Source organism: Rhipicephalus microplus, chromosome X (genome assembly GCF_043290135.1).
Source record: "Rhipicephalus microplus isolate Deutch F79 chromosome X, USDA_Rmic, whole genome shotgun sequence".
Lineage (NCBI taxonomy): Eukaryota > Metazoa > Arthropoda > Arachnida > Ixodida > Ixodidae > Rhipicephalus > Rhipicephalus microplus.
In genome coordinates this window covers 380,668,624-380,927,444 of record NC_134710.1, presented here as the reverse complement: position 1 = coordinate 380,927,444, position 258,821 = coordinate 380,668,624, and the positions used below count along the sequence as shown (strand labels likewise).

General features: G+C 44.6%; 1 protein-coding gene and 1 long non-coding RNA gene across 2 annotated transcripts; one reads left to right on the top strand and one right to left on the bottom strand.

The window, feature by feature from the left end:
* Positions 1–20,525: 20,525 nt before the first annotated feature.
* On the bottom strand, positions 20,526–137,408 carry LOC119161933 (uncharacterized). The gene is made up of 15 exons (XM_075876755.1): positions 137,283–137,408; positions 131,565–131,714; positions 127,904–128,176; positions 106,111–106,387; positions 100,560–100,864; positions 83,796–83,898; positions 80,291–80,345; positions 77,766–77,885; positions 74,121–74,237; positions 73,012–73,092; positions 71,280–71,378; positions 64,081–64,240; positions 30,667–30,825; positions 24,150–24,287; positions 20,526–21,862 (listed from the first exon to the last, which is right to left on the bottom strand). Exons 1-15 carry the CDS (start codon positions 137,406–137,408, stop codon positions 21,725–21,727), a joined length of 2,301 nt encoding a protein of 766 aa, XP_075732870.1. The 3' UTR covers positions 20,526–21,724.
* A 41,697-nt stretch (positions 137,409–179,105) lies between these two features.
* LOC142776422 (uncharacterized) lies at positions 179,106–180,903 on the top strand. Its single transcript, XR_012887524.1, has 2 exons — positions 179,106–180,182; positions 180,748–180,903. It is a non-coding gene; the product is annotated as an uncharacterized LOC142776422 (long non-coding RNA).
* The last annotated feature ends 77,918 nt before the right edge of the window (positions 180,904–258,821 follow it).

The window sequence follows — 258,821 nt, the reverse complement described above, 5'->3', positions numbered from 1 at the left end:
GCTTCATCATCGCTTTTAGGAATGGTTGCCTCCGCGACTAAGGCTTCTCCAGCCTGTTCTCGCACAAGTCGATTTGTTACCCTGGTGTCCAACTCGCAACCAGGCCCTTTGTCGATTTGAGGCTTGTTTGCCTCAGTGAATGTTGCTCTCGCAGCCAGCGCACGTGCCTTCGATCTAGTCAGTGCCTGCACTATGCTTTCTCCCAATGTTAGACCTTTCTCCTTCAGCATTTGATCTGACTTATTTGAAAATAATTAAGGATACTGAGGGGGTAGATATGTCGATACCGCGGCTTCCGTTTCCAACGTACCAAATGCGCCTTTAAGGAAAATTTTAGCTACGGGAAGGCACTGACTGTTCGCTTCTACGGCTTGTCTAATCCAGGCACAGTCTCCTGAATACTGTCCGGACTGAACAAAGGACGGATGAACTACGTCCATAGTGGCTGCGGAGTCTCTAAGAACCCGAAACTGCTTGCCGTTCACGGTAAGGTCGTACATATAGGGCTCTAACAACTTCATGTTCTCGTCGGCTTCATTTATAGATAAAAAGGCCATCTTTTCTTTTGGGCAATGTTTCGCGAAGTGCCCTGTTTCGTAGCAATTGAAACAAGCCGCCGGTTTTTTCGCCTCAAATTTCCTTTTGCTTGCCTCTGCCGACGCCTCATGGTTAGATGCCTTGTTTTCCTCACCCTTTTGTGCGAGACTTGTCAGTTGTTTTCAAAACGACGCCTTATTCGGTAGTAGGAATTTTTCCCTTTTTGGCTCGCTGCTTGCCCCGAGGGCGCGGCGCGTAACGAATTCTTCAGCGAGCTCTGCGGCTTTCGTTACGGTGTTCACGTCTGGTCTATCCTGCACCCAGAACCTCACCTTTTCTGGTAACCTTTGATAGAATTGTTCCAGACCGATACACTCGAGCACCTTGTCATGATTCCCATACGCCTTTGCCTCTTTGAGCCACTCCCCCATGTTGGCCATTAACTTGTAAGCAAACTCCGGGTATGAATCATTGTTCTCTTTTACAGCGTTGCGAAATTTTTGTCTGAAACCTTCCGCTGACAACCTCTATTTCTTGAGAAGGCTTGACTTTAACTCACTGTACTCGACAGCCTCCTCTTTCGTGAGGCGCGCGATTACTTCTGAGGCCTCCCCCGGAAGTAGGGACAACAAGCGTTGAAGCCATGTATCCTGGCTGAAACCTTGCCTTTCACAAGTTCTCTTAAAGTTGACGAGGAACAGCCCATTGTCCTCCCCTAGCTTGTACGATTTCATTAGGTCCGTCATTTTGAACCTGACCCGCTCTGCGGTACCGGATGCCTCGCTGCCTCCTGCTCTACTATTATGGCTAATCTCTAGCTCTAGGCGCTTCATTTTAAGCTCGTGCTTTCGTATCTTATTTGCCTCGGCTTCGGCCGCTTTACTTTCGGCCTCCGCCGCCTTCCTTTCGGCCTCTGCCGCTTGCCTTTCCTGAATCTCCTCGACACATTCTGACAGCTTGTCATCTTCCGCCCCCAATGTGAGAATCGCCTCTATCAGCTCTGGCTTTCTTTGAGAGTCCGACACCTCCAGATTCAACTCCCTTGCAAGTAGCAACAACATCGACTTCCGCAGGGATTTCAGATTCATGGCTGCCTCCAGTACCGCTGTCTCTGTTCCACAAAGACTCCTGTCCTGCAACTAATTAACCTTGACGGCAACGACAGCTCTAGATTCCTGCCTTGCCTCAAGTTTTCCGTTAACTTAGTCTACAATTAAAGCTTCAAAAAGCTCTTACACGGAATCCTGCCCTGTCACTGTTAAGCTTGACGCCACTGACAGAAAGAGCTTAACCAAGCTATCACACAATTTCTGCCTGACGCAGTTACCTATTAACCCAATGACCAAGACAGCCCCTCTCTACCAGCTTTTACTTAACACATAGAGTAAATGCCTGGTAAAATTTAACAGAGAAAGCCGGCACTCACCCAGTTCGCAGTCATGTCTCCGGCGTCGTGCATCTCAGAAGTGCTGTTCGATTCCCTCTGGAAGTCGATGAGCTCGTGTCATCCTTCTCCTGGCGTACCGTTGTTGGACTTCGGGTTAACTCCGTCCAGTGGTCGCTTTCGGGGTTATTGGCATCCCGCCGCTGCCATCCAGTTGTTGGGACTCCGGGTCCTGCCGGTCTCGTTTTCGGTAGCTGGTCCCGTAGCAGGATCCATCGTCCGACAATTCAGTGAGAAGAAGCGCCCGAACGATCGACAGAGATTTATTTACATGTGGAGAAGAGATCGACTGATCCAAAGAGAGAAGAGAGAGGAGAGAGATACAAAACGTCTTCGGCATTTTATAGCGCCGCGTTGCCAACACTAGGCACATTGTCCGCATCGTCAGCCAATACGGTGGCCCCGGCACCTCGGCCACGAGGGAGGGGAAATACACCTCACAACACATGGAGGGGCACCACCTAACACGATGCCCAAATATGGTCACGACGCCCTAAAAAAATGCCCAAACATGGTCATGAACGCACAGCAGATTCCGGAGTTCTCCCGGTGAGAGGGAGGAGCCTGAACGGGGAGGTGGGGGTCGACGACACAGTCGGTCAAGAACCGGTTCTCCCCGCAACTCCTCTTGCTTGGTTCCCTAGCGCAAAACCAGTGCGTTGACCTTTGTTTTCGCTTGGCTGCAAGGCCGTCTCAGGTGCAGGCTATCCCGGGAATGCGTCGACGATCTCCCAGAGGGGTTCGCAAACCTTCGGAGAATCGCAACGCTGGGGCCGGTCGTAACACCGCACAGAATAAAGAATGCCGCATCTAAGTTTAGTATAAACGTCGGGTTTTCGAGTGAACCCAAGCTAAAGGAATTAGGTATGGCAATAAATAGGTGCATAGACGCGGATAAGAATACAACCTATTATCAATGTAGTATAAAACGTGTTCTCAAATTTCTCTCTTGCATCTATAATGTTGTGTATTCTATTCCATTTTCATGCACTCGTCAGTACATAGGTCAAACCAAGAAATCTGCGAATATGCATTCAAGAGAACAGCATACAATTCATTAAAAGGCTTTGCGTATTCACGTTGGTTTATGCATTATCACGATTGTGAGTGACACCAACTTTTTGATAAACCAAACGTGCTCTTGAGATATCCAGACAAGCTCTCATGAGAGTTTGTGAAGGCGTCTTTTATAGTTAAGAAGGGTCGTGATATGTGAGCCAGCTATATCGATAACAAATTTTCTATATTAGATGTTGGATGAGGATCTTCTATGATACAGTGTCTGGCACTTTGATAACGTTTGAAGTGGTATTTCTTTATATTATTTTTGTATTATTCTTACTTTCGCAATGTTTTGTCTACTTGTGAATGCTTTGTTGCGCAGGGTATAATTTTTGGTCGAAGGAAAAAGGCCGGCTTTGTCACGAGGTGTTGTGTTCATGTGTTCCTGCTTTTCAATAAAAAATTAGTTGAAAGCCATCGTTGTGCCGCGTCCACTTCCACTCTATGTAGGGGTCTTCGCACCCTTAGCCACAATGACAAAACTGAGAATTTATACTTGATGTTTGGGGCTCCATCTCTTGTAGCGTACCGCAGCAGACTAACACAGAAATAATAAAAGTAATAAGAAGTTTTAGAATAGCGTATTGCAAACCTTGTGGGCTCAAAATGTGTAGACGATACACTAAAACTTTTGAATATCAACATTTTGCATGCCCCTCACGTGGTGGCGTCTGTCATTCAGTACTAGAACACTCGCCAGCTACGCGGGTGGTCCGAGTTCGATTCCCAGCCAACGCATACATTTTTCTTGCTTTTCTTCTAGAGGAAGTTGTAGGAAATACTGCATGAATAATAAAGTGCGCAAACACTTGTCATCACCCTCCTTCGTTGTTTTGTACATTGCGTCAAGATATATTGTGTTGTTGTGAAAAGCCCCGGCTACGATAATGTCACGTTTGGCCACTTGGAAATAGGTGCGAATATAATTTGTGCCTGGACGCAATGAAAAGCAAACTAATGAGGATAATGTAAGAACGGTTAAGGATTGCGTGTTACTTGCAGTGAATAAGGAGAACAAATGTACAAAAAAGAAATGAAGCAATGATACGTGGAGGGTGCGAGTTCTTGGCTTAAATTTATTGAAAGGCTCGGTATGTTGCCCTACGTCTGAAAGCGTTGCAGAACAGTGGAGAACGCAACCAGTCTTTGTTGTAGTCACATCCACAGAACACGGTCTCGTGATATTCAATGCGAGCCTGTTACGCGCTGACTCTGGTCGTGCCTGCGCATGACATATCCGAACCGACGCTTAGAAGCCTCGAAGAAGGTGAATAACATAGTGCCCCATGCCTGTTATTTTCCTATCGTCATGTTTTGAGTAAAAATAGGCCCCAGTTTCAAAGCAAGAGTGAAGCAATGAATCCGATAGCAAAACGAATTCTAATGTTGAACGAAGTGAGGCTGGCAGCTAACTTTATTAGATAGGGTCCCGCGCATCACTATAAAACTTTATAGTCGGGTACAACTTTAGAAGACAGGGGAGGCCCCGCCTAGATGACCGAATCGCAGCAGCCAATTTGCTCCACGACTAAATAATCCCGCTTAAGAAAAAACGCACATATTAGATTGCACATGCACATGCGAGATCGCACATGCCGATAAGCAACGATCCTCACACATCCTGCTCGATTTGAGAAGTGGCATATACACATTTCATTGCGGGCATATCTGAAATGAAACACGATTGTTCCCTGATTATTGTTGGTGAGCTCAAAATTCTTTTTGGGCAGCTAGACGTCCAGGTATCTTATCACAGTGCTGCCTACGATCGGTCGTTTGCGCGCTCTGCTGGAAACAACGAAGGCAGCATGCTCTGCGTCGACAGGGTCACTAGCCGTCCTGCTCATGGAGTCGCCTGAAGTGCGTGCCTATCGGTGGAGGCTCGTGTGCAGCCGCCATTGAAGGGGAATCGCCGCTGCCTTCTAAAGTTGTACCCGACTTTAGTTTAAGTAAATAAGACTGCTCCAGTGACACTGATCGCACATTCTCTTTGCGTTGAGAGGCGCTCACCGACGGCTGCTGATATAGAGAGATAGCGTGCGCTCCACGACGAACCCGCTTGTAAGCACAGTCAAATGCCAGGGTTGCCTCTCAAGACCCCCCCCCCCCCCCCCCGCCGCCACCTCACGTTTCTTACCGCTCTTTAAAGACAGGCGGGCCGTTTCCTTTGTGTTTGAGCATTCTACGGCTGGTTCAATAGGCAGGGTAATATTATCGCATGCACGTTAAAGTGATGGAGATGGGCCGGTTTATTTCCCGCTCGCGCGATTATTACCTTCGGATAGAACGTATGATGCACTGGGGGGGGGGGGGGGGGATCTTATTTAGACTTTTGACGCCAATCGTGACGGCCGAGGCAGTGGCGGCAGCTTGACATATTGCTATCGCAATAATTGTGATTCGCGGGAAGTAGAAAAAATGCCCAACCTCCTATCCCCAGTCGACACTTTCTGAAAGGAGCGGTTGTGCTCCGACAAGAAATTTAAGGGTTAATGTAGAAAGATGTGTTTCGCAGTCTCTCTTTATAATAAAAAATTTTGGGACTGTCAGCGCAAAAAGAAATTAGCCTTGCTGCAGTTCAGTCAGCAGTTTTAAAATAGCGCACGCAAATATAGCGGTTGTAGCGGTCGCCCGCTACTTTTTCGTAACTTAAAGGGACACTAAAGGCAAATAATTTACGTCACAGAGAAAGCTCCATACCTCAGGATGTCTAAAACGCCACTAGTACCATCAGCAGTGCCGCACTAATAAATAAAAGGTGCATGTACGACACCAAGTGTACCACGAGTGGAATATTCTTGTAATTATAACGCTGACGTCAAAAGTCCGCAGTACGTTTATTCAGTGCAGTAATCCAACTAGCTGCAATAGAAAAACCCTTCTGTTTAATAGAACCAGTAATAAAATGCAACTTTTTTTGTTTCTGTTGGATTCATGAAAGAAAGAACCACATGGCGTTTACCATCGGTAACGGTGCAAGTGGTTCAGAAGTTCCGTTTTTGCCTAATTGCGCTTCACTCACGCTCCCCGCCGCGGTGGTCTAGTGGCTAAGGTACTCGGCTGCTGACCCGCAGGGCGCGGGTTCGAATCCCGGCTGCGGCGGCTGCATTTCCGATGGAGGCGGAAATGTTGTAGGCCCGTGTACTCAGATTTGGGTGCACGTTAAAGAACCCCAGGTGGTCTAAATTTCCGGAGCCCTCCACTACGGCGTCTCTCATAATCATATAGTGGTTTTGGGACGTTAAACCCCACATATCAATCAATCAATCAATCACTCACGCGTAACTTAGAAGTGTGGCAGCTTGGGCTAGTTGGTATGGCATGACGATAGTTATGGCGCGAGAACAAAACGACGACACAGAGACAGGAAGGTCTTTCGTGTCCTTCTTGTCTCTGTGTCGTCGTTTTGTTCTCGCGCTATAACTATCGTCACTCACGCGGTCGCGTCTCAGGGGTAGTTTTGGTATCGCCTACTGATGCGTGTGCCTTGACACGCTCACGACAGTCTCTGTGACGCGAAGATCTACAAAATGTGGCATGCAAGTGATGCTGCCGGATTCATGAATGGTGTATATAAAACCCTTTCCCCCGTTGCGTTTGGCGGGCGACCCTTTTTCCGTGGCCGACAGAACGGAAGAAAGGCGGCCGCCTCATTTTGTGGAGATAAGGAGCTGTGTCAAGACGCCCTGCTGTTCCCATGTGCTGGGCGCTGCGTGGCCGAAATTACTCTACGGAGCACCCGCTGTCCTTTCGGTCCGCGCACAGATGCGACACGTGGCGTCTTCGTGCCCCGGTAAAAGCCACAAAGTCTAGCTTCCGCCGATTACGGACGTCGGACAATCACGCTGTGCTTCTCTGACCGATGGGCCGCCGACGTTCAAATCAGCACCAGGGCCCGGATTCACAAAACTCACTTACGAAAACATTTTTGCGCAAGAGAAATTTTGTTGCGTAAGTCGATTCACGAAACGAAAAAACGTCGTAAGAGGCCATAGTTGTCACATCGGCCCGGGCGCGCTGTGACTGCCCGGGCACATGTCAGCGATGGTGATGCAGTTGCTATATTTGCTTACGTCACCGAAAAGTGCTCGTAAGTGGATTCACGAAGCGAAATTGTGCGTAAAAAGAGCATGGCTGAGAGAAAATCCCAAGAGTGGTCCGGACCACTCTTAGGAACAATGTGGCTACTTAGAACCTGCTGCCGCAGCGGTATACTTTGGTGCCCTGGCTGGTTTTGAGTTAATTCACGCCCATTAAGGGCTGCCTGATGACTGCTGGTGCGTTTTTGTTTCTTTCGGCGCTTTGAGCTTCGCCTGTTGTTTCCTTTGTACGCAGTGGATGGTGTTGACAACCACCACCGTCCAATAAGTTCGCAGTCGCAGTAATTGAAGAATTCTATTGGGCGTCAATGGCATAAAACTACGCATGTAAAGATTTGTGGTTGGATGAAAACCAATGTAATACGTGAATGGTCGGTGCATTCGAACGCGACATGACATAGGATCAACCTTATTTGTTATGTTGTTGTGTTGCGCCCCATCTCATCCAATTAAAAGTGCGACTCGAGATCCTTGCCTCATTGGTGGAAATCACCACCAAAGAGGTTAATGGGAGCACATTCTTTGCACGCTATTGGAAATAAAAATTAGAGGGAGTTTTCAGTGAGTGGTTCCTAAAGTTTGTGCTCTAGTGTACTTTCATTGGCTCTAACTGTCCAATGGTTGCGATCTCTGAAATACAGCTGTCGATACACTTTGTGACGATCTGGAACAAAGCGTACTTTGTAAACCAAAGCGTATTAGGGGTGCGCGTGATTACGCATGGAACTACAAACAAATCATGCATCTTCACCTTCACTGTTCAGACATCGATATGGACCGTGATATTATGGCAAGCAATCGGAATGAAATGACCCTAGTAACTTTATATGACACCGAAAATATGCAAACCCTCACGATTCTGGAGCAAACCTTGGCTGAATTCATTCCTGCGTCAATTACCAGCCATTTAACTTGGCGCACGAACATCATTCAAAGGTAGAGCGAGCCACTGACATGTATTTTGTGCGACGTAGCGACCACTTGACCCGAGAATAATAGCGTTGCGAAGGCGAATCCACTGTCGCATGCTCTGATCGAAGCAGACGACAAACGCGAGCAGACGACGGCTTGGCCGACCGGCACAGCTTGTGATTGGTTGTGAAGCAATACCCTCTACATCAGCTCACTCCGTGACGTTGCCAAAACACTTCTTTCATCTGGCACGCCTGTCCGCTTCGTCATATCACCCCCCTCGCACATAAGAGAAAATTTTGTCACGCCGTGAAAATAGTGCAAGTACTTTCTAAGAGCTCTCTTATCGTCTTATGTGCTGCGCAGTTGTCGAAAACAACATGGCGTCGTAAACAGCATATCGGTCGGTGCGACTTTCAGCAAACGCTTCTCGCACGAGCTACTTCAGCGTTTGACCGGATGTGTTGTGATTACAGCAGCTCTTTCGGTGCGTGTAAGCAGTGCGGAAATCTGTGGCAGTGGAATGGTGTACGGTGAAGCGCAGCGAAGCCTGTGCGTTGGTGTGGTTATCAAGCGGGGATCGACGGCAACTAGCACTCGAGAAGCCTGCAATGTGTGTTTGTGTGCCGGTAACAGTTCGTTCGCTTGACTTTCCAGTCTCTCAGTTTGGTGCTGTGCGACATTTCGGATTGACAGCGTTTTGACACGTTACTTGAGTGACCCCAAGTACGTATGTACGTTCGGGAGTGAAACGATGTTCGTTGTGAACAGTGGTGCTGTGTTGACGTTCCAAGACTTGTGAACAAGCTGTGCTCGTGTGACCGAAAATTGAAAGACAGCGTTGATAACTGTTTTGCCCTGCGAAGTCGTGGTGGGGCGGCTTGGCGCTTTTGTTTGTTAAGTCGCCACTTCTCCTTTTTGTGATAACCATAGTCCTAGCGCTGCGATGTGATCAACCAAAACTGCGAAATGCTACATTCTGTTGTGGATCGTGTTACTTTGGAAGCGCGCCAAGACTGTTCATCAGTAACAAATTGAGAGTTCTATGTGGCAGCGAGAGCCCGTGAACGTCAAGCTTCCCTCCAGCCCCCCCAAAAAAGCAAAGATTTCACCGGTGCCTTGCTTTGGATGAAGTTGTAGGCCAATATCGCCTAACTACAGGTTTCCGAGTTAGTCTGGCCATCGTTTTGCACGGCACTAGAGCCTTGACAACAGCCGGTCATGGCCAGTTCTTACACTTTATCAATGGACGTGCACGCTTGGCCAGCCCTTCATTGCTGTCATTGGCAGCTTCCAGTCTGCAGATGCCCTTTGCCTGTTGGCCGTACTTGGTTCCTTATGACACCGACGGCTACTAAATGCTGCCATCAGTGAGTTCACCTTGCAGAACTAAATTTCACCGGTACTATAATTCACGCAGTTCTATAAAGTGTGCAAGTTTTTAAGCGCATCAGATGTAATGTTTCTCTATGGTAAGTTGAAGCATGAAAAATTTACTACTACTGTTATATACATACATATATTATGGAGCAAATACATAAAAAGTTTTTTGTGATTTGATACAAGTGAGCTCTTGTTTGATTATGAGGTTGGGCCTGTCGATTGACCACGTTTGATAGTTGAAAAGTTAATGTGAATTTATTTTTCAGGAGCCAGGTTGCACTTAAATTTATGTTATTTTGGAAAATTAGTTCTATAGACGATTACCACTGTGGTAGTACTATACTTCAGTAGGACATATATATTGCGGTACGTAAATTTTACATGAGGCTCAGTTTATTTCAAAGTGAATATAGTAGATTTTGGTCACTTTAACGAAGTGATAGCTTCCTCAAATAAGTATTAGAAGTGAGTGCTTTTAATGATTGTTTTTAATTAAATATCTCGTTTTTGGCTCTTCACAGATCGCAGAGATTGGTTTGTTAAGGTCCTGTGATGCATCGGTTGCACATTCTGGCACATCAATCCTCATCATTACTTGGAGCACCTGTACAAAAATAGGAAGGACACGTTCTTCCTAACTGTGCAAGCCTATGTCACTGCTGGGACTGTTATCATTCAGCGGATGTGGCGTGGAAGCATGCATGGCAGCCTCATCTGGAAGGACTGCAATCTGCTTGGGAGCTTCGAGGGCATAAAACTGCCTAACGGCTGGCTGCAAGGTTAGTTTTTCTTTAATACATACGATTACGTGAACACCACTTACTGTGCACAAATTGAAAATCCAAGCATGGTTGCTTTCAGTGGATACCTGTAATATTCTTACACATAATTCTTATTCAACATTTATAGAACTAAATTGCAAGATAATTGAGAATGTTGAAAGCTGAAAGCCTGCAGCTTATGAATGAAACTCCAATAATCTGAGACTCAAAAGCTTGTGCTTTGAAACGAGCACAAATACTTTGATTCCTTATTGAGCTCTCGAGCTTGTGACTCCCTCTATGGATCAAGTGCTCTGGAAGGAAATAGCAAGTGGGTGAAAATTGCCTGGCTGTTCACAACTTGCAAGGAGAAAGACCTATTGAAGAAGCCTCAGATGACATAGGGCCAGTAATTGCATCTTTTACCTAATGTAGCTTTTTCTCTCTCAGTGCTGTTGCTTGTGTTTCAGCCGAACATGTTCACCACGATTGCATAGTGATATATATTTTTCTACAAATTGTACCTGACCTAAGTATGCATTGTTGATCTCTAAAGGTGACGTTCAGTGTGTTTCAAAGCCATGGCTTCTCATTTCTTTGTCTGTGGCTAGCCTATTTCAGCAGCGGAGCGATGCAGCTAGCACACACGCAATCCAAGTCATGGAGCGCTCATTTGGTGTTCTGTGCAGGACGCAGCATATCCATCCGGCAAGACACTGGTATGACAATAATGGTGAGTGTTGGTGGCACCTGTAGGAGCCCGTTGTGTTTTTTGCGTATGATTATTTCCCCTGATGAAGTAAAATTTTGAAAGGTTTTCTTCATTTAGAATAATCGATGTCAGCAACAAGCACACTCATAATCCACAAGTTCTTTTTGTCTTCTAGACTGCCCATTGCTCCTATATGCGGTATGGTGAGCTGCAGTTATGTTAGACAGCCTTCAAATTATGAACATTGGCTGTTGTGTTGTAATGCAGTCTAACTTGTGTTTCTTCGTGAACTTATTTGTGGTCTACTTCTCGCACCTAGTGTAAAGTCGAAATAGAAGAAACTCTATTGGCTTTTTATGCCTGTCCGAAGTTTCATGTCTTCATCTATAACATTGTAGTTTTGCTCTTGTATCATATTAAATATATTTTCAGTCTTCACTGTTTGTGTGTGTGTGTTGAGGCTTGTCATTGGCTTCTGAAAATACAATATCTGTAAATCATCATCATCATCATCATCATCATCAGCCTGACTACGTCCACTGCAGGACAAAGGCCTCTCCCATGTTCCGCCAGTTAACCCGGTCATGTGCTTGCTGCTGCCAATTTATACCCGCAAACTTCTTAATCTCATCTGCCCACCTAACCTTCTGTCTCCCCCCAACCCGCTTCCCTTCTCTGGGAATTCAGTTAGTTACCCTTAATGACCAGCGGTTATCCTGTCTACGCGCTACATGCCTGGCCCATGTCCATTCCTTCTTCTTTATTTCAACTATGATATCCTTAACCCCCGTTTGTCCCCTAATCCACTCTGCTCTCTTCTTGTCTCTTAAGGTTACACCTACCATTTTTCTTTCCATTGCTCGCTGCGTCGCCCTCAATTTAAGCTGAACCCTCTTTGTAAGTCTCCAGGTTTCTGCTCCGTAGCTAAGTACCAGCAAGATACAGCTGTTATATACCTTCCTTTTGAGGGATAGTGGCAATCTACCTGTCATAATTTGAGAGTGCTTGCCGAATGTGCTCCACCCCATTCTTATTCTTCTAGTTACTTCAATCTCGTGGTTAGGCTCTGCGGTTATTACCTGCCCTAAGTAGACGTAGTCTTTTACAACTTCAAGTGCACTATTACCTATCTCGAAGCGCTGCTCCTTTCCGAGGTTGTTGTACATTACTTTCGTTTTCTGCAGATTAATTTTAAGACCCACCTTTCGGCTCTCCTTGTCTAACTCCGTAATCATGAGTTGCAATTCGTCCCCTGAGTTACTCAGCAATGCAATGTCATCGGCGAAGCGCAAGTTACTAAGGTATTCTCCATTAACTCTTATTCCTAACTGTTCCCATTTAAGGCTTCTGAAAACCTCCTGTAAGCACGCGGTAAATAGCATTGGGGAGATTGTGTCCCCCTGCCTTACACCCTTCTTGATTGGTATTCTGTTGCTTTCTTTATGAAGCACTATGGCAACAGTTGATCCCCTGTAGATTTCTTCCAGAATGTTTATATATACTTCATCTACGCCCTGATTCCGCAGTGTCTGCATGACGGCTGATATTTCTACTGAATCAAACGCCTTCTCGTAATCTATGAAGGCTATGTATAGTGGTTGGTTATACTCTGAGCATTTCTCTATTGCCTGATTGATAGTATGGATGTGGTCAATTGTTGAGTAGCCTGTTCGAAATCCTGCTTGTTCCTTTGGTTGAATAAATTGTAATGTTTTCTTCACTCTGTTAGCAATTACATTTGTAAATAGCTTGTATACTACAGAGAGCAAGCTGATCGGCCTGTAATTCTTCAAGTCCTTGTCATCTCCTTTCTTATGTATTAAGATGATGTTAGCGTTCTTCCAAGACTCTGGTACCCTTCCCGTCAGGAGACACCTCGTGATTAGGGTGGCTAGTTTTTCTAACACAATCTGTCCTCCATCTTTCAGCAGGTCTGATGTTACCTGATCCTCACCAGCAGCTTTGCCTCTTTGCATGCTCTCCAAAGCTTTTCTGATTTCTTCTATCATTACTGGTGGGGTGTCATCTGGGTTACTGCTAGTTCTTATAATATTAAGAGGTCCGTTATAGCCAAGAGGTCCGTGGTTCAAATCCCGGTGCCACGCAGTTCCCAACCAGATTTAAAAAAAATCCGCGTGTGTATGGAACTGCATTAAGAGGCCTGGGGTGCGGCCTCACCGGTAACCACCGCCGAGAACGCACTCCCTCACCAGAGAAGGATTGGCCACCCTGGTGCAGTATCCGGCCACTACCTCCCACATGCATACGTCAAATATCTGTAAATATGAGCACATAATTGACAACTATACACTCTTGCATGTAGCATGGTTGTAACAATGATCTGTATTTTTCTAAGTTCCAGCAGTAACAAGGGGTTCGGTGCTCCATGGTCATGAACAGTGTATCAAGAACACAGCACAGAAGACCAACAAGTATAAAGGGACTGCCAGTGACTGTTCTCCTGCTCAAAGTTTACAACAGCAGAAAGAGCACATTGTGATGTCAGGAGCATCTGCTGCTTAACTTCTTAGCAGTGCATTATTCAGCAGTTTATTTGCTTGCATTCGAAATTATTTAAATTTTGCTTGGAAGATACCAAACTATGACACTAAAGGCTGCTGTAGTGTTAGTGGGCAAATATTTTTGAGCTGAAGTTTTTAACATGTGTGTTAAGTGCCTGCGTGCCTCTACGTTTACATGCCAGAAATCACAGCATCTATGGTCGCCAATAGTAACTGTGTTTGCATTCTTTGTAGTACAAGAAGTAAAGCCATGAATGCAGTAATCATGTACTTAGTCGATGTAATCCTTCAGTGTACACTCATTTGTATAGCACCATTGATGCCATGAGTGTATAAGCTCTAAGAAGTGAATCTATGTGAAATATTTTATTTGGAAGGAAGAGGATCATCACTACTCCTAGTATATCTTAACAGTAGATTTTAGTGCTTGGGTATTATCCCACTGCCTATCCGTCCTTCAACAGTCTACTTATCTACTGTGTAAGTGTAACATTTTAAATGTATACTTTGCTCGGATAGGTTTGTTCATAATGTAATGCAAGTGACTTATCATCTATGCAGCTCTTCTCAGACTAGAAATAAAAATATTTATTTTTATATGTAGCTATAGCATGCATTCACTTGTGTTTTTCTAGGTGCCTGTACAATTGTTTAGCCCTAAAAAAGTGCTGGTATACTCTAATATTGAATCTGGCATCTTAAAATGGTTTGTTAGTGGAAGTAAGAATGTGTTTACAACCAATATTACTATCCACAGATGAACTGTGAAAACTCTGTGGAAATTTATTTACATTTATTGAACTTTGTGAAGGTAAATGTTGTTATGTTCTTTTATTGTGGTCCCTGTTTCATGCAAATGACACATAATTACTTTGCAGTGGCATAGTATTAGTTGCTATTTTACACATATGTGCTGAGCAACATCGCAGTTGAGGCCAGCAGCAAGACATACATGCAGTGCACTGGAGCATCACCTCACATAGTGTACAGTCTTTGCCCACCAGTAAACTCAATATTTTTCAAGCAGACTAATAGACAGCTGTATGGGAACTGTGTTGATGCCCAAACTTTGAAGTCTTCTTGAGGAGTGTTTTTCATCATTTTTGTCCAAGTGAAGTAGCTACCCAAGGCCACAACTGGTGGGAATGTGGTGGTTTCCTCTCTCCAAAAGCACTCCTACCAGCTGCCTCAATGTTATTATGGGGTGAATTCACAAACTGAAAAAATAATTGGTCTTTGTTTTCTTGGCCGAAAGAGTCACTTCCACCGTTGAGCCACCACGACGCACCAGAATAGAAACTTTTAGCTAAATAAAGTTGATTCTACTTTTGAGAAGTGTTTTGGGGAAACGAAATGGCACTTATAGCTGTCAATATAAACACTGTTTGCACCAAGGAGCTTAGTAGCTTATAATTGTATTATTCATGTATTGTCTAGAATTTACTCGCTCTGGGCCAACTTTCAGCCCAAGTGTCCTAACATGCTTTGTTAGTGGGTTGTGAATGAGCCAAGCTATGTAAATAAACAGAGTGATATTGCAGACATGTACAAAATATTGATGCACAGCCCTTTTATTTAGCAAGATATTGTCAAGGGCTTTATTCTTGTGTTTTTTTAAAAAAACTGCTTGTCACTGGGCAGCAGCGGAAAACTATGCATCAAGCTTTTGCGAGATGGTTCAAGAAACACCGTGTTCAGACATAACAGTGCCGGTGGATTTCTCTCGTAAGTTACTTTCTGTAGTATATTCAAACTGAGTGTATTAGAATTGTTGTTTTATAGCCATTCATTTTAATATTTACACCTGAGTGTGTGTATGTATGTATGTATGGGTGTACATATGTATATGTGTGTGTGCGTATATGTATGTATGTATGTATGTATGTATGTATGTATGTATGTATGTATGTATGTATGTATGTATCTTTCAAATGAGAATCCGTTTATCATTGGTGAGTAAGTTTGGTAATGATTTGGCTGAATTTGTTACTAGTTATTTCTCTTTTGAGCCATTATACATTTCAATTTGTTTTGTACTGCATAAAAATAAATGTAACCTTACACAGAATATGTGTGTTCGAAGAAGTTTCATTTACCAACCTACAGCGTGGGCAAGAAATTGGGTAAAATGGAACGAACCTGCGAAGATTAGTTTCGAGCATAGCTACTCTACATGGCATATCTCGCACACATTGCGTTGGTTGAATATGTAGATTTCAACCTTTCAATTTTAATCAGAATAAGCAAGCTATCACCCGTGGTTGTATATGTGTGTGATATTTATGCATACTGTGATACCGGTTTGCAATTACAATTAAGGTCACAAACCTAGTCAAGCTGAATACACGATTTTCGTCCATGCACCTTTCATCTGCACTGGAACTGTTGTTAATAAAAAATAAACTACAGTTTAGAAATTTATTCTAGTAACCAAAAGCAGGGTATCTCTTTATCACACAAATCAAATTGCCATTGTTCTGTTCCATTCTGGACAATAGGGGACCCTCTCAACAGAACACGATTAACTGCTATAGTTCATTTTACCCATTGACAGCGACATTACACTGAAGCGTGCAGCATGACAAATAGCGGGAGAGAAGACACAAACTAATCACTCTGTTTGCGTCAGCTCTAACTGTCCGTGCTCTTTGGTCTTGCTGCATGTGATGATGCCCACCAAATTAGCACGAAAGCGTGTCCCTACAAAGGCCGTCAACTTGGCTTCAAGCAGTTAGCTCACTGCATGTGTAGATTTTCTTCAAAACGCCGTGAAGACTGATTGCTGGTCGAATATCCAAACACGTGAAAAGTAATATACCAGGTATGATATTGGTATTTCAGCACTGGACACTTTTGCGATAAGAGAGGATGGAGGAGAAAATTGTGAACCCTGAATTGTTTAATTTTTGAAGGAGCGCAGTACAGCGCTTTTGGGTCAAAAGGGGAGTGAAAGAAGCAAGTGCGAAAGCCTACTTCTCAAAAAACTAGTACCCGCCACCACGCATAATGTCAGGCCGGGCAACCTCAAAAAAAAAAGTGCTCAGTGATTCTGCGAATCGAACCAAGTCCCTCCTAGATTGTAGTTGAGCGCTGTAACCGCTCGTCCACTGCAGCAGTGCTTGTGTTCGCCCTATTGCTGATATATGGTCATTCCTTCGAATGAAGCCAAATGCAAAAACGTCCCGTGAAACTTTGTCAAAAATAGAAAAAATAGGTAGAATGCGTTTTCCCAAGGTAACTAGAAAATATAAACTGCCACGTGTGATTGTATAACCGTGCGCTATTTATTCTTGTACATTACTGTCATGACGTTGGGATAGCCGGCTCTAACGTACGCTACCTTCTCATAGTTTGCCAAATATAGATAAGAAAATAAAAATATATATCGGCCTGTGACAACGCTAATCAACTATTATGAGTTCACTGTCACTAGTGTCACTTTCACTAGATGAACGCTCAGTTTGCTTCCATTATCGTTATTTAGGAAAGTTTTGGCTCATTAACTCAACTCTCTTAATTAGCATTGATTCTCACACCTAAGGACAGTCACACTTCATCTCGCTTTCTGAGTGGCTGTCACTCCCATATAACGCGTACTCCACTTTTTTATGCTCTCCGAGCATCTGACCCTGCTTTGCGGAGACTTTCCCTGACGTCTGCTGGGCCAGAAAATGGTCTTTATTAACTATCAATTTCAAGCTTTCGCGAAGGCGAAACGAGAGTCTCTCTCTCTCTCTTTTCATCTTTTTCGCACGTGTGATAACGTCTCTCGACCTCAAGACTCGTATACACGTCCCTTGCTTCGTTTGCGCACTCAAACAACGCTGGGCGAAATATTTGCACCGTGTTTTGTGAAAAGCATTAGCACTGACACACCTCCCGACGAGTCTCCCTCATTTTACGTAGACATATACCTAAGCGTAAGCGTATGCACGTTCTCGTATTCCGGCTTTATAAAAATGCTGCGAAATTGCGCTCACAATTTCATTTAATTACTGCTGTTATCTATTTCCGCACAATTCGTCTGCAGGCACCAAAGTCGCTCATGTGTCTTGTAATAAGAATATTGTAACAAAGGCTACCTTTGACTATAGGTACAAAACACCCTTACGTTCACCACTATACCGTGCTAGATTGCGCCGAATTAGTTAAGTAGCAGCGCAGCTTCAATGAAATGTAAGGTAACTGGTCGCGTTAAATAGGGGAAGACATTCGAGGCACATTTTCAAACATTGCATGTATCGATTTATGTGTGGTTTCATTTATGTGGTACACCTGGAGTGTTGTTTACTTGTACTTGGCGAGAAAGTGCATGGATTGCTCGATGACTTAAGGCCATCGAGCAATTTCGTTTTTAGCTACAGTCGTTGATGAAAGGCGAGTGTTTGGCTTTTCACAGCCCCCCAAAACGCCTATTACAACGTACGCGGCATCCCGTAAGTGCTGTAGCAGACGCTCGCGGAACTGAAAGTTAGATGCAGCAAATCATTGGCTATCATCGTATACTCTCGATGCTAGATGCTTTGCGTGCTACCTTGATATTATCGGCACACACTTCTTTCTTTCCTTGTCGTTTCATCGGCTATCGTTTGTCCTCCTTGCCCTCTTAAGTGCCGAATAAGTTAAATTCATACCCGCGCTATAGTAATCCCTCCAGATAAGAGAACTTTTGGCTAAGAAAATGCGTATCCAAAGAGAAAGCTTTGTGAATTCGGCCCCAGATGTCCAGGCATGGCCCCTCGGAGGCGCCTAGACCGCCTACACGTTAAACCCCAGGTATTATTATTATTATTATTATTATTATTATTATTATTATTATTATTATTATTATTATTATTATTATATTTTGCACACAACTAGTTTCAAGCTGAGCCCCTCCGCTCGAAGCGGCTGAGTAACGTGGTAACGTGCCTCTGCGGCAGCGTCGCCAGCCCGTTTCCTCGTGTCAGGATAATCGACGACATTCATTGCTGCAAGCTGTGATGGCCGCTGCTACTGTTGTGGCTCCGGCTACCTTCACTTTGCTGCATCTAGGGTCGGCAGCCACGTAGTAAAGGCGGAAAATGTTCACGCAACTGCTAAGTCCGAACGTCGGTTCGGGCGGGTGATCTGAAGGGCGTTAATGTCATTCGAACCATTCAAACGAGATTTCATTTCAAAAGAAGAATTTCCTTAGCACGAAAGGAGCACTACAAGATATCTGGAGCGTTTTTACAGCGAAAACTGTTATGAGATCTTAACTAGGGTCTCTCGCAGCGCCGTAGTTGTTCGCCACCTCCGGCTCCGCCGGTATCCGTAACCACATCGCGCGAAATCAGAAAAAAAAGAAAGCCGTAGCACTAATGACACAGCGAGGCTCGCACCCCGGTCCTCATGGTGCAAGCCCAGTACTCTACCACTGAGCCATGTCAGTGCTTGGGACTTGTTGGCAAACTTGCCTTAGGCAGGCTTGATGTCGGGAAAGCAATCACCTTAATACAACTTGAAAAGCGTTTTAAAGCTGCGAAAAAAAAAACAAGCAGTCGTCGTACAATGCGATTAGCGTAACGAGTTAGTCGTCCAATGCTCGAAACCACTACATAAGCTTGTTTTTGTTCAGCTATCAACTGTGCCACATATCCACTTCAGACAATTTCTCATCGTCGTCAGTCACTGCATGAACGATTGGCGCTGAATTCCTCGCAATAATTTAGCGGATACCACGCTTATCAGAAGAATGACGAAAAATAGTATAGTAAATGCAGACCCAATGCCCAAAATTTTTAATATAAGTGCCATAGTGGGCATCAAGCAAGTGCTTGAAGCAGTTACCTAATAAGTGTCTAGAAAAGGCTCTTAAAGGCCGCTCTTCCGGCTTTCGCAGTGACTTTGCTGCGCCTAAAACTAGCGGATGCAGAACTGTTCAGACGTAAAGGTTCAGCTTATCAATGGACCTGACAAGTCCTCTTCTTGGGGGTATATGTTCAAAAATCAAGAAAGAGAAATTAGAGGGTGGTCAGAAATTCTTGGAACACTGCTCTGAATCTGCAAGTTGGCCAACCTCATTTTGTCATCCACGTGCAAATTTTTAAAAAATTAGAGCACCAGCCTGTTGCGTGCCAGTTAAGAAAAAAATAGAATAAAATATTTATGAGTTCAACCAAATGAGTGCATAACGGGTGTCCGAAACCACACCTTCAGTGTCATAACTAACGCTGATAGTTGTTAGTCTTTTCGGCTCTATGTGTATAATTTTTCTTCGTTGTAACGGTCTTATAGCATATTTTTAAGTTTTTTAGATAGAATTCTTTATTCGCATCTATTTATTAACGTATTACAGATACTGCGGTGTGTAGCAATGCATAGTATGAACAAATGCGTAAGCTACAAAATGAAAGAAAATATTTCGAACTAAGGTGCAAGAGCCAACGTGATCGATTAACATAACTTGAGTGCGTGCGGTCAATATTTCACCTTCTTAATGAAGTATCAAAGACGAAGTGATTGAACGTGGCGATGTGAGAATATTTAACAAATGGAATTTACGGCCACAAAAATATTGGTTTACGCTTCTCAGCATGTCATTTGCCGAATGCTGTTACAATCTCCGCAATCAAGCGAAACGGCGCCTATGCATGTGATTTTGTTAATGTGCCCACAAGAAAACCAACGTGCTCAATGACCCACATGAATCCACAAATCCACATGAATCGATTATTGTTTTTTTGTAATGTCTATTGAGATTATGCTGTAGAATCCTTTAGAATCCAAGTATCTCACAATCAAGATGACGTGCCATAGTCTATAGTATGATGAGGCTCCATGCAGCCTCACATTTATTGTGCGGGTTGCTAACTAAAGCTGCCCACTTTGAACTGTAAACTTCTTTATGTAGAATAAAGTAAATATAACGTCAATAAGTAATTTTTATACTTAAAAATTATGTATGTAAAAAGTTTTTTGCAAATAATTCCTGTCGCACAAATTATTCGACGACTAGTGTGCTATCTTTCTCACTTGAGAGTGACACTAACTCCGGCGGGTAATAAAACTGAATCGAGAAACACAGATATGCGGGCGTCATAGCTACGAATTTCGAGCCGACACCCTCCGAAAAATTCAACTTTTTTTATTGCGATAGCAATTATATATATATGTAGACCATGTCGGCTGCTTTTTGCCGTTGCCGCCACCACAGTCATTCACGTATATATAAATACGTGAATGAAGGATACTCTTTCTGCCTTTCTGCGGAGCGAACATCACAGTGGGTAGGAGCTTCTACGGGGTGTGCTCTCAAGACGAAAAATGGTGCCAAAGGTATACCTAGAGCGGCCGTGTTTTCTTACACCAGCGTTTTGTAGAGTTACGTAAGATCGGACCTAAATGAGTTGACTGCCAGCCTCACTTCGTATAACATTGCAATTTGTCGCTATCACATTCATTGTTTCACCTTTTCGATGAAACTGATTTTGGGCAATCCTTGCTACAGTCGCAAACTGAACATGACAACATTCGCACGAGTATACATAGCCACCGTGAAAGCTTCTTCAGGCACAGCTTGGTATCCAAGAACTATGCGCGTTTTGCAGGTTCTGTACCGTTTGCCATAAATCATTCGCGTTCATCTCTATATGTGGCTGCATTTTGTGCGTGATTAGTGCACGAGAAACGCGGGGCACATTTAAATCTGGTGGCCATTCTTTGCGTGACTTTTATTTTGTTTCTATCGCGTTCATTGCTTTGCTTTTGCGGGTAAGCTGCGACTTGAGATTGGGTCTAAATGAGCTGATTGCCAACCTCACTTCGCTTATCAATGCCGTCACTACGCACGAGCCGTGTTGTGGTCTTCTACTGGGGCCACGCTGCAAGAAACTCGGCTACTCTTTTACTGCAAATAATATTGCTCCCAATAATTCTGGCCTTGCTTCGTAAAACACTCGAATATGTTGCTATCACATTCATTGCTTCGCCCTTTTTGCGAAACTGTTCTTTTTTCATGTAGCTCCTAACTGCCGCTAATAGACGCCTTGGAAACTACACTGAGAGCTTCCTCATTGTTCGTTTATACATTTCTCAGCGCCCTCTGAGGCGTCTATTTCTATCCACATTTCTTGATGCACAGGCCATGCGTATATGCATATTTGCGCGTGGCTTCATATTAAGGAACAGGAAAATCACAGACACAACGCTAATGGAACCACGTCTACTTGTGCTCTGGTTTAACCCACATATGTCTTTGGACGACGTCAATACACTAACAAACAGATGAGCAGCAGTGAAGTCGACAAAAACATTTCTTGGGTTGACTTCTAAAATAGAGTGGTGGCCGTTTGGTTCCGGCGCTCAATGAACATCCATTCAGGCAGCTGATGAAACTCTGAGTTGAAGTTCACCGTGAGCAGGATCATGGTGAGAGCGATGAACTTTAGCGACGAACCCAAGAACAGCTGCGAGAAGGACAGTGCGCAAACATAATCCGTATACAGTCAAATAAATCCGAGCATGCAAAGTGCAAGCGAGTCGTATAATGCTGAATATGGAGTATTATATTGGCTATACGTGGTCTGCCTAGATGCATAGTGAAACTGAAAGTTTTGTAACAAAACTTAGACACCAATACCCTTCCAGTTTTACTGAACAACTTTAGCACGTCTGATAATCTGGTACCCCTAAGGAAGTTTCTGTGTAGCTGGCATCGAGGAGAAAAAAAAAATTGACTAGAGGGTATTATTATGTTATTCCACTAGCCTCGGCAAGCCAACCTTCTCTGACACCGCGCCTCGCTACCAGTGCGCAGTTCGTCCTGGGCGGCGCGAAGCCCACACATAACCTGGGACATAAACCTCAATGGCGGTAACACGTTACAAAATTGACGTTAATAAACATGCAACTTTCTTTTTGTTAATTTAGTGAAAATACGTACTTGCACTAACATTTTTGTGCTACGTGAGTTGTCAGTATACTAGTTATTGTTTAATCCAGTTATGCCGAGTTTTACACACAACTTGTTCGTCTCGTAGGCGCTGTCAAAATACCACAGATAGACTTCAGTCGCAGTGGCGAAGTGTTATCACCCTGTCAGGCACTAACAGTAGCAGCATCGTCTAATACGTTTCTAGAACACCCATTCACTTTAAGTGCGGATGAATTCGCTATGAAGAGAAGCAAGCTGTCCGACGACAGCTTTGTAGAGCTGCTGCTAAAAGTATATATGTTGCAATTGTCAGCAAGTGGCCCCTGTACAGCTACAGCACTGTAAGGAAGTTTGGTTTTGCATCTGCAACTGGAGCCATACGCTCTTGGTTGTTAAATCCTTGAGCGAGTGAGCCTGATCATGAGTGCCTTCTCTGAAACACTTGCAAAGATCCCTGTATATTATTACGTCAAAGAGAAAAATATTCTGTCGCGAACATTTTCCCCGTAACTACGCAATTTAGGCGTTTCTTAAGTTGGTACAAAATCTGCGAGCGTAGTTTTTGCGCTAGTAGAAGCACACCGTCAGAATTACAGAAAATGTATTGAGAGCTCAGTGATGTTCCGTTTCCGGAGAGCTTGATGATGGAATATTTTGTTTTATGTCACTTTGTGGAAAGACATTAGCATATGATATAACGTAATATGCCATCATATGGAACTCTCTTGTCACTGACGTCTCGCACACGAAAGAGTGCCACATTTCAGCAATGTTATGATGGGGCTAAGCGTATTCTCGTTATATCGGTATTAAAGCTAAACGTCTTGTTTCTGCTGAAGGCTTTAAGTGAAATACTAATTTCAACTCTATTGAACAGTTATTCACGTTTCTTTCAGTAGTTCCAGGGTTTTTGCAACGATCAATATTTTTGACGACGCAGTAATGACCTAAATAAGCTGCATTGCTTTTTTGAGGTGGCGGTAGCTTTAGCAAGTTACTCTTCTTCGTGGATAACGTAGAGCGGTAACGCAGTTCCTTTACGTTTGCGGCCAAACTTCTGCAAATTTATGGCTATTCACCAGGCAAAAGAAACAGAGCCCGCTAGACAAGTGCTCCCACAGAATTCTTCGCGTAGTCTCTTTGCCTGTTGACACATTCGTTTCTTTTCATGATGCCAGCTGCGTGGGGTCTTGAAAAAGTTCTCAATAAAGATAATACTTCAAGCGAGCCTCGACTCGTTTCATTGGGGTTCATGTTCAACGCAAGCTAGCAAGCTAGCAAGCTATACGATATCAAAAGTGCTATCACGGTGAAAACTTCAATTAAGACATTTATCTCTCAGTTGACTACAAAAGAGGCTCCTCTAGTTTGGGAAACCTTTTGATAACGTGAAATTCCCGTACTTTACATGAAGATGTGTATGCAAGTGGAAGTCTCGGCGCTGACTGACTATGTAATGACCATTTTACCGAATCAAAAGAAGCTATTTCTTCTTTTCACTCTATACCTTTGTGATTATACATGTTTATTATATTACGTGTTTTATTCTACGTGCTGCTTCTTTTGTATGCTGAAATCTTTGCCGATCGATGCACACAAACTGTACAGTCACAGAACTGCTCATAATTATACCGAGCTGATCAGGGCAACATAACCTTTCATTTCGCCTTCCTTGACGTCATTGCTTATTAAGGAGCAGACTATCTTGACCTACTTTTTTTCTTCCCACCAGGAATAGAGAATGTAAGAACAACGTGGCGGGGGTCAGTGAGGATCGGGATGGTTGATCGGAGGCATCGTCATACATAAACAAGTCCTACCAGCTGCACAGGTCCGATGTCGACGACGTTTGTCAGCACGGCAAGGCCCATGCTTGAAGTAGGCAGCACGAGGGACGTGGAGGCGGCGACCGTCACCGGTACAGCCAAGTAAAATGGATTGCACGGGGTGCTCACTGCCTGCATTTCATTGAGGCAAGGTTATGCTAGTATAGTACTTGTACCACGTACTGTCATATACAAAACAGCGCCACGTAAATTGAATTTTTTTTCGTAGTTCAGTATTGTTATCAGTTCCTCGTGCAAATCACAGAATACTTGTTACATGTAGCAAACGTATACCTTCACAATCACAAGGTAAGAGTGCATTTGGGTGATTCCACGAGAGATTGACGCGGGTCCAAAAGTGTATATTTTTGATTTCATTGGGTATATTATATTTCATGCACCTCTCACCAGGTAGCCCGAAAGTCAACTTCGTTTTATGATTAACTGCATAACTTACGAGAAAAAAAATATCAAACTTCACCAACACCGAGGCACCAATTTCGTCACCTGTCATTTTTGAAAATTGCAGATGCTATAAAAAGACAAATATTTTTGTTTCAAAGATATTTTTACCTGAAATGCATGCCTAATGAAGAATGAATTCATTCAGTTTCAAGTTTGTAGACCTTAAGAAAATAGCTTTTAAAAATGTCTAATTTTGCGACAGTTTAAAATGAGTTACGTATTCCCTTTTTTTTTTTCTCCGAAAGTAATGCAAGCAGCGTTTTCAAACTTGACCCGTTTTAAGGATATAGTGTTTTCATTAAGTACATAAATTATTTCTGGCGTAGGGCAAATGTAAATTTTTATATATTGCCTCAAAGTTCTCATATTGGCCAAAATGTACTCCACTGAAATTTGAATAATAAAAAAACCATCTTCGATTTTTCTTAAAATCTCGTAAATAGACAACCGAAGGCCATCATACAGTAATATAGAAAAACATGTCGCATTATTTTGTTTTTAGCGAAAATATTCGTGGTACAAATCAGAGCTTTTCGAGAATGCGCTGATAAGTTGAGAAATCTAGAAATCGGAACGGAAAAGCGGCAATAAGCTTCAAACGCAAGTAAACGTGACCGCATTTGGTGAAGAAAGGCTGTTTTAGCATATAGGAATAACTATTTTGAACACAATATTCTACAGTATCTGAATTCACTCTTATACGTAGAGCACTGAGACTTCTAATATGTGGTGCCTCTTCATTACTGACACACAGATGGAGCTGCTGTGACGGCCATGTGTTTGCAACACGTTGGGTAAAAGAATTGAATGTTGAATGAGTTCATAAACGATTCATAACAATTTTTTATCATTTGGGACACGAAGACTGCCGCATTAGACTGAAGAACACGCTTTAGGGCAAGTTGTCATCCGTTGTCTGCTCTACAGATGAATTGCTGTGCGCCCCATCTCGGAGACAATGCTTTAGATCATATGGTTCTAAGTAGGGACAAAGATTACGCCTCCCGTAATTTCATCGACAAAAACATTGTGAAATTCATTTGAACATACTATACTTCAGTTTTGCATTCGCACTGTGGATACTTGTGCGCAACTATCCACGGTTTTTGACTATACGCAGGAACGGGGAGAGCAGACATTCGTCTTTTGAATGCCAAAGCGTTAATAAAGACTGGCATTGACAACGTTCATTAGATAGATGCAAAGTATAAATATCAGGTCCCCAGCAGGAAGTGAACCGCAACATTCGGTGCGACAATCGATTGTTTTACCACAAAGCCACTTACGGTCTTGAAAAACCCTATAGGCGAAAGACCCTTTGGGGGTGTATTCTTCGTGAAACCTCAATTGTGGTTCCGGTGCGGCCTACCTTGTTTTATAAACATTACCCATGTACTCTTTTCATTACAGGCGTCACGCCAGGTTAACGTCTATTTTAAAGTTGAGCTCCATCCACTGAAGTTGGTTTACGTAGCAATAACAACGGCTATATACCATTCGCGCAAGCACAAAGCGACATATAACTGCTTACCGTCATCGGTTTGGTAATACCCCTCTTGTGGTTTGTAACATTACGCAACTGTGAAAACCGGATATATAAAACATATGTGGTTCAACCCCGCCACGGTGGTTTAGTGGCTAGGGTACTCAGCTGCTTATCCGCAATTCGCGGGATTGAATCCCGGCTGCGGCTGCTGCATTTACGATGGATGCAAAAAATACTGTAGACCCGTGTGCGTGGTCAGATTTGGCTGCACAGTAAAGAACTCCAGGTGGTCGAAATATCCTGAACCCTCCACTACGGCGTCTCTCATAATCATATGGTGGTTTGGAGATGTTAAACACCACTTATAAATCAGTTCATGTTCAATATACGTCTATGCATACAACAGTGGACATATGTTTAGCGGAACTTCACAATGTTCTACTCAATAAAAAAGTCACCGTTTTTCCCCAAATGCAAAGCAAAATATTGGATGTCATGTGAACAACGGCAAGTACATCAAAACTCTGAGCACACTGTACAAACACAAAGGACGAAGTGATGACACAAAAGACAAACGCGTTCTAACCACGCAAGCTCACAGTTTCAGCCTGTTACATTTCAACCGTATTGAGGTAATGTAGCTTGAAATTAGTATTAACAGTCCTGTAACATCTATAGAAGGGTTCATTTGGATTACCTTTTTGTTAATACTTTAATAAGCAAAATATCAGTAAAAATTGAAACAAAAATTGACAGCTACTCTGAGCGGGCAGACGATGATTTCACAACATGCCTCCGCTGCTGGCCAGGGTGTAAACAAAGCACACGCTCTTCTTGTATATGGCGAAAAGCAAGCTGGCTATGTCATCCTAAAGTGGTAGCTTTGGCGTGTTGGTACCACAAAGTGTAAAGAAAGAGCGCGAAAAACGAGAAAACATGCAACGCTCATGTTTCTTTGTCTGGTTCCTCGTTTTTCGCGTTCTTCCACTATGTCGTCCTACGCGGAATTAAGAGGCGCCAGCTCGTCTGAACTCTCCAGTGACGAATTCGGCGATCATTGAAGCTATACTGTGTGAGCTCCGAAGCGTCGCCTTTTGATTTCGACCCGCAGACACGTCAAGCATCTGGCGTGCTCCGATTCGGTTTTCTTGTTGCTCAATATTGTGCATGATTAGTGTAATACACGATGTTATTACCGACTATAACATGAAATTCAGCTGACAAAGCCGAACTGTGCTCGCGTCGTCGTCGCCTAGAAGGCGTGCGCCTCATCCATCTGCTGGAAGAGGCGTGATTTTATAAAAAAAAGTTGGTCCCCAGGTCACATACACAGGGTGGCCCATGTTTCCAAGTGTGATTCCGAAATGGGCAACCAATTTCAAAGCTTTTTTTTTTTCTTTTGCAAGAAGCTACATGACGTACCCTTGTATAGTTTGACACATATTGCCACAGTACCGACGAGAACCAACGCCCAAAATTTTATTGATATTGCTTAATATCAGGAAATTGCCCAAGATCCCCCTTCTTGCACGCCTCAAACATAATGGACGCACGCAACAAACGCACAGGTGTACAAAAGACGAGTGCGAACTAACGAGTGTCCACTCGTTACTTAACTGTGTTTGAAAAGCACGTTTTTTTTTGTTTTTTTTTTTTTCAAAAGGGGGCTTCTGTAACGAGCGAAGTGGCATTTGTGCACTCTGCAGCCTATACGCAATCTTTCCAACGAAAGCACACGACCTACAAACTACTCCCATCAGAAGAAAAACCTGCGTCGGTGCACGTATTCTGGAAGCAGTGTCTGGCAGCGTTTTACCTCACATCAGTACTTGTCGATAGTTATAGTGCTAGAACAAAACGATGACACAGAGAGACAAGAAGGACACGAAGGACACGAGCGCTCGTGTCCTTCTTGCGCTCGTGTCCTTCGTGTCCTTCTTGTCTCTGTGTCAACGTTTTTTTTCTCGCGCTTTAACTATCATCATGCCATACCAACTAGCCCAAGCTGCTACACATCAGTACTTGTCTTTGGGGAGACGGGAAGATTCATCGGCTGTGTAAATGTGAGCGAGTGCTGCCCTCCGTGATGGTTTTCTGAAGCTGCCGTTGTGTATTACTGCAATAGGTGGCGCCAGCTTTCTTAGTTCATTGATAGCCCATGACGGAAACTATCAATAAAAACAAGGCTGGGCAGAGATACTCGGAAAACAATTCCTGAAAGCAGATATGTGCCGGAAGCCTAAATACAGATACTAAAATACATTTGCCTCATCAAAATAGAATATTGCGGAGATATCGCTGCAATAAACAGAAAAAAGTATTCCTGAATACCGATACAGCCATACAGTTACTGAAATACCTTTTTTTCTGTATATTGCTGATGCGTACTTAGCAAACGCAATGGAGAAGTGCAGCTTGATGTAAATTAAGTTACAGTTTATTGATATTTATCGCAATACCCTCAGCACCATTATCAAATTACAGAGTGGTAATTGCAAAGTACATAATTGGTACTCATGACATATTCACGGGTATCAATTACAATAAAAATACACAGCGTAACAGCAGTTTTACCAATTTAGACACCGGAAATAGACGTCTTTTGTCACAACAAAACTAGCTAGGCGAGTAAATAGCATATTTTAAGCAAATAAATAGAGGCACAATCCACAGCAGTTAATAGAAAATTCTGTACCATTACTTGCTACATAGGATTTCTTTTGCCCAGAGAGTTCCTGTCTGTTAATTGTACCTAAACAATAAGACCTTCTCAAATGGGCGATCTTCTGTATAGCTTCAGTCCAGCCTCAACCCAACACTCGCAAAAACGACACAGTGTATCGACAGCTGCAGACGACCACATATTTACCTTATATGGAACAAATAGTGCTTTCATAGCCGGAAGGGTCTGCGCCATAAAGATACCTTTTCTCGTGTCACCTACGTACCGAGACACAACTCTCACTTGGGTCTGCCTTGGCTGTTCAGAAACTAAAGTCTGTACCCATCTGCAGGATTGACCGCGTCAATGCTTCCGTCAGCGGCACCGCTCAGTCTGCCACAAGGCGATTCCGTGCTTAACTATCGCCTCATTTTCCATGTCGCTTTTGCTATATATCTATATTTCACCACCAGCCCCTTGCAAACCCGCTTCTACTCATCACCGACGAAACAAAAGTTACGAGATACCCAGGGCTTGCATGCTTTAATGCGATATATTGTAAAAGTACATTTTAACTAGTAAAAAATAAATACATTTTTCTAATGTGTCTTGAAACAGCAATACATATGCTCAGAAATATTTCAGAAGTACTATTGTGATACTCTCCCACCTCGTGATATTACTTAGCTCTCACTGAAAATAATGCTTCTGGCCAACATTGGGAGATTAACTGGTGATTAGCAAGTTCTGCGTCGTTTCTTCATGATGATCAGTCATTCGCTTCCTAGAGCTGATAAATCCCCAATACTCATCCCCGCGTGTTCAACGCACCTAAGTAGATGTGCTGCATATTCTAATCACGGCATTTCAATGGGACTTCAAAGCCGCGACATTATATTATTATATACTACTTTTCGTATATTTGCACTCGTGCAATATCACTTGATGCGATGGGTAGCAGTGAAAGATCAACCCCGGAAACATATTTACATTAGTCGATAATGCAAACTAGGGTGTTAAGAAAAGCATAAAATATAAGTAGTGCGAAAACTAGAAACTCAGCTAATAGGAGGTAATGAACTGATATTTCAACCAACACATAGTCAACATCATTTTTCTACTATCCAATGAAGATTAAAATGCAGTTGCATTGCTTAAACGAATCATGGCCGGCTGAATGACCAAAAAAGTCATTTTTTTCGCATTCTTACAGGAGGCGCTGAAGTCAAGAAAATGCTAGGACAGGTTCAGTTAATTTTGTACAGCACTACAAAAAGAAAGAATAAAAGATAGAATGTCAGTTTTGCTAATTTTCAGGTGCATTGTGTAAATTTCATGAGCATTAACGCACCCTATTAATAAAGTAAAAATTGAAGAACGAATGCAAGAATATTGTCATCAGTGTATTGTTCACCAGTGATCCGGACGTTATCCGCACATCAGTTTTTCATACGCATAGCGAATTCATTGATTATAGACATCTTTCAAGCAGTTATGATGGAGTGCTCTGGGACGTAATGCGCTGGCATGGCATCAATGGTAACGTCGAATAAAGAGTAACCCCACAGTCACCCGTCAATTCTAAGATACGCATGATAGGATTACCAATGTTTTTTTTTATTTGTGTCTGCCTGTGTATTACCAAATGTAATTGAATCACAATAAAATACTTGTATTAGTTGAAGTTGGACTGCTACAGCACTTTAGGAACAAAGACGCTGGAACAAAGTGCTGCATATGCCTTCATTGTTTGTTGTATACGTTGACGCGTCCAGCAAAGGTCACTATGTCTAAGGCATAAGTCCTAGTTCTGTTATATCAAGGCAGTTTCTCTTTAGAAGAACGAATTAGTTCTACGAGCTCAAGATAATTCTTGAAGCAACCACAAGTGTACTCACAATGTCGACAGCCACCGGTAGAAGAACAGAGACAGCTGACGTGTTGCTGACCAACTCGGTGAGCAGAGAGGAGCAGAGGGCCAGGACGCACTGCATCAACAGCGGACTCCACGCGTGCCGTTGGAGTTGCGTCGACAGCCACTGGGCGAAGCCACTCACCTGGCGCACAACGTGCAACGTCAGTTAACCCAGCTGGACACATACGGGAATTGGTCTCTTACTAAGAAAAACTTCGGCGTAATGCTCTAGCATACTTTAAGCTCAAATCTTATAAACTTCTAGACGACAAAGTGAGCCATAAATGAATGGATGATAGTTGTAACTGTTGGGCTTTTATGTCCCAAAATAACGACATGGTTATGAGGGACACCGTAATGAAGGAATACAGAAATTCGAACCATCTCTTCCCAAGAAACACGAAACGTCATACAAACTTCTCGAAACGCCTAGAAAGGTATACATCTAGGTATAATATTTGACGTTGAATAAACGTTTTTCAAAAGAAGTTTTTTAGAAGACGTTGACAAAACGTTCTTTACAAGAAGTCTTTTTCAAAACGTTCACTAAAAGTTATTTTAAAGAACTTTGGTAGAATTCGCGGATGAGGTCTCAGGGCTGTTTTCTACGTTCCTTCCTTTTTTTTTAAACCCGTGACAATATTATTCGCTTTAAATGTTTATGTAGTATACATTTTTCATAACTTTACATGTTTAAATGTAATAATTGAAGTCTCTAGTCAACATTAGGAATTAAGATGTGCAAATGCGGTGTGCGCCTGCGCGGCTAGAACTATTTTACTTGTCTGGACGTGTTTACCGGCCCCTCAGTCCCCTCTCGAAGAAGCGGGTTTGAGTCGATTTCCCTCGCGTTTTAAAAGTGTTCTTGTGCTTTGTGTTCGTGTTTTTTCTGCCAGTGCTGATTACGCAGATGCGCTATACTCAAGCGAAGACGTGTGGGTTCGTATCGTGGAGCACTTGCCAGGTATGTACCAGGCTGCTGCTGTCGGTGCTTTGTTATCACTCACCATGTTTTTCCTACCATGTGCACGATAAGTGAGCTTTTGTTTACATAGGGACTCTGCTTTTCTTAGTACTTGTGTAAAGGCAAAGTTTTGCGAAGTTAAGCGCGGACAAGTTTTTTTTTTCTTTTGTGTGGAGTGTGAAGCAGGCACGCGTAGCGGGATTTCGGCGGCAGATTCGAGCAGAGTTGTGGCGGCTGTCCGCCTCTGTTGGCAAAGATGTTGGAGAGGGACCCTGCTCGCGAGTGATCACTATATTTGTTTACTAATTCTGGGGCGTTTGTTAGCTGTATGCGTTGATGCCTGTTAACATTGTGCGCTATTGAAGTGACCGTGTCTAAGGCAGTTTCATCTGCTGTACGTTCCACTCTAAACAGCTACAATATTTATACGTTATGATTACTATCAAAGATGTTTTGGCAAGGTTCTGTTTGGCGTCTCTCAATTTTTTCCTTGAGAGTGGCCGAATGTATGCCGGTGTGTGCATCCGCGCCGGCACGCGTCTTTATAAACTACCGTGATACTCAAGTTGATGCGTGTTCGTGTTCAGCGTGTTGCATCGTCTTAGGTAGGGCTCGTAAAGGTTGCACCTACACTTAAATTTTCATGCAGCTCGCTTACTAAAATTATAACTTTCGGTATACACCAGCAACATAGGTTGCCTCATGCGGCCTTAATTTATGCATTTTAAGTCATTCGTTTATCCTAAACTGTATTTTAGAATAAATATTTCATGGCTAAATGTGGCCAAATTGCTTTACCTTACTGTGCGAGCACTAATTCAGCCATAAGTCCACGTGTTCGATCACCATCGATTTTACTTTCCATGTATTTTGATTTGGTTTAATAAATATTTTATGCCTATCACCTAACCTTGGTGTTGAAACTTTGCATAACACTTTTACGTGTATGAACATTAAGAATAGTTTATAGCACCACTTACAATGATTTTTTTATTAATGGCAAGCTTAACAGTATATTGTATAAAGTAAACTTTCTAGGCATGCGGTACAGATGTTGACGAAATCTGTGTTATGTGCAGAATCACTATTTTATTTATCACTCAAAGCTCGCGATAATGTTAGCTAGTATGAGGCACAAATTACCGGCGTGTTGCGTGTAGCACAAATAATGCGGCTGATGCAGAGCGCGTAGCCAGCTCCCGTCCCGTCAACTAATGAAGCTGATCGGTTCTGCGAAGGCGAAAGCGGAAGATCCGAGCACGGGAAAGAAAGGAGACTTCTTCGTTCGCACGGTTCACGAGTGGAGCCGTCAAGGTCGCCCCCGTTCGGAATTGGAAGGAGAAGAAAAGCGTCTGGCAAGAGGCAAGTCAGGCGCCACCGTCTTAGTTTAAGCCATTGTTGGCATGCACGCGTGCCATTGAGAATGATGCGGGGACGCGACCACTTGGCTGACCGAGCAGCAGAGAGACGAGCGTAACCTCCCCCGCTGTACGTCATTATCGAGTGCTGTTAGGATGTCGGGGTGCCTCGCTGTCGCATGCGCACCTGGTAAGCGCACGGAGCCCAACGGTGTACTCACCGCTCTTAAGGCGGCTTCTACAAAGCAACATTTAATAAGAGAGCTGACGGAGCTCGAGCGAGGGAACGGCTGTTGTTGTTGATATTGGTTCGTGAGGAAAAGGAAGAAGGCACCTAATTTCTGTCTGCCTACAGGCGACACGGCGCAGTGCCTTGGGGGTGAGGGGAGGGGGATGAAAGAGGGTAGAAGAAATAGTGTGTGATGTGTAGGGAGGGATGTCCGGTCCGCTTCAGCGCGAGCAGCAGGCCGTCGGCAAGGGCAGGGGCAGCATGGCTCCTGGGATCAGCGCTAGGCAGCAATTCCTGACTCCTCCACTAATTCCACCAGGCTCCGGAGTGCTGTTGGATGTGGACGAGACGGGAACAGCAGGTGTTCCAGGGTGGAGACGGGCAGGCCCTGTCTCTTGTAGGCCGCGTGGGCCCTCAAGCGTTCCTGTGCTAAGCCAGGGCAGGCACAGAGGAGGTGCTCGAGGGTCTCTGGGTCTCCGCAATGGCTGCAGGCCGGGAAGACACAGCGGCCCTTGGTGTGGCGGCGGGCCGCTGTCCACACGCAGCCGGCCCGCAGTCGTAACAGGGAGGCCCGTTCTCTTCTGGTAAGGCCCGTCTCTGGGAGATGCTTTGGTCCTCACCCGCTGCCCACCCTCGGGTCTGGGTGGACTGTGACGAGGAGCTTCTTGAGACGGGCCTGCGAATAGTCCCTGGCCGCCACGGCACAAGAGTAAGGGGTGCCAGGCTGGTGGGCAGCCTTGGTGAGTGTGTCCGCCTCCTCGCTTCCAGCGATGCCCACGTGGGAGGGTAGCCAGTGGAAGGAGATGGACACCCCGGCGTCCATGAGAGTCCGAACCTTGGCTGTCAGGAGGCAGGCCGTCAGTTCAGCGCGGCGGGAGTTGGCTAGGGTCTGCAGGGCCGCCTTGCTGTCGCAAAGGACCGCGACCGGCTCAGCGGGGATGTCCTCGGTCAACAGGTCTACCGCGAGATGGAGTCCAGCCAGTTACGCAGCCGTGGAGCTCGCCGGGAAGGGTAGCCTGCACTGCCTGCTGTTGGCCCTGGACGGGATTACGCATGCGGCCGCTGCGGTCCCGTCCGGCATCACAGATCCGTCCGTGAACACCTGCAGCCGTCCCTCCAGTTGTTCCTGGAGCTTGCAGGAGGCCGCCTGTTGCAGTGCGGCCGCAGGTGTCCGTCCCTTGGTTGCCCCTTCCAAGGAGAGGTGGACCTCTGGTGGCCGGTGGTGAGGTGGTGGAGAGGTAACCGGGACTGGCGGATTCGGGACCATCTGGTGGTCCCGGATCCCGTCCCGGAACGGCTACCGATGGAAGTGGTCCGACGGAGGCAGCATGGCCTGGCATAAGAGAGAGTGGCACACGCGGAGAACCTATCGCTTTGCGTGTATTATTTGGTAACGTAGTTTTTACCAATGTAGTGCCTGTTATGAAAGTGTTTCTGCGATTGGTTGTGATGATGCAAGTCCCAACATATAATTGGTTTGTGTGAATGCTCTTTGTTCAACCGAGGGTTGAAAAGAGGATGTTTGGATCTGAAATGAGGGTGGAGGTTCGGGCTTGGACTCGGGCAGTAGCTTGAGGCTGCAATAAAGCGTCTCTTCACCGGACTACGGCTCTTCCTTCGCGCTGCCACCGTGCACTCGAGTCATCGACGGGACCCATTCCGAACCTCAAACATCTTCCCTCCTTAGCTAGTGTTGAAGCTAGTCGAGGAGGAGGAAATTAACTGTTATTAATCATGGTAAGCAGGCATTTTTCATGCATGCATTGCTGGTAAAATGTAAAATTGGACACCGTATTTATTTGAGAATAATAAATATAGACTGCAAGTTTTCAAGCTATTGACACTGAAGGAATCATACAAATTCGGAAATCAGTTTCATCAGATCTTATTGCTAAATCGCGGTCAAGAGCTTCCAAGATTCTGGTTCCCGGAGATTGTTGCAGAAGCTTGCATGCTTTATTGGGATGGTGTGTGGTTCAACATTGGGTGCCTCATAAGTGTTTTGTTTTTTTGCATTGACAGCCTGTGGTGCTTGAGTGAGAGGTACTGCCATTTTAGCCAACCAGAATCATTGAAACTGATGACCATAATTTGGCAGCACACAATAGTAATTTATTGACACCAATTTATGACAGTATAGGTATAATTGCACCAGCTCGAGCACCCTGAAAAAAGCTACATTAGCTGTGTTTGAAAACAAATTCATGTTCAACAATATAAGTTACCTGCAATGGATACTTGATGAAAGTGCATACCATCATGTATGTGTTGAGGTATCATTGAATTTGCTTTCAACGCAATAAGCACGAGCGCAATTCAAGCATGGTTTTGACACATCTGCAATGTGTAAATTGCATTTTCTTTCATAAGGTTGCAACGGTGTTTGCCAAAAACACAAAGAAAGTTTTGCTTGTAACATCTCTATTTTATGTACATCCTGCTTGTTTTAAGACACATCGTTCCAAATTATTTTAAATATACTGACAAATTCAGTTTTTCTAAGAGACACATGTCACTATACTGTTTTTTGGTGTTTCCATCGCAGCCTATGCATGCACCTCGTACGAATTGATTGTGAAAAAATTCCGGACAAGCCTGTCATCAATGGTGGCTCGTGGAAAAGTTGACTACTGAATATACAACAGCTTCGCATGGCTTCTGTTTCCTATGGAAAGGGAACTTCCATGAGCCACCTGGTTACTGTATTCAAGTATCTCGCATGTTCAGGATGTTCGATATTAAGCCGTTTGTTTTTCTTTAAAAAAGTCAGTGCTGTAAGTTGTGTTTGTAAAAACCACCTTTGCAGATAGCTAAGTGTTCAGGCAACACAATGTGCAACAATATTTATCACTGTCAGCCGTGCTCTTGAATAAGATTTAATAATGAACTTACTAGTGACTGCAGCAGGTTGCCATGCACGTAATAAAAATTGGAGCCAGTCACATTTCTACATAGGTCCAAAGAATTCTGGCATGCCTGTGCTCAGATATCTCGCTGGAAAGTAAAGTTGTGGCTTGTATCATTATGCATGCAGGACAGTGAGCACTCGCACACAGCTACTACTCCCTGAGGTGCCGCATGTAATCTGATCATGTATCTAAGCCATAAGCAAGCATTATAATGGTTACCTTTTTACTACAGGCTAGAATAGCAAGCACTGACTGCTTGGTTCACCAGGGAGTAACGTTTCTGTGATAGCTGCCTTGCATACGTAATCATGAAAAGCAGAATAAACTTCTGAGTGGGATATCTCGAGCATGGACATGCTCGAAGAATTTTTCCAAGTGGGAGTGCGTAGAAACACGACTGCCACAAACTGTTCTATGCAAACATACCTACTTATTGTAGGCGCCAAAACTTCAGTATTCTTAGTTGATTTGGCAGCTGAAAGCATTATTGTCTTACTTTGTGTTCCCATGGACACATAACTTATCTGCTAAGGCAGTTTTCTGTTCTTAGGGCTGAGTTTTATCACAAGCACAAAGCACGTTTCTGAATGTGTCAGTACTGCTTTCTAAAGTTTTATGTCATGTTTAATTTATAAGTAATCTGCAGTTAGTCACTTAATATTGACCTTTTTGCATTGCAATAAGGCTGTAGCAGATCAATGATTTTATTTTCACTGTAATATTGACCAAATATTTTGTTTTATTATTCTTGTAAACTTATGTCATTGTTTTGTCAAATTTAATGCCGTAGGTGCAATCAAGTGATTATCTATTGTCGTGCTTATTCATACCTAACTTTGCCAATACCTAACCATTTGTGATATATTAGTGATAACTAACCATGTTTAACATTGTTATTGATGACTGACAAAAGGCATACTAGTATACTGTAGCATTTTTATCTTCACTGTGTCTTTTGTGTGAGTGTTTTTGGATCAAATTAGAAATTAGGTTGTTGCTAAAATCACAAATTCATTTTTACACACAGATTTATGATGAAACCCATTAATTTCATTTACTCATAATTAGAACATACCTAAATTTAGGCTCACTGGGTGAGAAAAAAAAATCAATAGTTCAACTGCTGCTTTTTGGCTGTAACAAATTTTCTACGTTTATATATTCGCTACTGGGCCAATGTGTTTGCTAAGCTAGCCTTCTAAAATTTTGTTGCACTGATAGATGTCCGCTCAAAGAGAACAGTTTGTGCCTATTGTATAGGTTCCTGGACCAAGCATCGGGCCAGCCCCTCAATCGCTTTGTATAATTATAGTTACTATAAAGCATGCAAGTTTTGGGACAAAGTTTTCAGTCATTGTTATGTTTAATAGAGGTTACAAGTATGCAACAAGATTTGTTGAAATTTTGCATTTAGTTTTGGATGTGCAGTATAATGCATTCCAGGCAACACCAGAAACAACAATGAGTTGACGTTTAAAAGCCCGTCTTGTCTCCAAGCAAAACAGATTATTGTAATGATAGATGGCAGTCACTAATTAATTCTTTCAACAATTATGGCACCAATTTTGCTGATTAGAATGGTGCCAGAAATAATTTGATGCCAAATTATGTTGCTCTTCCTACTTGTCTCTCTTGACAGTGAACAGCTAAATGCACCGATTGTAAAACGCTGACATGGTGCAGCAAATTAACCACGGGAAACGTTCAACAAGCAGGTTTGCATTAATTATTGATGTCTAGAAAAGGTGTTAAAATATCTAGCAAAAGTCTTTTTAGAATGATGGCAAGAAGTCTACTAGGCTTCTGATAATATATAGGTATAGTAAACGTTTACAAATGTTCTTTGAAAAATCTAGAAAGACGTTTTTTAGCATTCTTGCTAGCAGTTTTCTAGCCGTATAATAACGTGGTGTTAGCACAGCTACAGGAGGTATTCGAGCTGCTTAGGTTTAAATAACATCTCAACAAGACTTATTATATACATTTGGACTATCCTTTTTGGACATTTACTAGAATGTTTTTAGCTCTTCTTGTGTTTCATGGGTTGTTCCTTGACGTGGGCCTTTATCTAAATACATGGGACTCAAGCATGTCGCTTGCATTGAAAAGCGGCAGAGTGGATCACAGAAGAAACGGGTTTCAAAGACACCTCAGTCAAAATCAATAAGACAAACAACGGTAGCGCGTGCAGCAGAAGCGCTAGATAACTGCTGGTCAATACCACTTACAGGATGAGTACCAATAAAGTGCATGCGTACGATAAAGAGAAAGAATGATAGAGGATAGCAGTTGGGATTAACGGTTAGGTTGAGACTAACAGTAAACTGAATTGAATTGAAGTTTGCTGGAATAACGCAACTGCTGCAAGCACATGCAGAACCCGGTTATTAGGCGAGAGACTGGAGCGACGTTTGCCCTGCAGCGGGCGTATAGGCACGTGGATTATTATTGGTAATAGAAAATACTGCAGCACTCAAAAAAGCACGCAAGCTGAAATCACGCCTTTTTACGCCTACTCGCGGGGATAAGAAGGATGCGCAAAGAAAAAACTTGCAGATCCAACGTACAGTGAAAATCGATGATATGCAAAGCGTGAATGAAGAAGCTTGATGTGTCACTTTAAAATCAGCACAACGTTACAAGGCCGACGGACGTAGTACAAACTAAACAAAAGTAGAAACGTCATGCCCACTCACGTATCTAGATAAGATGCTAGTATGTTGCTTACAGTCCAGTAACGACGGCCCCATTAACGTTTGTAATACCCGCACCAGCAACAGCAGGCATGTAAATTATGCCGTACATGACTTACATGTAATGATTTTCAAGCTTGCGCCAGGCATTTGTGTTAGTCGTTGGTTCAAGTCACGTATTACCAAAATTGGTATACTTGAAGCTAGCGAAATAGCCGTGAGCACGTTATGAGCGTAGGCGGTAGCCGTAATTTAAATGCCAAGCATTTCATAATTATCATGTTTGGACGTGTCATTTACCATTGTCCATTCGCGTCACGTAGTACCAAATTTGGTATATGTGGAGCTAGCGAAGCGGCTGCCAGTGCATCATGAGTGTGGCATGTAGTTATGTTCTTACATGACACGTACGTCATTATTTTCATGTTTGCACCAGCCATACCTTCGTCATCCATACCAACTTGGGTATATGCACTGTAAACACGAATAAGCCCATAAGGTCGTTTTAAGCAGGTTGTGTGCGCTTTTTCCACCAAGCCCAAAACACGAACTCCGTTGAAATGGGGCGAAGTGGGCTGAAACCGCTGTTGTTCCATGATCATCAAAAAAAAAAAATCAGAAACTATGGGAGTTTCAAATGGGAGTGACTGGAAAAAAATTGGCGTGGGTCAAAAGATTGTATCGAAATACGCCAAAGTGAACAAGAAGAAACAAGCGAGAAGAATCGTTCTAAGCCTCAGCGTCAACGTCGCAAAAGGTATTTCAGTAGGCAAGTTTGAAATAGCCCGCTCGCGCCAACGCTCTTCGAAGAGTTCGTAAACCGCGCCTCACAATCTGGCGTATAAAGAACGACACGCACGCACAGCGGAGAAAGCGGTCCCGACTATGCTATCGTTTGAACTTCCGAGACGTGCCAAGGTCGTGCTTCGGAGCGCGAAAAAGTGCGTCGCTTCTGTTCGTAGAGGCAGCCAGTGGCGGCCGGGATGAAGTCGTCGGTATTATCCAATTTTCAAGCGGAGGACGCATAGTAAGTAAATCCTAATGAACTTTCTGCGTTATTTATTCGTGTGTGTGAGCGCTACGGCACCCCAATCAGTTTTTAGAAGGCTCGCGCTGGGTTCAAATTCGACATTTGTTCTCTCTGGAGCGAGAGCGGCAAAACTCGCCGGAAATCCTCTCGCTTCGCCACCTAAGCCGCCTAAAAGCCACACCGCGATGCCGGAATGAAGAAATCGGTCCGATTTTCCCGTAACGCGAAAGCGGATTCTCTTTCGGATTCCCGGCTGACTAGCTCAAAACCACGCAATCTGAATAGCCGGCCACAGATCTAACATCGCGGCGAAAGCGTCGGCGGTGGCTCGCATCGGCTCGTGCAGCTCAACGAAGCTTGACGACCTCAACAAGGACGCGTTCATAGAGAGCCTGGTTTGGGCTACGATCGCCGAGAACACTGGAAGTAGATGGTGCAGCAGCAGCGCGTTGGCATGCCCCAACGTGTCTTGTTTTTGTGGACAGCCGGCTGAATCCGGCGGCGCCGCTGCCGGTGCGTTCGCTCGTGCCGTTTATGCTGGCGTACCTCCACAAACAAAGTTTCAAAAAGTGCGATATGCGTCTTTACAGTACATTGTGTGAAAACTGGAATTCGGTATGAAACTCGCTTCTCAACAGGGGCGTAGCTAGGGGGTGGCACACCAGGCCCGTGCCGCCCCCCCCCCCAAAAAATTTTCGATCATCATGTCGTAGAGAGCAGAAAATGGCTGTATTAGGGGGGTGCCCTTCCCCAAATCAAGGAGGTGCCCCCCCCCCCCCGAAACAAAGTTCTGTCCAGGCACTTGCTTCTCAAGTGTGAATGCGACATGTGTGTTGCAAGCGTGTACTCTTAATAACTGCGTTCAAGGGGGGGGGGGGGGAATTAGGAGTGACCGTACATGCAAGGAGAGTGGTGTGTCACCGTGTGTGTGACGCAAATGTGCAGTTCTGTTGCCAAGGCCACCGTGTGGTAGTCGTAACGCCACTTGAGATCATCCAAAACGTCGCATTGCTTTGGTGTGCTTTTATTTGATGCTGTTAATGCTTTGTGTTTCAAGCGACGGCGTGTAGCATTCGGCCTGGAAATTCTTCTTAGCAGAGCGAACTTACTTTAGTTGCTGCAGCGTTTGATGACTCAGAATGCGTGCATTTAATATTATTCATCTGATTGAAATGAACCAGCAACAATATTTTTTTTCGCAAGTTCAAGCTTAGTTTTTTTTTTTTTTCTAAAAGTGATGTTGTAAGAGCGGCTTATTCTTAGCTACGATTTGAAACAATTTGTTGTAAGAAGAAAGCCCGAAAGGTTGAGACGTCGCTTCATCTGTTTTTCCTTTACATGCGCGCACGTGGATGTAAAACAATAAAGTGAGGAATAATAAGGAAATATTGGTTCAATGCGATGGCTGCATGGTGCATGTTGCGTACTATAAGTTGCTTGTAATTCAAGTTGGCTGTAAGCCATATACTGTGCCAACAATATTTATTTGAAAAAGAAGAGCCATGAAAAATCCAATCAAAGCCCTCACAATGTTCACTGCGTAGCTGATTGCCTTTTAATCACGCAATACCATCTTGACCCTAGCGCACATTCACAATAATATAGTGACTTAAGAACCATCGTGGACTATAACTTGGCAAGATTTTCTCCGAGTATTTTTTGAATGTTAGTGCACGCCCCTACATGCATGAGCTGTGCTCGAAATTTTTTTTGCATGACTAAAAGGCATTCAGCTGCAAAGTGAACAATTCGACGGCTTTGATTCGCTCCCTCATGGCTCTACTTTTTCAAATAAATATTGTTGCAACACTATATAGCTTACTGGCAACTTGAATTCACTGTACCAAATGGGGAAGTAGCAGGAGAGTCGGTAAATTATTCTTTGCAGTAGTGCCTGCTGTGCTGCTACATCTGGCTTGATGTTCTCAGCTTTGTTGCACTTCGATTATCAATCAATCAATCAATCAATCCATCAATCAATAATTTTATTTCCTTTAGATGAGAAAATAAAATGTTATGATTATGATTAACTCACTACATATCTTTTCTGTGTTGTTTCAACAGCTGTGAACCTTCATGGGGTTCAATTTATTGCCTCAACCACTATTCGACATACTTTTTTCAAGTACTTCGGCACTTAGCAACAAGTGTTGAGCTCAGAGTTGAATAAGGCTCAATGGCAATAAGACGTAAAAAAATTAAATGCAAAATCATTAGTTTACTAAAAGTCTTTTGCACCTAATTTGTGTATCAAGTGTAGGTCTTTGCCTCTATGTAATTATGTACCCAAACTATTTGATATTTTCAGAAAATTGAGTTCTCACATTTTTATCAATGGCATTTCAAAATTGTCTGTTGGACAATACAGGGCCTGCTGGACAATACCCACAAATATGTGGTGGCTTCATACGGACACCACATTTGCCAAAACCAAAAAGCCAACTAGGAATCCAATACTTCGGCACAAAGCGTTTTTTGTTTTGTTTTCCAGCCAAGTCATGCTCCTGTCTGCAGATCATACGAATTGAACTCTGAAATTGAGAGCTTCCAATCCTATCTTGACCGTTTAGAAATTCAGGGCAGATGGCAAAACTCAATAAAAGAAATGGCGCCTGTTTTTTTCCAATTATTGGCACTGAAGCATACGAAATTCCCGAGAATTTGGTTTTGTCATTGCCATGAAAAGCTCTTCGTCAAAGTAAGAGAACTAATACAAACTCACTGAGGTAAGAAGATGTCTGTAATTGTGGAAAGGTGTAAGTTCAGTCATAAACAACAGCTTCACAACGCAAGTGACGAAGACTTCGTTGTAGATTTGAATCACCTAACCCGGAAATACATTACAAACGGCTAAAACAAAAGTGGGAAACCCGTAAAAGTGCTTATATGCAGTGAATATGAAAATAAGCATGGCCGAAAGTGCTGTACCCCCCCCCCCCCCCCCAAAGGCACTGAAGCAAGTAGTTCAAAGTGAATAAGGCCAAGAAATGGAACTGCTATAGCTGTCGCAACGCCCAAGTGCGAGAAAATTGCTTTGACAAAAGGTAATCATGCTACCTATGCTGATTAACAAAACATGTGCCAAACAGGAATAAATGAAGGCTAAATGCATACAGTTATTTTAGTCAAACCACCAGAGCAACATTAATACACCCCAAACAACTGTGCAGTCGCATCAGCAAAAAAAAAAATGATTCTAGGGCGACTCTTACTGGAAAGTGCTGCGATTATCAAATTCACGTGCACACGTGGCCACAGCAGCCATTATATGTGGAAGTATGCTTCAATGTAATGAATTGTTGGGCTAGTTCGTTACATTTGGCCTGGAAAAGCGAAGGCTTGGATTCAAAAGAATACTACTTAAAAGACGTTCATCTTGCAGCTGAGTATATTTTGCTAAGTGTCTCAATGTGAAAACAAATGCGCAGGCACAGTGACACTTGATCTTCACTGAACGAACAAAAATATCTGGGTAACAATTTGTTAACAATGTACGATACCAGAACGGGGCATGCTTAATCAGTTTTTAGACTAAACTGCATCGAAGAAAATTTATTTATTCCATTGTCAGATGCACCGAAGGTGCACTGACACATGCATCTTCGGCAATTTTAATATTTCCCGCCTGTAATATTTTGTGCTCACACCTGCCCTTTTCCCTGCCCTTGACATTCGCCTTCTCGAAAAGTGCATTGCAGCCACATGTACTGCAATACGCAGAAAGCTGCGCCTCATTGTTCCGAGCATTTACCGTAGTTGCGTGCTCTACGAGTCTATTGTTAGGGCATCGGCCTGTTTGGGTGGTGTAAGCTTTACCAAAACTGAATGGCATCTTATATCTATAGCACAGCGGACAAATTGCTTCTTGGGCTTTTTTCGACACACTTCTTTCTTTGTTCTTTTACCTGCAAGAAGTGCACAAACAGAAAAGCTTTAAGAGTGCTGGGAAGATGAAGTCTATGCCTTGCTTTGAAGCTATCCTCTTAAGGAGGTCCGTTAGGTGGCGTCCGGGAGTGCAGACGTGGCCGCGTCTGCTCCCGCTTCTTTAAATGTTTTCGGACATCTTTCTTGTGTTCTCCACCGATCCATTGGACTTTCCTAAACCAGTTTTGTGCAAGCTATCTCACGACATCGTTCTCGTTGGGGTGAGTGAACTTTTCGGCGAGTTTTTGAACTTCAAGTGTGCGAAGCGAGGGACGCGTCTCTAGGACTAACCACTCGGCTACGAGCACGGAGCTAGGGTTCACTTCGAGGCAGCGCCGGGCCTCGTCAGGCCCCTGCCGCACCTGACTAGGCAGCGAGGATGCCCGAGATGGTGACAGTTGAAGGCATGGATATCACTCCGGAAGATTTCGACGGAGCGGGGTGGACCACCGCCCTTGGCGCCCGGCGGAAACGAGATCCGGCAAGGAACGCAGCGTCTGCTACCGCTGCAAAGTCTACGGCAAACACAGCAAAGAAGCATGGTTTCAACGCTCGCTCCCTCTCAACAGTGCAGAAGGTTGTAGCCGCTTCGCGACTCCCTCGGCTGCCGAGAGACCAGATAAAGGTCATTGTACGGCCCCGCGGAGGGCTTGACGTTTCGAAGACGGACATGGTACTGCTGTCGAGAGCTCTGACTATGGCAGCTGGGCTCACTGACCAAGAAGCATCGGAAGATACAGTCTGCCCCAACAAGGTACAGAATATTCTTGTTATTTCGACTCCGGTCAGATCCAACGCAGTCGCATACGCTGGAATTCAGAAACTTCACACGAAAGTCGGCGCATTTGATGTTTCTGCCTACTTAGCCGCCCCGGAAAACACTTGTAAAGGCGTCATCAGGAATGTTGACCCCTCGATAGAAGAGCACACCCTCAGAGGCATGATTGTCAACCAACGAAACCCGACCGCCATTGAAGTCAAGAGAATCAAAAACACGCACGTTGTTGTGATACTCTTTGATGGGCTTCGAGTTCCCAAAAACGTCATGTGCGGAACGGCCTTAGTGCCGTGTTCCCTTTACAAACGCCAAGTCGATGTTTGTCACGCCTGCGGCCGAGTCGGGCACCGGGCCGACGTATGCCACCAGAGCAAGGCAGAGAAAAGTAAATGCCACAACTGCGGAGACGCACTCTCAAACGATGCTGCAGAAGCCCACCGTTGCACTCCGAAATGCAAACTCTGTGAAGGTGATCACCCAACAGGTGACCGTTGCTGCAGCAAAAGATACCACATCCCATATGTCGTGCGACGACGCCGAAGACAAAGACGCCACCGCTCCGAGAAAGAAGCCAACGCTGACGAGGTTAACGACCTCGCGGACATGCAACCGGAGATGGCAGATGGTTCCACTCCCAAGCGGCGCTCCAGCTCCAGAGGGCGTTCCCGTTCCAGAGGACGCTCCCGTTCCAGAGGACGCTCCCGTTCCAGACGGCGCACCCGTTCCAGACGGCGCTCCCGTTCCACAGCGCACTCTCAATCCAGCGGGCGCTCTTGCTCCAGGGGCCGATCCTGGTCGAGATGTCCTGGCAAGAAAATGACCTGGGCCGACATGGTTCGCGACAGCGGCTCTGCACCGACAACACCGACAACTTCAAAGCAAGGTAAGGTACAGCCAGAGCATGTGGCAGATCCACGAATACACACATTAGAACGGGAAAACAAAGCACTCAAACAGGAACTAGCTGAACTGAAGGCAACTCTCGCCAGGCTAGAAGGACGTATCCTAAAAGACACACCGCCACCCATCCCTCAATCATCAGGATCTGTGGTCGCATCATGTAGCCCAAATAAACGCAGAGCCGTAAACACCGAGACAGATGACGACACATCAGACGTAGACGGCTTTATGTCCGACGTCAGCGAAGCTCCTTCTAACGCCTTAGCTAGTGACAACAAAGCCAAAAAGCACCGCAAGACGAAGAGTAAGTTCAGTAAATTCCAATCAGCAATTGCCGACATTAAAGAGGCACTCATACAAATTTGCGGTAGACTCGATCGTCTGGAAAGACCAATTGCTCAACCCAGAGCCACGAGAAGAATTCCCACGCCGGACCCGGGGTCCATGTCTTCCCAGGGACCCCAACCTGCGCTGCCGACATCCCCTCAGCCACCAGGTCCAATAGGTGAAGCGAACACACAGGGGGTCATGCCAAGTCAGCACCATGGATAGCACACCACAATTTTTCAAGATCTGGCAATGGAACTGTAATTCATTCAACAAAAAGAAAGCTAACCTAACGCAATTAGTACGATCATGTAAAGAAAAACCACATGTCATCATTTTACAGGAATGCGGGGCGGGAAAGTACATTCAAAACATGTCCTTTTCGGGGTACAGGGTTTCCAGGCCAACCCTGGACCCCGACTTCAAACAAGCCAGGGGCATTGCCACCCTCATCCGTAAGGACATCAGCTTTATGGAAAGGGACACCCCGACATACAAGAAAGGCCTGGAATCCATGATAACAGAAATCATTCCGAGTCGAACTCTTAAAGCTCACCTTTACATACTGAACGTATACAGTTCTCCGACCGACCGACTCAGGAACTTTACCAAACTCCTGTCATCGGCGGTGTCGCAAGCCAAGGACCGGCCGTTGATCGTTGCCGGCGACTTCAATGCGCACAACAACGTTTGGGGCTACAGTACCAATGACAGGAAAGGTCTTAACCTTGCGGAGTGTGCAAACAACCTCAACTTGAAGTTAATCACGGACTCAAGGTTTCCGACACGCAGAGGCAATTCTGTTCAGCGAGACACCACCCCCGACCTGACGTTCCTCGGAAACGCGGAAGGGTCATGGGACAATCTGCAAGAGGACCTTGGCAGCGACCATTTCATCTTAGAAATCAACGTCCGTATCACACCCGCTCCACCTAAGACGTACAGATACGTCGACTGGGACCTTTTCCGAAGAATAAGGGGTAGCGAGGACAGCCAAGGGGAAACCTTTGAAGAGCTTCTGGAAAATCTGAAAAGTACGGTGGCAAAAGCCACTAAAGAAATAACCTTGGACCTGGAGGTTCCAGTCATGGACTCCAGACTCGCACACCTCCTGGAGGCGAAGAATGCGCTAAGACGACGATGGGAAAAGCAGAAGCTAAACAGGAGGCTGCGATCTAAACTAAGGGAAATAAACAAAAAAATCGAAGAACATTCCAGAGAGCTGAGTGCGCAACAATGGGATGAGGTTTGTAATGAGGCGGATGGTAAAATGAGACGGGGAAGCAAGTGGAGCCTCCTCAAAAACCTATTCGCCGACAGCAACAAACCGACCAAGAGCAATGCTCGAATAATGCTCGACAGACTCGTCCACCTGCACACGATTGAAGGCACTAGTCCTCAGGACTTTGCTAACACCCTGGCAGACATATACCTGCCGACAGAAAGCAAATCAGTCCCCTGGGACGACCCGGCATGCGAGTACAAGGGGACACCTCAACGCTCACTGGATCGTCCATTCGAGGTCTCAGAGATTGTGCACGCCCTTCATGGCCTTAACGGCCGCTCGGCCCCTGGTCCAGACGGATTAACTAACAAACTTCTCAGAAACTTAGATAACCAAGCCATACAAATCATTACAAAGAAAATAAACGAGGTATGGACGGCGGGCCGCGTACCGGATGAATGGCGAACTGCCAATATAATTCTCATCCCCAAACCCGGAAAACCGCTCCATGCCGAGAACTTGAGACCAATATCCCTTACTTCGTGCCTCGGAAAGGTCGCCGAACATGTCATTCACAATAGAATTGCAGAGCACATCGAAGCAAACAGCCTTTTTCGCCACAATCTCATAGGATTCCGAAAATCACTATCAACACAAGATGCCATGCTCCTTATCAGGAGTGCTGTGATAGACAATAAATCAGGGGACGTAAAGGGCATCCTGGCGCTCGACATAACGAAGGCCTTCGATACGGTCAGGCACGAACATATCCTCAACGAAATCTCCAGTTTACATCTCGGAGAAAAATTTCACAACTATGTCAGATCGTTTTTGGCGGACCGTACGGCTACCATAAACATCGGACAAATCAGAAGCCGTAAGCACAAGCTGGGAAACGTCGGCACCCCCCAAGGGTCAGTGCTTTCGCCACTTCTTTTCAACATCGCAATGCACGATCTGGCGAACCGACTCTCGAAAGTTCATGGGGTAGGACACGTGATTTACGCAGATGACATTACCATCTGGTCCACAAGTGGCCCACTAGGCTCCCTGGAGCAGAACCTACAACATGCCCTAGACACCACACAAGCTTTCCTACAAAATACGGGGCTGAAGCTATCTACGAGCAAATCAGAGCTCCTTCTGTGCAAACACGGCCCCAGAAAGGGACAGCTCCTTAGCTCCCTCCCCGTTCACCTACACACCAAGGACGGAGGTAGTATCCCAATATGTAACACAATCAAGGTCCTGGGCATGGTAGTTGGTGCTTACAGCGGTGACAACGCGGAGGCCCTCAAACGTATAGAGAAAAGTGTCTTCAACTTCACCAGGGTATTATCAAGGGTCAACAGTAGAAGGGCTGGTCTGAAAGAGGACAACCTCATGAAAGCATTTCACGCCTTTCTCATCAGCCACGTGACTTACGCCGCCCCCTTCCTCAACTGGAAGAAGACAGAGCTCAACAAAATTGATACATTAATTCGAACAGGATTGAAAAGGGTCCTGAGCCTCCCTCGCAACACTAGTACGGAACGACTCTTACAATTGGGCCTGCATAATACAGCTACCGAACTCTTTGAGGCACAGCGGCATGCACAGATTAGTCGGCTCTCACTCTCAAAGGCGGGCAACGAGATATTGTTTGAAGCCGGTCTTCAGCCTTTCTTCATGCCGCCAGAAAAGTCCCAACTTTGCACACAAGCCATGAAAGCGATAACAGTTGACCCGATTCCCAGAAACATACACCCAACCCACAATGAAGGACGAAGAAAAGCGAGAGCCAAGGCAATACTCGCCAAGATCATGTGCAACGATACGCAGGTCCTCTTCGTTGATGCCGCAAAATATTGGAATCGAGGTGCCTATGCAGTCTCTGTGGTGGACGCCCACGGCTCGCTCGTCAACGCAGCCACGGTAGTTACCAACTTCACCCACGAAGCAGAGGAAATGGCCATTGCGCTAGCCCTTCGAAGCTGCACTGAAGCCTCTGTCATTTACTCGGACTCTAGAACAGCTATAAGAACTTTTTCGGCGGCCCTAGTCTCTTCGAAGGCAGCTGCGGTCGTTAACAGGCTTTTCAACCACGAGACGAAGGAGGAAAACTTTCGGTCTACACACATCGCATGGTTCCCAGCCCACATGGGAAACATTTCCGGCTTTGCTGGCAACCCAAACGAGCGGGCACACACACTGGCGCGAGAGCTCACTTTCCGCGTCAGTGGTTCGCCCCCTCGCTTAAATGCAGCCTGCAGGAACCTCGATTACAAAGACCCACTTGTATCATATCACGAACTCACCTCACATCATAGATTAGAACGTCGAACTTTTCCTCCTCCTCACAGAGATCTGAACAGAGCACAAGCAATCACTTACAGACAATTGCAGACACGTACATACATCACACCAACGACACTAAGCAGGATTAATCCGGACTTTTCCACTGCATGTCCACACTGTGGAAACGAGTATAACAATTTCGACCACATGCTCTGGTTGTGCCCTGCCAACGTGGGTACAGAATTTTCTGACCAGTCCTCCTGGGACTCCGCCCTTCGAAGCACAGAGCTCATCGCCCAGCTCAAGGCTGTCCAGAGGGCCCGGGCCGTCGCCGAGAGACTCTGTCTACCGGTCCCGACCTGGGTGGAGCCGCCGGATTGATGGCGGGGCTTTCGGCACCGCTTTCTTTCCTCTCAGGACCTTAATAAAGTTCATACTCACTCACTATCCTCTTAAGGTTGCGTTAAATCATGTGATTGTAGGGAATGCGGTAAACAGAGTGTATGTCTTAGAGCAATGCAGTGTAAATGAGGCTTACATTGGGCAGCCTGCTGTTTTGTAAAATGCTGTCAAAGAAAGTGAATAGGAGTTAACTTTGCTGCTGTAAAATTGCTGCGTGAGAATTTTCGTTGAAGTGAAGAGTTTCTTGGCAGTGCATCAAGAACAGAGTATAGTCAATTTGCAGGTGGAGCTTTTGCACGCCTATTTTTTAATTGTTGTGTGCTGTCAAAAACTTCAAAACACATATGCTTGTGCAACGACCGCATTGTGATCGGTGTAGTTCATATGGATCTATAGTGTCAAATAGCCCAGCAAAGACTCTAGGTGAATGGCTACACATGAGTTCGTGTTTACGTTTTCATCTTCCGTACTGCTGTACTACCAAACTGAATTTATTTTAACTGCAAAAATGTCCTGCTCTTCAAGTGCTGAGCTGCATCTTTTTGCAGCAGGAATGATGTGTCGCGTCCACGTCTCAAAAAACTGCAGTTCACAGCTGCAGCAGTTAGTAGGATGAGCAAAAAAGTGTCCGTTTTTGTGAATAGCATTTTTTTTAAATTCTGTGCATTGTTTCCTACTTCTTTTATTGATGCTGTGCCCACTTTATGTCTTGCCACAGGACAGCAGTATCATCACTGTGTGGCATTCACTACACAATTGCTGCGTGGAACATACGAGACACCTTGCGTGATTTGCCATCCATGCCTGTTACCACAACTTGTGTGAAATCACAGCTGAGCAAGCCTGCTCATTGTAAAAAAAAGCGTCAAGGGGGGTATCGTACCTTCTAGCAACTTTCCAGATATAGTGTGCCACCTGACAAAGTCGAGGTTCGCATGTCGCCCTCTTACTGGATTTTCCTTTTTGAATCAAGGCTTCAAGAATAGCTGAATGTAGCGTCGTATTGTTGCCTGCAGCCAAAATGTGCCTCTTATGCAGCCAAATTCTGCCTGTTATGCTCACATGAACTTTGAAAGCAGATTTCATACATGACACTATTCCTCTTTTCACAAATTTCCAATGGGCTGACTTAAAATGCACAGGCATAGAGTTTCAGTGTTGTTGCTGGTGTTTAGTGCGGACTTATCACTACAGGGACACACACAGGCACTTGTGTGTGGGCCAAGTTCAAGGTGTCCTCCTTCCTCTTGTTCCATTTTATTTCATTAGGTCTGCACTGAACATCAACAAGACCAGAAGTCAGCCTATGCCAACAGCTTGTGTTATTTAAGCCACGCCATTGAAAAGTTATCACAAGAGAAATTGTGTCGTCATGTATGAAATCTGCTTTCAAAAGCTTGTGTGAGTGTAAAATGCAGTAGAGCTGCTTTAACGGGCAGGTTATTCATCATGTTCTGGCTGCAAGCTACCCTACGCTTCTCCGAACGACCATTACCCAAGCCGTGATATGAAAAAAAAAATCTCAGCATATCCACGGAGTGAATGATCTTGAGTGGGGCGAAGTGTCCATCAGCCCGTCCGTGCTTCCGTCCGTCCGTTCGTTCTTGCTTCCGTCCGTCCGTGTAACCACCCGTGCGTCCATCCATGCGTCCGTCCGTCTGCCCGTGCATCCATCCGTGAGCCTGTCCATCCGTCCATGCGTCTGATAGTCTGGTTGTCCGCCCGTCCATGCGTCCGTCCGTCCGTGTGTCCATCTAGTGAACACTCCAAGTACCGCCATCTCCCATCTCTCATACCCTTTGGCACATACCAGCTCTATAGCAGGTTTGTGCCACAAGTGGCTACCTACCATTACTACTACATACATCGTAGGATGTACAGACCCACGCCTCAAGGAGCTTCGCCCCTAAAAACTTAAGACGGTGGTGTGTGAATGTGAAATGTCAGGCCAGTTGGGGCGCCTTACTTCCGTGCTAGCACACGTCAACCCAAGAGAGCTGTAAGCACCCATGATATCTCTATAGCTTTTTATGTTTGAAGCAAGCTTGCTAAGCAGTGCTGCTGTATATGAAGGAGGGGGGGGGGGGCGTAGCAGACACTAGGGAAGCATGGAGTTTGCTATATCCCGCGCAGCACTTTCGATACACACCATATCTCCTTCTAGTGGCAATATCTGAATCGGGCAAACTGGGCGTTGAATAATTGAGCAACGTAAGGTATATGCACGATGCCTAAATCATATTAGAAAAGGATGACATCTTGTTGCTCATCTAAACTATACTGCTGCAGCTATGCCTCATGACTTTTTGACACACTGATTTTTGGCAGAAGCAAAAATAATTATGTTTCTTGAAATTAAGCTCACCACATCAAGAAAATGTGAATGCTTGGTATCATTATTACCTGTATATGTTTTTTGTAAACCTGTGAATTTTCAATTCTTGCATTCTTTTCAATATTACCTATCTGTGTGTTGGTATGCAGTATGTTTTGCTGCTTATGCAATCTTTTGTAGCTATGTCATTTATAAATCGCGGACTGTTTATTCACACTAAGCAAGAACTGTTGAACATTTTGAATAATCGAGAGCCTGAAAAAAAGGACTCACCAGAAAAAAAAGCACGTTCATTGGCCCAGTGGCCGGAAAAAATAGTGCACGTCTGCACACGAGCACAATTACAAGCGGCTAAGTCTACCTGTATTTTAGCTAGTGTTTTGGCATAAATGCAAGTCGTAATACTGTTAAGGCATACGCTAAATCTGTATAGCATTGCTGTGAGTGGCGCTTCAGTGGAGTCATTATAAGCCACTCTTTACCAATTGTTGCCTGACTTAATATCGTAAGCAGCATCAGATTGAAGTCTCTCTACTTTGGTCGTGCAAAGTAATACAGCTTCTTTCGCCGCCATCTGTGTCTTGTAATTGCTTAATCCTCTTAGTAGTGCCAACGACACAAATGGATGGAACTTGTAGCGTCAAAGCCATTTTATCAGGCCTTTGAACAAACAAGAGGGCAAGGCGCAAAACACACTTGGCCACTGAAATAATCGACAAGCAAACTCTCAAATGCCGAAAGGGAACTAAGTCGCGTCAAGCTAGTTTGTGCTGCAGCACTCGTGTTTCCTCGTTCACTGCGCACGTGTGGCCATTTCGAGCAATCACGAAGCCGATTCTGAGTATGGTTTGGCTTGGCTTGCGGTTTGATTGTGGTAGTAATTCAATGAGTGCTCGGCAAAAAATCGCCATCACGTGCAGCGCAAAGACGCGTGGCCTTCGAAATCGACAACTGTAATTTCTGCATTGACTTTTACCCTGAAACCATCTCCAACCATAGCCACTGCAACCTTTTAGTGCTGGCAACTTAGTGAAAATATTGCAAAAACAATGCAGACAGCTGGTCATGGCATTCGATGCCGCACTTGATCAGCCAACTGGGGTGCGGAAAATCTGATTGGTGCACCGTGAGGCGTGCAAATTTTCGGTCCCGAGTTTACACTGTTTAAATGAGATGAGTGGTCGTGCCGCGGAGATGTACGAATGAACGGGCAAGTTTGAACTTTTAGCGTCGGAAAAAACTGTGGGCGACTGTACATGTTGCAAAAAGAACAAAGTTGTTAGAGCCAGTGCTGGTTTCCTTTATTTTTGGGGGGTCTGCCTGGCTTGCACTCAAGGCTTCTCTATGAAATGTAGGTGTTTTGTGACATACAATTATAAATATGTATAGACAGGGTGTGTATAAAAGTATAAGAATGAATTTTTTAGCGCATGATTACATCGTACGCCCACTTGCAAGGCGCACGCACTGTGGTGGAAGTTGTAACCTCCCTGACCCACCAAATGCCAGTCTTATGAGTGTTTTGTCAGGGTAGATCAAGATTTAGTATACTCGTATTGAAGTACTGTGCTGGTGCGTAATGCAGTAACGGATTGAACAGCAACATGACTGAATATCAACATTTCAGTTCACCTCACAATACATGACCACATGACCTAAATCAAGTCTCAACGATTCCATGATACCCTTACTGCACTTAATTACCACCAGCAGACTCTTTCCTGTTCCCCAAAGTGAAATCTACCTGCAATGCACGCCACCATGTTCCTTGAGAGAAACTTGTGCGCGTGCCCTTTAGGACTCCTGAAGGTAAAAGATTTGTTTGCAACTTTTTTACAAGAATTTGTAGCTTTGCTTATGGTAATACCGACATTGAAGCATAACTGCTCTAGCGCATTGTATAGTCAATACCATTGCTATAATTACGATTATGTATCGATTGAAAATGCCCACCTAGGTATCCTATCATACAAGCACCACACAGCGGGAAAGTGTCCGAGTCAGCATGCGCTGAAGCATCAGTCGCACTAAACGTGCTGTTTTTAAATCGGGTGACCTGATAGCGGTAAAGAATGAAGCGATTTGAGACCTTTGATCATGTCCCCCTAAGATAGAAAGAGGACCACTACTACGGTAAGCAGCCAAAAGCACTGTGAAAGTAGCCCGGCAACAGAGAGAGAAGAGAAATGGCTCAGGTGGCAGTCCTCACAGGGTGCCAGTTGGTGTATTGTGCGCGCCCCACAAATGTTCTCTGATGTCGACAGTACTTCCCTTACTCAAAGAACGTCAAGGGCGACCTCTGTTTGCATCAACCCAGAGATGTTGATTGGCGCCAATAATTCATATGAGCACTGACCCTTACTTTAAAACCAATTTTAAAAAAATATAGGCAATTCTTTTCAATAATAAGTGGTCATAATGCCTCCGCTTGCTGGACTGTCAAACAACACAAGCATCTCAAGTTTCCAAATTTGGCGTCAAGGGTCCTTTAAAAAACTTCTGGAATTCACCAACAAGGACACATTTTAGTTGTGGAAAAGCCATTGCCAAACCTGTATCCATGCTCAATACTTCGAAGACTTTAGAATGACTATAGCAGTATATTTGAATAAACCTGTTTTTCCAAAACATTTTCATATACAAAAGGCGTATGAAGGTAAGCTCAAATTTTGAGGGAAAGAATACACGCACACACAGAAGTACAGGTTGTGAGAAATATATTGCTGCATGACCCATGTATGTGCTGGGAGTGTTAACGCTGCTAGTAGCCATAACAGCAAGTAGGGAACACTATTCCTGCTTGCTGGAATGGTAAAGCACGTAATCTTTTAAGAGTTGTAAGCTGACTAATAATCTTTGCATACCACATGAGGGCATCCAGTCTGACAGAACAAGACCCTTACTATGAATGAACAGAATAAGGGCAACTTTAAGGGTTTGTACACCTGCGTTAGGTACATTGTTTAGAACTAATGAACAAGTTTGTGGAGCATCGGACGAATTGCAAGTTGGCAGGTTTGGTCTCTACCATAGGAAAACTATCTTTTCGTCCACCTTTCTCACATTACACCATAATTACTTAAAATAACATTCCCTATATTTTGATTGGTTTACTTGTTATTATTAACATTTTGTTAAGTTTGGAAAACAAGCCGTTAACATTTCCCGTTTTTTTCATTCAGTCCACATAATGAAGAGCTTTAATGATGATGTTTACTTTGCACAAAAAAGGTCTAGCATGCATCTTCTCACAGGCACTCATGTTTCACCTCCCGCATTAAGGCATAAATAGTAGGAGCGGTTGAGGAAACATTGAGCCAGCCCATTGACCTCTGTCTAATTTTTCGAGGTTATGGTAAGGCAATACTTCAGAATTTCCTGTTGGGCGCTTTGGCAACAAGCTTTGATTTTTTGAGAAATTTGTTTTCATTTTTGAAACTAGCCTTTTTTCTTAACTTACATCACCATAGTTGGAGTTCGATTTAATTAGCTCCCATATTCAGTAATGAACCAATTGAAAACTTCTTTTCGTACTATCCCCCTTTCGAATGCTGGTTCTTTTAAAACTCTGCTGTGTCCCATTTTATGCAATTTTGGCTCCGCAAGAACTTGACATGTTCTTCATGCAAAACAGATATAATTGTCTGTGACACCCCCGAAATAAGACATGGCTGTGAGACATGCATTGTCAACTTTATTTGGACAGACCATGCGTGGTTAACGAATATTTTTTATTGATTCAACCGCATCGACACTGAATGTTACAATTTGCACAGTTTTGTTTAGTGTTGCAATAGTGTTGTGCCTTTGCTAGTCCGTTTCTACCTGATGTCCCGTCTAGTTGTGCTACTCGCAAAGGTTTTTTGTCCAAGCATGAACTAGCTCAATCATCATCTCTTTTAAAGTGCTGCTTTCTTTCTTTCCTCGCCGAAACGAGCACCCTTTCTCTCTTATTTGGTGCAGAAGGACATATTGCTCTGCGCTTCACTATGGCAGACACCTTGTTTTTCAAGTGTTCTCACCATTTTACTGAACAGCCTAAATTCTTGCGCCTCATGTGGAATACACATAAAAAGCACACAGATAATTGTTTACAGATAATGTATCAGCTTCATTTCGATGCTCTTGACGTGAATTTAAATAAATTGATAGGTGATTATTTTGCCCTGCTGCTCTTTTTTTCCACAAAAGTGCTTTTCTCTTAGTATTATGTTCATAATTTTGAGACATTACTTTGACTTAAGAGTGGTGGCAGGGTATTTAAAGCACCACATATGTGTTGTATAAATGCTGACTTAATATAATTTTTTATGGTGTCATGGTTCCTGGACACTCTACTGATTTTGTGACTGGGCACAGGTAGGTCATTGGCCCGTGCATACATGCTTAGTGTATTTATTGCCCCTTGCAAACCAGTGCAAGGAAGCTCAATGCGAAATTTTGGTAAATATAAAAAGTAGGTTGTTGTTACATTCAGTGCAGCAGTGATTTTTCACCTGCCATAACCTCTTTATTTGAAACCATAATTAATACACTACAGTTGATACAGGTAATGTTCAGAATGTTTTTCCTCGCCTAATTGTCAGTTAACTTACTGTTGTGCCTAACAAACGAATAAGCCCCTCGAAAACGCTCTCCTTTTTTTGTTAATTTGCATTTAGTTAGCGCTTTATAACTGGTTGATTACATGCCAAGCCAGCCAGCGTTTTTCAGACTATCACAAATATGGCGCGAAAAAACTTCACGTTTCTCAGAGAACTCGCCACGGTTTTTATTCTGGTTGCCATAAGTTTTCGTGCCTATTGTAAGGCTGTAGTTTGGTTCCGACTAAGCTAGAGGGCGTCAAAACCTAATTTTTTGATAAAATGTTTTGTGACTCACTCGATAGATTGGTCTATGCTGCAAGGTATTAAAGCCATGTAACTGTAAAAAAATGGCTGATTTATGTATATCGATTCTCCGAGGCCTTCTCACACGAGCAAAACTGAATAGTTGCCAAATTTGTTTGTAAGAAAACATGGCAAGCTCAAAGACCACAACCAGATGATATGCAGCTGGCCTATATACCATGCTAAAAATTTAAAATAATTTAGGCGCTAAAAACAGCTGATTATCAGAAAAAAAGAAATTGCGTATTTTCCTTTTTTTGGAAAAGCTCTGTATTCAGCGTCAAAAAGTCACCTTGGTGCTTGGACAAAAAATATGCATAATATGTCACTTGAAAGAGTTATGTATTAGCTGAACATAGGGACAGTTACTAGAGAGTATTTTTTAAGCTAAAAAGTGTATATTTTTAAAATTTTGTTTTTCACAGCTTTTTACCTACGTAACTCTGCAGCATGATGCACTTTCAAAGGCAATCTTCAGCCCAAGCCCACTGATAGAAATGTAGATGGCAATCTTAGTGCCATCTATAAACCAACCGTAAAGGAAATGGATTCATCATTGTGTTCTACTGCCAACACTGGTGCACTTGGACAAATGTGGCTATAGTGTGGTGACGAGTAGCATAGCAGAAAAAATATTCTTTGGATGGGGTTGCGTAAAGAAAAAAGATGATTTAGGCCACAGTTTATGTAAATTTGTTTGTGCATATGTATGTGTGCATGAGTGTATGCATATGAACAACTGAAAAACACTTGGACATCAGGGGGGAGGGGGTTAATCGATCAGCTCTCTCCCCTTTCCTTGTGATGACTTCGAGATTAGCTATCAAGCCGTTAAAAAGTACACAATACAACACTACAATAATCACAACATAAGCGACAGAAGACAGTACGCTAGCCCACCAGTTCCTATTATAAAGCTCTTCATTTGGCTGTAGCATTATGACAGGATTTAGGTCTAGAGAAGCAAGGTAGTCTGCTGAAAGCCGGAAAAAATTGAAGCATTTGTATTAGGACTTCATTCATCAGTGTATTGCGGGAATGGTACTTACATTCTGTTAGACAAAGGTACTGAATATGAATAAACTTTTTATTAGGTGTGTAAAACACATACTCTGCACTTGCAGAAGTTTATAAGAAAGTAGCATTTGTGACTGTAAATCTCTAAAGCTGACTGACCACATTCATTGTTAGGCATTTATGTTAGCAATAGAATGCAGATGATAAATCCACTTCCTTGTAGATAACAAGATGTTTGCCATCTGCATCCTAGGCCAGCCGGCTTGAGTTGAGGATATCCTTTGCGAATACATCATACTGCTTGAGTTGTATAGGTAAAAATCTATAGGGAATACTTAGTTTCAATACAATATTTCTGAATTTAAAAAAGAACTGGCTTCTAACTTCACTTATGTTTGTATTATACATACAGCATTCAAATGAGCTATCATGCATATAAGTAGTTCGGCACCAAGCTCAGTTTTTTTATGCTGAATACACAATTTTTCAAAAAAGTGAAATTCTCATTTTCTCATATTATCTGCTACGCCTTAAGCACATATATACTTTTAATTTGCAGCATTTCAAACAGGCTGATAGCACATATTTGATTTCTGCTCTTTGAGCTAGCCAAGATCCTGGAAAAAATATGCTTTTACAAATTCATGCGTTTTGCTCGTGCGAAAAGCCATCAAAGAATTGATATACAGAAATAAGTCATTATTTTTGCAGTTGCATCATTTCATTATTTTGGCATAAATACCATTTCATTAAGGGCATTTTAAAATTATCTTTTTAAAACAAAATGTTTCTTGCGCTGTCTGGCTCAGTCGGTGAAAAACTACAGACACTTGTAAATATGCAGGAAAGTTTTCGGCAACAAAAATAAACGAACAGGACAACTTTCGAACTTCAATAAACACGAGGAAATTATTTCAGCTATATTCGTCGTGGTCGGAAAGACGCTGGATGCCTTGAAATGTCATGACCCAACTGCGCGCAAGTATGACAGCTGACCTCAGTGACGATTCATTACTGTGTAGTGGAAGTTCTGATGTTGCAATGCTGCATTTCTTTTTTAATTTGTTGTATATGTGCGCTAATTAGCCCCATTGTCATTTTAAATGCAATATGTTAGAAAAGTTCAAGCTTAGACAATTTTGAATGTATTCATTAGAAAGCATTAGCGGAACATACATCAGCAAATGAGATGGCAAAAGCCGTGTGCTTTGCGTCTGCTTGTTCTGTCCAGTTTTTAATGTATGTTCTTTTAGTGCTTTTGATGCATTACATATTTCTCTATGATGTGCGTTTCTTCATATGTTTATGGATGCCTTATTTGAGCTTGATTGATATGGTCGCCAATAGTACTGAAGCAAGAACTTTATTACTCTTCAACTTCTGTGGTACTGTTGTGATTGGAAGCCTATTTAGGATAGTCTGGTTAAAATGGCTTTGCTGTAACTTGAAAGCTGGTACAATAGTGTCTACAGGTTTTTTTTCGTAGAGAACAATATAGGTGCATCCACTTAGTGCATTTGAGGATTGTCCGTTTATTCTAAATGTTAGATATGTGCTACGGGAAAATGCCCAGAAATCTCTAAGGGAACTTCAGTCACTGGTATTGCACCTATTCAAATAAGTGTCGTAAGTTCATTTCTTGACACAATATAAGTGTGTTCTACATATATGATATTTGGCGTAGTCATCTACAGCACCAGAGATGCATACATGCACTTTTTACTATATTAGGTGGTCTTCCCATGGAAGTTTTGCCCATTTTTAGTCCTATATTATAGTGTAACTGGCAAAGTGTTTTGAATGTCTGTATTTCATTTGATTTTACCTTTTGAACTGTACAGTTCAAATATGTGAGAAATTTGCGTTATTTGTGTTTGTACTTTAGGTGCTTTATGTGATGATAACTATTGTGCTCAAGCTGTACAAATCCTGTTTTCAATAATTATGGTGACTGCTGGAAAATGAACACAAGAGTTGTACTTTATGCGTAATTTAGCCTCCATAATAAACATTCTGTAAGTACTCAGTCTGTGTGCTCTCGTAGTACATCAACAGAAACTCTGAAACTTTCGTATTATGTTTTGGTGTTTGGGCTGTACATAAGCTTTTGTTCGTGTCAAAGTTTTTTTTTAGAATTCAGCCTGTAGCCTTGCAAGAATTCTTGCTTAGAGGGAGTTATTCCGGCTGCAGTGGTTGCTCCCATTCAATACCAAAATACTTCCAAGAAAAGCGACCTGAAATCCCCTAGATTCTACCAATTTACTCCAAAATAGAATTTTAAAAATACAAAAACAGCTTGGTCACGTGACTAAAATACTACGGATGATACGTATGTCATAATTATCATGTTTGCACCAGCCACATACCGTCGTCTTCCGTTCACGTCACACAACAAATTTGCTGATGATACGTGGGGTTTAACGTCCCAAAACCACCATATGATTATGAGAGACGCCGTAGCGGAGGGCTCCGGAAATTTCGACCACCTGGGGTTCTTTAACGTGCACCCAAATCTGAGCACACGGGCCTACAACATTTCCGCCTCCATCGGAAATGCAGCCGCCACAGCCGGGATTTGAACCCGCAACCTGCGGGTCAGCAGCCGAGTGCCTTAGCCACTAGACCACCGCGGCGGGGCAAACAACAAAAAATTTGCTATATGGGAAGGTAGTATAATGGCCACTTGCGCATAATGAGACATGCTTATATGGCATGCATGTCATGATTGTCATGTTTCAATGTTGCATTTACCTTCGTCGTCCGTTGGCGTCACGTAATACCAAATTGAGGATGCGGCGATGGCGTAGTGGTTAGAGCATCCGCCTCGCATGCAAGAGGTCCGTGGTTCAAATCCCGGTGCCACGCAGTTCCCAACCGGATTTAAAAAAATCCGCGTGTTGATGGAACTGCATTAAGAGGCCTGAGGTGCGGCCTCACCGGTAACCACCGCCGGGAACGCACTCCCTCGCCAGAGAAGGATTGGCCACCCTGGTGCAGAATCTGGCCACTACCTCCCACATGCATACGTCAAATAACTCACGGCCCTCAGTCCCCAGCCGCTGCGAAGCAACTGACCACGGCGGCGGTCAGAACTGCAACGCAGCAGAAGGTGCTAAGAATCTCTGGATCCGGACAGGCCGCCATTGGAACCTGAACTTGGCAACGTTTAACGCTAGAACCTTATCTAGTGAGGTAAGTCTAGCTGTACTATTCGAGGAGCTACAAGGTGTTAAATGGGATATAATAGGGCTCAGTGAGGCTAGGAGGACAGATGAGGCATATACTGTGCTACAGAATGGGCACGTTCTTTGCTATCGGGGCTTGGCAGACAGAAGAGAACTGGGAGTGGGTTCCTAATTCACAGAAACATTGCTGGCAACATAAAGAAATACTATAGCATTAATAAAAGGGTGGTAGGTATCGTAATTAAACTGAATAAAAGATACAAGATGAAGGTAGTACAGGCTTACGTGCCTACATCCTGCCATGATGACGCTTCAGTTGAAAGCTTTTATGAAGACGTGGAATCGGGAATGAGTAAGGTAAAAACACAGTATACCATAGTGACGGGCGACTTTAATGCAAAGGTAGGCAAGAAGCAGGCTGGAGACCAGGCAGTAGGAGATAATGGCATAGGTACTAGAAACGCCAGAAGAGACCTACTAGTAGAATTCGCTGAACGCAATAATTTACGGATTTTGAATACCTTCTACCGAAAACGACAAAACCGCAAGTGGACATGGAGGAGCCCTAATGGCGAAAATAAGAACGAAATACACTTTATAATGAGTGCACACCCTGGAATCGTGCAGGATGTGGAAGTGGTTGGCAAGGTACGATGCAGTGACCATAGAATGGTACGGTCTCGAATTCGCCTAGACTTGAAGAAGGAACGACAGAAATTGATACGCAAGAAGCCAATCAATGAGCTAGCACTGAGAGGGAAAGTACAGGAATTCAGAGTGTCGCTGCAGAACAGGTACTCGACTCTTAGTGAGGAAACCAACCTTAGCGTAGATACAATGAATGATAATCGGACGAGTATCATTACGAAGTGTGCAGTGGAAGTTGGAGGCAGGGTAGTTAGACAGGACACTGGCAAGCTTTCCCAGGAAACGAAGAACCTAATTAAGAAGCGTCAAATCATGAAAGTGTCAACTGCAACAGACAAAATAGAACTGGCAGAGCTTTCGAAGTTGATTATTAGACGTAAGGTATGCGATGTAAGAAGGTATAACATGTAGATAATTGAACACGCTCTGAAAAACGGAGGAAGCGTCAAAGCAGTGAAGAGAAAACTTGGGATAGGCAAAAGTCGGATGTATGCACTAAGGGACAAAGAAGGCAAAATAACTACCAATATGGATAGGATAGTTAAAAAAGCAGAGGAGTTTTACAGAGATCTGTACAGTAGCCGAGACAACCACGACCTTCATACTATAACTAGAAGTAACCCAGATGACATCCCATCAGTAATAATAGAAGAAGTCAGAAAAGCTTTGGAGAGCATGCAAAGAGGCAAAGCTGCTGGTGAGGATCAGGTAACATCAGATCTGCTGAAAGATGGAGTACAGATTGTGTTAGAAAAACTAGCTACCCTGTTTACGAGGTGTCTCCTGACGGGAAGAGTACCAGAGTCTTGGAAGAACGCTAACATCATCTTAATACATAAGAAAGGAGATGACAAGGACTTGAAGAATTACAGGCCGATCAGCTTGCTCTCTGTAGTATACAAGCTATTTACAAAGGTAATTGCTAACAGAGTAAAGAAAACATTAGAATTCAATCAACCAAAGGAACAAGCAGGATTTCGAACAGGCTACTCAACAATTGACCACATTCATACTATCAATCAGGTAATAGAGAAATGCTCAGAGTATACCCAACCACTATACATAGCCTTCATAGATTACGAGAAGGCGTTTGATTCAGTAGAAATATCAGCTGTCATGCAGACACTGCGGAATCAGGGCGTAGATAAAGTATATATAAACATTCTGGAAGAAATCTACAGGGGATCAACTGCTACCATAGTGCTCCATAAAGAAAGCAACAGAATACCAATCAAAAAGGGTGTAAGGCAGGGGGACACAATCTCCCCAATGCTATTTACCGCGTGCTTACAGGAGGTTTTCAGAAGCCTAGAATGGGAACAGTTAGGGATAAGAGTTAATGGAGAATACCTTAGTAACCTGCGCTTCGCCGATGACATTGCATTGCTGAGTAACTCAGGGGACAAATTGCAACTCATGATTACGGAGTTAGACAAGGAGAGCAGAAAGTTGGGTCTTAAAATTAATCTGCAGAAAACGAAAGTAATGTACAACAACCTCGGAAAGGAGCAGCGCTTCGAGATAGGTAATAGTGCACTTGAAGTTGTAAAAGACTATGTCTACTTAGGGCAGGTAATAACCGCAGAGCCGAACCACGAGATTGAAGTAACTAGAAGAATAAGAATGGGGTGGAGCACATTCGGCAAGCACTCTCAAATTATGACAGGTAGATTGCCACTATCCCTCAAGAGGAAGGTATATAACAGCTGTATCTTGCCGGTACTTAGCTACGGAGCAGAAACCTGGAGACTTACAAAGAGGGTTCAGCTTAAATTGAGGACGACGCTCAAAACGTCCCAAAACCACCATACGATTATGAGAGACGCCGTAGTGGAGGGCTCCGGAACTTACGACTATCCGGGGTCCTTTAACGTGCACCCAAATCTGAGTAACGGGCCTACAACATTTCCGCCTTCATCGGAAATGGAAGAATATATCTGGCATTCAGGTTTGCTACTTGCATCGGTAATATGCTTGTTTGGTTCTAAATAACTTGTGATCACTGAAGCTGTCCTAGAGATTGAGGGACGGATGGTTTTATTCTCAAAATTGTACGCGTAGTTGTAAAAAAAAAGGTTTATGAAAATAGGGAATAGTTGTGCACGCGATATTTACACGTTCCGTTTCTTATGTGCATTATTGTCTGATGTTTGAACATTGCAACTGGAAAAAAGCTCTTTTGGTTTACGAAAATAAGTTAGATTAATTTGACTGTTCCGACGTTGTGCTCCGAATGTGCGTTACTGAATGAATCACGAATGAATTGTATGCTCACTACCGTCAAAAGCAAGCCTCATGCACTCGCACCTTGATGATGAGCATAATGGTGTCGCTTCCGGCGATGGTGATGATCGCACCCCAAGGCAGCCTTCGCACGATGCCGTCAAAATCTACAGAGACTCCGTGAACCCACTTGGCCAATGGTATGGCGTACGCAATCACCATGCACAGCACGCTGATTGGGTTCCTGTCACGATGACCGAGTCAAGTTTTAGGGATTCGAAACTTCAAGCGAGATGCCCCCCCCCCCCCCCGCTGAAAGCGCAGCCTTACACCCAACAATGTCCATGCGCGCAAATGCCATATAAACAACCAGCAATGGGTGATTCGTAGTTATGAGAGGACATTGATATTTTCATTGGCTGAATGTTGGTGAAACGATGGATTCATGAGAAGACCAGTCCTTATTTATGTGGGTGTATACAGTACAGAAAGCTTTATAGTAAAAATGTTAAAAAAACTGTTCGCTTATATCAAATAGTGCGCCTTCAAGTCTAGTTTGTGCGCCGTAAAAATACAGTGCCTTTAAACTGATAAAAAAAGGGGGGGGGCAGGGCGGTGGGTGTGGTACTACATATTTGCATTTGCGATGCTTATTATGATACGCTTTGTATTGTATGACCAGTATGAACACAGCAGATTTCAGCAGATTCGCTGAAACTTTTCCATATTAACATAATGGTTATTACACGAGACATCATAAAAGCCAGTAGTATGTGGTGATCTTTAATCCAGGAAAGGACTCTTGTTTTGACTCCTTTCTTGATTTCGTGAACAACCTTACCGCAGAAGTAAAAAAACACAAGAAAAAATATCACAGCATATCCACGGAATGAATGATGATGAGTGGGGCGAAGCTTCCATCCGTCCGTCCATTCACCCGTCTGTTTGTTCGTCCGTCCGTTTGTCTGTCTGTCTGTCTGTCTGTCTGTCTGTCTGTCTGTCTGTCTGTCTGTCTGTCTGTCTGTCTGTCTGTCTGTCTGTCTGTCTGTCTGTCTGTCTGTCTGTCCGTCTAGTGAACACTCCAAGTGCCGCCATCTCGTATCTTTTCGATGGATGGATGGATTGATATGGCTGTACCCTTTAGATCGGCCAGTGGCTAACGCCACCAAGCCGTAATACTTAGCGAACCAAAAAAAAAAACATTTTTTTGCTCTTTAAATAGTGAGGTTGAGGACTCGTACTTTGCAGTGAAGGGTTTAATTTTCTCTTGTGTCTTGACTTTAGCCACCAATCAGATAACCTCCTTCTAGTTAATTCTACCCGCTTGAAGTCTATTTTGCCCTCCCTGTCCCTAAACCCCAGTGCTTTGAAATCATATAGAAATACCGCCATCCAGTGGACCTTCTAAGGACTGAACAAGAGGTGGCTACGAGGACGACAAGGAACATACGGCCCACGGCGTAAGCAGCTTCGTGCCTAAAAAAGCGTTCCATTGTAAAACTGCGCCGAATGTTTAAGGACTATGCGACACTATTATTATTGCGTCATCGGTAGCCGAAGCGCGGTCAGGTTAGGTTCTAAGTAAGTGACAGCGGCTGGTAGCTATCTCACCGTGATTATCATGGTTATGAGATTAACTAAGCAAACCACGCATCTGCCTTCACAACTACGTTATACGAATGCGGGAACCCTAAAAGGGACCTCAAAAACACACGCGTCTATGCAAGAAAATTTTGGCCAAATGCAAGCTGGTTACTCTTTCGCGCCAAAGGACACTTAATCATCAGCTGGAAACTAGCTATGTGAGCTTCGCGATAAATGGCGTATATAAGGCATACTGCAACGCCAGTAGAAGCGAAAGCGAAAATATAGTCAAGCTGCGGAGGGGTTTTTAAATAAGAACATAAAATGTTTGTAGTGACCACTGCAGTAAAAGTAGCGAACAGTGTCCCATATTTAGAGAAAAACAATTTACAAGTTGATATTCCTGATGCTGGACATGCTATTCACTCCAAAAACTGCCGACGGTTGTAGGAGTAAAAAGACTGAGTTACTCTTAAGAGCATTCTTCTACTTTCGTAATTCATCAAACAGAAAAATTGCATTTTCACTCTGTATATGAATTAAGAAAGTGACACTGATTCATACTCTACTTCTTTCTGGGAGAGTGAAACATCTATATATTTTTCAAGAATGCCTGAGTAAAACGCGGTAATACTCCTGCTCCTGATCTACACAGGGTGTTTCAAGAAATGTGTTCAATGTTCTTTAAAAATCACGGAAAGGAGGTACGTGCGTGCTACTTGCGGCATTGCCTTTCCTGTGGCAGAAGACAAGTTCAGATGGTACAAACAATAATTACCACAATTATAGAAATTAACACAATTAACTTTTTACTCCACGGTGATTACCAATGGCCACTTATCCGAAATTTTGAAGTGGGTAGAGACTATTCGCAGGAGGGGCATTAACTCGTTCATTTGACTCGAGTGGCTATTACCACTGGTTAAAAAGGTAATTGTGGTAATTTCTTTAATAACTGCTGTAATTGATGTGTGTACACATCTGAATTACTGCGACAGGAAACGCAAACACGAAAGTAGCACGCGGATACCTCCTTTTCGGGATTAAAAAAAAATATTGGACACATTTCTTGTCCCTGCACATTTCCCTACACATTTCTTGTCCCTGGACACGTGTCAAAGTCCCTGCACAAGTTTGTGTGATATGCATTTTCGCTGTAGGACAAAATTATGCAATAATGAAGAAAGACCCCGCACACCGCGAGTTATGAGGATTACATAATAACCCCACATATATGCACGACAGAATACTGCGTTTGTTTGAGTCGGCATTAGAGACGACTAATAAAAAAAATTTGCTCGCAGTGCCCCCTAGTGGATCAACTATAGCGCGCTAAAAGCCACTTGTAACTGTAATACCTATGCTTTCATCTTCGTATTTGTGTAGAAAAATAAGCTAATACAACTTAATTGAATGGGTCACAATCTGAGCCCAATTTAAACAATGACTGTGTTCTTATATGATTATTCAGTTTCTCCCTACGAACGTCTTGCGCGGAGAAACTTCTCGTAAGTCTAATATAGGGTACGGATACACTGAACTATTATGGCTGTACTCACAGTACGAGAACAAGACATACCGAAAATATGTCCAAAGGTGACGAAAACCGAATTCTTCAGTGCGTGGTTCAGAAGTGCGATGTCTCCTACTCAGAAATGACTAACCACTTATACCTGGCGACAACTTTCTGTGGCAGCACGGCCAAGGCTACGTGGGCGGAGCCTATGCACATGTGCTACTGCGCCAAGTAGTCAGACCGCTTCGACGGGTGTTTCGGTTTCGATTTCACCAGCGCAGTCCACGTCAGCGCATTCCCACAACGGTGCCATGTGAAAATGCGGTGAATTACGATCTGCGCGCAAGCACCATCGAGCTTAATCACGCGTGAATGGCGTTCATCGAAGGCATATACACATGTATATCTATCTAATTTGGAAGAGTGATATAACTGTTCATAAAATTTATTTTATTTGAAGCAGTATTTGAAAAAAAATTTATGGATTCGGCAATAAGTACTCAATTTGATGTTCATCGCGTCCGCAAAAGACACAGGCTGTGTCCAAACGCAGCGCGACGACTTGTAATGCGATCTTTTACTGCGAAAGAATATCTTTTAAAGCGTAAAGCCATCTACGAGAACAGACTCTATTTGTAACGAATGTCGGCGCACTTTTATTGTGGGAAAAACATTAAAGGGACCGATAAGCCCAGGATAGGGTGGATTGCAAATCGTTGGGAGAGGCCTTCGTCCTGCAGTGGACTTAAACAGGCTGATGATGATGATGAAGCAATTTTTAAGGTGCCCGTTTTCTTTGTTTCAACGGAAATATCTGTGACAGTGCCCAATCATGCAATGGAAACGGGGAAAACGCCGTGGAACATTTTTTATGAGAATTTTTTATGAGGTTAAAAGCAGGTATTCGGTTGGTATTCGGTATATTATGGCCAGTTGTCGGTCCCTTTAAAACGACATGTGCACAGGTACAGAACACAATATTATGGTTTACATTCACTGTGTTTACATTCACGACTGTGGTTGCATTCATGTGAGGTATTCCAGTTCGCTCATATTACTGCCACTACCGTCACTCTCGGTGCTGGACTCTGACCCGAGTGGAATTATAAGCTGGTCGAGCTTTGAGTCGATGAGGCCGTCACGTTGCCACAAGTCCTCTTCGATTTTTTTCACATGAGCATATGCCTGGAGCCAGTTGTCTGGCGTTACGCGATCGATGCTTTCACGCACCAGTTTTTCAACGCCGGCAAGGGTGAATGTTGTGTTGTTAGCAGCGACGTAACCTTTCACCTGGCTCCGTATCAGTTCGATCGAGTTAAATTTGCAATGATACGGAGGAAGCCTCACGACGTCGTGACCGGCAGCCTTCGCCAAAACATCCACGCGATAGGCGGAAAACATCTTCTTGTTGTCGTTCACCAAATCCAACAGCTCAGCTTTCAATTGGTCTTGTGAAAACGCGATGTTTTTTTCTGTCAGCCACGACTGAATGTCAGCCTTTCGAGATGACGATGTTGGAACTCTCTCGAGGCGGACGCTGTGGTACGGTGCGTTGTCCATTACAATGACACTGCACGGCTTGATATTGGGCAAAAGTTGTTCACCGAACCACTTCTCAAAGCGCGGCCCGTCCATTTCGGTGTGGTAGTCCCCAGATCGTTTTGCAGCTCGGAAGAGAAGGCATGCAGAATTCAGAAACCCGTCCTCACTGCCGGCGTGCAAAAGGATGAGCCTGCCACCTTTGCCGCTTGGTGCGCGAAGCCCTGTGGTCAGGCCTTGCCGAAAGGCCTCCTCCCGTGTCGTGATGTTCGCGTCTTCCCATACTTTATCCTTTGTGTGTCCGGCGTTGACCCAGGTTTCGTCAAGGTAGTATATGGGTATGGAAGAATAAACAACAAAAATGAAGCATGTCATCTGCAGCGAAGCGCGGCGCATGCAGCGAAACTCGGCTCGTGTCAGAATTATTAAAAATTGCTCGCGTTTCGGCTCGCGTTTGCTCGCGTTTCGCTGCAGGAAACGCGAGTGGCATCTTTGGGAACTCGAGAGCAATTTTTAATATTATTGTGACGTGATTTACTGACGCGTGGACCCAGGTTGCTGGGTGAATGATACATTCAATTATTCATGTAATGGTTACACAACTCATCATGCACGTACCGTTTTTGAGCGTGAAGTTGTCGGATGGTACGCAGGTACCGCCGTCGCCACGTGATGATGTCGTCTCTTTCCAAAAGCTCACAGTTTCTCTTCCGTTTGCGAAAGGAAAAGCCGATATCGTTAAGCAGCCTTTGCATCGTTCGCACGCTCATTTTAGGCATGTTCATGTCACTGTCACTGGTTACATCTTGTGCCAGTTTTGCAGCTGTTGGGAGTTCATTCCTCAGAAAGTATTGATGCACTTTTCTTCGTAGAGCTGCGAGGGAGAAGCTGTTGTGAAGCTCCAGTCTTGTCTTTCCGGTTTTCGCACGGTCATCCATGGCGGGGAGGCGCAGGCGCTTGCGCTTCGGTGACTTCAGGGTTCCACTGTTAACGTCGAGCTTAATCCGGAAGACACTGCGCTCGCTAACACCTGCAGTGAGCTCGCTGACTTTCCGACATGCGGCTCTCACAGACAGCTGCGGGTCGTTTTTCCTTACTTGCGCGTAAACGTTGTACGCCACCTTCTTGGCCTGTACGGACAGCTTTTGATTTGACAACGCCTGGTACGGCTGCGCAGCTGGTGGACTCGCGGCATGCGGCGGTGTTTCCTCCGTAAGCGACGTTGACGAGCTGTAACCGGCGGACGCCATCTTTGACAGTGAGGAATGCGGTGAGGTAAAAAGGCAACGGAAGCCGAAAAACCCCCAAAAAATTTGAGAGAGCGTGAAACGAAATTTTTTCTACTGCGCAACGTTTTTATTCACAAATTAAAAAATAAATCCGCGAAAAATGTAAGTGACGAATGGTAAAATCTTAGTTACCCAGAACAGTATACAAACGTTTTCGTTGAGGGACTTAATGCTGTGGCGCAGTAAGACAAGCATGCTTCGGCTCCGTAGCCTTGGCTGTGCTGCCACAGAAAGTTGTCGCTCGCGGGGTATAGCGAGTCAGTGTAACTGCCTTGATATATATATATATATATATATATATATATATATATATATATATATATATATATATATATATATATAGATATATATATATATATATATATATATATATATATATATATATATATATATATATATATATATATATATATATATATATATATATTTTACCTTAGGATATTTTTTTTACTGCAAAACGTCTCGAACTGACATTCCGATATCGCGAGGCACACAACGTAATACCTACAGTCAGCTTGGTCATCGTTGGCGCGGAGACACTCAAATCCACGTGTCTAAACAAGAAAATGAAAAACCTGATTGCCTACATTATACTTATGACGCGATGAAATTAACGATCTTGCTCCCATCTCCCAGCGTGGTCTAGCGGTCGCGTGTCGTGTTCGTATTCTACGTGAGTGTAACAGTCCTGAGATTGAGCCTCACTCGGCCACCTGTTGATTTCGCCTGAGTTCTGTTTTTTTTTTTCATTAAGTGTACTACTACTTTCTTCGGTGGTGTCATGCTACTCTGTTTCGGCCAGAGTTATGTAACTCTGTGAAGGTGGGGTATTTGATTCTTTCTGAAGGGCATTACTATATATACTCTGCCTCAAAAAGAGGTGAGTTAATCTGTAAAAAGGAGTTAACAAATGGGAGAAGCAAATGCTATTCGAAAAAGAGTGCCCAGCACTCTTAGTTTTTAGCGTTGTGGAAGGTGGCCGCTGAATTGCGCCAAAAAATATTTATGAATTCTGAGGCATGCCTCTTTGCTTGTCCTCGTCCTAGTTCGCACTTGAGTTTCCAATGATGCATATGAATTCTACTGCCGGCTCCGAACTTACCACTTACACTTCATATCAGACTTAATAGCAGACACAAAGAAGTAATTAGTTAAAATTGACCATTTAGTTGGTTGTAATAACTTGCCATATGCACCTAGGCAGCCGTAAGTGAACAAGAGTACACACAAAATAAAAAAATAGTCCATATTTTAAAGTTTCTAATCAAACCTATTTGTTTTTATACAAAAAATAAAGCTTGGCTGATGCCCCTGTTTACCAGTATATGGTAAGTACATCCAATAAGACTACTTACGTATTATCGGCGCTTGTGCTGAATCCAATATTTTTATCGGTTATTCTGTGCATCATGACCCACGCGCCGAAGAGTAGCACTGGTAGGCATTCGGCACACCTGAAATAAGATTTGTTGGGTGATGTTCATGAGAATAAATAAGGTAACATGTGGCAAAAAAAAAGCTACAATACGCATAAAATACGCATAATGTGCACAACATATATTCAGCAAAAGTATGCAATCTCTTTTTCTGCTATCCTGAGTCAAGAGCGAAAGCCTTGCACAAAAATCGAAGCTGTCGGCTACCGTAAAATCAAATCCCCATATATGTCTGATTAGCTTGTTCCTTCAAACTAATGGCACCGTATAATATGGGTAGTGTTGTTGCTTTGGTTCTATATGTACCTCATCATGCTCTTGTATATCTAAAATCTGATGGGCTCATCTCAATCTCCATGTGAAAACAATTCCCAGGACTGTTTTCGTACTTCGCGAGCACAACTGTAATAGCACGTTGCATGGCCTACAAAGGCAGTGGAGGAATCTTCAAAACTTAAGATGGCCTAAAAATGAGCGGGAACTTCATATATGATGACGTAGCCGCGCCATAATTTAAATAGAACGGAAATCTTCTGCCTGCAGTTCCTTAGGCTGCGATTTCACCAGTGTCAGCGGTTAATCCGCAATGCTTAGGGCGCAATGAATCATAACAGTATACACTACAGGCAAATCTGTCGCTAGCGTCTAGATCTTCAACTAATGATGCTTCAACCAGCATGGGAACCAAGGGTACCAACCCAATGTGCCTAAACTTCATTCTGTGAACTCTGCGCAACCTGCCGTCGCTTTTTTGCAAGATGGTGTTCAGCAAAAGTTTAGCAGTCGCACTTTAGCTGCTCCACCCCTTTAGGACGGCCACTCAAAATGAGGTGAAAAAAATCACAACGAACCAGTTTTCTTTCTCCAAAACAAACTCGAGAACACAACAATAAACAAGGCAGCAAGGCGCACATGCGAAATGTAGGCGAGTTCATGTACTACCTATCATTCCTACGGTGGCTGAACTATCGGTGTGCCTCGATTCCTTCAAGTAAATTTTGTGGGAAACAATGACTGTGGGACCAGTAACCTACGCCCTGCCGCTTCGTAGTTCTCCCTATTTCAGCAGCATCACAACAGCTAGAACCAGGGTCAACAGCAAAGTGTATCTATGCAAATGCCGTAATTCGCATTTTAGCTCAGACCATCTGATTATCCCGCATCTGGCGGTGACGAGACGTTCAGTGCGCCTTTTCAACAATGAAAATGCACTGCGTCTCATGAGAGCAGCTTAAGTCGATAACGGTGACACGCCGTCAAATAGATGACACAGGGAGAGCAAAACAAATGATCTGTGAAGACATTAGATGGCACACAGTGCAGCTGCGTTAAGTCTACCCTTGACGACGGTTGCAAAATCTACAAAAAAACCTTTGAATCTCATTACTTAAATGGCGCATTTTGCTGTGTGCGCCAGCCTCCATCGGAATGATGAAGGCTGGTCCTGTGGCCGAAACAAGTACTATCGCGTTATTTTATTCTGAGTTCTATCTTTTTGAACCATTTTGCCGCATATAATTCATTGCCAGATCCATTCTCTGCACATGTTTCGCTGCACATAAATAAAATTGGATTTGAAAACAGTTCGACTGCAGTCCCATTTATGTGCCCAGGGATACAATGCGACGGGGAACGTTTCGCGCATACGCACCCGATTCTTCCCATTCCGTGTCGCTTCTTCTGCAGGTAGAGTCGGATGTTACACTGGGTGCTCTTCTTCAACTCTTGGTCACTGCACGGAAGATACAACACGGGAAACGAATGCCGTGAAATATCACGTGCACAGCTCGATCAATGTCGTCATCTTTACAGTATGTAAAACAATTTGATAGATAGATAGATAGATAGATAGATAGATAGATAGATAGATAGATAGATAGATAGATAGATAGATAGATAGATAGATAGATAGATAGATAGATAGATAGATAGATAGACAGATAGATAGACAGACAGACAGACAGACAGACAGACAGACAGACAGACAGACAGACAGACAGACAGACAGACAGACAGACAGACAGGCAGACAGACAGACAGACAGACAGACAGACAGACAGACAGACAGACAGATAGATAGATAGATAGATAGATAGATAGATAGATAGATAGATAGATAGATAGATAGATAGATAGATAGATAGATAGATAGATAGATAGATAGATAGATAGATAGATAGATAGATAGATAGATAGATAGATAGATAGATATTCGCAGAGCTATTCTATTGGAGATTACAGCAGTCGTATCAACGAAGGAGCAGGTCAAGGTATAACTTTAACACTTTTGTTGTTCAGCTTTAACTTTGGCCAAACAATCAGCGTTGTCATTCACATAGATTTATCTCGTTATTCTGCGTGCTTGAAAGAAACAACAGCGGAAGTGCCCGCCTGAAAGGAAAAGGGAGAGGAGAAAAGGCAAAGCGATGTGGAGTAATTAAGTGAAGGAAGATGCAAAGCAAGATGGCAAAGGGAGAGAAGGAAAAAAAAGATGGCGATGGATAGAAAAGGGGGTAAAATTATATTAATCACGAGAATATTAATCTGTGTGAAGTTGAAAATTTTGTTCTTTTGAAACGTCAAGCTTAATCTGCAGGAAAGAAATGAAAGGATCATCGCGGCATTCCTTCTCATCATCATACCAAATAATCGCAAGCACTGCTTTAAGCAAGAAGTCTTGTCAACGGGAAGATCGCATGAGGGCATAAAATAACACTGTACAGCACAACACTGAAAATGTGGCAACATCATTTCGCTCACAAGTACTGCAGAACGAAGACTCGAACGTGTATCCAAGCCACCACCAATGTGACGCATTCCATCGGCAAAACCAGGGTCATCCAGGCGACTTGACTTGTGGCCTCCCTGCTGAACCGGCTACGAGGGCACGAACGAATGCATGAAAAGCTCTTTCGATTGAGCAGTTACGTACTAAAAGAAAATTAACGAAAAGGGGAAATTACAAGCACACGAAGGGCATGTTAGGAACAATGCAAAGCGAAGCTTCACTGAAGTGAAAAATGTCAAATAGAACACGTGCTGAACCGTAGTGTTCATGTGAAACTGTGGAACTTAAACAATGCGAGGGGGAAAAAAGGCCCCGCCACTTCTACATCACCATATTTGTGTGATCACCAGGCTTTTAACTAGAGTGCAGTTATAGGGATCGACACATCTTACACAGCAAAATATCGCGTGAGTATAGGCGTGGAACTCCGCGAGAACTGGAACAGAATGTTTGGCCCTAACTAAGAATTAGTCCTCTTCAAGTCTAACATTGCTTTTTACGTAGAATAAAAACAAACGGTTGATTGATTGGATTGATTATTTGATCGATTGATCGATTGATTGATTATTTGATTGATTAATTGATTGTTTATTTAATTAATTAATTAATTATTTAATTAATTAATTAATTTCTTGATTGAGCCTAACGTTCAAGAACGACCATATGATTGTGCGAGAGGCCGTAGTGAAGAGCACTATGAGTTACGACGACTACGGGTTCTTTAACGTGCTCCTGAATCTATCTATACGGGCCCCAAGCATTTCTGCCTTCATCGAAAATGTGGCCGCCGAGACAGGGATTCAATCCCGTGACCAGCGGGTCACAAGATTGAATCCCCGCCACTGTCGCCTAGTGGCTGAGGCACTGTCGCCCAGTGCCTCAGCCACTAGGCGACAGTGGCGGGTGAAGACATCACAAATTTCTAGTTATTTCACTTCGATAGGTGTACAAATAGTGTCTACATTGCGCAATGTTTAGGCCAATTTATTGTATTAGCGCTGCGTGGTATGAGAGGTATTCCACGAGATATTACCAGCGACCAATGCCAGCGAATTTTCATAAAGTTTGTCAAAGAGAGCTTCGGTTCAGAAAGCGAACTCAGGGTTTCTAGCTCCTACCATAAATGTCCACTCAACCACAAGGCGCCGGTTAACTGGCCTATGCATCGTGAGTGGCATGAAAAGAAACATCAATAGGTGCTGGATGCATTATGCGGCGTATACAACGCGTGTACGGAGCATTTACTGTGATTCGAGCACGGGGACGCTCACTCGCTGGATTCCGTGTCGAGCGGTTGTGCCCTCGCGATCTCCGACGTCAGCGTAGCTCTGGCCGACTGGGCTCGCCCTACGTAATCTCCTGACGCCGACCTCCGACGACAGTGTAGCTATGACCGACGGGACTTGCTCTACGCCACCTCCTGACGCCGACAAGAGCTCTCGCAAGTGCTGCCCCGTCCTCGGACTCCTGTGACCGTGTTTTCATCTTTCCTATCTCTCCTATCCCCTCGATATGTCGTCGCTCTCACGCTTTCACGCTTACCTCATCTCTCTTTCTCTCTCTCTACACCTTTATTCATATCCTTTTAATCCCTCCTCAGCCCCATTCCTTGTGAGCTACTGTTGAAGTGTCGCTCCCTGAAGCAGACAGTTACGGGGCTGACTTTTCTTTTCTTTTTCTTCTTACAACATAACCACTCCCCCCCCCCCCCCTGCCCCATTCACTGTTATGGAAACAATCTCACTAGTATTTGGCACCCTCCACAGAATAAGATTCGCATTACATACTGCAGCTGAGCTACATCGTCTATTCCGAGGTGTATTATCATTCACCCCTTCATGTTGTTCTGCACTGCAGATAGATGGGGCTGTACACACCAACGTAACGCGCTTGTTTCACCTCGAAGAACGCGGCCATATAAAATCGCGATAAATATTGGATGAAAACACGAATTCACCTCTAAGAAACGATTATAATAAGCATTTAATATGAGCTACACTTTACTCGTTGAACAGAGACTCTGGTTAAACACCGCATCAAATATATATTTTTCGTTCAGTGAAGATCGGTATGCGTGCTTGACCGCTGCAGCCCTATGTAGAACTGCGCATTTTTTTTTTTGCACTCTTATTCCACAATGCACGTAGAATAAGTGCACATTATCAGCTAAGAAAGGTAAAAGTGGCTTCAGTAGCAGTTTGAAAATTTTGGCGCGAACATGCTTAGACACAGATGGGGGGGGGGGGGGGGGGGGGTGGAGTTCGAAGTTTATTGCAATCAGCGGCACTTAACAAGCAATCTTAACAATAAAAGAAATCTATATCTTCAATACTGTGTCAGCCGTTGAACAGCGAATTTGTCACCCCTTCGATTACTGTCCCTTCAGGTCTCTTGTTTTGCCCAGTCATTTCTTAGTCATTTTTTGTTGTTTTATTTATTCAAGTCAGATATTTAGTTCCAGTTGACGACTCTGGTCTGCATGAGTTGCCCTACACTTTTTTCTTTTAATTTTCTCTCACCTCCAGCCTAAATGCTGCAAATTCAGAGGCTCCTCTTTCAATCCACTGTTTGAGTTACCCAATTCCCGAATACTTTTTACGGCACCCTTTCCCTCTCGTTCTATTTTTAGAGCTGTAAGGTCTGGCATCGCAGGCAAGGGGGGTGAGTTTTCTTTGTCACAAAAGGGTGTGCTTTCCAAGAAGCCGGTTCTCGTGAAATGATAATCCCGGCATAAGGACGCCCGTTCCAGTAAAAGACCGTGGTCGGTCGCCACTTTTAGCAACCAGCAAGGTGGTCAGCGGCCAGTTGAGTGCCGGCGGGCGACGTGAAGACATCTGGTGTATCGACACCCATTCATCTTGATTTGATTCCGCGAGACGGCTGTCATGCTGGACAGCGTAGTCATCTCGCAGTAATGGCATGGGCCCGCAGCCAAACGGTGCCACCATCGTGTGCGTTCGCACAGTTTGCGCAACGTCGTGTGGCCAGCCCTTTCGTCTCTCTCGCTCAGACCGAGAGGTCGAGTGCTTGAATAGGAGAGCGTGAGGGGAGGATTGCAACAAGTGTGTTTAGTCTGTCCAATAAATGTACTGAATTGTTTTGGTTGGCCGTGAGGAGAATTGGGAGGGGCAACCAAGGGGTTAAAACCTGGCTCCCGTTTCCCCATGGTTGTTCCGGTCGCAGGAAGCAGTGCTCTGCACTATCGGCGCTCCCGAGGCAACATGCGACGGTTCCAACGATGAAGTGTCTTGTAAATTTGTTCATAAAGTTCCTATACATAAAGTCGAGTTGTTTCAACCTTCCAAAGTCGCTGGTCTTAATCCAAAACATGTAGCAGCAGCCACGACAAGACAAGACGGACACAATGCAACCAACCAACCTGCCGCTCCCTTCTATAGCAACAGCGGCTACGCAGCTGAGAGAGCTCTGCTCTAGAGAACAGAGGGAGTGGGTAGCAGGTTGAGTTTTACTAGAACCCTCCTCTCCTCCTGGTTATGTGACCATCACTTGCGCGACCATGCCAAAAATGCTGATGGCACAGGGTCCGCAGAGTCACCTTCACTAAAAAAATCAATAAAACTAGTTGCCATGTGTTGCAAAGCTCATATCAGTCTTACTCGCGGAAGTAGTCGAGGAAGTACGCGTTGGCACGGTTTCGGCGGAGGCTCATAGCTGAGCTGAGCGTGCAGGCGATCACTGTTGTCACGGCGAGTTGTTGGTGAATCGTTTGTTGCCTCCTGTGAATGAAAGCAAAGCACACGCGTTGAATTTGCATGCCACTCTGATAAATTCTGCACGCTAAAGCAGCACAATATTGTGTAGTAAATAACGTGCAAATGCATGTAACTACTGAAACGAACCTGCCACATTTAGCCCAGCTGCGCGACAACACAAATAATCTCTGCTTAAAAAGTTTCCTTCAGCACTATGGAGGCTACAAGGCTCCTTAGCCAATTGGAAGGACGATTAGCCTCCAACATGTATCGGCGCTGTGCCATCTGCTCACCGTCTTCACAATCTCTGCTCACCGACTCATCTATACACGTTTATTTCAGTTAACATGACTGGTTCAATAACTTTCACAGTTTTACTGTTTCACAGTAAAACTGTAAAACAATTCAACTTCACCGAACTACCGACTTCGTCTGTTTCGAAAAATTGATAACTTGGAGATGTAACGTCGCGGAAACTTACTCGAAGCCATTTGTGTAGTGTACACACGTGTGAGATCGGTGATATGGGTGGTAAATAAGAAAAACACATACAATTGTTTATATTTAGAAAAAACTAAACCTTAATCGAAACGCTTAACCTATTACATGGCGAACACGGATGATCACTGTTTCTCTCTGACGGTATTCATGGCCCTCGTGTATGAATGCTTCTTCGATGACGTGTTTATAGATGTCTCCCATTGCAAAGCCCCGTTTCTCCCCCACCCCCCTTTTTTTTCCACTGAAGGAGGATTCAACCCACGCGGAACGCTGTGCGAGGTTGCATGTCTTACATTTGGAGATACAATGTTCTTGGTCTGGCTATGCAGCCCGAGCAATGCTTCGACACTTTAGGCTTATCGTTTTCCGCTAAGCAAGCAGTCCATCTTGCCAATAACGACAAAACTTGCCTGATGAAACAGAGAGTAAGATGAAAGAAATCTTTGGCCGATTTCACTATTTTTGTATTGCTCTCGGCCCAGTAGATGAGTAACAAGATCAAGTTTAGATCGAAGCAGGCGGTCACTTCTGTATGGGGCTGACATGTTATTTATTTGTAAGCACAGTTACTGGCGGTATAATTAAATGAGTACAAAATAAATGCGGTGAAGAATAAGCATATCACGTATCTATGTGGCGTAGTACACACCAAACAAACGGAAATTTTGGCCAGCCCTGTCAACTTTAAAGCACCTTTGCCTAGGACTATGTTTTGCGGCGCAAGCGTGTGGCTTTCTTACACCCCGTAGCTTTGTTAGTGCTGAACCACAGTCGTGAAACAGAGTATAGTAGGCTATGGAGGTGGGTAATTGTTCGAAATGATACGTTTCTTAATGAAGGGAGTGATTGCCGTTCTTGCATGTTTCACTTTAATTTGCGGTAATATTCACCGGAGTGTTAGTTGTTTATTGAGCCTTTCTGGTCAGGTCGCCTAAGCGTCATATATCCTCATAAGCTTTGGCACCCAAGTTAAGAAAAAGACTCATGGACAATTCAGATGTGTCCATGGACTTGAATAATCTCAACACTCTATAGCAACAGATGCACCCACCGTGACTGTCAAAAACAATACGGACCTCTCTTGCACACCTACAGTAGAGTACACTAATGTTCGGTATTAGGCCTCTATAGGAATGATTTCACTGCACTCGGGACTGAAAAACAGTCAGGTACATCAGCACTACACCAGAGTTGAAGCAAGTCTGCCTGAAGTTTCTTCTTCTTCTTCATTACGAGCGCACAGTTGCGACGATCAATCGACCGATGCCTATAATCCTCGCAAATTCATATCGTGCATTGCTCAGGAGTGGAGATATAGCCACTAATTAAATTTAGCGACGATATCAGAAGTGATCGGCGGACGTTTGCCATGCAACGTCACACAAAGATTCTGCGCGACATCACAATCGCCGCAGCTGAGTGACACCCATTAAATTCTCATATACTTGGCAGCATCCCACTGTCTGGGATTGTGATGTACGTCACTTCCGATGACCTTCTACGCATTAAAACGGCCGCTTAAAGGTCACTACAAGTCACTGTGTCATTGTGCACGTATATACTCCATCACTGTCTGTGATCGCAATGTACGTCACTTCCGGCAGAATTCTACGCATTAAAGCGCCTGCTAAAAGGTCACTAGAAGTCACTCTGTCATTGTGCACACTTCTATAGATAGTAGTTCCTTGATTTTTGCGCGAACAAAAGCTTTTCTACAAGTATATTACGCTTTCTCGTTGGCCTGGCGAGCGTCATCGCAGTGTGCATAACTCTTTATTGTACTGTCTGCTGCAAAAAGAGTGAAGAATATCCGCAACACTATCTAATAAAGTAAATGTAAGCACTTATACAGTTGGGATCTTGAATTCCACGAGCCACCCCACTGTAGGACGTGTTCCTCAGATCCGTATAAAATTCGATTTACTTACTGATACTTAATACTGAGGTATTCTCGCAAAGAACGTCTTGTTCCACTTTGAAAACCTGCAATGATGAAGTAAAATAGCCCGTCGCTCAATAAGAGAGAGTGAAAATTCACTCGCACTGTTCCAAGAAAACAAACAAAAACAGCCTTCTCCTCCATATACCGTAACTTGTTCATATAGTGATGATAACGACTGACGTTTTTCCTCCTATTTCTAAAGCAATACGTGCTGACTAGCGTTGATTCTTGGTGAACTTGAAAACAAATACATTTAAATACATCGTTTTGGGACGTCAAACCCCGCATATCAATCAATTTCAATACATCACTCGCTGAGTATATGAAGTTTCGAAATACGTTTTGACGTCTAATGTTATACTTTGAGCACCACTACCATTTAGTTATGCATACCGATTCATTAACATATTATTTCAAATTGGGGCGCATTATCGCAATGCTGGATTACTTAGACCCGTGAAATAAATTATTTTCTATATATCCCATTCATTTACACTAACAACGGGCCTTCAGTAACTCATGTTATTCATCAAAGCTCGAAAATGCTAAACAAGCATGTCCTACTTCGATTTCTTGCACCAAATATAGTCCTACCCGGCTGGCTAGAATGGCAGTTACTACCTTTTATCAAGCCTCCACATGCGCCTTAGCATGCGTGGCTACTCTTTCAGTTGAGGAGAAGCCAAGCATGTGTAGCTTTTGAGCGCTAGGTGCGACACTGAAGCGATACGCGCGGGAAGCACGAAAGGTAGAATAATAAATAGTACTAAATATACGCATCTAACTGAAATACTAACGGGAAGACAAAGTCATAAAAGTAAAATACAACAAAAAATAAGGATGGTTTGAATTGCACGCAGCAGAACAGCAATTTACTGCTGTCCCTTGAAATAAACGAGTGCGATTGTTTCTATGTACCGCCAGTAAAGACATACAGGCGGGAAACTTGACGAACGATACAGAAACTCGAGAAATTAAGGACTATGCAGCGTGGGTTTAAAGGAAAATAATATGCGTAAAAGTAAAAGATGGGCAGGGAGCGCAGTGTATCAGAGGGCAAGCACTGGTAACCGATGGTGGAGTGGACAGTGAGGGAAGAATCTGGGCAGGGGGCGTGAGTTCACTCTAAAGAAACATAGAGTAAAAAGGGTGTCTTTTTGTCCCACAACAATAATTATAATCAGGCTTGCGTGCGCTTCCTTTCTTGAAAACTCCTGCGGCGGATGCATTTCCGATGGAGGCGGAAATGTCGTAGGCCCATATGCTCAGATTTGGGTGCACGTTAAAGAACCCCAGGTGGTCAAAATTTCCGGAGCCCTCCACTACGGCGTCTCTCATAATCAGATATTGGTTTTGGGACGTTAAACCCTACAAATCAATCAATTTCCTGAAAACTCGGCGCTGGCCTTTTTCCTATCGAGAATGCAATGTACCACTGATCATGGGCATGTCGATCGTGACCGGAATGTACCGGGTGCGAGGCGATAGCGCAAGGTCGGAACGCAATATAGATGACGATTATTGTTGTGGGACAAAAAGACACCCTTTTTACTCGCTTTTTTAGAGTGTTCATATATCATGGCCAGTGGGGCTGCGCATTGAATGCTAAGGGCTGGAAGACGTAGCAGATAATCGTAGATGTTTGAATAGAGTGACTAAATGTCAACATTTGTTAGTATAAAATTGTACCAGCTCCCACAGAATGGCGCAAATGAGAGATCACTCGGAGGGGCCATCGTCCTGCAGGAGACATCAGTATATGGTCTAGTGGCTGCTTGTACTTCCATTAAACAGCACTTGGTGGCCAGCTTTCTTGCTCGAACACACCAGCGTGCGTTGCAGAGTGGCAGAAGACACTGGGGGATTATTCGACGTGTCCGCGCTACAAGCGTATAGAAGATCGTGGCTGTTCTGTAGGTTTCGAAGGCCAAGTCACACGTGAGAAATGCTCATTGCTCAGCCCGCATATTCCACTACATTTTTTACTAAATGTTAACGTGCCCATATTGAAGGCCTTGCCTTGTTGTGTGTCCGCTGCGGGACAGCACCGCCAGAGGTACTTGGCCTCCGCGCTAAGTTGAGAACGGAAATGGGTCCTTTATTTTCTTTACTGGGAGTTCCACAAGAAATTCGACAATTGCTGGTAGTTTGGAGAGGTGCGGTATACATTTCTGCTGCGGCCGTGAAACTGCGCGTTCCGGGACCAGTAGAACTCCCTAGAGACGCTTGGGGTAAAGCGAAAAAGGGTGCATAACCAAACACGGAGATGAACCTATGGTTACCAAATCCCACATTCTGGCCCTATACATGAAACTCTATTACTCGCGTTGCAAAATTCGGTGTCGCTCCGGTGTAACTCGGGACAAACTTTGTTATTAGCCCTACTTATGCATTGGACTCGCTTGAAATATTTCTTAGGTGCCATCGCGCTGGGAATATACCGTATTGATCCCCCAGAATTTATGCACCCTCAGAAGCCAGTTATCTAGATAACCTACAGGTATCCCTCGAACATTCGTCAAGGAAGTAGGCAGTTGCTCTGCTCGGAACCACCACTGGCACGGATAGATAGCATCACGACATATAATAATAATAGCAATTGCTAGTGCTTTACATTAAAAAGTTACTGCATGACAAGGAGGGACACCCTATGTAGGGCAGGGCTCACAAAATTTCGACCACTTGGGATTATTGACCGTGCACTTATATCTATGTGGACCTGCCTGTATCATTTCGCCACTTTCGAAATGCGTCCGCCACGTCTGGGATTCGCTTGACCAACGTTAGGGTCAACCGTCGAAAGACCCCCACATATAAGGCAGAAACTACCGGAGTGATAGTGTGGCGTCTCTACAACTAGACTTCTCCAGTCGTGAAACACCAGGGAGAGAGACGGCACCGGTGATTGAAACTGAACAAATTTATTTATAAACACAAAAAATGGTAACCATCCACGCAGCTCAAGTGTTCGCCGGCGACTAACCCTTTCGCCGTCCACAGGACATTCCTCCTTGCACCGAAAAAAAATGCACAAGTGCACACACACAAAGGAACCACTCACACCGGTGCACGTGTCCCTTCCTCGGAGAGTAGAACCACACATGTTTTTGGTTACGCGCCTTTCACGGTATAAGTGCAGCGGGCACGGGGAGTGCACAACAGACGTGCGGCTCTTCCATTCACTTGAAGCGCAGAGCAAAAAAGGGCTCTCCATGACAGGTAGATTAAAAAACATAAGGTAATTACGAGTGAACTGCACAAGGTACAGGTGACCTTTTGTCCTTACGCAAACGAGATACCACAAAACAAAACTGTTATAACCATCACTGTATACTTATTACCAGTCAATCCTCCAATCGCCATTTTGGCTGCTCAGCGGGCGACTGAAACAGCTCACGCAAGTCGCAACTTTAGGACGGCTGGGGAATATAGCGAGTCGTATATATGTTAGGCCCAAAAAGGTCCTTAGCGTCATGGGGTGCTGCACTTACTGCTCGAGTCTTCCGAGTTACTCGTGGTTGACTTGCGCGGTGGAGATGATGCTCCGGGAATCACGATCTTGCCGCCTTCCATAATGGACGTCCGCTTCCTAGTCTGCAAAAGACACAACCAAAAGGCCGATGCCTGCGACAAGCACGTTAAGACTTCGGGGTGCTTGAGCACTCGAATGACAAAAGGTTAATAATGACTGGTAAAAGATTTAAACTATTCGTACAACAAAGTATAGTAACTTTTTAAGAACGGGTGTGTGTCTCGGTAGAGAATACAATGTACACAATATTAGGTCAATAGATTTCTTACTCATATGTGCTACAGCATCAATACTAGGATGTCGGCGCTTCGATTTTGGTTAGGCATTTTGCAACTTAACGTGCATTAATTTATGGTTTGAAGATTTTCGCAAGTCTTAACCACCGGTTTGGCTCCAATGTGAATTTCACTCAGAATACAGCGCGTAAGTGGTTATACGAGTTACCACACTACAGGCAGATCCGTTTTCAGAAAAGTTACAGATTTTTATAAACATTGTGAGACGTTCAGGCCCCTCTTCTTTTAGTACATGAATTCTACGTGGAAGCGAAAAATACTTTCCACAGACCAATGGGTGAAAATAACTGTTTATTTTGCCCCACCACGGTGGTCTAGTGGCTAAGGTACTCGGCTGCTGACCCGCAAGTCGCGGGATCAAATCCCGGCTGTGGCGGCTGCATTTCCGATGGAGGCGGAAATGTTGTAGGCCGGTGTACTCAGATTTGGGGGCACGTTAAAGAACCCCAGGTGGTCAAAATTTTGGAGCCCTCCACTACGGCGTCTTTCATAATCATATGGTGGTTTTGGGACATTAAACCCCACAAATCAATCAATAACTGTTTATTTAGAGACATGAAGGCAGTTCTTCAAACGGGAATGATTCACGATTATAATCTTTAATCAAGAACGTTGTACAAACTTTCAGATGGTATTCAACTAGATAGCGAAACTGTTCGCGCCAGGCGCACGTGAAACGCGCTCGCTGAATTACGTCGAACTGCAACTACTCATGGCGCGGAATTTCTGAAGTTTGAATCAAGACGTGCCGAAGCGCAATCTGGCCAGGAAGAACGGGAGTCACTTTGGACCAACCCATTGCCTGTCTTTGCGTGTAATCGGTGGTGCTTATCTGTGTCTTTCAACCTGTGTGCACTCAAAAAAAAAAAGCCAGAACAACATCCACCTATTTTTACTTTGGACAGCATAAACCTCTGTGTAGCTACTGCCGCTCTTCTCTTTCCAGACAGAACAAATTGTGTTGCGCCTATTAAAAAAACTCACAAGCCGCACATCTCTAATGCAAAACAATAAGAGGTCTACTAGAGCTTTTAGAACGTTTTGCCGTTTCTGCTGACCTACGATTTGCGTTATGCGCCACCTTTTGTGTGGAACTCCTTGGTCAGATTGTGAAGAGCACTATAACTAGGAAGCAGAGAGGAATAGTGCGATTGCGATAGAACATTTTGTACAGAGAGCAAACAGTTTCTCGAGCATACCTTCCGCCAACACGCTTCTGCGTCTAAACTAATTTTCAGTACTCGTGTTCCTTTATGTAGGATTCCGACATCTTCACCGAAAATTGCGTCAATCAGAGCTGCAACTGCCAGAAGACACTCATCAGTAATAGCGGTGCTGGCTTTTAGTTCTCGGAGTAAATTCTTTTCAGCTTGACCTTCCTACAAGTTCACACAAAAGTCCTTCCTTCGTAATAGCCTACGCACGATAAAAATTCCGTGATTAAATAAAAAAGCGGGTAATTTGCAACCATTAAAATTAGCCACACTTATTAGGAATGATTGTGAGCGTCCTGAACCGGTTATTCCAAATGTTTTGTGTGCATCTACAAATCACCTTTTGTGCGTTACACTACATTAATGAGCTACATAGCGTCGCCTGATTGTCCCAGTGAAAATACTAAAGAAGGTGACCCATGCTAAAAAATACCTTGTAGACAATAAATGTTTCTAACACAAATATGAGCAAAAGTTTAGAATTTGCGATCACTTGTTCTTTGTACTAAACGCCGAAATTATGGTGCTACGGAAAGCTGCGCCAAGACTTCATTGTCTGATTCTACATACTGATAAATGATTGATATGTGGGACTCAACGCCTTAAAATCATCAAATGAATATGAGAGACGCTGCAGTGGAGGGCTCCGGAAATTTCGACAACCTGGGGTTTCTTAACATGCACCCTAACTCTACACACTAGAAGTTTGTAAGAGAAGACACCCGAACAGTGGTTATACAGTGGCAATATTAACGAAGGTGGTGCATCAGTGGCGAACAGTAGGCGTTATTTAATCGCAAACTCAAGGACTTCTCCGCATTATAGATGAAGTTGGACCTATACGCAAGCTACTTCCTGTAATCAAGAGCGCTAGTGCTGAGCGCCACTTCTCAAGATGACGTCATCGAAGAGAAAGTGTGTGGCGTCTGCGTCTTGACTGCCGGAAGCCTGACGTGGACCGTATCGTATTGCGTATTGTATGTACTCTCAGCTCCCGTAATTTTATTCCATCGGCTCGCATTGGCAAAGGAAGTCGAGCTCATCACGGTGTTATGACGAGACGTGGACAAAAGAAGACAAAAGGCAAGCATAAGGTGAGTCAAGTTTCATTTGGCGCTGTTGGCAGATTTGGTTCAATGACGTACTGATGCAGAGAACGATTGGTCAATGAAGAGAAAAGATAAGCGCATAAGAACGGTGACTGAGCGTGAGTTCACCAGCAATGAGGACTGTTGTAACGTCGTTAGATGGAATTTCACCTGCTATGAGATGGCTAAAAAACAATAAAACGATTGGTGCAACAGGATAGAGATTCTTTCGTGCAGAAAAAAACACATAAATAAAATGCAAGGTCAGTGAGAGAGAGATAGAGGGAGTAAAAGACCACGTAGTTAAATGTATATTTACTGACAGCCTCAGGATTCAATATGCAAGCCCAAGATACTGGTGAAAGAAAGAAAAATAAAAGAAAGAAGGAAATAAGGAAAGGCTTGGTGGCTGTATATTCAGCTCCGTTAACTTAGCGACCGCAGAAAGTCGAGAAGGAGCGAATGACAAAAAACGTCAAAATTTCATTCGGTATTGTACTCTTTCCTTCAAATTGGAGTACACATCACATGCGTGAAAATTTATTGTATAGTATCTCAATTCAGCTGTAAAGCTTTTATTTTCAACACGAAAGTGTTTTATGGCAAGTTCGAACGTTCATTGCCGTCCCGCAAAATAATATGGAAAGGGTGCCCAAATAAGACACAATAAAAATTAGCCAAATAAAGCGATTCACAAGCCATTCTTCTATCGGAGAAACGGGTGCGAGCAATGTTTAGATTGGCTGTGCATGAGCAACTGCTTTTCTTTCTCATCGTGGTACACCGCGTCCTATTGTAAGTGTTTGTGGCAAGGCGCCTTGCCTACTATAACACGAACGCGTAACGTAGTATAAGCGATTCACAGCCCCGCGTGCTCTCCCTGTGCGTGGATCGGATTACACTCCACGTACCTGTTAAATAAACGCTTTTTGTTACCGGCAAGCAGTGTGGAGATCTAGTCGCAGTTTTTTCACATACTTCGAGCTCACGACATGGTGTCAGAAGTGTAATACTTCTGCCATTTCTTCTAGCCTCTGCTATCCTCATCTTCAACGGTCTCCAACAAGCAAAACGACGGAATCAGGTACGGTACTTACGAGCACGGTGAATTCCCTCTATATCAGCAACAGTAATTCACGTTTGATCGAGTATTTGAGTGGCCTTGATTGATATGTGAGTTTAACATCCCAAAACCATCATATGATTTTGAGAGACGCTGTAGTGGAGAGCTCCGGAAATTTAGACCACCTGGGGTTCTTTAACGTGCAACCAAATCTGAGCACACGGGCCTCTTTGAGTGACTTGCATGGATTCTCAAGTTCCATGACTATATACCGCTATGCAGCGAACTCAACGCGTTCTCACTCTCCGTGGAAGATGCGACAAACTTCGGCCTAGTCAAGGCGTAGTTTGCTGTACTTCCTCTAAGTGAGAGTGTTGTCTTCGAGTGGACGTGCTCGAATCGTCGCGAACAAGAAGCCTCCGAGACCACCGATCAGTATTTTATCAACGTGTATAGGGCAGACAGGTGCGTCTATGTTGACTTGCGGCATCACCTCATCCCTGATCGTTTTTTGCTAGGACTTCAGAACAAGAAGGTCTTTGAAGATCTACAGTTAGACGCTAATCTCACACTCGCACTGTGCTCGCTAAGACGCGACACAAGAGTCTATACACAAGGAGCAGCCGCTCTTTCAAGCCTCCAAGGCACCGTCCACTTTGAATTTGGAGTACACCGCTCTCGACGCCATCTCCCACAATCATCCCTGCAAAGGGAAGAACATCTCGCTACTGAATATCAACGCTACGAAATGAAATGATGTATCATGCGTCTAATGTGGTAGATCACCTGATTATCGTTCTCTGTGACCACTCTTAATACGCTTACACATATGTTCCAGATAAAGCTAAGGTGCCACGTATTATTACAGAAACAAACGTAATTTTTATGTGGATCCGGCTTAATCCCAAATAATATGGGTTACGAAAATTGCAGTCTCTTCACTGTTTTCTTAACTTTTTCTTCATTTGAGTGTAACATAGCAACGTGATGTGGATCAGCGACTTCTTGCACTTATTCTGTTACCTTTACTTTTTTCTCGTTTTACTTAAGCCTTGTGGGCGAGGTGATTTTCTCTTCTTCTGTTCCACTTGAAAACATCCAATGCAGTCAAGCTTTTGGCGAAGAAGTTAAATGAAGAGATATGTTCGCCTCGCACTCCGGTAATAGCAATGGGCAGTCAAAATGAATAAAAAAGAAGCTTTCAAGCATTTCGTACTTGACTAGAATATAGTAACTTTTTTTCGCTGCATTGAAACGCCTACGTAGGGTTTCGCTGGGGCGCAGAGCTCCCGGAAGGTAATTTTGCTTAGTGGGACAATTAGGTTCGTTCGCAACGAGAGAAAAAGTATTAGGCTCATATTTTCTTTTGGAGACATGAAAGCTGAAGTTGACTCCCGCAAAGTATAAATATGAGAGAAAATAGAAATACATGAGGAAGATAGTGGAGAGAAACAAAGTCTACTGAATTCAAATATCGTCTAGAAAAGAAACTAACAATCTGACATATAAATGGTGAACTCCGCGCCTATATTTTTACTTCTATGTAATGATGACGATACGCAACCGAAACCCACTGAAATTCAGCAGTGCAGCCACATTTTGCAGAATGAGCAGACATTAAACTCCAGAGCAGACTTCTGTGCATTGTATACCTTCTTGCAGGCCAAAGGCAGCCAGCAGGCAACATTACGTCAAAAATGCGTGTAGTGATAGGTATGATTTGCACAACAAATTTATTCTCAAAGCACCAGCCTTCGTAGCTATAAGCATCATTCGCTCCACAACTCTATTTCAAACCACCAGCCTTTGATTTCGTTTGTAAATTTTTGCGTTATATTGGTCACCATGCTTTCAGACGAAGCAGAAAAAGTAACTGCCAATCACGCCAAAGTTAGTACAGCAGATAACAATATCTTGTTTCAAAATTCTAATTACTTCCTAGTTCCTGCACTTATAATGTTAGTGGCATGATAATAATCGTGATATGCGAGGACAATGAAATTGGTATAGACCCTTTCACTGTTTACAAACACAGGCCCTTGACGACATCCAGTTTCCTCCACTGATGTGCCCTAATAGCATCGATGAGCAAGAAGAGCTTTAAAAAGAAGCCGCAAACTTTCTAAACTTCCCTTCCCTTATTTGATAAAATATAATCAAATAATTGTTATTTTGTGCTACAACAAAACTATACAAAATTGCCTCGTAGTTACGCACTTTCGTTTATCTCAATGGCTAAGGAGACGCTTTCCTCACTCTAGAGAAAAACTTCAAAACGTGCTTCTAGTTTTGACGTTAGTAGTTATTAAATGAGGTGACCGGAAGTTTTTTTTTTAGGTACAATGCTTGCAATATTGAAACCATTTGTAACTTCCAATCAGAGTAGTGACAAATTTATTCCACAAACACGAGGCAATGGCGATTTTTATGTTGCTATATTGAAGCATGATAAGTTCTTATACGGTACATAGAGACGAAGTTCGACAGCTTTTTTCAGCAGTAGGAGACACTCTACTTTTACGTCGTATGCCACGAAGCATGGCTGAAAATAAACGCACTTGAATGGTCTTCCGCCTGGTCACTGTTTACTGAACAAAAACTTTAGAGCGTAAGCGAACTGTGGGATATCAGCCCGCGAGAGGAAACTGGGTTTACGTTCGTGATAAGTCGCACGAATGAGAGATTTGCAACAATCTTTTATTCGGTCACCAGCGCGGGGTAGTGGGCATTCATGGTTCTCGATAACGGAAACGACTACCTGACGGCATTATTTGTTTATACACGCATATTATTCTTATCTCATTTCGTGCATTTTTATCACCTAAAATTCCTTAAATAACACTTTAAATATTTAACTACGTTTTTCATCCGATCCTCCAGAGTGGGTACTTGCTATAGGTTGAACAGACGAACAAATAAAAATTCCCCTAATAAGGAATGATGTAAGCACATGCCGGTGAGGTATAAATGGCGTAGTATTTTAGCATTTAGAGTCAAAGTATTCACAGATTACCAAAGCAGAAACGGCATTTCCACTAGGGCATTCAGTCCAATGTTTGTTTTCTGCAGTGTATAGTACGCGATAAAAAACATTCACACACCGCCTTCACGAAGCCAATATGACCAAGACGTATACTTTAATAAAATAGACAACGTCGCATAGTTTAGGATAAGTATAAGATATCCGAAGTATGGCACAAACATTGGTAGAAATTGGCGACCTGTTTCATCGGCTGAAATGGGAAACATCGCTTAAACTATTGCTATCAAACGTAGCGCCACAACTCTGGGAGCGACGAAATGAGGCGTCAACTCGCCAACCCACCACGATTTGCGAAGCCTTGGCTACGGCTGCATGCAGAAACGGAACTTGGCCTCTAAGTTTGTGAAAATCTGACTTTTTTTTACAGCTCGTGATAATTCCTTTGCATTGGGTACCTGCCTTTAGGATCATCAAGGAAGTTAAGGAGAGGTAAGTGCTTTAACCCGTTACTATCGTAGTATATGCCAGTTTTGATGCAGACAAACGGCGCTCACGTTTTCGCATCATTGTCACACATGCAAAATCTGCTCATTGTATTGCTGTCTGTTTGCGTAGCAATTGAACTTGCTATGAACGCTTGTCGTACCGACGCAGCTTCTGCAGCTGTGACCCGGAAAGACCGCAGTCTGCGCACTTGCGTTGCGTTTGCTCGCTCAAGCCTTGTACTGTAGGGCTGAGTTGGCATCTTCTAAGGCGATATGTCAGGAACAAACCTAATTTTAATGTGGATCTGACTTTTTCAGATTAACATGGATGTCAGTCATTACAGCCTGTTCATTTTTTCTTCATATAAATGGAACATGGCGGCTAGCTGAGAACAAGAGTGCTTTGGTTACGTTCAGCATGGTGTAGGAACCAAAATCGGAAGTCGTGGATGAAATTCGGACTGCGCACCACGGCGGTATTTTGGGGGGAACAGTCCACTCTGCCGTATACATTTGCGGTGCAAAGCATTGAAAAAAGCATGGGCGCACACCGGAGGCCAAAATTCATTTCCTATAAGTAGGTGATTCAAGGCTTCGTTTCAAGGCAGAAGTATTGTATCATTGCAGTTTATTGTGTTTTGGAAACCGAATCCTGCTTTAAATGAAAACATTGCTAGCTTTTTTATGACACCATTTTTTTAATATACGGCATAACACAACTTATGTTTGCTTATTTCCAAAGATTGAGCCTTGTCACCGTGTCTATAGTCTGCTAGGTACACTGAGCGCTAAGTGTAATTTTTCGCAGTTTTCACTTGAGGCTCAAGTCAGGCTTGAAAATACTTCTGGAGACATGAAATCTAAGATTCAAAATGTTTGAAGGACCCTCGGGCGAACAAGCATCATGGAGATTGACGAGTGCCTTCAGCAAAAAAAAAACTGAATTTTCCTGTTCTCAGTGGTAAGTGTTCTTCATGCCCAACAAGCAAGCACGCCCTATTATTGTGCTAGACTACTGATCTATGTCACAATTATAGTTCCGGGAAAATAAGTTATTTTTAAATGTAATTCTATTAGGTTATAATAATTCAAGATATAATTATCTGCTTATAAAAATTTATTGGCTACAATTTCTGACAAATGCCAGATGATATTTTTTCGCATGGTAGTACGCTAAAGCTTCTTTTTAAGGAGACACATGAACGAGAGGAGCCTCACTCAGGCCATTGTATCATCAAGCAAGATGAAGAAAACAAGGTCATCAAAAGCGACACCATTGATTTGACAGCGGGATCATCGCTGGAACATATTCTAATCATTTTTTTAACACCTTACTTTGTCTTTCTTGCCTTGTATGTCACGTACACACGTGCATTTGGTCAAACCATGGGTTTTATTCAGATGGCATTAGTGTACAGAGCCATTTGCAAGCTGCTTTATGTCACGACTTAAGCGACACATTCAATGTTGAATGAGTTGCAACATTTTCTTGCAAGAGCTACTTTGCTGCCTAGATGCTACATGTAGCATGTTTGTTGTTCTTGATGTTGTCATTGTCGTCGTCGTCTCAGCACAAAAAATACAAAAGCAAGCAGCTCTCCCTTCTGAACATATAGGGGAAAAAACGTTTTATAGCTTATACACTGCGTTCCTCTCCGTCATACTTTAGTAGCGACACATCTCGCCACAACGTAGCCTTCTGAAGTATTTCTCGTTTAATGTTTCTGTTTGATGCAGTAGAGTAGCTGATTAGTGCTTCTGCTTGCTTTCTTTTGGTGCGCGGTGCTACAGCAATGTAGCAGAGGTGTGCTGTAAAATGCATTCTTTTTTGCTTTAGTAATTTTGGTAAGCAAGTTTATAATATAGCAGCAAACGCTCAATAATTGGGAACTGCAATCTGTGATAATAGTTATTTTGGAAGGTTTATGCTTGGTAGCAGGTTTAGTTTAAGCAAAGACTGTGTCTTTCATAGAGTTTAGAAGCTGTCTTATAATTGTGTATTTTGTAGTGGGAAAGAGAAGTCCCATTTGGAGGAAATTGTGTCGTTATATATGTGTTATGACTTGTTGGTGGTACAGTAAGTAATCGCGAATTTTCAAGTAGTACCTTGTATACTAGGCATTGGTGCTTAGACATCTCAATATGAGAGAATGTTATAAGAATGTTGCTTCTTCTTGGGCTTGCTATTGTTCTTGTTATTATGACGTTTCTGCCTTGAATGCTCTCGGATAAATATTTATTAAAGATATAACAATTTAAGAAAGTAATATTTTGTAAAACGGCATAATTTAGCAATATTTTCATTTATTACACATTGTTGAAGGTGGCCTTCGGTGTTACTCCGAAGTCGTTTTTTTGTTATGAAGTATATGTCTGTTCTCTGTTTATTAATAATTAATACGCTTTGACGCTCTTGTTCTTTGCACAGCTCCGGTTCTAATGAAATTGCGTAAAATGATTTCTTTATATTAAAACACTAAATACAGCATCAGTGTAATTTTTACGGTGATTTTCTACTACTAAATGAGCAGATTTTCATTTTTAAATAGCATGACATTGCTTTAGCAACATTTCCTAGCAAAACATCTGGCAGAGTTTTTCAATCGTTTATTCCACCGTCGGCGGCCTGGCTATATGGAACAGTGTTCCAGGTATTATCTAGAATATTGTTACTGGTAACTAGTCATGTTATGCAAAAGAGTGTTCTATAAATATATATTTAGAGAGAACATGGTTTAAATTATATAATTCTGCACGGAAGAGCAACGTTGTTCCAGATATAATGTGGGGAACATGGTTCTTCTTACATCATTCTAAACGTGAAAACAACAATGTTGCACATAAATAAAATTTTATCCAATTCACGTGTTCCTCCTATATAAGGCGTACTTACTTGCTAAAAAGTTGCCCTTACTTAGTGTAACCTATGTGTAACGAGATTAAGAGTGGCAACAAAAACTGCTACGAGAATTGCCCAAAGTGCAACACTGGGGGACATTTCACTCATGTTCGTAGAAAGGTTCAATCAAGGCACGTTTAAACGCTCAAGCAAGGAAGCTCAGCAAAGTAACTTGGGGTCGTAAACCAACCAACTGATGTAGTATGATGCCAGGAAAAAGCACTGCCACTGTGCTGACACTCTCTCGAAGCACCAACAGCAAGAATTTCGGCAGCAGGATGATAAAGTGGACGCCTACGTACACGGTGCACTTATGGGCCGTCAAACTACCGCCTTCGCTCCAGTGAAGAAATCTGGAAGAGAAGACGAGCTCTGGCAGCGTATTTTTTGCTTTTACCTCAACGGACGTTTGAAAAAACGCAGCGTCCCACCCCCCATCTCTCCATATTATCAGTACCGAATCATCATAAATCTGACTATACCCACTGAAGGGCAAACGCCTTTCTCATTATCCGCCAACCAACCAGGTCTTGTGGTTTCTTCTGCCATGTTATACTTGCGAACGTTTTCACCTCACCAGTCTATCTAACTTTCTGTCTCCCTTTTGTGCGCTTGCCTTCTTTTGAAAATCCTGTCAGTTACCCTTGATGACCAGCGGTTATCCTGTTTAGGTACTACGTTCCCGGCCCATGTCCATTTCTTCTTCTTGATTTCAAGTACGTTATTCTTAACCCCGGTTTTTTCCCTGCCCCACTCTGCCCTTTGCTTGTCTTTTAGGGTGACACCTATCATTTTCCTTTTCATAGCACGCTGCGCCATCGTTGATTTGAGCGGAACCCTGCCGCTCAACCTGCCGAATGTAATACACCGCAATATATTTCCCGTAGTACTTTCACTGCCATGCTTCCGGGCAGTGGTTACTGCTTGTATTAAGTAGACATATTTCTTTACAACTTCCAGCGTATCTCTGCCTATTGCGAAGTGCTGTTTTATACCGAGACGTTTCCACATTACTTTAGTTTTGTGCATAATAATTTTCATCCGCACTTTTCTCCTTTACGTGTCAGTTCAGTAATCATGAGCTGTAATTGGTCTCCTGAGTTACTCATCAAGGCTATGTCATCACCGAATCGCAGGTTACTAAGATATCTTCATTAACTATTATCCATAACTCTTCCAAATCTAGTACCCTGAAAGCCTCCTGTAAACACGCAGTGAATAGCATTGGAGGGATTTTGTCTCCCTGCCTTACATCCTCTTTATAACCATTCTGTCGCTTACCTCAGGAATAACAAAGGTGGCTGTGGGTCCCCTTTAGATTTCTTTCAGTATGTATATGATGGTTCGTCGATTCCCTGATGTTGTTGTGCCTGCATGACTGGTCATGTCTCGACTGAGTGAAATGCCTCCTTGTAATTTATTGAATTTCTATATAGGGATTCGGTTGTATTTTACGCATTTCTTTTATACCTGATTGATAGCATGAGTATGGTCTATTTGGTCTAATGTTAAGTAGGCTGTACGAAATCCTGCTTGGTTCTTTGATTGATCGAATTATAATGTCGCCGTAATTTATCAGCTATAATTTTTGTAAATTTTTTGTAGAGATTGGACAGTAAGCTGATCGACCTGTAATTTTTCAAGTCCTTGACGTCTCGTTTATTACGAATTAATTAGTTGTTGGCGTTATCCTTAATTCTTGTACCCTTCTGGTACCCCGAAATTCTGGTTTCCTGGCATGCACAAAATAAACCTGTCCAAATAAGCCTGTATATAATGTATCTGCTGTACGAAGCGCGCCTGGTGATTTCTCAATCTTTAAGAAGGAAAAATCTCATCCACCTACATGAGGGTCAACGAGACATCGAAAGCCTTAGAGCAAGGGCAAAGCAGTCTGTGTGATGACCTGTAATTATATCGGATAGGCAGTGAATGGTTTTCAACTGTAATAATTGTGCTACGGACCTACTGCGAACAGTCGAACCGCTTCTGGTGACCCCTACAGCAGAGCTCCCATGGAAATTGTTAGGGATCGATTTATTCTAGCGGCGAGGTTTCTGTGGACTATCTGATTTCTGTGGACTATCGCTAACAGTACCCCGAGGTTGCACTACTGGCTTCCACCTCAACAGAAGCCGTCTTTAGCCACCACAAAAGCACTTTATCTCATGATGCAAAAGCATTTTCAATCGACAATAATATTAGAAAACGGCCCGCAGTTCTCAAGCTCGGCATTCGCCAATTTCGCAAAATGATTGATATGTGGGGTTTAACGTCCCAAAACCACCACATGATTATGAGAGACGCCGTAGTGGAGGGCTCCGGAAATTTCGAACACCTGGGGTTCTTTAACGTGCACCCAAATCTGAGCACACGGGCCTACAACATTTCCGCCGCCATCGGAAATGCAGCCGCCGCAGCCGGGATAATTTCCCATAAGCTATGGCTTCAAACACACTACGAGCAGCCCTATTCATCCATAGGTCAGCGGCAATATGACACGCGCCCTTCAAACAATTAAACACGTGCTCACGAAATCAGAAGGTCCGTATCCCGCTCAACTGGCTTACAGTAACACCCCGAGGCTGACAGGCTCCAGTGAGGATCAATTGCTCATGGGACGCCCGCTACATTCTCGAGTTCCTGCATTGCCCACCCTATTGGTTTCCGGAAATATTGATAACAAGCAAGGATAAGAGACCTCGAAGCAAAACAATGACTGAGGCAAAATTTCAGCCATCGTGCTGAAGCGAAAGAGCTACCAGCTCTCTCTACACACAACCGCACCTGGGTCTGCGACCTCAACTGCGAGGTGGAGTTAACTCAACAAGCAGACACTCCCCGCTTCTACTTGGTTCAAACATAGCGTGGAAACCTGCCTCGCAACAGGAAGATTCTCACCCAATTGCCGAAATCACAGAAGAAAGCGCGACATCTTCCCTTGACGTCACTCTTCGACTCAGACGATGAAGGTTTCGAGCCGTCACCAGCCGCGGGACCGCAAGCTGTCCACTATTTCACAGCTCCATTTCAACGACTTGACTCACTGTGAACGACAACAATAATACAATGCCCAAAGTGAACTATGATCAAGCAGAGACATTGAGAGTTCCAGCAACCATCATCCGATCCGGCCACAGTGTCTTTGTGCCTTTGTGCCAGTGTCTTTTCGCCAACTGTAACACCCGTGCGCCGCGTAGTGTAAACGACGGAGAGCCAAGCGCGCCCGCCCTCCTGGCGCGCGGATCGGATTGCACTACGAGGGGTGGCGCGTCCAGGTGACTGTTAAGCGCTTTTTGTTATCAGCAAGTCACGTGCAAATTCATTTTTCTTTAGCGCTCATCGAGCTCATGACAGTGTTCACTTTGAATATAGGTAGCGTCTGCCCCCGGAGCACTATTTTCGGGCTGAATCGGCAGGGCGTCTTTAATGTCCAGCAATGGCCACCACCTAGAGCAGCCCAACGTAAGGACGATCACATATACATTAAAACGCGACTCTAATATCGATCTTACGCGCTTTCCAGCATATTTATTTTTGTCGACAACAGAAAAATTATCAAGGACATGGAACAGTTCAATAGAAGAAATGTTATAGCACAACATGGAGGATCCTTTTTCTTATTGGGAAAACGCACATGCGAAGCTTGCAGTGGTCGTGTCTGTCTTTCTTTGTTTCTTTTTTTAGATGCGAAGCAGCTCTTTGACTAGCCTATGTAACGCTGTCCGTTTATGTCTCCGAGGCAACGCGCCGCACCGCGTTCCCCGCGTCGCTGTTGGAAGAATGCCAAGTACGTCAAGTTGTAGCTGCGCGTTGACGTCACTCTCTCTCACCCACAGCAGCTGCCGGCTCTTCCTAACACACCTAGGTGGTGTTGCTCCTCCGCCCGCTCACAACTTATGTTTTTCCTCGCTTTACCCTCTGCACCACCCGCAACGTTTGATCACACGTCGAGTGAAAACACTAGAGAGTTTTACTCTCCAACCGCGCCTCCCCGGGGATGCGTTCTAGCGGTGAAGGGGATAACCGGGAAATTCTTACAACATATAACGAGCTCACTAAACATTTCTACCTGTCTAAAAGGATTTTTCCTCCACCTCACAAAAATCTAACCCGGCCCCAAGCACTTACATTAAGGCTTTTGCAAACGCGGATGTACCCTACTTTGAAAATGTTACACATCATGTACCCTGACCTATATCCAAGTAATCTTTGTCCACATTGTGGGGAAATAGCTTCATTAGAACACATGGTCTGGCAGTGCACCAAATTCGCTCATTTATCGCACATCACCTCTGCCAGATGGGAGGCGGCAATCCGCAGCTCATCCTTGGCAGATCAGCTCAGGGCTGTCCACCAAGCCCACGAGGCGGCTGAGGAGCTTGGCATCTCAGTCCCCACGTGGGAGCTGCCCGCAACACAGTGATCTGTGTTTTGGAGGACCAAATAAAAGTTTATCCAATCCAATTTTACTGCTGGGGGCGTAAGCTCTTGGGGCGCCACGGGCTTGGGGGCGCGCGGCGTTGCGTACCGAACCCCCACCCACCGAGAATGCCTTTTAGCGGGGCACATGCAAACGTGAGCCGCACGAAAGACACAAGCGCTCGCAGCGCCATAGCGTCTTGTCACGTAAGCATTTTCTAATTATTTTACAATATAAAACGTTGAATTAAACGTACATGATGATATGAAGTGAATTACTAACAATAAATAATTTTTAAATAATCTTACTGTTATCAACCCGAAACAATTTTTGCATGTGCCGCAGTTGCGACTGAATCCGGTACTGCCGATGCCAAGCTATCCAGACGGCCTGTCGTAGTCCGACAAGCGCGACAAAAGAACTATGGCGTAACGTGTAATTCTGATGATTGATATGTGGGGTTTAACGTCCCAAAACCACTATATGATTATAAGAGACGCCGTAGTGGAGGGCTCCGGAAATTTAGACCACCTGGGGTTCTTTAACGTGCACCCAAATCTGAGTACACGGGCCTACAACATTTCCGCCTCCATCGGAAATGCAGCCGCCGCAGCCGGGATTCGAACCCGCGCCCTGCGGGTCAGCAGCCGAGTACCTTAGCCACTAGACAACGTGTAATTCTGTGTAAACGACTTACACAAATAAGACATTTAGTTATCAGTGTTGTCTGTTCCCGCGAGAGTTCGTGCGACCGTTGCGTTGTCGGCGCTGCAGCGGCGAACTGCGCGAGCAACAAATCGAGGTGGTCCCGAAGGCTCTGGGCAACCACGTTTCTCAGCAACACCGCCGATAAGTTGCGAGCGATGGCGGCCCCTCTGAAGCCATCTCCAAAAGGATCCACGGCCAGCACCTCACGTAACAGAAAAATGTCAACCTCGTGCGTGAAGTAAAACCTTGCGCTGCACTGCTTCGCTGGAGGCGGCATCTTGGAAGGCGGCCAATTTATGCTGTCTGAGATTTGGCGCCTTTGTGCTACAGTGTTCTAAAAGTACGGGTTAGAACCCCAGCATCGAAAGAAAATAGTTTGTTATTATATTCATGCTGAAGATATTATCGGGTCTGGCCAGTCACTCGTGGCGCTGAAAGCAGCGCAGTAGCTGGGCCGCAGGGCCCTACGGGAGTGTAAGCTCTTTATGTAAGTATGGTGATTTATGGTGAAGGTGAGTGACATCACGGGTAACATGAGCGGCAGCATGTGTGCCAGGGCAGCTTATCTCCGCTAGGAGGCCAGTGGTGGCAGCGTTGTTTATGGCCGCGTGAACGCACGGCCCCAGCGATCTAGCGACGCATGTGCTTGAGGTATCGCGCATGCGCAATAGCGCCGCCCCAAAGTCATGGGTACGCAAGTCGCTTGGGTAGACAGCACTAAAACTCTCAACCCTTTCGACTAATTTTTCTGCGACGAATTTTACACGAAACCCAACCCACCTCGTGTGTCTTTGCGTTTCACTTGAAACAGTTCTTTCAGCACCCGCGTCGACGCCCGTTCCAGCCGGGTCAATAGCGCACACACCGCTGTTGCTTCGCTTATCATTATGGTTCCCTTCGGGGAGATGATTCATGATGTTTTCTTTGTTTCATCCTGCTTTATTCCCTTGTTTCCCTCTTTCAATCTGTTTTGTGTTCATTGTTTTTTTTGTTTTTGTCTTTCTATACCCGGTCGAAGAGAAATGCATATGATTGGTTGTCGATGTTGTGTGAATGCGTGCCTACGGCATCGAGCCTATTGAGGCGCTGGTGCGCGAACGTTAGGTCGTGTGCTTATATCCATGCAAGACAAAGTTGGCGGTACATGACCTCTATAAAATAGCACATGACCTCTATAAAAGATCAGATTACCACATCACCTACGGCTAATTTCTGAAGATGCCTCCATCGAGACAGAATCAAATAATTTGCTGAAAAACGGTGCTTGTAGATGCGCATGACGCATGTGGCCTATGCACCTTCGAGTGCGGCGTTTCTGTTTCCGGAAATTGCTGTTTTTGTTTATTGTGTTTTTTGCGCGCATGAGGACACTACCACATATACCTGTAACTCATAGGAACCTTCGCTTAAAAAGCTTGCTCGCATGAGCAACTAGTCCCGTTTCAAGGCAGCATATTGGGCCTCAATGATCGACTGCCACAATCATGTAGGAAATAGGCCATGTACGATGGTTGCGCCAATGGCAGTAAGCATAAAGTCATTGCTACTACAAGCGTGCACCCACCTTCTTTGCAGGGCCTTTCTGGCCAGCGGTGACTAACGACGGCCTGTGCGGTAGCAGCCAGCTGCGCAGGGCACCCTGTTCATCGGAGAGCGGCTCGGACCTTAACGACGACTTGCAGCTCGGGGAGCTCGGCGGCTGCCCGGAGTTTGTGTTGCCACTTCGTGATGCCCTCTCCGAGGAAGTCGGAGTGCTGCTTGTCGTGGGATAGGCGGAGAACGATGCCGGCAACGGGCGATGCGCTGAGAGCAGAGACAGCGTCGACTGCGGCGCATTGTCGACAGGAGCCAAAGACTGCCTAGAGTCATCTGGAAGGTTGACAAGGGCAAAGTTTCGGGTCTAAAACAGTAATTGTGCAGAGCACCTCAAAATGTGCCACCGTGTTCCATGACACTCCCAGCAATCTAGATGCATGTGCACTCCCACAAACTCTCTCTCTCTCTCTCTCTCTCTCTCTCTCTCTCTCACACACACACACACACACACACGTACACACACACACACGCAAGCGCACCTGAACATACACACACACGTCAGACGTACGCACACACATGCGTGCGCACGCACGCAATGATACCTTCTTTTTCTCTTCTCTGTTCGTCATCCCTCTAAAAAAAAAAGGAAATTCGGACTGTAAGATGACCGCCTTTACCACTCGTGGGAGCGCCAAAACGTGTTTATATGATACTACAACCTGGCACACTAAGAGCAGAAGGTGCAAGTCTGTCTTGCACTTCCAGCCAGTTAACTATTCGAGCTTAGATTTCAATCTAATACCACACTTTAGGGACGTACAATCCATAAAAGTAATATTAGTATACATTATATTTTCTAATTTTCCGCTGTTGCTCTATCTATCTATCTATCTATCTATCTATCTATCTATCTATCTATCTATCTATCAAGCCGATCCGACTTTTGATTTGATTGATATGTGGGGTTTAACGTCCCAAAACCACCATGTGATTATGAGAGACGCCGAGTGGAGGGCTCCGGAAATTTCGACCACCTGGGGTTCTTTAACGTGCACCCAAATCTGAGCACACGGGCCTACACCATTTCCGCCTCCATCGGAAATGCAGCCGCCGCAGCCGGGATTCGAGCCCGCGACCTGCGGGTCAGCAGCCGAGTACCTTAGCCACTAGACCACCGCGGCGGGGCATCCGACTTTTAGCTCTCCTGGCCGTTTGAATTACGGGATCTATATCAAAATTGGCGTGGCATAACGTGAATATATGGCGAGCATAAGTGACTAGTCATAATATGAACATCATGACATGTATGTCATGAATGTCTTGATTTACATGTCATGGGCTTTCTTCTTCTGTGGTGGTTCCGTTCACATTACATATTGCAAAACTTGTATGGTATGACAAGAGTATACATGACGAACATAAGTTACCGGCCCTCACGTGCAAATCAAGACATCTGTGTTATGTGAGAACATGACTACATGCCACGCTCATGATGCGCTCGTGGTCGTTTCGTCGTTTCTCTTGCTTCACTTACACCAATGTTGGCATTACGTGATGTGAATGGATGATGAAGGTATATTACTCGTGCAAACATGATAATCATGACATGCGTTCCATGTAAAACATGACTACATGCCATGCTCATGATGCACTCGTGGTCATTTTGCTGGCTTCACGTACGCCTAATGTGGTAATAATACAGGACTTGCGTGGGTGACGAAGGTAGGTGATTGGTACAAACATGATAATCATTACAAGCGTCATATGTAAGAACATGACTACATGCAATGCTCATGATGCGCTCGTGGCCGTTTCCCTAGCTTCACATATACCATATTTCGTATTACGGGACGCGAACGGATTACGAAAGTACACAACACGTCCGAACATAATAATCATGACATTCGTGTCACGTAAACCATGACTAAATGGTACGCTCCTAGAGCACTCGCAGCAATTCCGCTAGCTTCACGTATATCAAATTTGGCGTTACGGGAAGTGACTGGATGGCGAAGGTATATGACTGGTGCAAATATGATAACCATGATATGCGTGTCATGTAAGAACATGACTACATACCGCGCTCATAGCGCGCTCGCAGCTGTTCCGCTGGCTTCGGGTATATTGAATTGGGTATCACGGGACCTGTATAGACGACAAAGATAAATGAAACGTCCAAACATGATAATCATGGCTTCCGTGTCGCGTAAAACATGACTAAATGCTACGCTCATAGCGCGCAAGCGGCCATTTCGCTAGCATCACATATACTAAATTTGGTATTACGTCACGTGAATGGACAACTGAGCTCATATGCCAGGCGCAAACATGATAATCATGATATGGAAATAATGTACGGCATCATTTACATCCGCCTCAAAATCTTGTGCTTATTTTAATGTGACAATTCAACCTTTTTTATTCGTGCTTCGCATATAGTTTTTTTCCACTGTACGTGGGATCTACCAATTTTTATCTATCTATCTATCTATCTATCTATCTATCTATCTATCTATCTATCTATCTATCTATCTATCTATCTGTCTGTCTATTTATCTATCGATCTATCTAGCCGCTTTCGTCTGTGTGCTCTCGTAATCACCCCCTTAACAAGATGAAAACTAAAATTAGTATGGGATGCAAAGATGCTTTGGTGAATATGAGTCACTGCTCATGAGATCAATAACGTTAATATCACGTCGCGTGCATCATTAAACCCTTTCTGCCAGACGCCATATACGGCACATACTCGCAGGTGGGTATGTGCCAAGTTGACTGACAGTTTATATCTATCCAAGAACGGCGAGAACAAGCATGAGCAATTTTAACGCGTTAGCAGTAGAAAAACGCTGACTTTGGCAGCCTTTAGCCAGCGAATGCAAATTATAAATTTCAGGGTAAAAGCAGTAATCAAATCTCAGTATTCTTTCTGGAAATTAAGTATTCTGCCATAGAGCCATGAAAGGTCTCGGATCTATTTTTCAAATAAACCGCAATGTTCGTGAAACGCCAATCTGCCTATCCATTTTTAAGAACATCATGTATATACTCCTGTGATACAGCTGTCACGTCTGGCTCACGCCAGTTGTAGTTAGGCGTCATGCGCTGGAGTTAGTTTATGTAGCAGCGTATAGGGCTACCATCCTCGTGAGCACCAGAGCTTCATACCAGCTAATCGCTTCTGGTGTTGATATTATTCATGTTGCTGTTGGCAACGTTATGCAACTGTATACAACTGCTTATATATAACATATGCGGTTGTTTAACTTATGTCTGTGGGTGCATTTGTACATAACTTTAATGCCGGTTCGCACGGTTTCGCTGAATAAAAATTACAACACTGCCAACTTCTATCCGTGTGCTTCACATAACCTCGATTCCCATGGAGAGTGGAATCTGCCGACTTATTTATTTTCTTTTTTTACACTCAATGTGCTCCACGAGCAACCCTGCATCTATGTCTTATGCTCTGCGTCTGATAACGTTCCCAGAGGCGTGGCAATTTTCGTGGAATCTTCTCAAAATGCGCTTCCAGCAGACGAACTGTCCAGTGTTAGGTAGCTTATCTGAAAATATTTTAACCCCACCGTGATGGTCTAGTGGCTAAGGTACTCGGCTGCTGACCCGCAGGTCACGGTATCGAATCCCGGCTGCGGCGGCTGAATTTTCGATGGAGGCGAAAAGGCTGTATGCCGACGCGCTCAGATTTAGGTGCACGTTAAAAAGCCTCATGTAGTCGAAATTTCCGGAGCCCTCCACTATGGCGTCTCTCATAATCCTATGGTGGTTTCGGGACGTTAAACCCCACATATCAGTCAATCTGAAAATCAAATACATGTTTAATAAGCGTAACAAGTGACGCTGCCCATCCCATCCAGGAGATTTCACAAGAAAGTTTTTTCTCCTGTGCTTTCGTTGCCTATCAAAATAATTCTTATGAGACGGTCCCAATAACCCCGTCTGGTCATGCGAGAAGATATATGGGTCATGTGTATTCATACTTGATAAGTGGATACGTGGCATAGGTGTCATATGAGAATTTCCGCTATGGTTGGCTTCACTGTCATGTTTTGTGAGCATGGGACAGTAGGGAGTAGTGACTGTCATGCGTTATCAGTGGATGAATGCTGTCACATTTCAACTGCTCTGCCATTTGGGAGTAGTCATGACTACTTCCCGCCGCGTTGGTGAGGCGGTTACAGTGCTCGGCTGCTGACCTAAAGGTGACGAGTTCGATTGCGGTCCCGTCAGTCGTAACATGGTTGAGGCGAAATGCTACAAGTCCGAGTAATGTATGATGTCAGTGCACGTTAAATACCAGCAGATAGTTGAAATTTTCGAAGCACCTCACGTCCCTCGCAACTGTATCGTACTTTTAGGACGTAAAACCACAACTATTAAAAATAGTTATTGAAATGTGCGCAGAGCTACAAAAGTACGCCATCCGAGTTTTTTTGTTGTTGTTTTATTTATGGCACGCTAACAAGTCTCCACTGTAATTGACACGTACAGACAACTTTTCGTCCGATCAATTCCATGTGATCTTATAATCTCTCAAGAAAGTGGTAAGCTCTAGGTTGTCTCACACCGGTTGCCACAGGGCAACAAGGTTGTTCTGTCGTCTCCTGCACTCATAGGTTGGTGAAATCACTAATGAGTCGATTCACTCGGATTCACTCAAACTCGGGTCGAGCCGTGAGTCTGAGTCTGAGTTTCGGGTGAGTAATATTTTCGTGAAAGTGAGACCGAGCGAGTCTGGGTGAAGAAAATTCTCGTGAGTGTGAGTCTGAGTGAGTTTGGCTGAGAAACATTTTGGGGAGTGTGAGTTCGAGTCAGTCGAAAGCGCAAATTATATTTCTGCGGTGAGGCTAAGTGTGTTCCACTTTCTTTTGCCGACATAAGGTCTTATCTAGTCATCTTCAGCGTTATTATCATCCTTACCTGGATTCACGTCTATATTCACGTCTACTCACAGGTTTTCAGAGCAGTGTGGTTCGCACACCAATTCAATAATTATTAGTAGGGGACGTGAATTATGTAGGGGAGTGTCTTGGTTTTTTCTCACGAACTCTTCCAGGTGAATTTCCGATTATTATTTTATGCTATCATCTCTTCCAAGAAAAACGAGTTCACTGGTTTGGAAGCTCTCAAAACTCGTTTTGGAAAATACTATTACAAATTGCACTAAGAAAGCACCAATTACGTGAAATATATGTGTTAAAAAGCATTTACACCATGGTAGAAGCTATTTCTAGGCAGACGAACTCAAGAGGTGACTCTCTCGCACTCACTCAGACTCGGATCAAGCCGTGAGTCTGAGTCTGAGTGAGTCCAGGTAAGTAAGGTTTTGGTGAGTTTAAGTCCCAGTGAGTTCGGCTGAAGAAAATTTTTGGGAATGTGAGGCCGAGTGAGTGCGACTCCGGAAAATGTTTGTGAGTCTGAGTCCGAGTGAGTTCAAAGCTCAAAATATATTACATGAGTGAGTTTCAGTCAGCTCCACAAGTTTTGCCGACCTATGCCTGCACTACTTCCTGGTCATATACAGCTCTAAACTGTGCCACAAGTCTGTTAACACATACCGTGGGTGTCTTGAGGACGAAGCGAATGTTCCACGACGCTTTGTTGAGGAGCCGCGATTCCGGTTTCTTTACCAACCGTCTCCAGCCGGCGATGTGACGTCGATGGACGTGCTTCAGCCTGAGGTTCCACTGCAGCGTCTAGAAGAGTCGGAGTAACTGTGCTTTCGATGTCGCTAACTGTGAGAGTACCGGAAGTGCCTGGGAGCCCACTTCTGCCTGGATTTGATTGTACAAGTTGTCTGCGCTGGGCCTCACGCTCCTGCTGCGCTATGCAGGACTGCGAACAAATCGACAGGTCACATTATAGCGGCGCAATAGATGGAGAAAGAAGCTTGCATAACGCAGGTTCCTCGGAAACATTTACCTTTATAGTTGTGGGAATACAGTGGTCTCCCGCATAAACACACCATGACCATAAGCGTGTTCAACTCTTCTTAAAAAATACGCCATCTGTGAATAATAAGGGGCTTCAGATTTTGCCCACCTACCTCCCAGCGCTACGAGGAAGCCAATGAGAGCAGCGAGGAATAGCTTGCAGAGATGTTCCCCATAAGGTACATAGCCGAGCAAGTAGTTGTTAAAGCTAAAACCCTAGAGCAATCATCGCATTCGAGAAGAAACCATCAGCGTCAACACGAGTGATGTAAATAAGTCAACTTGATCACAAACAGCGTCTGTAGCGACAAACCAGCACCATAGTTTTTTTTTAATATACGGAGGGGGAGTCAGAGCAGAACGCAAGGTCAGCGCATACATTGACCTAATATGGAGGGGGCAACACGACGAACATTTGACTCCATAAAAGGCAACCTTGCGCAGGCCTATAGGAATCACTGTCTGCGTCACGAAGTGCGCAAGAAAGACGAGAAACGCAAAGAAAAAATTTACACTCGTTTTTTTGTATTTTAAGATGCTGCTCAGGGGAAGTGCAGAAGACTGAGGCGCAAAAACATAACATGAAGCAGGAAGAGCAGGAGAGAAGACAGAACAGCGCCCACTACCAACTGTTTAATGACCGTCTAGGAAACGCACTAGTGCAGGGCGTTTCCTAGACAGTCATTAAACAGTTGGTAGTTGGCGCTGTTCTGTCTTCTCTCCTGCTCTTCCTGCTTCACGTTATGTTTTTTGCGCCTCAGTCTTCTGCACCAAGTATGCACCGATTAGCCCAAAAACAAGTCCTTTTGGAATTGCTGAGGGTAACTTGAGCAACTGCACTTGCAGCACGAATTTGAGGATAGCTTGAGAATTTCAAAATTACGTGAACAGTCATTCGTTTTCTTATGGCACGCTGATGAATGCACCGAAAGCCGAAGCCAAGCTAGCAATGGGAAGGTGATGCGCAGAACGCCGATATCGCTATCCCGTCCGACCCGCGATCACAAAGCTCTTGCGTCCTCCAAGTTACCGATACGAAACCCAAAATGGCAAATCTCATTGACAGCACCCACCAATATTGCTCCAGCTTCAGCATTCGTACTTGTGTGATTGTCAATTAAAAAGCAAATATTGCACATGACTGAGGCACCACAACAACATGCCATTATTCTGTATGTGTGGCTTTATGCTAGAGAAAGCATACATAAGTAATTCTAAGGACCATATCGTTTACCACGCTGTGCTCACAATGCAATGTTATGAAGAAAAGTGCAAATGATTCCAAGGCTTTAGTAATACGACGCGGTAGTGGCACCTGCCCGTCGCTTTGCGCTCTACACTTTATCGCCACTAAGACATGCACGCACGCCATCCTTAGTTTTCCAAGATAACTGCCAGATAGCGCTGGTGTCTAACGTGCCTCGATGCACTCGTTTGCCTTCGCTGTACGGATCGAGACACTCTAACGCAGCGCCTACAATTTCTTGCGCAGAATATCAAATAAACGTTTTGTTCAGTATCTCCAGACGCGATATTTTCGACGACATTTGCAGTGAAACATGCAGATACAGGGCCAATTTTTGCTTTGAGTAACTAAGTTTTGCCTTGCCCATAACTTGGTAATAGAGTAACTAAGTTTTGCCTTGCCCATAACTTGGTAATATAAAAAGAATGTGCATATATAACATACACCACATAGAAACCGATAGGATGTACAGCAAAGTAGCAACAATCCAAAGAAAATAGGTCATGATCTTACCAAAGTTGCAAATTGTTAACTACTTGAGTCACAGAATGAGCAGGGTTACAACCCGTAATGAATTTCGCATCTAAACTATCAATTTTTTGATTTACCATTCAACGCCAAACCATAATGAGCGCTTCCCTAAAGCTGTATCACGTAAGGCTGGTGCTGTGTAAGGCTCGCGTCTTATCAGCAAAGAAAAAAAAACTTCGCATGTATTAACATTACAGTGAAAATTATCTTTATGACGTGTGCTTGTATAACCCCGTAGGAGTGGGCATTCACTGTTCAGCAGTGCTCACATAGTTTGCTATCTTTAAAGATGATAGTCTTTCTTGGGATACTTGAACGCAGACATTTCGGTCTGTCTGTCTGTCACACGAATTAGCCACCAGGCTTGTCAGCACTTTGCGAACGCCGAGCCATCTTGAACTGGTGACTGCGTTTATACTTCTGAACATTATTGATGAAAAAGAAAACAATACACTTATCTGAGGCACTACATGAATACGTAAGTATTAGGTAGTGTGTTCTTTTACTATAATATACATAGATACGTAATTCGAAAGACCCATGTGTTTATTGAGCTGCGCTAAAAATGCGATGCGAATGTTACATAAGGGAGAACATGGTCCCAATTTCTATGATCCGATGCCACACTCTTAAAAATGAATGTCGGCATATTCACTTACTAAATACTAGCCATTCACTTGTCACATAAAGCACTAGCCTCTTAGTACGGGAAAGTAGTGAAATGCAGGTTAGTGAAAATTACTACCTAGTTAGTAAGCGAATAGAGCTGACTCGAGTGGTTAGTCGATTACCAAATTGTTAGTAACCCTTGCAAATAAAAATTAACGTCTATTTTGTGAAATGTTCATGCGCGTCGCTATATCGAAATCATTCTACTACAAAATTATAGGATAAAGAGCTAATTGACACGGCCCTCGTGAATACATAAAGGCTTCTAACTAGGTCATGGAACTATACTGTGGTAAATGCGCATCACAGCAATATGCTTATAAAGTATTGACTAGAAGATCATATGAGCAAATCAGATTCACGTATGATCATGCATACGTGAATCTCTTATGCAATGCTCGTATGGACTCATGTGAGCATATGATACGCTCGCATGAGTTATTATACTCAGATGATTATATGCTCATATGTGTATGAGAACTCATATGAACGGATCATGAGAACACGCATGCAAACGCATGCACAAGTTAATCTTCAAGACTTGGACATAACACATTTATACTGTACCAACAACTTGAAGGCTATATATACCCCTGCTTCAGGATCGCACACAACGTAAGGGTTAGCAGTCCCAGAATTTATAAGGTATTTGTTGTTTTCTACGCATCATGAAAGAGGTGACATCCCGAGTGATAGCGCTCGGCGAAACAGCGGTTTGACGTAGCGTGTCAGGTAGTCGACAGCAACTGTAATCCACAAACTGCCATATGGGGTCAATGGAAGAGGGCCGCATAAAGCTCAACGCCCATGCGTTCAAATGGCTTGGCAGTGCATGGAAGCGGCTAAAATGCGCCCGTTGCAGGTTAAGGTGTTCATTTGCGTCACTGGCAGTCAGTACTGCATTGCTCGAATTAGCGTGCCGAATTGTACATGCCGCGCCAATAATATCGATGGCCAAGGCGTTCACATGTTTTGAAGACCCCGGCGTAGCCACATTGTAGATCGTCGTGAACATACGTAGAATGGCCAGCAGCCAACGGCGGCCATCGGCAGCGTAGATGCGGCGATGAAGTAATTGATCGAGGATGGCAGAAGGGAAAGCTTGACGTCGGAGGACTTAATATACCAGAAGGTTGAATGTGCCGGATAGATATCGAAGAAGAGATGCGATCCACGGGTCACGACGTTCTTCGGTGGCAATGGAGTCGAGATCGAGAGATGACAAAGGCTGGACGTAAGTGTTTCCGCACACCGGATCTTGTGGTAAATGTGAGCGGGAGAGGGCGTCAGCGTCAGAGTGATTGCGTTCACAGCGGTATACGACGCGAATGTCGTACTCGTGGATGCGGAGTGTCCATCGCGCAAGGTGTCCAGAAGGGTCTTTGAACGTGTGATGATCGGTTACTTGATTGAACGGGTGAGCGTGTGAATACAGCCGGAACTTTCCAAGCGTCCACACCAGAGCCAGACACTCTTTTTTTGTGACGCTGTAATTAGCGACGGCTTTCGTCACAGTGCAGCTAGTGTAGGCTACGACGTATTCTGAATAGTCGGGCTTTCGTCGAGAGAGGACAGCACCTAGCCCGTGGGTCTTCACTTTGGTAGGGACCGTCGGGTTGAAGTGGCGAAGAATTCGCTACTTTCCGCAACGGTGGCGCCACCATGCTGCAACCGGCGAATGCCGTGATGCGGTGATAGTACAAAAACTTGCCTGCCGACAATGTGCCAGGCGTTGTTCGTCGTCATTCTGTCGCACAACTTCTTGCGCGTGCGAGAACTGAAGTATGATAGATTTTGTTTATGTAAGGTTGTGAAACCTTTCAGTTTCAATAATAGGCAAATAATACATTCTTTATTGTGAGGTGAGAAAAACGAATCCTCGGCCCACATCATAAACCTATAGCAGGCATTGCCACTTAGAAAAAAATGAACAGGGCAGAGCCAAGTGAAATTTTGAGGAGGAAGGATGTGTAGGAGAAGCGGACTCTGCCTCCAGTCGAACCGGAGAAAAAAAAACTCTTTGTTTGGTGTACAATGTTGATCTTGCTGCTAATATATTTGACCAAGTTATTCTTCAGGGACGAATCTTGCGATGCGCAGCTTAATGGGACTGTCTTAGAGATCTTGCTTTCCTGTCTATTCATAAAGTAGGAGTTTTAAACTTTTCTTCCTAAATGAATGCTGAGTAAAACTAAAGGCTTTTGAGTACTTCCCCCCTCCCTCGTCCTGTTAGTGTCAAGTTGGTTAACATATTGGTTTTATTATATTTATTCTAGTAGCAGATGCGGAGTAGGTACGAAGAGTTGCAGTCATTTTTTATTTTGTTTCATTTTTTCATGTATACCGATAGTTAAATAATTTTCAATGCCACAGAATGTGAGTTGCTTACGATATTAGTGATTCATAAACTTCTTAAACATCAGAGCTATAGTTGCATTTTGCTAATTCTGAGGAAGAAAATTTTGAATTGTGACAGACGTTCCTCGATGGCTAGAGTTTTATCTTTTCTAAGTGCAATGTTTACAATGTTTTACAATTTTCGCTAGATTTTTCTTGTTAGCCGCCGTTTTAGCTCAATGGTAGAGCATAGAACTTTCTTGTTCTCTGTTTTTTTTCTCGATTTTTGTTTTTTTTTCCTTTCTTTTCTTTCTCCGTACTCACTCTGTTGTCTTTTTTTTTCTTTCGTAAAGTGAAATTTTCGGGCATTTCAAGTTCTCTGTAGCTTCTCTTTTTACTTTTCTTTCTACTTTTTTTCTTTTTCTTTCTTCTTTTCTTTCTGCTTCTAAAATTCTTAGAAACAGGTTATCAGATTTCTTAGTGCATAAACAGGCACGTAAAATAATCGCTACAGATGCTTCCATCAATGAAGAGAGGGCAGGCGTAGGAATAGTCTCTAAATCACTCGGCTCGTTAATTGCCGTGAGGCTATCAGATTACACTCCAGGTTTTGAAGCGGAGCTCATGGTAGTCATTATGGCACTGCAAAAACTTCCGGTAGATGAGAACAGGGCAGTAAAATTTACTGATTCGCTCTCAGTATACACAGCTCTTACAGCTTCTCATACCTCTCGTGCCATCATGACATTACGATCATTAGTTGCGCCTCAGATGAAGTACCTGAAATAAGTATGGGTCTCACGTCACTGTGGGTTAACCTTGAAGGAAATGGCAGACGCTTTAGCCCACTAATCACTTGATCTCCCAATAGTTCAGGTTCTCCAGGTGGCAGAATAATGCACCGCAATCAGGTATAGAAGATCAGTTATTCACGCATATAGGATGGAAGCAATAACCACGTGGACGGAATGTATTCACCTAAAATATCCATGGAAATCACAGTGAAGCCAATCTCGGCAATCAGAAGTGACGATCACCAGATTTTGGTGTGATGTCTCCGCAATAAATTTTACTTGTACAGGGATGGTCTGCCAATATCACCCCTCTGCCAATTCTGCAGAAAACTGGAAGATATCGCACATTACTTTTTGTCATGTTCAAAATATTCTGGTATTAGAATTCGAATTCTAAGTACTCCTTTCGCAAAAATAGGTTTGACCTTGTCGGAGGAAAACGTTTTTTAGCTTCGGTGCCTCAGGATACTGCCACAGGAATGCCTTTTATGCCGTGTTTAGTTTCATTATAACTACTAAACGAGCACCATTTTATTCTGGTATTTAAGATTAATCATTTAGATAAGTTAAAAGGTGACTAAGCTTTCTAAATTGTTCCCATCATGTTACTACGACAGTCTGAAATACAAGCTCAAAAACATAATACAAGTAGTTGTAAAGTGTAACAATTTACAAATTGTTACAATTTATTTATTATTTTTGCTTTTTAATCACATACCTTACCTAAAGTAGCATTTACCAGCCTTAAAGTCGCATTCTTGGCCAATCCCCCAAAGTGGGTACGTGCCATTTATCAAAGAAAACAAACAAACAAACAAAACTTCTCCCCCCTCCCTTTTTTTCGTTCTTTTTTCTTCCATGAATTGTTTTTTTACATATGTTTTTCTTTTACATTCATTTTATCCGTTTCAGTTTGACAGTACCTGAGCATTGACAATCATTTCATATTATTATTGATTTATTTTGTTTTTGTGGAATGTGTTAGGAGGCAGAAGGAACATTTGCTTTTCGTCTTTAATTATTGATAAATCCAGAATAATTCTAATACGTCCTCTCATTGTTTTATTTTTTTATTGCTGTCATCACGAGAAGAGTCCACGTTTGCAATATCCCACTTGGAGTTTGTCCTGAATACCTTACTGTCCTGTAATCATTTTTGCCATCACATCTCCACTTTGACCGGGCAAATTATACAAAAACAATCACATGTGCTGCGGGCTGCAATGCTCTAACTGCACCGTGAAAGGCGTCGTGAGCTAGTTTTTTTTTTTTCTGCTGGCGACAGAGAAAGTCATGGGCTATCAAACTGAGCATATTTAAACTTGTCAAAATAACAATGTGGTTCCCGGCGTGCACTTGACGTCGGCTCACTTCTGGGACGCAAAAGTATTGCTTAACTTCTATTTACAAAAACCATGACATGATGAGTGATGAGACGTTGTAGTAAGAAATTCGGGATGAATTTCGACCACGTGGGGTCTTTAAAGTCCTCGTGAATCTTAAAACGTGGTTACTCTTTCGAGCTTGTGTCATCGAGCCCGTGCCACCAAACTTAGCAGCACTGAACTTAGCGTGTTGTGCTACCTTGGTAGGTAATCCTAAAACACAACTGGCAAGTGCCTTATTTTATTTCTTTTTGGTGGCTGGGAGAGTTTACAATAATATCCTAAATACAACTATGCTTTCGCAAGTAAAAACACGTAACAGCTCGTTGCAACTGGCACATGCGAGCTGCATGTGTAAGTTGCACAGCATGTTGGGCAGACGCCGCCGCCATCCGCGATTGAGCGAGAGCCTGTCTAGGGCGCACTGTTTCAGCAAAGTGATTGACATTTTCGAACTTATGCGCGCGTCGAGATACGCAAGCACTTTTCTCCACAACATCAATATGAAGATCGAAGCAAAGGAAGCCGGCTGGGCGAGATGGCCTGCGGTGCCACATGTTTATCTGAGAAATGCTCAAGCATTGTGGTTCCCGATCTCACTCGTATAGCTTGTTAGCCGGTGCTGTTTTGAATAAGTGTCACACTGGAACAGCAGTTTATTGCATTAAGCTGTTTGCGTAATAAACCAATTGTAAGTGATCTTCGCTGGCATAAAGCTGGTAAATTAAGCTGGCATCTTCCGTCAAAATGATCGAAGTGCTAAAGAAACAACCAGTAGCACAAGCGGCTCTACGTCACCTGTCTCCCTTGCTGTTTGCTGTTGTTGATATACGGCCCCAGATCGCCAGATCAAGCGGATGACAAAAATGTGCCGATTTTGACGCACACTAAATGGGCCATCTGGCAATGCATTGCGATGGAATGACACCGAACGCGCCGCTACACGTGCGCGTCGGACGTCAAATCCAGTGAAATATCACACCACATGCTGCCACTTTAAGCAATACAGCATGAGCCGCTTCTTTCATAAGAATTTATAGCCATGGAACGTTAATCTAGCCGAAAGCAGCGGCATCCACGCTGTGACAACATCTGTGACGAAGGCTCCGCGCATCAATGGGTACACCGCATCAACAGTCATTTTGGTATTCTTGTGGCGCCCCCTGAAGTCATTGAAAGTTGCAAATAAGTAAGGAGGTGAGCAGACAGCACAGAGTAGTGAAGGCAGCGTCACATGCAGGGGACCAGGAGGAGATATTCAGGTCTCCGCGAAGCAGCTTGATTGGCGCTGATATAATAGATGTAAACTTGCGAACAAAGCGCCGAAAATAGGAGCACAGTCCTAGGAAACTGCGAGGTTTCTTCATAGTCGTCCGCTTGGGAAATTCTGCGACTGCACGAAGTTTTGCAGGATTAGGTAATACGCCATGCTTGGACACTATGTGGCCTAGGTTGAAAATATCCCGTGCAGCAAAGCCGCATTTTTTAGGTTAAGCTGTATGCCAGCGTTGGCCAGACAAGTCAAAACGTGCCCGAGTCAGGGGATGTACGTTAGAAAATCTTGCGAGAAGATCACGGCATTGTCCAGGTAAACAAGCCACATAGTACACTTAATGCCACGTAGCGTACTATCCATAAGTAATTCAAAAGCAATGATTGATTGATTTGTGAGGTTTAACGTCACAAAACCACCATATGATTATGAGAGATACCGTAGTGGAGGACTACGGAAATTTCTACCACCTGGTTTTCTTTAACTTGCACCCAAATTTAAGCACACGGGCCTACAGCACTTTCGCCTCAAACGAAAATGCAGCCGCCGCAGCCGGGATATGATCCTGTGACGTGTGGGTCAACAGCCGAGTACCTTAACCACTAGACCACCGCGGCGGGGTGATTTAAACGTGGCAGACGCGTAACAATGCCTAAAGAGCATGACGTTATAGTCGTATAGCCCGTCAGGTACAATAAATGCAGTTTTTTTGGCGATCGGCCTAAGCCATTAGGACTTGCAAGTAGCCTGACCACAAATCTAGCGACGAGAAAAATTCCGCTCCGTAAAGGGTGTAAATGGCGTCCTCAATGCGCGGCAAAGTATAAACATTCTTGCGGGTTAACCTATTCAAATGATGGTAGTCCACGCAAAAGCGGATTTGTCCTTCTTTCTTAATCACCAGGACGACAGTAGCCACCCAGCGACTGTGAGATGGATGGATGGATAAACTTTATTTGGTCCTTCGGAAAACGCTTTAGCACGTTGCGGGCCGTTCCCACCTCGGTACAGAAAGACCAAGTCTCTGGACTTGAAAGGCTGTCTCTGCGCCCGCTGGACTGTCCATAACTCTTGGCGAGTACGGAGCTCGTAATAGCACCCTCTCATTTGGACGGCGTGATGACTTCCTTACAGCGTAACGCGGGGCACCGCCAGAGCTTATATTCCAAGTTAGCTATATCACCGCAAAAGGAGCATGTATTAGTTGGTTGTATTTCGGGATAAAACTTCTCAAAGAGCGTGGGGTTAGGGTACGCCCTGACCTGAATAAGCCTGATAGTCAGAGCCTCAGGTCTGTGAGGTTTATGTGTGGTGGAGGGTATTATCTGTCAAATAACATCTCTACGAAGCATATCCTTGACTAGGTCAATAATGACGCGGCGCTCTTCAACGGAGACGCGGTATGATACTTGACGCACTGTCTAGCGTATACCGGTGTCAACGTGACGTTTGACTCACGACGTGCGGCCCAGTTGATGTTACGACTCGTTGACAGAATTCTGGAACTCGTGCAGAAGATCAAATAGGTCGGCATGTTCGGTGGGAGTGAGGGTATCGGCAATGTTGCCGGGAAACGTATTCCTGGACGACTCGCGGAGTGCCAGCAGGGCCTTTGCTTTTCGCAGTAGTCATCCGGTACATCAAAAAAAGACGAAGACGCGAGGTCTTCCAAGCAGCCGAGACAATCTCCAGCCAGCAAAGCGACCAGTGCGGAAAGGCGATCGAAAACGAATATATTGCTTCTTTCGATGGTGATATCAATCACTGCGAAAGTTGCGGCACAGCTCGACGTCTCGTGAAGACATCGCAAGGCATGAAAAGGAGATAAGCTTCAGTGTAGGCGTTGTATGAAACGAGAACAAGTGCGAAAGTTCCAGGCGGATTGTTGGTATCTTCAGAAACGAGAAACTTAGGCCGCTGATGAAGAGTGTCGAATAATGGGGCGTCACACAAAGGTGAAAACTCCACTGAAGCATGTGCACAGTCAATCATGGCAATATATTAATTTCCAACCGAGGATAACGTCAGACAGAAAAGACAATCAACTCCATGATGTAAACATTGCCTTCGAAAAACGCTCTTAGTGTGCAGGCTGCGAGAGGCACCACTTGCGGTGCGTTCGCGGTGTGGCGTGAGAGTCGTGACAGTGGCGTAATTAGCTTACGTAATAAAATGCAGAGTTTAGCGGCTATGACAGAAACAGTGGCGCCAGCATCCAAAAGTGCAAAAGTACTATAGTCTTCAATAGTTCCGTGACCACGTTAGCAGGGGAAGAGTGAGGGCTTGGAAAGTTCAAAAATGGTACAGTTCTTGCCTCTTGAACTGCGGTGGTTAATTTTACTATTCGGAGGGTCTGAGCCGATGACGCATGGGTAAGGGTAATTGCCGACGGGGAGATGGTACGCATTGTGACTGGAAGTTAGGGAGGTGAATAGGAGCAAAGCGTGGTGACAGGACAGGCCCGTATTGAGTGAAGGGTAGGCTGCCGGGTCGCGATGACCGGACATAGTCGCCGAACGTTTGAATTCGGTGGCGGCAGTAGCGGGCGACATGTGCACGAATGAAGCAACTGTAGCAAATCGGTCAGTTATCAGGCGTCCTCCAAGGACTGGCGATTGTTGGTGCTGCCCAAGGTGCAGTATAAGCAGATGTTTGCGCGAGCTATGAGCGCGTGGTGTAAGGTGGTTGCGGAAGCCTACGCACAGCGTCCGCATTTGTGAGGAGTGCCGCCACAGGCTGCATGGCATGCAGATAGGCGGCAGGAATGGCCACAGGCTGGTCCGCAGCCACAGGCTGCACGGCTGGTGGGTAAATGACAGGAGCACCTACTGGCGGTGTGGCACACGGATATAGTGAACAGGGCGGGATGGAGGCGGCTACTGTTGCACAAAGAACAATGAGCTTGGGCAACCTTTCCCGAGATAGGAGTGTGGAGCGGGCAAGTACAAGCGTGGCGGACTCGTGAGAAGTGAAATTAGGGAAAGTTGGGGGATGACGTCCTCACGGATGAAGTTTCGTACTTGCTGAAGCAATGTTTATGGTCAGGCATGCTGTCGAGACTACATAGTGACTCGCCACCCGGCGGAGGTTGCCGAGTCAAGGTGCGTTGGTTTTCAGCTTGTCGTAGCTTTGACACAAGCTGACGACTTTTAAAACTGGGCTCGGATTTTTAGCCAAGAACATTTGGAATGCGCCATCGTCCATGGCCTTCAGCATGTGTTTGATCTTGTCAGCGTCGGCCATGGTGTCCTTGGAACGTTGACGAATTTCGACGACGTCCTCAATATAGCTGGCGAAGCTTTCGTCAGTCTGCTAAAAGCGGACGCGCAAGTGCTGTTCTGCGTGCTGCTTATGGACATCCGGGCGACCAAATGCTTCAGAACAGGACGTCTTCAAAACACTCCATGTGGGGATATTCTGTTTGTGGTTGTTGCACCAGAATTCAACCATGCCAGTGAGATAGAAGATGACGTGGCCCATCTTGTCAGGTTTATCCCACTTATTATCAGTGCTCACATGTTCATAGTATTCAAGCCAGTCTTCCACGTCAGTCCCACCTGCACCTTTGGGTCCCGTAGAGGATGCCCAGGGAAGCTGACAAAGTGGAGTGCAGGCCCCGATGGATTGCACTCCACTTTGTCAGCTTCGGCGCCTGCACTCCACATCGGCGCCTGCACTCCGCGATAGAGTGCAGGCGCTGATGACGCACAGAAGCGTCCGGCGTCGCAGCTCCAAAGTGTAGCAACGTGGATGAAAAGCGCCCTCCTCCAAGTGTGAAGAGGTTTATTAGTTTTTATGGACGTTATCGTTGGTAGCATTGAGGTAGCGTGAAGAACCATCCAGAGGCCGAGGCCGGCACCGCAGCGAACCGAATCATGAAGCCGAACGAGTGGGGCCTTGGCAATGCTGCACGATGGAGGCGCATGTACTTCTTTAGGACAGATATATATATATATATATATATATATATATATATATATATATATATATATATATATATAATTTATGTGTGTGTCTTGCCGCCATGATAGCTCAGTGGTAGAGCATCGAACGCGTTATTCGGAGGTCATAGGTTCGATTCCTGCTCATGGCCGGCAAGTTATTTTTCACCCACTTTTCTTCTTATTTACTTGACATTGGTTCTAATAACTTCCCCTATACATTCCATTGCATTATTGTCTGTTAGATCTCATTAATATTGTGTCAAAACACAAAAAACAACCCCTTATTTCCCTTTTATACATATATATATATAAATATATATATATTATAAAGGAGATTTATTAAGCAGAAAGGTTGACGCTTGGAAGGCTTGGAAGGCGATGCACCAGCCGCAATTTCCGAGCTCGAGCCGCTGCTGCACACTCGATGCTGCTGCCTCTGCGCCGGAGTACTTCCTCTTCTTTACAATGGCCCCACGGAGAAAAAAGGAGCCATCCTGGCGACTTAGTCCCGGGCAGGCGGCGTTGAACCGTGGTATTGCTTGAGCCTCTGGACGTGTACAACCTCGCGGTTGCGACGTCGCAAGTCTGATGGTGGCGTAAGAGGCTCAATGAGGTAGTTTACTGGCGAAGTTTGTTCGACAATACGATATGGCCCATCGTACTTTGGCAGAAGTTTGGAAGAGAGCCCAGGTGTGCGATGCGGCACTGACAGCCATACAAGAGAACCCGGAAGAAAAACGGGAGTTGAGGTCTGGGCATCATGAATTGCTTTTTGCCTGTTTTGGTCATCGCAGGTAAAGCGACGAGCTAACTGGCGGCATTCTTCTGCGTGTCTGGCGGCGTCCAAGATCGGTAGGCAATCGGACGCGTCTGGTAGATAGGGCAAAATGGTGTCAATGGTGTGGGAGGGGTGACGGCCGTAGAGGAGGTAAAAAGGGGAGAAGCCTGTTGTCGCTTGCGTTGCCATATTATAGGCGTATGTAATGAATGGGAGAACTAAGTCCCAGTTAGAGTGGTCAGGCGTCACATACATAGATAGCATGTCACCGAGAGTACGATTAAAGCGCTCGGTAGCCCCATTGGTTTGTGGGTGGTAAGCGGTACATGTGCGATGTACAATAGCACACTCAGCGAGCAATTTTTCAATGACCTCGGACAAGAAGGCGCGGCCGCGGTCACTGAGGAGTTCTTGAGGGCCTCCATGACGCAACACAAAATGACGCAGTAGGAAAGTGGCAACCTCCTGTGCTGTAGCCGTTTTAAGAGCAGCGGTCTCAGCATAGCGCGTTAGGTGGTCGATAGCAACTATTATCCACCTGTTGCCAGTCGGAGTCAATGGAAGTGGTCCATAAATATCTATTCCAACCCGTTCGAAGGGTCGGGAAGGGCATGGTAAAGGCTGCAGTTCACCGGCGGAGGCGTGTGGTGGAGATTTTCGGCGCTGACATTCGGCACAAGAGCGGACGAAGTTGCGGACGAAGGTATACATGCCACGCCAGTAGTAGCGATGTCGAAGCCTTTCGTAGGTCTTGAAGACTCCTGCGTGGCCACATTGTGGGTCAGCGTGAAAACAGGAACAAATCTGCGACCTCAGGGTTCGTGGAACGACGAGCAGCCACTTGCGTCCCTTTGGTGCGTAGTTACGTCGATAGAGAAGCGTGTCGCGTATCGAGAAGTGTGGAACTTGGCGCCGAAGCGTTCGCGTCTTTGGGAGTTCAGAAGTGTCGGAGAGATGATTGAGGAGAGACGCAGTCCACGGGTCATTGCGTTGTTCGATAGCAATGGTGTCAAAGTCAAGCGATGACAATGTAGAATCGCAAGCTGAGTCAGCTGTGGCATTCTGGGACAGGGGGGAACGGGAAAGGGCGTCGGCGTCAGCATGCTTCCGTCCTGAGCGATAAACCACGCGTATGTCGTAATCTTGAATTTTCAACGCCCAGCGAGCGAGGCGGCCAGATGGGTCTTTTAACGTCGAAAGCCAGCACAGCGCGTGGTGGTCGGTCACGACGTCAAAAGAACGACCATATAGATATGGGCGAAACTTTCCAAGGGCCCACACAATGGCCAAGCACTCCTTCTCTGTGACGCTGTAGTTGCTCTCAGCCTTGGTAAGTGTGCGACTAGCGTATGCCACGACGTATTCCTGATGTTCCGGTTTACGCTGTGCGAGCACAGCACCCAGGCCTACACCACTGGCGTCGGTGTGGATTTCAGTTGGAGCTTCAGGATCGAAATGACGTAGAATGGGTGGCGTCGTGAGAAGCCGTCGCAAGGTGCTGAAAGCCTCGTCGCAGGCAGGGGACCACGATAAGAGGTCTTTACAGCTGCTGAGAAGTTGCGTGAGAGGTGATATAATAGACGCGAAGTTTCGGACGAATCGCCGGAAATACGAACACAAGCCGATGAAACTTCGAAGTTCTTTGATGGTGGCAGGTTTAGGAAACGCCGTAACAGCTCGCAATTTCTCAGGATCCGGGAGGATGCCTTCCTTGGAAACAACGTGGCCCAAAATGTTCAGTTGACGCATGGCAAATCGACATTTTTTGAGGTTTAATTGCAAACCGGCGTTAGTTAAGCAAGTAAGGACGTGCTGAAGCCGACGTAAGTGTGTGTCAAAGTTAGGGGCGAAGACCACGATATCATCGAGGTAACACAAGCATATCTTCCATTTTAGTCCACGCAGGATGTTGTCCATCATTCGTTCGAACGTTGCAGGTGCATTGCAAAGTCCGAAGGGCATGACGGTGAATTCATATAAGCCGTCTGGCGTGACAAAAGCGGTTTTGGGGCGATCGGCCTCCGCCATAGGCACCTGCCAGTAGCCTGACCGCAAGTCTAACGAGGAAAAGAACTCGGCACCCTGCAAACTGTCCAAAGCATCGTCAATGCGCGGTAGTGGATAGACATCCTTCAGCGTGATCTTGTTCAATCGCCGGAAATCGACACAGAAACGAATAGAACCGTCTTTCTTTTTGACGAGAACCACCGGAGACGCCCATGGGCTCTGTGAAGGTCGAATGACGCCTCTGCGAAGCATGTCATCTACTTGGTCAGCAATGACGCGGCGTTCTGTAGCGGACACGCGATATGGTCGTTGTCGCAGCGGTGAGTGGGACCCAGTGTCGATGTGGTGTTCTACTGCTAAGGCACGGCCGAGAGATGTTTGTTCGACGTCGAAAGAGTGGCGGTAGCTCTCAAGAATGGTGAGGAGTTGTGAACGCTGCGAAGATGTCAAATCTGCAGCGATGAATGGTTGAAATATGTTTGCCGACGTTGAGTCAGGCGCTGAGACGACAGCCAGTTCACAGACGGAGGTAGAAGGCACCTCATCGGGGACGGATATAATTCTGGAAGAACTGATTGTCTCGACGTGGCCAAGGCACTCGTGACAAAGTAGGGATAAAGACGACGACTCATGATTATAAATTGGCATTGTGGTTGACCCTTCTACAAGATCGAGAGCAGCAAAAGGCAGGGGGAGGGCTCTTCGGGCGACGAATATTGGAGATGGTGTGAAGAACACCGTGCCGTCGGATATGGCGCTGCATGAAACTGGCACGAACGCAAAAGAGCATGGAGGGATGTAGGTGTCATTGCTAACGACAAGTTTAGCGGCAAACTGGGTGTCGACGGACGCTTGGTCATCCAGTGAGCAAAATTCGACCTCAGCCCTAGCACAGTCGATTACAGCATTATGACGCGACAAAAAGTCCCATCCCAAAATAATATTATGGGAGCATGATGAAAGAACCACGAACTCTATCGTATACAGAACGTCCTGAATTGTCACGCGGGCTGTACATACTGCGGTTGGTTGAACAGGTTGAGCACTGGCTGTTCGAAGCGATAATCCGGAGAAAGGCGTCGTAACCTTACGAATTGAGCGACAAAATCCCGCATCTATAACCGAAACAGCTGCACCGGTATCTACAAGAGCGACAGTAGGGATATTTTCGACGAACACATCAATAACATTGGTAGGTGACAAATGAGGACTTGGGCAAACCGAAACTTGCGCAGTTCTTGCCTCAGGAACTGCGTCGTCTAGTTTTCCTCCTCGTTAGGTGCGGGCCGTCGACGCATAGGAGAAGGCGAGCGGCGGCGTGGAGAGGGCGAGCGAAGACGTCCCGGCCGAGGGCGGTGGTCGTCCTGGTAGCGGGCTGGCATTGGAGTGGAGGGACCGTATCGCGCGTTGGAGTCAAGCGGGAAGAAAAGCTCACGGCGGTTTTCATTGGTAATATGCGTCCGGCGGCGGCAATACCTTGCGACGTGTCCGGGGTATCGACAAGCGTAACATATCGGGCGATTATCGAGGGTGCGCCACGGGTTGGCGGTGTTAGTGCTGGTCCAGTGAACTGGAGCTGGGGGATAGCTCGCGCGAGGCTGTAACGGAGGCGCAGGCGCCTTGCGAGTTGGCATGGCTGCAGCCGCGGCGTAGGTGAGAGGAGCAGCCACAAGATTAGGCTCGCGAGCAGCTGGTAAGGCCTCGGCGACCTCTCCTTGAATGACGTCACGTAGAGACGATGGTAACGTTGTGGTAGCTTCTGGTGTGAAAGGCACCAAGGAAAGCTGTCGTGCAACTTCTTCGCGGACAAATGCTTTTATTTCGGCTATTAGTGACGCGTGGTCATGACCACTGATCACACTAGACAGCGATGCCAAATCGTGCGCTGGAGGACGTCTTGTCAGAGCTCGCTGCTTCCGCAATTCATCGTAGCTTTGGCAGAGGCTAATTACGTCGTTAACAGTGGTCGGGCTTTTTGCCAAGAGCATTTGAAAAGCGTCGTCGTCAATTCCTTTGAGGATGTGCTTACATTTTTCAGCTTCCGTCATTTCTGCGTTCACGCGTCTGCACAAATCGACGACGTCCTCAATGTAACTTGTGAAGGTTTCACCCGTTTCTTGTGCGCATGTGCGTAAACGCTGCTCGGCACGAAGTTTTCGGACGGCAGGTCGATCGAAGACTGCTACAATCGACGTTTTAAATTGCGGCCACGTTCGGACGTCTGCCTGGTGGTTTCTAAGCCAAAGGCTGGCTACACCCGCGAGATAGAACGAAACGCGTGTCAACTTGTCCGCGTCCGTCCATCTGTTTAAAGCGCTCACCCGTTCGAAAGTCGAGAGCCACTCTTCAACGTCGTTGTCATCTGTTCCACTGAAGATTGGAGGCTCCCGCTGAGGAACACTGCCTGGACAGGTGGCCGGAAGAGATGGAAGCGTCTGCTGATCGGCGTCCGGCATAGCAGAAGGTAGCCGTCGAGAACGGAGTTCCAGGATGGTAGCGGGAAGGTGTAAGGGACGGTACCCGGCACGGCTCCACCAATTATAAAGGAGATTTATTAAGCAGAAAGGTTGACGCTTGGAAGGCTTGGAAGGCGATGCACCAGCCGCAATTTCCGAGCTCGAGCCGCTGCTGCACACTCGATGCTGCTGCCTCTGCGCCGGAGTACTTCCTCTTCTTTACAATATATATATATATATATATATATATATATATATATATATATATATATATATATATATATATATATATATATATATATATATATATATATATATATTGTTAAAAAGTATCTTAGGCACTTGTCTTCAAAGCCTAACTCGAGGCCGGTGAAAAGATTTTGCAACTAACTACATCATTAGGAATTGAATAGTTACAAAACTATTTCAATTGAATATTTTATCATCCATTTGAAGCTGGTTGTACATAGGGCGAATTCGTTCTACGTCAACAAATATGGCCAGCCAAGCTTTCAAGAATCTACAATATCGCTCATCGCTCGTAGTTTCAGAGATCAAGCGTTGCATTTCCAGACCGCGATGCCGCATAAAACGAAACTGAGCACGCCGGGTGCACCGAAAGAGGGGCCACTGTGCCGCATCTCACGCCAACTTCTCTTTACAATCTAGGAAAAAAAATTAGGTATTCGGGGAGTAGCTCTGCTAAACAATAATCATGGTTATTTGACTTGCTCGCATTTTCTTATTTGAACACCCGGCACCGGCCACTTTCCTGTGGGAATGCTATGTCACACTTATAACGCACGCGCCATCCGCGACCGCGAACTACCAGAACCGTGTTGATAGCACTTGGAAAGTACTGGAAGTAGATGATTATTGTTGTGTAGCATAAACACTCCCCAAATACTCGACTTTTCGACGCGAGATACGTGACTAATCTGCCTTCGTTTCGCATGCGTATTCTCGCACATTGCTCATCGTGGAGACGACATGCGTGTTCCAGCAGCCATAAAGCTCATTTATCTTGCTGCCAGAGGGAAAGACGCCGATGCTGGCCCCGTGCCAAGGGACCGAGCACCGGCCATCACGACTACGAGACATTAAAGGCTTGTGCCCAAATATTAAAGCGTGACACCTTCCACGAGGTAAAATACAAATACTCAGTAAAAAACGCTCATTACATGAAAAAAACCAATGGTCGACACGCTCTGCAAGGATGACAAGTTCCTCGAGCGGTGAGGTTTATGCTCGACACGCCAGCATTCGAATTACGTAATGTGAGGTTTGCGCGTGATGCAGCACAGGGACTGCCGTTTCGGCACACCTGGTGCGTCCAGTTTTGGTTTCTGCGGCATCGCGGTTGAGAAATGGGACTGGATTTCTGAAGCTGCGTGCAACGCCTTCGATTTTCAACAGCTGGGTTGGTTATATTTTTGATGTAGAACAACTTAGCCATAGTATTACGAGGAATTGTTAACGAACAGTATAATGCAGATGTCGTTAACAGAGAGGAACAGTGACGGCACCGCTGTGACAGATGAAGCCAGCCAGAATGTACGAGCCGGCCCAGCATGTGAATGAGCTTCTACGGAGCGACCATCGTGCGTGAAGAAGAATCGACAGTGCTCTAGGCAGAGGCAAACGAGGACTACGGACATTTGGTTCTTTTTTCCTAACTATTGTGTTATTCCTTTGACCTTGGGCACAAGTTCGCCCTCATTAAATCATGTAAACAGAACATCCTTGTCGTGAGGTTGTTAAACTTGTTACAGTATGAACTTCATGATAATCATTCTTATCATCATCTGCCTGACTACGCCATCTGCCTGACTACGCCTGATGGTTAAAAGCTTCCTTTGCAGGGCAAAGGAGGCCTTTAACCATCATCCGCCAATCAATCATGTCCCCCGCTTTCCTCTGCCACGTTTTACCTGAAATATTTTTAATCTAACTGACCCACCTCACTTTCTGTCGGCCCTTCGTACATTTGCCTCTGGAAATCCAGTCAGTTACGCTTAATTAGCAGTGTTTGTCCTCCTTACGTGCTACGCGTCCGGCCCATGTTCATTTCTTTTTCCCGATTTCAACTATGATATCATTTACCCGGTTTGTTCCTTGACCCACTTTGCTCTCTTCTTGTGTCCTAAAGTTACACCTATCATTTTTCGTTCCATCCTTCGCTGCGATCCTCAATCTAAGCTGAACCCTCTTTGTAAGCCTTCATGTGAACCCCAGTAAGCTCCAGGTAAGCTCCAAGTAAGTTTCATTGGTAAGCACCGGCAAGGTGCAGCTGTTATAGACTTTTCTCGTGAGGGTTAGTGGTTGGTTACCATTCATGATTTGAGAATGCTTGCCGAATGGAATCCACCCCATCCCTATTCTTCTAGTTATTTAGCTCTCATGGTTTGGCTCCGCGGTTACTACCTGTCCTAAGTAGACATATTCCTTCACAACTTCCAGCGTCTCTCCACCCAATGCAAAGTGCCGTTTTCTGCCGAGACTCTTGCACAATACTTTAGTTTCGTGCAGATGAAGTTTTAGACCAACTCTTCCACTTTCTGTGTCCAGTTCAGTAATCATGAGCTTTAATACGCACCCTGATTTATTCATCAAGAAAGTGTCATCAGCGAACTGAAAGTTACTAAGATAGTCTCCGTTAACTCTTCTCCCTAACTCTTGTCAATGTAGAGCCCTGTAAACCTTTGTAAATACGCGGTGAATAGCATTGAAGAGATAGTGTTTACCTGCCTTACACCATTCTTTATTGGGAATATGTCGCTTTCTTTATGCAAAACTATGGTGGCACTGGATTCGCTGTAGATTTTCTTTCAGTATTCCTATACAGGGTTAGTCTATGCCTCGATTTCGTAGTGCCTGCATAACTGCTGATGTCTCGACTAAGTTAAACGCCTTCTGGTAATCTATAGAGGCTATATACATGGTTTGGTTGTATTCCGCACATTTCTTGATTAGCTGATTAATAGTATGAAGATGGTCGATTGTGAAGTAGCCTTCACGTAATTCTCCTTGGTACCTTTATTGGTGAACTCTAATATTGCATTATTTCGATTAGCTATTACTTTTAAATAGTTTGTAGACAACGAACAATAAGCTGATCGGCCTGTAAGTTTTCGTTTCTTGACTTCTGTTTTCTTATTAATTATGGCGGTTTTGGCATTCTCCCAAGATTCTGGTACCATTCCCGTCAAGAGACACTTCGTATACAAGGTGACCAGTTTTGTAACAAAATTTATCCGCAATCTTTTAATAGGTCCGTTGTTACCTTATTCGCACCAGCGATTTTGCCTCTTTGCATTCCTTCTAGAGTTTCCTTACTTCCCCTGTCATTAATGTTAGGATGTTAGACTTCTCTGGGCTACCATTGCTTTTTACGATATCATCCAGGTTGTTTGGGTTTTCATCCAGCTCTCTGTAGAACTCCTCCGTCACCTCAGTTATCCTCACTATATTGATTATGACATTACCTTTTTATTTTTTAACCACCCTAAAAACCACCCTAAAATATAATTTAACGTTATTCAAGATATTTTTGATAATTATTCCTTTCGAGTGATCTAATTGATGGTTAGATCTTTCCGCCTCAGCCTAAACATTCTCTGTGAAGACGGCAAGTGGCTAACTAGTATAGTTTTCTGAGAAAACATTTGCTTAAAAACACCTTGTATATAAAGCATGATTGATATGCTACTTGCTGACAAAGTCTAAAGTTCATGCAATGAACGCCAAACAAATCTGTCTGAGGCTTTGTCTGGACTCGCAATCAGTGTGTCTCATATAAGTTACTGCTATGGTGCGTGTGCGGGTGAAGAGGGGGTGAGTGAGTGAGTTAGTGTGTGTGTGAGATAAGGAGAGTGAGTGAGCGAGTGATTGATTGAGTTAGTCAATGACTGGGTGAAATAGGGAGTGTCAGTTGATGAGTGAGTGAGTGAGTGAGTGAGTGAGTGAGTGAATGAATGAGTAAATCCACATGGACTCACCTGGACGCCTTCACTCATGTAGTCGGCGACGAGCCTCCTGACGAGCGAGAGTACGAGCAGGGCGGCGAGTGTGTCGTGGACAATGAACGGTGTCAGCAGTGCGGCGGTCATACAGATCAGCGCCACCACATGCAGTCGAGCACCGAATGCCTCCAGGAGCAGCAGTGAAACGCGCTGGTACACGCTCGTCAAGCACAAGAGGAACACCATCATCACTTCTCCTAATACCATCAGAAGGGTTTTCTGCGCAAGGAAGGCAAGCTGAGTGGTGACCTTCAATTTTAAAATGCACAGATTTAACTTACGGGACGTTGTGAGGGGAGAGAGAATTCACTGACTTCTCTATTTCGCAATATATTTGAAGCTTCCAACAACGGTAACTGCTGCGCTCAGTGACGCTACAGACAACCTAGCTTTCTGAGAAGCAAGCAAACATTCATTGGCTCCCCTATATTTAGTGCGTTCGTAACACACTAGTCTCCCTCACTTTTCTTCATTGAATTTGTTAGTACGAAATATACGCCATGTTACATGTAAACTGGTAACCACAGAATAATTAGGGCTTGCGCGTATGAATGAACAATTACCATAGGCCGGTCGCATAGTGCATATATAGTGGGTGTAATTGTTCGTAACTCCAGTCATCGACACATGTCATATTATTACCTGCGGCGCGAAAATAAAAAAACGAACGCCAGAGTTACATCTCAAAGGCGGAGCGATGAATTCGGCAGCGAGAAACTGGAATGTTTGACGAACTAAGGCTCACAGCCAAGTCATTTAGGATCCAATCCTGCAAGAAGGTGATTGGTGAACAAGCAACAGCTCTTTGCGAAAAGAAGCACGCACGCGCAATGATATGTTTGATGCCGAGGGAACACTGTTTATAAGGTTACACTATCTTGCGAATGGTGCTTCATCAGCCAAACCGGCCGATGTGTCAATGAGAGGTTACGAGAACATGCATGCATGGTCGCAAAAAGGGTCTGCGAGCGATCACATTGTAGGTCACAAGACGAACTTTGATTTCGAGCCAGCTTTTAAACATTGTTAAATACTACGGACTTATATAGAGCAACGCAAACATAAACTCTTTGAGGCTTCATGCATCCAGAAAAGGAGAAATTGCTGTGTCAGCGTAGCTCAGCTAAGGCATCGCAGAAATAAATTTATGTATCTTTCAAAACGTGATTTTGCATTGTTTCAGCGATATCTTCTTCCCCAATATGTATTCTGGCGATAGCAATCATACGGACACTCTCGGCTGGATTTTGCTGTCGGCGTCGACGTCATGCACCGTATATGTATGAAAACGCAAAGTATGAAAATAATCCAGAAAAAAAGTCCTCCGGCGCGTAGAATCAAACGAGGGACCTCCGAGTCGTGAAAGCGAGGCGTTAACCATTGAGCCACCCCGGAAAACGTTGCTCACCGTTCGAACGGCAAGCTATTTACATCTACCACTTACCGATGCTTTGTTTTCGGCAATACCAGAAAGATTGCGGAATGATCGCAAGACGCCACATCGCGCAGCGGCGCCCACTCTAATCTCCTACGCATACTTTGTCCAGCTTAGAGAAGGCAAGCGACGCTCCCTTGCGCGCCCTTATCTCGCGGTGGCGAGGAAGGGAAGATCGTACGCCTTGGCTGGCCTCGGGCTAGGCGTGGAACGATTCTGCTGTAGTTATCGGGCGCACAAATGTCACTGCAATCGTTGCAGTCTCCATTGGCGTAAAGCATGTGCTTTTAGACTCAGCGAAGTAACGAATGAGACGCTTATTCGTGTGCATCCGTACCTGTGAGTACGTTTCGTGCGTAACTTGTGCGCGAGAAACGCGGGGCACGTTTTGATCTGCTTTCCATTCGGCGCGTGACCTTTCAAATTGTTGTTCTTTGCTTCGCCTTTGCGGCAAAGTTGTGACTTTTTGATTGTGTTTTTTCCTATATATATATATATATATATATATATATATATATATATATATATATATATATATATATATATATATATATATATATATATATATATATATATATATTGATGTGCAAATGCAATAAAATATGCTTGTTAGTAAGCGTTATGTTTGTGTCCTCTTGTCGTGATTCATTTATATAACTCTGTTTCTATAACACTGAGTGCTTTGCGTACCACTGAAGGAAAAGGGTGTAGATAAATAATAAGCTTTTACGATGCTGGAGAACATATGCTGCCTAGATGATTTGACTAACGCGTTCCGCTGCGATATAAGGCTCGCAGTTTAGAATCCCTGGTGTTGAGTTCGAGGAAAAGTTTCTTCTGACCTGCTTTCTTTTCTTTTTTTCTCTTATATGTACATACATATTTGCATATTCACAGAATGGCGTAGCCACGCTCCCTCTGGGGAAAATGATGGGATCGCTATAGAACGTGATGCCCACGTCTCTCTTGCATAAAAGGGCACGCTTGGTAAGGGACGCTACACTAGCAAAATGCAAGCACCGACGCGAGACGCAACCGACGCGAGCGGCGTTCATTGGCGCGCCCATAGTTGGCACCGTTCCAAGGCACGAGGCGCTTGAGAATTCTGGTTAAATTCACGGATTTTCGTGGAGTAGGGGGGGGGTAGGCACAGCAACTAATCATCTTTATAATATTAGTATCATTAATAATATTAATATTATTATTAATAGTAATTATTATTATTATTATTATTGTTATTATTATTATTATTATTATTATTATTATTATTATTATTATTATTATTATTATTATTATTATTATTATTATTATTATTATTATTATTATTATTATTATTATTATTATTATTATTATTATTATTATTATTATTATTATTATTATTTGTAGGTGTTTAACATTTTAATACCTTAGCTGTGCCTTATAGGGCATGTCTATGAATGGTGGTTGAGTGGATGTACGGAGGATTCACAGTTTACCAGATTTAGTCTCCGCAGCAAGTTCCTTCTTCATTATTCACTTGGTGAATAAGGCGTCATTTTTTTTTTGTGAAAACTGTTTCGCGCACCCTGTGTGTGTTTCTTTAGAATGATTGTTTCACATTAGCTTTGAGTGCACGCCAGAGTTTCGTTTGTTTGTTTTCGTGGCCTTACGAATTGCACTATCACTAGTCATGAGTCCACTTTGACACAGGGGATGCATGTATGTAGGCCAGATAGTAGGGCGTGAAAGTGACCGTCTTCGTGAGTGCAATAATATGCGCAATGGTAAAGGTTCTTTAGCTGTTCATTGGCGTTGCTGCGGATGCACCCACCTGTTTGAATAAACCACAATAAACGGAACAAATCAGAACCAGCGTGCTCGAGGCATCATAGAAGCCGCCCATATTGCGCAAGAAAGTTCATTATGCATTTGTACGTCACCTGTCTATTTGTCGACGAAAGAATTTTTTTCGCAAGGTAACGTGTGATCATATCCCATTATATGTAGTCAAGCTTTATCGTTTTAACCTTTTTTACATAAATATTTTCCTTTCGTGTACGTGTCTGTCGTGCTTCTCTTCTGTGTCCCCGTGTAGTATACCACGTGGCCCCTAGTTCATACTTCCATCAGCTGTTACGTTACATACAGGAAAGCACACACGATTTTTCACGGAAAGCGATTCGGTATGCTTACCTAGTAAAAGCATACTTGCGCAAGACGTACCGAAAACGCGGACATATGCAGGCATGCATCGTCGGCGAGACCCAGATCGGTGAATAGAAGGAGCGGTAGCAATGCAGTAATGGGCGCCGGGAGGGTTTCGGCGAGCAGCAGGATAGACACCGTTGATATGCAGAATCCACAGCGCGACTCCTGCACAAGAAGCGAGTGTTTTAATGACTGCAATTGAGTTGGACATTTAGCGGGCCTGCTTCACTACCTTGATCTGGTAATGGGGTTGGCCGTAGTGAAAGACCCCATGAGTTTATTGACAACTGCAGGAACCTTCATCGGCATGATTTGCCAGCAGCTGGAATCGAATGCGCTCATCACCACAACGTCATGTTCACTGAGTTTTTGAGCGTAGTAAACAACAATGATTCATTTATTCATCTACTATAAATTAAATAACTGCTTCATTTTGAAATCAATGGACCAAAAGAGGGAGTGGTGGGGTTGTGAAAAGTAGAGATAAGAAATACAGGTTGCGAATGCTCCATCGAGTTGAAATGCCCGATGTGCGCTTATGCACTAGCACAACAATACGAATTGCTCATGGTAATCTCCCAGTAGAGAGTAACATGAACTATGTCGTATCTATGCGCTCCGTTACTCAAATTGACGCCATTGAAATGCACTGGAGTTCTCCATGCAAACAAGTGCGAACAGCAGTACTTCGTGCTGCTCACGCGTTTCAGTCGCCTCTGTATAAATGTTGTAGACATATTAGAGCCTTCACTAGTTTAACAATTTTGGCATAAAGCATGCCCTCTCAAAATTACCACTTGTCATGGCCATTAGTTCATTTGGTGGTATGGTTGAGCATGCTTTCACACTGTATGCCTATACTGATTGACGGACATAACTTCAACGTGCTTCAAAATACTGCCAACCAGCAATCATATGACGAAGCGATGAACCGAATATTTAATCAGAAGTTCCTCATAACTGTACGAAACGTAGGGAAAATGAACTTGCTCAAAATGTTATGACCGAAGCCCCCAAGTTCTCGCATCGAGTCTCTATTTCATATCAAATATATTAAGTAAATCTGCTCGACTCAATAGTCCGAAAAATTCGACTAATAAAAAGATGTAGCTTTGTTTTCAGAAACATTGCAGTTCGTTTTTTGTTCGAAATATTGCGCGCAAAACGCCAGGCCTGCGCAGAACTCACAGCTTCCGAAGCGGCCTTCATAGAGCCCATTGTAGCTACGGCATGTGAAAATGCGACATACCCACTACCCAGCAAATCAATCCTTTCTACGAAGAAGCGAGCCTACCCCTAAGCTTTCCTAAGGTAATATCCGCACATGCATAGCTGACACGCCTTATAGACAAATTCCACCGGACTTACGTCACGAAAATGCGGTGGCGCTGTCTTGGTAGGCAAAAGACGCTCTGTCTAACGCAGTTTCTGCTGAGTTTTCAATTTTTCATTTGGTGTCCTCAGTGAAGCAACGAGAAAAAAAAACGGTATGCCGACGAGCTGCGTCGCGGTTGGATGTGAGTCGCGTCTCACAAATTAGGTTTGTTTGCTGGCGCACATCGCAGCCCTCAGCGCTTATGGCGTCTCACAACGCTTATGGCGTCTCACAACGCTAATGGCGCTCGTGTCCTTCGTGTCCTTCTTGTCCCTGTGTCGTCGTTCTGTTCTCGCTCTATAACTATCGCTTATGGCGTCTCACAACACCGTTTTGTTGGCGCACATCGCAGCCCTCAGCGCTTATGGCGGAAGTTACGTGCGGACGTCGCTATAATTTTAACCATAATGAGGACGTAGGCCTACCTGTGTTCAAAAACATAAAACTGTTCTACATGTGTACGCTTGAAGTCATGGGCACTGCATTTCAAAAAGAAATTTAAAACTGGAAACGTCTTTTCCTTCTTTTTTCTCTAACAGGCAATGCTTTTGTATTACAGCAAATCAGTTTAGTGTAAACGAAATGAAGTGCTACACAAATTATTACTGTCAGTTTATACAAGGTTGCATGTATAAAAGCGCTGCAACATGGTGGATATATTGACTTTCGTACAGGTGTTTGTTTCTGCCACCAGGGTCTAAAATCTTTCTTTCGATGTCTATGTTTTTCTCGCTAGAACATCGCAACGGCTTCAAAACAGAGACTCAAGGTCGTCTGACAAGCAGCAATGACACTTCCGTTTAAGTTCTTTTTCTGGATTACGGCCGCCACGTTGGATCAAGAACTATGGTTCTCGGCTGCTGACACGGAAGTGAGGGTTTTGATCCCTGTTGCGGTGGTCGCATTACGATGGAGGCGAGATCGTAGAGGCTCTTGTACTGTGCGGTTTCGATGCACGTAAAAGAACACCAGATGATCAAAATTGACGGAGCCCTACGCTACGACGTCCCTTCCCTCATAATTATACCGTAGTTCTGGGACGTAGAACTCCACGTATCTATATTTCCGGAATCCAGAAACGACTATCCTTGCTTCGTATTCAGTCGTGCCTCCCGGATAATATATTCAAGGCACTGAGCAGACAGCAAGAACACCAAAGCCTGGACTGATGGGCTAGCTTGGTAGTGCACTTGCCAGGCAGTGCCGAGAAGATTGTCATGAATGGTGTGGGAACAAACGAGACAAAGCGTTGACTAACATCTGTTTCACGTGATCACGTGTATATACAAAACCATGTAATGTAATGCATTTTCATTTATAATTTGTTTGTTTGTTTATTTATTTAATACGTACTGCAGACAAGAAGTTCATGCACGTCTGGCAGAACATAAAAAAAGTCAATCAATCTTGTTAGTTAAATATACAGCCCTTAGCATAAATACCTGAAATAAAAAACATTTTTAATTAACCCACCCTACACAATACGACTGTGCAAAATAAAGGATAGTATTTACATTGGTTGCTTGTTCCAATCATTAATAGTGCGCGGAACAAAATGACTTGGTGAGTTCCCAAAAAATAGGGGTTAAAGCATTCGGGTGATGTTGGCGAGTAGGCCTCCTGAATAGTGGACATAAATATGCTGCCGGATTGAGTTCGAGTTCGTTAGCAAGTAACAGTGAAAAACAGTCAAGTCACAGTTTCTTTCCGACGTGATTCAAGAGTGCAAATATCATTCCACCTCATCAGTTCAGTCGTTGATCCGAAAGTAGAAAACCTATTTTAAACAAATTGGATAGCTTGTCATTGGGTTCGCTCAAGACTTTTTATGTTATATTTTGTGTATGGTTCCCATACAATGAAAGCGTACTCGAGCTTCGGCCTAATTAAAGAATAATACGCGAGAACTTTAACAGAGGCCTCAGCATGTTTAAGTTTGTATTTAGGAAAGCACAGTTTTCGGAAGGGAGAGGAACATATGACTTGCACATTGATGTTTAGGAGAGGTTGTTGCAAATTGTGACACCTAAATATTTATAGTTAGACGCTTCTTTAGGTAGAGAGGAGCCCAATCAATAATTATATATATGGATGTTGAGAGGCTCACTGTTTTTCAGGAAATTGGTAAAAAAACACTTCTTTCTACATTGAAACTCATCTCTCAATGGTAGAACCATTGCAAACTTCAACTGAGGGTTTCATTCAAGTCATTTTGTTCACTAACGCAGGTGACTTCTTTTAAGGAGCACTGACATCAAATTTGATCATGTCAAGATTGTTGCGTCAGCGAGTAGCTATCGGCCTCCTGGTAGTGATTCGTGACCTAAAGTGCATCTGAGGTTCGAATGCGTATCTGTAATATTGATTTATATATCCGCTATCGAACAGGGTTCACAATTCGTCGAAAGCCCGCCATATTGGAGTGCTGTCAGCGCTACCTCACAGCCACGCTGAGGCCACTGCACAGCTGCTACTGCTTTCACAAAAAACCGTGACGTCACGCACACTGGCATTTCGTCTGCTAGGAGCACACGGGCAGTCATTCTAGCTGTGTCTCTGATAATGAAGACTAAAGCCCCTCCATGCGTTTTCCGCTGGCTAGGTTAGGTAGCGAAACTCGCGCTTCCCCTCTCCCTTTAGCCCCGGCTTCGAGAAGGGGCCTCGTTGTGGCAGTGAAACCCATCTCGTTCGCCAACACAGGATTTAACCTGGAGCAGCTCGGCGTGAAGTGAAGCGAGCAAATGCGGCTATTACTCTTAGGCGTCCAGTCCGTCTGTCCATCGGCGCGTACGAAGTCGACCCACCGGCTGCGTCGAGGTTTGTGGCTTGAAAAGGCATGAAACGCCACGCAATTTCCGCTTTTTCCGCGCCTCGACTTGCATATTCTCACTGCGCAGCGGTTCCCCGACACTCTGGCACGTATTGTCACTCTGAATGATCGTACTCACGCTGTGGAGCACATATCAAATAAGTCAATGCGAGACGATGAATCGCACGCACGCTTCAACACAGCAAGGAGAGCCATTAGTGAGAGCACGGCCGGGAGTCGACTCCAAACACACTGAGATCGTCGACGTCATTGACAATAGCGTATCGTCATTCATGATGGTATTTGTGGAATGTATCACATTGAACACGTAGCACTAGTGTCGTTGTCACAGGGCAGTCTATTTTCCGTTTTTTTTCCTCCTTGGCTTTTCTACGTTGTTTGAAATCGAATTAAAATAACTTCCACGCGACGGATACAATTCAAAATTGGCCAAGACATATGCATACCAAGCGATCGAATGATAAGCACATCTTGATCTTGAAATTTGATGTCAGTTCTCCTTTAAACATCACACAGTTGTCTGAGAATAGCCTCATTTGGACAGTCAGTTTAGCAACATCAACAATGTCATTGACGTACTGGAGGAAGAACCAAGGTTTCGATACACTTCCCTGCGGTACCCCAGAAGAGACTGGCAGACAGGCCGAGCGGTGTCCACCTATATCCACGAATGGTTCGCGATTTCTGAAGTATTCAGCTATCGCAGAAACATGCAATTCAGAAATATTATATTGTTTTAGCTTAACTATTAGTTTGGCATAAGGTATACCTTCTCGAAATTCTCGCTAAAGTCCAGAGAAGTTAAATTAATTTGATCAATGTGGACATTAGCACAAGCAAAAGTGTGAATGACAGTAATTATACCTGACTGACTGTAAAATATCTTTTTTTCGCGACCGTGTTGAGAGCTGGTGAAAACTTTGTCGTCAGAAAACACATTCAGGTATTTTTGCAATAACATGTTCAATTATTTACGTCAAGAATACGTTAGTGAAATAGACCGATAGTTATCTAAACGGAGACGATCACCTTCTGTCTTTCAGTATTTCAGCAAATAAGGGAAAGAGGAGCAGACAATCCAATCCACCAGCAAATCATACTCGCGGTTACGTGATTAATATAGGATTTTCTCATCTGACAAAAAGGTTGATGGGCAACTAAGAGACTCTCCACTTCTTAGCACCCCCACTTCAATGATTTCTTTCGTGAGCTGGTCAGATTTTCAAACCAGCGGATACACCCGTTTGAACAAACTTGCAACCGCAGGGAGCAAAATGCATAGTGACGTTATTTGACGAAGTAAGTTTTTTCATCTTAAAGTTGCGTTCTCGAAAGCGATAATCCATGAATCTGCCTGTTTGGCATGCATACTTTTTACCACATATGACCGGAAAGGAATTGACGACTACTAAGTGTCATGTCCCATGTTGTTCTTTCGCCGATCATGTTACTTTCATTCTACTTGAATGGCGTGAAAGGACGGCGTATTGTCTGCTATTTCTCCTTGTGAAAGTGTCGCTTCGCGCACCTTGCTGCCTTCGAAGAGAAGGGGACACAGCAGGATCGGAGAGGTGGCACCCAGGCACGTCAGAAACTTGTTGTAAAATGAAGACAGGGCTTGCTGTTTCTGGCTAGAACGGTCGGGTGATGCCATGTTTCTGCGGTCAAGTTATTCGTAGTAAGTTGGTATAAATGCGTAATTTTAGGAACGACACACGACACACATCAGATCAAGCGCAGACGAACAAGTTGTTTAATGTAGCCTCTTGCTTCAGATGTTACTGCGTACAAAACAGCCGTAATTCGCAGCTGTTAAGGAATGTAAGATACATTCGCACAGACTATTCTACTCATTCGGAAAAAAAAGATATTCCGCATTAAACTCACACGCACACAAGTAACGAATTTGAGCGCTACCCCATTTTTTAAAACAAAAAACAATTTTACAATAGTAATATAAAGCTTCTCAATCCTTTTCTGCCTTTCTTATACATAGTAATATAAAGCTTCTCTTCAGGTTTTCTGCCTTCCTTAACGACCAGAATTGCAGCCTACCGTTTCGACTTCTGAACCGCAGGTCGTGCGATCAAATCCCGGCCATGACCCGCATTTGTTATAGAGGTAAAAATAGTTTAAGCCCGTATGCTTAGGTTTGAGTGCAAGGTAAAAAACCCGGGTAGTCTCATCAAAATTTTCGGTGCTCTCCACTAGGGAGTTTCGCATAACCATATTCTGGTTTTGCAACGTTATACCCTAAAGTTATAATTTTATTATCTTGTTGCAGTTTTTCGTCTATCAATAGCACTAAATTTTTCTCAAGTGACATATTCAAGGAACCGAATGCCCTGTTCGGCAAGTGTGTGTCCCATAGTTCAATGCTGCGGACATCAGGTTTTCTGCCTTCTCAAAGCACATGCGCTATAACGAGGATTTTCTTGAAGAGGTGCCTCCGTTCATAAAGCTAAAAACGTAGAAGCTAGATAGCAGCAAGCTGTGCACATAAGTCTTGCATATACTTTAACGCTAGGGTATTGAGAGCTGTAGACATAGTTGCACTTTACGCAGGGACTTTTGAATGGCATACTTTTCCCATAACAGAAAACTAAAGATGCTGTAGGATTTAGTGCTAAATGAAGCATGTTCCAACACATATTCGCCTACATCTGCGTCTAACGCCAGGTCGGCAAAAAATGTGGTGGTCGCTAAGACTCTTTCATACAGTGTATCTTGAGAGGCTCACTGAGCCTCGGACTCACCAACATTTTCCTGAGCCAGACTCACTGGCACTAGCACTCACGAAAATTAACTTTGACCAGACTCACTTGAACTAATACTTACCAAAATATTACTCATCCGGGCTCTCTCAGACTCACACCCATGAATCGATCTGAGTCTGAGTGAGTCCGAGTAAGTTGTACTCATGAGTTCATTTGTCGAAATTAGCTTTTTTGATAATGATGTAAGTGCTCACTAATACCAATATATCACGTAATCGGTGCACGTTTCGGTGCCTTTTACTATAGTACCTTCTAATACGACGTATGTGTGATTGCAAACCATGAAAGTCATTTTTCCTAAAACGAATGAAAACAAAGGAGAGATTTATTAAGAACTTCCCTAGAAGTTATAGTGGTGATGGGGGTATAAAAAGTACCCTCTTACGCAATTCAGGATTCGTATCAATAAATATACGAATGGTGTTTAAACGATACTGCTTCGAAATACGTGTCAGCAGTGATGGGTAAAAACGTGAATGCTTGTAGAGCTCATAGTAGTGCTAAAGACGAATAAATAGAAACTTAGGTCGGCAAACAATAGCTGACTTTGTCAGATTCACTCAAGAAATATATTTTGCACTTTGAACTTACTCGGACTGAGACTCACGAAGCTTTCCTGAGCCGGACTCACTCAGACTCGCACCTACAAAACTTTTTTTCAAGCGGACTCAACCGCACTAGAGCTCACCAGAATATTACTCACGTGAACTCACTCAGACTGAGTGATCTGAATTCATCTGAGTCTGAGTAAGTTCGAGTGAGTTGACTCATAAGCAAGCTCGCTCACCTTTGCGTGACGTGCGAAACAGTCATGCGTTTGGAACCCAGCACATATACGACATAAAGACACAGCGTTGAAGAATTCTGGAAATTAACGCGTACGTGCTATGAATAGCTTCACTTTTATACGACTAATCATGAACGTTGGTTTCACTGCGTGTCAATTCTGATCTGCGATATTGGGATTCCCTTTTGAAACTAGGATCTTGGCATCCTCCAAGGAATAAATGCACGCTTTCTTGAACATTACTACACCATCGCGCGTACCTCAAGTCGTCAGCGGGATCAAGTGGACTCTCTTAAAGGAATATGCTCTTACGGGCGTCTGACGACCGATGAAGGCACGCTGTCGCTTGTTCTTGTTGCCCTTCACTTGTGGCTCATACCCACTGTGGGGGATCGGCCAATAATATATGAGATGATTTTCCTCTTCTTCATCGCTTTGTTTGATGACTCATACCCAATGTAGGGAATTGGCCGAGTAGAAGGTGAACTTTTTCAGTATATTCTTTAGTATACTACCAATATAAGCTACAACTAACTAATATAGCAAATTTCAGTACGAATTATTAGTGCTGTGATATTATAAAGATGAAAAATTTACCTAGATATTCTTTTACAGTGTATGATAATACCTCGATTGCGAAGATATGATCCCTGTGATTGTATCTCAGAGTACGGGCGCCGAAAAAAAAGAGCACCTCATTCTGATATTTCTAGACCCAGATTTCGAAGAGGTGAACTATGAATATCTTCCTCGATCACCTGAACTGGCGACAAGATAGAAAGTAATGACAAATGGTTTCCTCATCATCATATTAGACACAGAGGAAAAGTAGCTGTACCTGCTCTATGCAAGTAAACATTGAGAGATGAAACGCGGTAGCGATATTCAATTATAGCCACTTCCATTTTTCTCGACCTTAATAGATCACTGTGCCAGATAAATATTATATGCCTGTATTTTCAACGAACTTTCAAGACATAGTCTAATAAGCTTTTTTTATTGTTAATGTGCAAAACCTGGCGATTGTGATGTATGTTGTTATCAGGAAAGCATGAAATATCGGTGCCGAAAGTGCCGCCTTTGCTAAACTTTTATTCAGCGCTTTCTTTTAAATAAAAACAAGCGTTTGTAGCATGGTACTCTGAATAAATAAATACATTGACGTTGAGTAAGAACTCAGTAATGTACAACAACCTCAGAAGAGGGCAGCGCTTCGAGATAGGTGAGTTGTACGTGTGCGGACTGGCACGGTGGATGGACGTGTTTTTGATCGCTCCCAATCGACTGGCCCCGCCGCGGTGGTCTAGTGGCTAAGGTACTCGGCTGCTGACCCGCAGGGCACGGGTTCGAATCCCGGCTGCGGCGGCTGCATTTCCGATGGAGGCGGAAATGTTGTAGGCCCGTGTGCTCAGATTTGGGTGCACGTTAAAGAACCCCAGGTGGTCTAAATATCCGGAGCCCTCCACTACGGCGTCTCTCATAATCATATAGTGGTTTTGGGACGTTAAACCCCACATATCAATCAATCAAATCCCCATCGACTGAGCAGATAAATGGTTTTGCATGTTTTGAGCTTGCCTTTATAGTTAATAAGGCAGCAGTTAATATCTTTGTAGCGCTTATTACATTGTACGGCTTTTCTGTGGGTCAGTCACCAGGTATTTACTAGATTGTGCATAGGTGTTTGTTTCTTTGTGTTTTTTTCTTGCCACCCTGTGGGGGAGCAGCATGTACATTGAACACGCAAATTTTTGTAGTGCAAAATAACAAAAACAAAAATGCTGACCAAGGTCAAATACACAAAACTTAAAAAGACGTTTCGGCTCCACACACGGGAGCCTTGTTCACAAAGACTTTTCGGCTCCCTTGTGCGGAGCCGAAACGTCTTTTTAAGTTTTGTGTATTTCACCTTGGTCGGCGTTTTTGTTTTTGCTATTTTGCACTATGTCCCCGACCAGACGGGATTCCATCGGACTCTTGACTATATAAATTTTTGTAGTAGAACTTGGACTTTCTCTTTCCCATAGGACAGGGATTGTGTTTTGTAATTATCGAGTGAGACAAGTCATAAGGAAAATTGGTGTCATAAAGACATGGTTAAAAAGGCTGTAAAGTGTTCAGGATCCAGGGTGAGTTTGAAAATGGACCCAAGTGCAGAAGCAAATGGAGAGGAGGCTGACGTGAAGTATAGGCATTGTGACGTAGAGGAAAAAATGGAGAAAACGATGGTTGCCCAGAGTGAACTGCTATTGAGAATCACCAAGCTGGAGACTGCGTTGGCGACGGCAATGGGAGAAAGGCTGAAGTCCGGCGAGAAAGCACTAGCCAAGGTGAACAAACGAGTGGCCGACGGAAAGAACAGTAGGGCACCGGCAACCAAAACAGCGGAGAAGAAAGAGCAAGCAAGTTTGGAAAAAATCAGGTTCAGCTGGTTCACTTGTCGCAAGGCCCAGCTTCAGCGAAGTAGTGGTGGGACTGGGAGGGGATAAAGCAGCCGGCGTCACAAGTTCAACTAACCCCCAGGTGCAGGACACTCCAGCTGAAAAGTCACAGCATGTGATAATCACCGGGGACACGAATTTAAATTGATGTGCCGAAGTAATCAACGAGAGGGTAAGAGGTGACAAGAGGGTTGCAGTAGGGATGTTCCCAGGCACAAGCTGGAAGCAGTAATGAGGCAAGCGAGCACGAAACTCAAAACTACAGCTGATAGATGAAAGCTCTTGGTAATTTCAGGCGGTTTAAACGATGACTTGAGTGAAGATACGGCAGGACTATCGACCACACTGGTGAAAGGGGTCGATTACATGCGCGCCACTTCTCCTCAGGTACAGAGCATGGTGGCATCGCAGAAGCCATGTCACCTGTAACTCGTCTTCTGTTCCTTGAACAGGTGCTGTTGATCTGCGCATCCCGCCATAATGTATCAACACGTGTATCGCCGGACCGGATCCTGATAGGACCATCCTCGACTGGGAAGTGTCTGTCAACGACGGCATCACTGCCAGATACTACGGAAGGACGACGGGAACGTCGTGCAGTCCTATAAAGGCAGCGGACTCACCAGCCTGCATCAGTGGGCATGGTGGAACCGCAGAAGCCATATCACCTGTAACTCGTCTTCTGTTCCTTGTACAGGTGCTGTTGATCTGCGAATCCCGCCATAACGTATCCAACACGTGTATCGCCGGACCGGATCCTGATAGGACCATCCTCGACTGGGAAGTGCCTGTCAGCGACGGCATCGCCACCATATACTACGGAAGCATGACGGGAACGTCGTCCACTCCTATAAAGGCAGCGGACTCACCAGCCTGCATCAGTGGGCAAGGTGGCACCACAGAAGCCATGTCACCTGTAACTCGTCTTCTGTTCCTTGAACAGGTTGGTTTCTATTCGCACTATGGTTATAAGAACGATAATCGCTTCATTGTAGTGCTGCCGTGCCTGAAAGTGCTTTATTTGTCATTCCTTCTTTGTGCATGTTGCTATCTGGTGACATCGAAACGAATCCAGGTCCTAACACAACAGCGCTCTTGAAAGAACTGCTTGAAGGGCAACAGGCCATCAAAACTGATTTAGCCGCGTTAGGAGAAAGAATAAAACAAGTTGAGAAAGTGGTACAAGTTGTCAAGGACCAAGGCAAATTGATAGCCGAGTTGAATAACACAAACAAAACCCTGAACGGGACTGTAAAAACGCTGCACAATAGGCTTGTTTCACTTGAAGACAGCAGCCGACGAAATAACCTTATGGTTTTTGGAATTCCGGAGGGCGAAAAAGAAACAACGGAGGAACTAACTACAAAGGTGCTTAGCGATTTATTTGATAAACAGCTGAACGTAACCCTGCACACAGTTGAATGAATACACAGGATCGGGAGGTGGCAGACCAACCCACGTCCTGTTATTCTGAAGCTTTACGATTCCAGTGAAAAATCAAAAGTATATAAAAAACTGTAAGAAACTGAAGGGAACTGGTATATCTATTGCTGATGACTACAGCAGGGAAACAGTTGCCAAACGTAAGCTTCTCTGGAATTCTGCGCAGGATGAACGAAAATGAGGACAGCGTGTACGTCTTGATTATGATAAACTGTTCATTGATTCTGATATGTTCACTTGGGACGACGAAAAGAATCGTCGAGTCAAAATCAGGCGTAATAACAACGCGCTGTCAGCGGCAAGCCAGGATTGAACGAAATGGAGAGAGCAACAGAAATTCCAGATAGTCAACTTTAATGCTAGAATTATTGTCAAGAAGACGGCAGACTTAGCATACATTTCAGTATTATGACCCTCATGTAGTTACAATCACGGAGACGTGGTTACATTCAGAGATTCAAGATAATGAGATCATACCTCCCGGATACAGGATAGCGCATCGGGATCGACAGTCTCGAGGAGGCGGCGTTTTAATGATAATGAAGGAAGATATTGAATTCAAAAAACTAGGCGGTATTGCAGGGCACGAAAGTGTTTTGTGTGAAATGCATATTGGAACGTCACTAGTCCTTCTCGGTACCGTTTACCGACCGCCAAACTCACCACTCTCATTCTTAGAGTCGATACAGAGTTACATAGAATCAAACAAAAAACGCAACTGCCGGCTGCTTCTAACAGGTGACTTCAATTTACCTGCAATTGACTGGGACACGTTCACAACAGAGTGTCGTTAACAAGCACACTACGATTTGCTCCTAGACATTGCATTCACCTATGACCTTTCAAAAGTTGTTCGCCAAAGTACGCGGATATTGGGGGAAAGTCCGTCTATTTTGGATCTGGTATTCCTTGACGGGTGCTTCGAGCAGTTCAAAGTGTCAGTTCATAAGGGTATCTCAGTCCATGAAGCTGTCTTTGTCGAAATAACACATAATGAAAGAATGTCAAAACATTAAGAAGCGATTACGAATGTTCCCAACTTTTTTGAGGCTGATGACACAAGTATCATTGACTACTTGTCATTTGCACTGGACAGTTTTGATTCTCAAGGTGACGTCAATGCCATGTGGGAATCTTTCGAAGATATTATCTTCCATTGTATCAAAAATTTTGTACCGTTTCAGAAAAGAAGAAAAGCTAAGCGGAACCCTTGTATAAGCAGAGAAATAATCCAACTGAAGCATAGAATAAGCCGCCAGAGACGCAAAGTAACAAAAGACCGCGCAAAAATAACTGAATTGTCTGCACAACTGCGTTCCATGATTACAGAAGCCAAAAATAGATATTACAAAGAAACACTGACAGAGTTCATGACAAAGTCTCCTGATAAATTTTGGCGTCACATGTCGAAAAAAGATAACGAGTCACTTAGCATTGTAGTTGATAACACAGTGGTTACTGATCCTGCAGTAATCGCTTCTTCTTACAACGTATTCTTTCAGTCGGTGTTTTCTACTCCGTCACAATCCGGTGCCGAATCCGCTCCCTCTCCATTGCTTCGCTCGGAAAAAATGCCAGATGTTGAAGTCTCTTATGAGGGAATCGTGGTACAACTACTGAATATTGACGTAAAAAAGTCAGTAGGCCCTGATGAAATACCGAATGCGTTTCTGCACAGGTATGCGGAATGGATTGCTCATTACTTAAATATTATATTTGACACATCACTCGCATATTGCCGAATCCCTGATGATTGGCTTACGGCAAAGGTTATACCTGCGCACAAATCTGGTGATAAGCAATTCATTGAAAACTATCGTCCAATATCGCTGACTTGCGTTTGCTGCAAGCTCCTAGAACACATTGCAGCCAAGTCAATTTACGCGTATATTGAAAATGACAACAAATTTTTTCCCAACCAACATGGATTCCGACAGCACCTTTCCACAGCAACACAGCTTCTTGAAACAATTAATGACTTTGCCATGACGTTAAACAAAAAGAAACAGATAGATGCCATCTGTCTTGATCTGTTGAAAGCATTCGACAGAGTGCTACATGCAGAACTGCTTCTGAAACTGGCAGTTATGGGAATAAACGGACAAATAGTAAAATGGATAACCGCGTACCTTCGGGGCAGAACGCAGTACGTAGAACACATTAAATCAAAACCGTTGAACGTGAAGTCAGGTGTTCCCGAAGGGTCTGTGTTAGGCCCAGTACTATTACTAGTCTATATAATGATATTGCCTCTGAAATTGACGAAAAGATCACTGTCCGACTTTTCGCTGATGATTGTCTATTGTACAAAGAAATTGATAGCCCGGTTGATCAGGAGTTACTCAGTGACGCCCTTAGGACAGTAGAAGAATGGTGCGACAAATGGAAAATGAAAATAAATGAGAATAAAACTGTTTTATTGCGCGTAACAAATAAAGTAAATAACATCTTCTACTTTAATTACACAGTGAATGCCTTGGTGCTTTCTACGGTTGACGTGCTGAAATAATTACGCGTAAATATATCCACGAATTTAAGCTGGTCTTACTATATTGGCAAAATATGCGAAACTGCGGAAAAGAAGCTCTGGTTCTTGCGACAGAAACTGCAATTAGCCTCACAGTCAGTAAAACTAACAGCTTATTTGACCTACGTTCGGCCCACGCTAGAGTATGCCAGTATAATCTGGGACCCTCATCAGTCAGGGTTAATTCAGAGACTGGAAAGAGTTCGACGACGAGCAGCAAGGTTTATTCTAGCGCGATACTCTCGTACAGATTCCGTCACCGAAATGCTCGGTTTGCTAAACTTGCCCACGCTTGCTGAACGCAGGCGCATTGCAAGACTACAGTTTTTTTTTACCTTCTCTCTAAAAACAAATTCAACATCAATAGCAGTCAGTACTTGATAGCACGACAAGGTAGAGCATTGCGAAGAATCAAAGATGGTACTTTCGAAATACCTCAGATGCACATTAACAGTTACGCGTTTTCTTTCTTCCCAAGAACTATTAAAGAATCGAATCAATTGCCACTACAAACGCGAGAAAGTAATAGTGTAGAACAGTTTGAGAATAACCTAGTAGGTCATTAAAGACGCACGCCTTTACGCATGCTGTCTATTTAGTGGCTGTCCGACTTCAGTTGTTGCATTGTGTTGTTAGCTTTGTATTGTTTGATCGGTGTATGTATACAGATTATTTCGCATGTACTGCAGTGTGTTTTTGTACGGTAATGGTCGGTTATATTTTTTAACATCGCTTGTTAACTGTGCATTTATGATGTCGTATAATTTGATTATGTATACAGGAACTATTTCACTTATGTACGCTTATGTTTTCTTGTGTGTGGTATCTTACGTACGGTTTCTTATCTAGTATGGTTTCTTTCTTTTTTATGTACGCTTGTTTTTTTTTCTCTTATGTAATATGGATTCTTATTTTTTCTCTTCTCAAGTCACACAATGTTGACCATGCAAATGTCCCGCTTTGACCCACCCTGTAATGGCCGACAGGCCAACAGTATGAGTAACTAAATAATACTGGAGGTACCGGTGCATGACAGCAACTTGCAAAGAGTGGTTGTCAACACAAGCCAAGAGATAAGGTGGATGAGTCGAGAGAAAGGCTTTGAGTTGGTGAAAATAAACAGAGAGATGCATAGGTGGGGTGGTTTTCAACGAGACAGAATTCACTTCGATGGACGGCTAGATCTTGAGGTAGGTTGGTGACTTGCAGGACGCGCAGTAGCTTTTTGAGGGGCACGCGGGCCCTTCGGGGTTTAGCATAGCTAATAACGAGGAAAACAACCAGAGAGACTCTTTGACAGGTGGTATGGACAGATACGATTCAAAGTGGCGCCAGTATCTAAGATAGGTAGAGTCCGGGGCATAAATAGACGTAGCCACGAGCGCCGAGCCAATTCAGACATAGGGTATATTAACATGCAGGGTGGTAGGAACAGGCTGAAGTGGGAAGAGATAGAAGAACAGCTAAGGGAGGAGAGGCCGATGGTATACGGTTTTGTAGAAACACATCTCAGGGACATGGAACAACCTCCGAACAATCCGGGCTATGCGTGGGAATATTGTAATAGAACAGGAGGCAGCAGAAAGGATGGTGGTATTGGGGCATTCATTCATAAAAGTACAGACTGGCAAAGGGTCAAGCAGGAGTACAAGGAACATTTATGGCTAAAAGGGAAAGTGGCAGGGCAAATGCCACTCCTTGGTTTGGTGTACTTGTGGATGGGAGCAAAGGCCAGAGAGGAAAACCAGGCAATGGGAAAGTGTATATCAAAGGACATTGAGGAGTTAGGAGGAGAGTGCGAGATAATTATACTAGGAGATATGAATGCACACATCGAATATATAGATGGATATACCAACGCAACAGGCAAAATGATCATGGATATGTGTGAAAGGCATGATTTGATCATTTGCAAACGTACCGAGAAGTGTGAAGGGCGAATAACATGGGAGGTAGGAAAGCTGCAGTTGACAATAGATTACGCACTGATGTCACATAGGATGTATGATAAGGTCAGGGGAATACTCATAGATGAAGGTGGCTCTAGAAGTCTGGGTAGTGATCACAGGTATCCAAGCCTGCAAAGGTAAAACGAGGGCTTATGCAGAGGTGTCCTCTGGCACCCTTGTTATTCATGATGTACCTATGAGAATTAGAGGCCAAATTAAAGGGAAGTGGACTGGGCTTCAACCTCTTTTTCTTCAAACAAGGAAAACACATTGAACAGGCACTACCAGCATTGATGTACGCAGACGATATAGTGCTAATGGCCGACAACAAGGAAAATTTGCAGAGATTGATGGACATCTGCGGCAATGAGGGAGATAGGTTAGATTTCTGATTCAGTAGAAAAAATCATCAGTCATGATCTTTAGTTATAATGAAGGTAGTGAGCTTAGAATACAGGAGGTCACGCTAGAGATAACAGATAAATAGAAATATCTGGGCGTATGGATAAGCAATGGGGCCGAGTACCTAAAGGAACACGAAATATACGTGACGACTAAAGGTAAGAGGAATGCAGCGGTGATGAAAAACAGGGCACTGTGGAATTACAATAGGTATGATGTTGTGAGAGGAATATGGAAAGGGGTCATGGTTTCTGGTTTGACGTTCGGCAATGCAGTCTTGTGCATGAGATCAGAAGTTCAAGCTAGAAGGAGGAGGAGGAATGAAAGAGCAAGGACAGGGAGGTTAGCCAGTTCTCAGACCGGCTGACTACCCTGTACTGCGGAAGGGGGTGAGGGGGTTAAAAGATGAGAGAAAAGAGACGTTGAGCAAGATTAGAAATTAAGCAACATGGAATAGGTAGGCTTGCCTTAGGAGCTCACGGGAATACACCAAATCAGGGAGTACAAGGTGATATGGGATGGACATCATTTGAGGGCAGGGAAGCTAGCAGCAAGATAAAATTTGACAAGCGATTGAGAGAAATGGAGGAGGAGCGTTGGGCTAGGAAGGTATTCAGCTACTTGTACATGAAGAATGTCGATACAAAATATAGGAAGCGAACCAAAAAATTGACTGGTAAATACTTAGAAAACGGCAGGGGGCCAAACCAAAAAGAATTATCGGTTAATGAAAAGGTGAAGGAAGCTGAGACTAATATGTGGAGAATCGGCATGATTAAAAGGCCCGCACTAGAGATCTTTCGAACTTTTAAGCAGTATATTGCCAAGGAAAGGATCTATGATAATACTCGGGGTAACTTTCTACTGTTTGAGGCCAGGACGGGAGTATTGCGAATCAAGACATATAGGGCCGAATTCGAAGAGGTATACACGGTATGCAGTGCGTTTGGAGAGGAAGAGGAAACTGCCGAACACTTGATAACGTTCTGTAAAGGGCTTCTAAAGTTCAGGATGATGGCACAGAGTTTTTCAAAGCACTGTGGTTTGGGGACAGGTAGGGCAAATTAGACTTTAAGCGGGTAGAATTAACTAGAAGGAGGTTATCTGATTGGTGGCTAAAGGCAAGGCACGAGTGAAAATTAAACCATTCACGTCAAAGCACGAGTCCTCAACATCACTATTTAAAGAAAAAAATAAATCTAGTTTGTGGTTCACTAAGTGTTACGGCTTCGTGGCGTTAGCCACCGCCTGATCTAAAGGGTACAGCCATATCAATCTATCCATTCATCCATGATAGTGCACTTGAAGTTGTAAAAGACTACGTCTACTTAGGACAGGTAATAACCGCGGAGCCCAACCACGAGATTGAAGTAACTAGAAGAATAATAATGGGGTGGAGCACTTTTGTCAAGCACTCTCAAATCAAGACAAGTAGATTGCCACTATCCCTCGGGAGGAAGGTATATAATAGCAGCATCTTGCTGGTACTTAGCTACGGAGTACAGACCTGTAGACTTATAAAAAGGGTTCAGCTTAAATTGAGAACGACGCAGTGAGCAATGTAAAGGAAAATGGTAGGTGTAACTTTAAGAGACAAGAGAGCAGAGTTGATCAGGGAACAAACCGGGCTTAAGGATATCATAGTTGAAATCAAGAAGAGGAAATGGAAATGGGCTGGGCATGTAGCGCGTAGACAGGAAAACCACTCGTCATTAAATGTAACTAACTGGATTCTCAGAAAAGGCAAACGGGTTAGGGGGAGACAGAGGGTTAAGTGTGCAGAGCAGATTAAGAAGTTTGCGGGTGTAGAATGGCAGTAGCAAGCACAGGATCGAGCTGACTGGTGGAACATGGGAGAGGCCTTTGTCCTGCAGTGGACGTATTCAGGCTGATGATTATGATGATGATGATGATAATAATAGTGATGCAATATAGAATAGTTTTCACCCCTTCGGACTCCTTCATATATAGCTAAATTTAAGGACACGGATTTTCCTACATTTCACTTCCACAGAAACTGTCACCACGGCTGGGAATTGAAGACACACACTCGAGCTTAGCAGTGCCACAATTTACCTACCCCATTACTGTGGCAGCTGTAAAGCGAAATGCTAGGAAATTGATATCGTTATAGTTCCTGACTGTACTTACTAAATTTACACTGTATACGCACTATATGCTACAAGTACCATAAGCTACCTTGCAACTCTGACATAGCAAGCAGTGTTGGCAGCATTCAATTCATCACGTCAGTCTGCCTACAACAGCCAGTTTCTGTTAAAAAAACACCTTGGATACTTTTTGTTCCAAGATTTCAACCAAGTTATCAACATCTTTTCAGGTAGTAGCCACTGGCGGTCGAGTATGTGGTGTCAAAACGTGGCAGTAGAGGTTATTTGCAGAGCCCAGAACTGACACACGCTCGTATTACACGAAATAGAACATTTATGTATAGGTGACTTGTACCCGGGGAAAGGGGAAGGGCGGCTGTTGCCAGGGTTTCATTTTGAAGACCACGTATTGCTCAACGTTGCTTTAAAGTGCGAGTTGAAGGGAACACTACAGTGAAATTTGCTCCAACCGCAGGATGCTTTGCCTCTATCTACACTAGAAATCATCCCAGAAATCAAAGAACTGTTTGTGTTATTTATTAGACATAGCTACGCATAACTACTCGCAAATATCAACTCCTTGAATTTCCTCATGTCACGAGAAGCCATTGCGAAAGTGAATACGACTTGAGCTTCAATCGCAGCAACTGTGATGCTAGGCGCAATCATACTGGTAGAATGTTGTTAACGGGGTTAATACATTCTTCTTAAACATAAGCTCCTCACAAGTAGACAGCTTTTTGTAATTAACCCCTTAGAAACACGTGCCTATATTTTCAGGAAGTTAATTTAGGTAGCACATAAAATACCCACCACAAGAAGGTAGAAACACAAACACAGTGTGTGCTTGTTTGATTAAGTGGTTTTGATTAAGTTAGCGAAAGCACCACAAAATCCTGCACGTGAATAAATGTGTTTTTTGCATCCGGAAAAAAAAGCGAGCATTGGTATAGGGATGTCAGGTGCAAAAGCACTCGCTTCTGAATCAATGGGCTTGAACGTGCTTGCATGCATCGTCAACAGCTTTATGCAAGGCTAATGTGTGTCCTTTTCTTCACCTTCCACAGGCATCACTGTGACTCTTGTACTAAGACATTCGCAGTGAGGCTGCTCACGACTTGCGGTGCTCACCACATGAAACAACCGCGGCGAAAGGCTCCCACCAGCGCACTATCTTTCTCGCATAAGCCCGCATAAACCGGAGCTTTGCCGAGATGCAGCTGAACCGCACATGAAGCCACAGCCACTGCATCTTCCCCAATAAATGTTTTATATTGTTACGTGTAAAATAACAGTAGTCAGTGAACAGCCTAAAAGCAGCTCACCGACAACGTCCACTTCTTCACTCTCTGTGTGAGGCACCTTGCTTGGGTATGTCCCACTATGCCCTGTTTCAGTCAGCCGAAATCACGTAACACGACCCCCGGCGAGTTAACGGGGCCGCAGCAGGAGCAGTGTGGTAACGCTTGAACCTTGATACGTGGACGATGTCCCTTGACAGCAGAGCGGAAGAGGTTGATGGATTATCAGGGACAATTTAATATGTAGTGTCGGTCACTCGGCTAAGCACGCGATATGGGCCCGCGAAACGAGAGAGAAGTTTTTCTGAAAGGCCTGCATATCGCGTAGGGAACTGTGCAAACATTTTTAAAACATTACGATGCGCCCCTCTTCTGTTCACAGACAGTTTTCATCAAACAACCAGTTTCTTTCTTTCAGCACCCGTGGTTTCGTTATCGAAAACCCCAAGTCATTTTCGTCGAGTCTCTGTTATCAAATCTTCACGTTTCCCTCCAGCATTTAACTCCCCGAACCCAATTCTCGGTGCCAGTTGACTTAATTTTCGATGATATTTTTCCGAAAAATGCCAAGTTACTTCCAAAGCATGTTCTGGAGGGCCTCCTTCGAGACCATCTCAGTCATTTTCCTAAATACGTAGTAATTTCGACGGATGCAACGCAAAATATTCAGATTGCTGGAGTAGGTATTTTTTCTCATCAGCTTAATTGGTCTTTTGCGCTCCGATTGCCTGACTTCACACCAATTTATCTCGCAGAATTCCTGGCTATTACATTGGCTCTTCGAAAACTAAATTATCAGCAATCAAAAGCTATTATTATTTCGGATGCTTTGTCCGTATGTACACATCTAACGTCCTCAAAGCAGTCTGCTCTTCTCAGGATATTTTGGTCTCTCGTACCGCATAGCCTATCAGAAGTTTGGTCTATTTGGGTCTCCGGGCATGCTGGAATTGAACTGAATGAAATTGCTGATTCGCTCGCTCCGGCATCTTTAAATTTTCCGGTGGTGCTAGTAGCTCCACAGTTTCCTTTTATTACTGCCGAACGATTCAAACGCCTGTTAATCTTAAAAATCAACGAAACGTCGCTTCTACAATCTGAAGAATTTCGGCACTTGCAATTCACATGGAACACGGCAAAATGCCTTTCCAATTAATGTGAGGTGATCCTCACAAGCTCTCACTGTAGAGTTGAGTTCCTCGGTTAAATTTTTATCTCAACAAATCAGGATTTTCCTTAACTAACCTATGTGCAGTTTGCAATGAACCGGAAACAATAGATCACTTTCTTCTAACATGCCGCCACTTCGCCTCACTGCGCCGAATAATTCTTGAAATACCGATTGGTATGCTCGGATTGCCAGTCAATACATCCACCCTATTATCGTTTGGAGCCAGTCAGTTGGGTGTGGGCCACAGTGCTATTTCATCAGCGCTACATAAATTCATTCAGGCAACCGGAAGGATACGCTGCTAGTGGTACTGCCAGATATATCATACTCTTTCTGCCCCTTCTTCATTCTTGTTAACTTGTTTTATATATTCTGGTTTATCGCATTCTTCTGCACTTTTTCACGTTTTTTCAAAGGAACATTATTATTGTTCCTATCTAATCTCTCTTTCTTTTTTTAGCAGCCGTTGTAAAAAATGATCTGTTATGAGGTACAGTGTGGCCAATTTCTCATGTGGGTATGAGCCAAGATCTCCTAGGCGACAAGACAAGACAAGACCAAAGAAGAACGAGGGAACTTGTTGGAAAGTGTTCGTCGCGATGCCGCTCGTCGTAACGATGCTTCTGCGAGTCTTGGGACGCCATTAATCTGCTGCGGGCAAGCTGACGAGCATGGTCGGCTCGGGTAATAGCGTCACGGGCATATTCAGAAGTAGACTGCGCAGCGGCTGGCAGGAAGGTATCTAACGGCAATGTTGGTTGGCGTCCAAACAGAAGGTAAAATGGCGAGTACCGAGTGGTGTCATGCCGGGAGGAATTGTATGCGAACGTCACGTAGGGTAGTGCAAGGTCCCAATCACGATGGTCGGCCGAGACGTATTTCAATAGCATGTCTGTCAGGGTGCGGTTTAACGTTCTGTAAGCCCGTTTGTCTGGGGGTGGTACGATGTCGTGAGCTTACGTTGGGTAGAGCAGGAACGCAGGATATCGCCAACCACTTTCGAAAGGAACGTACGGCCTCGGTCTGTCAGCAGTTGACGAGGGGCTCCATGCACTTAAATGAGATCGCGTAGTAGAAAATCAGCGACGTCTGTAGCACAGCTTGTTGGCATGGCTCGCGTAACTGCGTAACGGGTCGCGTAATCCGTGGCCACCGCGACCCACTTGTTTCCGGAGGCGGACGTTGGGAAGGGACCGAGAAGGTCCAAACCAACACGGAAGAATGGCTCAGATGGGATGTCGATGGGCTGAAGATATCCGGAACGGAGTCCCGACGACTTTTTGCGACGCTGGAAAATTTCGCAAGCGTTGACATAACGACGTACAGAGCGTGAAAGGCCAGGCCAGTAGAAGCGGCGGCGCACACGGTCATATGTGCGAGAGACACCAAGGTGACCGGTGGTTGGCGCATCATGGAGCTCGCGTAGGACTGTGGAGCGCAGGTGCTTTGGTATGACCAGAAGCAGGTCGTGACCATTGGGCGATAAATTACGCCGATATAAGGTGTGGTCCTTTCAGGTAAACATGCGAACAGAAGCATCTTGCGGTGAAGATTCGAGCTGTTGTATTAGGCGGCTGATATCCGGATCGTGACGCTGCTCGTCCACGAGATGAAGCAGCTGGGAGATGGAAAGAACGCAACCCACATAATCAGTGCTCGTAGGATCGCAGTCGGCCACAGGTTAGCGTGACATACAATCCACATCTTTGTGCAGTTTTCCTGATTTATACACTACGGTGTAAGAATACTCCTGGAGGCGGAGTGCTCAGCGGGCGAGACGACCTGTGGGATCTTTGAGGGAGGCAAGCCAGCAAAGAGCGTGGTGGTCGGTGAGAACTATAAAAGGTCGGCCGTATAAGTAAGGGTGAAATTTCGCGACTGCCCGCACCAGCGCTAGGCATTCACGCTCTGTGATGAAATAATTACGCTCCGAGGCGGACAGCAGCCTGCTGGCATAAGCTATCACCCGATGCTGCCCACGTTGTCGCTGAGCCAACACAGCGCCTTTTCCGTAACCGCTGGCATCGGTGCGGACTTCGGTTAGTGCCGTAGGGTCGAAGTGAGCCAGCACAGGAGAAGTGAGCAAATTGGTCAGGTCGGAGAATGCTGCTGCTTGCGAGGGACCCCAGGTAAACGTCTCATCTGGTTTGAGTAAATCTGTTAGAGGCCGAGCGATTTCCGCGAAGTTCTTGATGAACCGCCAAAAATAGGAGCAGAGCTCCACAAAGCTGCGGACATCTTTGGCAGTTTTTGGCACAGGAAAGTCCTTCACAGTCCGAATTTTTTCTGGGTCAGGCTGTACGCCGTAAGCGTCAACGATATGTCAAAGTATTGTAATGCGATGGCGACAAAACCAGCACTTGGATAAATTCAGCTGAAGGCCGGCGAGACGGAATACATCAAGAATTTTCGACAGTTTCTCAAGGTGCGCTTCAAAACAGGGAGCAAACACGATCACGTCACCCAGATAACAAAGACACGTAGACCACTTGAATCCATGAAGCAGGGAGTCCATCATTCGTTCAAAGGTGGCGGAAGCATTACATAGGCCGAAAGGCATGACTTTGAATTGGTAGAGGCCATCGGGTGTTACAAAAGCCGTCTTCTCTCGGTCCATGGGGTCCACGGCAATCTGCCAATAACCAGAACGAAGATCGATGGAACAAAAGTAGGCGGCACCATGGAGGCAATCAAGGGCGTCGTCAATGCGGGGCAGAGGGTATGCGTCTTTCTTGGTGATGTTGTTAGGGTGGCGATAGTCTACACAAAATTGCCACGATCTGTCCTTCTTTTTAACTAATATCACCGGGGATGCCCAGGGACTGGAGGATGGTTCAATAATGTCCTTCGCTAGCATCTTGTTCACCTCCTTCTGAATTATGCTCCGCTCCAAAGCAGACACTCTGTAGGGACGGCGGTGAACAGGGTTGGCATCACCTGTGTGTATGCGATGCTGGACAAAGGATGTCTGCCCTAGAGGTCGGTCGCCAAAATCGAAAATATCCTGGTAGGCCTCGAGAAGATGTTGTAGGGTTTCAACGTGAGGAGGCGGAAGATCAGTGGCAATCATGTCTACAATTTGACGGCTGCCCAAATGTGTTGCGAGTGATGTGCGCTGCGGTGAAACAAGGGTGTCTAAGGCAAGCACTTCAATTTGTGATTCGAGCAACGGACACAGGTGGGCCACGAAAATGCCTTGTGGAAGCACATGATTCATGTAGCCGAAATTTACAAGTGGTAGACAAGTTTTGTTATCTGTGATGCTGAGCACTGTATAGGGCACTGCAACATTGTGCGCAAGGAGTACGTCGGTGAGAGGCGTAGCGTAATAGTCACCGTCGGGCACAGCTGGTGAGCACAGAAAATCGACGTACGTCACAGTTTTGGAGGGCAGGTGAACAAAATCGCTGCATTGTAATCGGCATGTAGGTTGGTACAGGGCGTCACTTATTTGTGACAGTTCTAGGCGGAGCACACCAGTGGAGCAATAAATCAGAGCAGAATTGGCGGCAAGAAAATTGAGGCCTAGTATGAGGTCGTGGGGACATGTTGCAAGCACGGTAAAAAGGACGACCACTTGATGACCAGCTACGGTAAGTTGAGCTGCGCATATACCGACGATAGGGACTGTTGCGCCATCTGCAACTTGGACGACACTGGTCAAGGGGAGCGTGAGGACCTTCTTCATGCGATGACGAAAACGCGAATTCATAATACAGACGTGAGCGCCCGTATCTATCAAAGCTTCAACAGGTGTGCCATTAACATATACTTCTAGGGTGTTCCGGTTCAAACGTAAGGGCAACAGAGGATTTTTGGGTAAGGTCGACAGGGCAGCTTCACCTCCAGAAGCTGCGCAGCCTAGTTTTCCGGGGACATGCGGCGGATAAACGATGGCGAGAGAGAGCGGCGGCGCGTATTTGAACGAGAAGGGTGGCTTTGAGGCGGTGGCGACGACGGGACAGGGTGGCCGTAGTCCTCAGGGGCAGTAAATGCTGTAGACTCAGTGCGGGTCAGATAACGGTGCTTTGGTGGACGGAATGAGTAGGCGGGGTACGAGCCAGAAGACATAGATGGCCATTGGCTGCGGCAGTAACGAGCGATGTGTCCTGCGCGACCACAGCGGAAGCAGATTGGCTTATCATCAGCTGTTCGCCATTCAGACGGGTTCCTGGTTCAAATAGAGTACGGACGGCGATGTCTCATGTCCACGGAAGCTATCGAGGGACCAGTATTATCCAGGGTAGGTGCAGTGGACAGAATAGCAAGGTTAGCGAATTCCTGGCGGACAACAGCCTGGATCAAGGCGACAGCTGGCGTTTAGGCGTCGGGCAACGTCGGTTTGTTGGCAGCCGGGTAAGCGGCCTCGAGTTCACGTCGGACGATGCGCGTCACGTCTTCGGTCGTAGACGGATGATACGGAGTGGCTTCGCAAGACGACGTTGCCGCGGTTTTGGGTAGGCGCTGGAACTGCTGCAAAATGCGTCGACTCTTCGCCTGCTCGATACGGCGGCACTCTTTGATCACGGCGTCGATCGTCGTTACGTTGGTAAATACAAGCAGGCTGAACGCATCGTCGGCGATTCCTTTTAAAACTTGCGAAATCTTGTCGGCCTCAGTCATGTTGGGATTGGTCCTTTGACACAACGCTAAGACGTCTTCAATATAAGTCAAGTAAGGCTCAGTGGACGTCTGTGGACGTACGGCCAATTGCTTTCGGGCATCAAGCTGTTGACCAAACGGGTTGCCAAAGAGGTCGCTGAGCTGTTGTTTAAACATTTCCCAGCTTGTGATTTCGTGCTCGTGGGTCTCAAACCAGATGCGAGGGGTCTTCTCAAGATAGAAAATGACATTCGCTAGCATAACGGTTGGGTCCCAGCCATATTGCTTGCTGACGCGCTCGTACATATCAAGCCACTTGTCAACATTCGCGTTTTCCTCTCCAGTAAAAGTACCGAGATCACGGGGTTGCGTTAGGGCGACGTACCGGGTTGCTGTCGTTGCCGAGGTAGGTGGCGAAGCTGTATCCTCACCTAGAGTCATGGTAGCAGACTTAAGGAGGCGTCCACTGCGTAGCTACGTTGTCAGAAGTGTACCCAGCACCTCCACCAAAAATGCTACGTGGAAAATAACAGTAGTCAGTCAACAGCCTCAATGCAGCTCACCGAAAATGTCCACTTCTTCACTCTCAGTCTGAGGCAACTTTCTTGCGTATGTCCCACTATGCCCTGTTTCAGTCAGCCTAAATCACGTAACAATATAAATGCCTCTATACGTGTTAATATTGTAATAACTAATACCTATATAACGAAAATTGCGTGCTCTCTTTACACTAGAAGGGCAAAGTCGGAGGTGTGAGTGTGGAGCTTACCACACGGGCCAGCCTATGCACTGCTTTATTGTAAATAGTCGTTATGCCGCATTTCGAACTACTAATGACACGCCTTCAATCTGCAAGTGGGCAGAATGAAATAACATAGGTGGAATAAATTTAGACACACGTTACAAATTTGGATGCCCCTAAACTTCGCCTATCCCTAGTGCGTAAATTAACTATTCAGTGCATACGTTTTATTGTATGATCTTACTCATAAGTCTGTGTTGATTACATCAATCTAATTAGTAAAGTTGAAAGTGCCTTCCATCATTGACGCCCACGTACATATCAGCATTCTGTGCACTGGGTAGCATTATTTTAATTATGAACAATTATCTGCGTGAAATGTTTTCTAACTTGCCATGCACCTACTGCGTGGTCGTGCGCAGTAGCGTGTGTGCCCCTTGTAATGTGTAGACGGCTTTAAATCACAGTCATTGTTATAATGGCATGCTCTACTACCCGATGGCAATCTATGTTTGTATCATTCAATATTACTGCGATATTATCTGTAATTCTGTGAAGACTGTATATAGGACGCGTGTGTTTGTAAAGCATGATCGTTCACAGTATTTTTGCGCAGACTAAATTATCTTAACTGAATTGCCATGCAGACGCTTGGTTTTGAGGTAGAGAAGCTGCTTGGCAAACAAATGGCCTAGGCGCCAACCTCACTTGGATTCAAAAAATTTTGTTTTTATTTTATTTGCATCTTCCTCAAATTTTTAGTCACGCATGAGATGATAATCTTTCGCTCACAATCAACGACACTCACAGTGACACCGATGCCGGAATTTCCGCGGAACGAGCTCTTTAACCCTTTCGCGTAACAAGATCAGGTGCTAAAAGTCATACCAAAGTCGCCCAAGGAGGGCCACATAATTAAGTTGTGATTGTTTCACCTAAAATACCATAACATATATTTTAAACTGGCTAAATCCAAGAGAGCCCATGTCATTGCGTCGCTTTATGGTTAATATCCGCTTTGATGCTGGTAAAAGATGCTGTGTCTTATATTAACAATTACAGCGCCCTGGCAAGAGAGACAATACTATCCTGGCATGCGGCTGTCCTAGTATTGGCAGTACAGTTAAGGTCATACCCATAATTTTGGTAATTTTTACTATTTCAAGCACGATTTCACAACCTGAGCTACTAACATAGTGGTCACCCATTGCTATCCCGGCCCTCCAAACAATGCTACTCTCAAAGATATAATTATTCTGCTTACAGCTAATACTGAGCTCATATCTTTGCAATTATGTGTGCATTTTTTATCAATCTGATCTGTTGCGAATAGTGGCAAGCTGTTCAATCTACGAGTTGAGCCTGAATAAATGATGAAGCCATAGAAGCCATAGAATAAACCATAGAAGCCAGTTGTGGTTAACCAGGTTAATTATGAGGGCAAACCTTACTTCTACTATGTTTTAATATTTTAGCCACACAGATTCGTCAAATAGAAGCTCCCCAAAACTAGACAGGCTTTTATAATTTCAACCCTTGTGAACACTTCCCTATGTTTTCATGTGGCAGCTTAGTAAGAAACCCTCGCAAGTCAATATCTCCTCCAAACATGCTGTGTCTTATATGCAAAACAATTTGCGAATACAGCCAGAGCCCATGATTTCAAACCAATAATAAGCCATGGGAAGAGTAGGAGGTGTTTTATAAGGTATTTAACGTGCACTTTATAGCTTCATCTAAGCACCATAATGGCTCCAGCACCGTATGGACTCCACGTAAAGGCTCTTGTTTCACCGTCAGCGTAGTTGGCTTCCCATTCTCCTCAGCTTCCTGTACGACGTCATATCTAGTATTTTGGTAGTCCTGACGCCACCCTCGATGGCGATCGCTGCCAAATAAAGCACCGAGCCGGTGCTTCAATCATTTCTAGTGCTGCCTTCTCAAGAAAGCTATTTAAGTGAGCAGCACTTTGCCACCGTGGGATTTGGAGCCGACACCTTCGCCGACATGCGACTCATGCTTTTGCTGTTTGTACAGGTTAGTAGAAACTGTCCGTTTACGACTCGTACATTTCTACTAGTTGTACCGGCTCCACCCACTCTGGCAAGTGTGACGTTACTTAGTTACAAGCGGGTCTATGGAAGGGTTGGGAAAAGTAGTTCTTTTTTTTTTCTTAAACGCAATGCTGTATCTTGTATTGTTGTTGTTCCTATCAAGCGACTTTGAGCTAAATTCGCCCTCTTGACACAGATAACTTGCTAAAAAACATCCAGGATGCCCAAACTGCCATCTTGAGTAAACTAGACTTCATTGACGCAAGACTGACGAAACATAAAACTTTAATGACAGAAACGAGCAAGAACTTAAATGACACTCAACAAAAATTGCAAGAGGTTAATAAATTGGTCTGGGAACAAGCCGATGTTATTAAATTTCTCTTAAATGAAGTAAAAAAATTAGAACCGAAGGTTGTGGATTTAGAAGGTCGTAGCCGTAGAAAAAATGTTGTATTCTACGGTGTAGAAGATAATGATCAGTTCGAAACGTGAGATCAACTGGAGCAGTTGAATAATGATATTTGTAAACCTTATCTGGCCATTGAGCTTAAACCCTTTGAAAGGGCACATCGCGTGGAACGTGATGACAGCAAAGCAAAATGACCAATAATTGTAGGTATTTCATATTTTAAGGAAAAACAATTAATTCTATCAAACGTCAGGAACCTAAAGGGACCACGTACGGCATGGACGAAGATTACTCACCTGAAACGCGTGCTATCAGAAAAAAGCTCTGGCAATATGCTAAAGTTAAGAAGGCTGACAAAAAAGATAAGGTGAAACTGAGTATTGATAAGCTCATCGTGAATGGTAGAGCGTTTCATTGGGATAAATAAAGGGAGGAGGTAGTCCCGTTTTCTAAAACGTGAGCAATAAATAAAAGTAAAGCTCAAGATCACAAAGATGTTGTTGTCTTATTAGTTAATTGCAGAAGTGTAACAAATAAAGTAGACCAGTTTGCTGGATTGATGGAATCAGTGGAAGCAGGTATTGTGGGAGGGGCACTGATTATTGGCTCAAACCAACTGTTCGAGATAGCGAAGTGTTTCCACAAGATTACGCGCTTTATCGTAAAGATCGGCCGAGCCTCGGAGGGGGCGTTATTCTGCTTGTTCACACGACTCTGCAATACAGCGCTCTAGATATCTACCACGAAGTTATCAAAGCAGTCTGGTCTAAAATCGTGTTAGTTTGGTTGTTGGCTCAGTTTACCGTTCGCCAAACCCTGATCCGAGTGCAGTTTGTGCGTTGTCTGAGATTATCTTAGAAGTGCCTGGTGAAGTGATATTGTTCGGTGGTGATTTTAATCAGCCGAACTTGTGTTGGCAGGATCATTACTGTAACAATGTTGCTCGTTGTGCTGTGAACTCTGAAATGAAAAAGGTGGTAGATACATATGGTCTAGTTCAATACGAAAGAGAACCAACACGCGGGTGTAATATCTTGGATTTGTTGTCTTCAAGCTCAACTAAAGTACTAAGCTCTATAACAGTCGTGCCAGGAATTAGCGACCATTTGGCTGTTGTTGCGACCGTCAAAACAAAAATTCAACGATTCAGCTCTTGTGAGAATATAAAGAGATTTTTTTTATGATAAAGGGAATTATACTGGTATCAAACAAAAACTGATTCAATACTTGCCAACTTTTGAATGCTTAGCGGACGATTGTAACATTTATTAATTGTGTAATACGTTTAAAGTGCAATTGGGTGAGCTCATGAACTAACATATACCAAACGTATATTCTTCAAAACTTGAAAAACGTAAAAAACCTTGGGTTACATCATTCATTATATGTATTATACAAAAAAGAAATAGATTTTTTACAGTGTAAGAAAACGAAAAGCAAGGCTCATTATGAGAGATTGGCACAAATAACACTTGATTACAAGTTCACTATTAGGATCACAAAAGAAAATTATTTTAAGGGACTAAATGAAAGGTTGAAATTAATCCTAAGCTTTTTTGGAAGTATTTAAAGGAGGCGGATCGAGTGATCTAGGTTTCCCAGAAATAGTTAGCAATAACCAAGTTGTCACAGATGACGAAGCAAAGGCAACGTATAAATGACTTCTTCCATTCAGTATTTGTTCCAGCGAAACCCGACCCTATACACATATTCCATGTTTGTAAACATGGTAGGTGCCGAGTGACGTCACGGCACGTTGGCTCCACCCAGTCGTCTAAGCTGAAAGCACGACACCAGCCTCTATGAACTTGAGACGACGAGCGCTGCAGGTGCGCAAGCTGCCTTCGAGAACAGCGCGTCGAGACGCCTCTCGCGTGTTCATAAGCGGTGGCCGCAACAGAGTAAGTTGCAGTGGCTGTAGAGGGGTTCTGAAATGAACACATGAGCTATGTTGACGTGTAGCTCTAACTTGGAGAACCTCATCAAAACATATGACGTATCTCAACTGCGGCAATATAGCTCATTTGCGAAATGTCATCGTCGTCGCTGCAGCCTACATCACACGTGCACACCTTAATTTGTACTATTGCAAGGACAGACCCAGTTCAGCAAGAGGCTCTAGAGTACAATATCCATATGCACGGTGTAAAAATACATGGCCACGAATCGTTACGTTAAATCCTCGCAAATAATATTATACCGGAGAAGTTATTCATGCAAATGACCAGAGCAACCTTGGTGATACTTTCATCCGCAATACGCTTGCGATAACGCTTCAACAACATGCTGTGGACAATACGGTTACGTACTTGTAAGGTCCGCGGCTAAATTCGTACGCTCAAGCCGACGCCGCAAAATGCGGACGACTGAGCAAGTTTCTCACGCGATGTTTTTCTGTGAATTCACACAGACGTGAAAATATGGTGAAGCGCACCAGAGCCAGAACAGCCCTCTCCGATACACTTCTGTCAGGTGTGTCATCGCAGCCGCAAATAATGAGAAAAAAGCATAGTCATCCTTTTGTTCGCTGTTACTTTAATGAACCATACTCACGCAGAAAGAAACCCACGCTCGATCGTTGGCTCAATGACCGAGTGGCATCTTTAGTTCATGCGAGTATAATGATATCGTTTTGACGTGTCGAAGACTCCTGCAGTTATATCAACAATGGCAACCGTGAAAAATGCTTCGCATATGACAATGCTATCCAGAACGTTAACGGCCTTTGAGGTAAACGTGCTCAATACTCCTCAACGGCTTATTAAAAGAAGCATTATTCCATGGATTATTCCAACGCTTGAGAGAGCTAATCGCTTTTTATGGGTAAGCCATTTCAAAACATAACCGGCGAAGTGACGTCGAAGACAAGTTCTTGCGTTTCACAGCTACAGCTGATTAGCGACGGTTTTCGTCAACAGAAAACTGAAAAAAATAAAATGAAAAACTTAGTCCATCTTTCTTGTGCCTTCCCGTGCAAATCACCTTGAAAGTTTCCCGGTACAACACTCTTTCTTTTTTTTGCACGGCCACAAACAGCACACGCGCCAGCGAAAACACAGCAGGAACTGTGGTAGGCGCCACGGCTTTTGCCTACCAAGCGAAACCAAACGCCCGACAACAGTGCCACCGCATTTTCGGGACGTGTTTCCGCTTAATTTTGCCTATAACGACAGCTGCTAGCAACGTGCCGCCTACGACGCAGTTGGAACTCAACGCGTCCAGTATAAAAAAGTTGTTGGAGCAATTGGACGAAACCAAAGCAGTTGGCCCTGACGGTATTTCACCTCACGTGTTAAAGCACTGCGCTGCGACCATCTCCATTTATCTCTCCGTTATCTTTCCACAGTCGCTTCATGCCAGTGAATTGCCTTACGACTATAAGATAGCACACATTGTGCAAATTCATAAAGGGGGTTCGAGAAAAGATACCCAGAAATATAGGCCCGTTTACCTGACATGTATTGTATACAAATTACTGGAAGGTTTACTCGGCTAACATGAGTCACCTCACGGAGAACAAAATCCTAGTTGAAGAACGGCATGGCTTCCGCAAGGGGTTGTCCTGCACTATACAACAAGTAGAATTCTATCACGATTTATGGAATAAAAGTGATTTTGAGAACCAGTTAGATTATTTGTTTTTGGATTTCCGTAAAGCTTTCGACACGGTTGCGCATTCACTTCTTATTTACAAACAACGGCAAATAGGTATACACGGTGTTGTCATCAAATGGATCGAAAATTTCTTGTGGGAGCGCCGACAGTGTGTTGTTGTTAATGGCGAAAAATCGAGTTACGTAAACGCTGCCTTATGAGTCCCACAGGGCTCTGAATTGGGACCTATATTTCTGATATAGATAAATTATATCAATTTGGGTATTACGTCCTCTTTGCGACTGTTCGCAGATGACTGCGTGGTGTACCGAACTACATCTTGCGATGAATATGCGACAGCATTACAGGGAGACTTGAACAGCATATAATATTGGTGTAAACAGAGAACATGTGTTTAAATGTGACAAAGTGCATCCATGTGTGCTTCACTAGAAAGAAAAAACCAATGATAAATAACCACTCTATAAATAATGAGTTCCTTACCACAGTTATTGTCTCCAAGTGCCTGTGCGTTGCGTTTTCTGCTGATTGCTCAAGGAATGCGCACATCAGTGACACAGTTGGTAAGGCTGGATGGGCGCTGAACTTTGTTCCACGAAACCTGAGGTGTCGTGAACTTGAATTCAAACGGAATGCGTTTACTACATGTCTGAGACCAGTATTAGAGTACGCCTGCCAACTATGGGATCCATCGGAAGCCAGTCTCACTTCTCAGATAGAATGTATTCAAAACGGAGCAGTCAGGTACGTCCTGGGCAGGTACTGTGGAACGGACAGTGTTACAATGACGAAGAAAGAATTGAATTGGGAATTGTTGTCTTAGCGACGACGGAAGTTAAGGCTGAAACTGATTTTTTTTTTTCAAATATAAAACAACAAGGTAGGCATAAACAAGAATTATCATTTAAATACACCTTTCTATGTTTCTATGCGTAATGATCACAAACACAAAATCCGTGAATACCGGTTGAGGACATCTATGTTTGCGAACTCTTTTTTTTCCGATTTTAAGTGCCACTTGTTCAAGAAGATGCTGGCTCATAAGTTGATTCAACAATTTTACTTAAACCAGTAGATGATCAGACAAGATGATTGGATAAACTGTCCCAGGCATATCGCACCTCGTCAATGAATACGTGATCAAAGCGAAGTTCGACAAAGAAGCCGCTATCCGTATGACAGGCGGATGCATCCCACAGCTTCTTGCGAATACTGCGAACCTGGGGAGAGAAGTCTTCTGAAACCCCAAATCGAGAGCTTTTTAACTATCTGACAATTTTTCAGCACAGTCACCTTGTCCTAGAAATGCAAGAGCTTCATTATGAGGGGACGAGGCTGGCTTCTAGCATTACTCCAAACTCTATGGCACTTTTCTATGCGTGGGCATGCAACCTTAAGAATGTCGTATAACCACTTAGAAACGTTGACGAAAAGTTCTTAATGATTCTGGCCTAGGCCTTCGTTAAGACCATGAAGGATATTGTTGTTCCTACGCGACCTGTTTTCTAAGCTGTCGTTTTTGCTAGAGAAAGTTCATGTGGCACTCTTTAATTGCTGACTTTGAGTATGTATGCGAGCATTCAAAATCAGTGCACCACTCGGCGCTAATGATGATTCCAGCGAGCAAACACGAGCTTCTAAAGCTTCAAAACCTCGAGTTGACAGATAATTTAGAAGTTTTGATTTCACCAATATCCTGAGCCAGTTTCTTTCAACCATTCAGGAGTTCGGAGAACATTTTTATAACCGTGCTTTGAATATTAGGATCTGTCAACTACCGTTCTGAAGTAGCAGCGTGCTGAGAACGGGTGTTCGGACGAGGGTTATATTCCACATCATCTCTTCGTAAAAATCTGCGGGCGGCATTTCGAAGTGCAGAGTACAATTAAATATAAACAAAACCGTGGTAGCAATCGTAGACATGAGGGAACAGCAGCATACAACAGTCATTACAACAAATACACCAAGCATTGCCAAGCTAACATACCTGTGCGATGAACAGACAGCCAATTAGCATAGTTCCCACACAACTGTTACCTCGCTGACTGATGAAGGAATTCATCGGGGACAATTTTATAGTGGTAGACCATGTAGTCGTCGACATGTGTCTGTCAGTGATTGGACTCTCAAGTATGACGTTAGCCTTTTCCAGTGTTGGATTCAGGATGAGAGCCGAAGAAGTGAAGAGGAAGCCATCGCTGTTATCCGCAAGGAAGATAGGGCAGCCCTCACGTGCACAGTCGGTCACATCCATGACACGGCGAGGGAACGATAACCAAGCCACGCACTGCGTAACGTCAGGGTCATGCATTGTAGCATTCCCGGACACGTAGGCAGGAAGGTAGACAGTAAACTGCGTGATGAACAGACAGTGAATTGGCATGGTGCCCACACCACTCTTTCCTCACCGACTCATGAAGGAATTCATCGTGGACGAATTTATAGCCGCAGACCATGTGCTCCTCGAGCTGAGTCTGTCAGTGATTGGACTATCAAATGTGACGTTAGTCTTTTCCAGTGTAGGATTCAGGATGAGAGCCGAAGAAGTGAAGAGGAAGCCATTGCTGCTATCCGCAAGAAAGATAGGGCAGCCCTCACGTGCACAGTCGGTCACATCCATGACACGGCGAGGGAACGATAACCAAGCCACACACTGCGTAACGTCAGGGTCATGCACGGTAGCATTCCCGGACACGTAGGCAGGAAGGTAGACAGTAAACTGCGTGATGAACAGACAGTGAATTTGCATGGTACCCACACCACTGTTACCTCACTGGCTGATGAAGGAATTCATCGTGGACGAATATATAGCTGCAGACCATGTGCTCGTCTAACTTCTAACTAAGTCTGTCAGTGATTGGACTATCAAGTGTGAAGTTATAGTCTTTTCCAGTGTAGGATTCAGGATGAGAGCCGAAGAAGTGAAGAGGAAGCCATCGCTGTTATCCGCAAGGAAGATGGGGCAGCCCTCACGTGCACAGTCGGTCTTATCCATGACACAGCGAGGGAAGGATAACCAAGCCACACACTGCGTAACGTCAAGGTCATGCACGGTAGCATTCCCGGACACGTAGGCAGGAAGGTAGACAGTAAACTGTGTGATGAACAGACAGTGAATTAGCATGGTGCCCACATCACTGTTACCTCACTGGCTAATGAAGTAATTCATCGGGGCGAGTTTATAGCCGTAGACCATCGTAGACCATGTGGTCGTCGAACTGTGTCTGTCGGTGATTGCAATATCAGGTGTGACGTTACTCTTCTCCAGTGTAGGATTCAGGTTGAGAGCCGAAGAAGTGAAGAGGAAACCATCGCTGTTATCCGCAAGAAAGATAGGGCAGCCCTCACGTGCACTGTCGGTCACATCCATGACACGGCGAGGGAACGATAACCAAGCCACACACTGCGTTACGTCAGGTTCATGCGTGGCAGCATTCTCGGACACGTAGGCAGCAGGGTAGCCGCAAACTGTGTTTTGAACAGACAGCGCAATAACATGGTGCCCAAACCACTGTTTCCTCATCAACAGAGGCGTTAGTTTTGGAAGGAGTGAATTGACTTGACCTTCTCTCTATTCTCTTTCAGAGGACGGTCTTATTGAAATTACCTCTCGTGGGAGTTGTCCCTTTCCATAAAAATTTCCTTAGTGAATTGCAACCACAGGTAACTCGGATATAAATATATATGCAAGATCAAAAGTGTTAAGTAGAGCGCCGAGTAGGCGATATATTGATGTTACAAAGCATTGACACATCAGACGAAGCAATTAATAGTACTGTAATGGACACATGAGTCGACTTACTAAGAATGAGAGCCGTGGCTCCGAGTGAGCCTAAGGGAGTAATATTTTAGTGAGTTTAAGTTCCACTCAGCGCTAAGGGGGTGGTACATTCTATACGTGCAGCTCTAGGGGGCTATAAAATTTTGCCAACCTGTGGCAGCATCTTTTTCTTCATAAAATGTCATGCAGGTTTTGCATTCCGCAGGAAAAACGTACAAACGATGCACGGAAGTGATCGCTTTTTCTATATGTGGCCTAATATGGGAAAAGTGTAAAGCCACACCAGTTTGCTCTGGCGACAGCTACGTGGACTGCGCTCAGCGCATGTTCTTCTACCATTAGTTTGTAATCTTTTTTTTTGATTGCCATGATTCTTTTTTTTTTTTGCTCGTTACGGAAGCTCAGATTAAATACTGTTTTGGTTCCACTTATCACCGGCACCGATAAAATGCCGGTAACATTGCACAGATATCTGAAAGCAGCTGTAGACAAAGCGCTTTTTTGTCAGTGTTTTTTTTTTCGAGCAAATCTCCTGCGTTGAAATGTATTATACCTGCGCAGCTTTTTGTCCCAGAACCTCGACGTGAAACGACGTTGTAGCGGAGCCTCGCCGGGGAGATCTAGTGGCTAATATACCCGGCTGCTGACCTGCAGGTCGCGGGATTGAATTCCGGCTGCGTCGGCTGCATTTTCGATGGCGGCGAAAACGCTGTAGGCCGGCGTCTTTCAGATTTGTGTGCACAATAAAGAACCCCAGGTGGTCAAAATTTCTGGAGCCCTCAACTACGGCGTCTCTCATAATCATATATTGGTTTCGTAACGTTAAATCCTGCATACATACAAATCAAATCAATGACGCCGTAGTGGAGGAATTGTTCGATCAGCTCTGGCATTTCACCTTGGATTGTATCTACAATCCGAGTGGTTTCAGTTTAATACTCATTCATGTATGCAATCAGTTGCTAGAAATGAAATACAAGCGAATATATACTCATAATTCTTCCAAATATATACCATCGCCATGATTTCACATTATACGCCTTCATGTACACAATCGGTCCCAAGAAGTGACGTACACGAAAATGTGTACCGATAATGTTTTCAAATGTACACAATCACAGTGCTTTCAGCTTTGTATTCCTGGATGTATAACAATTGGTTACTAGAAATGATGTAGACGCAAACATATATGGGTTTTTGCACATATAACTTCAGCGAATACTTAAAAAAACCAATACAATGATCAGAAACAGATTAAGCTAAAAACGAACACAAAACTTAGTTAGGACAGACAAAACACAAAAGAGATAATGCAGAATTATGATTAATAACACAGGTGGGTCATTTCAAGCCAAATGTTCCAGCCATTTTGGCGACTATCTGAAATGTATTCGAAAAACTCGTGCTGCATTGAAAATAGCGAACTCCTAGAATATTTAGGAGAGGAAAAATATTTGGTCACGTGGCTGCCTTCTGAACTTCCTGGAGGTGTAGGTGTTGTATGTGAATAATTTTATTTCAAAAGCACCACTCCATCTTTCCATACGAAACTCGGTCTACGTGTTAAGTAACAAGAGCTTAATTTGGGCGAGTTGGTTTACTGTGGTTGTGTTCTAGTCACAGCGCAGACAACTTCAGGAAGAGACAAAAAGGACAGGAAAGAGCGCCGACTGTCAACTGAATTTTATTGGAAGTGCTACAACCGGTTTTATACCTAGTACAAGAAAAGTGCTCATGCGCGACGACACATGTGTGACCACGACAAAATAATCTTAACTGAGAAAAGAATACTCTCTCTTGGGAAGGATAAGTAAAGGTGTACTGAAGCACTGATCCTTGGCCTTCCAGATAAAAATGCTTCTAAAAACTTTAGATTGGCAATAAGTAAACCTATTTTCGTGACGAATGGTGCAAGATTGACTATTCCTGTTGCTGTTTAGTACACACACTCTTGAAAGCTTGCGTGGGATGGAAAACAATAAGTTAATATCATATCTAGTGGTTATTTTCTTTAAATTGTGAACACCTTATGTGGTGTGACATGCAAAGCTTTTTTTGGTCCTATTCTTTGGTTCTTTAACTTTAATTTCTGCAGGAGGGTTTCGCAAATGGGTGTGATGACACTGTTGGGATATCCAGCATCTTTTAGTCTTTTAATCTGGTTTTTAAGGCTGACCTCACCCTTGTGCTAACATGACTTCTGAAGGGTGGCCTGAATACATGCGGTGGCAATCCCTCTTTTTACTAATTTTGAATGCCCACTATCAAAAGGCGGAACATTCTTAGCACTCCTGCGCTGATAACACCAGTCAGTATCTCAATAGCATTATCGCACCCATTTACGAAACCCTCCTGCATAAAGTAATGTTAAAAGAAACAGGACGAAAAGAAAAACAGAATGACCTAGGACCTTTGCATGTTACACCATACGTACATCAGGTGTCTCACAATTTAAAGAAAAGAGCCAGCAGATGTGATATTAACTTGTGGTTTTCCGCCCCTTGCAAGGTTTTAAAAGTGTGTGTACTTAGACCAACAAGAATTGTCAATCTTGCATCATTCATCACGAGAATATGTTCACTAAATGCCAATCTAATGTTGTGTATGAGATACCGTTAACTTGTTCAAATGTGAAAATAGGATAAACTGCGCAATGATTTAATGATCGAGGAAGGCAGCATGCTTTAAATGTTAAGAATGGCTATGATAGTGTGATGGCTGCATACTGTAAAGAATGTGAGTGCGGTTCTACGTTTCATAAAACCTGGTTTTTGAAAAAAAAAGACAAGAACAAAAAATGAAAGGCAGATTTTAGAAAAAATTTTTTATCAGGAAGTCCAAGTATCAATGCATCAGTACACCTTTACTTATCCTTTCCAAGAAAGAGTAGTCTTTTCTCAGTTAAGATTATTTTGTCATGGTCACACATGTGTCGTTGCACATGAGTCCTGTTCTTGTGCTTGGTATAAAAACGGTCGTAGCACCTTCAATAAAATTCAGTTGACAATTAGCGCTCTTTCTTGTCATTTTGGTGATAAGATTTTTAATATAAAAAGAACTTTATTTGCTTTCAATTTAGGTATAAAGATGAGTTTTAATTGGACCACCACATGGTGCAAATCTCATCTGAATAAGGACGAAAATCCCAATTTTGTGAAATTCGTAATATTTTCTTGTATATTTTAGCAGATTCCGAGGTCTAAAGATATTCTTTCATCAAAATATACCTTCTGTGGAGTAAGCATTCACTGCTCAGATATTCATACAAAAAGCACTATTGCAATGAAAAATGCAAACACAACACATTTTGGCATGATTCTTGGAAACTAATGAGGCAAAACAATTTGCACTAATATTACTGAGCTTTCAATACCTTACAAAAGCACATTTACTTAACATGTAGACCGAATTGGTATAGAAAAAGAAGCGGTACTTTTAAACTGAAATTGTCCACAAACAACATCCAGACGGCATTATGGCAGAAAGTTCAGAAGGCAGCCACATGAACAAAACTTTTTTTTTGCTGAAATATTCTAGCAGTTCACTGTTTTCAATGCAGTATGTCAGCACTTTTTTTCACATAAATTTGAGATGGTCGCCGAAATGGCTGGGACGTTTGGCATGGAATGACCCAGCTAGAAGTCAGCAAGATAACTTAGACAAATAACAATATTTATTCATCTACCATGACCACACTAGAGAAAGCTGTTCAGGCATTGTGACACTAAAATTTTCAGCGTCGTATAGAAGACTTTGCTGCTTGCGATCATTGCGGCAGCGATGAAATGTTAGAACACGTTCTCTGCCACTGCCCTTGTTACAGCGTGCAAAGACGGCAGCAAGCTGCTGCGTTAGCTCGCCTCGACGACAGACCCTCGTCAGAACAGTCAGTGCTTGAAAGACGACATAATCTGTCTTCGCACAGAAAATCAGTGAAGGCATTATTGAACTTCTTACGTAGTAGTGGCCTATTGAATAGGCTATAGCACCTAGCTCACTTGTTTTTTTTTTCTTTTCTCTTTCACGCGTCTAGTTTGCTCTTTGCTTTCTTTTTATCTTTATTCCCCATTCTCCCTCCCTTTAGCGCAGGGTAGCAAACCGGATGCTCCAATTTCGGGTTAACCTTCCTGCCTTCTCTTCGTTTCATTCTCTCTCTCTCTCTTCAGCGTCGTATTGCCTGAACAATTTCGTTGATAAACTCCAAACTCACGCCGACAAAACCCACTCTAGCATGGTGGTTGTTAAAGGCCTTGCAGCCGCAGACAATGTTGAAAATAAAACAAATTAAGCCATCAATGTTGTCACTCCTTCTTCGGCAATACTGACGCGAAAGATCTTTCGGTCATCCACGAGGACGTTCCGGAACTAGGCTTGCTCCAGGCTGGGGCCGGAGTAGACTACGCAGGGCGTCCGTGGCACCCTCTTGTTCTGTGATAAAAGCAAATATTATTTCTCGTGAAATGATCTCCCTGCTGTTCTGGCAGCAGCACATATTAATAATGTGTAGTGCGTATTCTTTGAAATGGCGTGTAATTGAAATTACACTGAACTTAAAGCATACAACCCGTACATTCCAAGAATTTTGTATAATACAGATAATATACTTTTCCAGCCTACAGCGAATTCCCGAATTAAGTAAGACTACAGCTTAAAAATGGCACTAACGAAAGCCTGAACTCACCTATAAATTCAATTCCTTATAGGGTAATGATCCAGTATGAAAATCATTTTTTTAAGTACAAGGTTCAGAACATGAAGCATTAATCAAAACGCGCAAGAAACTTACCTCTTCACGTACAAACAGTGAAGGCATGTCTGCTTTCTATTTTACCAGAGAACAAATGATCTTTGGCGTGGCACCATCGAAGAGGTCTGCAAAAAATTTAAAAGATTCACTCACTTTAATCGCGCCTCTCACAATTCTAGGAATTGTGACAATTCAGCTGTCAGTACAATTCTGACTGCCTCTATAAGAGCATGAAAAATAGACGGCGTAAAAATAAAATCAGAAAATATTAAGATTACGATTGAAAACATATACACAGTTTTAAGATTAGAGGATACTGCTCACAAGAGGGAATGAACGAAACAGTAACCAGACTGATCCCTGAAGCAGCTATCGAAGTTGGAGGTAAAGCGCGGAGTAAACAACTACACATGCCTTCCCAATCCAATAATGGCTTAATAAAGAAGTGGAAACACATGAGGTAGACTAAATCAATACCTAAAATACAGTTCGCTGAGCTGACAAAGCTTATCAACAAGACAAAAGTCCATGACATAAGAAACTGCAGCCTCGAAGTGATGGAAACAGCCATAAAAAATGCATTAGCATCGAAACGGCGAAAGAGAGCCGTTGTATAAGAACAAACGAAATTCACGCCATCAAATAAAAGCTTGGAAGCATTACCAATGACGTCCATGACATAGTTAGAGTGGCGGAGTAATTCTACGCTGAACTATATAGTTGCAAAATAAGACATTCAACCTCGAGTGGAAGTAACGACAAAAAAATAGGAAAGTTTCATATCTAACTACTGGTGAGATTAGAACGGTCATACGGGATGTGTCACAGGGAAAAGCATTTTGGCAATTACAGAGTAGCAACCAATCTAGTTAAAGATGGAGGAGAATTTACTTGGAAGAAACTAGCTATACACTTTATATTCAGTTCATCAAGTCCGGCAGTAGACTAACATAGGCTGAAAATGATGATGATGATGATGATGATGGTGGTGGCGGTGATGATGATGATGATGATGATGATGATGATGATGATGATGATGATGATGATGATGATGATGATGATGAACCATAAGTACCCAAAATGTCTTGAGACCTCCACCACGGTGGACTTCACAATACCGTTGTGGCTTTCGGAGATATTCCTATAATTTCTGCATGGAAGCTGCAGCTGTGAAATCGCGAGGGTCTGGTAGACAAGAACTTCTAACGAGTCTCGCTAAAAACTCTATTCTCGGGCCTTAGGTGTCCATTTCACATGATGATGAGGCATGTTGTGTAGCGGGACACTCTGGGTTTATTTTGACCACGTGTAGTTCTTCAGTGAGCACACAAATCAATGTAGACGAGGGATATATCGGTTAAGCTTCTAATAGCCACCGAAAGCAAATATTGCACACTGGTGTGACTATTCGTAAAAATAACATCACCGCCTATGTACTCTATACCGATGATTAACCAGCGAAGCTGAAACTTGCTGCCACGGTATATATCATGCGATGGTATCTCTCTGTTGTAGCCTTTGATTTCTATGTCACTACATCTAGTAGAGTTGGGCTTCGAAATTCGAGAGCTGGGCTTCGAAACCCCTTATGATGACCTAAGAGGAGGGGCACAAAGTCTGTCCCATACATTGACATGAAAGAGAAGAGGGGCGCACCGATGAACCTTCAAACCCCCTGAAGAACGCGGCACTTGAGTATGAACAAGATGGCTTATTTCTGATTGTGTTACAATAGGTGCCCTGCTAATTGTAATCTCTATTTATCAAGGAAGGCATCTATCATTAAAACTTCTGAATACTGCCGTAACCGCCGATAAGCTAATTTATGGCAGGATGTTTTTCGGCTTCTGACAAAAGAGGGGAGAACGGCACCGACATGGTGCTGGTCACTTACGCCTCGTACTTCTTCAGTTTCTGCAGATGGTGTCGACTTTCCACGTATCCGGAGCGGAGCGGCTTTTCGACCACGCAGACGGTGCCGCCTGGGATGTATGCCCTGCCCTGCACTTTTTCACTGAAGCGCACCTTCCTTTGGATATGACGGCGCTACCGTCGCTGTTCGACTGTCGCTACGCTGACTGGCAACCTGGCACATCAGAACTCAACGTCACACTACATAAGCTACCGCCCTTGCATACCACCTTGGGATCTGGCGCCGACATGGCTGCTGGTCACTTACGCCTCGTACTTCTTCAATTTCTGCAGATGGTGTCGACTTTCTACGCATCCGGAGCGGAGCGGCCTTTCGACCACGCAGACGGTGCCGCTTGGGATGTATGCCCTGTCCTGCACTTTTTCACTGAAGCGCACCTTCCTTTGGATATGACGGCGCTACCATCGCTGTTCGACTGTCACTACGCTGACTGGCAACCTGGCACATCGGAACTCAACGTCACACTACATAAGCTACCGCCCCTGCATACCACCTTGGGATCTGGCGCCGACATGGCTGCTGGTCACTTACGCCTCGTACTTCTTCAAGTTGGTTTTTTCTATCGCCCTGTTAACGGTAAACCATTTCAAAAATTGGCGCCAGATCCCAACTCCGCCTTGAACGTTTGTACGCGCAGCGTTACTTTTGTGCGAATCAAGTGTTTTTTATGTGTACGTTATCTGCGAAAACTACTGCAGCTTGCAGGTGATGTAGAACAAAACCCAGGCCCTCTGACTTCTGAGCAAGAAGAACAAATGTTCACCGCTGTCATGGCAATTCCCACGGTACTGCAAAAGCAGACGGAAATTCTTGGGGAACTTCGTTCCGTAGCGTCACGGCAATAAGCACTCGAGCAAAGGTTTTCGCAGATAGAGGACAAATTGAACGTCTTTGAGGACAAATTGCTATCGGTGCTTCCATTAAGGGACAAGGTGATGCAGTTAACTGCGGAGACCGACAATCTTGCTGCCACGTTTTCGAAGCTGCAAGAATTGGAAGATGATATGGAAAATAGATCTCGAAGAAACAACCTTATCTTTTTGGCTTTCAAGTTGCAGCTGGTGAAACCTGGCAAGATACGGAGACTAAGGTGATCGTCTTTTGCGAGGAAAAGTTAAAAGTCGCTATTTCGGCTGATGCGGTTGAGAGGGCCCACAGGCTAGGTCGCTTCACGGCAACAAAAAACAGGCCTATTGTAGTTCGGTTTCTGTCGTTTAAGGAAAAGCAGCGTGTTTTATCAACTACTTCGAGGTTGAAAGGTACAAGCTTTGCTATTAGCGAAGACTATAGCAACAAAGTTCGACAAGAGAGGCGGAAATTAATTAAATTGGCAAAGAGTAAGGGAGGGGACTTCAGACTATCGTATAACAAACTAAAGATTGGCAAGGAAACTTTTGTCTATAATGCTGAAACAGACAGCGTGACTAAAACCAAGACATAGCAACTAAAAAAGGCCCTCGTAACTTCTAGGCAACCATCCAGCCCGGATGGCATCGTGTGTATTGTGGTAAATTGTCGTAGCGTAAAAAATAAAATTATAGAACTCGCCGCCCTCATTGAAACGACAAAGCCACATGTAGTACTTGGTTCTGAATCTTGGTTAGACGACACAATAAATGACAATGAAATCTTTCCAACCTGCTACACAGTCTACAGGAAGGACAGAAACGCGCATGGGGGAGGTGTTTTCATTTCGATTCACAATACTATATCTAGCTTCCTCGTTGACGTCGAAGCTGGCTTAACCGAAATTGTTTGCTGCAAAGTACTCTTGAACAATGGCTCGTCTGTGGCATTCGTTTTCTTTTACAGGTCACCCAGCACGAGAGACCCTCAGCTCCTTTTTAATTTAAGCAATGTGCTGCTGACACTACAAACTACAAATATTGTTTTGGCAGGTGATTTTAATTTACCAGATGTGATATGGCAGCAGCTTACACCAGTGTTAGTCAGTTCATCCCTTCTGTACACGACCTTCCGCGAAATGATAAATGCCCATTCGTTACTACAGTTTGTGCAAAACCAACGCGAATTATGGCTAGTAGTGCAAATGTACTTGATTTATTTTTTTGCAATGTGCTTGATCTCGTGTCTTCGATTACTTTAATTACTGGTATTAGTGATCATGATGTTGTCGTCGCTAAGATGTCCTGTGCCACCAAGAATTGTCGTTCTGCGCAGCCTCGCAAGGTCTTTTCTTATGAAAGAGGCGATTACGCAACAATATCATGTGAACTAGACAATTTTTTTCCATAGTTTAGGGCTCAATGTTCGTGTCTAGACATAAATGCATTGTGGGATCTTTTTTAAGACTAAAATACTCTCCTTGACACAAACCTTCATTCCCTCGGATGTCATTACTTCCCAGCGTGGAAACGATAAACCATGGATTACTAAACAGATTCGTACGATAATAAACAGAAAAAATGGAGCCTTTCGTAACACTGCCACTCGCCGAATCCTACATTGTTCGCAAAGATGAAGGTAATGAGCAAAACGATAGCGAGATTGATGCGCAATGCACATAAAGTTTCTTTTCAATCTAGGACACAAAGTGAAAACTAATCCAAAAGAAATGTGGAAATATGTCAAGAGCAAAAAGAACTCTGGTAACGCTATCCCTGACGTCATAGATGAAAAAGCCTACGGCACAGATATTTTAGCAAAAGCAGAGGCCTTCAATCTTATTTTCACTCCGTGTTTTCACGCTCAAAAGCCGCACTTTTGAAATCGCATGACGTCAGAGAGCTTACTCAGGTGAGGGAAATTGAGCTGTCTGAAGATGGTACTACGGAAGATAAACATCCACTCGGCTACCGGTCCTGACTTTATTTCAAATTTTGTCCTAAAAAACTGTGCATCGTCCGTCACCCCTTTCTTAATACTGTTATTTAAGATATCTCTTCAAGTTGGTGCTCTACCTTCGGACTGCAAAAACTGCAAATGTTATTCCGATTCACAAAAGTGGTTCAAAAACAAGAACGTGCAACTACAGGCCGATTTCACTCACAAGCGTTGCTTGTAAAACATTAGAACATGTTGTATATACAAATTTAATGGCACACCTTCAAGAAAATAGCTTCATTATTCCAACGCAACATGGCTTCAGGGCTGGCTTTTCTTGCGACACTCAGCTTGTAGAATTTTGCCATGACATCGCAGCATTTATTAACTCAGGTTTGCAAGTTGACTGCATCTTTCTAGACTTTCGGAAAGCTTTCGATACCGTATCTCACACCCTGTTACTACTAAAGTTGTCCTACCTCAACTTGCCGAACAACCTCCTGAAGTGGTTCGAAGCGTACCTGTTAGATAGAAAACAACGCGTGATACTTCATGGTGTCCGCTCTTCTGGTGTCTCTGTATTATCTGGAGTGCCACAGGGGTCCGTCTTAGGGCCCCTGCTTTTTCTTGTATTTATCAATGACCTTACTGAACACTTGTTTTGCCGTGTGAAGTTATATGCAGATGATTGCTGTATTTACCGTGAAATTTCAAGTGAATCAGATAGTCAACTGCTACAGAATGATCTGAACAAAATCATGTCTTGGTGTTCGACTTGGAACATGACACTCAACCTGTCCAAATGCAACCTCTTAAAATTCACAAACAAAAGGCACCTGCTGATGGCAAGCTATGTCATGAATACAACACAGCTGTCCCTTGTAACAGAATATAAGTATTTAGGAGTCATTTTTTTCTAGCAATTTGACTTGGAATGCCCACATAAATTACATCGTAACAAAGGCCAGCAACACATTAAACTTCTTAAGACGTAACTTTAAACAACCAGCGGCCAGCCTGAAAGAAATCCTGTATATGTCGAATGTACGCCCACTTTTGGAATACGCGTTCAGCACGTGGGACCCTTTTACTAAGGTGAACATCGACGCTCTAGAACGCGTGCAGCTGAGAGCGGCCCGTTTCGTCACGGGTGATTACAACTTTTCTAAAAGATCTTTCGAAATCAGGAGTACTTTAGGATGGCCTCTTCTTGAAGACAGGCGCAAATTCTTACGTTTATCTCTGTTTCACAAAATATTCCATGGTTTAACGGGTATTCATAAAGAAAACTACATATCGGAGCCTACGTATATATCTGCTCGTACTGATCACCCCCTTAAAGTGCGCGAATTCGCTACCAGAATTAACCTTTTTAAATATTCATTTTTTCCGCGATCAATTAAGCAATGGAACAAACTACCTCATGAAATTGTAGCCGCGTCCAGGGAAACATTCGCCACTAAGCTGGAACATCATATTTTATCGTAGCCTGAGCACACATTAAAGTTGCCTACACTTTCGTTTCATCTCTCTAGCGATCTACGCTTCAGCTTTTTCTTTTTCGCCTGCTTTTATCTGTGTGTATATATATATATATGTATATAGATATATGTGTGTGCATATGCATTTTATATATATTTTTTTTCTTGCTGCTGTACCTTCACACACGTCAATGTTTATTAAGTGTTGATTGATATGTGGGGTTTAACGTCCCAAAACCACTATATGATTATGAGAGACGCCGTAGTGGAGGGCTCCGGAAATTTAGACCACCTGGGGTTCTTTAACGTGCACCCAAATCTGAGCACACGGGCCTACAACATTTCCGCCTCCATCGGAAATGCAGCCGCCGCAGCAGGGATTCGAACCCGCGCCCTGCGGGTCAGCAGCCGAGTGCCTTAGCCACTAGACCACCGCGGCGGGGCGTTTATTAAGTGTCACCATTCGATGCTTTATTATGTATCTGTATTTCTTTTATGTTCAACTCAGTGTTAATGGACTGTCGCCTTTCTGCATTTCGAAATCGTTATCTCCCCCTACACTAATGCCCCTCGCGGGCGCTGTAGGTACTGTAAATAAATAAATAAAAGAGTACAAAAGGTACATTATTGAAGTGGGTTATAGTCCACGCCGCCCGTTTCTCACCGTAAGCTTCAGAACAGCGTCCGCCACATCGCGGCCACGCCGCGGAGAAGAAAGCCGTGGTTTTTCGGTGTGGTGGCACCATCTAGTTTTGCTTAAAGAAACCAGCTGCAGAAAATTGTCTATTCGCGGCGAGGTCACGATATAGGTTGTATTCACGTGACGTCAGCTTGGCGGGCGCGGCAGCGAAAAGTGCGCCAGCTGTGCTGGAAACCGCGTGGCCCCCATTTTGAAAGACACCTAGCAGCGTCCGGCGGCATACCTGCAGTTGAGTGGGGCGGTTCCAAAAGGTGCACACCAATTACTGCGGGTATGTTGCTGTTGTTTTATTTTATTTGCATTTAGAAGGTACAAGATTTACCATTTGTGAAGCTGCTGCAGCCATGGGCAATGTGTGCTAGCCTCGCTTGAGCGTGTACGCCGAGAAAATGGACGCCGATGCTAAACAGCGATACACGGACAATGTGGATCCCTGCAGTGGACGTTGACCCACTCATTCTGACGAGCGTGGAGGCCGAATTTGACACCAGACTTGTTTGTTTTGAACGTGGAACTCTGAGACATAAAATACTGTTTGATGCATGTACGACATGCTTTGTGACGCACGAACAACTCAAAGCCGAGACATTGTTGTATGCTTGACTAGTGGGTTTGTCCACGAACCTTCGCTGAAAAGTGACGGTGACTGAGCCAATGCTGGCGCAAAGGTAAGATAATCTGAAGTTATATTCTATCTGTAAGCGCTAAAATCGCGTTTACCCTTGACTTTGATACTAGTGCAATGTTTTACGAATCTAGTTGAAGCAGCGGCCTCACAAGCGCTTAGGACCTTGCAAGTGAAAACACCATTGCATTCGGCATATTAGATCGTGGTAAAGTATACACAAGACTGAAATTTTGACGGGGTTGGCTCACCCACAGTTTTGTTCAATCAAATGAAAAGTATCAGGAGCATAAATTATTCCCTAGACCAAGGTTACAAGCCACCTGTGCTTTGACGTAAGTGTACTGAGCCAGGTCACTTTAGCGAGAAAAACAAAAGCGTGTGCCTCTCATTTAAGCTCGCCGTGTCCTACGCATGTAATAATAGGAATAGTTCAACGTTGAGTACTCCGCTGTGTTGTGCTTTTCGCAGACGTCTCTGCCAGAGCATTGAAACTGACTGCATTTACTGTGCCTTTGCCATTCCTTTATATAAATATTCATATTTCGTTCGCATCTCAACTACTCAAATCTGTCAGAATTTGAACGCAAGTGAGTTATCATTCACAGGTGAGCCACTCTCAAGCATTCACCCCACAGCCTTGTTAAAATCAGTCTGGAGAAGACGTCTGAATCACTCGCTACGACGCTTCACCACAACCTGCAGTAGACGTCTACATGACCGCGAATAACGTTCAGCAAGGAATAAAATTTTACCAATTTTGAGTATTCGGGCTCGTCACCCTTCCATTTTGTGCGATAGCTGCACACAAACAGGGCACAATCAAACGTGATAACGGATGGTGAGCGCAAAAAAACAGCGCAACTTTACTATCACGTAGGGGCCCACACATGTCACATGGCCCTAGCCATGACGGCCGGACGTAGTGCCTTCGCCGCATTGCTCAAATGCTGTGCGGATAGCCGAAGCGTAGGCTGCGGGAGCACATGGTTGATTGGAGGTGAATACTACCTATAGGTGGCAGCACTGTCTCCGCGCAAGTGCGGATAGGTGGTAGTCGCGCGTATACAAATACACGCCGTGGTGCTTCGTTGCGGGTGGTCTGAGCCGATTGTCGGCGGATGATTGCGTTGTCTATAGCTTTTTCAATTCAATTTCTTTATTTATTTACCAGACCAAACTGGAAGGTCGCCAAGGCTAAAAGCCGTGAGAAACGGCTTGACAAAGGCCCTGGTGACCTGAATATACACATGGCAGTAGTGCGGAAATGATTACAAGTACATAACATGCAAGTACAATAAAAAAAATATGAACAATACACAATTCAAAAATGATTTTTTAACTGATTATTTTACAATACCTGTTATAAAATGTGTAAAAAAGGGTTTTCAATAAGCAAAATACACCATGCACAGACAAATCGTATACATTGACACTTATCAACCTAAAAAGAAACATATATACATTTATGTGAAAACACATACATTCATATCGCTAATACAGCGCAAGATAACGAGATATAACATGATACAATTTATTTACACTGGACTGGACTAGGAATGTTCCTATGGAGCCAGAGAGCAGAAATGTGAGTGTAGTTGTTTTTTGTTGCAGGAGATTGTACTTTCGTGCGTGTTAAGTGTTGTGGGAACGTTGTAGGCCAAGGCTTGGTGTCTATATGTAGTGCGGAAACGCGGTACGAACCAAATATCTGTATTTCTTGTAGGAAACGTAATGACACGACGCTGTAGGCATGACAGTAATCTAATGAAGTTGGAGAACTCCTTATTCGAGAAATAAAGTGTGTGCAATAAGCGAAATGTGTAAAGGTTGTCAGCTCGTATTATATTAAATTCTTGGAAAGCTCCACGCGTCGTTCCGAACGGTTCAATATTTCCAATCTGGCGGACTATTTTTTTTTGCAAAGTAATGACTTTATTGATGTTTGCTTTGCTTGTCGTGGCCCATACAAGGCTGCAATACATTAGATGTGAATTAAATAGCGCATAATATATCTGAAGTTTCACTTTGAGCGGCAAAATGTTCCGGCAACGAGACATCACTCCTGTTACCGAAGAAAGCTTTTTACAAACAAAATTTACATGTGTATCCCAGCCTAGATTGGAGGAAAAATAAACTCCGAGTATTTTGTAGCTATCAACAATATCAATCGGCACTGATTCAAGAACTAAAGGTTGATGGGTAGCGAGTACTTTATTTTTGGCACGAAAAACAATGGCTTTGGTTTTATTTGGATTAATTTTAAGCTGGTTCATTCTGGACCATGACGAAATTCTTGAAAGTATATCATTTGCTTTGCTTACAATGTCATCTAAGTTAACGCCATCAAGGATTATTGTTGAATCGTCCGCATATATGACGTATTTAACTGTTGTGTCCAGTTGAACAATGTCATTAATGTAAACATTAAACATCAGCGGACCAAGTATACTGCCTTGCGGCACACCACGAGTGAGGGGCAAGAATGACGAGCTATTTTCATTAATGTAAACACTTTGGCACCTATTGCTAAGATATGATCGAATTAAAGATTTGGCAACACCCCGAATGCCATTTGATTCTAATTTGTCTAACAATATATTATGATGAAGCGAGTCAAATGCCTTACTGAAATCTAGAAATATGCTGAGTGTGAATTTATTTTGTTCAAAGTTATGAAGTATAGCTTCCTTTAATGTCAACAATGCAGTTTCAGTGGACTTGCCGCTTATAAAGCCAAACTGCGCATCTGTTAACACATTGTGTTTATTAAAAAATTTCGTTATGCGGACATGAATAATTTTTTCTAAACATTTAGAGAAGACAGGAAGGACCGATATAGGCCTGTAGTTACTTTCACTGTTGCGGTCACCACCCTTAAAAATGACTGATACACGAGCTTTCTTCATGGCTTCTGGAAAAACACCATGTTCAAGAACTAAGTTATATATATAGGTTAGTACACTACTAAGTAAATATAAAACGTGTTTTATTGGTGTGATCTGCAGGTCATCGGCATCAAGAGATTTAGTACTATTTAGATGCTTGAAGATTTCGCATACTTCACTTTCGTTTGTTGGGTCAAGAAAGATACTTTGGCTCACGTTACTGCATCCGGCGACAAAATCCGCGTTATCATTGCACAACGCTACTGCATTTATGAAGTAGTTATTAAAATGATCTGCGAGTGCTGCACCTCTAAAATCTTTACCCCCAAAGGTTATAGACTCAGGCAAAGCATTTTTATTATCACGACCGAGTATGGTATTAATTAGCTTCCACGTAGCACTTGAACGTTGCCGATTGGCATGTACAAAGATACGCTGATAGTAGGCTTTCTTGGCACGTTGAAGTTCAGCGTTTAATCTATTGCGAAGCTTTTTAAATTCTTTCAAAGTTTCAGCAGAGCGCGTACGTAGAAAAGTGTGATAGCAGATGTTTTTACGCTTTATCATACTCAAATGCTCGCGAGTGACCCAGGGTTTCCTTGCCTTTCTTGCAGATTTTAATGTTTTGAATGGAAAATGTTTTGCGTAAATGCGTCGAAAAGTTTGGATGAATGCATCATATGCGTTATCGGCATTTTTCTCCTTAAATACAGATGACCAGTTTTGTTTGGATATATCGAGCGTAAAAGCTTCAAGACTTCGAGATGTGATATGCTGTATGGTAGGCAGCACCCGCCGCGTCCCTTTATCAAGAGGTTTGCAAAAATAGCTCATAAACACGGGACAGTGGTCACTAATATCAGATGTTATTGTGCCTGCGCTATAAATTACTGTGTCAATATTGGTAATGACAAGATCCAGTGCTGATGAAGTGGAGCATGTAATTCGTGTTGGCGTATTAATTAGATTTTTAAAACCACTCGAGAGCAAAAGGTTATTTAGCTCGCGGGTGACACAGTTTTCCTCCAGTAGGTTAATATTAAAATCTCCTGCAGAAATAAGGAGGAAATTATTACAACAAGCATACTCCAAGAAGTTCTCGTAAAATTGCATGAAACTTGCCATGCTTCCATTTGGCGGTCGGTAGATTACCGAGATAAGCTCATCTTTAAACTGGACTGTAAGTATTTCATATTCATCTGTTATCTTACTGAATTCAGGGACGATGTGGCAAATCTTTTTTGTCGTAACAAGCAAAGCAACCCCTCCCCCTCGCTTATGCGTCCGATTAAGATAGAATGTATTGTAGCCATCCAGAGTAAAAGTTGGTTCATCATTTGTACCCCAAGTTTCAGTCATCATAATGAGGTCAAATTTTAATTGGAATTGCTCTAAAAAGAGTGCAACGTCGTCCCTTTTATGGTTAAGTGACCTCGTGTTAATATGCAGAACTGAGTTGCCTGTTTGATTGTGTAAGCAGATATCGCGAGGAAAAGCAAGCTCTAGGTAATCCATAGCGAATAAATGCTATTTCAAAGTTTCAAGCAAGCACATCAACTGACATTATGCAGACACAGAACTATTTTGCCCTCCAAAAATCCTGTCGATATCACGCTCGCTGGGTATGTGTACAGCAGGTGTTTCGTCAGTCTGTTTAGCGTATATCTTCCCGTTGTAAGACCATACAGATTTCCATTTCATTTCGTACTTCTTTTTTACAGCGGTCGCGAGCAGTTTTTTCAACGTCGGGCAGAGATGTTCATTCACATACACAGGCGGTGAAAAGGAAGTTGAGTTGCCAATGCCCAAATCAGCATTTGTAAGGCGCGCTTTTTTTGCCTTCTTTAGCACCCTGTCCCGTTTGACGCGGGACTTAAATTGAACAACGATGTTGCTCTTGTTTTCCGTTCTACTCGGCACACGGTGACACGCCTCTATGTCATCCTTGCTAAGCGGCTCTCCGATAATCGTGCCTAGCGTACAAAGTAAGTCACTGACCGATTCAGTCTCCCTTTTCACAACGCCTTGTATTTCTATATTGACATTCCTAGAGTACTGTTCACAGCCGGTCAATCGATGCTCCAATTCAAATACAGAGGTTTTCAAGGACGCGTTTTCTAGGCGTAGAGAAGCATTATCACTTTTAAGGCGAGCACTTTCAGCGACAGCTTCTTCTAATTTTTTCTTCAACTCCTCAATACTGTCGTATTGAGGAGGATTACTGGTAATAATGGTAATTGAGGATTACTGGTAATATCTACCCTCTTCTCTATTGAATCGGTGCACGACACCTATGCAACTTTAACATTACCCGCGAGTAAAGCACGTTCTGCCTTTCATAGGGACGCTCGCCCTGGGTGATTCTTTTCACGCTTTCGCACTATATCACGCCTTTGTTGTGTTGTTTGTACGTGGTTAGCTTGTGTTCCGCTTGCTACGTACTGCTGTAGCGTGACTGAACTACTTATTTACTTCTTCCTCATCTGCATATTACGAAAAATAGATTTTAAAAAATTGTAGAAAGCCCACATATCTGTGCAATTCGTTCAGTATCACCGTTTGCACCTTTACGCGTATTATCTTCTTTCTCTCATCCTGACCACCATGAAATGCGGAACAGTCGATAAGTCAATAGACTTATCGCTAAACCACTAAACTTTCCTGACTATAGTCTAGAAAGTTTTGTGGTTGACGGCTTTTTACGCTACGCTGTGTTTACCACGTGCACGCACATGTTTCTGCACCAGTAAAAATCTTATATAATAGTGCAGCAGAAAGCTTTCTTCGATAGATCACGTGCATGACAATGCTACAGCAAAGGTCTGGTTGATGGGACAAGCATGTGTTTTTTTTTTTTCAGACAAAAAATTACTACTGCCTTTCATTCCATCGGTCACTAACAATGCCACACAAACGCTGAGAACAACGTACAGTGTACAGTGTACAGTGTAAGTACAAGTACAGTGTAAGTAAGGAAGTCTCGCAGTTTATTTGATATTAATATAGTAGTACCACGGCCAGATAAACACAGCTAAGGCTCCTCAAATGATTGATAAACTACATTGCCGCAGTTGTATACCTTCCAACAGCGCGCTAGTGCATTACCCACAGCCAGTTTTTTTTTCTTTTTTACAACCAAGTCGCTATAAAACGCTGCATTCACACATCATTTAAAAGTCCTCATGTTTGGGAGGATGCCAAGGATATTTTTCGATGTGTTTGAAACAAAAAGTGGCACCTACTCTGAGATCATTCATCGTGAATGGAGGGTGTGACGACAATAAACAACACTCGGGAAAGTTGCACTCACCGATCTTATTACAATGCATTATCAGCCGAGCAAGACCAAATGCTTTCGTACGTCACTTCAGGCATACGTAGAAACAGTCACACTCGCGGTGACAAACCACGACTTGAAAACGTGCATGACGTACACGCACATAGAAACACGACGTGGCTAGCAGACGACGCAAGGAGCAATACACACTTCACAGTTTCAGCCAGTTGCCGCCAGGCGGCAACTCTGCTCGATCTCGCAGCCAATGCATCCCAAGTATTTGATCTCGGCAGCAGCAGCACTGTTTTTACGGCTGGCCATTGCCGAGCATTACCTACTAGAAATTAATCAGGAACAGAAAATTTTTATGACGTCACTGACGTCATGAAAAATTTAGAGATGAAAAATTGAAGGATGGAAAATTGAGAGAAGAAAGGTGGCCGTAGAAGCCATCCTTTCCCATTTCGCATGCAAGTGGAATGTGGTCGTGCCTTCTTTCAGGTCCGCTGGCCGCTTGGGCGATGCGGCCATTCGTATATTTTTGTTCTGTTAACCTTTTTTTTTTAGTTTCGTTCATGTTTTCTGAAAAGGTGAAAGTTAAGCTGACTGATTTCTGAGTAAGATGAAACTTTATCGGCACAAATAAAAAAAACTCTTTATTGTACGTTTTCTACAAAAAAAATCAGACATACACTTAGTGTAAAAGTGTCAATCAATACAAACACCTTTGACTTACAAGTGACATACGGACGTAACGAACAAATGTTGAACCCAAAGTATTCGAACCAATGCGAAAATGCAAAGTTTTCTTACAGAACTTGAGTACCAAACGAGGCTGAAGTTTAGAGGCATGGAAAGGATTGAAGCCATCTGTAGTTTTTCGAGAAAGAACGTTGCTAGAAACAGTGTTTTGGGAAGTTGACTTGTTTTCGTTAGGGCAACACCGTTGTCTTGACGAAGAAAGGTTTACTTGTTAGAACTTTGGCTCCATCAATATTCTCTGTAATAATTTTTTGGAAACGCTTAGCGCATCATGTCTACTAGCTCTGACATTGCGGCGCCTGTTTAACGTCCCAAACCACCATATGATACTGAAAGACGCCGTAGACGAGGGCTCTGAAAATTTCGACCGCCTGGTGTTCTTTAACGTGCGCCCAAATCTGAGCACATGGGCCTCAAGCATTTTCGCCTCTATCGAAACTGCGGCCACCCCTTCTGGGATTCGATCCCGCGACCTGGGGGTCAGCAGCCGAGTGCCTTAGCCACTAGACAACCGTGGCGGATAAGCCATTCCATGCTTCTCACAAAGGCTGTCCATGGATCGCCGGCTTTCCGAGGCAAACTTGAATAGTATTTTAATGCAGAACTAGGGGTCACTGGTCACCTTTATCGTCAAGGAACAAGCCTAGTCATAACCCTGTGCATTGTAAAATGGGGTGAAAGGTCCGGGTGAGGAAAGGGATCGCGCAGAATTGGTGCTGCGTGCCCATGTGAATATTAAGTGGTTGGTGGGCTGGCGCTCCATGTATACCTTCCCCTCTTCTCCCTTCGCAAATTTACGCTTACAATTCTGTTTTTCGTTTAAGCGGGTACAACCGCAGAAAAAATATATTGTTGCATTAACTTTGCTTTCCGCTTCGCCGAAGGTATTTTGAAGCATGAAACGCTCGCAACAATAAGAAAGCATGCCAACCACACAGGTGGGGACAAGGTCAGGTGCTGGGGTTTATTACGAAGTGAGCCTATTGTTCGCCGTGCTCGGCGGCGATTCGCGCTCGGAAGTCGGCGCTGTCGAAACGAGCCGGCGTTGTTTGCTTCGCGGCCATCGACCCGTGCTGCTGCATTGCTGCGAGAATTAACCAGCGAAACGCCTGAGTCAGGGTGTGCGCGCGTGATGCGACGCAAACAACTACATACGTATCCTTCTGACGACGATGCTGCGCACATGCACGCGCACTCATCATGAGTAAGCGCAGCGCGCGGCTGTTTTCGACATCGCAACAGAGCGTTGTCGCGTAACCCACCCTCTCGCTATATTAGTGTGCTCTGCCTTCCTTTTCGACCCCCACGCCGCTTCAGTGTCACCCTTTCTTTGTTTTTCTTTTTGTCTCATGCGCTGCCCAAGGATTCGGCGAGTCTAGGGCGGTGCGCGCATGGTTCGCGAGGCGCGCAGCGAATAAACTGCAAAACCATTCGGGCGGCGCCCGCGGCCGGTCTGCTTTCGGAGCAGCCGAGCACGTGCCAACGGTCATCAGAAATTATGGCCGCAGCTGCGACCTTGAATCGTGCAACGGCAGCCATAACGTTGGCTTCATTTTGCTTCTTTTAGCCCTACATGAAGTGGAGCCCATTAACGCATGACTATTCGCAATGCCCACGGGCTATAAGGGGTGCGCCGTGCAATCCAAGATGGCTGCGGGAGGATGATCAACCCGTGAACTCGCATACCAAAATATGCATGGAAGTACGCCCCGTGCTGCTTTCGCCGGATGAACTCTTCATTGTCGAATGAATGTATATCGGACCAAAGTACTTTCCCAAACGATTGGAACTGCTGAATGTTCGCCACCTCATTTCTTGCCGCACTACGAAGGGTGCAAGTGTCAGCTGATCGACCGTGCATCAACGACGCTTTGCGTAGTCTTGCGCATGCTACAAAAAACTGCGCGAACTCGAATTTACGTATGAACTGAACGCCACTCCGAGATAATTTGTGCTGGGCCTGCCTAACGAATTTGCCACAGTGGTGGTCCACTAGCTATAGTAGTGCGTCATCGCGTAGTAGTGCTGCACGGGGCTGAATGCTTTTGCAAGCATATTACGCCGTCGTCATTACTTGCACTGTAAGCACCATGAAGTTGCTTTCTCAAAGGAACACAAGCTTTTAACGTCCCATTAGGTATAGCGCGTGTGTCACAGTTGCGATCAGAACCTAAAAGTGCGCAAGTCACTACACGCGGATATTGCATGGTTCCATCAGCGCGATCACAAAGAATATCAAAATGAATACACGCGTACGCTTTTTGCAACGTCAAAACTGTGAAATCTCGTCAAACAACGACCTTCGGACAGTACCGGTGAAGTGCAGGAGAGGTTAGCAAAGAGGTGTGAACTGTAGTCGTAAGTGAACGTTTCAGTGCTCTAACAATTTAGCTTCGCTGGTCGAGCTCGAGTGTATTGGCGGCATGCAGCACTCCGTAATATTCACTGTATAATTAGCTGCATTCAATGGACAAGAAAAAACCATGCTTTTATTTTGAGCTCGCTGAAGGATAATATACAATACGAACAACCAAAGTGACTTACTAACGTGAAGAAACATTAATGCACGAGGACGTACAGGAGGGGACGAGGGGACTGCTCATGAGTTACCAGCTGATCGTTCAACGTCGCTGTCACTGTCGGTGCGTTCTACGTCCAGTGAAAAATCCTCCACGTCAAGACGGTTTCTTTGAACGCCGCTGCTGAAAGTGATCTGAGGAATTCTCTCCGCTGAATGACTTCGATAGCCCCAACAACGTGTCCCTCGTCACTCACAACAACACCATGGTTTCACTCACCACGTTTATCTGGGCGCGCAGAACAATTCACTCTGAAACTCCGCAAGAAGCGAATCGCTTGAAGTGTGCTGTCATCTATCAACGAACATAAAAATCAAGCGGCGCAGCGTTGGCCAGTGTTTGGAAGAGCGAATCGCGAGCCTAAGCGACTTTCCGCGTACAATGAATATTACGGAATTCATGCACTACAAAAGCACCTACAAATGCTATACGCGTGAAAAACAAGGTTAGTTCAACTTTGAATGTGAAACGCTAACACTAACATTTAACATTTATTCAACGTGTCTGCGAAAAATCTCGCGAAGCTGGTGTGTGTACTCTGCGGTTTATAATCGAACGCCCGAGTTGCCACGTATTTTCACGAAAACTTCGCGTCTCGCGAGAACGAATCATATTTATCGTGTCACAGACAATCCGGTATATATTCACTGTTGCATAAAACATAGAAAGTGGCTTGTGTTCGTTTCTTGCTAACGCGTTAACACTGATTACTTCTCACAGCTGTTCGGATATTGCTCGACTTCACACGGTGTAGGTTTTCGTTAGCATACTCATACCACATGACAAAGGATGTCTGGTCCGAGTTTTCTGCAGATATGTATACTTGAACAGTAAATTTGTGCAGCGCAAACAAACGTGTCTCAAAGTAATGCAAAAACGACATTCACTGGTGTTTTATGAGAAAAAGGTATGATTTGGTCCTAACGAAATATTGTTCCTCCATGAACAAAGTGATGTCTAAAGCGCAAAATTTCCACAAATCCCCGCATCAAACCACACGCGACTTCGAGAGCCACTATGTGACAGCATACCACTCACGCCGAGCGACACCCGCAGTATCAACGGAGTGCGTTCGCTTCACTTGCTCGTTTGCTCTAAACATAGAAGGAGCCGGAAAGTTTACCTGCCGATAATAACAACCTAACGCAAAAGTACATGTGCTAATAGTCATGGCCAAATGAAGCGCTTCATGACAAGGGCGCGCTGATCAGTAAACGCTGCATTGTCAGAGACACTGCAATGTCTGCAGCGTCTCTGTCAACAGCGGCGTCTATGGCGGCGTATTTGAGCTTGTTTGTGGCATGCTTTTGCTTTATTGACTACATCAGTGTGAAATCGTGAGAATCGCGCGCACTGATGTTTTCTACTTATTGACAAGGACTTGGGAGTCTTCCCCGGGAGCTTCAATTTTACGTGGGGAGCAGCGCATGGAGACAAGACCCACAAGAAAGACGCGAAACGGCGGGACAACCACTGCGTCAGACTTAAAAATGCGCTGTCGACAACTTGCTCTACTATAAACTGTACTGAGTTCCTGTGGTATGCATGGCAGTGGCGCCGCCAGAAAACTTGGGGTGGGTGAGAGGGGGGGAGAGGTAGTAGTAGTAGTATTGACTTTTTATTTCATTTCTTGAAATTAGTGAAAAGGATACAGAGGCAAAATGCGTTTCATAAGCCTGATAAAGGCCTCTTCACCTGTAGTTTGTCACAGATACACTTTTTCTTTCACATACAGCAAGAAACACATGTACCACAAGCCCACTGACAAAAAAATACAGCAATCAAAAACAAGCAACGCATGATACACTTAGCATCGTGCAGAAACACAAGTCTCACACAAAAAGAAAGAGAAAGAAATGCAGGAACAAAACAGGTAGAATCCCCATTCCCCTTGGACCCAGGGGTGCTTCATCTGCTATCCGCTGCTCGCTCATTGAGATGTTCTGTGTGATGTTCCTGAAGTGTTGTATAATTAAAAGGCTGGAAGATACGAAGCTGCACGTTAGATTGGATGCCGGATAGTTGCTTGTTTTCAGTCACGGCTGTTGCTTTAGTCCTATACCTGCGCGCGGAATGCGGAGAGAAAGAGGTCCTTGGATTCTGCATTCCTTTAATGCATCCCCCTAAATGAAACAATAATGCATTGTATTGTGCATGCACACTTCGTAAAAAACACATTCCTTTCTTTGCTTGCTTGATTTAAACATAAAACTGCCGAAAGGCCCTCGAAATGCACGTTACTTGTAAATGCTTCTAACTGCAATGTGATCGAATGGATTGTAGGTACAAATTTTATTACTGGTTTCAACTGCTATAAAATAGTCGAAAGTATTCGCAGTTGAAAACAAAGTCTGCTGGAGGTGCACTCTGCTGTGTATCCACAGCACACGGCACATGTAATAATAGTAGCTGCACTTTCATTTTCATTCAGCGAGTGCAGACATAGATTATGTACACAATATATTTCGCTTCTGCCAAGTTTGAACTAAACAAGCTGCATATAGAACAGCCAGAAAATATACGCTCCATGGCAGCGTACTTTTCTATAAGACTATCTCCACTGGTTGAATCCGCGAGCAGTGGTAGACACAGACATATATCAGTGATTTTAACACCTAATGATTCGCCACAAATCACGTCATTCCAAATCAAGTCTTCGTAGCTCATATTTCATCAGTGTGCCCTTCAAAAGTTTTTTCTCGTGATTTTAAAAACCTTTAATTCGTTCAGTTTCTCTTTAAAAGGGCCCTGCAACTCTTTTCTAACTAATTCTGATGGTTTCACTAAAATAGCTTACTGTCGCACAAATTAACTACATCAATTTTCTATTCTGTCATTACGGAAAAAATAACCGCGCCGAAAAAAAGGACCAATGAAAAAATTGAGGGAGACAACCAGCTGCTTACTTGAAACTGAATTAATTACAAAAAAGAGCACAACTGGGGGATCACCTTTGCCAGTTGAATACGAAAGCGATATTCTGTTCCTAGTGTTTACTTCAAGCACTTAACTGTCGACGCCTGTGCTCTTAAGAGTTTCGATGAAGCTCGCACACCACACCAGTTCAAGCGTGGCGTGAAAGCTTGCAAGCAAGCGGAGAGAAAACGTAATAGCAAACTTTCGATGCGCTACGTTCACCGTACTCCTGAGTGGCTTTCTCTCCGGTGAATCTTTGCTACCCTAGCCGAAATATACGGCGAAGCATACGTCCGTTTAATCATCATCTGTATCAACGAGAAGGTAAGTTTTTCTTTTTTTTTTTCATTCCCCCTCCCTCCGTTTAGGTCAGATAACTATTAGAAACAGTTTCGGAAAAACAAAACACAATGAAATTGAGCGCAATGAGTGTGCTGCTGTTGCTACTACGCGTGAAACATAGCGTCGATATTCAGTGTCTATGCAGCTCACAATGCCAATGAACAGCCAAATCCAGCTTTAGAAAATCAAGTAGAGGTTCGTGCTCTGTGAAACGTGCATGTACACAAGAATGCATGGAGGAGGAGGAAACGCAAGAAAACGCAAGCATATGAAATAGAAATACAGCAGATACATTTTAAGGTTATTTTATAGTTGTACCCCCCCCCCCACCCCCGAAGAGATATTGCTGGCTACGCCACTCAATCTTGCAATTGGATAATGGAATTACATAACAATATGCCTGGTCAGCTGTCCAAGTGCCTGAGCCAAACATGTGTCAAAATAGGCAAATCTCAATATCTCAACCATGTCTGTTCTTAAACGCAAGAAATATTAATGGATGCGTGCACCACGAGAAATAAAAAAAATTGCGGCTTTGGTGTACTAGCTATTACGTTTTTTCATTATTATTTGTTGCCTCTTTTGAGCAGGGGCCAGGCTGCCGACGTAAGAACACAGCAGAAAGGTTTCCTAAAATGAGCCGTATTCCCAAAGCATTTTAGAGTGTTCACGACTGTATATACAAAAGGACAAAATCTGCAGTGAATGCGTGCAGCTGTACTGCATTACACACGCTATGGTGTCTACTCCCTCGATCTTATTTATGATGTCTTACGTGCTCTAACTTTATCTTTACAGTGTGTAAATTGCATATGATTGCTTCATGAGCACTTTGCAGTTGCACTCTTGTGTTTGCCACGTTGCTCTTCATCAGCCGCATGCAATAAAAATTCGTTTGCCATCCCCAATTTATAGCTTTGTTCATTTATCAATACATACTTCTCGTCATGCTTGTCTTTTCATGATGAGACAGGATCGCAAAAATCACTTTTTCTCCAATTCTATACAAGAAAGCAGTTTTACAAAAATTAGACTTGTTTTATATACACCGCACCACTCCCCTTCCACAAAACAGAGATGGCGTGGTTTCAACGTGCAGGCATGCTAATATTGCAGCATTCATAGATATTTTCTTTACAGAGTTCTGATCAGATGTATCCGCAATGACTGCAATACTCTTGAGCATTTTACCGCTTTCTTGAAGTGGCCTTCGTTATATCTGCAGAGTAAAATACTCTGCTTCTTAACGACACTTTTTCTATGGTTGAGAGAACCCACAGGGTCATTTTTAAACAGAACAGCGCCAAATGTCAGAAGTGGCTTCAATATCATGATTTACAAGAGAATAAAAGATCTCCCATAATTTATGTACTGCCGAGAATTTGACCCCGTATTCACAAATGCTCCTCTACTCGACCCTTCACTCGAAATGCTCCTTGAGTGGCGTTTTCTTATTCACAAACCACCCTTCACTTGAAACGCTTCCTTCACTTGAGAAAATCTCGAATATTTCCTCGTCGTTGTCAAGGAAGCCATCGAGCTACCTTGAATCATCCCTAGAGTGAAGTTTCTGCGCCAACATCACGTCAATGGCGCAGCTCGTCTCATTTCGGCTGCGTTTCTCGATCAATTAGTCTGCCACCACCACGTTATTTTGACAGTGGGGTACGCGTTTACTACGGAGCTGTCTTCGAACGGCTCGGCAACTGCTACTGTGGCGCCGGGACAGGCGGGCATTGTGTCAAGAACAGCGCTCGCTAGTACCGTGATGTGTTGTGTTCCGTGCATGAGCCAGTGGATTACCTGCCTTCGGGTGTGCGTATACTCCTCGTGCGAGTGCTCCAAGACTTATTGCGCGCGCCAGTGCTTTCAAGTGTTTCGATTAACCTCGCACACCGCATCAGTTCAAGCGTGGCGCGAAAGCTTGACAAGCAAGCGGAAAGGAAACGTAATAGCAAGCTTTTGATGTGCTGCGTTGACCGTACTTTAGAGTGACTTCCTCTCCGGTGAATCTCTGCTATCCTAGTCAAAATTTACGGCAAAGCATACCTCCGTTAGATGACCACCTGCATCAACGAGAAGCTAAGTTCTCCTGTGTTTTTTTCATTTTTTCCTGCTTCGGTCAAATTACTAATAGAGACAGTTTAGGAAAAGCACAACACAATGCAATTGGGCGCAATGAGTGTGCTGCTGTTGCTACTACGCGCGAAACACAGCTTCCATATACAGTGTCTATGCAGCTCACAATACCAATAAACAACCAAGCCCACCTTCAGGGGATCAAGCAGAGGGTCATGCTCTGTGAAACCTGCATGTACGCAAGAATGCATCGAGTGTCGTATGAAAACGCAAATATATGAAATAGAAATACAGCAGATACATAATGAGATTGTTTTTTTTAATGAACCCCCTCCTCTTCCCCGAAGAAGACTTGCTGGCTATGGCACTGATTCGTGCAATTAGATAATGAAATTATAAAACCATAAGCCGGGTCAGCTGCCCAAGTGACTGAGCCAAACATGTTTGCAATAGTCAAAGCTCAATACTTCAACCATGTCTATTCTTGAATGCAAGAAATACTAATGAATATGTGCACCGCTAGAAGTAAAGAAAATTGCGGCTTAGGTGTCCAAGCTATTACGTTTTTCTAATATTATTTGTTGCCTCTTTTGCGCAGGGGACCAGCTCCCGTCAGAAGAACACAGGAAATATCTCCTTAAATGTACCGTATTGACAATTCATTTCAGAGTTTGCACGACTGTATACAAAAGCACAAAAACTGCAGTGAATGCGTGCAGCTGCACTGCATTAGGCACGCTATGGCGTCTACTTCCTCGATCTCATTTATGATATCCTCCGAGCTCGAACTTTATTTTGACAGTGTGTCAGCGGCATATGCTTGATTAATGGACACTTTGCAGTTGCACTATTGTGTTTACCGCATTGCTCTTCATCAGCCACATGTAGTAAAGGTTCATTTGCCATTCACAACTTCTGTTTTGTTCATTTATCAATACATACTTATCCTCAAGCTTGTCTTTTTATGATGAGACCGGACTGCAAAAACCACTTCTCCGATTCTAGAGGAAAGCAGTTCTAGATAAATCAAACTTGATTTATACAAAGCAGCACCACTCCTCTTCCACGGAACTGAGATGGCGTGGTTCCAGCGTGTACACATGCTAATGTTGCTACAATAGCGGATATTTTATTTACGGGTGTATGATCAGATCTATCCGCGATGTCTTCAATACTCTTGAGCATTTTCCACAGCTTTGTTGCACTGGTCTTCAATAAATCAGCAGAGTAAAATACGCTGCTTCTTGACGACACGTTCTCGAAGGTTACTTTATGATTTCCAAAAAAATAAAACATCCTCAATAAATTATGTTGTACGGGTGCTTTAGAATGCAACACAGACACCACGATTTTTTTCAACAGGTATTTCCAGCAATATATTCTGCAAATAAAAGTCAAAACATTAGTGCGAAGGTCATTCGTGCACTAACGAATGTGCTTATGAGCTTACAGATGATAGAGACGGGAAAAAATTCAACACGTTGCCGCTGTGTGAACTTAGAGACGGAAGCTACACAGATACAAAGGTTACGTCTATGCGAATCTGTCAAATTATACGCATCCACAAATGCAGGCCAAATAGAAGAACAATGCAAAAACAATAACTGATTCCTTGGAAGTTTAAAATGTTAAAGTTGGCACACACAGAGAGACACACACCAGTCCCTGTTAACCGACTATATATGCTGCTAGATGAAGAAAACAACAGCTTTAAAATGCATTTTTTGCCAATAGTTAAAGAAAGGCACACGCTCGCTTTTCTTAACTTGCGTAGCAGTCTAATTCAAACGCTCAGCCACGAGTATACCATGCCTACGTTTTTAACGCTACTTTATATTATAACGTTGAACAGCAGTTGCGAGCATTGTCAGCATTGTCTTCTAAGTTTACTTTTATACACAGTGTAACAACTACGAAAGTGCCACGTTGAAATTCGCAGTAAATGAGAAACGTATACATAACACAGGCCCCTGCAATTAGGAACGGTGCACCTGCTTCCGCAGCGCGAATGAATTTACGCACAACTAATCCTGGTACACAATGCGGTGGTGAATTCTAAAAGTACGCCAATGTAATGTGATATAGAGTAAAAATTACTCGCTCCACAGCGTTATTCATTCGGTGGCTACACTACCGATAAGAAGTCTCAGCAAAGCGGAAGTAAACAAAGCAACAAACCGTCTGTTGTGCTTCCTGTTATCACTCACGTAGTTCGTTAGACACCCCGGCGGTCTCAAACAACAAGCACGCAGACACTACAATAAATATAAACTACAATTAATAGGTGCATACGAGACGAAATAAGCTAAGTGCGTAGAAACTTTCAGCAGGAGGCGAAACGCCGTCAGCCATTCGTTCGGCTGCCTGGGTGAGATTGTTGCCAGGCTTGAAGCGAAGTTTTGGCTAACTCTACCGACTCAAGGCTTACGGGAACCACGCTACCACTCTAAATGCATGTATTTTGCTGTAATGTCAATTTATAAAAAAAAATGAGTAAGAAACGCGTTCATTTATTATACAGAGATAGGCATTTCTTAACCACAGTTACGAATACTCTCGTTGTCAGGCGTTTTTCTCGGCCCATGCAGTTCACTCAAGTGAAACGAGCATTTCCAAGGCCTCCCTTGACGAAGGAAGTGTGGAGGAGCATTAATGAAACGCCGCGGCTCCTTGAGTGGAGGAGCACGCTCCGCCTTAACTTCGTCAAGTCGAGGGGAACCCTTGAGTGAAGGAGCGTTTGTGTATGCTGGGGTAAGTGTATGAAATCTTTTCGGACTTGCTATGCACCCACTACGTGACCTTAAAGGAATAGGCACAGTAATGTGTGTGCCTTTTGTAGTTGGTGACTTCCTTTAAACCATGAAGTCATTATGATAATCCCGTGTTCTGACGCCCAATGGCAATGTACGCTTGTACCACGCATTACTAGTGCAATATTTCATGTTGTATTGTGAAGCATGTATACAGGACGCGTGCGTTTTCAAAGCATGCATGCATCACCATCACTGTATTTGCAAGCAGATGAAGTTATTTTCAGTGCATTCACAAGCAAACGCATGGCTGTGTGGTAGACCACCCGCCTGCTAACGCAAGCGGCCCGGTTCGCGATCTCCACGCAAACCCAGAATTTTTTAGGGGCGAAGCTCCTTAGGGTGTGGGTCTGTCCATCTTCCGATGTTGTATGTAGCCACCGGTGGCACATACCCAAAAGAGTGGTCCTTAGAATGTCCGCTGTATGGTGGTACTTGTATATGATGAATACATGAAGAAAAGATGTGAGATGGCGGTACTTGGAGTGTTCACTAGATAGACGGATGGACGAATGTACATACAGACAGACGGACGAACTGATGGACGCACAGACAGAGGGGCGGACGCATGGACGGATGGATGGACAGACAGAGGCACGGCCGCACGAACAGACGTACAGATGGACGGACGAACAGACGTAAGGACGGACGTACGGATGGACGCATGAAGGGAAGCACGGAAGGACGGACGCACCAATGGTCACACGGATGAACGGACACATGGACGGTCGCATGGACAGACGGAAGCAAGAACGAATGGGCGGACGAAAGCACGGACGGACTGATGAACGCTTCACCCCACCAATCGTCATCCACTCCGTCGATATGGTGTGATTTTTTATTATATTTTTTATCTGGATCATTCTTGATTGCTGGATCACACATAATATAATAATAATTACTTCAAAACCAATGATGCCGACGCCGTAATTTCTGGGAAACAGCTCTGTAATGCTCTCGCGTTAACAGTAAACCGCATTATATGGTGCCTATGAGCGCACACTTGCACAGACGGCACACAACTCGACGACGTTCAGATGTATGTTCGGTCCTCCTATTACCGTGTGGCGACTACATCTGATGGCGAAATCATTTGACGTCATATTGCGATGGCACAGTGATGTCACAATGACTTCATGATGACATGAAAATTCTGTCGATATGTCATGCCATAATGACATCATGAGCCGGTGTCGTTATATCATGATGATTTAGTGCAACACTACCGTTGTCATAGGCCATCACTTTTCGTGTATGATGGGGCATCCAAAGCTTTTGCCTTAATAAATGAAGCCAATCACCTTCCTAAATTTAAAAGCCCCTCCACGCAACAAACAGCAACTAACAAGTGGCAGATGACCTGATTAAAAAAACAGCCTGAGATAAACACTACAAACCTAGCGCAAGTACGCTTGACGTATTATTTTTCTTTTTTTGTTCTGCTGACATTGGAATTGGGACTATTGAAATTCCTGATCTACACCGGAATGCAAGCTTCAAATATGTCGCGCAAATCTTCTTTTTTCATTGATGAACAACGAGCCGAATGCTGAAATTATCTTACCACACCACTCCACTACCCTGCGGTGGCCGAAAAATTCCGAAAATACCCTACAAGTAGGGAAATTCCCATATGGTCGGCAACACTGCAACAATCTCAAACTAACAGCTTGAGGTCCAAGTCAATCCACGTGGAACAATCCGGGTTTTCTCTTGCGCCTGGTCTTCCAGTGGTGCTTCCGATGCTTGTTCCACGCTCATGTTTGTGAACGCGTTCCGCCTGATCGCTTTAGAATCTCGATGGTCAGTGAACAACGATGATACCAACTGTTCCACGATGTTCTTCTGTAGCTCGTTTTCAACAGTTTTCTTAAATACCTTGCCCTGGTTTCGTTTACCTTAAAAGCACCAGCCTTGTCTCTCTATGTTGGTTTGGCCAAGTCACTCTAGTACATGAGACAATATTTTTGCAATAGATTAAATTCACAATTCAGCAGATTGAGTGAAGGTTGGCTGTCACACACCTCACCTGTCTTTTTTTATTAGAAAGGCTTGGACCAACAGTCGTGTTAGTTTATTGTCGTGTCCGAAAATTACAAACGTGTCTGAAAACCCAGGTTTACATCCAGAACCACGGCAATGCTGTTTTTTTTAACAAATTCAATTCAAGTAAGCGCTCGTGGTGACCCCTCTTTTTTCGTTGGTCCTTACACTCTTAGTCAAATCCTGGCTAGAATACACGCCTACAGGCAGGAAATAAAGACAAATTGTGGCCGCTTCTACGCGGCTCTGTAGCCTTGTCTCAGAAAAATCAGGCCTGAATCGAAGTGGCTTACAGAATAGCCGAAACAAGGACTAGCCGAGATTTTAGGTCACATTTTTCCTGGCAAGATACGGCCTGCGGTTAGGCGTGACATTTCCGTAGGCAGCTCAGCCCTGACGTGGTGGCGAAAAAAAAGCACTATTTTACGCATTCGAAAGCGGTTTCTCGCCGATGACGTGGTGGATAATATGACTACAGGTAATTAGAAAACCACCAGTATCACAATCACCTACATCTCTGAAATTACCATGCAAAGCACACTCACCCTGGAATCAAACTCAGGACCGCATGCATGTGAAGGAGATGTCTTTCCCATCGCACCACAGCGTCACCGCACAAAGCAGGTTTTTTTTTTTCAGGTATATATCTACCAAGGGGCTTTTTGTGAACCCTCGGTGGAGCCTTGAACTGTTTTTGTGCCATATGCATTTGTTCGGGCATGCATTTGATCAGCGGATAGCTTGTAGGGCTTCATGAACTCAAGACAACCACGGTGAGCGCTTTTGGCTCCGACTTCGGTTCATGGTGCGCCGTTCTTAAAATACGATTAACGTGTGTTCGTGCGTCGTTTTAGTGCTTCAATGTGAACCGCGGGTGTTTCACTCACCGAAATTTGCGGATGCCAGCGCAACAAGGTTGTGTTCGGCTGTCGAAACCTACGTATGTTTCTGGCACATGCGTGCGCTGTGAGCAATTTCGCTTATTTCTGTCGCGAGGCACAGTTGTTTCAGTGAAAGCAGCCTATTCTCAGCTGCTTGAAGGCAATGCGCTTTCGTACGTAAATTTTGCATAGGTATTTTAGCGTGCCTACTCTATTTTTTATTTATATTTGGTATAACATGCCTACTCTTGCATTTTCATTTCATACCCGCGAACTGCCATGAGCTGCACGCTAGGGCAGCAGTGCCTTTTTAGCATTTCGACGATTACTTATTTCTGCAATTAGAATTTATGCCCATTATTTCGTCATACAGAGTGGTGTTTACTCATTTTCAGTCTTTAACTGATCGTATTTATGGGGAGTGGCTACTCTTATCTTTATTCAGCATCACATCGTTGTTCAAGTGAATGCCGAAACGCGTGACAAGGTCAAGTATGACGTACACAAATTAGCGGCAGACAGGTAGGTCTCCCTCAAAATAAATTATGCTTCTGCACATCTCTTTCGCGAACGTCCTAGTGCAGATGCGGTCAAGAAATGGTGCTGAACAAATCACAAAATCTTCATTGTTACTTTATGCAGTTAGCTTTTTAGAAAATGGGAATTTTTATAGCTGGTGAACTATCTCCACAGTAGTACACTGGTTGTCTTGGTCATGGTTCACTCTTACAAAACCATGCTGGAATATGAGAACTGTACTTTATGTTCAAAAGAGTGAGTAAATGTCGGTGACATACGTTCACCTGCTGACTTCTGCACCTGACTTCTGACTTCTGTACACTTGGTGCTCAAGTTCATCATCAAATTACGCAACCACTAATCAAACATCAACCAACCGATTTTCAATTTTGATCTTTCTTTTTCTCGCTGCCTTTCATTTGTTTCTTTTTTTGCCACGCTTTCCTATAATCATCAGTTCAGCTTGTTTTGTAGAACACGAACAGCAGCATATAGGCCAGTGTTTCGATCATTATTGTCACGCATGCACTATAGAGCGGCCGCACTGCGAACACAAAACTTCTCAGCTTCCGCGGTACTCGCCTCTGTTTTCTTTTTTTTTTTTCCCTCCTTCACGAGCCCGCGCCGGAGAACTAGAGCGGGCGCGCGTCTCATTTTTTCTTACGAAATATTGCTTGCGAAATATTTCGTCCACAGTCTGTTGATAAAAATGACACAATAAATTTTTCTTGCAAAGTGTTCCACACAGATATTGTTTACGAAATATTTCGTCCGTGGTTATTTAATAAAAATGAGACAATAAAATTTTTATTGCAAAGTTCTCAACAGAATTATTGTTTATGGAATACTTCCTTAATGGTATTTCAAAAGAAAGGAGTCAATGACATTTTTATTGCAAAATGCTCAACAGAAATGTTGTCGACTAAGTATTGAAGCAAGTCAATGAGTATTGCGGAACCACTGAAGATCAATAGAGTCAATCATTAAGTCACAGTCCGACAATGTAAAATCAACAGTCATTTTTATAAGGGCACGTCAGTGCGTTTTACGTATACGTAAACACACGCGGACTGTGCGTACAGCGCGGCGCTGAGCCTCTAACATGGCGGTATGCACACTACGGCCGACAGATGGCACCAATTTTGCATACGGCTAGGTGGCGTCAGCCGCCGCCCAATCTAAAGGGTACAGCCACATCAATCCATCCATCCATCCATCCCTCCCGCCAGCGGTGTCCAACACTCCTCCTCCTCTCCCCTGTGCATGCGCGTACTCTCCCCTTCTACCTCCTCATGTACGCTCTCTCCTTCCTCTTGAGAGTCTGCGGCGAAAGCAACAAGACGCTTCCTCGGTACACACGTTCACTTCTTAGCCTTAAAAAGGTAGTGCTAGAGGACACGGACGAAATAAAGGCACTCTGACAACACAGACGAAAGTGTGCTTTCCTTTCTTCCGTGTACAGTAGTGCTACCAAGGAGGTTTACATAAATCTCGCTGGAGTGGAGGCCACCTATAGATACCAATGGGGTGCAATGAAGCCATGGCGGTCATCTTGCCATAAGCAAGATACGGTAGCCAAAGCGCGTCTGCTGCTTGATTCCACCATGATTTTTAACAGTTATGGAGCGCGTTAAGTGGTAAATTGTCACGAATAAGAACTCAAATGGCTAACAAGGATACGGTCGACCTTATTTGGTTTCCTGAAACATTTTTCTTGCAAGAATGCACGCCGAAGAAGGTTATGTAGCACTGGTTTTTGAAAAGAAGCATACTCGTTGCAGCTGAGCTCACTTTCTCAGCATTCATTTTTGTGTTCATTTTATTCTTCATGTGACAGAATCTTATGCATACATAGATTTCGACCACTTTCTTTGCGTGAAATTTAAAAGTGGTTGTCCTAAGGTTCACATGTACAAAAGAATATGTTCATCGAAAGAAAGGGTGTATGTATGAAGGAAAGCTGCAGTGAGCCTCTCCCCCCTACTCTCGGAAAAGGGCTTTTGATTGTTGATCTCTTTTATTTTAGCTTGAGGATAAAGCCGGCTCATTTAGTTCACTACAGTATTTCTCTGCGATAGAATTTTCTTCTGGAGCTGTTTTGGCTCCCCTTAGAACATACGAATCGTCTTTTTTTTTTTTTTTGTAAGAGCTGATGTGTAGCCGATGCAACTCTCACATCTTGAAATCGAATGTATACATATAGCGGTACGAGTATCCCTCGGTTATGGTCGCTTTCTTTGCAATTACTTGCACCACAAACATTGCACAGTTGATACACAGGTTTTTGCTCGCTGCACTTCAAATAACAAAATAAAAAGCACGAATATGAAAAAATGACAGGTCCCTGTGTGTTGCACAAACAATCTTAACTACCCTTGTGATAGCGAATGAAGCTTCTAATTATCACAACTAAGAAGCAAGGGTGGAGCCAGGTTTTAGCACACCGCCCCCCCCCCCCTCCTTCCCCCCCGAAATTGTTTTCATCATAGCATAGAGAGCAAAAATTGTCATTTCAGGGAGTTCCCCTCCCGTAAACAACAAAATGCCCCCCCCCCCCCCTTGAAAAAAAGTTTTCGCTACGCAAGGTTTATGACCGGGCTAGTTGGTAAAGCTCCATAATAGCTCAAAGCGAACTCACTTTGTCCATGTCGGGCACTGTGAACTATTTTGCTACGCCACTGCAAGTAATCAAAAACGAAATGTTGAGGACGCCTATTTAATTTTAACGAATAGTTAACTGTGTCTTATTTTCCCACTCGCTTACCACTCAAGTGGTATCAACAAGCACAAGGATGTGTATCAGTAATGTTTTAGAAATGCGTCTAGCCCAGCCGGACAACTTGTTGGTCACGGTCCAGTCTGGTTGTAACACATCGACAAGTGTCTCTAACATATGTGATCGCTGTACTTTCGCTACCAGTCATCTAGTCATCCAATGACACAACTCTTCAACAGCATGCCCCGAAGTGATTCAAGCATTTGGGTACTTAAGAAACCCGTTAGGAAAAAAAGAATGACTGTGAGATATGTGAATACAGTTGAGAGCTATCAACATGCATGTGTTCCGGCATACAGTTTTACTCAAGCTTAAAATATGATACTCGCAACTGAAACATTATTCTAGAATACCTTTTCGCTTGACCTATGAAGCCTTAAAAAAGGCACGATGTATCCATTACAACGTCCGTATGCTACAACACCGGCAAACATCTGGAACGTCTGTGCGCCAGCAGTCGCTTGAGTTGAGGAAGGTGCGCTTTCTGCCTATACCAAGATGGCGGCGCGCGGCTTCACATGAAGGCCGCTTCCTCCAAATCAGCAAATATTACTTTAACCTCCTTGAGCACTAGCTTTCCAGGTATGAGTTACCAGCTTTTCCAAGAAACAGCCCTTCGTTGCCGTTGATCGTCGGTCTTGCGGAGTTTCACGTTTCCGTGCGACAGAGTGCCTCTGCTTTTGTTAGCACGGGATCACGTTCGATGTTTATGGCGTGTGCTTTAAGGGACAGTCTGTATAGCAGTTATGGTCACCAGCAGCGTTCACGACAGCAGCCACCAACATCAAGCGATGGTCACCGACAGCGTAAGTCAGATAGAGTTCCCGAATGGTGGTGCACCTGCTTGAGGTGACGTAGACAACCTTCTGTGCGTGCTGTTCACAATCTTTCCGATGCTTTGCCTCCACATATAGTTTCCTTAAGCAGGAGATGGCATAATTTTTTCTTTGCTAGCTAACAAGTGTACCCTCACGTTGTGAGTACTTGACAGAGTTGGTTAACTGTTGGATCATAATCATCATCATCGGGCTGACTATATACCCTCTGACGGGATATAAAGGCCTCTCCCATGTTCCACCAATCAACCCGGTCCTATGCCTGCTGCGGTCATGTTATACCTGCAAACTTCTTAATCTCATCTGCCCGCATAATTTCCGTTTCAATCTCTCACGTTTACTTCTCTGGGCGTGTGCTGTGTTTATCTCTCTTCCCTCTCTCTTCTCTATCTTTCATCTCCCCCATCTCCCTCCCATGCGAAGGGTAGCAAACCGGCTACCTCCCTGCCGTTTTTTTCCTCCTATTTTCTTTCCTTACCTATAGCCATTACTCCGATATTTCAGAACTTTGTCCGGACTGCCAGAATCGCAGTGATTTTAACCACATGCTCTGGAGGTGCCCCTCTTTACAAAGAAAAAATGAAGAATTTTCTGTGAACTCCTTTCATTTAATGCTCACGAGTCCGGTTCTCATACAACTCAAGGCTGTCCAGAAGGCCCGCGATGCGGCGGTGAAGCTGGGCCTCCCCGTCCCAACGTGGGAGCGGCCCGCGATCCTACCCCTATAAAACGGGGGTGGAATCCTTCAGGACCCCAATAAAAGTTTTTTCATCCATCCATCCATCCTTCCTCCAGTTGCCGTTAATTACCAGTGCTTCAACGTGCTACCTGCCTGACCTATGTCCATTTCTCGTTCTTGATTTCAACTGTGACATCCTTAACACCCGTTTGTTCCCTGACCCGATCTGTTCTCTTCCTGTCTCTTAAGGTTACACCTATCAATTTGTTGGATAGTGAATAGCTTTAGATTTATATATACAGTGCAAATGTTTAATAGTGGTGGATGTTGAATAGTTGGTTAGAGGATAGTTGGATAGTTTCTTTTTAAAGTGTTGGCTGATGCCACCTATCTATTGACTTATGTTGATTGCTACTGGTCATCCTCTTACAGGCAAATAGTCTACAATAACTCTCAGCACAATTATTTGTCGTCCTAAAATATTTTATTTTATCTTTATTACGTCTTTGATCCTGGCATTTTACAACGTCTCATTTCCGGGAACACCAGTTGGGCGATTCGCCCTTTCGTTATCTCAGTCACTCGACGAACCTCTCGAGACCCAGAGCGAAGTGGACCTGACAAGCACGTTGTAAGTTTACACTACAGCGCGCGCAGTGGTTTATCTAAATTATCAGCGCCAACTTGTCTGACCTTTCCAGCCGCTACTTACTCCTCGCCTCTTGAGCCGACGTCCTTTGTGGGGCGCAAGTCTTTTCGTCCCCGTCTTCGTCATCAGTTATGTGTCGCGTGTAATCGTGCCATCTCCTATCTCATATAAAAGAGGTGAATTGAAGTGATACTGGAGAACACGGTGCTAACTTGCACGAAGTTATTCATTCGACAGAACAAAATAAGACCAAAACACGATGTACGAAAGCCGAACGCCATCTGTTCGAAATACAATTCTTTGGTGAAGCCCTTGGTTCCTGTGTTTGTTATTTGTCTTTTTCTTAATTTCAACCGGGAAAGTGCGAGACGCCGTCCCTGTCGAAAATATGGTAAGCTGTATAGAAATAACCACTCATCCACTTTTTCAGAGGTGCCACTATTTTTCCCGCAAAAGATTTAGATGCCTCATCAAATGCGAAAATCGCACCGTGGGTGTAGGCATCAACACAAGGGATGAAACATGAAGCATCATCATGTGATGACGTCATCATAAGATCACAGATCGCTGAACTGAATGTGTCGTGGTCAGATTATATGCACCATTCAGGGTTGCATGTGATGTTTTATTATATTGAGCGTGGTCGCACTCAATCGTCCCGTCCTGAAATGACGGCATGCTGCTTGCGAGTCTGCGACAATCGCTAGCCGCACGTCCTCTTTGCAGGTCTACATTTATGTGGCGACCTCCTCCACTATACCTCAGTGTCTTTTCCAGCTGCAGATACAGATGTTGCTTCCTCGCACTGCGACTGTTGTCTGGATGCTTTAAATGGAGTTCTTCATATCGTACCATACCACTTGTTGGTTACTCAAGGAACCCATCGTCCTCTATTGTATTCTCTGATTTCGCCCCTCATATAGTTGGTCTTTATCGGCTCTTTCTGGAGTGATGTCACTCCTCTTGCGATATCTGTTTATTGCATTATTCATGCATGCTTCTTGGTATGGCATCTACGTTCATCCTTGGTCTCAGATATGACGGTTTACGTCATTCAGAACTACTCGTTTCTCCTCCGCAGAGTAAGCAAGTCTACAGAAAACGTTCGAACACTTTCAAGTGCAAAAAAAAAATGTCCGGTCCTACGTACAGTGGGAATGCATGATATGCGAAGCACGAATGAGGAAGCTCTATATGTCATATTAAAATCAGCTCAACGTTACGAGGCGGACGTAAATTACGCCGTACATGACTTCTATGCCATCATCATATTTGGACGTGTCATTTACCTTCGTCGTCTATTCACGTCACGTGATACCAAATGTGGTATATATGAAGCTAGCGAAACGGCTGCGAGCCCATCATGAGCGTGGCGTATAGTCATGACTTAGATGACATGTACGTCGTTATTTAAAAGTTAGGGTCTGCCACTGAGCGTGGCGTGTAGTCATGACTTAGATGACATGTATGTCGTTATTTAAAAGTTAGGGTCTGTCACTTATGCTCGCCATGCAGTCATGTCATACCATACCACTTTTGCAATATGTCATGTGAACGAAACCACCGCAAGAGCAGCAAGACCATGAAATGTGAATCACGACATTCATGACATGCATATCATGATTTTCATGTTATGACGAGCAACTTACGGTCTTCATACAGTCATGTTATGCCATACAAATTTTGGAATCGATATCATTATCGAAACGGCCAAGTGAGCTAGAAGTCGTAGGCGGCTAGATAGATAGATAGATAGATAGATAGATAGATAGATAGATAGATAGATAGATAGATAGATAGATAGATAGATAGATAGATAGATAGATAGATAGATAGATAGATAGATAGATAGATAGATAGATAGATAGATAGATAGATAGATAGATAGATAGATAGATAGATAGATAGATAGATAGATAGATAGATAGATAGATAGATAGATAGATAGATAGATAGATAGATAGATACGCTCAAAGTCACCGAAGTTTGCTAAGAAATGCTTCATATTTAAAATAATAATCTCTTGATTTTCGCTCGCCTAACGCCTATATGTGGTCTTTAGGAAATTCTGTCAGCCGACTACAGCACAATCCCTGGTGGAAGCCGATAGTATGCCATCGCGGCATGTTCAAATAATGAAGACGTCTGCGTGTTCTACGTCTCTTCGTACATTGGTTTTGCGCTCGTACTACCATGTAATCTCGTTGATACGATTTTACGTCCTGCGTTTTTTTGCTTAATACGTTTTTTTCCTGTGACCAGCTCTTGTAAATCGCATCATGCGTTCAACGCATTCACGCTTTGAAGAAAATTGAACAATACAACATCGAAGGTGGATCTTGACCAAGATATTGAGAAACCTTAGGTTTATTTTTTGGTATACTATCTCCAACCATATTCCCACTAGCAAGCATCTGCCCGTTGCACAGCTGCTGAGGCCACAGCAGAGGCCGTCTGTTATGCAGCAAAAAGATCACTGCAAACAGTAAGTGATGAACCCAAACACTCGTACGCATTTCGCAGCTGCGTTCTGAATGCAAAGCTGAGTGAGTGAACTGCAGCTTCTTTTTGTTTGTTTGTTTAATTTTGCGCGGAATCAATTCTTAGGTATGGAAAAGAAACTTGTGCCGCGCAAACTGACGTGAAACTTGAACGTTGCTCAATAAAATTGAGTTGCTGGTAGAATGTTGATATCTTCCTGCTTTTTTTAATAAAGATCTCGTTGGTTAATACGCTTTTCACGTAATACGTGTTGTTTCGCGGTCCCCGGGAAAAATGAGTGATCTATACATTTTACCGCACATCTATAATCATAGACTTGCTCATGGTTTTCTAATAAACCGGGTAATGTTTCGCGACGCACTGCCGTTTGGTACATGGCTTTCCGGGGAAAAAGGTGTGAAGTAGAGCATTGGTAGAATGCAACACGAGGAGTCCCCGGCTGCCATTATTGTCAAAAACTTGCTGAACCTGCATCTTGAATGATGACAGAACACGTCCGAAGGATTGGTAGCATGGGCGGGGGGGAGGCTTGTTACACATAGGTTTCTCCTCATATGATTAACGGAGCTCTCCCCTCCTTTACCCGTGTGCACACCTCTATGTCAAATTATATACTACTACATTTCCTCGCAATCACTCCAGAAAATCATGACATATATGCATGTCATGAATGTCATGAATGTCATGATTTACATGTAATGGTCTTGCTGCTTCTGCGGTGGTTCCGTTCACATGACATATCGCAAAACTGGTAACATGACTGCAAGGTGAACATAAGTGACAGGCCTTCAAGTAGAAATCATGACATGCGTGTCATATAAGAAGATGACTACATGCCACGCTCATGATGCACTCGCGGTCGTTCGCTAGCTTCACACACACCAAATTTGATATTACGTAACGTGAATGGTTGATGAAGGTATAAGACGTCCAAACGTGATAATCATGACATATGTGTCATGTAAAACATGACTACGTGCTACCCTCATAGTGCGCTCGCGGCTGTTTCGCTACAGCTTCACACACACCAAATTTCGTATTACAAGACGTGAATCGACGACGAACTCAAATGCCAGGCGCAAACATGATAATCATGACATGGATGTCATGTACGGCACAATTTACGTCCGCCTCGTAACATTGTGCTGATTTTAATGTGACAATTCAACCATCCTCTTTCGCCCCGCTGCGGTGGTCTAGTGGCTAAGGTACTCGGCTGCTGACCCGGAGGTCACGGGCTCGAATCCCGGCTGCGGTGGCTGCATTTGCGATGGAGGCGGAAATGTTGTAGGCCCGTGTGCTCAGATTTGGGTGCACGGTAAAGAACCCCAGGTGGTCGAAATTTCCGGAGCCCTCCACTACGGCGTCTCTCATAATCAAATGGTGGTTTTGGGACGTTAAACCCCACAAATCAATCAGATGCAGTTGCTGGGAATCGTACGAAAACACATTCTCGTCGGCTTGCTAGCTTGGTGACAATCTGTAGCCCTATCTACGCTTCAACAGCGCGGAGACCCGTAAAACGCTTGCAGAACGCATTTTTGATGCAGGCTTAATTAACCATTTCAGTAGCCAGCATTTTTTTCGGCATTACAAGTTGATTGGCTTGTCCCATAGTTAGTCAATAAACCCTTGTAATGTTTCAGGCTGCGCTGACAGTCTTTAGGTGGCATCGAAATATGATTCGTCTATACTAGCAGACAATAACAGTAAAATACCACTTGAACAAATCTGAAATGAATGAATTATTCAGACATACCAACTTTTTTTTTAATTCCCGGCCGAAGTGCCATTGGAGCCAATGCTCACGCGTTTCACTTCAACAAACTTAACTAAGAGCACATTTCCGTTCTACGAACATATTTTGAGGCACCATCCAATGTCTCTCACGTCATATTGGACAAGAATTGTCCGAAATAGTGGGCACAGACAGCGCTTCACGTTTATAAAACTCTCACCTGTGACTCTCGCTTTGAGACACGTGCCACTGGGTACAGGAGAAATTGTAGTGAACGTTCTGTACCTCAGGAAGAAGAAGAGAAGGGGGAAGAAGTGTTCTTTATGAGACGATGAACGCAGAATTTCAGCTAAAGAAGCACTGGTGTACTTCGAAAGGGTGAAGTACTTCGCTGCACAGTGGCGCCGATGGTCTACGGGAGCTTGGACATAGTGAATAAATTCATGACCGCTGTAGTCCTATAGAGCACATGTGCAGCACAAGATCACAACATTTTTCGAAACATCGTAAAATGAGCATAAATTCACCTTCAGATAAACAGCATTTTAAATAGAAATGCAGTTAATCAGCTCCTCATAACAAGCTGCAGCATAGCAATTTCACCTCAGTGAACTCTCAATTAAACAAATTTTTTTCCCGGGACCCCTTGAAGTTCGTTCAAGTACAGTTTCACTGCATCAATACTTTGAACTCTGGCTGAGATATTGGGCCTTTTTAATTTACTACAACAAGTGTATTGCGTACAGAATAGATGCACGTTTATAGGTTTCTAAACATAGAACTAGTTATGCAAGTTTCCGCGTGTTCAATGTATTAGGTTATTCAGGCGTGCTTTAAAATTCTACCTATATATACTAGATGCCAGGGTATTTGAGCGTATCTGATGTGAGAGTACTGAAATCAATGACGCGAACGCTGGCGCATTTCTGTGGGAGAGTGATGCAAGAATGGTCACATACTTCGATCTCCGTACACATTCAAGACTACTAGCTGGTTCAAATAATTCCAAGCTACGGCACGCTTATCGATGTAACGCCACGTAAAACCCCATAATGTGTTTTTTTTTACCTTTAGAATGCGTTTAATGCTGCAGCCTATTCTCAGCTTGTGTTTCTCAATGCTAAATTAAGTAGCAATAAATAACATATCTATACCTTCCCTATAAAATAATGAGCGATAAATAACAAAAGCATAGCTGAGAAGAGAGTCGCATGAGGCAAATTAACCATGTGTGCAATTAGGCATCACTTCAGCCAAGCAGCCACAACGTCCCGAGACCAATAACGTGTTTTTCTTAGTCCTAATTTCGGGCCGCCTTCTTCAGCTTGCACCAGTGGCGTACGTAGCCAATAAGTATAATCGTCTCTGCGTCGGCTCTAATTTCTACTTGGTACCGGCTGTTTCCTCGTCGTCGCGGCCGCCGTGGCGTGATCCCTAGTGTCAAGGGAAATCGCGCCATCCGAGGCCAGCTGGGAGGCAGGAAAATAGCCATCAGCCTCGCGCGCCTATAGCGACGGCACGTGCCACCGCCACTCGCCGTCGAGCCCCTGTTTTGAGAGCACTCACACCCTCTCGAGAGATACAGCCTTTCAATCGTAAATAAACACGAAAGAGTCGGCACGTGGCGACCCGAGCGTCGGTGCGCAACCGGTGACAGATTGACAACGCGTCCTGTGAACTCGTTTAATCGCGGCGTCGCCACACGCGCCCCCCAGTTGCGACGCAAGTGCGTGAGCCAAGGATCGCTGGATGTTGTTAGGAATTTTGCTCTGTCGCGATGGTAGCGGTGGCGAAGAGCGGCGAGCCGTCGAGCGGACTTCGCTGAAGCCTTAGCCTGAAGGCGAAACAGGGAGGCAATCAGTTTTGAAAACAGCAACAAAAGTAGCGTTAACTGTAGCAGGTTGTCGTTTGTACAGAGCCAGCCAGCACGACAACGTCGGTTGGGGCAAAATCCCCTAACATGGGGCCGGCTCGGCCCTAAATAACGTCTTTGGTCCATTCTCTCAGATCAGTTCTCGGGCTCGGAGGGGGAGACGTAGCCATACCCGGAACTGCAAAGTGGTTCGGCGGAGGAAGCGACGTTATCCCCGGAACTGCACGGTTCTTCTGCACGGAAGGCGGCGCTGGGAGGGGGGGGAGACAGTTCGTCGAAACAGGGCTCGATCTTGTGAGACGTGCTCCCGAGCGAGGAACATGTCTGTGGCACAACAGCACCCCCGCCGCCAGACAATGCATCCGGAGTTTTGAGCCGTCAGCGCGGCTCGGAAGGAGAGATGCTGGTTGACCGTCGGTAGCCGTTCTGCTCTCTCCGCCCGTTGAGACTTCCATAGGCCTGCAGAGGTTCACTGGAACGACCGAGTCGAACACAAAGCCGAACCACTCTGGCCAAAGCAAGCACCCTCCAAATGCTGATCAAATCACCAGACCAGCAGAAACTAAAATATTTCCTCGAGATTTAACTGAGCTAAAAAAAAATAGCATCACGAGCAATGTATCTGAGGAGCAATACATAATGTGGACACTCCTTTACAGTGCATGACACTGCTAAACCAAACAGAATTTTTTTGAGCGATTCTCAATTGTAATTTAGGCAGATTGGGGACGATCGAAGCTACTGAGTTTAACTCAATTTGGCCCCGAAAATACAATTTAGATACCAAGCACTTCTGAATCACGCACATTAGCGTCACTCGCAAGCGCCAGACTGCTACACATAACAAAGTTAGTCCTCCTACAAGCTCTGACTTCAATGCGCACAGCCAATGATCATCAAAACAAGATATAACGCGCTCGATAAGGTAAGAAAGTAACACTAAATTTTAAACTTGCGCGTGTTACACAAAACAAAGTGAAAATTAACCTACACTGACACGCTTACCAACAGGTAATGCCAAACGCAGATGGTATTTTAAACATTGGCTTTTACGCAACGTTCTCTGTTAAAATAAAACACACTAACTGTTACCTTTCGAAATATTATGAAAATCAAATAATGAAACAAACATAGCAATGTCAACCTTTTCGATGAGAAGGATAGTAACACTTACAAAAATTCAAACGCATTACTTCCTCATCGGTGGGCGACACAACTAGAAAAGGTATTCTCAAAACTAACCACACAAAAAAATACATTCTTGGTAATGTCAAGACGGCACCCTCTCAGACGAACTCGGGGAGTCGCGCACTCCACAGTTTTCGAGGGATCCAGTCTTGACAAAGGCACAACGAACAAAGCTGTTCGCCGAACTCGGTAGCAGCAACTTTTGACTTGCATCCGCTTAACTCGAACAAGGGGGCATCTGCACTGCATCGTTTACGCCACCCGTTCGACCAGCGACCCTTTCGCCATGGTGGGGAACAACCGCTTGTGTTACAGCTCAAGCGCTCCTAACGTTTCCCCACTTGCTTGCATCTACGCGGCATCAGAATTGATGAAGCCAGGCGAAGATCTCGTTGTCTGAATTTTCCCGAAAGTCGATTTTTCTCAGCGCGCTTCCCGCCTAATCTTGAACTTAGTGACAGTCTGAGCTTCAAACGTTTCATAGAGGACCTTTTCGCGATCTTACGCCTAGCCCTGAACCTGGCGTCTCGACTCATGACGTCACGGCACTTAACAGCGGTTTTAGCGCGCTTGGTGCCAGTCATATTTACTGCTTTACTCTTACGCTGACGCCTCTTTCTGTTCGAACTTCTCACAATACTGGCAGTCTCGACATACTTACCCACAAGTGTGCTGCCTTCTTTGTGTTGAGTCGAAGCTCCCGACTTGCTAGCTAGCGTTCTCTCGGGCCCGTTGCTAGCTGTCTCTGCCTGTGACAGAACGGGAGTCCCGATGACTTTGAAGACAACCAGCACGCTTACAGAGCTTTCTATCGGTGGGGGTCTATCGCTGTCGTGGATAGCCCTTTTTCTCTGGCCTTCGAAGTCGGCCTTCTGAGCTCTTTCACGAGCTTTATTCTGTAGCGCTTTATGTCGCGCATCCTGAGGTTTCCGATGGGCCTCCGCTCCTAACTCCTCGTGAGGCTCCTCAGTGTCCGGCTCTCTCTGACGCCCTTCAGCGGCTTGCACTTCGCGACGGGCCTCAGTTTCTATAGCTTTTCGGCATGCCTTTTCTTTACGCGCTTTTTGACGCGCTTCTACTTCTAGCGCTCTTCGGCGAGCCTCATTTTCACGCGCTTCCACCTCGATTCCCTTACGCCGAGCCTCATGTCGCTCTCTCTGACGCACATCAGCGTCCTGCGCTTTGCGATGGGCCTCAATTTCTAGCGCTTTGCTGCGCGCTTCAGTGCTGTACTTGTATGCTCGACTTTCGCAGTCGGCAGCACTCAGAGCAGCAAAGTGGCGGAACAAAGCGTATTTAACTCTATCAAAGTCAGGCGCTTCCTCGGCGGATAAGCGCTCCAAAACGCTTGCGACTTTGCACGGAAGCAACGTGGCAAGCTTCTCCGACCATAAGTCTCAGCCAACACCAACATCGTCACAGACCTCTTCAAAATTAAGGAGAAAAGACACGATGTTCTCGTCCATTCTGAAGAGTCCGAGTCGGTATTGTGCTCGTTGCCACTTAATCGCTTCAATTTGACGATCAAGCTCTTTCATTCTGAGAGCATGCTCTCTCCTTTTGCGATTCTCTTCGGCCTTCCATTGTTCGTGCCTTTGAGCTTCTTCGGCCTTCCATTGTTCGTGCCTTTGAGCTTCGAGCTCTTCGCGGCTTTGCTCGGCCTTCTGCTTTTGCTCACAAATGAGCTCCCAAAACTCGTCAGCCTCATCGGCAGTCACATTTTCTGCCCGCATCACCTCGAGAATTGCTTCCTTTGTTTTAGCGGACCCGGCGGAAATCCCCATGGCTCCACAAATTTCAAGGAGGTCTTGCACCAGGTACTGCTCCATCGCGATCTCGTCCCTTATGATGCTCTGCTACTGATATTAACCGTACTCTAAAACTAATCTCATGGTCTAGAGCACGTGAATAATAAATTACAACTAACAAAACACAAAACGCTCTCCTAACATCTGCCTGTGCTAGAAAGGTCTGGCAAAATGAACAGTAAACGTTGGGCACTCACCCAACCAAAGTAGCCGACGATGGTCCAACTCGTGGCTGCCGTCGAACAGTATGAGGCCTTCAGGGATCCGGACCAACTTGTCAATGTTGAGATCCGGGGTTGCTTGTCCCAGCTTGCCGAACGATGAGAACAGGGTAGCGTATACCAGCGTATTCAAACGCTAATATCAGGTCGGTCGTGCTCGAGCTTCCAGGGGTCCGATCCGGCGTGCCAAACGTAGGGTAGCGTATCACAGCGTAGCCAAACGCTATCACGGCGGTCGTCCTCGTGCTCAGAGATCCGATCAGACTTGCCAAATATTGTATCCCGAAGCTGCCAACCACTGTTAGGAATTTTGCTCTGTCGCGATGGTAGCGGTGGCGAACAGCGGCGAGCCGTCGAGTGGACTTCGCTGAAGCCTTAGCCCGAAGGCGAAACAGGGAGGCAATCCGTTTTGAAAACAGCAACAAAAGTAGCGTTAACTGTAGCAGGTTGTCGTTTGTACAGAGCCGGCCAGCACGACAACGTCGGCTGGGGCAAAATCCCCTAACATGGGGCTGGCTCGGCCTTAAATAGCGTCTTTGGTCCATTCTCTCAGACCAGTTCTCGGGCTCGGAGGGGGAGACGTAGCCATACCCGGAACTTCAAAGTGGTTCGGCGGAGGAAGCGACGTTATCCCCGGAACTGCACGGTTCTTCTGCACGGAAGGCGGCGCTGGGAGGGGGGGGAGACAGTTCGTCGAAACAGGGCTCAATCTTGCGAGACGTGCTCCCGAGCGAGGAACATGTCTGTGACACAACAATGTGCACACGTATATAATATCCTAGCATACGCGCTGGAGGTAAGATGAAGAAAAATGGGACTACATTATTTTTAAGCGTTTAAAAGAAATAAATTAGGTAATTTTAAGTGCCGAAATTAAAATATAATTATGAGGTACACTGTGTAGCATGGAACACTAGAATAACTTCGACCACCAGGAGTTCTTTAAGGTGTCCATTAATCTAAGCCCATGTGTGTTCTTTGGTTTCAGCACCCATCGAAATCAGGCTTTCATGGCCGTGAATCAAGCTCGCGTCACACAGCCATTGAATATAAATCCTTCCACTCATGCTATTATTATATAGGCTTTTACATCCCAGTACCTTGAATCGATATGAGACGCCATAAATTTTGATCAAACAGTGTTCTCTAACGTGCATTAACTTCGCACAGTGCAGGGCCCAGAACTTCGCCACCATCGAAATGCGACCGCTGTGGCCGGAATGCAACCCGGGCACGACTTTGAAGAATAACGGCTATTTGGGCTAGTTGGTTATATTTCAGTATAATAAGGGTTGCAGCGCAAGCACGAACGTGCTGGAAGAAAAGCAAACGAAAGGCGAGGCGGGCGGCAAAGAAGGACAACACGAGCGCTTTGCCTTCCGTTCCTCGCCTTCTGTTTGCTTTTCTTCCAGCACGTTCGTGCTTGCACTGAAACCCTTATTATACCGGGCACGACCATCGAGCTAGCAGCTGAGCACCGTGTAACTCCTACACCACCGCGGCAGACTTTTCTGTTCATCCTTTTAGCCCTTACCCCATCGTGGCAGAGCACGCGCTGGCAGAGCACGCAACCTGCTATCTGTCTGTCTGTCTGTCTGTCTGTCTGTCTGTCTGTCTGTCTGTCTGTATGTATGTATGTATGTATGTATGTATGTATGTATGTATGTATGTATGTATGTATGTATGTATGTATGTATGTATGTATGTATGTATGTATGTATGTATGTATGTATGTATGTATGTCCGAAGGTGAATTATAAGACAATTTAGCCTACCAAAATCTGTAGAAACCTGTGGATGCATAAGAATGGAAGCTTGAGCGAGTTGGTGTTCTGTGTTCTTTTTGATCTTCGTACTCTTGCGAGCGCTGTTCAACCAAGATGAACCTGCACATGCATTTCCACAATATAATATTTACGTGATAGCGTTAGAGAGCTCATGTCGTAGAAATTCCGCCGTCGGCGTCGGCACCGTTGGTTGTGAGAGAAAAATCGAGAAAGAGGGCAATAAAATTACGAATAAAATTTTAGAACCCAGTGCGGATCAAGCCCGGACTGTTCGCGTAGCAAGCAGATGTCCTACCACAAAGCCACGATGTCACTTGCAGCTGTTTTGGGGGAAAACACTACGTAAATGTCATGTAGTGGAAAGTCTCCTTAACTCATTTCGTTCGACAGGTGTCACGACGAAAATTAGCTCATTAGGCTATTTGTAGGCGCATATGGAAGGCCATCAAATTACGTCGAAAAAGGCCGGTATAGTGCAGCCATCGCCGCTAAAAACACACAGGAACTTTCAAACATCTGTAAAAATGGACATCTTCAAACATCTGTAAAATCTAAAATCTAGCGGAAAACATACCGTGCATTTCCAGAGGCGTAGAGGAGGCGTTGCGTTGATCAAGCAAACAGCAAACGCTAAATAATGTGCTGCTAACTGTGAGGCATTGTAATACTTTTTATGGCAGAGAGAAGTGGCCACACTGTACAGTCACTGCATTTATTCGCAATGTTCGCAGACTGTCGCGCCGCCTAACGGAATTCAGGAGCGTCCTCTCACGGATGATCAGTAGGCAGACGCTCCCAATGCGGACGTGTTTGGCGGTGCTAGCCACAGTGTTAACGCGTTAGCAAGAAATGAACACAAACCACTTTGTCAGTTTCGTGCATCAGTGAATATACCGGACTGGATTTATACCGGACCGGGATTTATTGTATAATATCCTTGAGCAAGCTCAAAATAAAAGCATACTTTTTCTCGTGCATTGAATGTGTTCCGATTACAGTGGATATTACAAAGCACCGCATGCCGCCAACATGCCTGAGCTCGACCAGCGAAGCGGAATGGTTATAGCAGTGAAATATGCAGTTACGGCTACAGTGCGCGCTAAATTCTCCTGCACTTCACCGGTGCCGTCCGAATGACATTGTTGTTCGACGAATTTTCGCAATTTTGGCGTTGCGCAAAGCGTACGCGTGTATTCGTTTCGACATCCTAGTTTCGATCGCGCTGATGAAACCTTCAACATCCAAGTGCAGGGAATTGCAAACTGTTAGAGGCTGATCATAGGTGTGACAGAAGTGCTACTTAATGGGAAGGTAAACGCTTGTGCTCAGTTGAAGAAACAGCTACATGATGCTTACGCGTAAGTAACAAAGTAATGACGGCGTAATATGTTTGCAAACCATCGCCACGTTAAACATTCGTTCCCGTGCAGCCGCGACAGAGCGCTATTCACTAGTGGCCTACTACTGTGGAAAATCCACCAAACAGGCTCAGCACAAATGATCTCGGAGTGCCGTTCAGTTTATACGTGAATTCGGGTTCGCGCAGTTTTCTGTAGCACGCACAGAATTACGCAAAGCATCGTTGATACATGGTCGATCAGCTGACACCACCACCCTTTGCACGGTGGCGAGAAATGAGGTAGCGAACATTCAACAGTTCCTAATGGTTGGGAAAGTACTTTGGTTCGACATACATTCATTTGACAATCAAGAGTTCATCCGGTGAAAGTGGCACGGGGGGTACGTCCGTGTGCCCAATCTTTTCTAATGGGAGCTCATGGGTTCATCATCCTTCTGTAGCCATCTTGAATTGCACGGCGCGCCACCTAGACGCCGTGGGCATTGCGTATAGATAAGTCGCGCTTGCCCGCGCACGCGTTTCTCTCTCTGTGATAGCGCGCCCGCGCGCGCGCGTGCGTGTGTGCGTGTGTGCGTGTGTGTGTGTGTGTGCGTGTGTGCGTGTGTGTAACAAAACATATTATTAAGTATGCACTTAGCGGTTGAAGGGCGCACTAGGTCTGGATTTCGCTACCACGTTCAACATTTAAAGGCGAAGCTTAAAGGTCCCCCACTTTTTTAGGGGCGAAGCTCCTTAGGGCGTGGGCTGTGCGTCCCCTGTAGCCTGTATGTAGCCACCTCTAGTTTAGTTCTTGCAGTGTTCACTAGATGGCGGTACCGTCCCCTGTATGTAGCCACCTCTAGTTTAGTTCTTGCAGTGTTCACTAGATGGCGGTACCGTCTCCTATATGTAGCCACCTCTCGTTTAGTTCTTGTAGTGTTTACTAGATGGTGGCACTTGTAGCTGATGATGAAAAGATGCAAGATGTTATAAACTAGAAAGCGGTACTTGTAGTTGATGAAAGACGCGAGATCTTATAAAATAGGAATGATGTGACATATGGCGCGTGTCATTGGTTGAAGGCAATCGTTCGATTTAGTGCGGCGACGTACGCTAGGGGGAGCGATGTAATAAAATCAAGTGGGCAAAATGTACAGAGGATTCATGGTTTACCAGGTTTACCTCCGGAGCTTCACCCACTCATCATCATTCATTTCGTGGATATGGCGGATTTTTTTGTTCTGAACGTGCACCTAAGACGCAGTGAACGCGCTTTGCTGCATTCAAATCATCACCCATTGGAAGGCAGTCTCCGTGGCTGGCAATGGTAACTTTCGCTCGTTCGCTCTTTCTTTCTTTATTTCTTTCTTTCTTCCTTTTTTTCACGTATCTTTCTTTCTTTTTCGTTCCACTCTCTCTATTCACTCTATCTCTCTCTCTTTGTTCTGCTCAGTGGAGAGCAGGAGGTGCTGTACAGTACGGTCCTCGTACTGTGCAACGCCTTGTGCTCTTCCGCCGAACGCCTTTGTCACACATCAACCGCGGCATGTGTTCGAGTCATCTAGATGAGCAATGCACAATATTAGCCCCGCCGCGGTAGCCTAGTGGCTAACGTACTCGGCTGCTGACCCGCAGAGCGCGGGATCGAATTCCGGCTGCGGCGGCTACATTTCCAAAGGAGGCGGAAATGTTGTAGGCCCGTGTGCTCAGATTTGGGTGCAGGTTAAAAAACCCCAGGGGGTCGAAATTTCCGGAGCCCTCCACTATGGCGTCTCTCATAATCATATGGTTGTTTTGGGACGTTAAACCCCACATATCAATCAATGCTTAATATTAAGCAAATTACTTGAACAGTGCTAGTTCCTTGCGAAGCCTTCTGACTCGAGCCTATCTATGGCAGTGGCCGACATTAGTCGATGCGACTGAACTGGTATGATTACATAAATTCACTCAGAAGTATTCTCAAAATACATAAACCCTTTCAAAAGTGCACGCAGTGTCCAAAGCGTAACCCCATTTGCCGGTTGCAGGGTGCCACACGCTGCCCATGCACGGAAAACTTGCTTTAAACTCTCATCGACGCAATCTCGTTAAGGGGCGCTGAAATAAACAACTCACTGGGATTAAAGCGAGCCTGGCTCTCCTCGCTTTTCAAGCCGAATCATGAGCTCTGCGTTCGTTGATAAGGTCACACGGCTGCCACAACGAGCCAAGGACAGCAAAGATATCAGGGAGCGGCTTAGTTCTTTAGCGAGCGCTGTACAGAGTTTGTGGGTTCGCAGCATTCACCGACCAGGCGTTCAGGCATTTTTTTTCCAAATGCATGCGAATGGTGATGTCCCATACACAGAAGCGATCCGTCATACTCTCGCGTTCGTGTGTTTGCGTGTGTGCGTGCGTACGTGCACATACCCGTTTATGATGACGAGAGCTTTTTGATAGGTCACGCAGTGCTACATGCCCATCTGATGACGATTTTTTCTTCTCTATTTTTAGTGGACGGGTGGTGAGCAGTGTTGCCAACCGATTTTCTAGAATATATTCTGCAACCTGGTCAAAATTGCTATTTTTTACCCTACACATCTTCTTTTATGCCTTACATTGACACTATACGCCTAAAAAACACCGCAGTGTCACAATAATAAAATGCATACTTCACTTATACCAGATGCAGCTGGGAGTGTATTACTGAGAATGACAGCGACTTTCTACGTTTGCTCGAAAATTGGTTCCGAAAAGACACTAAGGAACGTGAAAAACAGTAGAAGTGACGATCCGGTATTTGTATGGCAAGAAAGCTGGCTCACATTTCAGAAAACGATCATGGAGACAAATGAGCGAGTATCCGCGGCTGACAGTACAAGCGATATGGTAACAATGAGCGTTGAGCGAAACGTATGATAGGCGAGAAAAGTGCATCGGATAGGTGCCTTGGAGAGACTACCGGCCCTGAGTGGCTACCCGAAGGGTGAAGACGACGCAAGTCAGACTAGATTTTATTATAATTCAAGGAGAAGTGCTTTGCAGTTTGAGGCGTCGTTGGGTTGCCTTAGTACGCATAGTTTTAAAGCGAGGTTTAGTGAAGACCACTGCACATGCGTGGGGAAGTCAAGGAAACGATGAGCTTGTAATAACTCAACGCGTATATATCCACCTGGGTGCATGTTTTACATTCGTTGCGTTAGTTGAAGACGACTCGAAGAAACTAATTATTTGTTTTCTCTTAGTCAATTGTATCGGTCCCCCCACCCTCGAAAGATTTTTGGACCTGGTGAAATTTGGCAGTATCCACAGAATTGAAGCGCCCCGCCGCGGTGGTTTAGTGACTAAGATACTCGGCTGCTGACCCGCAGGTCGCGGGATTAAATCCCGGTTGCGGCGGCTGAATTTTCAATGGAGGTGAAAATGTTGTAGGCCCGTGTGCTCAGATTTGGGTCCACGTTAAAGAACACCAGGTGGTCGAAATTTCCGGAGCCCACCACTACGGCGTCTCTCGTAATCGTATGGTGGTTTTGGGACGTTAAACCCCACATATCCATCAAGAATTGAAGCCATGGCAAGATTTCTGCAGCGCACGCACCTCCAGGATCTGACCAGCGGCAGTGAACGAGATACGATTTCGTGTGGTGACGTCATCAATATACGTCCCATGTTGCGTTTTACTGCAGGGTCGCGATGAAGAGACGAAATAACGATGCTGCGCAGGGGTACCTGACGCATTACCTTTGTTTTAAGCTTGTTAAACGTGAACTGCAACAGTTCCAATTTTATTCAAAGAACGATATAGTATTTGTGATCTGTTTAGCAATGTGACCCTCGGAGATCACGCGTAAGTCGACAGACTTTTTGATCGTCGATGGCGAGTTAAAAGTGGAAATTGCCCTACACCTGGTAAGAATATTTTCTATTACCAGCCTACTACCCAAAGGTGTCCGAAGAATCAGAAAATTGCCTACAAATAGGATAATTACCCTACGGTTGTAAACCCTGGAATAGAGAGTAGTGGTATTTACTTGACTTATTTGGCACATATAACGTTTATAATTATTGTGTCTAGCCCCGCCGCGGTGGTTAGTGGCTAAGGTACTCGGCTGCTGACCCGCAGGTCGCGGGGTCGAATCCGGGCTGCGGCGGCTGCGTTTCCGATGGAGGCCCCTGTGCCCGTGTGCTCAGATTTGGGTGCACGTTAAAGAACCCTAGGTGGCCCAAATTTCCGGAGTCTTTCACTACGGCGTCTCTCATAATCGTATGGTGGTTTTGGGACGTTAAATCCCACATATCATGAATTATTGTGTCTTATTTTTAATACGGTGTGACCAAGGAACGAATTGCTAGACAGCTTCACTGTTCAAATAAAAATTTGGCCTCATATCTGAATGTTTCACTGCAAAGGTCGTCGAAAGACAATAGTCTTACGTGTGGAGAAAATGAACAAAACATTTATTTGATGTTCCGTGTGAGAAAATTGGTAAATTGATTTCTGGAAGCGCTGCGTTAGAGAGTCTCTATTCGTGCAACGAAGGCTAACGAGCGTATCGAGGCACGTTAGAGACGAGCGCCATCTGGCAGTTATCTTCGAAAACAAAGGAAGGCGTCCGCGCCCGCGGAGAAAGATGCATGCCTGTCTCTGAGGCGATAAAAGTAGAACACAAAGCGACGGGCAGGTGGCACCACTGTGTCGTCTTAGCAAAGAGTTGGAAACACTTGCCTTTTTAAGCATCGCGTTGCACTGTCAGCGCAGCGTGATAAATGCTACGGTCTTTAGAATTACTTGTGTGTGCCTTCTCTAGTAAAAATGCACACATACAAAACATCGAAATGTTGTTATGGTGCCTCGGATATGCGGAATAATTGCTTTTTATTCACAATCGCGCAATTATAAAAACGCTGAAACTTTAGCAATATTGGTGGGCGCTGCGGATGGGGTTGGCCGTTTGAGGTATCGTTTGGTCGCTTTGGTGCCGTAAGGGAGATCGTTACAGTGGACAAACAGACAATTGTACTGACAGACAGATCAAAACTTTGGCGTCGAAGGTCCCCAAGAAAGACTATCGTCTTTAAAAAATGATCGCACTTGTTGCAGCGTATAGGCAGTCGGCCGCGACGATAGATACGCGACTCTACGGCTGCCATAACAAGCTGAGGTTGTGAAAGATAACAACACTGAGCGTGTCAGCTCTTTCAGGAGTGCTGTCCGCCACGCAGTGTGCATTGGTTTGTAGCAACCGCGAGCAACACTTTGATTTGTTTCACATGGATGTCAAAGGACAGCATTTTATATACTATAAACCAGACTAATAGTAAGTTGGGCGAGTTGGTACTAATAATCCTTAGTGTAACTGTGCAAAAAACGCACGGAAACACGCAAGCTTTTTTTCTTCGTTCGGGGAGTCGCATTATGGATACGGTATATATAAACCTTCGCATTCCACCACACATTCGAGTTATCACGTGAATCTCTGTGTCTCTCTGTGCGCGCGAGTCTGTGAGCGTGTGCGTGTCTCAAAGTTCACTGAGAATGGCCTTATCTATCTTTCTTTTTTTAGCTGTACTCTCCGTTCTCCAGAAGTAATGTGTTCTCTTGGTAACTGGAAGAGGTCATGAAGTCGACAAAGAAAGATTTCTGTCTGCATGTTTTTCTTTTTTCAGACCAGATGGCTTATTGTCTTTAGAAGTTCTGCAGAGAGGCTAAACCGTTTTTTTTTCTTCTTTTTTGTATGGCGGTCGCATTTCGGCGGAGGTGGAATTATTATTGAGGCCCATGTGCTATACGATGTCAGTGAACACCAGGTTGTCAAAATTTTCGAAGTCCTCCACTACGGTGTCTCTCGTAATCATATCGTGATTCTGGGACGTAAAAACCCAGATATTGTTTTTTTTTTGTCAGTGTATATTGGTGTCTTGAAAACTACGGTCCTCAAATGTCCCTACAAAACACGATAATCGAAAAAATGGCAGCATATCCATGGAGTGAATGATGTATAGTGGGGCGAAGCATCCATCCGTCCATTCGTTCTTGCTTCCGTCCATCCATGCGTGCGTCTGTGTGGCCGCCCGTGCTTCCATCCGCCCGTCCATGCGTGCGTCTGTTCGTGCGTCCGCACGTTCATCTGTGCGTCCGTCCCTGCTTTCGTCCATGCATCCACTCCTGCGTCCGTCCATGCGTCCATCCGTCCGTGCAGCCATTCGTGCGTCCGTCCGTGCATCTGTCTGTGTGTCTGTTCGTCCACCTATTCAACACTCCAAGTACCACCATCTCGTATCTTTTCATCATATATTCCTCATATAGAAGCACCGCCATCCAGCGGACATTCCAACGACTGAACGAGAGGAGGCACACGCACACTTTCTTACGGCTTGCGCTTCGTGTCTACTTCCCACCTTTAACCACCTCAAGGTCCAGGTATATACTAGTTCACTGTATCCATGGCACTGCGCCCCACGCTCACTAAACCTTTCTAAAACCTAAGAGGTTACGCCCAGCGAGTATAACGTAGCAAGCCTTTCTTGTGTTCTGTGCATTGTTGAACAATAAGATATTCGCAGCGTGCGCGTTAACTAAAAGCCGAATTCCCCTGTTTTTCATCCCCCCTTAGCAGTCATTGGCATGTACATTGAGCACTATCTTTTATTGTTCAACAACGCACAGAAGAAATCTCTCAACGGCACCACCTTGGAGGTCAAAATGTTATACTTGTTACACACTACTACAACGGCTACGAGGGACGAAAGGGTGCCACTATAAGGAGCTTCGCCCCTAAAAACTTGGCCTCGCAAGTGATACACCCTAGAAGTTTGCGGAATGAGTCCTCCAGGAAAAAAAAAGAACGACATTGTGTGCAAATTTGGCCGCAGTGGTTGATGAGATCGGCGCCTTCATAAATGGCTGAGATAACACGAAAATGGCTTTCAATTTCAATGAACGACACTGTGGAAGACACGCGTTTGCCTCTTTCGCAAAACTACATCATTCACTTCGCTATTCCGTCCTGCGACACACATGCGGTGGTCGAAGTGCACTAGCTACAGCATGAAGGTATCACGGCGTTCGAGATAAAAAGAATTCCTCCTTGCCGTCACTCTGAAATGAAATAAGGAAGCATCTTCTGGAGGACGAGACCCTGACCTGATGTACGGAAACGGGGCAGGCTCACTTCCAAGCTTACGATAACGTCTCGTGGTCTTTCGTTGCTTTCTTTTTAGTTTTTACTTTTTTTCAGAGACAGACACAACTACAAAAAGACAAAAACCTCCCGAAAATTCTACCATTATAGGATATCCAGAAAAGCGATATAAGCAGAGAAATCAGCAAAAATATTGTTTACACTTTGGCGCGATGGTCGCACTGTGATGGTCTTCCGGATAAGAATTACTTCTCTGCATTTTTTTACGAGCTGCGTGTTGTGCGTCTCATGTTTGTGCGCTTTGTCGGCTCGATAACGCGACGTTGAGAAGACCAGTGACGCAGCATCTTGACCGCATGACGGAACTGTGCCTGTCGTGCGCTTTTCCGACGTCCATAGTGTGTCTCTGCGCGTTCCTGCACTGAACGAAAATATCGGACGAAGAAGCGTCGCTTACACTTCGCGGGCTAGCATCAGCGCTTACAGAAGGAAACAATATTCTGTAACACATGCGATTCCGCTTCCTCGGGGTCACCACTCGTGTTGAGGCGCATGTGTCCCTTTCCTCTCATGACTGGAAAGTTGAAACCGGCGTGCATGAATGCAGAAAGCGTATGCTTCAGTTGCTACCGGTAACTGAAGCATGCGTACACTTCTGTTGTCTGTAGCAAGGGAAGTGTTGCACTGATAAGCAGATGAATAACGGTTCAATTTTTGGCTTGGAGAAAAAAAGAAAGAAACAAAGAAACAAACAAGAAAGAAAAAGAAAGAAAAAAAGAAAAAGAAAGAAAGAAAGAAAGAAAGAGAGAAAGAAAGAAAAAAGAAAGAAAGAAATAAAGAAAGAAAGAAAGAAGGAAAGAAAGAAAGAAAGAAAGAAAGAAAGAAAGAAAGAAAGAAAGAAAGAAAGAAAGAAAGAAAGAAAGAAAGAAAGAAAGAAAGAAAGAAAGAAAGAAAGAAAGAAAGAAAGAAAGAAAGACGAACATTTTATCTTCAAACGACTCAGATGATTGCTTGTGGTCACTTCAGCACACATTCAGATTTTCCACCTCTACGAAAAGTGATAGCCTGACTTACATATGTCCCCGACCTGGCAACACTGGTTGCGTGAACAGAATTGGCGCTGGCGCTAAGGCTCACAGCAACGCCCTCTTTCGTTTGTTTCTTTGTTTGCCGCTAACCATAACCACCGTTTCTGTTCCCAACTTCACCCATCGCCTTAACGCTGTGCCTTTGGTATTCTAACTTTGCCTGACCAGTCTATACAAGTACTACGACAACAATGAAATAATCAGCCCAAGCAAATCTTTACTGCAACGTGGATGATTTCGGCAGCAATGCACCAGGACCCACTTCTGGTCTTGCACTGTGGCCGAAGGTAGACGAGGTGCACCGCTAGATGCCGTGGAAAGGCAGTTTCGCACGCACTCACGCGATCCGTAAACTTTTGAGGTCAACTGCTCACTTCAAGTACACAATCCTGATAATGTGTTCTGTGATCATAAGAGGCTGTGGAACATCGCGTATTTTGAGCGTGAAAGGAATGATTTCTTATTCGAAAACTTAAGAAATACAGCACGGCGTTTGTCGGGGCTGGTAGGAGAACTATAAAAGGAATAGAAAAAGGCGCCTTGAACAGAATGAGGTGATGTCCAAAGATATGTTTCCTTCCATTTCGATGTCCAGAAAGTATTTGATTATTTTTATACTATTCAATTTGCATAAGATTGGTTACAAAAGCTAGCTATTCACGCGCACACGTCTGCTCTCTTTAGCAGTACAGCACTGGTACACCATCGGGTAGGACAATTGATTTGCAGCAGCAGTAGCTGGATGCAGGCAGAACACACCAACATACGCAAGAATACAATTATACGACCACAATGCGGCCAGTGTCACGCACCTTGGACCAAACAGTGCAGCGCTCTCTGTGAAGTGTGCTTGAGCGGCGTGTTTGCGCACGCACTGCCCGTGGATAGAGAGGTGCCTCGATTAGATATCGCTTGTGCCACAGGCCATTCTGCAGCGGCCATACGTGCCAGAAGCGAAAGAGGCTCGGGGCAGCATTTCCGTGGGCATGCAGGACTTCATCAGTAACACTTATGCCGACGAAACTGGTTTCGCGCCGCGTTGTTAATAATAGTTACGCTACTTCATCGAACCCTGTTTGCATTTTGCAGTGCCGGTTGCTGCTGCTTCACCAAACGACCGTTTTATTGTCACTATTTCAGAGAAACTTTTTTGTGCATTCGTGGGTTTTTTCTTCACATGCGGTCTTTTTTTTTCGTGGTAATTCTTATCATTCCAATCACTGCAGTTATAATAGCCTGTATACGCATGGCCTGTATGCGTGTATAACGTTGTTACACTTGAAGGAGAACATCAAAGGCTGAAAGAGGCTGTTTATTAGGTCATGAGGGTGAGCTCAGGAGTGGTCGACTAGTTAGAAGTCCACCTGATCCTCTTCTTTTTTAAACCGCAGCAGCTAGCACATTCACCATGGTCCTTCATTTGTGTGCGCAACATTCCTCTCCACGCAGATAAAGGCCATCGGACGAGTCAGTAGTTTTCTTGGCATTATTAATTTCCTGTGGGCAATATCAACCACTTGAGTCTTGGCAACTATTTGACCACTCGCCGTGAGGTGAGTTATTGTACAGGGGACCTCTAGGAGTCTGTCGACAATAACAAATGGTCCATCGTAAGTGACCAAAAACGTTTCACGTAACCCGCACTTTGGCATTGGAGTCCACAACTACACCTGATCACCAGGGCGATATGTCACAGCTTGGTGGAGTATGTCACAGGGTGCTTTAGCTCTGTCTTGCGATGCAAGCGTGTGTAATCGAGCTACGCGACATGTCTCTTCGGCAAGGCAGAGGGTCTAGGCGACATGGGTGTTGTCGCGATAACAAAAAGGAACGACTGTCGAGCGTGCTTACAGCAAGAAGAAAGACTGTAGACAATTTTCCACGGTGGCGCCCGGGTGCTGCCATATTTGACCACACGACCGTAACTGGCCTTCTCCCAGCCATTTACACCAGCCCCAGCCAACGCACTGGGCCAGCATCGAAGCGGCCGTGGCAGTAAGTTCCAGTAGCAGATGTTAGCTGCCAACAAGGCAGCACCCAGAAGACGCGACCACACGCTTTGATCCCAACCCGCGCTTGTTACTCGCCCGCTGTCTTTACGGTAATAAATAAATGTCGAAGTCAGCCATCGCTTCGAGCCATCTCAAGCTGGAGCAAAGCAGAAGGTATGTTTTATTTTGAGTGCTGAGATTATTGGTGTGTATTTAGCCATGCCTGCTAATCTATGTCCCCGCCAATTTGAGAATGACTCTTTAAAACGCTGCAAAATACCGACGAGTACAATGCTCTCAAACCTTCAGGACGTAAAGACAAAGCGAATAAAGTCGCGTGTTGCGGACATACGGGCCACACAGCGCAGAACGACGATGCGATGAGTTCAAGGCATGCAGAAGGAAACTGCATCCACAGGTGCCGCCATGTCGACTTTTCTGGCACTGCTGTCTGCTCGCTTTTACTCTCGTGCACACAAGATGCGACGCGGATGGAACACATTGATACCCCTGTCACACGGCCACCATAAAACTCTGCTAAACTCCATCAACGCAACTTTCTCCTAGGAAGTTTCACGAAGATGGAGTTGGGGCAGTGTCACATGTCAATGACTCGGTTGTAATAGTTGCTGCGTGAGGTTCAGCCGGCGCTGTTTGATTACCGCAAAAATATCCTAACTTCATCTACAGTTGTTTTTGTGAAGTTTCTTTATGCTTAAAATAGGTATGAAGCGAACGAAGCATTAAAAATTATTTGAAATAAAAACACATTCGCTAAATGTAGCGATGCTGGCAGCGACGCTGGTCACCTTGTGCCTAACGCTGCGTTTGTTTACAGTTGCACCGTGCTCGACAACTAGTTGTTTGTGTGCGAAAGTTCTTGAGTTTAACGCAATTTTTTTTTCTTTTCTCTATACTGTGCTGTGCCTTCAGTAGGTGACTATGCTGCAGCGCTATCAGTCATTCCTCTCACGGGCAAACGCAAACACGGCGACAACAACTGCGCGCACGGACAAAATATCCCGGCCGGACTCGCGAGGCACGGGCCGCGCGGTGTGAAGAGAATTTGCGTGGAGATTAGCTACACTCTGGTGGGCGTATATGCGAACAAGCACACGTTATGAATGAGCACTGCAACGAAAAAACGTTCGATATTGCCAAAATGTATCATTGTTTTCACTGCGCAAATTTAGCGCTCGAACTTTTTTCTGACCTTCAGACAACTGGGACGAGAGTACCTCGTTCCACTGCAAAGGGAGATCGCCAAACTTTCTTTGCGAAATGCCCCGTTTACCTTCGTTTGCGTAGGGGTGGCCGTGTGACACAGACCGTATTTTCTTGCCGTAAAGACGAGGGAGTTAAACGGTGTTCACGGGTGCCCGTGTAACAGGGGTATGAGCACCGCTGCCAAAAGCCACGATAGGGAGACGGCCGCGGTGCGGTAACACCATCCAGTTTGGATTGAGCAAGCCAGCTGCATAAAATTGTTTGTAGCTTGTAGTTTTGTGTTTCACGGTGTTGAATACGTACGTAATAAACGGCGGTACTTCATCATCGTTCTGATGGTCGGTTGAGACAAGCACAGACATCATGTTGATAATAATGCGGTCGGTACGCTCCATAAGCCCATTCGTTTGTGGGTGGCATTTTGTCGAGATAGAGAGAGAGAGAAAGAGAGATAATAAAGCATTTACTGATTATCTCAGTCGCTGGTAGCGTAGGCGGGATTCGTACAAACGAAGCAGCTCCCCCATGACATCCGCTGTGAATCGTCATCCACGGTCACTCATAATCAGGTTAGATTTGCCGTGTAGGATGATGACATGTTGTAGCAAGCACAACAAGATGTCACCAGCAGCTATGGTGGGGACAGCGAAAGGAAAGCGGCAGAAGCCGAGGCAGATAAGATGCGAAAGCACGAGCTTGAAATGAAGCGCCTCGAGCTAGAGATTAGCCATAATAGTAAAACAGGAGGCAGCGAGGCATCCGGTACCGCAGAGCGGGTCAGGTTCAAAATGACGGACCTAATTAGATCGTACAAGCTAGGGGAGGACATTGGGCTGTTTCTCGTCAACTTTGAGAGAACTTGTGAAAGGCAAGGTTTCAGCCAGGATACGTGGCCTCAACGCTTGTTGTCCCTACTTCCGGGGGAGGCCTCAGAAGTAATCGCGCGCCTCACGAAAGAGGAGGCTAACGAGTACAGTGAGGTAAAATCGAGCCTTCTCAAGAAATACAGGTTGTCAGCGGAAGGTTTCAGACAAAAATTTCGCAACGCCGTAAAAGAGAACAATGATTCATACCCGGAGTTTGCTTACAAGTTAATGGCCAACATGGGGGAGTGGCTCAAAGAGGCAAAGGCATATGGGAATCATGACAAGGTGCTCGAGTGTATCGGTCTGGAACAATTCTATCAAAGGTTACCAGAAAAGGTGAGGTTCCGGGTGCAGGATAGACCGGACGTGAACACAGTAACGAAAGCCGCAGAGCTCGCTGAAGAATTCGTTACGCGCCGCGCCCTCGGGGCAAACAGCGAGCCTAAAAGGGAAAAATTCGTACTACCGAATAAGGCGCCGTTTAGAAAACAACCGACAAGTCTCGCACAAAAGGGTGAGGAAAACAATTCATCTAACCATGGGGCGTCGGCAGAGGCAAGCAAAAGGAAATTTGAGGCGAGAAAACCGGCTGCTTGTTTCAATTGTCACGAAACAGGGCACTTCGCGAAACACTGCCCGAAAGAAAAGGTGGCCTTTTTATCTATAAATGAAGCCGACGAGAACATGAAGTTGTTAGAACCCTATATGTACGACCTTACCGTGAACGGCAAGCAGTGTCGGGTTCTTAGAGACTCCGCAGCCACTATGGACGTAGTTCATCCGTCTTTTGTTCAGTCCGGACAGTATTCAGGAGACTGTGCCTGGATTAGACAAGCCGTAGAAGCAAACAGTCAGTGCCTCCCCGTAGCTAAAGTTGTCCTTAAAGGCGCATTTGGTACGTTGGAAACGGAAGCCGCGGTATCGCCATATCTACCCCCTCAGTATCCTTACTTATTTTCAAATAAGTCAGATCAAATGCTGAAGGAGAAAGGTCTAACGTTGGGAGAAGGCATAGTGCAGGCACTGACTAGATCGAAGGCACGTGCGCTGGCTGCAAGAGCAACATTCACTGAGGCAAACAAGCCTCAAATCGACAACGGGCCTGGTTGCGAGTTGGACACCACGGTAACAAATCGACTTGTGCGAGAACAGGCTGCAGAAGCCGTAGTCGCGGAAGCAACCATTCCTAAAGGCGACGATGAACCTCCTCCCGAATTGGAAGGGGTCAATTAGGCCTCGTTCACCGAGCAAATAGAAAATGCCGTTGCTCCCAAGCCGATTCCTGGTAGTACAGAGGATAGCACAGAGGGTGACACATTCCAGGTACTAGGAAATACAAAAGAGTTGTGTGTCATGCCAACTTCGGATAATTTCAGTCGGCTGCTGCAGGTGAGTCCCGCTTCATTAATGACCGAACAAAAGGGGGACCCGACGCTTAAGCAATTCCAGGACAGTTCGAAAGAGGGAATCGCCAAACGAAATGTGAGATTCCAAGAGAGGAGCGGCATACTCTATCGAAAATATCTAGATAGGCGAGGAGTAGAGTTTGACCAGGTAGTCGTACCTCAGGCGTATCGTCAGGATTTGCTTAGTTTGGTGCATGGAGAATCATGGTCAGGCCACTTAGGCGTAAAGAAGACGAAAAATCGTCTTTTACAGGAATACTACTGGCCTGGATGCTTTAAAGATGTAGAGAGGTTTGTAAAATCTTGCGATGTGTGTCAGCGAGTGAGTAAGCCGGGAGATAAGGCGAAATTTCCAATGAAGCTGGTACCCGTAATCACTGAGCCCTTTCGTCGGTTGGTAATTGACACAGTAGGTCCTTTGCCCAAGACAACTTCAGGCTACCGTCACATCCTGACCTTAATCTGCCCAGCTACTAAATTTCCAGAGGCGGTCCCGCTAAAAGAGCTAAGTTCCGTCGAAGTAGTGAACGCACTTCTGTCCGTGTTTGCCCGGGTAGGCTTTCCTGCCGAGATACAATCAGACCAGGGCACCATTTTCACGAGTGCCTTAACGACAACCTTTCTAGAGCGGTGTGGCGTGAAATTATTGCATAGTTCAGTGTACCATCCGCAGTCGAACTCGATAGAAAAGCTTCACTCCGTGATGAAGCGAGTGTTAAGAGCCAACCTGTGCTTAGTTCACCGGACTACTCGAGGCCTTTCATAGTCCAATGCGACGCTAGTGATAGAGGCACGGGGGCAGTTCTTAGTCAAAGGGATGAGGGGGATCAAGAGCATCCCGTCCTCTACGTTAGCCGGAAACTCACCCTTCGCGAGCAGGTTTACAGCGCTAGCGAAAAGGAATGTGCGTGCCTGGTTTGGGCAGTCCAGAAACTGGCTTGTTATATTGCCGGAAGCAAGTTCATTGTGGAAGTGGACCACTGTCCTCTCACCTGGCTACAGACCATGTCCTCTAAGAACGGCCGCCTGCTGCGTTGGAGCCTCGTTTTGCAACAATATACGTTTGACATACGCTACAAAAAGGGTGTACTCCATGGCAACGCTGATGGCTTAAGTCGATGCCCCTGACGCGAGAGGATGTCTCGAGAACTCTGGCATTTTTTTTCCTGACCTAGACAAGAGCTAGTGATTGTTTTTTTACTCTTTTAGGTGTACTTGTTTGAAAACGTTGAAGACACGGCTATCCAGGGTTTCGGGTTCGGTGTGCTTCCAGTGTTGTTGTTTTGTGTCACCTTAAAGTGTGAGTAACCTTTTGAATAAATTGTGTATTTCCTTTAATATCAGTTAAAGGGGAAAATTGCCTGGTGGAGTTTGGCGGAATTGTCCGGCGCTCACCGGCTGAGTAGTTGTGTTTTCATGTGCGTATGTGATGTCTGTTGAGCCCTCAATGAAGCAGGTGTTGCCCTCTACTTCATCAAAGACGGTCATCACCAAACCGACTGCCGGCGCTGATCTCTCCGGACAGTGGCTGCAAACCTCAGCCCATCGAGATCTTCCCCCCCCAAATCTGAGTACACGGGCCTACAACATTCGTCCATTCGACTCGACCGGCGATTACCACTGGTGTAAAATTTATTTATGTTATTGATTGATTTGTGGGGTTTACCGTCCCAAAACCACCACATGATTATGAGAGACGCCGTAGTGGAGGGCTCCGGAAATTTTGACCACCTGGGGTTCTTTAACGTGCCCCGAAATCTGAGCACACGGGCCTCGACATTTCCGCCTCCATCGGAAATGCAGCCGCCGCAGCCGGGATTTGAACCCGCGACCTGCGGGTCAGCAGCCGAGTACCTTAGCCATTAGACCACCGCGGTGGGGCAAAATTTATTTGTGTTATTTTCTATATTTACTGCTGTAATTATTTTTATAACCATTTGAAGATGCCTTCTGCCACAGGAAGGCTACGCCGCAAGAAGCACGCAGATACCTCCTTTGTGTAATTTTTAAAGAAATATAGCACACATTTCTTCAAACACCCTGTACAAATCTTGCAATGCCCTCAATCCTGGATACTCTACAAACCACGTTGAATGCAGAAAACTTTCGGAGCTTCGGCAAAAATTAATGCATCGACTGAGACGAAAAAATAAGATGGCTTTCGGCTTCTAGTCGTCTCGGGCTAACCATTTTAGGACCTAGAAGTTTTTATAATCAACTAAGAGATTGCCAAAAGCTACTGGCGGCCACTGCAATGTGCTGGAAGCCAGGTTTCCTTCACCCAACACATTTTCTTTTTTTTTTTACCATTGTCACTCAGTAGCTGGATCATCCTGTATGTTGCCTTGTGCCAGTCAAAATATCAGTGGGTAGGGTGCTCTGCTGCATACCCGAAGGTCACAGATTTCAGCCCGGCCGCTGCGGGCGCATTCTGGTGGAGGCGAAATGGTTGAGGCCCGCGTGTTGTGTGATGTCAGTGCACGTTAAATAAAACCAGAGGGTCGGAATGTCAGGAGGCCTCCACTACGGCGTCTCTCACAATCATATCGCGGTTTTGTGTCGTTAAACCCCATGTATTGTTGTTAAAGTATCAAGTGACACTTTTGGAGTCGCGTTTGTCATCACGACTTTGTAGCCCGTGTAGCAGATTCCGGAAGCATCGCTTTCCGAGGCGTTCACGCCCAACATTTCGTACAGCTCCCTGAAGGCACTCTGACACTCCGTAAGTATCCCGTAAACAGTTCATTTCGCACGCTGACAACACCAAGAGTGCAACGAAACGATACAGCCCTTCCACGCTGTGCACACACCTGCAGTGTTATATCACTTGTATTAATCTATGTACACCTCAAATGTCACCGTCGCAGACTTCTGCAGACCCATCCGATCCATTAGCTTCGAGCTCCGATAGCAGCCTCGGTCATTATCCGAAGCAAGCACTACAGTTCCTATGATTTAAGTGGTTTCTCAACGATCTGCTTTTTTGGACACCATGCTTCGAACGGTGTCGAACGCAATACTCTTCGCAATCATTGCAGCCGTGGCGGCACACTCAAGCACCCTTCGGCCTGCCATATAGAGAATAGAACTCAAAGGTCATCTATATACGAAGAGAATCCTGTCGAGCAAGAACAGAAAACGAACCCAAAAAAAGAGAGAGAGAGAAGGTAATGGTGTCTTTTAGAATAGCGCAAAAGAGCAATCTAGTAATAAATTAAAAAAAAGAAATGAAAACATACTTGATATATATCTGCGCCTCAGGCATAGCGCGAGAACCTTGAAACGAGAACCGGAGAACGAGGTCACTGCCAATCGAGTGCAGTATGGTTTTATGACACTAAAGCAGTCGAAATTTCGAAAATAAGGTCGTGTGCCATTTTTTAGAAGTTGCATCCAAATGAGAAGAAAGACACACACGCACACGTGCTCAGAGGCTCTCTATGAAACGTCGCTGATTATAGTCTAACGCGGAGAACGCAATACACTGCGTTGAATAAACGCTGCGAAGATGAAACGGAAACGAAGAGCAAATGACCGCGTATCTGCATGATTCGCTGGAAATGTCGTCGAAAGACGATAGTCTTCTGCGCGCCTTACTGCATGAATCCTGGTCTCATCTGCAGCCAACCGCGATGTTGTTCTCGTACTGTCCTGGCATGATAAATGCAACGGAGGTTTGTTTGAACAGAGATTTCATTTCGCCGCATTATCACTGCTGACATGGCACGTGTTTGTACCTCCACGACATGGCAGCAATGTTTCTGTCGCGTGCGGTGCTGTATAGCATGATAGTTTGCAAGAAAGAACCATTTGTGGGACATACATTTATTTTAGTAGTGCGCCGAAGTAGACACCTGCCGAAGTAGGAAGCACCATATCGTCGGCAGGGGGATTTTTCGTGCATAGCGTGACATTTTCAACTCATCCTAAGCAACACTATGGTCTTTATATTTATGAATATATGTATATTCTCATAAAAGAACGCGCCACCTAATAACTACGCTTTGATGTTTTGTCTCAGATATGCGTAATATTTGTTTCTTGATCGAGAATGTTTATAAGCATGAACGCAGCCACCAGATCAAAATAGCTGGGTGTCCCGCAAGTGCTTAAAATTTGGCCTGGAAGATTAATTGTATGACTGACCGACCGACTGACCAACCAACCAACCAAAGTTTGTGCATTCGAGTATCTTGAGAAATACTATCGTTGCTATCGTCTTTCAAAATGGAGGCGGGGTTCCATACCTATTGTGACGTGTTACACGAAGAAGAATGCAGTGAACGTTGACCGCTTGCCGGGCTAGCCCTGGCGAAGGGAGAGTGCGTCAGCTAACTTGTTTGTTCGTTCTAAGGGAAGCGAGCATGACAGTAAAACGTTTTAGCAGGGCCGGTTAACCATACGATAAGTAGGGTGATATAGTCATAGTTGGCGCGCCACTCGTTTAGTCGCAAGTTCTCTATTAACTACTTTTATCACCTACACCAAGTATACGAGCGTTCTCAGCCCCATCAGAGTAAGACCGTCGGAGCAGGGTGTCCAGCAAGTGACCCCCTGCGGAACGGTGGACCACCATATAGCCATTGAGCCACCGCGACAGTGGTTGGTCTTGCTGCTATGTCACGCACCCTTTCTGATAAGCGCCTTTTCTCACCTAGGTGAATTTCTGAAAGTTGTCTTTACCTTTTGTGAGCCTTTAAGTTCTCGTTATGAAAGCAATACTTTAAGTGCAAGGGAATCAGTGTTTGTGAATGAGAAAGTTAAAAAAGAACATGTTGCCAAGTACCTCAGGCGTGATGACGTACTTCTGCAATTTAACCGTTTCCTTCCGACTCCGTGAGTATTTAAGATGACGCAGGTAATGTTCGGCGCCTTTGTTTTTTGTGGCTTCGTAGTATGAGCAAAGTGTAAGCAACTTGGCAAATGGAACTCAGCATCAGTACTCAGTTTTCAACTTGCAATCATTATCGCGCATTTAATTACGAGTCTAGGATCATATAGTCTGTGAGTGGACTCAACTAGGTGTCACGTTCTTCTTTTAGAGGTCTGGTATATGGAAGATCTATGGTGTCACCTCTGTTGGAACGCATTCAAGAAGTTGACGAGCGGATGACATCGTATAATGGCAGAGTCTGTGTGCTCGTTTCTGTAGGAAATAAATTCATGCTACAAAACGTTGCGTTGATTCGAACAGCGGGCTTCGCTGTCAGCACAATGTATGCCATTCCTACTCATCGCAGCTCGTACGGCCGCATCGCGGACAAGCTGATTACAGCAGATTGCTATCTGCCGGCCCATGCATAAGACTGACGTACAATAACGTGTACTCAAGTCGATTTCAGTCAGTACACGTGTACATCAACTATTCATCTGTAGCTCTTAAAAACTAAATAGATACGTGGCGTTATCTGAAGAGCTACTTGGGTGCCGTGCGGAATTAATGCTATTGTTTTACGTCTTGATAATGCAGCCAGATTTTTTTTCTGAAAGGTGCTAATCTGTTTGTGCCACGCGCGGCTCTTATCAGAGTGTTCGTACTCCACCGACAATCCTTTGTGCAGAGGATTGCTATATTACGACACGAAATTGCACCCGTAAGTGACCTATTAAGTGGCTGTCCACGCGAATGCTGGTGTTTTTTTTTCTATTTTCTTGTGACCATATTCTGACTGTTATCTGAGCGCCGCCGGCGTGAGCGAGACATCTAAACGACGATAAGAAGCCGTGCTTCTCTCGCAAGTGCTCGACTGAAGAGATATTCAGGTTCCCTGCTTTTTTAAGAGGATATGCTCCGTTTGCTTCCGTGGCGTCAGCAACACGCTATTATAGGGTCACCTCCGAGAGACTGTCCTGCGCCATCTTGGTTTCTTGTCTAATCCACGGTCGGCTCGTGTGTACGCCGGTGCGACACTTCTCGAGTTGCCAGCAATAGGCCCCCTTAGAACGGCCTCCTAATCTTGCTATAGCTGGCGGGTCGGTGAACGGTATACACGTATGCTTAAAACGGCGTTCTGACGCCAACGACCACTACTTATCGGACACCCACTTTTAAACGTGCTGTATTCGCTACCAGTTATTGACGACACGCTATGGCGTCGTCAATCGCTATACGTCGCCAACCGGGCGCTGTAGGCGAAAACAGCCGTGAGAACTTGAAATTCACGTACGCTGCTGGGTGTAATCAGTGAGGATATAATAAGCGTAAGGGTTTTTTTACGTGCCAAAACCACCATATGATCATGAGGCATGCTGCGGAGGGCTCCGGACCCACATTCAATTCTTTGATGTTCATCTAAATCCAAGTACGCTATTTGTCATTGATGAAGGTATAGTGCTATCTATCTATCTATCTATCTATCTATCTATCTATCTATCTATCTATCTATCTATCTATCTATCTATCTATCTATCTATCTGTCTGTCCGCCTGTCTGTCTGTCTGTCTGTCTGTCTGTCTGTCTGTCTGTCTGTCTGTCTGTCTGTCTGTCTGTCTGTCTGTCTGTCTGTCTGTCTGTCTGTCTGTCTATCTATCTATCTATCTATCTATCTATCTATTTTTCTATCTATCTATTTTTCTTTCTATCTATCTATCTATCTATCGATCGATCGATTGATCGATCGATCGAGATATGATGTTTTGCTTTCATGGCCCTTTCGTTAACCTGATGTAAACAAGAATTAGAACGCATGGGTGTAAGACGAACAATAATGACAGGTCACGAAAGAAATATTGATATGCATGCCATGTATCTCATATTTCGCACAACACTATTTGGTGCTCTCTCTTCGGTGTCATTAAGTTGAGGTGCACCAACACTGAATTGACATGATATTAGTGTGCAAGAAACATAAGTGACAGGTCGACAATGATGTCATGTATGCCATGTACATCACGTTTTACACTAAACGATATTAGTACTGTTGCGGCCATTTTAGTAACTTGCTATATACCAAAATTTACCATGGCCAGATTGGAAAGGCGCGCGTACGTTCCTTCCTACGTAACTTAGAAGTGTGGCAGCTTGGGCTAATTGGTATGGCATGACGATAGTTATAGCGCGAGAACAAAACGACCACACAGAGAGAAGAAGGACACGAAAGGACACACAGTTGGAAGTTAGCGCTCGTGTCTTTCGTTTCCTTCTTGTCTCTGTGTCGTCATTTTGTTCTCGCACTATAACTATCGTCTTCCTACGTCCTTCACAATGCGGCTGTTTCCAACTCCCCCTTTACGACAGATATTGGGATGTCGGTGTGACCCTGCTGCTGCACTCGCCGCTGTCGTACGCGCAAAGTGAACGCAAGCGTGCGTTCATACGCTTCTAGATCGGCCATGCTTGCATAAATGCACGGGATACATGCATTGACACTGAAACTTTTTCACCCTTTTTTTCGTACATTACTACAGTATAGTCATCGTTATGCCTCCGTGTGGCTCCAAGTCAGCAAACAGATTTTCGCGTCAAGTGAAAAGCTTGCACGTTTACAACAGAGAACTCCCCCGAGCTTAAATTGTGTTATAGCTCTGAAATAGAAGTGCTAGAATATTTGTTGGCGCAACACCGGCATGAGGAGAAAAAAATAACTAAAGGAAAGCTGTTGTACGTTTGGAGAAAACAATTCATTACCATGAAACTGAAGACGCTGCAAGGAGCACAGTAGACTGCCCGCACTGCAAATATTCAATTTAAAAAAATTGTTGACAGCTTAGTTTTTTTTTATCTTTCGAAGTGTTTTTCACTCACTCAACGACGATACTCGCTGACAAGTTTTCTTGGTAGCGATATGGAAGCTACCGAACCGAAATACATACCAAAAAATAGTACTTAAGTTTACTGATAGTCTTCTCATTTGCCTTGCTGAAATAAATACTGCTTTATTTATTATGAGATTCAGACAGTTGCCGGAAGTCATAGGCAAAATGTAGTTATTGTTTATTTTGCAATAGTTCCTTTCTTTTCTTTTCATTTATTAGAGAGCATCACCTTTTTAGTGGAGCCATTTTCTTAAGTAAACATGGCCTCCATGACGTAATGGGTTAGTCTGCGGTCGGAAAGACGCTGTTTAGTTTTTCAAAAAAAAAAAACTATTCTGCTCATATGACACTAAAATGTATAATGAACCATCGATATGGGTCTTTCTTGCCCACTTTCAGGCATATAACTTTCTTTACGCGTTAACGATGCGAGCGAGCAAAAACGAAATCACCCTCAAGCTGTCGTACTCCTTGCGCAGCAATGCGAATGTGCCGAGGCCCCGTATCTCCAGTGTCACGATAAATTGTTTTGTTTTTTGCCACTGCAAAACGCGTTCCTTAGTATGTAAAATCAACCAGTATACAGGTACGTGAATCCTACATCACGATGTATCTGTCTATAGCCACATCCACACAGTTCGAACTGATTGATTGATTGATTGATATGTGGGGTTTAACGTCCCAAAACCACCATTTGATTATGACAGACGCCGCAGTGGAGGACTCCGGAATTTTTGACCACCTGGGGTTCTTTAACGTGCACCCAAATCTGAGTACACGGGCCTACAACATTTCCGCCTCCATCGGAAATGCAGCCGCCGCAGCCGGGATTCGAACCCGCGACCTGCGGGTCAGCAGCCGAGTACCTTAGCCACTAGGCCACCGTGGAGGGGCACACAGTGCGAACTGAGCTCTTCTCATGCAGCACACAACGTATCGAAGCAAAAAAGTCCGAACGGCTGCAGCAAGCAGAAAAAAAAAACTAAACTATCATGGTGCTCGGCACGGTGAGCAAGGGCGTTTCTTCTGGTAGTTTCCTGACTATGCGTTGTTAGACGTGTGCATGCCCTCCATTGTTTGATTAATGTGTCATTTTGGGCCACAGCCGTAACGAGTTGACACGAGATTGTGGCGAACTCTATCGCCAAAATGTGCGAAGCTGTGTGTGAGCCCGCCATCCGTAACCTTATCTGAAAAAAAGCTCAATTTTCTTGGGTGTGGGCAGTGACGTGCTGACATACAATTGTTATTTAGACAATCTGGTTAAAGCTACTTTTTTTGTGTCACGCCTTCCTCCTCACCCCAACCTTGAAATAAAGTAAGATTGTCACAAAGCAATGCCATTGTGTAGTGAAGGCTTATGTGATATATATATATATATATATATATATATATATATATATATATATATATATATATATATATATATATATATTTATATATATATAAGTGGCCCGCTCGATCTCTCCCACATAGGCCACGCGAGACGCGTTGTGCACAAAGCGTTGTAGAAGCTTGAACGTTTCAGGAAATACCACCGCGGCTACCACATTGGCGTGCCAAGGACAACTGGAAGAGTCGTTATGCAAACGCTGCACGCACATTGACGGGGCACTAGACGCGACCGACGGAAAATTGTCGGATTTTACAAACCATTCCGCTGAGGCAAGTGCGTATGCAGCACAGTTTGGTATGAAGTCGAAGGTCTGGTGACGGCTCGTCTAGCCAGTATGAAACATTGGCGGAAACCTTGAAAGATGACGATCAAGGTGAAAAACATATTTGCTTCGACGCTCCCACACGGGATCCCTGCGCGCAAAGAAGAAAGTTTTGGCGGGGGTGCATTGCGAAGTTCGTTGACAACGAGCCTCCGGTGTGGAAGCCGAGACGGCAAAGTATATTTTCACTTGAGTAAGCGACATTCAAAGTTTTCGCTGATGGCCTGTTATACACGCGCGATTCCTCAAGGGGAACGCTCATGTGCGTTTCATGCAGGGAAGCCAGAGCGTTACCGTGTAGGACAGCGTAATAGCGGGGCGGTCTGATTCCTCGTTTTTGGCAGCCAGCACGCACTGCGATTCTCTGAGCGATCCTTATAAAGGGGCCCCGCAACACTTTCTGAGCGTGGTGAGAAAACGCTAATGATCGGTAGTCGAGGATCCTGAGAAAATGTGAGGCAAACATTATAGCGCTTCGCGTATATAGCTTGGAATTCACGATAACTTCTCAAATTCAGCTTGAAATTGCTGCCTTTTAAAAAATGGGTGCGTAAACCCAAATGACCACCCAAAGTCCGCAGCCATTGGCTGTTTTGAGCATCTTGAGCTGCCTACTTTGAGTGGCCGTCCCGGCATCCTGCCACGAGCACGCACGCACGCTCGCGAACAGTGAGAGGAAGCAACACCTTCGAAGAAAAAAAAAAGTTTGTGCTGAAAGACATGACTTGCGCTGGCGAACAGGCGTAACATTTCACAATCTTGTTATCTCTCACCTGCGTAGCTTTCAGCGCTTTCCCTGGTTCGAAAGGAGAGAAGGACAGAGCGCTTGAAGCGTACAACACCCATGTATCTCGCGCCTAAAGAATTCCAAAAGTTTCACGCTAGTCAATTTGTGAGCGGCTACGAATTGTTTCTATGAAGCAGTTTGATGAATAATTAGAAACGTGTTGCACGACACCCACGCACGGGCCACGTATGCGCGAGAGATCCAAGGACGGCACGACGGTGCAGGCGCATCCCCATGCGTGTTGATCATGAGCGGGGTGATTGTGGCCACTCTGTGCAGGAGTATCGAGGGCCCCACATGCTGAGCCGTGTCAACATGGTGTCTGCATATATCCTCACAACAGGGTGGCAGTATCTTGAAAGATATGTGGGGTTTAACGTCCCGAAACCATTGATATTGATATGTAAGGTTTAACGTCCCAAAAAAACCATATGGTTATGAGAGACTCCATAGTGGTGGCCTCCGGAAATTTCGACCTCCTGGGGTTCTTTAACGTGTGCCCAAATCTGAGTGCACATGGGCCTACAGTATTTACGCCTCCATCGAAAATGCAGCCGCCACCACCTGGATTCAATTCCATGACCTGTGGGTCAGTAGCCGAGTACCTTAGCCACTAGATCACCAGGGTGGGGCAGGGTAACGCTGAATTTTCATGTCACTTTCACTCATCATTCATTTGAACAATCGAAACTGACCCCGTGCCTGGGCTGAGCGTCAAGCTACGTTGTACCCATGGCCTGACCGAGCGAACGAGCACAGCGAAACATCTCGTGCTCTTCGCGCGCGTCGAGCCACGCGACGCACTTGTTTGCTAAAGACGGCTGCATTACTCTGGAGCCTGTAGCCTACTACGCCGAAAAAAAAAAATGCCAAAGCAGCTTCGCTTTTCTGGTTCCAAGCTTGATGGAAGTGCTGTGTTTGGTAGTTTTCTTTGTTTCACTTCACTTTTATCTTCCTTTCTATTGAAAAAAAAAACGAATGGTCAGCATGGTGTAAACCACTACCCTCCATTATACTGAATTAGTTTAGTGGGTGAATGCTGGAAAACGTCTACCATGATGTATACGGTGGGATATAGTGGATGCTGCAGTGCCGACAATGCTTGAGCGCGAAATGGCGTCACAATCATCGTGACGAGCTGCCACAAAAATGAAAGAATTGTATAAAAACGTTGTAAAAACACCCGTAAAAAAACAGGCTACCACAGAAATTCGGACGTGCAGCCTGCGGATTCTCATTTGAAGACACTATAATCACTGCGTCGTACCAACATGACGAAATTTACGTGTTAAATTGCTAATTCACATGCGAACTGACAGTTCAACTTCAGTTTTGTTTGTCGCGTACTTGACATAGACGAGATCTGCTCCTGCTACTAAAATTTGCCCATTTATTAACACAAGCAACTGCTGCCTGTAAAAATCACCACTGTGGTACTGGCACCAGCGCTATGTTTTTGTTACAATTCACAATCGTAATAAAAAAAAAACAAGTAGACTGAGGAGCAGGTACAGTTTACCGGTGGGGTCTGCCAAGTTTAATATTCGTTTCTCGCTCGTTCCAAAAGGCAACATCTGCTCAGGCTCTGTGACGCCTCTGGGCTCATTCCACAGATACGCCCACCTAATCGATTGAGTATTGAGATGCTTCTTGCGCGATGTAGAGTGCAGTCGCGCTAGCGCACTGCTGTAGCTCAACCGTTAGCAACAACTATATAACGGTTTGGCCAAAATTAATGAAGTGCACCGGAAACATAATGCTATCATATTGGTTCAGCGAGCGTACGAATTGCCAAGTTTGTGTTCTCGCATAAGAGCCAGAGAAGTGCCGGCGAGTGCGACCGGCGGCTGTCGGTGAGGGGAGACGTACGTTCTCTCGAAGTGCCGGAATCGCGTCGCGTCTATGTTTGTTGCTTCTTGCGCGCACACCGTACACAATAAAAATGTTTCATTTAGGTCAATTTATGCCATTGTTGTGCTGTATAGTCATTCTTACTCGTCTAAATCGTGTATTCTGAAACTGCAGAAGCGCGGATAACACAAATGTACGGATTTGGTCGGTAGGCCCAACTTTGGCAGAAATCATGGTGGTAGAACATGTAGTGTACAGATCCCAGCTTGGTACACTATATATTGCGTGCCATTATAAGCTTACCCATCACCTGCTTACTCCTTCCCAGCATTATCGCAATGATGGGAAGAGCTTCTTGGCTTGGTACACCATGTGGCCCACAATATTAAGCACCACCCACCATCTGCTTAGTGCTTCCCAGCATTATCGCAATGGTGGGCCGAGCCTCCCATGATTGCCCACTATTTAGCCGCTACTCCTCACCATCGTTTCCACTTTACCCTTCTTCTGTACACCATACCACCTTGTATGTCCCCGCATATCCACCATAATTTCCTGACTCGCTCTCTGCATTGCGTGCCGACCGGTTGTGCCCCCGCGATCTCCGACGACAGCGCAGCTCTGGCCGACTGGCTCGCCCTACGCCATCTCCTGACGCCGACAAGAGTTCTCGCCCAGTGGTGCCCCGTCCTCGGACTCCTGCAACCGTGTCCATCTTTCCTATCTCCCCTTCACTTCCGTCGTTGTCTGTCGTTCGCTGTCCCTGCGCCTCGCTCTCTCCTTCTCTCTCTCTCTCTCTCTCTCTCTCTCTCTATACCTTTATTCATATCCTTTTAATCCCTCCTTTACCCCCATCCCTCGTAAGCTACTGTTGAGGTGTCGCACTCTGATTCAGACAGTTACGGGGCTCACTTTTTTCTTCTTTTCTCTTCAAGAACCACATAGGAAAAAGAAGACCGTAATTTCCACTGCGTCCCACCATATCCACCATAAATTCCACTATACTCATTATTATTTCCACTGCGCCCACCGTGTTTTCCAGTATCCACCATGGTAGTTTTTCCGATGGAGCTTTCTTCTTCTCTTTCTATCTTTCTTTTCTTTTGCAGTGTTTTTTATATCTCTTGCTCCATTTGTTCCTATTTTGTCCCTTTTCTCTCTATTTCTGCTTTTCTTCCTTTTCTCTTCACTTTTTATGCGTAGTTTTGTCTGGGTTAATTATTTTAACTGACGGCAGCATGCGAAAGACTACACGCAGATTGGGCAAGTTGGTGGGGTTCCATGATGAAGATATAAAACATTGCTTAGATACACGACACAGGAAAGAAGAGACAATTCAGCGCCATGCGTGTCTCTTCTTCCCCGTTTCCTGAGTCTATAAGCGTTGTTTTATATTTCTAGCGTGTGACATCTCGGGCCCCTAAAGTGTTTTGCACTTAATATCATCATCAAGACACTCGATAAAGTGAGAGAAAGAAGGCTTCTCCTCAGTATAATTCAGGTGGCTACATGTGGTTTTTCTATGGCATTATATTTACATGAGACGGGGACAACATGCGACAACGCAGGCCTCAAAAGCGATCTACTCTTCGAACGAAAGACAGTAGAGGTAAAAACTGATAAATATTATATCGAAACATCAAACGGAGAACTGCTAAAATGAATATTACAAAAAAAAGTAATGAAAAGAAAGGGTCGTCTTTAAGGCACTAAAGAGCAAAAAAATTTTCTCGCGTATTAGTAAAGTACATCATCACTATCCCGAAAGCACCACTCTTACTGCAACATGATGCTTGGTAAGCGAGAGAACACGCAAAAAGCGAATGCGGGTGTTTGCAAACGCCACCATCAGATTCCCGTATCTAACACCATGATGTAGTAAATTTTGAAGACGTCTACTGGGTCCTGCATTTATAGCTTCTACTCTATAAACATGAAGTACATTGTCATCTGTGGGTGCCATAGGCTTATAGCATACGAAGTTTCAAAACATTTCCTCGAACCAATGTCGCTAAAATACGAAACATATATCTTATGATTTGTTACTTAACACGCAGAGATTTTTGGCGCGAAACTTAAAAGTGAAACTTCAACGTTGATTTTCTCCGCCAATAATGAACTTATCACAGTAAACCTTACGGCATTACAGTCCTCAAAAGGCAGTTTATCAATATAAGTCAAGTCATTGTTTCTCTTTAGTGTCCCTTTAAGGCGTGTTTACACTGTAACGACACGAGGCAGACGCGCATACAGTCGGCCAACGGGTCACCCGCCGACGAAGCCGCCAGACGGCCTGGCAGTGCTGCCAGATGGTCTGAAGACAAAATCAGTAGTCGGGCCTGTTGAAAATCAGTAGATTTTCTGAAAAATCAGATCTGATAAAAACACTTTAATTACATAAGTTTAAGTAAATGAAGCAACTCAACAAGTATAATTCATATCATTTTTATTATTTTAGTCTGTACGCATGTACAAAAAAACGTTGTATCAATAATAAATAAAATCATCAAAGCATATGGTGGTATATCGCCTTTTCGCAGTAAGCACGGCAGCGGATACCGAGAATGTGCGCCTCCGAGATTGGCTACAGCTCCATACCTTAGAGGGTAGAAAGCATGCGACACACTTCGTGTCCCGCAGAGGTACAGTGTCAAAATCGAAGACACACCTTGGTGTGAAGGGGGGGGGGGAATAAAGGTTGAAGGAAATGAAAAAGGGAGTGTCAGGACGTGCACGTTGTGTTCGCAGCTTGTACGCTTATGTACGTGGATAATGCACTGCTTGAGCGTGCATGGTTTTGTCAGAGTTCTAGGTTGGGAAGAACATTTTGGCATAGAATAGTATGCGTGAGAAGAGGTCAGGAGAGCTCTTTTTGCGGCACCATTGCGCGTAACAGACAAGAACGAAAGCAAAGAGCACACACCGGCAATCGCAATCTAACAACTGGTATATCTTTAAAAACGCTTGTTGAACTGCGCTTGCCTGTGCGTGCTGTTTCCTTTCGCCCTTGTTTGTTACGCGCGACGGAGCTACAAGATGAATCTGTTCCAACTAGGCCGGCCAGCACTATTTATTTGTTTGTTTACTAATTTCTTTATTGAATACTGTTAGCCTAAATAGACCCATACAGAAGTGAACAATGAATACGTTGGTTAATTTCGCAACAGCATAAAAGAAACGTGGTTACCACACTTCAGCACAGTGTTATGGAACAAAGTCTTACACAGTGATCAAAACGTAATCACCACAGAACAACGTTTTTACATTTACAACTTCCTGGTCAGAATAGGATTCATATTTCGCTACCGAAAAAAAGACGAGAAAACGAGGAACTTCGTAAAAATCAGTGGATTTTGCTTTCAATCTGGGAATCAGTAGGTAGCCAAGAAAATCAGTTAATCTACTGTAAAATCAATTGGTATGACACCACTGCCACCTGGTCACACTAGGCGAACGACTACGCCTCCAAAGGCAGCGTATCGTCGTAGCGTAACATGAAGGTAGACTGAAAGCATAAGCAAAACGCGTCGGCAGGTAGTCGGGAGATCAGCGGCCGAGCGAAAATTATTCCGTGTCGTTGCTTCCCACGACGAAGGGGGACACCATGGGGTGAGACAAGGACGCCCCGCACGAGACTTAATGATCATCTTGCGCACCCCACGGAAGTCGTTGCTTCACTTCACCTTTGTCTGCCACCCCCCCCCCCTTCCCTCTCTCCCTCGATGCCGTGGCGGATGGCGGGGAGGGACAGTCGCAGTGCAGAGAGGATGGCTGAAAATGAGGAAGGAGCAGGTGGTGTCCTCTTCCATTTTCTTCGTACGAGTTTAGTCGGGGTCGCCGGGCGTGCCTGTAGTGTAACCGGAGCCTACAGTGTAAAAAGGCTGTGTCACTCTCACCAATCTTGCGAAGGAGGTAGCGCCGGGACAGATGTACGGATGATGATGGATTGATGAATTATGTACGACTCTGGGACAAAGTAAGCACTAAGTGCCTCCGGGCGCCACGTCTCCTCCCCATCTGACAACGGCACGAAAAGGCGCAGATAAACTCAATACAGTTGCCCAGAAACGTTGCCCAGTTTCAGCATATTATAAACCAATGAGCCCTCCCCCTCTCCCTCATCTGGATATATTGAACGCGCTTTTTTTTTTTGTGGCCACTTTCAACAAGTCGTTAATAAATTTCGAGAAAAAAATTAACATTCGCGAAACTTCGAACAACTTCTTTCGAAACACAAAATAAATATTTTGCGAAAATATAAATATATAGTTGGATTCTAATGAACGGGAATGATGTGGGCGTGGGCAGTACGCAAAAAAAGCAATAAAAAGCAATTTTCGGAGCGCTTGCCTCCCCTGTGCCACCGATACGAACACAACATAAAAAAAAAGATCGGCAGATCCCACGCCCCTTGGGAATCGATGTGATGTGAAGCATGCGCATGAAAGTGACTGTAATTATTTTTTTTATTGAGCGAACAGTCACGAAGTGGTGGTAAAGATATGTACAAGTGCACGCACAGACATACGTTAAACAGCCGCAGATGTTTAATTTAACCAGTTGTTTAGAGTGGCGTAACCATACCAAAAGCAACACGGGGATTGCCGACACCAGAAATGGTAAACTAATTTGGAGCTCTGGTGCTCGCGAAGATAGTAGCTCTGGCCACTGCTGCATAAATCAGCCTCAGCGAGTGGCACCTAACTACATTTGACGCTTACCCGACGTGATGGCTGCATTATAGGATTGCATATGTAACGTTTATGAAAGTGGATAGCCAGCACTTCAACCACAATTCACGTTTCACGAACATTAGGGACTATTTGAAAAGTACTTCCGAGACCTGACGTGGTTCTGTGGCAAAATACTTGATTGCCACGCAGAATACTGGGGTTCGATTTCTGGTGTGACCCTCCATACTGCATGGACTGCGGTGACCTGGAGGCTCTGGACCACATTTTGCTTCATTGCCCGGCTGGTGACGCGAGCAGAGAGGTGATGCTCGCAACGTACGGAGCTCTCGGCCTGCCTCGGACAGCAACTGAGCACATCCTGTTCTACAACAGTGGCCGCGCGCATATCAAGCGTGCCCTTTCAGCGCTGCTGGACTTTGTTGACGGAAACGGACTTCCTGAGCGAATTTAGAGAATTCGCGCCCCATGATTTTGGTAGACGATCTGTGCGTCCCCCCTCCTTCCTTTTCGGTCTTTTCGCTCGCTCTCTCCTTCCCCTTTCCTCTCTCCGATCAAGTTTATTACCCCCCCCCATTCCCCTTCCCCCGTCAACCACTGCTGAGGTGTCGCACTTAGCTGCAGACAGTTGCGGGGTTCACTTTTCCAGATTTGATAATCACTCCCCCCTCTCCCCCGCATTGATTCTTTGCATTCATCGGGTCAGCGCTGCCGATGCCAGCTTTTTCTTGACGATCACGGGTTAAAATAGCCCATGTGTGTTCTCGTCGTTCCTGGGTAGATATAAAGTGTCAATCACTTGTGCCACAAACCCGCCCGCGGGTATGTTGAACTATCTGGCGGAAAGGGTTGGATGATGTAGGCGGCGGGATTGTGACATTATTCATGTCATGACCAGCGAGTCGTATTCGTGAATCCATATTTTCCTCCCATACAAATTTTTGCTTTACCCGACGTTAAGGAGGTGATCATAGATAGATAGATAGATAGATAGATAGATAGATAGATAGATAGATAGATAGATAGATAGATAGATAGATAGATAGATAGATAGATAGATAGATAGATAGATAGATAGATAGATAGATAGATAGATAGATAGATAGATAGATAGATAGATAGATAGATAGATAGATAGATAGATAGATAGATAGATAGATAGATATTCCAAATGCCTGCTACACGCAAAGAAATGATTCGCATTGAAAAACACACAAATAATGCGTTCTTCGTATGGAGGGTTCTAGTCTGGGCTCTCTTGACCTATCTTCTCCGGGCTTGTTTGTTTGCAGTGGAGTTCGTGGAATAACGCCTGCCCCTGCCCCCTTGCGGACCTCCACCGTCGTGTCGAGGTCTTCGAAGTCGCTGTGCAAGCTATAGATAAGTTTGATATTGGGGCTCAGAATGATAAATCCATCAGTGCCGCTCCCAATCCAAACACACACACACACACACACACACACACACACACACACACACACACACACACACACACAAGCTGCTCCCTTCGCTACACTCTTTAAACAAGCACCTCCACAAGGCACACTTTAACTGGAAGTAAAGCTCATTACTTAGAAGTGTGGCAGCTTGGGCTAATTGGTATGACATGACGATAGTTATAATCCGAGAATAGAACTACGACAAAGAGACAAGAAGGACACGAGCGCTACGGGATTCACTTTTCGCTCGTGTCCTTCTTGTCTCTTTGTCGTCGTTCTGTTCTCGTGCTATAACTATCGTCATTACTTAGGGCCGGCCTCAGGTAAAATGAATGCAACAATAACCTGCGACCCCCATCACGAAGCGCTTAACTGACAACAGGCTAACTCCTTAAATTATCATCATTATTCATGCCGCACGCTTAATCACTCACGTCTGCACCTCAAAGACACGCCTCAACGACAGGCAGTGCCGTTCGCGTTTCTGGAGCACGTTTTGTTTTCCCGCCAAAAACCACACATTCTTTCAGTGTCATTATTTTTCTCTTTTTTTTCTTAAAGCTGCTCCTCAGCACGCCCGTGCCAAGTTACCGACGGCCTTTCGTCTCTTCTCACGTTCACGGCCAGGCTTGACTGCACCTGCGTACGCTTGTTTCCTTGAGAAGGGAGTGGTCTAGCCCGACCGTGTCAGGTTCTGCCGATTTTCCCGAACGGCCGCCGGCGTCCGCTCCACCTGTACGGAGCCCGAAGAAGCGCCAGATTCTCGCCGGGTCCGCGCAGTGGCTTGGGCTAAGAGAGTGAGAGAGAGAGATCGATGGCAGGGCAGCCTAGTTTCCCGTTCCTCCACACCTCACGTACATTCGTCTTCGGTGAAGAAAAGCCCTGCATCCGGAGAGCCAGCGGCGGCACGTGAGCTTCTGCGGCGCGGTAAACAACCCGTTGCTGGGCTCAGCCATTGTAATCGGAGGATGCTTGCGCGCGCACGCTAGTCGTCTTGGCTTCAGACATGCCGAGCTGACAATAGAAAAACACTTGGGAAAGCGTCCGGGTTCTTCCTGCATGTGTACACACACACACACACACACACACACGCACGCACACCTACCTCTGCATGCCATATCCCCGGCTCCGGCTTCTTTATTTATTTATTTATTCATTTTACCTGCAGCGCCAACAAGGCATTACAGCAGGGGGGTATATGCAAATACATGAATACGATTCATCACATGGGGGAAAAAATAAGGAAAAAGATCAGTATCCTGCGTGGATACTGATTGTGAGTGGTCAGGTTTCAAGGCTCGCGTTGCGTCAACAGTTGTGTCGTTTTTTATGCGTACGATGTTACAACCCGAGATGATGGAGAGGCAGGAAAAAGCCCACGCACTGGCCGCGCGGCTTTGAGCTGCAGCTTGACTAGTAGCCACGGGGTGGAAACAAAATGTGCGCGCCATTGTGTGCCCATTGTCACGCCACGGGATGGAAGCCTCCACCAGATTGTTGCGCACTCGCCGCAAGTGAGGCGTCGATTACGCCCCAACAGGAAGCGGCGTATGGATGTATGATCAGGCCCTGTGGTCAGACTGCGTTCGATCTGGTGAAAAAAAAAAAATGGCCGGCTCCTCAACTACACACTCTAGTTAATCAGGCTTCGATCCTGCAACATAAGTTTCAGGCTGCAAGTGTTGTGTGAGGTTGAACAACACCGTTCCATACACACTTTTGTTTCAGTGTTCCTGAAACGTGGGAGAACATAAATACCGGCATACTACTACATGCATCGATAAGAAATGTCACAACGTTGACAACTGCCGCCCCGACACAATGGCGGTACTCCGCACGCATATCACCTTTGCTTCTGGGTTCGGCTATACCACTGGCAGGATGTTCTCTTGTCCACTTTTACTACCATATGTCTCACAATTAATACACATCAATTAAAAAACTGCAACTAACGTCCCCTATACATCCGTTCCTTGGCATCGTTACCTGCTGTCGCTTCATGCTATTCTAACAAAACCGAGCAATTCCCCTTGTTGTTGTCTTTCATTATTCTCCTACATCAAGTCCGTAGTCTGGAGGGAGGGGCTAGCCCCCCACCCCCTTGAAGTTTGGATGGAGGGGGGCTTAACCGAGAAGAAAAAATAAAAATAGGTGTTTTTCAAAATCTTAAACTAGTCCCCCCCCCCCCCCTTTCTAAAAAATATGGCTGTCGACGGGCCTGGCTCTGGCTTATATGCATGACATTTAAGTTAGTTGCGCCGCACAGTGTATACACGGCAAAGAGCGGAGCGTCGTTACACCACGCATCCAGGGGGCTAAAAATAGCGATCGCTGCATGGTAACACCAGCGCAACGCAACAGTGACAGGGTGCATGGCTCGGCCGGTGAACGCAAATGGCGTTTCTTTCGTCACCTTGCCCTTGGCACGGTGATGCGGAAACACCGCCCGGTGCCCCGCGTAGAACAAACACAGCAGCACAAGTGACGCTTTCTTTTTCTTTATTGCTTTTTACGTATTTATTTTTCCATATGCCTTCTCGCACCTTCCTGACGGAGGTTTTTAACAGGAGAAGTCATCCGCAGTAGCGAAAGTGGAAACGACAATAATGCGGCTAGGTTGAGTGAGGTCGAGAGGTGTGAGTTGACAAAAATAAGGTAAGCCAAATTGTTACTAAGTCACAAACTTTCTTTTGCCACGCATACAGGTCACATTTCCCGGCATTTTTTCGTATAGGCTTACAATTTAAATTAATTTTCGGAGTTGTGCGTGCAGAGGATCGATACATACAATTATGAGACGCGCCGTAGTGGTGACACCTCTGGATGCATTTTGAGCGCTTTTGTTCCTGCCTATAAATGCGAATACGTCGGTGTACAGGTGGATACAGCTGTAGATCTACAAGAAAGTTCCATATATAGGCAGAAAAAGAAGCCATTTTTCATGCTATATATACAACAATATCAAGTGAAAATATGTACAACCTTCTCCTAGGGTTGAACCACCTCTTTTGTTGGTTCTTATTTCAATAAAGAAGAAAAACGCAGGCATGTATATAGTATCTAATATTCGGGGCCGCTGTTTTTATACAGACCATGCGTTGCTTAGCGCGAGGTTGAACTTTGTATTTGCGGTTATACATTAGTACATCCAAATACTCAGAAAAAAAATTGGCAGATCCCACGTACAGTGGGAATCGATGATACGCGAAGCACGAATGAGAAATGTTGATATGTCACTTTAACACAGCTCAGCGTTACGAGGTGGCGGTAAATCATGTCGTACATGACTTCCGTGTCATGAGTATCATGTTTGGATGTGTCGTTTACCTTCGTCATCTATTCACGTCACGTGATACCAAATTTAGTATATGTGGAGCTAGCGAAACGGCCGTGAACACGCAATGAGAACATGACAGGCGTGTCATGTTCTTACATGACACGCCTGTCAGGATTATCATGTTTGCACCAGACATATATTTCGTCATTCATATACGTCACGTAACACCAAATTTGGTATATGTGAAGCTAGCAAAACTGCCGCGAGCGCATCATGAATGGTTCAATATACTCCAATGTAGCGTTGACGCGCGCACGCTGGGCGAAGTGACGCTACGTTAGCAAAAGGCGAGCACTCTATAGTCTGACGTCAGGTGCGACCAGCGTCCGTCGGCGCGGCCACACGGCAACCGGCGCGAAATACGACATGCCGATGCGTTACCCAGACAACACTGCGTCACCCTCTTTTCGTGACGGAGGGACGCTGGATGTGCTGAAACGTGCATGCGTCAAAGCAACCCAGCGCGGCGCGCACCTGCGAGTATACGGCAGGACCGGCGCATGGCATGCAACTCCGGCGTGATGCGACGAAATGAACGCTGGCGAGCACGCGCACCGTGTCACGCTGAACTGTGTTGGCGCCTTGACTGTGGTATTTAGTCATGTTCTCACATCACACGCATCTCATGATTATCATGTTTGCACCAATATTATACCTTCGTCATCCATTCACGTCTCATAATACCAAATTTGTATATGTGACGCTAGCGAAACGGCCGCCAGCACCTCATGAGCGTGGCATGTAGTCATGTTGTTGCATGACGCGCATGTCACGATTTTCATGTTAGGGTCTGTCGCTTGTGTTAGCCATGCAATCATGTCATACCGTACCAGTTTCGGAACATGCCATGTGAACGAAACCACCACAAGAGCAGCAAGTCCATGAAATGTAAATCATGACATTCATGACACACATGCCATGATTTTCATGTTATGACTATTGATTGATATGTGGGGTTTAACGTCCCAAAACCACTATATGATTATGAGAGACGCCGTAGTGGAGGGCTCCGGAAATTTAGACCGCCTGGGGTTCTTTAACGTGCACCCAAATCTGAGCACACGGGCCTACAACATTTCCGCCTCCATCGGAAATGCAGCCGCCGCAGCCGGGATTCGAACCCGCGCCCTGCGGGTCAGCAGCTGAGTACCTTAGCCACTAGACCACCGCGGCGGGGCTCATGTTATGACTAGTCAAATATGTTTTTCATAGAGTCATTTTATGCCATACCAAGTTTGGTATCGATACCATTATCAAAACGGCCAGGAGAGCTAAAAGTCGTAGGCGGATAGATAGATAGATAGATAGATAGATAGATAGATAGATAGATAGATAGATAGATAGATAGATAGATAGATAGATAGATAGATAGATAGATAGATAGATAGATATGCTCAAAATCGCTGAAGTTCGCTATGAAATTCTTCGCACTTAATAAACAAGGTAGAAAGACAGACAGGTCAATGATTTAGCTTTGGGCGCATGTTTTGTAAGCTCAAAGCGGACGAACCTTTTCGGAGCTAATACTTTGCTTGGAACGCTAAACTCTATCAGGTAAAGGAGCACTGACATCAAATTTACTCATATCAAGATTTTTGCGTCAACAAGTAGCTATTAACCCCCTAGCAGGAATTCGCTACCTAAAACGCATTTGAGTGACGAATGAGTATCTGTAATATGGATTAATATATTCGCTATCGAGCTCGGTTCAAAATGGGTGGAAAGCCCGCCAAATTGTAGCGCTGGCAGCGCTACCTGACGGCCACGTCAAGGCCACTGCACAGCTGATGCCACTTTCACAAAAAAAAAATGGTGACGTCACACTGGCGTTTCGTCTGCTAGGAGTACACGTACAGTCAGTCCAGCTGTGTCTCGGAAGGCGTATACATGCCTCTGTCGCCCACATCGTCGTCCTTGCCGTCGTCACAGTGAACATCGGCAAGTGATGATGACGCCGACAGACACACAGATTAACTATATTTGCGACCTGGGAAGAAGGTTCCTAAGATGACAGCGACCTGGAATTGGGTATCGCCGCGATTCGCGATGATCCTTGTTTGACAAGCTCCGCGTTATATGCAATGCATTTATCAGTCCCGGCCGTACTGTCGGAGCTCAGGAACACGAACTACGCACCTCATGTCGTATAGGCGTTTGGCGAGTGAATCGCTGCTTTCAGCTGCAGCAGGGCACACGGTAGGAATAGCCCCGGCCTCGAGAAGAGCCCTCGTACTGCCAGTGAAACCCAAGAGTGAAACCCAACTGGTTCGCCAACACAGGATTTACCCTGTAGCAGCTCGCCGCAAAGTGAAGAAAGCAAATGCGACTGTTCTTCACAGGAGTCCAGTCCCTCTGTCCAACGGCGCGTACGAAGTCAACCCACTGGCTGCGTTGAGATTCGTGCCTTGAAAAGGCATTAAACGCCACGCACTTCCTACTTTTTCCGTGCCTCGACGTGCAGGTTCTCCCTACTCAGCAGTTCCCCGACATTCTGGCACGTATTGTCTCTTTGAATGATCGTACTCACACGTAGTGGATCACAAAGCAATCAGTCGATGCGACACGATGGATCGCACGCACGCTTCAACACAGCAAGAAGAGCCACTAGTGGGAGCATAGCTGGGAGTTGGCTCCAAACACGCTCAGAGATCGTCGACGTCATTGTTACTATAGATATCGTCACTCAGGGTGACATTTGTGGACTGTACCACCCCGAACACGTAACACTAGTGTCGATGTCGCAGGGCATGTCTACTTTTCGTTTTTTCTCCTAAGCTTTTTTACGCTGTTTGACGTCGAAATAAAGTAACTTCAACTCGATTGACGCCATTCAAGTTTGGCCAAAAAGTCCTATGCATACCAAGTGATCGAATGATGAGCGCATCTCGATCTTGAAATTTGACGCGACAGTCGAGTGCGTCGATGGAATCATTCCATCTGCGAGCGAACCAAGCTGCGCGGGATAAATATGGCACAAAATGCCCATCGCGGCATCTGAATTACTATACCCAGCTAAGAACGAGGCCGCGTGTTCGAGTCCAGGTCAAGGCAGCTGCATTTTCTGTGAAGGCAAAATGCAAAAAAAAAAAAACGCGTATTCAGATTTAATTTCAAGTTAAACAACCTCTCGAATTGTGAAAATTGATACGGATTCCCCGCTATTGAGTGCCTCATTATCGCATCCGGGTTTTGGCGCACGAAACCCCAGAATTTAGTTGAACGACAACAGGGGTGGTGCTATAATTTTTTAGGGGGGGGGGGGTGAAGCATCCACGACAAATGAGTTTCTTCAGTGGGCAGGGAGTCTGGGAACATATGCGTTGTGTTTTGACCATGCTTGCACTTGGGGGGGGGGGGGGGCAGGCATGAATTATAGGGGGATGGGGCTTTACCTCTCCTACTCCTTGCTGGCGCCGCCGCTGAAAACAACCAGAACAATTTTGTGGGCACGGTACACGGGTGCTATAACGTGCACATATATCTGTCCTCGTACTATATGTCATATCACGGCCCCCTCTTAATGAGCTGGGCTATGCACAACGCGGCTTAGTCACGGCGATTAAAATCAGCAGCTTGCGTACAAAGCGGATCACGTGGCGTAGCTGATCTGCAAGTCAACGTAGTACATATATATCACCCAGTCAGTGCACATCACTAAAAAAAAATGTGTCGTCTCCTCGCGTTCGATATCCGCCACTGACTGCTGTTTGTACTGGCACGCTCCGAATTCATGGAATAATTTCCTGTCATCCTTCTGGGGCTTGCAAGCAAGTGATCGACCTCGTTCACGTGAATTTCTGTCAGAATCAGAATGGTGGCGCTGCAAAAAAAAAAAAAAATTGCCATGTCGTATTTCTCTCTGCTGGGTCATTCCATGAACAACCCAGCTATTTTGGCCACGATCTCAAGTGTATTCCGATCCCGGCCCCAGCGGTCACATTTCGATGAAGGCGAAATGTTTTAGGCTCGTGTGGTGTGGAGATGCCAGTGAACGTACGTGAAATGACACCAGATTTCCGGAGCCCTACGCTGCCGCTTCCTTCGTCACCGTGTCGTTGTTTTTAACACGTTAAAATCAAGATATTATCGTTATAATAAATATATTAAAAATGTTGTAGTGATTTTAGTGAACTGAAAACTGTGAATTGCAATAACTTCGGGCAAAAGAGTAATTTGGTCACGTGGGACCCTTCCAAATTTCGCATGCCTGCTGAGCGATTTTTCTGAAAAAAATCATTCACGAAAAATAGTTTCTTCTTTCCATAACATGTGCACAGTATGCAGAGCAGTTTTAAAATGCTACTCAAGTTTTTCTGCCTTATTATAAGCCTCCACCAAAATTTTCTGCTCGTATTCTTTTCCCTTCAATACTGTGCTATGTATGCATACCTAAGTAGTCAGTATTTATTCTACGGAAGGTATATTCTTTGTGAACATACTGTCAGATCACCAAGGGTTGTAAATCATGCATGGAAAAAAATATCACAAATTGAGAAAATCTTCATTTCAGTACGCCTTGAGATGCAATTAACATCGTGTGTTGCTCTAATTGAAAATCAGCTTCATGTCTTAGTTTAAACAAACTCAATTACTACATCTTACATGGCAATCTTTGTCAATATTGTTTCATTTTAACGAACGAACATTTTTGGAAGTTCCCGTTTGATAGCTATCACACGATTTGTTCCGGCAGCTTCCTCACAAGAAGTTTTCAAGGTTCCCCGTTGCCGTCCTGATAAGCAACCTGCAGGTTCTGTTCGTTTATGATATTTTATCCTCCATCCAGGCCATCAATCCATAATACATGCTGGTCTACTGGCTACATGTAAATATTTACTTGTTTATTTCGCTTTTGACGAGATACATTTTTACTGAATTTTCTGTGAACACTTACCCCTCCTTTCATAACG

What these genes read in the sequence shown, in the direction of transcription:
- LOC119161933 (XM_075876755.1), bottom strand. Translation starts at nt 137,408, where the DNA reads ATGGCATCACCCGACCGTTCTAGCCAGAAACAGCAAGCCCTGTCTTCA. An exon ending in TTCTCTTCGAAGGCAGCAAG is followed by an intron (nt 131,715 to 137,282) that starts GTGCGCGAAGCG and finishes CTTCTTGTGCAG; the next exon opens with GAGTCGCGCTGTGGATTCTG. An exon ending in TTCCTCGACTACTTCCGCGA is followed by an intron (nt 74,238 to 77,765) that starts GTAAGACTGATA and finishes GTGCCCTCGTAG; the next exon opens with CCGGTTCAGCAGGGAGGCCA.